The following is a 282,774-nucleotide window of genomic DNA, read 5'->3' as shown; positions in this document are numbered from 1 at the left end:
AGTTGCTTGAAAAATTGCACCCACAAAAAATCACAGTGTTCCTGATTAAAACCACACTTTGGAAAAAGTCACCAACTGAATGGTGATATGGCAGACATAAAATTAAAAAGCAAAAATAAAAATGCTATAACTTAGTTATAGCTGTTAGAGAATCATGTTTAAAAATTATTGCACTGTAGGCTAAACAGACAAATTCTTGGGTTAAATGGTCCCAGTAAGATCTTGTGAGATGACCTTTTGCCCCTTAGACTTTTCAATATCATATTCCTCCCTCAGTAAATCTTATTGGATAGAAAAAAGCATGATCATATTTGTCGGAGCCCCATTTAATTCTTGATGTGACCCAGCTATGCAGTTAATCTTTCCTGGAGAACTCATTGATTCTCTTAGTTTAGCAATAGAAAATGCTGTAATCCCAGGGAGCAGTTGACCACAAGAATAGGGATCATACAGTTTTAAGTAGTGGTCGACATAAAGATCTTTAATAATGGCAGGCACTCCTTAAGGCAAAGTAAGTGATGCAAGATTTGCTAACTAATGTTCTGATGTATTTTTACAGTCCGGTAGAGATGTCGTGCTCTGCAGTGGATTGTGTGAATGTTGAACTGACTCTTTCCAATTTTTCACGATAAAGACTTGGGCATTTTTTGCAAAGGTGAGGTGCGACCTGCTTTCGGAAAAAGGTATAAAGATATGCCCTAAATTTTTCTCCAACAAATACATAGATCACAGGATTGATGCAACAGTGGATCATTGATATCGTTTCTGTCACTTGGATTGCTTTCTCCAGTTGACTTTTAAGTTCACAATTTGGGATGAAAAGTGAATTTTGAAATGCATGCAAAAAAGAAGAAATATGGAATGGTGTCCAGAAGATGAAGTAAAAAATCATGATTACAAAAATAAGTCTGACTGCCTTCTGTTTTTTCTCATTCTTAGATCTCAATAGTGTTTTTAGAATTTGTGAGTAACTGAAAATCATAATGAGCATTGGAATAAGAAGTCCCAGGATGTTCATCTTTAAAATAAAAGAGTACTTCCAATTTATTGTGGAATCACTTGGATAATGAGCACTGCAAGTATAGCCTGAACTTTCCTTCTGAGTTTTGTGAAATACTACCCCTGGGACAGAAATTAGAACAGCAACAGCCCAAGTGACAACGCTGGCGAGGATGCCGTAGGTAACTGTCCTGGCTTTCAAAGCAAACACGGCGTGCACTATGGCCAGGTACCTGTCCAGGGTCAACAGGATTATGAAAAAGATGCCACTGTAGAAGCCAAGGAGGTAGACACCTGACAGAATTCGACAGAGCGCCTCCCTGAAAATCCAGTCATGACCTGCATAATAAGCCCAAAACGGGAGAGAAAATACAAACAGCAGATCAGAAATGGCCAAGTTGAGCAGGTAGATGTCAGTCATACTCTTCAGCCTCTTGTATTTTACCAGGATAAGGACAACAAGCATGTTGCCTGTCAGGCCAAATATCACCACTAGAGAATAAAGAGGTGGCAGAAACTTTGCTGCAAAGTGCTTTTCCTCAGTTCCCATGCATGGTGTTGAATCGCCATAGTCAAACTCTGTTGTCAGTGGCCAGTCGGTGAAGTCTGGGGTTTCATTTCCCATGGTGTATTGGTCTGGAAAGGAAGGAACAGACATTAAATTAGAGGAATCTCCAAGCTTTGCAGTGAAGAGAATGAAACATGCTGATGTTCTCTTCTGAAATGAGTTTTGCTGATGAGCACACAAGCATTATTTGTCAAGGTGTGAAAGAGAATTAAATGGTAGACCCCCCAGAAAACTGATTTATACATCTGTGGAGTTACCCTGGTGCATGTTGGAAGTGTGCTGTGTGTCATTTCCCACAGGTACATTGTCATGTTCATTTTTCCTCCTCAGCAGAGATTGTCAGCTGCCTGATCCAGGGGGAGTGGATGGATGCAGTTAATGAGTTGTGGGTAGCTGCGGGCCCTTGTGCTTATCAATAGCTTTCCAAAGGAGTGTAGAAAGCCAGGAAGGCAGCCACAGGAAAGCACAGTGTCTGGCACACAGAGCATAGTCTTGCTTCTCCTTGGGATCTGGCCACAAGCTCATCGTGCCAGTCCATCCTGTAGCCCTTATCCACAGATGACCAGGCACTGGTCAGGTGTAAATGGTGCCTGCAAAGGTGCGGTGACATGGCTGAAAAACAGCTGACTTCAAGCACTTCCTCAAGCTGCTTCAAGTGCCATTCTGGGAGCCCTAATGCCTATGGGAATTAGGACAGTACTAAACTTACCCACCTGTGCTGTTGCGGGTGTGGAAGAATGGAAAGTTGGCAGTGTTGGTCTGGGTTAAAATGGCAAACACTAGGTCTTTTACAGAGCCTAGGGCAGGTGGAGGCAGTGGAAGCGTGATGGTTTCAGATAACTCAGGAATGAAATCGTTGCAGAGTCCTGTAGAGAGAACAGACAGAAAAACACCTTAGCAAATGATGCAAAAGGTGAGAGTTGCTGTTGGAGTGGCCTCTAAATTTGTCTCTGTTGTGGCAGCTTCCTGTCAGCTGAAAGACCTCTCCACTGCTGTTGGGGGACGTAAGGAGTTTTGATTCCTTGTTTCAGTAGCTGTTTACAGCCCTTATTCAGGAGCTGCAAAGTTTTGATTGGTAGAGTGTCTTGGAGGGTGTGCAAAGGCAAAAGGCACATATGGCCATAGCTAAGAGTGTGCACTACAATTCTTAGTGTGATATTGTTCTTCATCCATGGTCAGTCAGTGTTTCCAGTAAGGCAACAATGAGAAAGTGCAGGGGTTGTGCAAACTCTCTGTCCCTTCTGTTTTGGTTTAGGGACTGTTGGAGGGACTGGACATCCCCTGCAAGGACAGGTCTGGGTGTCAGCCCCTCCAGTCTCCAAAGGCTCCCTGGTAGGATTGTGAGCCAGATGCAGAAGCATAGATTTGTGTAACTTGGTCTCTGAAAAGCTCAGGACAACTGTCTCTTTGCAGACCCCCAGAGAACAGAGAAGAATTCCTGTGAGTCCCATGAGAAGCTAGGCAGATGATTTTGTGAAGACGGGTGTCAGAGGGACCAGAAGTGCTCCCTGGTCACTTAGTGAGGAAGCACAACCAATGCCTTTGGTAGCCACTCAAAGAGAGCTACTTGCTGTCTGCTTAAAGGGCTGCTCTGTCTTCCTGTGCCATCGTGACTGATTTTATCAGACACGTCGTGGCAGACCGGTGGCTGCCCATGGCACAGTATTGGTTTTGAAATCAGTCTTTTCCTGGAAATACCATGCCTGCTCTTAGACAAAGGCAACAGAGTGCTCCCCATGGCAGAAGAGTTCAGGCAGTGCATCTGCCCCAGCTTCCTGTGTGATCCCGGGGTGCTCACGCTGTGCACCAGTGTTCACTCCTTTCCTGAATGCAGTTTTTTTCAGTGGTGTGGTCTGCCCTGTGTGATTGCAGGCATCTTTTGCAGAGACCACACTCTCAAAACCACCACCACCACCATTTCATTCTGTCTGCACTTGAGCTCTGCCAGTCTAAATGTCACTGAAGAAATTCAGCCCATGGCTGGAGTGACTGAGAGTCATGCCCCTACTCTGCTTTTTAGTAGACAGTCAATTTAATTTCATGTTGGGCCATTGTGAGCTGCAGGAGGTGAAAGTTTTGAAGTATCTTAAACTCATGTCACCTTATTTAGCTGTTTGAGAGAAGGCTGATTTCCTGATATGTGATTACAGGGTATTCAGGATCCAGAGGACATAAATTTGATTTAGATTTTTATCTTGGTGGATATATGTATAATATAAATAATCTTCTTGAATAAATTTTGCTGGTTATACGGTAGTAAAACAATTTTTTGTGTGTGTATATGCAAAAGTAAATATACAAATGCTTACACTTATATATAGAATCACAGTACTGTAGAATCATAGAATCATTTAGATCAGAAAAGACCTCTAAGATCATTGAGTCCAAACATTAATTTAACACTGTTATGTCCACTACTAACCCATGTCCCTAAGCATCACATCTACACAGCTTTTAAATGCCTCCAGGGATGGTGACTCAACCACTTCCCTAGGCAGCCTGTTCCAGAGCTTGATATCTCATTCAGTGAAGAAATTTTTCCTAATATTTGATCTAAACCTTGCTTAATGCACTTAGCCTTGTAGAACCTTTGTATTTGTATAAAAAGAAATAAACTTTTTTTTTTTTTCTTCCAAGTTTGGAACTTACTTTGAATTGTAAAACTGACAGAAAATTATTGTGGGAGCAACAAAACTAAAGTTAATTGACTCCTTACAGATTTGTCTCCTTTGCTGTCCAAGTCTTGTGTCCTGTGAAGGGTTGACCCCAGCCAGCAGCTAAGGCCCCATCTGATAATGCACTCACTTCCCCACAGCAGGATCAGGGAGAGAATCAGAAGTGCTGAAGGAAGAAAAACTTGCAGGTTGAGAAAAAGGCAGCTGAATAAGAGAATGAAACTGAAAAAACCCACAAGAGGTAATACAAGGACAAATGCTTGCTGTGTTCTACCAAGCAGACAGATGCAGTCTTTGAGAAATGCCTACTCTGGAAAGCCTTCCCTCTGCCTCTAGTTTTATTCCTGAGTGTAACGTTATATGGCACAGAATATCCATTTGGTCAGTTTGGGTCATCTGTCTCAGCTGTGGTCATAAATCTATAAGACATCACCATAAGGGCTGCTGGGATGAAAAGGAAGTACATCCCAGGCAGACCAAGTTCACCTTCCCGCAGCCAAAATTTAGCTCTTGCTCTATACAATTGACAGTGACCCTGGCTAGAAAGACAGCATGTGCTGTGGTTGTTTTGTTTACTGGCTCTGACCTGGTGGGAAATCTCACAGTATTTGTGTGGTCCTCCTTTTCAAAACAAGCACAAAATATTAAGAATATTTTCTGAGATGCTTTTTAAAAAAATGCTTCTCCTTTTCACACGGGTAATATTAGTCACAAAGAACTCTAGAAAACTGACCAGGGTAAAAAATTCTATTGGAAATTACCGATGGCACTTGATTTTAATTTTTTTTCATTTATCTTTTACCATATTTCCCATTTTAATTTTTTGTGCAGAAAGAAGCACCTTCTGCAGAAGCTGTAGCCCTTGGCAGGATGTCTGGTTTTGGCTCCTAAGTTATCTAGTTGTGACATTTCAGAAATGAGTGTGTTATAGCAAAGAAACCTGCAGGTTTATCTCTGTTCTTGTGCTGTTGAAACATAATTGGAGCAATTCTGATTTGAGAACTTGTATTTAATTATTTTATTTATTTCCCTTCTTTTTCTGTCTAAAATTACACATGAATATTCAGAAAGTCTTAATTATTTTCATCTTCTGTAGCGCATGTGGCCATCAGTGCCCACTGTCCCGACCACAGTCCCACTGTTTCTGCATGCATGGGGTAGTTTTGGTTTCTAACAGAAATTCTGAATGGTTTTTGCAAAAGTAGGCAACATGTCAAGCCTAAGGTAGACATATAAGGGAGAACTTACTAATTTATCCTGTGTTTAGCCATGTAAGAGTATCTAAATACATGAACAGTCCAATAAGAGGCTACTGTTGTTTGCCCTTGGAGGACTGCTTATGTTCTGAGTGGCCAAAGGAGCTGGATTCAGAGAGGTTTGGCCAAACAATGGGCCAAATAACAGGACCCTGGAAAAGAGTTCATGCAAAGAATGTCGAGTTATATCTTAGATGGGAGAAAATTCGGTTTGCTGAATACTTGTAAGTTTGTGAGCCCAAATAAATAAATGCAATTTAATTTCTCTAAGCTTCAACAAAGCTGCAATTATGGCAACATCAGTGCTTCTTGCAATGGAGGCGTAGCCCTGAAACATGTCTTTCCAGATTGCTGTATTTTGGTTGTTTTGAGAGAAGCCTCACTAGCTCTTGAGCATTAGTTGCTATCTACAGTGTCACTTTAAGCTAGAAGATGTCTAGGTGCTGATAGGACTATCAGACATTTCCATTTCATTCAAGCAAAGCAGCTCTTGAGTTGCTACAGTGACTTATTTAGGGACAACATTTGTCACAGCCCAATGAGTCTGCTGTGCTCTAGAGGGGATTTGGACAAAGTTTTCCCTCAGAAACCAGGACTTGTAATAACCGCAAGTTACAAGAGCATCTGTGCATGAATGGAGTTCCTTATCTCAAATCTGAATGACCTTCCCAAAGTTCCCTTCACCTTTTTGCAGTTTAAGACAAGATTTCTCTTTTGAAATGTATGAGTGGGTACCACAGCGCTACTGCCCCCGCTCTTACTCTCCTCCTTTCACAAATGCCAGCATTTGGCACACAGAAAAAGAAACTGCTTAATGACTTGTAGTCAGCTTAACAGTGTGTGTCAGCAGCATCTAGGGTGCTTTTTGAGGAGAGAGAAGTGCAATACAGCACTGAGTAATACTGAAACTTAAATAGCAAGAAAATAATACCACATATTCTGACAGTAGGCTTTGCAAGAGAGGTAACCAATGTTTCCTGCTAACAGCTCTACCTCTCTAACTTTGCCTTTGACTTTCTAGGAGGAGCAGAACTACAGAGAAATCTGTGCACAGGCACCTGCACTTGCTTGGAGAGCAAGCATAAAAGTAAGAGCTTTCCCTGAGTTACCAGGAAAGATGAAGGAAAAGATGGAAGTGTAAACTAAATACTCTGTGTAAGATTCTGAACTGATAGTTTCCCTCAGACACAACTTTTCATGTGGTAGTGACCACAGGATTTCTTTCTAGGAGTTGACTGGGTAAAGAGCCCCTTCCAAAATTAAACCTTACCAGGGAAACCTCTTCCTCTTTTCTAACAGCCGAGCATTAGAAACATTCAGAATTACTTGCCTCCTGTCTGATAGGGCTTTTTTTTCAACCCTGTAAAACTTGGAAAGTAAAATATATTCTGGGCTCAAAAGAGCAGGCTTGATTTTCTGTGAGCCCTCAGGATCTGAATGTTTACATTCCCCATGAAAAACAGAAAGGCAGTCTGGCAAAAATTCCAAGCTTTTCTGCTGTTAAATAGAGTCAGTCTATGGATTTCAAGACAAAAGAAGTAAGATGTTTTCTTAGCTAAACAAAATATACAGTAAAGGAATATCATAAGCACCGAAAATCAGCATTCTGAGACAGAGAATATCCTCCAAATCACAAGCATATGTATACATGGGCTCTCCTCTTGTGTAAGCTAACTTCTGGACTAGTATGTCTGTTAGAGTTTTCTTGCTGCGGTTTGGTTTGGGTTTCTTTTTTCGGTATCTGGTAAAACATCGAATTCAGAGTAATTCAAGCAGCAGTTGTAGTCACAACCATTCTGAGGATGAACTCAAGTGCAAAATGGAAGGCTGATCGTTTGGAGTGGAGATTGCCAGCATATGCCATAAGTTCATGTGACGTCCTGTTATTGCTCCAAGGGTCTCTCACTGAGAGGTTCAAGCCCCCTGCTCTGTTGCTGTCAACAGTTCCAGGCAAATGACAGTGCAATTCTCCCAAGAATGTAAAAAAAAAAGAAAAAGGATTTGTAGGCTATTGTGGCTTTTTTGCTGATATACAAGTGGCAAGTCTCATTTATCCAAGCAGAGGAGCTCACCCTTTTTTGAGCGTGAGTAGAAAAATTCCACTGTAGTACTGATGATTTTTATTCATGTAAAACGTCATTATCAAAAATTGCAATCTTGATATAAAACTGATATCTCATTGAGATATAGTTGAGATATGCAGTAAAGACTTTCTAATGTGGTGACTCAGAGACATCACATTAAAAAGAAGGCCCAATCCCAATATCCCTTTAAAACACAATAATGAAATAATGAAAAAACATGTTTAACAGATTAAATGTTTGAATAACATAGAGAAACCGTGTGATAAGATAGAGATGGAGAACACCTGCCGACTGCATCTGACAGAGCAAGGTGTGACTTAGATATGGAAAGTCTAGGTTAAGTATGAAAGATTTCATGTCTGACCAATTTTATCCTTAGCAGAATGCAACTTCAAGCTATCAATCTCCTAAAACTGCTTCAAAACCAAGACTCAGTATGTTTCTGGTACAAAAAGCAATTATAGTTTTCTATACCAATTGTCCAGTTGAATTCTCTACTTTCACATTTAGCCTTATCCCAAGCTGTAAGGTAGTTACAAGACCAAATTGTTCCCAAAGATATTATCTCTGCTTCAATGTCTGCTCTACTGCCACTGTCATTAGACACATATGGTCCCCACTTAGTGAATTTCTCTTATATATTTAGACATTTAGATGTAAAGATAAGGAAAAAAAAATCAGCTACTCACTGTTTCATCAAGCTGGTCTAACTGTGGGTTCTTCTTTGTGAACAAGCACATATCTGAAAATAGGAAACAGCACTTCCTGTGACATATTGCAAAAGGGGGGTAAGTTTCTTCTTCTCTGAAGAAGTTTGGTTTCCAGAATGAGGTCAGAACTGGTGGATGAAGACTTTATGAATGCCAGCTTGCTCTGCTCCAGCTGGAACTGGAGCAGTCAGTTTCTGTACCACTCCGTCTCTACAGGGTTACGACTGGCTGGCTTAATTCCATAAAATCCCATTCTCAGGTCAATAAGTATTTCTACCTGCCCTGGAAACATCTAATCTCAATTTACTCTCTTCCAGTTTGAATCCACTGCTCCTTGTCCTGTCACCCCATGCCCTTGTAAAAGGAACCTTCTCAGGTTTACAAACCAGTTTCCACAAATTAGTGGATGCTTGCAAAATGAACGTAACTGTATTGATTCATCTCGTAAATGTGGTAAGGCAAATACAATAATATCTGTGAAGGACTCTGAGATTAGCCTGACAGAACTAGAGGGAACTGCAGAACTCTACAGCCTGAGAAGGGCCTGGATAGTGTAAAGGGAACTGCAGTTCCCTCGTGATCGTGTCTGTAGCTCTGTAAACTCTGTCTCCAAAGCAAAGTACTGTGCTGGGGCAGGGCTCTCATCTGTCGTAACTGCTGGTTCTTGATCTTCACATCGATTCTTGGAACATGAGGATCACAACAGCAGAGGCTATCTATGAAAATCTTAGTGTAAGTAGAAAGGGAAGGTGCTTAATTTGTGTAGTAGAATTAGTCACTTTAGGGTGGGTAGGATAAAATCTGCTCTAAGTGCCTCACTGCCTCGACGAAACTTTTGCCTGTCCTGTGATAAGCTTGCAGATTCCAGTAGTATTTGTGGCACAGGACCTGGCATCTCTGCAATGCAAGTATTCCCTGATTTTGCTTCTCAGGTGTCTGCAGGACTGCTCAGTGAAACTGAACCCGAAAGATGCAAATGGCTCCAAATAGTCTTCAGTCTTCTCCAAGACTGGCCTCACAGTCCTGTGCACCAACCTGGGAGACCCTGCTGTGTTTCTGAGAAAACAGAAACTCTCCCCATGGAGAGTCCAGCAGCTTGAAGACAGCTTGGTAGCCACACTACACAAACTTACATACATAATAATCTGATTTTAGTCATCTTCTAACAAGTTTTACTTAGGGGTGAAGACACCACTTCCTTCATAACTTCTATAGAGAAAACAGAAGAATACACAGTGCTTCAGATAAGTCATCAGACCTCTTTTCACAGTCCACAGCAAACTAACCACACACAGAGTCTGTGGTACTACAGACTTCAAATTCTTCTCCACCCTCAGCAAAAGAGGATGATTGTGGTATTTTCTGTACTGTAGTAGATTGACATTTATTGCACCTTCTTTATCTCTTATTTAATTTTCAGGTAGTACTAATTGCTGTCTCCTAATGGGAATGGAAGAGCTAGCTTACAGCTTTGTCACGAAGGAGATATTTCACACCTGCTCTGTCAGTTGAATTGTTGTAGATAAGTTGTTTGTGCCACTGTGCAAAACAGTCTCAGCAAGAGTGACAGGAAGCCAAGTCCATCTGTATTTGTAAAGCTCTCAGATCACATTGCAGGAGTTGTTTTACATTTAGCACATGCAAAATGGCTTGTCATTCTTCTTGGAAAGATTGTGCAAGTGTTAAGATGAAAGCAAGCCACAAGTAAGTGATAAAGCTAACTTCAACAAAAAGGTTGCGTGAGCAAGAGAATTTACAGGAGAACTGATACTTCTGCCTCAGTTGTAAAGTATGCTGAGATAAAGGCCTACATAAAGACTTACTTGAATCCTAGGATTAAAAAAAAAGTATTTCATTGCCTAAAGTGCACTTGGTTTCACCTGAATTCTCAAAACCTAACTATCACTTGTTAGTGTGGGGAGTTAACCTTGTACACCGGTGCTCCATTTTACAAGATTTCATCAAGTCACACTGTATCTTCAATGCTTTTGGATACTGGAGAAGTTCGCTGTCTATTACTGTTTTTCAGACTGTCCAGGGACCATTTCTTGTCTCCTAGTTGTTCATATGTTAAATACTAAAATGCTTATGCATATGCAATGCATATGTTAAACATTAAATTCTCGCACAGTGCTCACCACTGGCACTTCCAAATTGCCTCCCTCTACACATTTCAGTGAAAAGACTGCCAGGGAAGTCCAAGCCCTCCCAGCCTGTGTTTTTTTAATCTGAAATCAGGGTGGCTCTCCTCCTGGGGTATAACCTAACATTTTCTCTGCCTGAGAAAGAAGCTTGAAATATTAGGGCCGAAGGCTCTGTACATGAGCCACAGCCTGGAGAAGCTGTATCAGAACGCTGTGACAAGTGAAAACAGTTTGTCAGCTAGCTTGAGAATCAATGTGAAGGAGGACAACAGGATGACTCAGTGGGGGAGACAGACTGAGCAGCTGACACTGGAGTGCCCTGGGATGGGTGAGAGACGACACCTGATTGTCTTCTTCATGCCACAAGAAGGAAAGGAACTGCTGGCACAGAAGGAGAGAGAGCAAGCTGCTGGGCACAGGGGTCATCTAAGGGCCACCAGGGTGGTGAGCAGACCTCTGAGATTTTCAGGCTCTTAAAGAAACTTAAAGTTAGGCACGCTTCAGAGCTTAGTGGTGTTATGAGGTCATTTCAGCAGAAATTGCAAACCACAGGAAGTTTTGTATCTCACTTCTGGGTTGATTTATTAATGCATTTGGGATTTGCACTGGATAATGTATTTTGGTTATAACGTATTTCTAGTTAAGAAGAGCAAAACCCACACAAGGTATGAAGCAGAAGATGGTGTGAGGTGTGTTTCTGTGGCCAAGATTCTAGTGTAAGGACTACAAATAGTTGTAGTGTGTGGCCACGAATGACCAATGTCATTGATTTTGGCAATCCCAACCATCCTCCTTTATAACTTGAGCTTAAATAAGAGAAGGAGGTAATATATACTTCTTACCTGGATCTTTTTAACTCTGATGTCAAACCCTGGAAAATATTATGGAAATTCCCAATGAGTGCTGTATCCTGCCATACTGAATTTAGTGGTGGATCTCAAACATGTGACATGTTTCTCATGATCCTAGCCTGGGGAGTGGGCCAAATAGAGAATATCTGAAATTCAGTATCACACCTTCTTAAGTTTGGGCTGTCCCATGGTAAGTCAATAGAACTGAGGAACACTGTGAAAGCTCTGAACTTGGCAATCATAGGCTGGAGAAAAGCCAGATGGAATCACAAACAGCACCACAATATACATAATTACTTTGCTTTTCTAGCTGTCAGTGCTCCTTTGCAGTGCTTTGCACAGTATTGGCATACTTCATTTACTATAAAGGACTGGGAGGTGTTTTTGAGGATGTGCACATTTGGCCAGGAGTAAGGTCAGACCTGGATAAGGTCACAGTGCTACAGGCAGGAGAGGACAGAGAGACCTGAGACACAAAAGTCTGTGAAACATGTTAGATGAAAATCAACAGCTAGAAAGCTCAAGCCCTTCAGAACACACACAGTTTAGAACCAGGTAGGGAAATGTTACTAAATGTGAAAAGTGGTATTCAGTAGTTTAACTGGCAATATGACATCAGTGGTTTCAATATAGCTTGGTCTCTGGAGAAACAATAATTGCTTTAGATGTGCAGCATCTCATTAGAAAATCTGTTCTACAAACAGCAATAATTTCCTTATTCCATCCTCTTCTGACTAGTGATCATGTTTCCACTAATTTAGTGGAACAAGATTGAGCTATATATCTTGGCATATATATTCACAGTATCACACTCAGCCCCAGGAAATCCAGGTGATATTAAATATTACTGTTTCTTGGTGGGTTTGCAGTGGTATTTGCAGCTGGCAGCATCTCAGCACATGAAAACCTACTGAGCTGGTTATGAGTAGGTTGCAAAATTTCCTTTACCAATTTTACTGTGTGTCAGAATCTTGAAACTGAGGAAATAGTGCATCTGCTACCTGCCTTATTCCAAATTATTACACCTGCAGTGAAAAGTAAATTGTCGTTGACAAGTTTCTACCTGAAAAAAAATGTATAATCAAAGAAATGACACTACCAGCTCGTTATCATCCTCTGAATGCAGTGCTCCAATGTAGTGCTCTTTTCCAGAACTCTTTCAGTGCATACAACTGCAAAAATTTTTGAATATTGTTTAGTGTCTCCATTGATTCTTTCCATCACATATAAGAGTAACATAAAGTCTTGTGGTCCAAACCATTAAACATGTTAAAATTTCATGTTTAGAGAAGAGGCACAATGCTTCTGGGTGCTCTGTTTTGTACAAGTGCTTTCGGGTGATGCTGGGTGTATTTGCGCCTCTGTTCTAGTAGTTCTTACAAAAAAAGGGGCAAAATAACTACATGTATTATTCCTTTTCGCAGCCACATCATAAAGAGGAGTGACCTACTGAAGGGAAAAGTGTCCTCAGAATCTGCAATCTGGGTCTGTAAGAGATTTCCTGTGCTTGGGCAGAGGCTGTGGGGCTTGGATGTACGCTCCTGAATTCTTAAACACCAGTCTTTTAAATACAGCAGTGGAAGATGAAGGACTCTTCAGTGAGCCCAGCAAAGCACATTTTTTATTCTTTGGTTAAGGCTTCACATATCATTTGGGCTAAATTCTGCTACCACACACACAGATAGAGGATTATTTCAGTAAAAGCTGTACAAAAAAAAAAAAAAAAAAAAAAAAAAAAAAAAAAAAAAAAAAAAAAAAAAAGAGAGAGAGAGAGAGAGAGAGAGAAGAAACCAGAGTTTGACCCTTGTCTTGCCTGGAGAGAATCTTACTGCTCATTGGGAAAGTGTTAGTGGGTGAGGGCTGGTCAGACAACATGTCCATTATCCCTTCTTCACAAAACATCAGTTAAAGCAGAATATATAGATATAAGTTCTGTTTCTTCTCCCTTTCCTTATCTGAAAGATCAACAGGTAAAATGATGGTAAGTGTCACTGAATATTTTAAACAGAAATATTTTCATCCAAACTGCAAAAGTCTGGCCGCGGGGAGACGATACCTGACCAGAGATGCTAACCCATGCATTTTTTCAATCATTGAAGTCCCCATGCAGTCCAAAAAACTGCACAGAAATGCACAACCATAGAGTTTTGTTTCTAAATAGAAGTTTTCTGAAAAGTAAAATAATATAATAATTGAGTTGCAGGGCATTTCTTATCCAATGGGGAATAAAACCTAGAAATGTTACTTATGCTATCTATAATAAAAGAAAGAAGCATTTTCTACATCATACAGTTAATAGCAAGAATATTTTGGCACCAAGGTGGGTTTTTTAGCATGTTTTTTGTTTGTTTGTTTGTTTGTTTGTTTGTTTTTTTAAGGAAGGATAAAACCATGAAATTATATTTTCAGAAGGAAAGGTAGAATTAGGAAAATATTTTAAAATTTTATTACCTTAACAAAAAAAAACCCCAAACAACAACAAAAAAACAAACAAACAAAAATCACACAAAAAACCTAACAAACAAACAAAAAAACAAACCAAAACAAAAAAAAACCACAAACAAAACAACAAACAACCCCAAAAAACCCCTTTAACAATATCCAGGCTGTGTTTTCCCTGATTTCAGGTGTTCTCTTGATTAACTTTTAAAAATATGTTTGCAGTAAAACTAACTCAATATAAATATATAAATGTTATCTTTTCCCTGAGAATTTTTACTGGGGTTTGGAGAACAAACTTCCTCAGCGGAAAAGTGGAGATAAAACTTATTTTGCTGAAGAGCTTCAGGGTGCCTCTCAATTCCATCAGATGCATTTTATGTGATACCCACTCAAAAACAAGCAAACTCAAAGTTTTCCTACCCTAATCAAGGCTTGTGATTCATTAGGCAGACTATCAAGAACCAAGACAAAAAAGGTGTAGCTAATTTATAATAATGAATAATGTAGTTTATTCAAATAAAGCATTTTTTAAATGGCAGAAAATAAAGACATTTGGGAAAAGAGATGGAGCCTACTTTGCTACAGGTCATTTTTTGATGGTTACATTTAGGAGAGAGCTCTGGAGGCACAGAGTTGGAGCTCCCACAGCTCCAGGTATGGTGCAGAGCCCCCACCTGCTCTGAAGACAACGTTTTCAGGCGTAGGAGCCTCCACGTGTGACCAGTACTGGGGACACCTGGAGCCATTGCTTTGTTAGTTTTGGAGGCATTGCTACCAAAGGCTTCTCTGGGTGGCAGCAGTTCCAAGGATTCCAGGGCTGCGCCCCTGGGACCATCCCGCAACAAACAGGGTCCTTGAGCTGAGGGGGTTTTTCCTCTTGGAGCTGAGGCAAAGGGGAAATTGTGACAGTGTCTGAGGTGATTCCCTCTTTGCAATATGAAACAAACCCATGCCTGTCCACTTCCCCACTTTCCAGAGGGCTGTCACACACTTGTCCCAGGGATGTAGGGTTCCAGCTTCCACGGGGCAGAGCATGCTTGGGGGTGAGACAGAAGCGATGCTATAGTCAGAAGAGAAAATAGGTACTAGAGGAAGCAGCCTGCTCGCTGAAGTGTATTAAAGGAGCTCTAAAACTTAACTAAAAATTATTCTGTGGCAATGTATGGTCACCATTTTACAAATGCACTGGTTTTCTTGGGAAATCCACGTCACAAGTTCTCATGTGGCAGTTCACGGCGTGCCCCAACAGGAGGCACAGGCATACTGCATCTCACACACGGTGCAGCAGGACCACAGCAGACCTTCGGCCAGCCCCTCACACCAGCAGAAGGTGGCTCAGGGGTGCTCACAGGACCCCTGCGCTGTCAGACCAGCCGGAGAGCTGGCTGGGTGCCGAGAACGACTGTCCAGCCCCGGCACCTCCGGCAGGGCTGGAGAGGACACGGCCACAGGACTGAAGGAGTCCTTTAAGATGGGCCTTGAACGTCACGCCAGCGAAGGCGTAGATGATGGGGTTCAGGCAGCAGTGGATGAAGGAGATGGTTTCTGTCAGCTGCAGGGCCAGCGCTATCTGGGAGCTCGCCTTGCAGTCATTGATGACGTGCAGGCTCTGCAGAGAGTCCAGGAAGAGCGCGATGTTGAAAGGAGTCCAGAAAAGGAAGAAAACGATGACGATGATGAAGATCATCTTGATCGCCTTGACCTTGTTCTGGTTTTTGCATTTTTGCAGGTTTTTTAGTATCTGAGTGTAGCAGAAAACGAGGATGCTGAAGGGAATCAAGAGGCCCAAGATATTGGCTGCAAACTGAGAAGCAACCTTCCAGGCATTGTCACCTGGGGGATATGTGGGGACACACTGCAAAGCCTGCTCGACCTCCAGCTCCTGGCTGAACATGATGTTGGGCACAGAAGCCAAGCCAGCCACCAGCCACAGGATCAAGCTGATAATTACGCCACAAGTGGCTGTCCGTATCCTCATGGCATAGACAGCATGGACAATTGCTATGTACCTGTCTACGCTCATGAGGGTTATAAAGAAAATGCTGCTATAAAAACCTGTGTAGTAAATACCAGCCATTATCTTACACATGGCATTGCCAAAAACCCACTGGTCTGAAGCGTAGTGGGCTTGGAAAGGGAGGGGCAAAACAAAGAGGAGATCAGAGGCTGCGAGGTTCAGCAGGCAGATGTCAGTCATGGTTGTCAGCCTTTTCCTGGTCAGGAGAACCCAGAGGACCAAGGAGTTTCCCAGGAGGCAGAAGACAAACACAAGGCAGTAAAGAATTGGCAGAAAGAGGGATTTAAACCTGCGAAAGTTGTTTCCTTCGTTACAAGGAGCAGTGTTTTCATCGTATCCGTAGTCATATTCTGTTGTGCCAAGGAACTGGCTGGTGGGATTCATCTCAGATACCTGTGCAGGAAAGAAAAATGGTTAAAAATGTCTGGCTGTCCTGGAACAGCACTCCCACCATGGCTTCTGCTCCTGTCTCTGCGGTGTTGAGCCTGTGGGCCAGCCTTCAGGCAGAGGAGCCCAACAGAATGCAGTCTTGGTCTCAGACTGCACGAGGAGAGCTGTACCACCCAAAGGGCTGCCCTGCAGCCTGCTGATTGTTCCTACACCTGTGTAAGTGTGAGCACTGGGATGCTCTCTGTTTCCCTGAAACTGTTTTAGTGCCAGTGGACCAGTCCCTTGTCACTACAATGACAGGGAAAAATTCAGGTCTCTGAAAAGTTATTATGATAAAACAAACCCAACAAATCCTGCATCTGATCTAAGGATCTCAATTTTCTTGTGCCCCCTGGGGTGGGGAAGCTTTTTCCCTGTAGCATGAAGACCTTCATAAAAGTGTTTTTCCTGATGAAGCTCTCACCAAGCAGCATAACCTCATTTTTAGCAGAGTTGATCAGGGCTAAGTACAGGCACAGAGTGCAGAGACATGCAAGCTACTTTTCCATGGGTGGGTCCTGGATACAAAAAGCTCTGCAGCAACAAGGAGTTCACAGGGCTGCACAGTAACCCTTGCAGCGCCAACCTCTGAGCTGCCACTGACCTCCAGGGCAGCTGGTGAGCAGCTTGGCTATGCCTTTTGCCACAACACAGCAGCTTAATGCTCCTGCCTGTTCTGTCCAACTTCAGTTTTCTAGTGTAGAGAAACCCAAAACTTTGGCGGGAGTGGTTTCTCTCTCTCATTTCTGCAGAATTGCAGTGAAGGCAGCCTCAAAATAGTAAAATAATCTGATACGCTCTCCAAGGGTGAGTCAGTGCTTTAGCCACCTTTTTTTTTTATTGTTTCAGATGTCAGTTCATGACCCTATAAAAGCGGATTGGTTTTCCAGACTTGAGTGTTCACGTTCTATGAGGTGATGATTCTTTCAAAAGAGTTTGGTTTTTCACTACTAAGACATCTGAAAGTTTAGGCTGTGCTGCACCTGGCTTGCACTTGCTTATAGGTTGACCACATCTTGAAAGAGCTTGAAAGACACAGAGTTTCCAGGAAAAAAGAATAATTTGTAATAATTATTGCTGTTAAGATGAAGCAATAGCATGGGTGGAAGTGATTAATTCTATAGAAGCAGAGGGTGTGCTCTCCTGAATTAAAAATTAATGCCTGAATATACAAAATGAGAGAGAACAGTGGGACTTCTTGTACTGATAGGAGGGAATCACAATTCACCCCTTCTTGCCTGGCTGTGGCACCTGTGGGGGGAACAGAACAATCTGTGTGTACAGCCCAGAGGAGCGCCAGTGTCCGTCCTCTGCTCCAGGCATGGATGCTGCTCACGCCTCACTGACCTGCCTCAGCTTTCCTTGGGGCACCAGAACTGCTTCAATTGGTGTGTGCAATGCAGACAAAACTGACAAACACAGCATTCAACCCCACAGAATTCCTTGCTCAGAAATAACAAATATTTGAGAGAAAAGCCATGCTGCAACCCACACCGACAGTGTAATTCTCTCCTATATTGAGCTCTTAGCTGTAGTTAGGACATCTGCATTATTAATTTTAACTTTGCATAAGGCATAAATCTTCAAATATTTAGTTGGTGAGCCACTAGATAATGGCTCTTCTTGCAGCAAGAAATAAAGGTAGAAAATATTTCCTGCTAATGCTTTTGATGTGTGAAACTGACATGCCGTGACTAAGTGATGCAGCGCTGGCTCTCGTTTCTCGATTGTCTGTCAAGGTCCTCTTAAAAGCAGTTCAGAGATTCAACTACGGAAACTAAAAAATATTCAAAAAACAATTAATTCTGTATTTTATATATATATGTGTGTGTATATATAGATAGATAGATAGATAGGTATGTAGATATACATAAGCATAGATTTATAGCTATAAAGCATCTACTTCCAGCAAAATTCAAGTGTTTTTCAAGGGCTGAACACAGACTGGAGACTTCAGACCACCCTTACACCATTAATGCTTCAACAGCTCCCAACCAGGCCACAGCATTTTCCATTTCCCTCCCTCTCCACATCACTCAGCAGAACAGCCAAACTGATAAAGCAGTTTTACAGAAGCTATCAAGAGAGAGGCGGCTGCCGCAGGTCCCCTGGGTGGCACAACCAGCCCGGCAACAGCACACTGAGTACGGATGGACTTTACCTTTGGCAGCAGGCAGCCCCCACTCTCTCAGATGGCCCTGGCCCCCTTCTCCTCGTCCCCTGCCGCTGGGGCTCAGGGGTTTCCAGGAGGTTTACTTCACCTTCACTTCACTTGTGCAGACGGCTGAGATCTGGTGATATGCGGCTGTCGAATGGGCAGCTGCCAGACACAGGATGGGCTTGGAGGCAAAGAGAAGATTTTTTATCTGTGGTAAACAGGAAAAGAGTGAGAGGGCTATCAGGCACCTTCTGTGAAACAAAAATAAAGTACATCTCTTCTTTAACATGGTAACGGGTAGCATTCTTTTTAACGTGTTTGCTAAACCCTCCTTCTTTACAGCCTGCCCTGATTTGAGTGAAAAATTTAAAAGTTCAGCTGTCTCCATCATAGGAGACACCCTAATAAATTTGCAGCTTTTTACCAAAGCTGATATATAATTTTAATTTTCTTCAGCTAGAAACAACTTGTATACTGCAGTCCATTTATAACCCTCCCCATTAAAAACTTATTAGCATTTTGAACGAAAGAAGAACTCACAGCTACTGATACCACTTTGCCATAAGTTTTTAATCAGTTCTTATTTAGTGGGGATATTTCAGTTTCTTTGCTACCTTGGTGTTTTTTCAAGTTTATGTTGGTGACTTGAGGATGGAAAAGGACAAAATATTGAAACAAAGACAGGCTTGAAAATTTTTATTTTATTCAATTGCTTTCAATTTCCTATGTTTAGTGCCACACTAAAACTGTGAATTGTGGGGATTTATAAGTCAGACAAATGATACACTTTTTATTCATTAATCTCAACAGACACAATTTTCCTGACTTTTAAGAGCACAAGGAATGCCAGAGGTTCACTCAAGAGGCCCCAAACAAGTATGAGTCAGATCCAAAACACGATTTTTACTGAAGTTATTCACATGTTCTATGGTTGCAGTTCCAGCCCAAAGTACCTTTACAGGTTGCTGATCGTTGTTGCATAAGTGAGTAGTGAAAGAGTCTCGAAGAGAAGAAAAGCTAAATGTAGCAGGCAGAAAGATGAAGAAAAGTGAGAAAACAGGCTGGAGGAAAAAAAGAGTAATATAATGAAGGACCTGGGACCAGCCAGTAGCACAGTCAGATAAAAACCTGACCCATGAGGTATTCAAAATACTAAGAGTGACCAGGGCACCATCCTGCCTCCAAGTACCCAGCTGGGCTTATTACACAAGAGACACCAGATCCTCTTATTCTGTGAATATATATATATATTTCAGAACTGATTTTTGAAAATCATTGCAACAGAGCTCTATTTTAATGTGTTCTCTAGATACTAATTATATGATTAATAATATGTCAATAGTATGTCCTCGTGTCACAGGCACACAGTATGACATAATGTAGTTTTATTCAATTTAGGTTTATTTGTATTTGTTTAGAAATCAATAAGGCCAGCTTTCATTATTTCTTAGGAACAAAACATTAAGAAATTAAAGATGTCTCTTCTTCCATCATATGCTTTTTTTTTTGCATCAGTTTGGTTGATAAGTTACTAACACATTAAAAAAAATAGTTTGACATGAAACCAATAAAAGAATTTAAAAATTCTGCATTTTAAAACATTAGTACATATTCTAAAATTGAAGAAAGCTTGTATTTTTTTTTTCAGTTATTTTCTGCTGCACAAATCTTGCAAAAATATTTCAGTTCATTCAAAATGCATATTTTTAATTGGGAAATCTCTCAGCTGTGTGCTTTTATCAGCCACAGTTCTGCAGGAATTGGAAAAGGGAGGCATGAAGCTGGGAGAGGCAGTAGGGAAATTCTTAGTGAGTTGGAGAAAATTGGAGCAAGCAAGAAAGATGCAGATGACCTAAAAGGTGAGAAAAAGAGCTTGAATTCAAGAGAACAAAAACTAAAAGAGAAGTGAGCAGGTCTGGTGACTGATATGGCTGGAGGATGGCTGGGCTGGCTGCTGTACTTTTGGCAGACCAAGGCACATGGATAACGGCTTGGTAATAAGGAGAGCAAGGAAAAAATTGTGGCGGTGCCGGTGTTTTGGAAAAAAAACAGGAGAATTATGGAGTCTGATGCAACCTTTCCAAAAGTAGCTCAGCTATGTTTTGGGAAGTGATATACAGGTGTGAGTCCCTGGACCTACCTGGCTTTCAGGAAGGTTTATGTGTCTGCTACTGCTTCTGTGGTGGTCGCTGTTCCTGACACACAGCCAGAACCCGAGCTTTTCTCAGCAGAGAAAGACAATTCATGAACGGAGGAAGAGGGTGTGATTTGTCAGAAGCAGTGAAAAGAAAGGAGTAGAGATGAGTTTAGGAAAGGTGCTGGTTTTGACTGGCAGGTGTGAGGGTGGGTGGGAGGTGAAACCCACAGGGGTGGGCTTGAGAACTGAAGAGACAATAATTATAATGTTGGCCAAAACAGAGATAATTACAATGATGAAAACTAATAGGAGATGCCTCTGTTGGGGGACAAGGAAAACCCACAGACAGATTTTATTCTTCTCCCCTTGCTGAGCACTGCTGGCTCTCTTGCAGGTAACCCAAGAGGGGCATGGGCAGACAGAGCCCTGCTGGGCTGAAGGGCAGTAGAGATAAATAACCAGCACTGTCCACAGATGTGGGATGCTGCAAGATGCAGGTGTGCTGAACTTCCCTTGAAAGCTCAGAGGAAGATGTATGGTGGAGGGAGGAGGAGAGGGGCACATTTCCAATTTCCTTCATATCAACTATGAGCCAGGCTGTAATGACTTGTGTCCTTCTTGACACTTTTTCAGTCTGTGTCTTTTTTTTAAAATTTATTTTAATGTGTTCTCTAGACACTAATTATATGATTAATAATACATCAATGGTGTGACCATATAGTATAAATAAAGCATAAATAAAGAAAACATAAATAAAGCTGTCCTGAATGTATTTCGCTGTGTTAATAAAATTACATTGCTTGTTCTGCGGGAAAAGACCTCCCAAAATGACAGTGGTAATTTGGGCAAAAAGCAAATTGTTGCCAAAGGGTTCAGCTCTTAAAGGGGGGAAGCATTTTAAAAACTGCCAAGGAAAATATTTTCATTCATGAGTTCACCCAGCCTAAACATGCACCTAATCCTCCCAAACTGACAATTCAAAAAGGCATCCACAGCTGAGACAGGCAAAGTGTTCAGTTCAAAGGCAAAAAAAAAAAAAAAAAAAAAAAAGGACCTGGAAATTCCCTGTGATTAATACTATGTCAATAGTGTGTCCGTATTTATGCAAACACCAAGCCCTGAGTTACACAGGCACTACACAGTCAAACCTAAACTTTCTACCAAGCCAACACACCTTGTAGTTCACCTGAGGAAGATAAAAAAGAAAATGTGGTAAACCAGCAAGAGTGGTAAGACAGGAACACAGAAGTTAAAGGTCCCCTGCACTCGAAAGTGCTAAACTCTAGCAGAAAGAGGTGCAGAGAGGCTGCAAGGCGGCAGGACAAGCAGTGCGAGGGTTCAGAGTGCTAAAGCAAGATCATGGCAAGGATTTATTTGCTGCATACAGACAACCCAGTGAAGACACAGCCAGGGGAAAAGAGGATTGTCTCACCTTAAAAGAGTACAGCCGCGACAGCAATATTTACCTCCTAGGACTCAAGTGAGTTTGCTGCTGGGGCCCTGGGGCTGTGGGGCAGGCTTGCTGTGGGAGAAGAGACAGTCAGCTGGTGTAAAATGGTCCTTGGTTAAATGTCTGAAGGGGATGCGTGACCCAGGGGCTCTCATAACCAGGGATAGGACAGCAGGCACCAGGCAATCCACCCCAGGGCCTCAGGATGTTCCCAAGGTGCTGGGTGGGAGCTGAGGAGCAAGAAGTTCTCAAAACTGTTTGTTAAGAACCTACCCAAAATCCACCCTGAAGCCTCCTTTGCCAGGAGCCCTGACTGCTGCCCTGCAGTGTCCCTCCAGATCAATTTTAGCTGGTCCCTAATACCAGGGCTTGCGATATTCTCCACACTCCTGTGGGATTTCCTGTGAGAAAGAAATACCTTACAGCGAAACACAGGCAGCTGGCTCTGGGTATCTCTGGTGCTCCAGCCTAGGGCATTTTGGGTCCATGCACCCACTCAGTACTGTGAGTACAGGAGGGAAGAGCTGTATGGCATCACCACTTTGTGAAAAGGCTGGTGCAGGCTGTCCCCATTCAGCTTTAAAAACATAGCAAAGATATTGCTGTATGAGGAGCTTTCTGGTTTGTCTGCTTATGTTTTGGCAGTGGCTGTCCAGGTCAGCCCGCAGCAGCCACCACAGCCCCAGACAGACAGCAGGGCCGGGGAGTCTCCAGTGTCTGTGCACCACACTGCTCATGCTTCCCTTTTAGCTGCCACCACAGCCGAACCTTTATTTGCACTCGAAGTTGCAGTTTCTGCTGTTTTATCTTCTGTCAGAAAAGTTGTTTCGGTGTGGAAAAAACTCCCATGCAACCCTTCATACAGCTGAAGATGCTGTCAGCCCAGAAATGATCAGCACATCAGAGTAATGCATTTTCCCTCCTCCAAACTACTTAGCCACAAGACACTTCACTGAAGACCTGTGTTACATGGAAAGACTGTGGCAAATGCTGCAACCAAAAGGGATCTTGATGTGACACAAGCAACATGGCCACGTCTCCAGCTCCTACAGCCAAAAATGTTCACTGCCAGTGGTGACACCTCGTGCACACCAGCTCAGCCTCCGACAGCAGTCCCGGAGGGTTTCCGTACCCTGTGCCATCCCTGCAGCCTGGGGGTGATGGTCAGATGAGCTGCTGCAAAACCCCTATGTCTGCACTTGTAGGAACTTCTCCTTCTTCCTACAGATGGCCCAGATGAATTGAGTTTGAACACAGAAAGGAAACTGTAGTTGCCACCAGCAGGAGCTTGCTTTTGTCTCAGGAGTGATCAGGTTGATTCCACAAGCCCTGGTATCACTCTTGCTGTTCACTAAGGTGGATGGGAGGCACCTTTCTGACACCACGGCACAGACTCTGGTGTTGGGATAGTGGCCATTAGGAAAACATGGCGAAAAAAGCAGAATGAGAGAGCTTACCTGGTAGGGTATTTTACAAGAGAAGGCTAATTATTTCCTGGAGCTGCTTGCTATCATACCACCCATCTAGAGAGTGGAGGACACATTTACCTCAGTGTGATGCTCAGCTTCCACCTATCTCAGAGCTGTGGTAACCAGCCAAGTCAGATGCTGTTATCCAAGAAGATCACTTTCCTCTGCTTTTGCTCAACAGCAAAATAAAAGACATTTCTTAGTCAAAAGGAGGCCTTTCCCTTTCAGATCCACTCTCACTTTACATCTCAGAGGGCTTACTGTGTCATATTGGAAGAGGGAAGAGGTGACTTAGTTCAGCAGAGGAAAACAAACAGGATTAACTGCAGTAGGCGTTATGGGATGTTCAGAGATGCTGGGCTGCTAGGCTAAAATGCCTTGCAAAATACCAACAGTCATCACTGTTGGTGAGAAAAACACTGAGGACAGCCCAGTTTTGCAGAAGGTGGAAGTGGGGTTCAGGGTGAGCATGTCCTCTGCAGCGTGGGAGCAGCTTGGCAAGTAGTGTTTTGATGAATGTCCCACCTCAGATTCCTCCTCCTGGCCATCTCTGTCCCAATAAACGTCTCCTAAGAGTCTATGCTGCCTGTATGGATCAGCAACTGCCCTTCCCCAGCTGCAGCACCCACAGTGAATCCTTTGCACCTATCTTCCTTAGGGCAGCAGGGACTGGCAGGGGGGACACTGAGCCCTGAATGTCCAGGGCTGGCAGTCACCTGTGGGGTACAGGAGGAAATGCTGCAGAGAAGCTATCTTTTGAAGAATCCTTGCCTTCTTTAGTTATTTTCACAATGTTTGGGCCTATCAGCATCAGCTGTCAACACACCATCTTAGCAGGACCCCAATACCATAATGAAAATTCATTTCATCAGACCACTGCCAGTGTAGAGGTAAAAATTTGTCATATGGCAGAATGGTTCACTTCCTTTTCTTGATAAGAATAACATATTTGTATGCCCATGTACAAAGGGGGGGTGAGTCTTTGTGACCAGGTAAGATTCTGAGTGATGGGCTTTTTTACTTTTTTTTTTTGACAAAAAACCGTATATTTTTGTTGACTAAAATATCTCTGAAAGTCCCAAGTTTTTTGGGGGAAGGAATTTCCCCCTCGAAATCAAGAAGAAAAAAAAAGAACAATTGCAATACTTTATTCTGAGAAGTCCCAGACAGAACACCGCCATTTTTCATTTTCAAATGTGTCATTTTCAAATATAGCATTTTGTTTTATAAATAACCTCTTCTTCGAACCCTTCTTCATCAAAAACAGGCAGACTTCAAAGCTTCAAAAACTTTCCAGTAGAACTAAGATGTGCCTGTTTTGCTGATAGCAAGCAGAAATTTTCATTTTGCTTTTCAGCTTGATCAGCAAAAAAAAATTGACGCCCTCCATTAAAATGCGGGGTTGTATTACCGTAACAAAGCGCTCGTGTATGCAGACACGTACAAATGTGCACCAGAAAAACCTATTGGGCATTGTTCTGCCTCTCTCCCCTGCAGCAGATGCTCGGTGCAATAAAAAAGGCTGTGAGCCAGAGAATCCTCCAAAAGCTGTTGCTGAGTTCGTGTAGGAGCAGCAGCTGGAGGTGTTTGGTGAGGCCCGGACCAGCTCACTCTGCTGCGTGCCCTGCTTTTCGCTGCCGGCACCGAAGCCACAAGGATTATGGCTCTGACAGCTGCAGCCTTGCACAATCGTTTGGTTTCACCCAAGCAGAAATCAGAGCGTTGCAAAACTCCCAGCACAGTAACTCATTCATAGCAGTGTCAGCAGTGAGTGGAAGTTTCTCACCCAAGCGTTACGACAGGGTAACTGTGGGACACAAAGGAGTAAACAAATACATCTCTTGCATATGGAGTCTTTGAGAACAAAAATCTTCTCCATCCATCCCTTACTTGATGCTTTTTTTCTCATCATGGAGCACAAAGGTTTTTAAACCTTTGCTGTCCCAAACCTTTGGTTCGCCAGTGCACAGACACTTCTCAAATTTGCATCTGACAGTGCTTTGGCTGGGGGTGGAGAGCAGAGGGGGCTGCAAGCAATAATCAGTTAGAACACAGAAATCACAGAAGGCACGGCTGCATGGGACACCGGGCGATCATGCCGTCCGTCCCCTGTCTAGAAGGCAGGGGCAGTGTCCCACTCTTACTCTTGCTATGCAGTTGTTCCACCTGCTCCTACAGCCCCTGCTTTCCCCCAGCTTCTCCCTATGAGCCATCCTAGCGCTTCTCCAGATTCACTCCTGGTAAATTTGTCTTCGTCCAGAACTCTCCTGATAGAATTTGAGCCAGTTATTTACCTTAGCCATGGAGGAACAATTACTTCTAGCTGTTTTAAAATATTATAACATAATGTTTTCCTTCAATCTTAACAGCTCACAATTAATGTTTTTTCCTCTGAAGTCTTGCTTTCTAAATTGTTAACTGTAGTTGCTGTTCCTCTTTGGTGACTGTTCAATTTTTCTTAGTCATTTTTTTGCATTGCAGTGCCCCAAACTGGCAAAGCAGACTGGAAGAGTGTCCTGTCTGTGGTAGCTGTTTTCTTCTGCGGTCGCGTAGCACTGGTGATTCACAGTTCTTTTGTGCTGGATTGCAGCTCCCAGATGCTTTCCCCAGAAGCGCTGCCTTCCCCATGCTGTGTTTGTGGCCTCAGCTGACCCTGCCCATGGAGAGGAGTGGTCACTTGTCCTTAATGCACTGCACTCCATTGCACCCCATTGCTGCTGGGTTTTTTCATCTGTCAAAGTCAATTTAAACAGTCATCCTGCCTCCAGTACCCCTTCCCAACATGATGGCATGTGTAAAAGTAGCAAAATCACGCACCAGAGCTTCATCCAGAGCAGCAAAGTGCAGCAAGTGCTGGCTTGTACAAAGGCAGGGTGCAGTCCTGGATGCAGGATCCTTCTGGGCAGCTCCCCTGCTCAGTGGCAACCACTCAGGGGCTTGTCTGGGCACTTGTGCCCCCACATAAAGGCCGTTGGAGCTGCTCAGAGAGCTTGTTCGCTCTGAGGCATGGGATACCACTGCTTTGTCAGGTGGCATGGGCCTCTGACTGAGGTTCACTTGACACAGCTGCCTCATGGCAAACCTCTATCAGCCCCTACTCTTTTTATTTTCCTCCTGCCCAGCTTATTCCTTCTAGTGCTTTCCAGCAACTTCAATGGCACCGACTGGCGCATAATCCCCTCTCTGGCATAAGCTGCTGGCTCCCCACCAGATTACCAAGGGTCCCTGCGCTGGCTGGCTGCCCAGAGCTCACCACCACACCTTGGCACTGGCCACACTGGCTCAGAGCAGAGGTGGCCACTGGCCACCACCACCACTGCTGGGTGGCCCTGCACCAGCAGCACCCAGCAGCAGCTGCCCCACCCAGCCAGGGCACAGCTCTGATCCCAGCCCTGAGCCAAGCAGTGCCTGTCAGAGACCACTGAAAGCACAAGTGGCTGCACCACTTCTGCTTCTCAGCTGGCCTCAGACCATGCCAGCCCAGCGGCTGTGAGAGCCGGGAGGCGTCGGGTGGGAAACGCCCCATGTGGGTACCGGGGCCCATGCCTGTCTCCATTTATGCTGCAGGAGCCTCCTCTGGAAGAAACTCCTGGCGATGATCAGATTTCTAAAGTAGAAAGGTAAAACACACGAAATCATGCTGTTAAAACAGGGAAGTCTCTGTAGTTTAAAACTGGGGACCCTGGATTCAAACCTGTACCCTGCCACTGGCAGGCTGCTCTCAGCACGAAAGCATCGTGCACTGAAATCTGGGCATCTGGCATTTCCCATCTTGACCACGGTAGCTACAATCTCACAGCAGACACTCTGTGGCATTGTCCTGTCCTCCCTCAGGCCTCTGCCCTTGCCAGGGTCACCAAAAGAGGCTTTGTTGGAGTAACACACACCTACGCTGCTGCAGAACGGGCAGAGGTGTGAGGAGGGCTTGGCAACGCCACTGATAAATCTTTATGTGAGGCGCTGGTAAACAGGAAGCTGATGAACAGCTTTACTATTTTTCTCAGTTTTTTAGGTTCTTTTGGTCTGATTTTCATAGCTATTCTTCTTCACTTACTTCATCTCAGGAAACATATTTTTCTGCCACCTCTCGCAGGAAATGTGCAAGAGACCAAGTGCTGAAAACCTCAAGGTTTGCTCAGCCCTCTCTTTGAGAGGTGATGAGTCAATGGCCTGGCAATGAAGGCATCAGAATGTCTTTGGCAAAAGCTGGAAGCGTAAGGGTCAAGCACACAACGATAAACATCAGGCGAAAAGAGTCTGACAATGCAGAATGCAGACACTTACACACTCCGGTGCTTTGTTCAACCTGTGGGGGCTTTTCACTGATATCAGAGAGAGAATTTCAAACCTTTCTGGTCAAAACATCCAGAGGCAAAGGTCTCTAGCGAGGTGTGGCACCAGGCTCTGGGGAACTCATTTTCCACGCCGAAGACCCACCCTGCTGTCCACACCAGGCACGTCCACCACCCACACCACTGCAAACAAGCAGAACGAGCACAGCTGCTGTGTTGGATTCATGAGCCAGAGCGCGTTGGGGGAGAGGGAAGGCCCTTGCCCTCAGTGTCCAGACACACCATGAGCAAGCAGGGCAGATGTTCGACTGTTCCTCGGATACCCCTGTCTCGCCTGAAGCTGAAGGCAGCAGTGTGGGTACAAAACCTGCAGGGATCAATGCTCACCACGTTTCAACTCCTGACCCTGCCCGATGCTGCTTGAGAGAACAAGCAAGTGATCAAGCCCCTGCTGCTTATAGAGAGGCATGCTAAGGTTTGCCAGCAGCAGCCTGGGGCTGCAAATACGACTTTGGCTGACCAAGCACTGACAGAAAGCAGTTTGCTTTCTTTTGCAAACTTTTTACCCTCTCTTCATCACAGCAGTGAAGTAGATCCCTTAAACTAGACAAGATTAAACAGATTCCCACCACCTACACCATCCTTCTCTCCTGTGGGCTGGGGATGGACATGCATAGCTCAATGAAGATAATAGATACGACCTAAAATGTTCAAAAAATAACAAATCCAGCAAGAATGTGGGTTGAAAAAGAGAAAGACGAGTCACTTTCCGGTATGCAGATGTGTGGGTCAGGTTTCCTTCTCGATATCAAACTGCAGCTTTATTTTCTTCTGGTGTGGGTTTCAAGTGAGTGGGATAAAGCAGATGAACTTTTCCACTGCATGGTTAAAATCTCAATTTCCTTTTACAACATACAAATTTCTTTCCCTGACTCTTTTCTGATAAACTCAAATAATTCCAAGGACCAATAAGTCAAGGCTTCCTACCTTGTAAGGCCGGAGAGTAAAATGTCAAAAGTTTCATTAACCTTTTTGAGGGTCTTTCTGAGCAGGACTCAAGACCAGACCTAATTAATAGACAAGAAAAACGGTAATGTGTCCATATTTCTTGGACAGAGCAAAGGACACCTGAGAAATCCCACAGTCAAGAGTGGAGTCACAGTGCTTTAGGCACTCTTTGAAGAAAAAGCTCTTAAATTAATCTTAAATAATGTTCAAAACAAACAAAAAAAATAGTAGTTTGGATGTTTATGTTTCCTTAATCCAAAATGCTATCTGCTTGCTTTATATTTATTCTACCAAATATGTGCAAAGTGAGTGATTCCAACACCCAAAGTTGATTCCAAATTTGGAAAACTCTTCCCAGCATCAGCTTTCTTTAAAGAAGAGCCCAGCGTGTAGGTGAGGGCAGCCAGCACTGGGGAACTTTTGCACCTCACTTCGTCAATGATAGTTGCTGTAAGCTGGGAGAAAGTAACCTTGTCTTTTTGACTATTTAGGACTTTTATCAGAAAAATGGATCTGAAGATGGAACAAACTGACCCTCGTTTGTTCCTGCTATGGCTCATTTCAGCTTGGAAAATTAAAAGCAAATTTAAAACAGAAATTCTTCTCTGTAACCTAATAAAATAGATCCACAGCCCAAGGCAACAAAGTGAAATCACATTATTAATTTAAAAAAAAAAAAAATGCACAGCATTTTTTGTTTTGGTTTTCCTTGCTCTTTGAAATGTGGTATTGTGATAAGACATCAAAGAGCAACTGACCACATAAACCAAGGGAGGTTAACACTTAATATATTTCCCAGTAAGGCATGCCATTCAACAGTATCAGTGTGCTCCCATCATGGTTTCCTTTACGCTCTTGCTGTTTAGCTTGGTATAAAATACATCTGTGCACAAAAGAAGGAAGTGACTGCACAGGAAAATTACACATTGGTCTCCAGACTTTCTTGAAACTTGTGACAAAATAACATCATTAAATCACTGGGGATGTTAAAAACTCAGCCCTGGGAATATGTACAAGTCTGACATCCAGTCTTGCTTTTTAGTTAATCTCATGTCTAGAATCCTAAGCTATGCTCTGTCTTAATGTGCTGGCAGGTAACAAGATCACACAAATGGCCTTCAGGTGTTACACATTCCTATCAGAAGCAGCATTCAGCACCCTCCATCCTCCTGATCCCAAGGGTGCTCGGTGGTCCTTCAAGAAACTCTTTGGGAAAAAAAGTCACACAACCAACACAAAAATAATGGAGGAACCTGGAAAAGATTTGGAGAGGTTGGTCTAGCAAAACAACCCTAACTCCAGTTAGCACAGCTCCAGCATCAGCACGGCTGTGCTGTCCTGAAGCATTACAAAGGGGCACCGCAGGAAGGTCTGCCTGCTCTGGCTGAAAATTGATCTTATTCAAAAAGCAAGGGCATCCAATCTTCCAGGAAACAAAAGGTTTTCAGCAGCATCAGCAAAGGGACTTGTTCGCTGTGTGGTGCAGGGCTGAGCCACAGGCTGTGGGGAAGAGGCAGCTGGGCTGGCAGCTGCTTCCTGCTGCTGCCCTGTCAACCCACTCCAGCTCCTTTGTGGCCACTGAGTGCACATTGCAAAGAGGAAGCTCACCTGTGGTGTGAAAACAGAGTGCAGGGAATTGCCGCACACAGCCAGAAAATCCTGCCTGCCGTTAAAAGCAGCCCACTCTGCTGGCAGTGAGGGACACAAAGGTCTTACAAGTAATTTGAAGTGTTTTCAGAGGACTACATAGGAGAGAAAGGATCAGCCCTTTGGCCATCACCAAAGTGTGAACACACAGCACCTGAGCTGAAAACATCCCCATCAAGCTTGTGTTTCACACCCTCTCTCACCTCTGGCATAGGCACTACAGGGACTGGATTACCAAAGGAGAGAAAGAGCTGCAGAGCTGACAGGTGGACCAGGTTATCCAGAGCCATGGGTGCAAAAACACAGGGATCAGCCAGGGAAGAAGGAGTGACCAACTTTCAACATAGCCTCTTCCAAGGCAGTGCAAAGGCAGCTGCAGGGGCAGCAATTAGGCTTCCCAGCGACCAAAAAAACAAGAGGAGCACCAGAAAGAAAACAGCAGGCTGTCCTAAAGATAAAATACCGCCACTGGTCAGCCCCCTTGTAGCAAATTGCCAGGGCTTGGGAAGACTTTTCAGTTCTTGGTAGGTAAAGCAAATTCCCATGCCTTTGAGCTTTACCTACCTCTCAGCTTGGCTTTGCTTCAGCGTCCTCCTCCTCCTCGGCGTGCGCTGCAGCAGGACCCGTGCAGGAGCCTGTGAGGGAGCAGCTTTCAGTGCTGCGCTGTGCTCAGCAGTTGCTGGCTCTTGAGGCTGTAGGGATGCCCAGATGGAGCTGGAAGCTGGCATGGGGACAGCACTGGCTGCCTTTGGGCATTGAGGTTCCCCCCCTAAGCAAACAGTCAGATACAGTCCAGTTTTCTGGAAAGAGTGTTTCTGTATGTTTCAATATATGCGAGCTGTTGGCTCCCTGGCTGCTGCAGCTGTTACCCAGCCCTCTGTCTCTAATTGTGAATGTGGTCCTAGAGTGCCTACAGATTTCACGGTGTGTGATCAAAACTGGCAAAATGCTCCATGCTGGAGTAATGCTGGAGCAGGAAGCACGGTGTGAGTTCCTCAGTTCAGACAACTACATTAGGTATTTCTACACTTGCACAGCCTCTTTCCCTGTGTCCCATCTACTCTGAGCAGTCCTTTCATCTCTGCTGGACCCCCCACAGGATATCAGGGCAGCCTTGAGCAGAGGATGGCAAGGAGTATAAAGGCACTCAGGGAAGAGCCAGAGGAGGAATACAGACAGCTGTATGGCACCTGTTCTGGGGGTCACCAACCCATGGCAAAATGCAGCCCGGTGGTGCCTCTGCTGCACACAGCCCTCCAGCAAGGGACATCTCCACAACATGGGGTGGCAGTCCATTGAGTGCAGCCATTCCTGTGCCAGCCCCTCACCCTTGCATGCAGCTGCTTGTCTGCCTTCTCTAGCATGGATGCAGCAATGGAGCACAAGCCTGTGGCATGCCGAGGGAAGATCTAGGGAGGCCACAGGCAGCCAGGGACAGGGCAGAATGGTCAGTGCAGCACTGAGAAGGATACAGAAAGCAGGCAATGAGAATGAACATCTTTCTTTTTTTTTGTGCCCTCAGATGCTCCAGTACCTCTTCCTCTTCTACTGCACACACTGACCCAAGGAATCAAGCTCTGCTACCTGCATTGCCAGCTGGGTGTGGAGCTGTCCTTCTGCAACTAGCTAACTCTTAACTTTACCTGCTGTAAACAGAGAGCAGGATCTGGGCCCCGGGCACCTGGTTGGTTCCCCTTTGAACAAAGCCAGTTTGGCTGTGTGCCCCGGCTTCCACTTTTGGCATGGCAGCTGTGCAGCTGTCAGGCTCTGCAGAGCTGGTGGCAGGATGCCCACACACCTTCTGCTCCGCTACCAGCTCTTGTCAGTTCCTCCTCACATACCCTCCAGAAAACAGGGCAAAACCACCAAAACACACTTGCTTTCTCCCATTGCCCTGTAATCTCCAAAGCTATGTGGACAAAGCACTGTGAAGATCAGACCTGCTCATCAGAGGACAGGGAACCTGACCAGGTCATAACCAAAGGTGTAGACAATCCTGTAAGCAGCCAAACTCCCCCCATCCACCTTAGCCCAAGTTCTTTGTCTTCCTGCCTTGTACCTCACTCTCAACTGCTCATTCCGCAGTGTTACTTTTTGCCACTCTTAAGACATGCTATTTTCTCCAAAACAAAATGAAAAAATAAGTTGAGGTGTCTCAGGAAGAGATGAATTAGGGAAATCTTTACAGGAGTTTTGCCTTCTGGGGACAGTTTCAGCTCACACCTCTATCAGGATCCAGTCACAGCCCCAAAAAACAACAGGATATGACGGCTCCAGCTCTGATCCTGATGGTCCAAATTAACTAAAGAAGGAAGAGATGGGACAACCAGGGTCAGCTACAGCAAAGCTCGTGCTCTAGCATTACTCGTGTTTCGGAGAGTTTTCCAGAGAGCCAACAAAACTAGTTATCTGAGGTAATGTAGCTGGATCGGGAACCAGAATCTGGACTGAGGTTCTCGCCTGAAGTCCTAGGCACCAAAACTCACCCTATTTAAATATCCTGACTGTTCACCATCATGCAGTAGGCCCTGATTTTTATCATGGGGCTCTTTGTGTTGTGGCACACAGTGCAACAAGGAGCAGAGGTTGCAAAACAGCTTGCGGGGAAAAAGAGAGCCAGAGCTAAAGTTGCAAGGGGAGCACTGGGAAGAGGAAGATGCACACAGGTCCAGATTGTCCCTGCCTAGATTTTTCCTGCCTGGTTTTAATATTTCAAGAGTAAAATGAAGAATAAATATTTTTAATCACTATGAAGGCTCCAATTCCACAGCAGAATGCCAGCTCACCCTTGTCTATTTATCTTCCCTTTTCATTTTTCCCAATGCAGCTCAGCAGGACAGTGACCCACAGTCCAAACTTAGTCCCACAAGTGCAGTTCCACTGACCACAGCAGGGCTAATGCACAAAGCACTGGCTGAGGTGCTCCAGTGGTGTTTCATACTGACTTTGGTAAAAGTGCAGGAAGTGAACAAAAATGTACCAGTCCCTGCTCCAGGAACACGTAATGATGTTTTGACTAAGTTTCTAGAAAAGACGTCTACGGCGTTTTATCTTCAAGACATTTTAAAAGCATGTTTTAGAGAAACTTGTATAAAAAAGGTTACTCTGAAGCTGACATAAATGTGGCTTATGTTAATTTAGCTTGCTTGGATGGGAGGAAGGCAGAAAGCTAGTACAGAAATACATAAATAGACATAGCTAGATTTAAACTGAGATTCCATTTGCATGGTTTTGTAGTGCTTTAGCTAGATCAGCTCATGATTTTCAGTTTTGTGTATGGCCAAACAAAGCTTCACAAGTTCTCTTCCCAGCAGCTCAAATGCCTCCCTCTGGCCCACTGTGCTAAAGCAACCAAATGGGGTATTCAGTCATTGCTGGCAAAGGTAGGCACTAGTTTTAAACTCACTTTCCTTTAAATCTGTTTAAGCTGTGCCACCTGACTTTTGCACAGCTGCATCAGAAGTGTGAGCATATATTTCATCTCACCAGGGGATGCAAAACCTGCCCTAGGGTTGGCCAAGACCACTCTCTCACACATAATGCCCCATCCATTCTCCTCGGATGGAATGTGAAAGCCTCCAAGAGCTGGAGCAGCTAAAATCTCACCTGGAGATTTTGGAGTCTCACAGAAGTTGTTTTGGTGCTCTCTTTGGGAAACTTTATTTTTGGCTTTATTTTCTGTGTGGCTTTTTGTAGCAGGGGATATCAACCTGCTGCCATTTTAAGGAGTTTTTCAAGTTTGCTCAATCTCTGCCTCAGCTATACTGGGATTGAGAAGTCTGGTTTTAGTAGGAGAGGTTCCTGACTCCCTAGGGTCAATGTCTTCCTCCATTCTAAAGTGGAAATAAACTGAGAACTTTAACAAACGTGTTTTCTTCAAACTGTTCCTTTACAATTTGAGGTAGAGCGATATTAAATAAATCAATCTATACTCAGGAAAACTAGTCCCACAGTTAGTCATACTTCATTTGCTAGGTATCAGAAGATCTCCACACTAAGCTGCAAAGCACTTCAGAAAAACCAGAACAGTCAAATCTGTTGTGTGGAGAGACACAGGCAGGGCTTCCCCAGTTTTTTTTTTTTTTGCCCATATTTAAATTTTTGAATTTCCTTTATCTCTGATAAAAATATACAAAGCCAGGGTGAAAATTTTGTCACTTTTCCACCATTAAAAAAGATAGACATTGCTCTTTCAGTGTAAAAGAGAACAGTTATACCCTGTTGCTCAGACACCTCCAGACTTATAAAATCCTAGATGAAGGGTTGAAACAAAACTACCTAAATTTCAAATAGGGTTTTGTCTGCATTACAAATTGAGATCAGCCACTAGAGGTAACTAAAGGTCCACATAAAATGTTTCACCGGTTTGTCTAATGTCTCCACTTGAACTCCAATTGACTGTAGCAGGATTATTTACTTGTTATCTTGGAAGCATCACTGAAGCCAAGGGACTTGTCCTTACCTGGTAGAAAAAGCCTTAATGATTGCAGTTTTGACATAATCTTTTTGTCTCTTTCTGCTGTTTTCTGCATGCTTCTATCACCTGCCTTCTGGAGCTGTTTAAGACCATTATACAAAATAATTTAAGAATATGTGTAATAATTGTAAAGTATGTCTTAAAAATAGGTTGTTGTTTTTTTAAAATTATAAGAATAGTTTAAGAGTATTTTAAGAATTTTAGTGTTAATTAGCGATGTGGATACACCCAGATTGAAGCCAAGATAGGACAAATTATATGGGTGTCTTTGAGAAAGGGAACATTGAAATCTATTTACCATGTTATCACATTACGGGATGTTTATCAGACAAAGTGTGAAAGTGGCTGTTGGTGGGGGAGCTGTGATGAAAAAACATGCCATCTTCTTATCTGAAATTCAAGCAAAACCACAACAATTTTGCCCATCAGACTTGGGCCTGTGGTGCCTCTCATATGAGACTCCTTCTCCTTGGAAACACTGTGTTGCTTCTAGAAATAACTTCTTGCCCCAGAGGCAAGCTGGGGACCAGGACAGTGAGGCTCAAGGATGCGTGGCCTGGATTCTGGAGCAAGGGCACCTTGCACCTCCCGCGGGGCCAGGGTGGTCTTCACCTGCTCTAAGAAGGGGACCCTGCCTTGGAGAGGTGCCAGTCCATCCTGGGCAGGCAGAGGTGATGGGGCAGTGCCCAGCCTGAGTCAGCAGCACCTGCTGCTGCCCAGTCACAGCCGTGCCCTGTCAGCCCTTTGCACATCTGAGGCATTTCCAGCAGCCTTTGGGAAGTGGGGAGCATTTAGAAAACAGCTTCAGCTGGAAAATAAAAATAATAAATAGGAAATTAAAAAAGGAAAACGTGGTGAAAAGTTGACATCCAAGACTTAATCTTCTCAATGCAACGCTTGCCCTTCTTCATGTTCTGCTCTTGTGGTTTTTCTTGAAAATGTTGCTTGCACTTTGAGAAACAAGAAAACCACTGGGTAATTAGAATGCCCTTCTGCCTTCCACCGTGAGATGTTGGGTCAATAACAGGTGGGTGTTTTTCTTACTTTTTCACTAAGAACAAACCTCAAATATTTTCATTTCCAGTGTATCTGAAAATACATTATTGTTTCTGAGGTTTTAGTCTGGCTTCACAAATTGAACTATAAATTACCCATGCATATGCAGGCAATGCTTAGAGCCACTCGTGCTTTCCAGAAGAGACTTGGCCATCTGGGGAAAAACATCCCAGAAACACCCCAGCCAGGTGGTTTGAAGGCAGCAGGGAGGGAAAGGTGAGGCAATAGTAAGACAGCCAGCTCCAGGCTGCTGTGATGGAGTTCCAGTCTGGATGGGAGATGAAGTCTTACAGAGGCTCACTGAGAATGACTGAGGGGAGTAGGGGAGTAGAGAGGGAGACAAAAGAAAGATCTTGTCCTAACAGCATTGATGGACAGCACACCACCAGCACCGCAGTGCTCTGCCATCAGCACAAGGGACCTGGAGCCACCTGCAGCCACATGCAAGGCCTCATCACATCTGGCTTCCCAGCAGCTCTACTTATAAGCAGCTGATGTAGATGTGGGTGTATCTGCCTGCTGAAGAGCAGATGTTCATCTAATCCATGCTCTGGAGGAGAGTTCTGTCTGTCAGGTCCCTTACCAGGGATCTCTGTTCAAGCGTGCCACCTATAGCTAACCATGACCAATGCACACAGCCCGCACCCTGCTTCCCTCTGCAGTCACTGCAGGGACAATGTGCCTGGAGCTCATGCCAAATCTGCCGGTCCCAACGCAAAAACCAGACAAATCTCTACAGCTTTACTTACATCTAAAAATCCTGATAATATCTATATATTTGCAGTCGAACTTAAATAGACACCCTTAACCTGGGCAGAGAAGTGCAGTGCTGCTGCTGAACGGCATGAACAGGGTGGGCTGCTGCCGAGCAGGATGGCTACCAAAGCTAACATCCCAACAATCATTTTGGATTTTAGGGTGCCTCCCACAATGTGCAGGTGTTCTAGGGAACTGTGTTATACCTGAAGTCATACAATCATAGGATGGTTTGAGGTGAAAAGATCATCTAGTGCCAACCCCCGTGCCATGGATAAGGACACCTCCCACTAGACCAAGTTGATCACAGACTCATCCAGCCTGGCCTTGAATGCTGCCAGGGATGGGGCATCCAAAGCTTCTCTGGACAGCAGGTTTCAGTGCCTCAACATCCCCATGGGGAAGAATTTCTTCCTAATATCTAAGTCAGCCAGACTTTACCTGCAGCAACGTGTTTTGTCTTTTGCTGAAACCAGAGATACTGATGTGAAAAGTGACAATGGGGTGGATGAAGCCTGAGATACGTGATATCTCAATCATAGAAGAAAACCTGAAAGGGAAGGAGACTCACTGAGGCTCCTCTACCAGCAGACAAGGTCTCCAAGCATCTTGGTTTTTCTTTCTGTGTCATGTCTGGTCTTTAAAAACCTCCTTCTGCAAACCTCACTTTGCTCACATCAACCGCAGAGTGCTACTGACAATTTTATACACCACGGGTGGCAGCATCTTGCATAGGGCTCAGCAGAAGTTGGCCTTTTTGGTGCTTTGGGAAATTCCAAAGTAAAGGAGAATTGCATTTCGTTTCAGGAAAGGAAGAGGTAGTTTGTGGCAAAAAGAATCAAAACACAGACATTATTCTGAAATAATGCAGGTTTCAATTTTGATTGTGATGGGAATGTACATTTAGAGCTGGGGTCTACACTTCCAATGATGTCTGGCACTCACAGCAGAACAGGAAGCTTGGTGGTGCAGGGTCCTGACCCTGGTTAGGGCAGAGTTACACAAGAACTGACATGAAGCTCAGGAGTAGTTCACAAAGTTGCTTGCTGCATTTCACACAGCCATGACTACACAGGGCTTTGGCTACACCTTCCAAGACAGACAGAACCCCAGGAGCAAGTGTTTTGCATTGCCCACATCCTTTGTGCTTGGCTGCCTCTTGCGCAGTGAAGAAGCAGCCTCAGCAGGCACACCAGGTGGTTTTCCAAACACATGCTTGATTCCACTGCACTACGCAGCCCTGCAAGTGCCTGCTGGAAGATCAGGGCTGAAGGTCTGCACTTTGCATCTCAGTCAGCTCAGCTGCTGGAGAAGAAGTACTGACGTGTACAAAAGTAGCTCTGCTCACTCGGGGCAGTGACTAAAATATGCAGCAGAATTCAAGAGTTTTGTCTCTGAGTCTTAAAGCCTTTGCAGGGGAACTTGAAAGCCTTGTGCTCCCTGGCACTGAGACACTATGGGGCTGCTTCTTTGGACTGGGAAGGGAGGGGATAGGTGGGATCACATCCCAGTTTTGAAGAAGGAAATGTGTTTGTTAATTCTATGTCCTGAGTGTATTCTTCTTGTCATCCACGATTAACTAGCCTGAATTTCCTTGTCATCCACAAATGTATTTAAAGTCTGTTTTAAGTAAGAAATAATTTGAATTGGGAAAGGGTCCAAGGAGACCATTTTTCTAGATTATTTCAAGTTTATGCAGGCCTGGAGACTTGTGCTTACAGCTCTTAATTGCATTACTGCCTTCAGACTCTTGTCTTTTGAGTTTTTGCCCTTTAATTTGTGGGAAGGAGCTGGCCACAATTCCCAGCTCACAAACTTGATTTTCCTTGAAAACATTGATATTATGCTCAAACCACATTAAGCAACCACAACAGTGGTTGTTTAATGTGGTTTGAGCATAGTATCAGTAAAGAGGAATATGGTTCTGCCAGGTGGATTGAACACGACAGGCGACCTGAGTGACTGGAGCTATCTTGGTGTAATAGTGAAATCTAGGAGCTGGGGAAGTTTTGGGAAAAGCATGCCAACCTTTGTTGCATAAAGTATTGCTTGCCCTCACTGCACTTACCACAAGATCTTGCCCAAGGACAGATGGCTGGAGACATTATGAAATGGCTCAGAAACTGGAATATTAAGATTTTGTCTCAGTTCACCAGTGCTTGACACACAGAGCCCCTGATGTTACCTCCTGCTGGGGAATGGATCTACAGCTCACTTTCTGCTAAAGAGCCCCTTATCTGGGCGGGCTTGCTGCTGCTGGCCACCTGCTTGCTCATACACTAGCGCTGAAATATGTGTGTACAAGCAACATGGCACGGCAGATGGGAATGTGCAGATGTCTTCTGCAAAGTGGTAAAGCACATTGAGATGCCTCCTGTAACAACAGCAAATCTTCAATACAAACAAATGAGCAAAATGCTAGAGAAAAAGATGTGGGAGTGTGAGATCAAGCCAGGTATAGCAGGATCTTAAGAATTTCTGGGTTCAGACTTCATATTTCAGCCAGTGGTATTACCACCCAAACCTTTGAACAGAACAGCTGTGCTCACAGGAGTAGCCAAATGAAAAGATTTCTCTGAAAAGCCTATTGAGAGAAAAGCATCCACTGACTCTGCCAGGAGATGGATTTCACCTGGTGGGTGGCACAGACCCAATGCAGTCCAGGGCTGTCTGAACTGCAGTCACTGCAGCATCAGCTCAAGAAGTCCCTGCTGATGCAGTTGTTCTGGGGGAACTGGGGGAAGATATTTGAAGAGATGCACCATGCCTGGGCTGTGCCTCTAGTCTGTGAGCAGACACGGCACACCGGGAGGAAGTGCTGGGGTTTGGGGAAGTAGTGACTAAACCAGGACAGGGATGTTCTTGGTTGTGGTCAATTGCTTCTGGTGCAAGCTATTAATTGCCTCATAGTCAATGTAAACAGTGCTCTAAATATACTATGTTTTGGGGTTGTTTTATCAAACATGATTTATTGACTCATCAGACAAAATTGGGAAACTGGCTGTGATCTGGAAATGTCCTTGCACAATGAAATTCCTCCAACTCTGTCTTCTGCAGAAAATGTATTTTTAATTATGAAAATCTTTGTTTTCCCCAGTCAATTCTGTTTTCCCAAAGTCTGACTGAGCCCCTCCCCTCATTGAGCTACTTCCCGACCACCATTTGCGATTCCATCAGGTTGTCAACCCAATAAAGTCTCAGGCCATTTTCCCTTGCAATAATTTCTTCTCTCTTGCAATTTTTTTTTCTTTTTTAAGCTGTTATGGCTCTGATCACCCCACATCGTGCACCTCTTTTCTCCAAATTTAACCCACAGAACAGCCTTTGGTTCTCTCCAGAAGCAGATGGACACCAGGGGCGAAGAGAACTTATATATATATACTATATATATGCAATCCATATGTAATCTTCTCCAAAACTCACAGGAAATGAGTGGTCAGTGGTGAGCAGAGTGGTTTCTTTTGTTTTCCTTTATTGTTTCATCTGGTTTTCTAGCATCACTCTCTTTACAGGCTGCAATGCAGTGGCAATTTTGGGAGCCAAATAATTCAGATGGGTGGCAGCAGAGGGGGCAGCAGGACAGCAGCGAGATGTGCTCAGATGTCCTGTACCTCCATGGCAGTGGCAGCGCTTGAGGTCTGCAGTGTCAAGAGATCTGTGCCAAAGATTGCCTCATCCAAACCTCTTTCAGAACACAGAGCAGCTGCCACTCTGAGAAAAAGCAGGGACAACAGAGCAGCCAATAAATTTGTCTTGGTGATAGGCCAATGCCATACAGTGACTTGCCTCATGTTGAGGCACATTATCCCTTTGGGCACAGGAGGCTGCTTGTAAGTCAGGTTTTAGTCTTCGTGAGAGCGGCAGCATGTCTCCAAGAGAGCAGGTAGCAATTCGCACCAGCAGAGGAGGGACCATCATACAGCCAGTGGAGAGGGGGATACAGAGATGCTTCATACATTGACCTGGCTGCAGCCCTTTGTTCTTCAGTCTCACTTTTGCACCCACATAAAAAGGCTGCCTCAACTGTGTGGGAGCATGCAAGGGCTCCCAGCCTGGCCAGGGCAGTCCATTGGGAGCGGTGGAGACACACTGGGTGCTACCCAGCTGTGTCTGGGTGCCAGGATCAGGGTAGAGAGTAGCCAGTAAGTACAAGTGGGATGAATAAGGCAAACTCAAACTCTCTGATGTTCTGCAAAGCATAACGGATGTGATGAAGGGAAAGCAAGACAAAACTGGTTAGAAAGTGCTGAGAAGACAGCAGTGGCATATACAGTTCTGTGATGGTTGATGAAGAACTCAACATGAGCCAACAGTGTGTACTCACAGCCCAGAAAACCAAACGAGTCCTGGGCTGCATCAAAAGGAGTGTGGCCAGCAGTGGAGGGAGGTGATTCTGTCCCTCCATTCTGCTTTTGTGAGGCCCCACCCGGAGTGCTGACTACAGTTCTGGTGTCCCTGACAAAAAGAAGGACATGGAAGGGTTGGAGCAAGTACAGAGGAGGCCTCAAAGTTGATAAGGGGGCTGGAGCACCTGCTCTGTGAAGACAGGCTGAGAGCATTGGGGCTGTTCAGCCTGGAGGAGAAAAGGTTGCGTGGAGATCTCATAGCCACCTTCCAGTATCTGAAGAAGCCCTGCAGGGAAGTCAGAGAGGGACCCTTCATCAGGAACTGCAGTGACAGGACAAGGAGTAGTGGGGAAAAATTGAAAGAGGGGAAACTTAGGTTACATATTGGGAAGAAATTTTTTGCTCTAAAAGGGGTGAGACCCTGGCACACGTTGCCCAGGGAGGTTGTGGATGCCCCAACCATGACTGTTCAAAGACAGGTTGGATGGGGCATTGAGGAACCTGGTCTAGTGGGAGGTGTCCCTGCCTGATGCAGGAGGGTTGGGACTAGGTGATCTTTAAGGTCCCTTACAACCCCTTAACATTCCATGATTCCATGTTTTGTGCTTCCCTACACTGCACCCAGCTTTTTACTTTGTGCAAATATGGCTCAGTGGGTAGGATTTTCTCTCTTTTTTCTTCTTTCTCCTTTTGGTTAAAGCCTTGCAAGTCTCTGGGTCTTCAGCATCAGGATGGCTTCATGAGTGGGAACGGTCTGATGCAAGTGAGCCCATTTAATAGTCAATAAAATCAGATTGTGCCTGCAGTGCCAGGGATGAGGACAAGACTCTGTGACAAAGATGGGCTCCTTGCAGCGACATTACTCATCCATCTCTCCAGAAAAAACACCTCCCTCTGCCTGCACACACAAATGCTGAGGCTGCCCCCCCCATCTCTCCTCAGGCCACATCCTAGACCTGCAGTCAGGAGCCTCAGGAGCAGGGCAGCACCCCCTTGTGCATACTGATCACATCAATGGCTATCAGCACAGTTTCATCTGTTTCATTCCTGCAGCAATGGACCCAGCAGGAACACTGGAAATCCCACCCAAAACATGGCACACAAATTCTTTAGACATATGGCTCATAATCCTCTTGGGGAAAAAAAGAAAAAAAAAGAAAAGGAAAAGAAAATGGTATAACTTAAACACACCAGTAGAATAATACAACTCTATTCTTCATGTTGTCTCTGAGCCATAAAAATGAGTTCATGAACTTTATGTGGAGGCTTGAGTTTTGCTAAGCTTTAGAGAAAGACATGAGGTTTTTCCTCCCAAAACTGTAATGTGCTCCTCTGTCTTAATAACCGTCTTTGGGTTTTGCCTATGAGAACCCAAGAGGGAATAGAGTCAGCTTCTTTACACACATTTTACTTAACAGACTCCTTCTTCAGCTCTAAGATTGCTAATTAAACATAGTTCAGTGGCTGGTGAGATCTCTCAAGGGCAGTCCCATCTTCCAGTATATCGTCAGGAGGATATGTGTACATCTGCACACAGAGACGGGGAGGGGGTCAACATTTTGTTGGCAGCAGAAACCTATGGACATGTTCTGCTTTAGCAAGAAAAATAAGAAGTGGTTTTGGTTGGTTTCGATTGGCAATAAACTCAGCTACTAAGAAACAAAGTGATGATCTTTTTCAGGGTCAGACAATGGAGCATTTATGTTCTCTATGGAGCAGATGGGAAAGCGGTATGCCATGTCACTGCCGTCTGGCAAAGAGAAATGGGATGGTGTTTTGGGCCTGTCAGTAATGCTGCTATTAAAAAAAAATCAGAATTACATGTCAGACACAGAGATTGATGAAAGTTCTTTGCTTGCAAGAAACTCATTTAAACTCTCACTTGCCTACACTGTAGAAACAAATTGACAGTTTCTCCACTCAAAAAATCCCAGAAAGCTCCTGTTTCCTGTTTCCCCACAGCCAGTTATTACCAAAAGGACTACTTCTTATCATCCTGCAGAATTGCTTACTCATCCCATCCTTGCATGAACCACCAGGAAAACCATTACCAAACCTTACCTGGCTGCAAGCAGGGATTGACACTCTCCTTTGCACCATCCTGCCAAATTAAGGGGCTGGATTTCTCCTTGCCCAAGGGGAGAACAGAGAATACCTAGAGCTGCAATCCTGCTGTCACAATGCCTGTTGCAGGAAACCACTGGCAGGACACCAACTACCTCCACTTCTACACAAACCTCTTTGGCCAAGGTTGCTCCTGCCTGTGCTCTGTTGGACAGCTGCTGCCCAGCTGCCGCCCAGCTGCCGGCACCACATACTTTCTGACCAGCCTTAGCACAATAAAACTGCAAATTTGCTAATGGTAGACTGAATCCCCTCACCCAGTCTCGGGTTTTTTCTCCGAGATTCAGGTGGTTTTAGAGTCTTTTTGCCCTCTGCAAAGCTCTGAGCCAAACGCAAGAAAGAGACAGGGTCTTCAGGTTCTGATTTTTCAAGGTTGCATGCTTTGTTTATTGTTTCTTATCTTACAATTTTCTCAGTGCCCCACAAAGGTCTGTGCAGCTGCTCGGGCATCTGGTGACTCCTCGACTCCTCCCGAACTGGGCAGTCATTATCTTTTATACTAATTGCTACGTCTTCTTTATTTATCATTATTTGCCAATACCTATCACTTATACTAAACAGGTCATTTCTACTTTGACCCAATCTCTTTAAACTACTTTGTGCCACCGTCACTGTAGAAAATGGAGTGAGGGAAGAAGAAAGAAGAAGCAGGAGACAACACCTCAAATTCTCCATCTTGCCCCCATTCACTTCAATACTAAAAACCCAAACCTACTGTTTTTTCACCCTGTGATAAGCTAAACTACTGTCTTTCACACTCTTGTGGCTTGCAATCCTTCCCGCAGTGCAGGAAGCCTTTCCCATGGACTGAGATCAAAGCCAATGTCCCTCTGGGCTCTGGGCCAGGGTCCCAGACCCCCCTGTCTAGGTCTCTGACTCTCCAGGGCAGCCAAAGGAATGCCCTGGACTCCAACAACCCAGATCATCAACAAAGATATTAAACAGGACTGGGTCCAACACAGATCCCTGGGGGGACCCCACTAGTGTGTGAATGTGGCACCATTCACCATGACTCTCTGGGCCTGGCTATCCAGCCAGTTCTTAACACAGCAAAAAGTGCGCCAGTCCAAGCTGTGGGCTGCCAACTTATTATGGAAAATTGAATTCAAATGTGTGCTTCAGGATGGGTTCCAGACTCCTCATTTGGGATGTTTCTGCTTCCACAGAGTGTGATTATCACAGGGCTGATGGCAAGGACTGAGAGGCAGAGCTGAGGGGGAACGGGAGGCCACTGAGGTTCTGGGCTGACTGTGAGTGTTGTACCTGCTTTGTGAAACCCAGGGAGCACAAGTTGAAGCACTGGTCTCAGAAAAAGATCCTAACGCAACAGAAGGTTTCGCTTTAAAAATTGGGTAAGCGATTCCTTGATGAGCTGGGCTTCTTGAGGCTTTGCAAAACTGAATTGGACAAGGGAATTTCTACTGACTTTTCACTTTACTTGGACCTTTTGCTTTATCCATGTCCTGGAAGAGTTTGTTGCCACCTGCAAATTTCTTCTAAGGCAGACAAAAAGTTTATCTACCACACTGTCCAGAGTACACTTGTGCTTTGGACCAAATCTGCTTGCCTGTCATGGCCCCCAGGACTTTCCTGTCCATCTCCTATGTGTCATTCTGAGGTTGTGCTGCGAGACAGATATCAGTCATAGTTAGGGAAGGAGAACTGTTATTTACTGTGCTTTAATTTCCTTAAATTAAATGGCTGCTCCATAAACCTGTTTGAAAAATTAAAGCCTCTTCCTGCCAGAAAAGGTCATATTTCGGTTTTTTTCTTCCTATCTCAATCTGGAACAAGAGATTGGCAAAGGAAGCAGCTACCAGATAAATTTAGTTTAGGGGAACAGAAATTTATTTTATATGTCAACGTTTGTTGCCTGTGTAAACCAGCCTGCAAAAACTTTTTTTTTTTTTTTCCCCTGAGAAACACGGAGAACAAGCTGTGAAGCCCAGAGGCTCTTTCAATAAAGTAAATAAAAAATGCTATCAGTGCATGCTTTATGGTAGGGACTTCTCTCTACTGCAGTCCCCTTGTCTTTTCCAATTAAGATGAGATTAACCTCACCCTGGCCATGTAAATGCCAAGAATCTTCTTAAAGGGGGCTGTTTCAGCTGCCTCTGCCTGTGGAGGAGACTGGTAGAGCACAGAGTGGGGGCTGATGTGGCTCCTGCCAGTGCCTCTCTGTCCCTCCACTGACCGCAAAGTGAGCAGACAACTCCTCCCAGCCGCTCTTTCAAATGCTCAGCTCGAAAATGAAATAAACTGATGAACAATATGTACCTTCAGCTGACAGAAGTCTAACTGAATTTTCAGAGAAAAAGAAAATTGAACTGGAGGTCACTAGCAGTATCGTTTCCCCATTTCTTTATTAGAATCCTTTTTTAATATGATGCTCCAAGATAAAGCACAGCCCTGCTAGAAAAATGAAGGCTTCTGGAGAAGCAGTTTTTCTGGACAAGAATGAAATGAATGTTGAATGCCTTGCTGAGTGCTCTGCAGAAGGGCAGGAGTGACTTTAAACTGTATGATGTGTTTTTCCTCTGTTCCTATTTGTCCTGACAACTGAAAAGAAGGTAATTTACGTCTTTCAACCAACTTCTGCTCTCAGTTGTACCATTATATATACATTGAAAACAGTTACATGATTTGTATTTCTTGTGTGACACTGACACATTTTTTACCTGGTGATTCAATCACATCATTTTTTATCTCCTTTGCATATACCTTTACTGAAAATTCATATGCAGCTTTTCTTACTTGTAGAGTTGAAAGGGGTGAGATAAACTACAGTAGAACAAAAATACAGATTTTCATTTAAGGAGTTTTAAGGTAAAAAGGAAAATATCTAAGTGCCTTAGGTTCCTGCAAGGTTCTCTTTACCATCACAGATCTGACAGAGGGCTTCTCAGCTGGTAGAAACATATCAGAGCATATAATCCCAAACAACCATCCACAAGGTTTGATGTTTTGTAGGCTGGAGCCTCCATCTGTAATTCCATGGAGCCTGCACCTGGTAAAATGGCATATGATGAATGAGCTTCTTTTGTGAAATGTGGCATTATCCAAGAGCTAACTTTGCAGCATTAAAAATCAACCAGGAGGAAGCTACCTCGCAGAAGCATTTCCCTATGTTCTCTGGAAATGCTGGACACAAAATCAGAGAGAGGACATCTGTCCCCATGTAACCAAGCATTCCTCTGGCTCCTCCCAAAGTACAAGACAGAGCCTTTTGAGTCAGGCGGGTAAGATGCCAAGGCATATGGAAATTTGGAGATGGAAATAGCAAGAGTTACTAACAAGGTTTCCAATCACAGCTATCTGCCAGCATGAATCAAGTACCTGCACACTCAGCATCAGTGCCCTTGGGGAAGATAGAGAAAAATAGAGACTATTTGGACTGCAGAAACTATTTACCATCTCTTATCATTTGAACTGTGAAGAAAACAGATGTGTTGGTACTCTTTTTTATTTTGGCACTTAACTGTTATCTGACACAGTCTCAAAACACCTTTGCAAAATGGCGCTTTCTGCCTTGCAAGTATTGCTCAGCTCCTGACAGCAAGCAGGATGATGAGCAAAGCTCCCCAGCAGATACCTGCTCTCTAACCACTGCCTACCCTGCAGCAAGGGTGTGAAGAGCAGAACAGCATGATGTGATGAGGGGCAGGACGTGCACATCACAATACTTCCTGGGCAAAGGCAGTGATCAGACCTCAGAGGGCTGAGGTCTTTGTGAGAGGGTTCCTGTGTCAGGGGCCAGCAGCAATTGTGGCAGAGATCAGGAGCAGCCCATGAGCAGCCCTGCTGGCTGTGTAGCTCCTGGCCTGTGGGCAGGCCTGCCCAGGGGCTTGCTGTCACTGAATGGTCAGCACGGAAGAAGAGAGTAAAGTGGTGAAGACACAGGTCAGTACTGTCCCCTCATCCCTGACGAACCTTCATTATTCACAAAGAGGCTTCTCTTCTCACTTAGGACAGCTGCTAAGGAGCAGAATACCCCAGCCTCAGCTGAAACAGGACACGATGCTCAGGACCTCAATCTAAACTATTCATTGCTTAAGTGTTGTCTGCACTATCATGTAAAAGCAGAGAGCATGACTGCTTTTGCAAGGACTTAGCCTGCCATGCCTGAAAGCTGCAGCACTGTACTAGCTGAGGACCACAAGTATCTTTTCAGTTAGAACTGTGACTCTGGTGGTAAAATTCCAGGGCCACTTGCTGTCACACTACTGAATCCTACACATCCCTTGTCTCCAAAACTTGCTGATCACAACCCACTGGATAGATGGTCCCTGTTCTGTGCTGCCTGTCATGTTCTGGCTGACTGAACCACCCACCCCCAAGGATGGCATTAAATTCTGGCAGCCAGAAGTGCTCCCTGACATGCTTTCCTGGAGCAGACATAGCTCTCCTGTCCTCCAAAGGCAGCATGTTCTTGTCTGGCTATAGCAGGTAGATTCTGCCTTCGCTAATTAAAGAAGGAAAATGTCACTAGCACAATTTCGACCCAAGCTGTGGCGTTTCTTTCTTGCAACTATGCTTTGAAGGAACTCAGTGGCAGGTCTCTCACTGACTTCAGTCAACACAGGATCCAAACATGGTGTGGCAGATAAGCCTTCTTCTAGGATAAAGTGAATTTAGACTTTAGATCACTGGTCAGAGGCATTATTTATTTTTCTGTACCTATTTTTAAGCTTAATTTCATGAAGAAATTAAGGGTTACTGTGACCTGTATGCCATCTTCCCAGTCCCACTAATTTTTGATACTGTTGGCCAGTTTTGACTCACCATCCACCTGGGATTAAATTCCTGCCTGCATATAGACAAACAGGCAGCACTCCCAGGAAAGGACTGTGATGTGATCACTGCTTCTGTCACATCCCTGAGAATCATCAGGCCACAGAGGTACACAGAGCACCCAGCATGATGATGTTTCTGCCATAGCTTTGAGATGTTTAGATATCAACAAACCCCAAGACAAAAACCTGTCAGAAACCTGGCTTTTCCTGATCTTAGTGCTTACTATTGTTGTTACTGGTACTGCTCATCTTTTTAGTTTTTTGCAGTGCTGAACTTCAGTGACAAAGGAACATCTGTACAGTGAAGTGCTTAGGAATTGGATGCCATTCCAGAAAACTGAAAAAACCAGTAGTATATTTGAAAGCCTTGGCACTTGAGATATTTACATCAAAAATTAATGCACATTCGTATAGTAGAAACTTAGTAATTGACAGTTGTCACCAAACATTTTGGTTCAGAAACATCTGAGTTTCTGATTTCTTAAGTATTTAAGATTTGAGTGCTTTGCAGTAAGTCTTTGGTATCTACCTGTTCATGTTCTAGTCATAAGAAGAAATGAGTCCTTTGTCTCCCCAAGCCAGGAAAAATGACTAGTTTCACTGCTGCTTTTTCTGTCTTAAAACAGAAACCTCCACAGTGGGAGTTTAGTTATTGAGCTAATTTTCACAAAAGATTTCATTTGATTTGTTGCCATCCTTTGAAGTAGCTGCTGGAGAACAGCACAAGATTTGCACAGACAAATGGATGAAGAATATTACTTAGATGATAATTACTCATATGAATACCCTCATGAAACCAACGCCTGTGAAATGGGTGACTACTTCATATTTAATATCTATCTCACTGCTGTCCTCTACACTCTGGTATTTTTGCTCAGTCTGCTAGGAAACACTTTGGTGTTATGGATCCTATTGAAATATGAAAACCTTACATCTTTAACAAACATCATCATCATGAATCTCTGTATCTCTGATTTAGTCTTCTCCTGCATGCTGCCTTTTTGGGTGGTGGACCAGTCCTTTGGATGGATTTTTGGTGAGTTCCTTTGCAAAGCATCAAATGCTGTTTTCTCCATTGGCTACTACAGCGGTGTTTTCTTTTTGACTCTCATGACTATCCTGAGGTACTTGTTTGTAGTGAACCCCCTTTCAACTCTGAGATCCCAGACACAGTGCTGTGGTGTTCTGGTGTCCTTGGCTGTTTGGACTGTTAGCATATTAATTGTAGTTCCTGAGGTGATTCACACCACAGTGCAAGAAGACTTGGAAGAGCACAGGTTCTGTGATTATGCTGACGGGAATTGGAAAAATGTGGACATTTATGTGAGAAATGTACTCTTCCTGCTTTCCTTTGGAGTCATCGTGTTCTGTTACTTCAAGATACTCATAATCTTGCTTAGAGCAAGATCTCGCAGAAAGTACAGAACTGTGAAACTCATCCTCATTATTGTGGTGGCTTTTTTCCTGTGCTGGGCACCCTACAACATCCTCAGCTTTCTGACTACTTTTCCACCATCTACCTGTCAGTATGTGAAAGACTCCAGCCTCGCCTTTCACATCAGCCGTAAAATTGCTTTCTCCCACTGTTGCCTCAACCCTGTGCTCTACGTATTTGTTGGAGTCAAGTTCAAGAGGCATTTGGTACAGTTATGCAGTCTGTGTTTACACTGCAGCAATGGTCACGCCTCCAGCCCCAGGACCTGCAATGAAGGCAAATTCCAGCGTGAAGGGACATCCGTCTACTGAAGCAACACCTAACTATTAGGACTAACCCTGAATGAACTTTTCTCCCTTTGCCATGGTGCTGAGAACACTTAAACTTATAAAGAGGTTATAGTGCAAGAACAAATGGCTTTTTAAATAGCAGGATATAAATGGTTTGCTTTATTTCTTTATTTGTAAATTTGATGTTTAGGTGGTTGTGGGTTTTTTTGGTTTTAGTTTGTTTGGTTGGGTTTTTTTTAAATTTTATTTTGTTTTTGTTTTTTAATAAGCTGATATCCTTCTTTATTCTAGCTCAAAAAGTTGTTTTTGGTTTTATTCCCCAGGCAGTGTAACATATAGTGCATATTCCAGTGTAGCTGAATGACAAAGTCCCTGGAAAGATGAATATTTAATTTCCCAGCATTTATATAGAAAGCCAAGGTAGTTTTGCAGTGGCACCAAGAAATGGTTTAGCAGTGGTTCTAAGCAACAATTTGGCTTTTTGGGCATCTGTCTTAAATGTCTATGCTGTTTCCACACCATTTCTTTGAACTCCAAAGATTATCTGGAGCAGACAACAGATTCTTCACAGCTGCTGTGTAGTTCACAAAAAGCAGAAACTCAGATGGGCCCAGAACACAATATCCTATTTCTGATTATATTCAGAAGCAAGAATACCTAAGGAAAGGCGTAAGAATGGGGTCAACATGTATGACATAGACCCGCACATTCTTCCTAGGGCTTGCCCATAGTTTCTAGTTTGTGCTTCAATTTAGTTGCCAGAACAAAGTGTTCGTATCATGTCCCTCATCATCAGATGCACCTTGCTGAACAGATCAGTCCTGGTGTCTCACTTACTACAGTTACTGCCTAAAATGTAAAAAATTAAAAAGGGGACTCATTAATTCTACAGGGTTCCAATTCACCTGTGTTCAGACAAACCATGAAAAGATAGAAGTTGTCATTTTTTCTGGCTGTAGTAGAGCCTTTGGCTATAGCTTCCTGACAAGAAACATTTGAAATGAATGTGGCTTCAAAAGACTTTGAGCTGGGGACTGAATACTGTCAATTACTGAAGAGATAACTTATTGAAGAGAACTTATTGAACAAATTTCTTCTATTCTGGTAAGCCAAGACCTCTTCATTAGTACCAGCAAATCTCCACAAGAAGAAAATATTGTGACCATAAATACCAAGGAGGTCTCATGCACCTACATAATTACAAGAAGCTGTAATTCAAATCATTGTCCTAGAGCTATGTGCCTGTGAAATCTTTACTGTTCATATATTTTACATCTGTCTAAAACAAAGTTGAGAATTATAATAATAATTATAATTTATATATTATAAAACAAAGACTGAAATGATCCTGCTCTTTCCAGTTTTTTGCAAAATATTTACATCTCTTTGTAACTTCAGCATATTTTGTTACAGTGTGTTTGAATATGTAAAAAGAATTCCTGATTTTACCCAACTGTATTGCTGCCATTACCAAAGTTACCCAGAATGTAGATATGCTGCCCCCTGATATAATGAAGTAGTACTAATAAACATTCAGAAATCCAATGGAATTCTACCCTGTGACTATTGTTCTCAGACTTCGATAACCACATAGTAGGGTATTTTCAATTGATGAAATAATTGTGAATTTTCTTAGGGTAATTTAACATGGAAGAGACTTCTGGGGGTGATCCACGGCTCCATGCTGCTCACAGAAAATTTTATCTTCCAGACAAGGTCACTCAGGGTTTTATCTGGTCAAACTGATAATCTGCAAGAACTCCTCCAAGTCCTTGTTGTAATGCTTAATAACTCTTATGGCAGAAGTTTTGGCTTCTACACAAATAAAATTTCTTTTGCTGCAACCTGGTCATGTTGCTTTTTCCTTGTCTTCTCTGTGAGATTAGAGAATGGAAAAGAGCCATCAGAACTTTCCTAAACCTTATTTTTCCTGGGGCTAAACATATCCCAGTCAATTTAGTGTCCTCATACACCATGTGCTCCCACTCCCTGTCCGTCTTGGTGATCTTCCATAGGACTTGACTTCAAGTCAGTCAATGTCTCTTTCCTACATTGGTGGCCCCAAAACTAGATATGCTACTGCAGATGTGACCATAAGAATGTCAGGCAGAGTGGAATAAAGGTTTCCCTCAGCCTGATGACAGCACAGGCCTGTAAACAGTTAGTTCTCAATGCTGCAAGGGCATATGCCTGTGTTGTGCTCAACTTTTTGTCCACTCGAAATCCAAGATCTTTTCTGGCCAAGCTGACCTCTAAGCACATGTTTAAGGAATTGTTTCCACTAAAATCAATGATAATTTTGCTTCTGATCATAATCAGAGCGAGAATCAGACTCACAAACGTGTGCGATTTCAGCAAAGCACAGCCTGTACTTCTTTACTGCCAGGAGTGTTTTCACTGAGAGTCATGATACTTTCATATTCTCAATGTTTTGAAATATTGAGTTTATTGAAACAAGAAATAAAATTCTATCTTATCTTCTCTTTATGGTTACTCTGCAGTGAAAATGTCCTTGTTCATCCAGTGAAACAAAATACTGAGAAGGACAAAAAAAATTTGAGGAGTGGAGTACTCTCTCCATATTCAGGTACTGCTCAGGTAACAAAACCAAAACATATTTGAGTTTGTTTCATTCCTCCAAACAATGCTGCTTTCTTTCAACAAAGAGAAGCAAAGAGAGTGTGCTCTTTATCCCTGTGCCACCCAAGATGTTTATAAAAGACACTTCATTTAAATTGCACAGTCCAGAGTCTATGTCTTGGCTCTCCCACATCGTTGCTGGTGCAGTTGAACCAGCAACAAACGAAATAAAATTCTTGGTACCTACTTTGTCCACACAGGAGTGAAATGTAGTCAGTTCTGATTAGTGATAGCTCCTAAAAGTGATGTGCTCTGGTGGAAGTCTGCCTCAGAAGCGGATCTGATATTTAGCAGAATATTCTTCCAAGCTCCTCAGCCACTTTGTCTAAAATGTTGTATTTGCTTCTAGATGTTTTCCAGAGCTTTGCTGCTTCTTTTTATGTTGCCTACTCCCAGCTTTCTACCTACTGACAATTATTTGTCCACCTATTCAAAACAGAATGCAAACAAATGCAAAAAGTGCTTCCAAAGCTTTCTCCCCACAGTCACAGAAGGTTTATGATGATGAACAGCAGGCTGTTGTTCAATCTAGTTACAATGGTATGTTAATCCACTGAGGGTGACCAGGGAAACTGGAGTTAGCTCCCCTCACAAAAAAACCTCAAGTGTTAGCGGAAGCAAAGCCCTTCCAGTCCTTATATAACATCAATTAACTCTTTCAAAAAATTAAAGAAAACAGGTAGCATATATGAAAATAACATCAGACAGATGGAAGGAACACATTCTATGGACACACAGCTGAGACCATCATGAAATACTCATCTACTATGCACAGGAGACCACTAAGCAGCATTTTAGTTGTTTTACTTAATTGAGTTGGCTACCCCTATTACGTGGTGAAAAGACTTTTCCCAGCAAAGGCTTTCCTTTTGGTGGGATGACTGACATTGCCTTTCCTGGCCAGTAAAATTGAAAATAATTCCCATCTAGCCAACCATGGTTTATGAAGAAGTTAATCAATATATTTTATCAGAGTAAAAATACAGGAAAGCAACACACATGGATCAGAAAATGTGAGATGTTTTTCCTAGTGCAGTTTCTAGAAAGGAGAGATATCTAGCATCTTCGATTGCTAACAGATGAGGAAATACAGAAAATTCTAAGAAAGAGTTGGTCAGCTATCGACCTAGTTGGAAACTGCATGTTTTTTTCTGAAGACATTGATGTTTACATAAACAGGCAATAATTCAATAATTAACATCAATAATTAAATATTTCTGAAAGTAGCTTGCTACTACATAATTAAGAAGAGGAACAATCTATTCTAATGGATTATTTTTCAGTGAAAAGTAGAATTCCACACAGACATTGTGAAAATCTGTAAAATAAAAACCATTACAGTGAAATTATATGGGATTTGATTCACCATTATTTACGTCTGATGACCCTGAGATTACTTTTGGAAGACACCCAGTTGCCTAGAGATCGATGGAAAACAAACACTCATTTTCAGCAGATGCTCCTGGCACTGCTGCATGAATCAGCAAAGCGTGCCAAAAAAGTAAGCCTGAAGGTTGTTTCTAAACGGTGTAGGACACCCTGCTGCATTTCACAAGTCATGTGCCTGCAATATGCATAGACCTATTACCTGCATTTCTGAGGGCTCTAAAATGCTTTTTGAGCTACTCAAAAAACATACATTAGATGAAGATTAATCACCAAAACTTAAGGTCACTTAGTCATTCTTATGTGTGAAGGATAATGGAGACGTCAGTGACCACATACTCCATGTATTTCCTCAAGACTCTTGAAAATTTGATGTTTTGATCTTCAGCTTAAGCTGATGTTTATGATGCTAAAAAAGTCACACACATTGTGGTGAGAACTTATGACAAATTGCTTGCTCACAAGTTTAATTTAAAATCGTTTATTTACCAAAGCAATACGGAAAAAAAAAAGCAAAGGAAGTTTTTCAAGTTTGCACTTCAAGTGCAAAACAAGCATAGCCTATTTCAGGCACTGGGAAAGAAATGTCCTTTCAGAGAATCATATGCATTATGGGAGGTATAAAATCTGAAAAGAGGAAACAGTCTGCTTGTAGAGGGGGCCTGGTGCTGGAAGCGTTAGAAACCCTTGTGCCCCTGTACCCCCCACACCCTGTCTCAGGAAGCAACCTCTTGTTCTAGTTTCACACCCACTTTCTCCCAGTCTCTTACTTTATGTGGACATAAATCTCTCCCTGTCTTTCACAGAGTCACAAAATCAATTAGGTTGAAATAGACCTCTGAGATCAAATCCAACCCATGACCAAACAAACACCACCACATCAACCAGACCATGGCACTTAGTGCCATGTCCAGTCTTTCCTGTAATACCTTCAGGGATGGTGACTCCACCACCTCCTTGGGCAGCCTATTCCAATGTCTAATCACTCTTTCTGTGAAGAAATTCTTCCTAATGTCCAACCTAAACCTCCCCTGGTACAGTTTGAGATTATGTCCTTCGTCCCTTCAGTTTAGGGATGAGGATTTTCTTTCACAACTGGCAAGAGCCAAGAGGGGAAATCTGCTGCACAACAGATTTATCATGCCTGACTTTCACATGTGCCTCAGTTGTCTGTGCAAAGAGTTTGATGAACTGATGTGCAAAAGAGGAAAAAACAAAACAAACCAAACCAAAACAAACAACCCCCCCCAAACAAACAACAACAAAAAAACAACAAAAAAGGAAACCCATATAGAAGTCCTAAAGCAGCAGTGAGTACTATTTTTAAAAGTATTAAAACAAGCAACAAAAATTTATTAAGTATTATTTTTTTCAGCGGTGCCCTGCAACAGGCCAAGGAGCAATGGCTATAAGCCAAAACACAGGGAAGTTTCACCTCAGCTTGAGGAAGAACTTTACATTGAGGGAGGCAGAGCACTGAACAGGCTGCCCAGAGAAGTTGTGGAGTTTCCCTCTCTGGAGACATTCCAAAGCCACCTGGACTCGTCCCGGTGTCACCTGCTCGAGGTGACTCTGCCTTGGCAGGGGGGTTGAATCAGGCGTCTCCAGAGTCCAGTCCAACCCTAAACGACTCTGTGACTCTGTAAAAAGCGATCTTGCGTGAGGGCACCAGAAACACCAGCCTCCCCGAAAGGAAGCCACCCCAACGCTGCAGCTGTAGCTGAAAGCGGCGATTTCTCCGCCAAAGCCGCCTCAAGCCCCTCAGCTTTCCCCGCGGCGCTCTGCCCCGGCCACCTCGGCGCAGCCCCGGCGCCGCAGGCAGACACCGCCCCGGGTGTGGGGCGGCTCCTCCGCGGCCTCACGGGAGTTGTAGTCGGGAGGGGAGCGCCGGAGCCTCACCCCGGGCCGCCTCAGCGCGACATGGCGGCAGCTGCCGCGCAGGTACCGAGCGACCCCTCCCGCACACCCCCGAGGGAGCGCGGCGGGGCCGGGGGCGGAGGGGCGGCGGCGGGCGGAGGGAGCTGGCGGGGAGAGGGGGAAGTGACTTCGGCGGCTTCCACTTGTTGCCTCGCCGAGCTCGGCTTCGAGGGGAGGAGCCCCGGCGGGGAGAGTTGCCGGGCGCCTTAGGGGGTGCCCGGGTCGGCGCAGCGGCGGGGTTGAGCGCGGGCCTGGCATGGCGTGGCAGGGGCACGTTAGCCCGCGGTGCGCTAGATGCTGGCTAGATCGCCGGGGAGGCCCCGAACGGGGAGTCCCGGTCCCTCAGGGCCACCATCTAGACCCGATCCCCCAAAGTGTCATCGTGTACCCCGGTGAGCGCAGACTTTAGGCGGACATCAGCACTGCCCTCTGTTTTCTGCCCTCCTGCAGCTGCAGGGGGAGCAGAGCCACCCTGCTGGAAACCAAACACCCGCCCGTGCCCGTGCCCTCACCCCGCTGTAAAGTGCTGACAGACAAATATTTGCCGCGGCCCTAATCCCACTTTGCCCTTGTGTCGGCAAATCTCCGTCGGATGGATAAGGGAGAGAGTTTTGCTGGCACACGGGGCGGCTGGGGCTGTCTCCAGAGCAGATGCCGGGTTTACAGCCGGCCCTCCTCCTCCGGCTTATGTTGATCTTGGTAATCCAGAGTGAGCAAGGAGAAGGAAAAGCCCCAAGGTTTTAGTGAAATGGTTATCTGCCGCCTTTGGACACTGGATTCCACTCGGGCAGAGGTGCTGCGGTGGTGAGTCGGGTGTGGAGGGGCTGTGCCGTGTTCTGGAAGCTGCTGAATCCCCTACTGCTGCAGCTGCCCCAGCACTGGGCCCTGCTTTCTGTCCGTGTCACTGCGTCCAGCCTGCTGCTGGTTTTTGCAAGGTTGGTTTGGCACGCAGAGTTGGTCAGCTGTAGGCTTCACTCTCCTGGTTCTGCCTGTCACTTGAAACCAAGATTCAAGTTTTAAATTTCAAGCTGAAACAGACGGAGAAGTACCAGGCCTTTGTCTCTTCAGTGATGGAGAGTGAAAGTGGGTGATTTTATCCAGCTCTGTTTTTGTATGCTCATGAATGTGAGCTAGGATGAAAGTTTCAGGGTAAAACATCTTCTCTGTCTTGTCAGTAACATGGCAATTTGTCCTCTCTTACTGCCACGCAGCAGAGTGCTTTATGTTTTCCAGATTTTATGGTGTGCAAGGCAGTTTCTTGGAGTCTTCCAATGACCCTAGTGGAGTGCTTGAATTTAGAAAGTGTTCTAGATGTTCCAAATAGTGTTTCCCAACATTCACATTTAGGAGACTGCACTGCAGTTAAAAAGTTGTATCTTAAGATACTGTCATGCAAAACAAGTGATAGTCAGTTTTAATCTTGTTGTACTACATTTATATATATCTATAGTATATATGTTTGACAGCATTTGTTGTAAACATGGTTTCACTACTACTTCTCAAAAGCCTGTTAGTTATGGAGCCTGATTTTCATGTATAAAGGACTCTCTGACGTACACCGTTTGATAACAGTGAAAGAGTGTATTATGTTTGCAGTCGCTCCACTGCTAGAGGGTTACATAAAAGGAATAGGAATTTGTCCTAATATCCTGGAGGCTAGCTTCTTCTAAGACTTGTTTGTTGGGTGATCAAGACCTAAAGAAACAACTAGGGAGAGACAACTAGTCAAGATGTAAAGAAAAGTATGTAAAATTACAAAAATTATGTGGTGGAACCAAGGAAAAACATGCTTAAATTGTTTTTAACCATGATTGTTATTTGTTTTTCTTAGTTGATCTAATTAAAAAATTAACAATTGTTTACTTGTTAGGTAAACACCAAACCCTTCTATTCTTTATGTGTCTTTTGAAATTATTTAACTTAAGGGAACTGTAAGAGCCCTGAGTGTTTTTATTGTTACACATTATAATTTTAATAAATTAATTTATTTGTATTACTGTGTGTTTGTTTGGTTTTGCCAATGCAAGGACACTTTGGCAGCTTGTGTCTAGTTAATGTTTCAATGTAGTAATTCCATTTGGTCCGTGGAGAGGTGGCTGTTTGTGTCCAAAAATTCTGTAATGGTAATAATTTAAATCCTTGGCCCAGATGTATTCTGAAGGTGGTTTTGCAGTTTGTAACACTGGTAGGCAGAGCAGAACTTTTTATGCAAGGTGCCTGGGTCTCAGTGCAAGCACAGGACCTTGACTTGTATGCCCTTCCTTTGGTTTAATACTTTTGCCCATGTTGGTATTCTGTGTTGGCTGGTGGACTAGTGACCTCAGCAGATGTTTACAAACAGTTAACCCCTGAATGAGTCCTGCTGGGAAGAAGGATGAAGACAGGAAAGGTCTTGCTGCTGCTGCAAGCCAGTTTAGGTTTCGAAAGTGAACTGGTTGGATCAGGATATGCCAAATAACTGGGCTCATGCCAAGACTGCGTCATCTGTGAGCCTATCTCCTCCCAGCCACCCAGCAGGACAGTCTCATACAGGCCTCTCCAAATGCTTCCAAATCTTTGGGATTTGTAACTCTGAAATTTCTTCTTCTGTCCCCCACAAAATGGTGACCTTCACTGGAAAACTCACAAGAAAAGAGGGAGAGAGGAAATACTCCATGCTTCCTGCTGCAGAGGAAGGAAAACAAGAATTTTTTCTGTTGACTCGGCAGCATGACTCACTCTGGCCTGTCAGTTTGGGTTCTCCCAGTGTGGTTTTTGCTTGCCTCACCCTCTGTTTGGTCTACATATGTGTGGTCAAAACTGTAATTTTCAGTGTTGTATGTTGGTATTTCACTGGGAACTGCATATAGGCCAGGAGTTATTCTGGGGAGCTGCTGGCTGGAGGGAGGACACGAGGTACTACAAGTGGGCAAGACTCAACACCCATCTGCCAGACTTCCCAAAACCATTTGCTGGAGGAAGCCTTTTCAAAGTACTTCTGAAATCTCAGCCTGGGGAGACAGTGTGCTACGGTAGATACAGAGGTAAAAAATATTGCTAAGGAAAGGTCCTGTTTAAATCCAGGAATGCTTTAGGTTTAGCCATGAGGTTGTTTTAACTATCCTGAAGTCTCAGACATGGCTGAGATACTTTAGTCAGGCCCAGCTTGCTGAGGAAGTTAACAAGGCTCAGAGACCAATTTTGGAGACCTGAAAAATACAAGATTTTTTGAAGTCTCCAAGCTGGTAGGATGAGCAAGTTGAGTGCCATGAATCGCCAAATGCTTCTCTGCAGCTGGAAGTCCTTAGGTGTTTCTATTTCTGTAGGTGTCTACGTGGTGCTCCTCAGAGTAGCACCTGAGTGTCATGTGCCTAGCTTGAAGAATGTGTAAAACATTTAAATAGTTTTATGAGGTGTAGAGAGAAAGAGCAGATTTTATGACAGGGAGGGACATGGGGAGGATTGTTTAGGAGAATGAGAGCATGAGGGGGGAAAAACCTTTTCACTTTTGAATGAATTCTGACTTTTCAGCTCACCATACACGCATTGAGACAGCAGGGGTACCTTCTCCCAGGAGGAGTGAAATAGGATGGGAGCAGCCATGGAGAAGCAAGTCTCTGGAAGAGTTATGGTTGGGTTAATTGATTGATGTTAGTAAACAAGGTGGGGTGAGGTCTGGCATGTCCTAAGGGAAAAGGGCAGACAAGTTTGTTAAAATCGATACTTGTGAAATTCCTATTATCAGAAGAGAGCTCTTCTCTTTGTAAACTGACTGCTTCCTCAAACAGGGAAGTTCTGACATCATGAGATAGGGCTGAGACAAGGTTGTCTTTGTGAGAAGTGTACTAGCCCATCCCTATGGTGGTGTTGGCAGAAAGTGGTCATTTGAGTTCATGTTGTTCACCAGTTATTGATGTGAAGGAATATCAGAGACAAAACAGTATTCTCCAAGTCAGAAATCTGTGTCCCTGGTCTGATGCATCTGTCCTGTTTGGCTAAGTACAGTGTAAGGTTTTAAAAGGTTTCAAGCCAGGTGTTAGAGTGGAGATCCAGTTCAGTAGGTGCAGCATTAAAAAAATTTGTTAGGGTGCCAGCTTTGTCCACTCAAGGTTAAAAATTAAGTGTGTCTCATGGAGTTCTTATTGTGCCACTGTATACTCTTGTCTGTTGCCTGGTTTTGATCTTTTTCTAAGCAGAAGTTGCAAATACAAGGAATAGGGGTGGAATGTAGGTCACTTGTCCATAGAATAGGGAAGATGGCACAAAAAAACTTCTAAAACTTTACTGATTCTTTTGTGTTAGTCTCTTCTGTCACGTTAGGGGTGCAAGCGGTTTTTTAGTATTTGTCATTTGCTTGTGTTCTTATGCTTTAAAATGCAAATAGTCCTAGAGCACAAGAGCCTCCCCATAAGAAGGCTTTACTGTAAGGAGTCCTTAACTATAAAAATACTCCTTCTCTGCCAAGCATTTGCGAAATGTGAATGTTTTTATGCACTTCATCTAGTTATGATGTTATGATACTCTGAGAATTTGTTTTTCTGGATATGTGTTTTCTACAAGATGTCTTTTATTGCTAATTGTTTATATTCCCAGACTATGTTGTTGTCACATGTGAAGGTTTGTTGGTGTAGAAAATGAAGGGGAATGATTAATTTAAAAAGAAAATTTCACTTCTTGGAATGGAAACCCTAGCTGTCTTTCAGGCTGTTTCTGCCTTTTGCTTTCAATCCTGTTGAATGTAGTCCATTGTGTGTTTTTATCCGTCACGTATCTTTGAAAGCAGTGTTAAAGCACAGAGGGTTGAACTGCTCTGTAAAAAGCACATGTGTGTGTGAGAAGAATCACGCTGTCTTTTTTATACCTCAGACCCTTACTTCCAGCAAATAGTTCTTCAGCTTTATGGATGTGCAACTCTATGTGCCTGTGGTCCAAAATGAGAAAAGCTGCAGCACAGCTGCCATGAATTTCACCAGGATTCTATGTTTGCTGCAACAACAAAGTACAAAGTAGTTTTTACAGTTATTTACTGGAATGAAATTATTTAACTAAATCAGTGCTGTTACAGTCCTGAGAGTTAGGGACTTTCCCAGCTCTTCCTTCATCTTTGCCATGAGTTTTGCATTTAGTGCTTTTTTGTCAGTGTGTCTTGTTGCCGAATGGATGACCAGGTAGGTTGTTTGGGTTTTTTTTTCCCACAGTGTGCCTTGCAGTTGTCAGTCAGTATCTGCTTTTATAGAATATATCATGTTCACCCTACTCAAAGGAATAATGCAGTTAAAGTTGTGACTTGCAAATGTAGGATTTGTCTCAGTTTACTCGCTTGTTGTTTTGTTTCAAATAGAATGTTAGAAAAGGCATAGGATTGTGGGCACCAAATAATTAAAGGTCTTGTGATACCATTTGGGGCCATGTGATGAAGTGCCCTTGTTTGGAATGACTAGACCAGAGTAATCATATTAACAAGAAATATTTCCATAAGCAGTAGAAAGTAGTGGATCTTGGTTTCCAATGTTAATTTTTTTCAAATCTGATTTACTGTTTATCTGAATTACACCAGATCTGCAGTGTGAGCTCTGCTCGTACAGTACACTGAAAATGCACTTGGGTGGGGAGTGTATTCTTTGATATCAGGCTATAATGGAGGTCTCACTGTAGCATTTTTAACAATGCAGAGACACTCTGCTCATGGACATCCTCCCTGCTTCCTGTTTTCATTGCACGTGGAGAAGTGTAATATTTTGAAGATGGCTAGCTTCTGTCAAGGTTGGCTAAAACTGACCAATTAATAAAAACATAAAAAGCTAGCTGCTAGAGATGCAGACATGATGTAGAAAATGAAGAAAATTTTATAGAGGCAGAGTAAATGTAGGTCATTGTAGCTGCTTCACAGACCAGTTTAATTACAGTCATTATACTTTGTTGCCTGTTTTATATGTGTTTCACTCCCCTTCAGGTGAATCTTTCCTTTTCCTGTATGTGGACTATTTCCTTTCTGCTCCTTTTTTTAATCTCCAGGATATCCTCCTCCGTAAAGAAGATTGCCACCCCCACACTAGCACTTTTGCCAGCAGGGGAGGCAGGAGCCACCTTCAGAGATCAGCAGGCATGGCCCAGGAGTGCGAGGAGGGATTGGTGGCATGCCCTGTCTTGCCTCCTCTGTGCCAGGTCCTTAGGGTCGCTTCACTGGTGTTATTGCAGCTCAGCTGTTCTGGGCAGGTTAATGCCATCAGCCTTAGTCTAGTGCAGTTATATAAGAAGTAACAATGCATCATCTAAAAAGCTCTCGACCCACAGCAGGTCACTCATGTCTGAGGAATGTATCATGTTGTTTTCACAAAGCAAGTATTTACAGGTGGGCATAGTAGGATAGGAAATGCTGGAGGAACAGAGAATTCTGGAGGAACTAAAGAATTCTGGGCAAAATGTTCTGTAATCAGGAAGGACTAGATCAGGTGTTTACACAAGCTCTTCCTGTTTTGAAACTGTGGGAAACCAGTTAAGATACGTTATCAGCTTTCTTTGCCATAGAAAGTGAGAGCTCTGCACCTTTCTGTGGGGTGGACTGTGTTTTCTAAGAACAGCTCTGGAAGGACTATGGAGGGGAGAATAACCTTTCTGCCCACTTTGTAGAGGAGAAGGCAAGTAGAAGAAGTTTCAGCGCATTTGCACTTATGTCATGGCCCAGATGGCCCAGGTCAAATTATCACCTCTGGAAAGAGAAGGGGATAAATGCATCTCGTCTGTGGGAGCTGATGCAAGGAAGGGGAAAGCTGGGAGACCTTCCTCCAGGTATTGAGAAAACAGGTGACAGAGGCAGGTAGAGGTGGCTGCACAGCTTCATGCCTCCAGCTGAGTTGTGGTTTCTTTTCAGGGTTCTCACATTCTACCTAGGAGATCTGAACAGGAATAAAGATCTTGGGCTGCTTTGGCACAACATGATCAACCCAGTGGGAGCACAGAACCTTCTTTTGCACTGTGCCACTGAGCTGTTGAGCACCCAGTAGTCCTTTATTTGTGTCTTCTGGGCACACACACTGATTTAAGCAGTGCTAATGGGGCTGGGGAAACTCTGAACTGCCTTAGTCCTCTTCCAGTGAATGTCTGCTTGTGCACCCTGCTGGGAATTAGCACTTGACAAGGTCCCATGCTCTGCCCGACTGCCATAGGATGACCACTGTGTCCCACTCCCTGTTGGTTATTGCAAATTAAAGGCTTAATTCCCAACTTCCTACTCTACTAGGCTTGCCGTAGATGCCTGCAGTTGGCCTGGTTGCTGTTTTCCTGGCATGCCTCTTGCAAAGCCTTTGCGTCTCTGGAGCCTTGAATGGGAGCTTATTCTGGCCTTTGGGAAGCACAGGCAGTTGGTCCCCTTGTTGGTCCTTGCTCTTTTCCCTCCTTGTGTGAGGAAAAGCAGTTGGTTTGGCCGCACTTCTTGGCTTCCATTGCCCACATGGCACAATCTTCTCACTTAAGCACATTTCTGTAACAGTTGCCTAACTGAACAGATAGGGCTGATAGTACTGTGCCTGCTTAGAAGAGGAAACCTTGACTCGATGAGTTTGTTACTCTTGTTTTTTTTCAGTAGTACCCAAACTCAGCAAGTCTCCAAGAAGTGTGATGCTTTGTATGGTCTCTGAGTAGCATTGAGATAGGAATCCTGGGCATGTCACATCGTTGATTTAAGGTAAAAAAATGTGTTCGGCACCGCAGGTTAGGTGGTCTGTGCTGTTCTGGTCTTCTGTCCTTGAAGCAACCGGTTGTGGTGGGGATTTTGCAGGCCAAGGCCTTTCCCCAGACAGCACATGGTCCACATGACGCTTGTGTCATAACAATATCAAAATATGGAAATGGAGACTAGCATGTAACAAAGTGCAGGTATGCAGAGAAACACATGAGTACATCTAGTTTCAGCCTTCTCTTGATACCTAATGTTCTTCTGTCTCTATGGCTTTGTTAATGTTTGCTTTGTTTCAAACAGAAAAGAGATCGGGATCTCTTCCTAGCAGTACCTCAATACATAGGGTAGGAAGGATGATCTGGTTGACTTATTCAGACACCTACTTCAGCCATGCCAATTTAGCTCTTCTGGGAGTGAAAGAATGGAAAGAGAAAAGAGATACAATAATGTGACCTAATCACATTAGATTCAAAAGTTTGTAAGATTTTCATTACTACTAATTTCATTGTAGTTCAGCTTGAATTACAACAAAAGCACTGTTGTGTAATAGAAATTTTTCTAAAGATTCAGTACTTTGGATGTTGTCTTTGCTTGAAACTTTGGCTGTACCTCACAGACAGAATTATGAACAGCCTTTGAACAGGATGCTTAGTAAGTTCTCTATGTAGTGTCTGTGTGGCTTTATTCTTTGAATGATTGTTCCCAGATTAGCATTGGAAAGATTGCATTCCCAGGCATGGTTGTTTTAGTAAAGGTGTTTGAGGCTCTTAATTAATTTCACCTTAAGAAAGACTTTTTGTAAGTGCCAAGTATAATTCATCCTAAGCAAAGAAGGTGGTGCAAGGTATGTTGATCCAGCCAGGGATGCTGTAACAGAGCTTAAAATAAAGTGGTGTCATCTTGCATGTGTAGGGAACAGTGGGTTCTGAGAAGGTGTTGAGAGGTGTTACTTGTGCTAAAATCACGCTCCACTACTAAAGATTTTGATAGCTCTTGCACATTAAAAATATGCTCCGATATCAGAGTCAAGCCTGCATAATTTTTGACTCCTTGGCCCATGCCTACTTAGTGTCTTGAAAGTTTTTCTGAAATGGAAAAGTTGCCTTTTTACTCCACAGCCTGTAGGGAAGACCTGGCAGAGGGTTTCTGAAGAGAAAATCACGTGTCATTGGAACCTCCCTCAGGGTCACAGGATAGATTGAGTGAAATGCCATCCAGAGCTGAGCTGTACTACCAACTGCGTTGTAACTCCAGCCAGAGAAAATTGCTCTCTGAGGTTTGCTTATTAGTTTTGAAAGATATAACTGAAATGGAAAGTGAAAACTAGAAGAATATATTAAGGAGATTCCTGGAAAAGGGTTGGCCTTGGATTCACTACTCAACAGGATCTGAAATGACAAAGCACCTCTCTTCTACTCATTTGAGCTGATAAAGACTTTCATTTTTTTTTTGACTTTTACAATTGCAGGTGTCACAGAGAAAAATAATCAGCATCAACCCAATGGTCATCAAGGATATGAACTCTGCTGTTTTTATCTAGATGGATGAAAAGGTTAACAGCCCAGAAGGGGAGTTCCTTTTCTTTCCAAGATGGCAGCAACTGGTGGCGAAAGCCAGCTGCAGCGGATTATCAGAGATTTGCAAGGTACAGTGAGTGCTATGCTGACAGATACGTTCTGGAGGCTGGCCTGCATCCTCCAGAGTTTAGATAACAGAGTAGGAGTTGTGTTTTCGATTTTGTAACTCTTTCCTGTAGCATTGTAGCAATGTAATTCAAGGTGTGCAGTGTGACTAATTTTTTTTTTTTGTGAGACAAGTGCTGTACCTTCTTCAGGACCCTGCATTCTTAAATTCTGTAAATTTAAACATACAAGAGAAGAAATAAGTTTTAAAATTTAAAGAAAGGTGGGTGTGAGGTGTGTATTGTGAACTAGTACTTCATTGGCATGCGTAGAGCTGTGCTGCTACAAGACTTCATGTGAAGTAAGGAGAAAGGGCCTAAAATTCAGCCTTCCTTAATGGGAAGCTGGTATGGAGTTGATGCTAATGTGGGAAGGGAAAAAAACAGGAAGCCAAACCTAGCTGGGAAAGGAGACACAGAGGAAGAGTGCTGGAGAATTACACCTGCTGTTCTCACTGCAGTGGAACCTGTCTTCCACTAGAAGTAGCCAACCTCATTTTTAACAGTTCTGTTGCAGGCAGAATTGGTATTGGATTCATAACAGTTTTTCTGCTGTCTTTCTGTCCTAATCAGTGGCCTATACCAAGATTTTTCCTTTTAATTTTTAATAAATAAAAAATATATGCACCAAAGCTGAACATCTAGATCTTCTCGTAACATAAAAAAGGAGATCTATGTGACTGCTAACAAGAAGAAATTTTAATTTGCAAAGGGTTATTGGGTGAGACTGGGAGCTAAAGCTCACTCAGTCACCTGAAATAAGTATATGACCAGGGGGAAGGCAAGCTCAAAATCAGTAATTTCTGATGCTGAGAAGTACATCATTTTGGGGCTAGAGTCCAGAGGAACAATAGAGTGTACTTGGACTTGAGATTTCCGCACCCATTTCAGTGAAGAGGAGTTGCTATATGCTTATTTTTTATGTAAATTATTTTTTCGTTTGTGTTTGTAATGAACACAAGCTGAACCTTCCTGAATGAAGCATGGAGAAGATAAATGTGCTGACTGAACGACTGTTCTCGTGTTACTGATCCCCTTTAGCAGATTACATGCTTTGTCCTTTCTAATCAGAATTCTGTTTGTCCTGTGGCAATACCTTAATGTGCACATGAGACAGCAAAAACTTACTTCTCTTTCCTGTGCTGAGGTAGCAATTAGCAATCTCTGTTAGCATGTTTTGCTAAGTGTCAGAAGTGCTAAGTGTGTTTTTAAGGAGAAATTATCCATACAACAGATTGTTGCAGTTTGAACTCCTGTTTTCTTGTAGGTGGTCTCAGACTGCAAGCTTATCAGTCATTTTTTTGTGCTGTCGTTAAGACATTTCAGCTAAAAGAAAAAGAGTCCACATGTAGAATGTCCATGAAGAAAGCATTTATTTAGATGTTTATGTCCTTTGCATTAGTCAACTATTTTGGTGTCTTGTTTTAAAGATGCAGTGACTGAATTAAGTAAAGAATTTAAAGAAGGAGGTGAACCGATCACAGATGACAGTGTCAACTTGCAAAAATTCTCCTACAAGCTTGAGTACCTTTTACAGGTAAAAATTGATTTGTGTCATTTGTAATCCACCAGCAAAGCTTATTTTCTCTTGCTGACTCTTCAGTATGTGGGGTTTAACTCAAATAATCATAAATTTCCAGTTTAATCTTTCTTTTATTTTGTTGTGTGTAATAAGGGGACTGAAATATGTGCTGCCTATTATACTTATTTCAAGTGAAAATAAATGTAATCAAAAGGCATTGCTGGAAGTTTGACTGAGGAATGTAAGGCATTTCTTGATTGATCTGAAGGATCTGAGCTTGATTTTGACGATATATCTTGCTAAATTATCCTGTGATTAAAAAAAAACCTGAAAAAAACTGTGGTAATGATATTGTGACCTTTTAATGAAAAATTAGTACTGGATGTGAGTAATTTACAGATTTTTCAGCAGTTTTGCTTTGGAAGTTTTTTGGGTTTTTTTTGTTTTTGTTTTTTTTATTCTATGGAAGGCTTAAGGAAAAAGATTGATTTTTAATCTGGAGTGCTGCTTTTTGTTCACTCTTAAGGTTAAATAAAAGAAGACACTGCTGGGAAAACTGAAATTCAGTTTGCATAGTGTGGTGTCCACATATACTGTAATCATGTCACCAATTGCAACAAATGCTAATTTGCAACAAATACTAATCCAGCCTTAATCTAGGCAAGGGACTTTCAATGAGGTTGCAGATCAGAAACTGAAGAATCTTTTGGGATTTAAATGGTCCAAGGTGCAGTCCGTACACTTGCTGCATTGCTGCTCTGAACATGATTTAGCTAGAGATGAGATTTTTCTGGTTCATACAAGTGTGCTACTGGCACACTTAATTGCGGGTCTCTCAGCAGCTGGTTGTTAGTGCCTTGCTCTCGATGAATCTGCTGCCAGTCTGTCTCAGGAGCTTTGAATGGATGTCTGTATTTTAAACCCAGATCATTATTATCTCTTACTTCAGTTAAGTAGCTTTTGTAACTGCTGGATTGCATCAGTACTGTGCAGTGTCTCTTTCCTTTGTGAATGCATTGGCTAAAGCTAAAGAGGAGTCATGAAAGCTCATGCTGCTGGGAGAGGAACAGGATTCCGAGTAGCTATATATAAGTATATTTCTATTTAAATTTTGCTCATTATATTTTGTTTTCCTGGTTTAAGTTTGACCAGAAAGAAAAAAGCACGTTGCTGGGGAACAGAAAAGACTACTGGGATTATTTCTGTGACTGCCTGGCAAAAATCAAAGGAGCTAATGATGGAATCCGCTTTGTCAAATCTATTACAGAAGTAAGTATATCAGTTAAGCATCAGAATACTTGCTTTATGTTTTGCCATGTTTTTTCAGACAGCAGTAGCAACAAACAAACAAAAAAACCCCACTGCTTTTAACATATAGCAAAAAACTTGGGAATTTTTTTTCCTAACTTTAGATAATTTTCTAATGATAAATTAAGTCAAGGGTAGAGCATGCCATCTTCAGCAAAGCTTATGGCAGGATCTGGCTCTAAGTGTAAGATGAAAGGTTGAGCAATGGGTTCTGGTCATTCCCTTTTCCCTTTCAACAGGTAATTACACTGAATGCACATCTTTCCAAATCTTTACAGCCATACACTGCACCTTAGGTACAATGTTTGCTGTCAATGTCGAAACTGCCATTACCTCTGACACTCTGCCTCCCTGATTTCTAGCAGGGCTCCAGCAGGAGGTGGCATGGTTTTGTATCCTAGTCAAATAGTCTTCAGCTACTTGTAGCTGCATATATTGAAATATTTTCCTCTGGTTCTCATTATGTACGCTTGTTCTGGTCTCTCCATATTGCTTACAAAAAGTATCGTAATTTAAATTGATAAACCAATGGGAGTAAGGATAGGGTTAATTCTATGGCTTCCAGGGTTTGGTGATTTTTTTGACAGTTCTTAAGATACTCACTAAATATGCTTTAAATAAATATAATTAGGAAAAAACACTTGTAAGCTTCTGTGCCCAGAGCAGGGATAGCATCTCCTTGAAGAAATGTTCAGATATCTGCACGGTGAATGAGGGTGAAAACCAGGTGGTAAATTAAATTTGCTGTTTCTGGGATACTTAGTGCTTAGGGGCTGTGGTATTTTGCACTTTGTATCCTGTAGAATTCAAACCAAAAATCAGTAAAAGGTGTTGCTTTCTTTGCTTCATCTTTCATTCAGGTTCCATTTATAAGGAATATTTTTGTATGTGGTGGGTTACAGAGCTAAATGAAGAACCTGTGTTACTTCAGAACAGAAGCCCAGAAACAGCAAAAACAGGGAAACTGAGGGTATTGCTCTCACTTAACCACAGTGGAATACTGAACGGCAGGAAAGAAACCTTGTATGGCCTTTGAACCTTCTTTCACACTAACCTTTCAGGCAAAGTTTACAGTAACTTACTAACTTGTGCCTCAGCCTCTCTAATATTTATCTTGGATTCTATTTTAAATCATAAATATGTTTGCTTTGTTAGTTGGTCGAGCAGCTAGGCGAGAAATTTTTTCATCACACTCCTTTTCCATTCCTAAGTGGATTACTGACTTCAATGGAAAGAAGAAATGAAACACAACTACTCTGTGTTCCGCTATTTTGCAGGACAGAAAATGTTTCAGATGTAAAAATAAAGCATCAATTTTTCAAGTCAAAGCTATAAAAAAATTCAGTACTGAGCTTTTTGATCCCCCTTATGTTGATCGAACAGCTGTCTTCATAAAAAGATCCATTAATTTTGGTGATGCAGCTGTTCTTGGTCTGAAGAAAGAATTAGATTTTAATCAACTTAATGGCTAAGTATTAAGAAAGGCTTTTTGCACTGTCTGGAGTTGCTGTGTCCATGGGGATGTATATTTGTATATGTGTACGTCTTTGTTCTATGACTCAATCTGTCCTAAAGCTCTTCCAGCTGTGGCCATATGCACCTTCAGTAACTTAAGCAGTCACTTCTGTCTTTGCTGGGCACATTGAGATTTGCCTTATATTTTGAATTGCGCTTAGTATAGTCTGTGCTCGGGTATCAATACATTAGATGATTCATTGGTCCTGTGGTGCCTTTTATATTATTATAAAGTGGACAACATCCAGCTGTAGAAACAAATTCATCATTCTGAAAAGATTCCACCAAATGACAGACTTAGGAAAAGGTGTTTCTCAGTGGCAATTCTTACTGACTTCCTTTGCAACTTTTTCCTTTACAGTGGCTTATTGTGAATATTTTTGTGTTGCTTTGTAGGCTGTTCTGGCCATGTCTCTACATGATCACAAATGATATCTAACTTTCTTTTCTTGTGGTTTCTCCCTTCCAGCTACGGACCTCTCTTGGAAAAGGAAGAGCATTTCTTCGTTATTCCCTGGTTCACCAGAGGCTAGCAGACACCTTGCAGCAGTGTTTTATGAACACCAAAGTGACCAGGTGAATAGCTAAGTGCTTTTTTAACTAAAAACTTTCTCAGTGTGATCAAGCAACATCACCTAACAGCTATTGAAAGAAATTGAAACTCTTCCAAATGTTTGGCTTAGAGATCTGGTAATAGGATATGAAGGTTCATAGACCTTTTGGCCCGGGTCACTGGTTCATACCTATCTTGGGTTTGTAAAGATTGAAAGTTATTACAGCTTAACATGTGTGGAGTGGGTTAGGGTTAGAGTTAATGTGCTGATGTTTCTGTACATCAATTTCAAAGGTGATGTGTTTATAAGTATTGAAGATCCTGGGTTTGATGGGCTATTCATCGTGAGAGAGGATTAATTTGGATGTGTTGGCCGAAGCCCCAGAAAGCATTTGCATATATCTGTGGATTGTCACAAAAAGGAACAACTTGCCCTTGGCCAAGAAATTCCAAAGACAGTTTGTATTTGGTTGGAGGTACACTGCTAGGGCTTTAAGAAAAAGCCAGCTATTTTCACAATGTATTTAACTCTGGATGCTGCTTTCTGATCCTCATTTTTGATTTATTAAATGTGTGCTTTAGGTGATTTACTGTGTGATTATCCAGCGTATAGCAAATATTTTGTATTGTCAATGATTTACCTAGGCACTTGAGGAGAAAATACTTTGTGCAGGGACTCCTTTAAAGATATTTATGTGGAATTAAGGTTTTTCTGAGGTGGAGTGAATAATGATGTGGGGTTTTTTGCAATAGAAACTGCTGCTTCGCTTTTTCTTATGAATGAGTATTACTTCTCTTTTGTTTGTTTGTTTTCAAGTGACTGGTACTATGCAAGAAGTCCATTTCTGAATTCCAAAATGAGTTCTGACATTGTGGGTCAACTCTATGAGCTCACTGATGTTCAGTTTGACTTGGCATCAAGAGGCTATGATTTAGATGCTGCTTGGCCAGCATTTGCCAGGTAAGATGGAGCCATATTGTGATTTTGTATTAACAAGGACATAAAACACCTGCTTGCTAAATCTTTAAAAGCTTCTGCTTTTGAGGGTAGGAATAGTTGTGCTTGAGCAGGTATATGCTTTTTCCGTGGGATTAACCCATGACCAAATTGTCCTGTTTCTCCTTCAGTATACTGAGCACCAGCAATCAGAGATGGTGTTTTGTAATATGGCACTTCCAGTACCTGCAGTTTCGGCCCAAATCCCAAACTATTCTCACCTGTACAGACACACGAAGAAATCTTCTTGGCTTCTCTGTTTCAAGAGCTGAGACCTGTAGTGGCTGCACGGCCAAGCAGTGTGCTTCACTTGCAGCCTTGTGGGGATAAAAGCCGGGTCCGTTTGTAGCAATGGGGGTTTCCTGGGCACTTTGCTGCCACCATCTGGTTGAGCCCTCGCCGCGCAGCAATGCAATTCCTTAGAGCAAGGCTGCGTTGGCTCTTGTGGACGAGGGAAGTGACAGCTACCAGCCCCATCACCTTTTATAGATGCCCGGGATATCCCTATCTTATTTTTAATCAACTTCGGTGATTGCTGGCCGAGACAGCAGGTGCAGTTACGTCCTTTTTAATGTGGTAGTTACCACTAGGTAAATATTACATTTGCAAGTAGGAAGACACAAATATATGTGCTTAGACTTTGATATTGTTTCTTTGTGTGATCAACAGGAGGACTCTGTCCTCACTTGGATCTTCAGCATATTTATGGAAGCCCCCAAGTCGCAGTTCCAGCATGAGCAGTTTAGTGAGCAATTATTTGCAGGTAAGCAAATTGCAAATAAATGTTTATATGTCATGATACGTCTTTGGTTGACGTAGTTCCAGGGAACTTAATAGTTTTATGATGGTTATGAGCCTTATAATCTAAACTGCAAAATGCATTTTTAATTTAAAGTAAAGGGAATTGACTGTCAACTGCTTCAACTTAACATGCAAATCTTGTAAAAGAAAAAAAATATGTTCAGAAGACTACCTGAAGATAGGTATGTTTTCATTTATCTTTTGGGAAAACAAGACACACTTCCTACAAGTTGATATCTTGTACTCCTATGAAGGTAACACACAATGTCACTGTACATTAAGAACCTGAACTTGCTCTCATTTTAGCACACCATTAAATGAATGTTTAATGCTACTTAAACTTTCTGATTTTCCCCTTCTCTTCATTTAGACACAAGAGTTTCCTTCCAGCCCTGATGTAAATAACTCACTAAATGCTGAACACCTTGAGGGCTACGAAGAGATGCGTTTAGAGCTTGACCACGCTGAGCTGAGGCAGAGGGAACTTCAAGATCGTATTCACCAGCTAGAAATTGAAAACCAGGAGCTCCAGGCAGCTATCAGCCTTCAAAAAGAACAAGTACAGGTAGAAAAGGAGAAGAGCAATAACTACAGTGAGGAGAACTCCCGGCTGACAAAGATGATCACAGAGTTACAGAAGCAGTGTGAGGTCTCACACTCCACTCAGAACACTGTTCATGACCTGCAGAAGTGCCTACAGTCACTGGAACTGAGTGCAGTGGAACAGCAGAAGGAACACTCAACAAAGGTAGAGCAGCTGTTGACCAGCAAGGAAGATTGTGCCTCAAAATTGCTGGTTTCAAATCAGGAGCTGGAGATCTCTAGGGCTTTGATTGCTGTGAAGGATCTTTGCATTGATGAGCTCAAAGCCAAGCTGAGTTCCACAGAACAGAAGAACCTCAACCTCCTTGCAAAAGTTGATGCTGCCTTGGATGAAAAGGGACAGCAAGCCACAGCCCAGTATGACTCTGCCCTACAAATACAAGCACTGTTAGAGAAGCTTCAGGAGATGGAAAAGGAAAAGGCAGATATGCAAAGACTCAGTGATGAACATGCATCTCAACTAAAAGCAGCAAGAGAGGAGCTGCTGCTGAAAGAACAGGCACAGAAGGAGCTGGAATCCAGATACAGTAGCCTCACTGCTAACTCCAAAGAAGAGAGCAAAAAGCTGATTGGGAGCCTGGAGACCATGGCAAAGGAAAAGGATGCACTTCAGAAGGCCCTGACTCTGAAAGGAAAGGAGATGGCTGAGCTCCAGACCCAGGTAATGGGGTCTCTGGCTCAGGTGGGTTCACTGGAAAAAAATCTTGAGGAAGCCAGGAAGGAAAAAGAGAAACTTGAGGAGGAGTATGGCAGGAGGGAAGGAGCACTGAAGCAGGAATCCCAGTCACAAGCAGAGCAACTTGAACTACAGGAGGGTCGCTTAACAAAGGTGAGTCAGACTGTGTGTAGCCTTCAGGAGCAAAACCGGAAGCTCATGTCTGAGAAGGAGCATCTCGGGCAGAAAGTCAAGGAGTTGGAGGAGCAGATGGAGCAGCAAAAATCTGCCGTGAGTGAGTTGGATGAGGAGAGCAGGAAACTGAAAGCAGAGAATGAGAATTTGCAGCAATCTAAGAAGAAGATGGAAGAGAAGCTGAAAAATCTGGAAGCTTCTAAAGCTTCCCTAGAAGCTGATGTAGCCAAGTTGAGAGCCTCTGAGAAACAACTTCAGAGTGAGATAGATGATGCCCTGGTGTCAGTTGATGAAAAAGAGAAGAAGCTCCGGGGTGAGAACCAACAGCTGGATGAAGACTTGCAGAATGCCAGGAGGCAAAGCCAAAATCTAGAGGAGAGGCTGGAGACTCTGCGCTCAGAATATGAAGAGCTAAAGCAAAGAGAAGAGACTTTGAAGGAGTCTTATGCCTCACTTGAAGCACAGCTGAAGAGTGCCAAACAGCATAGTCTACAAATGGAAAAAAGCTTGGACACCTTGAAGGAAAGCAAAGAGTGTCTCCAGTCACAGCTCACAGAGAGGGAAGTAGAACTGCAGGGCGTGGAAAGCCACTGTCAGCAGCTAAGAGCAGAAGCTGAAAGATACAGGAAGAAAGCAGAGACTCTTGAGCTAGAAAAGCTCGATGTTGAGAAGACATGCCTTCATCAGACAAAACTTATAGAATCTCTCACATCAGAAAAGGAATCAGTGGAAAAGCAGCAACTACAGCAGGCAGCATCCCTGGAGAAGGAGGCAAAGGAGCTGGCCTTCAGACTGACCATGAGTGAAGAGCAGCTGGAGGTCAACCGAGGTGAAGTGTCCAGGCTGCAGGCCGAAGTCCTCGATCTGCGAGTCAAGCTTCAGCAGGCCACTGATGAGAGAGAGAGGATGAGAGGGGAGCTGGCAGTCACTGAGACTGTCTTGAGTGAGCAGAAGACACTTGTCCAGCAGCTGAAAGAGCAGAGTGAGTCTCTCAACAGAAACCATGTGCAAGAACTGGTGCAATGTAAAGAAAGGGAAGAAAAGCTGAAAAAAGAGCAGGAGAGAACAGCCCATCAAAACGCTGAGCTGGAAAATAATTTGATGAACCTAAAGGAAGAGCTGTCCAAGGTTAAGCGGTATTTGGAAAATGCTAGAGTGGAAAATGAAGAAAATAAAGATCTTCTCCACAGGACCAACACTGATATGGCTGAACTTGGCATTCAGATTTGTGCCTTGACCTCTGAAAAGGTGGATGCAGAAGAGCAGTTGGCCCAGGCCACAGAAAGGTTCAAAGAACTGGAAGAACAGGCAGTGGAGCAACAGGAGAAGCTGAAGCTTGACATCTCTAATCTCAGAGAGGAGAACAAGAGCCTGCAAGAGAAGCTAGAGGAGGCTCAAATGTGTGCCGCAGCTGTCCCAAGTCTGCAATTGCAGCTGGAGACAATAAAGAAACAGGCACAGAGTTTCCAAGAGACCAGCCAAGAAGAGATGTCAGCAATAAAATTTCAAATGAGCACAGAGATTCTAAATTATCAGACAAAATTCAAGGTAAATTAATGTAATCATTATAGTTGAGGGAGCTGCTTTACCATCTGCTGCAGCAATTACTGCATGAAATCTTAAGGTTTGTGTGGGTCAGGCTCTGAGACTAACATACAACTAGCCTTAGCCTGGGAATCTGAAAATGTCTCTGTGCTCATGACCTAGGCCTATCTGAGGTGAAATAAAAACTCTTCAGAGTTTTATGGCCATGTATGCTGAGAGGCCAGGTGATGCGGAAAAGTAAGTCAGTACCACAAGGGTGATGATTTCTTACACTGACACTGAAGGTGGCATTGGCTGTCCCTGTGGTCACAGCTGTGGTTGTGTCCTTTTTTTGTAGGAATATTTCAAGACCTGTTCCTCACACCTATAACACTGCTTCTTCTAAGAACTGATTTTGATGAAGGGAAACTTAAACTGAGACCAGTTGCTTTTGCATTTAATTCCCTCATGTACTTTTGTTTTCAGCTGCTCAAGGTAGCAGCTGGGAAGATTAGAGTTTTGCTTCCAAAAAAGCATGATTCTGCCCTGTGTATATAAAACAGCACGCCTAAAGGCTGAAGATTTCATTGTGTTTGCTTTGCCATTCAGATAAAATGTCTAAGATTGGTGGTTGATCAGAGGCTTATGCCACTGCATGGATTTGACCTTCTTTTTGTTGAGAATTGCAACAGCCTATACAGAGTAACAGTAAAACACAGTTAATGTGCCACCATAAACCGAGTTTGCTTGATTGCACGAGTTGAGGGTCTTTTTAGCTGTCTTTCATAGCCAGTGGTGCTGCATTTATCCCATGCATGGCAGTAAGAGCACTCCTAATTCACAGCTGGGAATTTTGTAGGGGAAGGGGTGGTTGCTGGAGGATTATTAACTACTGGCTCGATCTCTCTGCCAGGCTGTCAGTGAGGAGTGTGGGAAAGTAAGAGAGCAACTTGAGGAGCAGAAGCGACAACAGCATGCTGTGGAGGAAGAGATTACAGAGTTACAAGTAGGTGCTTGATCTGAATTAAAACCAGAAGTGTTTGTGTCAGCAGGTATTAGTGTTACAGCTGGGAAGGCAAGCAGCATTTCTGATGACTGGCTGTGAGTCTGAGAATGCCCTTGTATAAATACGGGTGCTGCAGACAAAATACTGGGCATCTGACAGCCACTGAAGCAGAGATGATGAAAAGCACGATGTCACTGAGGATTTGTCCTGCCTTGAAAGCCGGTCAGGTTTATGTAAGACCTGGCTATGTGTTCTCTTCTTAAATGGGGATGTGGGTTTAAGATGTGTCTTTCTTAGGCCCTGCATTCCCATACAGCCACGTGCCGATCCGTCTATTTGCAGGCTGCAAAGGGCACTGAATTACAGAATTAATGTGGCTGAGAAATAATCCAGCCAGAAAAAAACCAGAATTTTTGCAATAAGTTTATCAAACACTTGAGCTAGAAGGTTCATACTGAGTTGTAAGGAATCCAGAAAGAAGAAAGTTTAGTGGATGTGGCCTTGCCTGCTAGAAGAAATACATACCTTTAGATGCAATTAGGTATGTTCCCTGAGGACTCCAAATTTGGCAGGCTTTTCTGGAGAGTATAGCTGTGAAAGAAGTTGGGTTGTTTTTGATTGTCCTTCATATTCCTTATGGGCTTTAATAAATAACATTTTCCTCCTGTTTAATTTTTCTCTTTTGAAGCTTTTAGGTGGTAAAAAAGCTTTCAGGGTGTATTCTTTTGCCATTATTTTTGAGAGATTTTTCTTGACAAGGAGTCAAAAACTCAACTGACATGGACTAACAAGAATTACAGGCTTAACAGTGTCTTACTTTAGCATGTATCCCTTATTCAGTGTGACAAAGTAATCAATCACTAGTACACAACTAATTACTGTCCGCTTATACAATAATATCTTAATTGGTCATTTGGCTGTAACTGATTCTTTTAAAACATTGTTAGTTGTCTTGGTAATTGTCCTGTGCATGGTAAAGTCTTGTTTTTATATATAAGGAAATACAGTAATTCATTTTACTAGGCTGCAAACACGAGTTTGAGTAGAAAGCTGGATGAAGCAAGAGAGCAGCTGTCAGAATCAGAATCTGCTCGGCTGCAGAAGGAAGAGGAAGTGACTTCTCTTAGAGAACTCTTGGAAAGGTGAGAGTTTGGGTTCTTTACAGAAGCTGTTAATTTGGAGGCCAAGCAAGGGGACAGTAATCAAAACATACTGAAAATCACCATGGTTTATGAAGTACATGTCACAGGGTTTATATAGAACAAATAGCTCATGGGCACTGGCAAGGAATATCAAATTGACACTTCAGATGAGAAACGTGGAAATTATCCAGCACACATGAATGCATGGTTTAATTTTTACTGTATTGTTAATTTAGCTGATATAAATTCATGAAAGACATTTTTGTAACCCCCTTTTACCTTATAGGTTAAGCAGAAAATTAAAACAATATTGCGGATTTTTTGTAAGGAATGGAAAATTTGTACTTTTGGACAGTTTGTTTTTTCTTTCCTCTTTGTGAAGTTTCAGGAAATCGGTAAGAATTATCTGAATGGGTCCACATCCTGCATGTCTTTGTCAGGTTTATTATCAGCTTTAATAATCTAACTCAGTATGTGTTTTCAAGGTATGTAACATGGGCCTGTGTGGTGTGGATAATTGGGCAGTCAGAAATAGATCTTCATGAAGCATGGGCTCATACAGAGTCTAATAGGTTAACCAGTAAGATTTTTATATCTTTGTGCTGATATCATTATTATTCCTAGTTAGTAGCCTTCATAATCTTTACTGTAAGTAGGGCATCCAGGAAATTGCTGGTTGCTGGCTCTATTCACCAGATAATGGATCTACGTGCATTTTCAGTAATGCAGAAATTTGGGGAGATTTTGTCTACCTCTAAAAAATAAGCACACTGACAAAATTTTCACTGAAACTACCTGTTTATCAGGGTGAAGGAGCCCTTCTTTACACAGGGAAGACTTAAATTTACGTGAGCTAAAAATGATTCATAATTGCCTTTGATCAGGATCCAAAAAGAAGCTGATGAAGCAAAAGAGAAGATCCTGGATTACACTGAGAAGCTCAGCAAGGTGGCAGCAGACAAAGATAGCAGTGACCAGAAGTTATTTGCTGAACTGGATGACCTGACAAGAACAAAGCAGTTCCTTGAAGAGCGTTTGATAGAACTTATCAGGTTGGCATCAAAATACACAGCAAGCAGAAATTAAAATCTGTGCTTAGGGTGTTCAGGGATACTGCTTAGCTCATCCAGGTTTATAATCCCAAATTGAAGATACAGGTAAAGGCCAAATTCATTTGCAGTTGAAATTTTGCATTCCCATAATATAGTCAAAAAATGTAACACCCAATAATATCTCCTTAATTTGCTGTCTCTTTTGAAAAACTGTGTAGTTCTCTGCATGGCATGTGTTCTTCTGAAGCCCTGTCCTTGCAAAAGCTTCAGTAGGTTTTTTGATCTATCTTTTTGTCTGAAAGCTCCTCTTTTTAGCAGAGTTTTAGCAGCAAAGGAATTTTATATGGTGAAGCTTTCACTGTCATTCCAGCTGAGGTTGGTTAACAATAAACCAACACGGACAACTTCAGTGTGTCTTTCTTTCTTTTAACTGTGTCACTGCAGAGATAAGGATGCTTTGTGGCAAAAATCTGATGCTCTGGAGTTCCAGCAGAAGCTTAGTGCAGAGCAGAGGTGGCAGGGGGATACAGAAGTTAATCACTGTCTGGACTGCCAGAGAGAGTTCTCATGGATGGTGCGCCGACACCACTGCAGGTCAGTTGTTGAACTGTATTGCACTGTTTGAAAGTAAAACTCAGTATGTTCGTCTACGTGGAGGAAATATTTCTTAATGTTCACAGTTCAGTGATCAAAATTGTTGATAAGTGACATTGTAGAGGCTTGAAAGTCAACACATGAGCTTATAAGGGGATGAGACATTATTGGAAAGGTCCCTTGACATGTAATAAGATGAAGATCTGGATGCAACTCTGACTTGGGGAGTCAGTGTCTCATTTCTGGAAACAAAGATAATCACACCCTGTATAGTGTGTTTCTTTGAAGGACTGTGCACTGCTCTGTTCTTGCTCTAAACAATAGTCACTAGGGTGGCTTTGCTACTGAGATGGAAGTATTCCAGAACAAGTTTCAACAGGCTGTGGAATTATAAATTTGTTTACTTACACTAGCTGTGTTCAGAGATAATTAATTATTGCAGAGTAATCTTTTGTCATTGTTGTTTTTAAGTAGATATTGAACTATTTCCCCTACAGTTAATACTAGTTATCCAATCTAGATTTATTTAGAAGCATTTCAATGGATACATTTCAGGGTCCTAGTGATATGTTTGGTTTGTCTCTTTACTGTTCCTTATCCTCATGACGTGATTTGTCATGTGAGGAAAGAAGGAAGCACTGCATCTGTTTCCATTTCACCTGAATGTAAACAACATTCTATAGGGATTAGTGAATGGCGAAGTCATTTTGGGTAACAACTTCCAAATTACTAATTTCTGCTAAGGTCTCTGAAAGCTGCTTGTGTCTTCACCCAGTAATGATTTAAATGATTAAGAAAAACAAAACCATTAAAATTTCCTGAGTAACAGTCATCCCTCATGGATGCTTTTCTTCCTGAAAATGTCAAAATGCTCATTAAAAAGTAGTTGACAAGTTTAATACTGCAAGACTTCAGAGCTGAGAGGGCAGGAGGGATGAATGTACACATATGTGTCCAATACTCGATTTTTTTCCTTTCTGAGGGGAAGAGGGGTCATTATGAAGCAGAGACATACGGATATGTTTTTAAAATCCTTATAATCAAATCAAGTTTTGTTTTGCCTGTCTGTGAGATTTGGCTTGTGTAGTATTAAGTTAATTTTTTCTTATGTACTTAATATTGTATTGTATATTTATGGACATTTGATTGTTTTATATATTTATATCTAATTTTTTGTGTGTTTTAGTTTTTCTGTTTCACCTGTTTGTTAAGGTAGCAAAGTGTGAATGTGAATTTCTGTCCTGTGCTTGTCAAGAAGACTTGCTTCACTTCAGAAAGGATCACGGTCTGTTATGACTTCTGCCAGTGGGTGTAACTTTCATGCTTTTGCAGAAAACAAGACCATTATGAGAGAGCCTCAAACTCTGTCCTGGAGATATGTTCCAGCTCTGTGTGGTACTTTTCTAACACCTTTGGTTTTGAATCATTTCTAGAATGTGTGGCCGCATTTTCTGCTACTACTGCTGCAACAACTACATGGTGACAAAGCCTGGTGGAAAAAAAGAGCGTTGCTGCAGAGCTTGCTTTAATAAGCCTAGAGTCATTGTGGACACTACAGATGACTCTGGATCCAGTGCCAACCAGGAAGGATCACCGGCTTCATTGGAATCTCCGGTGTCACCATCTGAGAGGGCTTTTGGTTAGTTTATTGTTTGCATGCTGTGGAGAAATAAGTTGGGTTCTCTGACAGTCTCCAAGAAACCACATGGTCACCTCCTGCTCCAGTGACCCACAGGTCATGGAGTGTTTTCAGGATGGGACTGATCCTGTCTTTGAATTTGATTGATATTGAGAGAAATGTTCATGTGTATTGAATGTCAGTAAGCCCAAGAGTTTCCATTACTTCTAATAGTTATCTAAGGCTTCTGTAAATGAGGAAGAATGGCCCAGGCTTCCCCCTTAATGGTTTTGTTTGTTTGTTTTCCAGACAACCAGCTAATAGTGTTTATGTTTCTTCTCATGTTTTTTTTGGCACAGTTGTCAGTGAAGCCTCTAAACCACCAGATGATGCAGCTTTTGATATAATCACTGATGAGGAGCTGTGCCAAGTACAGGAATCAGATTCTCTCCACAATGAAAGTCAGATTGAAAGAGACTCTCTGGAGCAAAGTGTGACAGATCTGTGAGTAAACACTGCTTCTCAAAGAGAGGACTCTGGGATTTGCTTTAGAATGTTCTTTTTCCCCCGTTCAGTGGGAGTAGTCAACCTCTGTATGGAGACCTCTGTTCCTAGGCCACATGTTCAGTAGAACAACACAAGGTAATTGTGGTCTGTTTGCACGGTCACCATTCAGTCTAGTAAATCTGAACCGCTCCATGCTCTCTCTCCACCTGCTTCACCACAGCACAGGGGAGTAGTCCCAGCTCTGTGCTGTCATCAGGCCAGCTGTCACCATTAGAGTCAGCATTCTGACTCTCTGTGTCTGTAGACTTCCTTACTACCTTAGAGATGACAGCTTACAGATAAGAAAAATTGTGTAGCTACATCTGGCACCAGTTAGTTCCTTTCTTAAGAAAATGTGAGTGAGTGCAGATTTCAGTAATTTTTTAACATCTATTTCTACATAAATTACCAATGAAAAGGATTTAAAGGGCATCTGAATATCCAAATGCTTGGTTTGCAAATTACACTGTAGTATTATTTACTATTGTTCAGGTATTTTTATGTATTTTACAAAAATTCTGGTGTGTAAAATATATTGTCTTTTAAGAAGGAAAAACAAAAAGAGCAATTTCACCTAAATTATGTACTTGCTTTGCTTCCAAGCAGAAAAATAGACAGGATAAGTCTAAATGCTAAATTGAAAATAGTCACAGAGTAAATAGTCTGCTGCTGAGAAAGTAGACCTAGACTCTTTTGCACTCAACAGACCCATTTCTGGTATAAAACACAATAACTTGCAGTTTGGGTTGAAGACAGACAGTACAGACTTGTCTATTTGGTAAAAAAACTTTTCAAAATTCTACATAGATGTTTCTTGGTAAATACCTTAAATGTATTCTGCCTACCTTATATAGAGTTAATACTTAAAATATATTCCTGCTTATCATGTGCTGGGCAGACATGAATGAACTGGGCTTCACGGTGCCCTTGTGAATTTCATATTGCCTTTGTTTTGCAAAAGGACAATTTGTGGTGGGGAATTTTTGTTTGCTTGTTTTATGAAGAAAAAAGTGAAGTGTAGTACTTCTTTTAATTAATGCTATCTGCAGCAGGTATATTACAGGTGAGCCTAGCTCTGGAAAGAAACAACCAGGAGAAGAGAAAGTGGCTCACCATTTGTTTTGATTCGAAATTAGTCTAAATTCATCTTGTCTGACAAAGTGTTCAGGCAGGAAGGAAGGATTGCCACTAACCAAGGGAATACTATTCTTGAAGAGCACCCATGGAACAACATAGTTGCACCATGTAAACTTTTAAAGGTTGTCCAGCTTCCCTTGTTGCCAGATTATAAGCAGGAGAGCCAGGAAATAGTGCTTTATCCTATGTTGCCTTTTGTTAGCAGTTTCATGAGCAGGTGGGAGAGTCCTACTGTGGTTGTACTTTGAACTTGAGCCTTTTTTTGCAGAGAACACAAATGACACCTGTCCTTTGCCATGACATCTGGGAAGGTGTTTGGAAGGTCTCACTAGCCTGAGCACTGGAGAGGAGAATGGCCTTCTTGCATTGCAGATGACCTGAGTGTTGATTGTGGGTTTGTGTTACGGGAGAGGTCTAGAAATTGGTACATGAGTCAGGTGATGGTGTGGTGCCTGTGGTGCTTGTTAAAGAAAAATAGCAGTGCACAGTGCTGATTGTGACAGCACACAGGTTTTCTCACTTGTTTCTGTGGTGAGGAGTACACATGTACCCAAAGCTTGAGTGTCACTTAGCACAGGAACAGGAAGTGCAGCAAGAGATACTTTTGGTTGTGAGTAAATGTGGCAGAGCCGCTGTATTGAGTATGAGCAAAGGTTCTGCTGACCCTGTGTCCTATCTTTGACAGCAGCCCATGAGATGTAGTGAAAATTTTCCACCGTGTTTTCTCCCACAGTTCAAGGACCTGCAGTTCAGTGACTTTCTGAGCTACTGGTTTGACTGCTGCAGATTTCTAGGCTGTACTGGGCTGACCACCTTGAACTTCATGTAGACTTATCATCTTTATTCTTTTTCTTTTTGAAGTGTCCAGCTAAATGTGGCCTGATTTCTAGGTGGAAACTTCACATAGTCTCCACTGACATTCCAGTAATGTTTTCTTTGCTTGAAATTGAATATTTGGAGTAGAATTCGCTGCTAGTATAGGACACTAGTAGATACAATGTCTGGGGTACACACAAAGGATCCAAGATGGTGGTTACTAGATGCAGATCTCAGGAAGGCATACAAATAAGTCCGTTTTCCAGCTAATCTTTATTGAGATCTACAGAAAATAATCCAAGCTAATTTGGTTTTGCCAGAGATTTGAACCAGCTGGTGGAGCTTTAAAATTAAAGGAGATGAGCAGCCAGGAGAGGGAAGAGAAGGGAGCCTTGCTGTCCAAGTAGGAGATCTGTGGTTGATGTGCTCTGATGACGTGGTTTCTTATGATTCTGGCTGACAGCAGAGATTTTCACATTGACCATACCTAGAATACTAGATAGGAGTCCTTACTGTACTGAAAATACAAGTTGGTCCTCAAAGCAGTGAATTACCTTAAAGGACATTCCTGTTCCTATTTTTCCCCCTTTTGGTCCCTACTGTATTTTTACTCTGTTTTTCACTTGGTCTCTTCACTTAGCTCTGCCACTGTTGTTCTTTCCTTGAAGTGACATGAGACCATTACAACAAAATTATTTAATAACAGCAAATTTTGAGAGGCTGTCTTTATTGGTACAGGTCAGTTGAGAATCAGTTAAAACTCACCTTAGTCATCAACTGCAGAGGTGTGTGGCAGGATAAGAGAGATGATTGTACCATCATAACTCTGGCAGACCTTGAAGTAGCTCTTTCCTAAAGGTTAGAATTAAGCAGCAGTTGCTTCATCCTTTCAGGTTTGTTATGTGTGTTTGGACCAACCTGATCAAAATCTTAAATGTGAGAAGCTGAGATTAATTGTGCAATTGTGATACATCCTGCTACTTCAAGGCTCATGTGTTTTCTTTTGAAGTGTTGTATTTTTAAACTCTTACTTCTAAAGCATTCACATTTGCATGTTTTGTTCTAAAACAAAGGGCCCCAGGATGAACCAGTGCACTGTGTTTCCATTTTTATGTGTTGTAGGCTTAACATGCCTGCACTAAGTGTTGCAGCAGCAAAATCAAGATCATAGACAGCAGAAGAGTGAAAAACCCCAAAGCTGCCACTAGCCTGATACAAGAACAAACAGTTTATTCACACCTTGGTAGTGGTAGAGAGAACATCTCAGCCTGTCTGCACGGCGGTTGCTTTGGTTTGAATTCTTTTTTTTCTTGATGACTCATAACACTCGTTGCTGACCTAATTAGAACTCACGTGGCCGGGCAGGGTGTGGTGTAGCGGAAAGGGGGAAGTGATCCTGGTCCGAAGCATTCCCTGCCCAGTGCAGAACCAGCCAGGAAGGAGAGGGGACAGGAGCACCTCTTGCCTGGCAAAGCCTGCGTTGCAGTTGTGTGTTGGGATGGCACGTGACATGCAGTCACGCCACATTCCTTCGAAGCTTTGTTTTTAAGGATACTTCACTGTGGGAGAAACAAGAGATTGTGTAGTAAGGACAAGATTGCCTAAGCAGCTGTTTCCTTAGGCGAAAAATTGAGATGGGCAGACTGCTGCCAAAAAGGGTCAGGTTCCTCTGAGTTGCAGTGCTCTGACAGGAAGGCCTGGGTATTACTGGGGAGTAAAGGAACATGCTGAGAATGTGGTTTTTGAAGGAAGGGTTTGAAGCAGTTAAAATTGGTATTTCAAAACTGTAATGCAAAGGACTTTGACCCTTTGGGCCAGACCCAACCCTGCCTTTATTGCAAGCAGCCCACAGCTGCATAAAGTCTTCCCTTTGCTCCTCTGCAACATCCCTTCTTTCTTTCTCCCTATTCCAGTCTCCACACCTGTTCTACTGCTTTCTGCAAGAGCTTTTGCACACTTTTCTGCCCCCTGCACATCTTTTTGCCTCCAACTGGGAAGTGAAAAGACCACAGGTGGAAAGGGAGAACTGATGGAACAAGGTTGGGAAACAACTAAGGAGTCCGCAGTTTCATGACAGGGGAATCAAGGTGCCAGGAAAAAGAGACTGGAAAGATGTCATGATATAAAGAATGTGTGGAGACTCAGGCTGTGAGAGTTTGCATCTGCAGAAACGCTGCTCAGCGTTGGAGCCCATGTGTGTGTGACATGATATCCCTGGTTTTTACAAGGGGCCTGGTAACCTGGCAACATTGAGCTCTGTTATCAGATATAAGATACAAAGATGTGCATGGGACATTCAGACTGTGAACCTGATATTTGATGAAAGGCAGATGGAAATGCTGGTTTATTACAGAAATTTTAGATGAATGCTAAAGGATTTTGTGTACAGTCTTTATCCTAGATGGAAAAAACCCCCCAAACATCCAAAAAACCCCAACCATACATGCAACCCAGCATGAAGATTGAAATATATATGTTGTTAATCCAGGAATTCTCATTAAATGAACGGGCTCAACTAAAATCTGTAATATATTTGAAACAACTCAAAAGCTTTCATTAACAAACAACATTCATGGAAAACCAGCAGGCCAGAGGTTTTGGAGTCAGGAAATTCAAATTACTTTTATGTCATGAAATGTGGAGATTTATCTCATTGTTTTTTATACTTTTTGAAGATCTTCTGCACTGTTACTCAGCTACCAGCTTGGATTGAAAAAGCAGGAAGCAATGAAGTATCATGATGAAAATAAGTTGGTTCTAAGCTGATCACAGTGTTTTTACTAATGTTCTCTTTCACTCAGGCTCCCTACATCAGTATTTACAAACAAAACAAACAGAAAAAAAAAAAGTTGAAACATTTTCTAGGCAGTTTTATAGTGGGTACATGCCTGTGGCACTTTACCACACTATATAAAGCAGTAAAAGGTTTAGAGTCTTCCTCTTTGGTGGTTTGCCACTGTTTAGCTGTAACTGCCATTTGGCACGTCTTGATTTTTAATAATTTTTTGTTAGTACTTCCTGATTTTCATTTCCATGAAGAAATAGAGGGTTAAGAAGCCATAAGAATAAGCAAGAGCATTTGTTATGGTAATTGCATATTCAAAGCTGCTGTTCAATTTAAAGCTCCAGTCTGTGATTTTTATCAGTCTGGAGAAAGTATAGGGTATCTGGGTAAGAATAAACAGGACAACTACAGAAAATATTTTTATAGATTTGTTCTTTTGAAGACTTTTAGCACACAGTAAGGTTTTAATAAATAGTGAGTAACAGATGATCATGGCTAGCATGGGAATAAAATAAGCAAGTCACTTGTATCACTTCAAGAACCAGTTCTGTGCAATAGTTTGGATATTCTTCCTGGATATTCTTGCCTTCTTAAAATTAACACCTCTCATAAAACAAAGTGTAGTGCAGCAAATGCTTGTGAGATCGCACAGATCAAAACAGAGATTAATTTGCCCCATGTCTTTCGTTTGGTTTGGCACACGTGCATTGGTGGCAAAAGTAACAGCAATGAGCTGGTCAAAGGTGATAGACATAAGAGTTTGCATTGAAGTGTATAAAAGCTCCATATAATATGACATGCACCCTGCCTGAAGTCCACTCCTGAGCCACAGAGTATGCCCAGAGTGGGGATCCAAAGAAAAACCCAGTCAGCTGTAGACACATTCAGCAAATGTACTGTCAGTTTCTGTCAGCATCTTGAGTTTCATGTAGAAACTTAGTATGACAAGGACCAGTGCATTTCCTGCTTCACCAGGGATGAAAACAACAAAATATATATGTGTCAGGAAGACTCTTATTAATATGAAAATTCTCATTTCTGTTTTCATAGGGATCAGTGATGGAGAAATTATAATAAAAGCAGTATCTGTAGTTGCCATGTTGCCTTCTTATTAAAGGCAGCCTGGAAGGAGACATACTGGGATTTTTTTACTCAGCAAATAATTAAATCCTAATACATCTAGGAGACAGACAAAATCCTAAGTGCTAACAGATAAGTGTTGAAGTAAAGCATCCATGACAGACAAGAGCAAATCTATTTATTTGCTGAAGAGGATTGTCTTGACAGTAAAGACCCAAACACAACAGCTGGTGGATTTAAATACATCATCTGTTACCAGATTTATACTGATGGGGACTCAAAAGCATACTCAAAAGACAATTACAAAGAGGCTTCTGAAAACAGTCTAAGGATTAAGCTTTCTAATACATCAGTGATTTAGTGCTTGAATTGAGGGTTTCTGGGGAAATCCATAAGAGAAATAGAATTTGTTTTGCCAAATTTCACCATTAGGCTCAGGTTGCAGACTCTGAGCATCAGAGTTGTTTGGCTTGGGTTGGACTTGTCCCAAAACGCAGGGTTTGAGTCTCAATGCATACTTCAGAACTTGTGGTTCAGTTAAGCTTCATCTTGTTCTTTAGATGTCAGTCACATCATTAGATAGCAGCACTTCTTCCTTTCCCTATTTCAAGTGACTTAATGAAAAAAATTGAGGATTTTCATTAATGTACTACATTTGTATTACTCTCAGAGGAAGGAGTGACCAATTCTCTGTCAGCCCCTTCCATCACCCTCCCTCTCAAATGCTGATGGGGTTTTGCAGTGTCAGCTCTCCAAGTTAAGGAGAGGCTTAACTCCTTAAGCCTCTCCTTAACTCAACAGCCCTGCAGTCAGGGCTGTTGCCAGCACATAAAAATAACAGCCCTAAGACTAGCAATCTTTGCATGCTGTTTACCTGGTAAATTAAGTCTTTTCTGAGATAGCTTTATTAGCTTTTTAAAGATTTAGCCCAAAAGCTAAATGCCCTCTCTGTTGAACTACAAAAAACCATGTTTCTGTGAGATTAATCCTACTACAAGGTATCACTCAGTATAAGATTAGCAGGACTCACCTCTGAATCCTTAAGATGGGCTGAAAGACCTCACCCAGTGATTTCTAATATACAGCGGTTTGAGTGTCCCTTGGTTCTGCAAGAGAGGGAAACTAGAGAGAGAGAGAAACGAGCCCATGCAGGCAGATCTTAGCAGCTTGTGCTACTGTAGCTGGAGTGCTTCTGGGACTCTGACTTGTAGAGCAGTGAGCTTGTATCTTTACTACTTGAGATCGGTACCTGCAAATGTGCATAAAGAAAGAACAGCACCAAATTTGACTTATTTCTGCAGTGTCATTTATTGAAAGAACACTACTGACAAAAGAAATGTAAGGCTGTGTAATGCTCTTTAAAAACTGAGTTCTCCCTTGTGTTTCATTGCATGTGATAGCAATTTCTCTGCCTCTAAGAAACAAACTGGGAGCAAGGTGCTAAATATTCACAAACTGTTCCTGTCAAACAGGGGAGCAATAGGTTGTGATAACCACCTGCTTTTATCAGTTATTTTCAGATGCAGAATGAGGATGACACAGCAGTGGCTAAGATGTGTGGTAACATTTGGGTTGTGTGAATTCATCCCCTCTAGGGAGTGGGCTGAGAGAGTAGCTGTTACTCCTGGGTGGATCAGTCTGAAGAACATTTGATTGTAAAGCTGTGAAGGACTTTGGGTGCAGAAACCACCTTGGCTGCAGGGTACCTGCAGGCTCTGGGAGATGAAGCAGCCTCTGTGGAGGTACATGGAGGGCTGGGCAGCAGCTCTGCTGAAAGGACTAGGGGCTCTTGGTGGATACTGGTGCAGACTCAGGCCAGAAACTGCTTCTGCTATATCTCTCCTATAATTCTGCCTCACTTTCCCTTAATAGCCTCTAAAGAATTGTGTGAAAATAAAATTCAAAGGTATCTTAACTAAGTGTTACCCACAGAGGTGGCTGTAGCCTTGGTGACCTACAGGCTGCAGTATGTGGCCTACACTGGCAGCAGTCTGTCAGTATTTTTAGTGTTGATTTCCAGTCGTCTGTTTGCTGCCTCTGGCTGGAAAGGGGACTTGAAAGCACCCTGGAAATCCCTAATTGCTTGTTCTGAGCATTTTGCAAATGCAGTGTTTGAAAGCTGTCTTCATCTGAAAGCCTTTGCCAAACCTCTTCCCTATCACAATAAAAAAAAAAAAAAATATTTGTACATTGTCCCCTGGAGCACAGAAATATTCCTTTGTCATGATTGTTTCCCTAGCTTGCTTTCTGCTTTCTCTGTATTGTCTCTTGTCTAGAAGATAGAGTGTGACCAGTTTTAAGTCTGGGGAGTCCTTTTGTATTGTTTGTTGGTTGTTTTTCTTTGTTTGATACTGGATGTAGCATAGCTAAGTCATACATACTTTTTTGAAAAATAGCTGGGATTTCCTTTATAGGAGTAAGCAGCTCACCCATAGCACACTGTGATGGATCTTCATGTCCATCCGTCTTTTTTCATGTAGTTTTGCAGTTGACTGTGTGATGCTTTCCCATCTCAACATATATCAGGGTTTGCCCTTAACAGTTCCATCTGTTTCCCACCTATACACCTTCATGCAAGACACTGTCTTGTACCCTGTTAAAGACTCAGTCAGCTCTGGATCCCCCTTGCTCCATCCCAAATCATGTCTCTCTTCTTGCCCATGTCAAGGGTTGTCTGTGGTAGCCTTTCTTCTGATCCTTTACTGTCCTCTTTCTATTTTCACTGCTCTTTGTTGGGTTGGAGAGGAAGGCTAATAACTAAGTCAGGGTGCCTGGGGTGGGTCTGACCTGCTAGATAACAGCAGGCCCAGGGAATCATTGGTGCACTTCAGCATAATGCCTTTGATTGTTTCTTTGCATTTTCAGATGTGTTTGCTGGGCTAAGCAGCTGTTAGGGGCTCTGTACAGCCTCCAGTCTCCGTTTCAGGTTTCTGCCTTTCACTCAATTCGGTAAGACTCTCACCTGGATGACAATAGTTCTCTCCAGAAATCATTGCACTGCTGACAGGCAGATGGCTTCTGGGATTTCAGTGCTCAGCCACCATGAAGCTGACACCTCAGACATGTAGCTATAGCTGTCAGAGCTCTGCTTATGAAAACAGAAAATTGCTGAGTCCAGATTTGAACCAGCTTTTTCAGGTTTTAATTCTAGAAGCGACTTTTAACTCCCCAAGCCATTTATGATACCGGTCACAGGATTTTTAGTATCATTTGTAAGAAAAGTTTTCTGTGTATAAAAACAGGCACACCGGACCAGACCATCCACCTTAGGGACAGTGACCAACAGCATGTGCCTGAGGAAGTGCATAAGAAAAAGAATGAAGCAATAATTCTTCAAAATGCTCTGTCAGCTTCCAACAATTTGTGTCTTGAGGCTTTGCTGAATCAGAGCTGTTCTCTTCTTGCTGTAGTGTCTTTTCCATGTTTCAGTTCTTTCTGCTTTTAGCCCCACTTCATTTTACTTTTAAAAAGAAAAAGAAGGGAAACAACACAGACCGTTTAAATAGATACAACAGAGGGTGCATATTCATAATATGGGGACCTGGCAAGCTGCAGGAACATCCTTAGTGTTGACACAAAAGGTGAATGGGTCATTCAAGAATAAATGCTCCTGTCAGGGGAAAAATGCTCCAGTTAAATTATTATACTGTTTCTTACATTACAGCCTACCAGACCTTAGTTTAGACTATTAGACTCAGTGAGATATCATAAAGAGAAGGAAGATTTTCTTTGTGATTATAAGGCACTTTGGTTTCATACACGAATTAGGAGACTTAGCATTCCCTTAGCCTTACATGTGTGGTGAATGTATTGGTTGGAACAGCCAAGTGGCAAGCTAACCACCTAACCATGTACTGGGCAGCAGCAGCAGGAATAAGGAAAGTCATGTGTTAGAGGAGAACATGGAACATATATTGGTCCTGGGATTTAATTTCTATTTCAGGTTTCCAAATGAAAGGTGAAATTAGTGGATTAAATCAAGAACTATAATGGCATTGCGTAGCAAATCTTGGAGTGTGACACTTCTGGAAAGCCTGTAATTGTGTAGTTCTCTTGCTCTGCATGAATTCAAGGCTGTGAAATTAAAGCTGTGTAGCTAACCTGGTGTGATGGGAGACTTATGTGAATCACAGCATGAAGCCAGTTGCTGTGCAGGCAAAATATATGGGTAGGTTTACAAGCTATAGTTATTTTTCTAGTTTATTGGTTTGAGTGTTTTTGTGGGTTTTTTTCAGAATCAGTTTTCTTATCTGGTTGTATAAAGGTAGTTAGCAATGAAATTATTTATATCAGTAAGTATTTACACAGATGTTGTACTAAACTTTATGGACGAACACATGGTAAGTACTTGATTCCTACATTCCTAGTGTCTGATTACAGCTCAGATTTTGGCACTTAATTACAGCTTTGAATCTTCCATGCACATCCCAGCTGTCTCTTTAGGGTATTAACAGTAGTGGTGTGACTCTGCAGAAGTCAAGAGTTATTAAAGAGGCTGCAAGAGTAAAAGGACAGGAATATCGAGATAACAGTTCAGGAAATGTATAGACAGCGTGTGCAGTTTAATTTGCAGTCATAACAGTAAATTCATCCTGTTTCCAAACAATAATGCCACTGCACTAAACTGACATGTGATTGCATGTGTTGACACAGTATATTCAGATGCTGCTCATGACCACCTGAAGGAGATATTTTGTCCTGCTCTTCTGCTCAGCAGTGCTGCTTGTAGAGCAATGTCCCATTGGATTTAAAAGAAAATGCTAAGCTATGCATTGGTTTTGAGAATTGGTCTACAGCAGGTGTGGCAGTTTTGCTCTCTTGGGGCATTTAGGGCACTTGATGTTCAGAAGCACACATGGTATTACATTTTATTAGATTCTGCTGGTTTGGGGAAGGAACCAGCCAGCTGGTTCCCTGTAAATAAAAATCCTTGGCATTTTTCTGGGAACAACAGCTTAATTGTCTCAAACTGCTGTAATGCAGAGAAACAAAAGAGTCAGTCAGAGAAGCTCTAACTTACTTGGAAACTATCAGCATTTGTTTCCTGACTCTCAGACTCATCCTTCTCTCTGTGTCCAGCCCTGTAATTCATACCTGGTGCTACTCCAGTGTTCACCCAGAGCATACACCTTTTTTGAGGTAAGGAGTGGATAGCAGGTTCTTCCTTCTGCTTCACTGCTCACTGGATTTGGAGGAAACATCCTGCTTCATCATCTTGTAACAGTATCTTTGGTGTACTTGTGTTTGAATCATGCAGCATTTCTTGTACGAAAAGAAGACACATGGTAGCAATTCTACGGCAATAGAATATGTTTTGCATACAATTGTCAGAGTAAGGAACTGGATAATATGTCTGTGGAACACATTTCAGATTAAATTCAGGGGGATGTTTTACCCTTTTGCGAGCTTTGTTTAAGGGACAAGTGCAGACTGTTTTGCTTGTGTCTGCCCCTCTAGTTCTCACCTGCCAGAGAATCTTCAAAACCTGTCATCAGCTTGTTAGAAATTTATGTTATGATTGCAGAAAATATTTTCTGGACGTATATATGTATTCCTCTTAACTCATGAAGCCAGGATAGGAACAGTTTTATGTTTGTGCACAGTGGTGAGCAGAAGGGGGCTGTGGTTTTGCCCAGTTTCGTCACTAGAATGTGCCAAGTAGAAATCCTAGAATTTGGTATCAGGACTATCAGATAATTTCTGTTTTAGGAAGGCATCAGCATGCAAATCACATTTGGTCACATACTACTCAGAGAATCATGATTTTCCTTCTTTTCCTTTTTCTAGAAACAGCACATGTAATTCTTCAGCCTTTGATGAATCTGAAGACTGGCAAGTTGCTCAAGATGCTGAGATATGCTTGTTGAAGTCAGGAGAAATTATGTAAGCAGAACAATTTCATTGCTATAGGCGAAAGCATGAAGGCTGAGCTCAGATATCAGCTATGTGAACACAAACCTTGCAGGCTCCTGGAAGAGCTGCTCACTTGTGTCCTGCAGTAGAGTTTGATCTGAGGAGGATGGGAGGGTGTAACTCAGCCACACAGAGCAGCAGCAATGAGCCAGGTCCTCTCTCCAGCCCTAGAAAACTTCAGTGCAGCTAGGGAATAAGAAGGAAACATGTAGGTCCACACCACATGAGAAAACATTTCCTATTTTTATTGCAGGAATTGCTGTCAACACGAAGGGAGTTTAGAGAGAAGGCTGTGCAGTTCTAGCAATGTCTGAAAGAAACTTAGAGAAATTCAGCTTTTCTCACTGTCCCCTTAAACCTAGCTTTGAAATTTTGCCTTAGTTATCGGAAAGGTTTTAAACTTTTGAGTGCAAGGAGATAAATTGGTCCATGTTTCAACCTTGTTGCTGCTGTTCGGAGACTCAGGTAAATGAAACAGTAACTAGAATCATAGCCGGGCTGTAAGGCAAAACCAAGAATGATATTCCGTTTATGAAAATCAAAGGTCACCTGAGACACGACAGGACTGTGGTTTACTCTGATCTCACTGATTTGCAAACAGTTGATTTGGCCTGAAGATTGACAGATGTGATTAGTTTTAGTTAAGGTAATGTAGGTGAGATCCCATGGATCTTAAAAATTACAGGTTTCCCCTGAAGAAAGCAACCAGTGTTCTCCTGCTTCAGGGCCTCACTGTTCACAGTCTTAAATAGATACCAGAATGAAGTCAGCTCATCTAATGCTGTAGGACTCTACATCATCTAGATGCTAAGAATTTCCTTTTTAACTAGAAGTATTTTGAGTCAGGTTTTTTTACAGCTTGGCTGGGTAAAATAGACCCAGATGTAGCTTTAAGTGCTTCAGAACAGAGCTGCTGTTCACATTCCATTCACCTGTACTCCTGATCCCTCCTGTTTCCTGTGCAAATTTTTATATTCACCTAGGAAGGTGAATAAACCAGGTAACTTACTTTTTGTTTAAGAAGAACAGCAGAGGGCAGCACTCCTTTCTTATTTGTAGTAACTCTAAAAAGCTTTATTCCAGCACTGGTTTTCTTTAGTTAAATTAAATTAAAAATTAAATAAATTAAATTAAAAATTAAATAAATTAAATTAAAAATTAAAAAATTAAATAAATGAGTGAACAAAATCCACTCGTGCTGGAGTAGTGAGGGTTCTTAATATCTGTCAGCTTTTTTGTAGTTTTTACCTTCATTTGAGGCTAAATTTTTATGCATCTTGTGGACCTGTCCCAAATATGCTGTGGAGTCTACCTGAAACAGATAGAAAATAAAAATCAATGATTAGTGATTTTGTCTGAGTAAGTGGATTGGATCTCTTCAAGTAATAGTGTATTTCTCCCTCACAGGATGAAATTACCCCTTACAGTAGAAGAGATCATTAATTTTGGAGAAAGCAACAGAGAGCTGTTCATCAAGTCCAGCACCTACAGTATCATTCCCATCACTGTTACAGAGATGGGACTAACAATTAGCTGGATCTTCTCATCAGACCCCAAAAGCATATCCTTCAGTGTTGTCTACCAAGAGTCCGAAGACACGCCGCTGGATCAGTGCAAAGTAAGGCCTTTGTCTCCTTACTGCCTTAGAGGTTGTAGTGCTCTACACTCATCTAACCTACAGCAACTGACAAGTATTGCTAGGAGGTCTTCACCAGAATGCCAGTTGCTATTGCATTAAGGATTTGTTTCTCCAGTAAAGCTGCAGTTCTTCTAAAGGCAAAGCTACATCAAATGTTGCCTGCAAAAGTTGAGTTGAAAAGACCTGTAGCTTCTGTTGGTTGCATCTGAAATTCACCGGGTATTATTAAGCAAAATTGAATGTCCAAGTCTGCAAAATCCTTTTTTTTTTTTTTTTTTCTCAATTTCACTTAGCTTGTAAACTCTTTTAAGTCTGGTTTTGCCAGGCTTGTGAGCAGAAACCACAGGGAAATAGATACATTTCTTGGTTTACCTATATTTCTTAAAATGAATCATACACTTAAGTGCCTTGATGGTGTGCAAAATCTCTTTGCCAGTGTCCAAGGTGCCCAGTTTTATATGTGCTGTCCATATTTCATGAAGATTACACATTAAGTGAATCCATTTTGGTCAACTAATTGCAAAGTTTTGCTGAAGACAACGCAGCTGTTGGTTTAATCCACCGTGGTAGGGTGAACTCTATGGCTGTGATTTACTGGGGGAGCAAGACATTTATATAGCTTGTGTTAATTCACTGCACAGTTATTAACCCCATGTAAAATATCTCTTTTTCTTAATCTGAAAGCTGAGTGAAGTGTGAATGCTGCTTTTGTCTTGATATATTTCTTTGGTAAAACTTTGTGTTTTATAGGGTCATCCTTGATCTATGTCAGCTGCTCTTCTGACAGCTCTGCTAGGGTTTTACAGCAAGATACACATAGAGCCACAGATACACACACTTCTGCTGTAAGCTCAGATAAACAATTAAAATTTGATGAGAAAGCTTTTTTTTATTACACAGGGAGTATAAAAACATATATTAAAAGAAATATTTAGCTAAATCCTGCTATTGGATATATGGATTTAATCTACCACTTGCTGAAGTTCTAAAGTTTCTTAGATTAACATTTAAAAGTTCAGGATTTGATTCTATCTCTAAAGCAGAGATTAATTGCCATGGGTTAGTGCTGTTGAGATATAATCAAAGGAAAACATATATCTCACAGTGAGATTTTAGTTTGGGTGAGTTTTTAATGCTAATCAGTTAGAGTAATTAGTTTTGCAGGCATAGATGCACTTTGGGAGTTTCAAGGTGGCTGAAATCAAGGTTTTCTGAAAGAAAATACCAGTTTATAGCAAACTTCATTTTGATTTGTACTGAATTCCAGGTTCTTATCCCTATGACTCGCTGCAACTCTCATAAGGAAACTATCAGAGGACAGGTGAAAGTCAGAAATGCTGGAATCTACACCCTGATATTTGACAACACATTCTCTAGGTAGGTCCTAGCCAGTCGTAAAAGGTGAAATAAGATCAGTTTTGCAGACTATGGAACTGATCAGATGCACCATTACTCTGCCATTCAAAAGTAAGTATAAGAAATTTTTTCTCACTTGCCAAGGTCTTCAAGACTGAGTTTTGGTTCTTGTTCTTGTTTGAGCTTTTTTTTTTCCTACCCCCACAGCAGAATTCCCATCTTCTTTCTGAACCTCTGGGAGGTTAACAGAAGTAAACAAGTAATTTGTGACTTACTCCAGGACAGTTTAGTCAGGATTGTCATATTTTTAAAAACAAACCTGATGGCCATTGCACAGACATACTTCTTTTTGACAGCAGTGAATTTTTTGCCCAAGTGTAAACTGAAAGACTGAATACACATTTAAGGCTTTCTCTCTTGTTGGCTTCAGCTAACATGATCTTTTTGCTGTCTTTCTTTCCTTGACAGGTTTATCTCAAAAAGAGTGTTTTATCACTTGGCTGTTGAGCGACCTGTCATCTACGATGGAAGTGATTTCCCATAGCCTTTACTATACTGTGTATTTTTAATTAAATGTTTAAGATATGCTATTATTTATGTACACGTGTAAGCATTCAGATTACCACTGTGTTTGAAGACTTTGAAACTATGCAATAGTTCTAATGCACTTAAGAGGAGATGTGTACACTAAAAACGGAAGCCTTTTCAGGAACACTAATGGTTCTGTACTGTGTACAGATTGCTGAAAAGCCATGTTGTTTGGTTTAACAGGTCAATAATAACCAATTTTTTTTTTTTCAGTGGGGAGAAAAATAAGTGTGGGGGTGTCTAAATGCAAACTGAAATTCTCTGCTGAAAATTGAGCTATTTTTCTTCAAAAAATATCCTTCAAAAGGATATTTAAAGAAAAATACCTATTTTTGACCTCCTTGCTGAGATGTAAACATAACCATCTCCGTTCTGCTGTACTGCTCCTACAGTCAGAGCAGCAATTATGCAATACTTCAGTCTGCACAGGCAAATATTGTAATCCATCTGGAATTTTTTATCTTTTCCAAGTTTTATAAGCAGCAAACCATAGGAGTTTTATACATTTTGGGCTAAGATTTGGTAAGTCTTAACTGACTTTTTCCAATGCTTTGGCACTAAATACCAGTTACAAAATAATAAACACAAAGCATCAACTCCTTTCACTTTGGCTCACCATACTCTGTACGTTGGCCCATGGAACCCAATTCCTACAGTGAGCACCACTGGCAGAACACAGAACATCCCCTGTGGAATAAAGTACTGTTCACTGGTGATATTGGGAAGAGGAGCATTCCTTTTTCCTGCCTTAGCACCTTATTCATCAGCATTCACAGGAAAGCACAGTTTCTGAGGAGATCAGCAGCGTCTCTCTCTCTCTCTAGACCACGTGGAAGGCAGCAATAATGTTTGAACCAGTCTCAAAACATCCATCTAAAATGGAATGCACATCCAGGCCTGGTGAGCTCTCCACCCAGTGTATTCTGTCCCTTTCCCAAGCCTTGCAGTTGCCCTATCCAACTGCTAATTTTCCATCTCAGATTTGGGGGCTGTTAACACTGCCTTTTAAGGGAAGACTGGATTCTCACTTATACAAAATTTCTATGCAAACCATCTGCTTTCTATATAGAGTTTCAGCTTTTTGTCAAAATACCTGAAAGTGGATTTTTCTGTATAAAAGAACCTGTCTTCAAAAGAATGTCAAAGCATTTGGCAGGAGAAAGAAGAAAAGCTCTTTCTCCCAACCAGCCCTCCTCATAATTTGTGTGTCTGATTTCTCATGTTATTGTTCTCCCAAGGAAACCTCAGACCTCGAGGGTTTTAGTGCAGCAGATGGTAGAAGACCAGCACAATCTGTGAGGAACCCTGTAGAGACTTTGTGGGAGCTGTAGCTGGTGTACAGGGGTCATGGTGGGAGACAGAAAATAAAGCATGAGAGGAAAGAAGGAAAAAGGGCAAGCATAAACTGAAGCAAATGGTTTGGGGAGAGGAAAGGGGCAAACTTGTAAATGTAAAAGCAAGGAGAGTGAATCAGAGAAACGAACTCAGCTAGAGAAGGTGGTCAGGAGAGGGCAGCTGGCGTTTATGTTTTGCTGGTTCAATCCAATACCCATAAGGGATTTCCCACCCCAAAAGACTGTTTGTTTAAAAAGTGGGGGTCACAAACCAAGTGTTGGACATTTATATAGGAGCAGCTGAGGCAGAGGGAAATTTCTGATCATAGAAACGAAAATAATTGCAGTTAAAACTAAAGACTGCTCATCATTTGTTCCAGTTGTTAACAATAATATAATACAGTGATCTTGAAAAAGATTGTGAAAGAATGACTACTTTTCATGGACCACCTAGGATTTAGGTCTCTGGCTCATGAATAGTGTTCCCTTGTCTTCAGCTGCCTTTTTCCCCATGGTGGTGATGTGCTCCCAACCCTCTGCCAGGCAGAGTGTTCAGTGGAAGGTGCAAGCTCCTGCAGGCTGCAGTGCACTTAAGCCCTGACCTAGTTGTGTGCATAAAAATGAGATGGACAAGAGACTGATGTGAGCAATAAATGACACGGATTGGTTCATGAATTACAGCATATTTCAGTTTTGAAGCTATGTTTTACATTTAATTAGGCATGAAGAGATTATTTATTGCTTAAAAATGGAGTACTGTGTACAATATGCAATTCACTGAGCTGTTTCTGAAGTCTGCTGCAGTTTTCTTTTAAGCTTTTAGGTGTGGTTTTTAAAAACATTTTGCTGTTGTTTACTTAGAATACTAATTTTACTAGGATATCTTTCTTAAAATGCCAAATGTAAGGTAAAGGGACACTGTCAAGTATCTTCAGCCAAAATACGACATCTCTGTTAAAAAATATTTGAAGTCTCTCTGCTAAAAATAATTTGACAGCCTTGCCTCTTGATTTCCTCTCCACATCCAGTTCTTGACATTTTTTTATCCTGTGGCAAATATTTTTAAGCCCTTGTTCATGTAGCTCTTAAAATAATTGTCTCCATGTAGGAAGCCAGATGTTTCCCTGAAGGTCTCTCATGTAGGCACTCCTGAGACGAGCTAAAGCCTATGTCTGGGAGAAGGGGAGTAAATCCACTGGATTGTTCTCATTTAGCATTTGAGTCTTTATGGTCCCTTTTCTTCAGGTTTTCATGCCATTTGAGAGTAATTTTATGGCTTTTTTTTTCTCTCTCTCTTTGAAAAAGCACTAAGAGTGGGAGTCAGAACCTGTAATTTTAAAGATGTAAAGAAAATGTTTGCTTCTGACCAAAGACAGTACTTAAGGAGAAGTTTCAAATGATGAAATATCAGGCTGGTAAGGTACAAATGGATAGGAGTGCAGCTGTTCGAAGAAGCTTCCCAGGAGCAGTAATCCCATCATAACAGCTGGAAGAGGCTGTGCAAAGACAATAAAGAACTTGACATTAGTGGAGACCTTTTGTTTAAACATCCCAGACAGTTCATTACCGGAATCATGGAAACCCAATAAAGGACTTTGCACAAGGGCAGGCTTGTGTAAGAGATTATCTCATTCAAGCACCTCATTCTTCCATTCATAAAATGCTTGTTCATGTGACCTATGCCAGCAATGCTGAAAATTTGGTTTTTTATAGGTACTCAGGTGATTTGTTGAATAGTGCTTTTTATTATCTGCAGGAATGCAATAAAGAGAAAAATACTTTAAATTGATCATGAAATTAAGGAGATGTCATATTCATAAGACAAAGAGATTATACATTGTGGTCAGCATAAGCAATTAGCTGTTTTTCTGGGTGCTGTAAAGGGTAAGGAGACATGGAGGGTAAGATTTTTTGTTTTGAAGAGATTTATGCGAAGGAAAGAATGTAGTTTCTTCAAGAAAATGACAGTGTTCCTTTACTCAACATTACTCAATGTTTCTTTCTGAAAAATGAAAGAGGTATTGCACAAGAGTGTACCATGTTACAAAACAGCAAAGCTACAAAAGCCTGACTTCTTTCCTAAAACTGAAATTGCACTATAGTTTTAATTATGCTCAATCACTGAGGTTGTAACTTGTTCAGAAGCATCTTTTGGTCTTAACTGCCAAAGAATTGCAAGCCCTGTTCACATCAAACTTCCTGCTTCAGATATGGGAAAAATCATGTATACCAGTGTCTGTACAGTTACAGAAATGTAAACGGTTGTGTTGGAATGTTTTTCTTGATGCTTTTTCTTTTCCTTTTTTAACCTCAGGAATTTAAGAATAAAATTCTTTATCATTGTGGATGTTCATACCTTTTTTGCCTTGTAGGGATAGCTTTGTGTGAAGATAAATCTGATGACTGCATAATCTACTTCGGGTTTTTATGAAATTTATATTGTGCCATCCTCTCATTTCAAAGCTACAATTACCAATAGAAGTTTCTGAGCATCTCCAGAGGCATCTGGAGTCCTGGCTCCACATTCAGAAGCTTCCTTCTAGGAGAGGCTCCAGCACAGCCCAATCTGGAGTATGAGGGACCTGCAAAGAGTGAGTTTTACATCTAGCCGGTACACATGTAAGTGACCATACCTTGCTGTACCTGTGCTCTGCAGGGAAATGCTGCAGCCGTTGAAAGTCTTTGTGTTCATCTCCATTTTTGTCCATACTGGGAAATACCCCCTCGTTCCTAGGGGAAAGGCTCTCCCAACCCTACTACTGCCTTACATTTCTCAGTCTGTGCCCCAAGAACAGGCCTTGGCACACACGGGTAACATTTTTCTGTGGGGACCATGTGAAGCTGTCGCAAAGTAGCCTCTGCATTAGTGCTTGAAGCGTCACTTTGAAGTCCAAATATAGTAATTATTCCAGAACTTTCACACCCTTCCGTCACTTCCCTGCTCTCTGAAAGAGGTGCTTTTATAAAGACATGTCTGTTTCAGGCACAGCAGGCACCAGGAAGGCAGGTTTGCCTGCAGAGAGTGAAAGTTTCTCGTGTGCTCTCCCAGCTTCCTCCCCTGTCCGACAAGCAGGCTCGTGCTGTGCTACGTGACTGCCTGCAGCATGGTGACAATGCGGCACATGGGGCAGGGATGAGTCCAGCTGCCTCTTCAGAGGAGAGCAACAGCATAGGAGACTACAGCCCAAACCTGGGAACAACTGGGAGAAAATGGCCTCAAAGAGAACGGAGGATGCCCAAGCTATGGAAGATCTCAGGCCTCTCCCAGGACCTGCAGCAACTGCTCAGTGCCCACCCTGCTAGAGCTGTGTGTAAAACATGAGCAGAGTCCCCTGGCACTGCTCAGGGGGCAAGGGAGGCCCTTTGCCTGTGAGGAAACCACCCATCCTGGAAGACAGCGTCAGGTGAAGGCTGGGGACACCCCAGCCGGGCACAAGAGGGAGATTGTGGTAGGATAAATCCAAGTAAAATACCAGAGCAGAAAGATAGAGGAGCACAAGAAGGGTTTGACCACAAGGAGCTGTGCTGCTGGCAGATGGAGGCCCCCAGCAGATGCAAGGGGGAGTGATGGCAGAAAACACCTCCATGACTGAGTCCCTGCTGTGCGTCGACAAACAAGAAGGGTTGGTGATGAGGCTGCAGCCAGAGGGGGGCAGGGAGGCAGCTTCCCCCTGAGTTTGTGTGGTGAGAGCATCTTGGGGAGCCACCAGCAGCTGCTGGACTGCAGGCAGCCATGGTGGAACAAACCCCAAGAGGGAAACCCACACCCAGAGAGGTTGGTCTCCAGCTTCCCCTGACAAAGTGATAGGAGCAGCCTGACTCAGAGCAGGATGTGCATGACCCAGGGACAACCTCATCACCCAAACTGCTGCAAGTTCATTGCCATTTCACCACCCTCAGCAGTTTCACCTGCTGATCAAGCATGAATATTTCCCACTGTGTTTTGGAGACTGCAGGTTTACTTTCTGTGAGATGGCCACGAAGTTCAAGTTCCTGGGGCTGGCGAGATGTAGTGCAGAGAAGAGGAGCTAAGGTTTGCACACTTATTTGCTTGCATAACTCGGGGGCTCTTTGGGGGCCAGGAGAACCCTCTGTGTAAGAGCACCATCACCCCCAGCCTCAGGAAGGGGTAGTGGGGCTGAGCTGCTGTGGGGAAGCATCTGCCCCAGTGTGCTCCCTCCTGCCCTGCCTCCCCAGACTGCACCCCAGCCGTCGCCTCAGGAGCCTAAACCTGCTCTGGTGCCTACAGGGTTCTCAGCTGCAGTTTCCACACCAGCAGGGTTAGATATTTGAAATAAACCCTCTTAGCAAAGTTTTCCTTTGGCCTCTTTTGGGAGGGGTAAATGCTGGGATTGCAAACAAGTCATGTGTATGGATCCAATCTGGGAAAGGATGTGTGGGCAAGAAACAACCAGTTCATCCCCTTGGTGTATGTGGCAGTGTCTTTATTTAATTCTGGCTTCTGTTTGCTGAGCACAAATGACAAAAAACTCCACACCCTTCTTACACATACTGTAAAAAATATGTACATCTTTGAGCATTTTTCTTCCTAAGGAAAAAAAAAATCCTAATAAATGTATATGAAACTTGAACCCCATCTGCCCAGGTATAACCTATTAGCTAGAAAAGCAGCACCAAGCTTTGCAAAAAGCTCTTGTTTACCAATATGCTTTAATGATAAATGCATAATGAAAACAACTTTTCCCTGGAAGAGCTAAGTACCAGAAGACAGACCAGGTTAAATGAGATTATTTAAAACAAACCCTCCTGAGCACTACATCCTGCAATTGAAGAGTGGGAGGTGCAGGCTGCAGTCAGGCATGACAGGTGAGGCCATGTCCCTGTGACGGGATGAACAAGGGGGAACATATAAATGATGCCCTGTGGGCTCGTGTTTTGGGGTGCATTGCAGTAGACCACTTCTGGGAATGGCAGCCTCCACAACCTGATGTCTCATTCCAAATTTTAGTAGGTTTGGCACTTAATTACTCCCTGTCTTGCTGGCCCTAGGTTCAATATAATTTTGCAAATATATTAGTGCATAACTGGTAGTCAGTTGAACCATGGGTTTGGTTTTTGTGTTCTGGTTTATGACAGCTTTGCACCATACAGCAAATTTCCCTGGGACAGACAACTCAGTGTCTCTGAAGCCCTTAATTTTTTATTGTGAGGGTGATTTGTTTCCAGTATCAAAACAGGAGCCATTGTATCTGACATCACGCAGCTAAAATACAGGAGAATGACAGATCACATTCTGCAATGCCCAGTTCATGTACATGAACAACTGGTTTTCCTTTGCAAGAAGGAAATCCACCCATGCAGCCAGAGTTGCATTTGTCCAGGCACAGAGAGCAGCACTTGCTCACTGCAGCAAACCAGTGTCAGAGCTAAAGGCCATTCTCCTTTACATGGGACGGGATCTGCTGTAGGAATCTGGCAGGGCTCCCAAGTCAGGCCACCTTCATAGGGGAACCTGGTATGACAGCAAATGAAGGCTGAACCCCCTCCTGCTGCTTCCCATGGGCAGAGTGCTTCATCTGCCTCTGTTGCTGCCATAGCTGGGTTTATCACCCACTGCAGGACTTGTTATTTCAGGTTGTGGTCTGAGCTGCAGATGGGCCAGCTGTCACAAAGATAGTTTCTGACATCTATCAGTTCTGTTTATAGCAAGTATGGTTCCTTTTTGCTCCCATCTGCCACAGGTTTCCTGTTCTCTCAGCCAGCAACCCTCAGTTGGGTCCTGCACATCAAGGACAGGCCCTCAACCCTTTCTGCCCCTCTGGGATAATCTTTGGGGTATACAGGTGGTTTCAGAGAGCTTGGTGCTTCTCGGGAGAGGAAAGGGTGAGGACTAACTTACAGGATAACTTTGCAAGGAGGGGACATAACAGAGGAGGTCCAGTGAGTGTTGAGGATCAGGGAGTTCCTGACCCGCCGCCTCCCCAGCATGGCAAAGGAGCAGTTTGAGCTGTGCTCCTGGCTGTCACAGACAGAGGAGTGCTCCTGGCCCCTGCTCCAGCAGCAGCCACAGCTTTGCATCATCCTGCCCAGCGCCATCCTGAACCGCTCGCCAGCAAATACATAGAGGAAGGGGTTGAGGCAGCTGTGGAGGAAGGCGATGCTCTGGGTGACCTGCAGCCCGATGTCCAGCTGGTTGGCAGCCTGACAACTGTGCACCACTTCAGTGTAGGTGTTGATGGCTTTGACCAGCAAAACAATATTGTACGGGAACTGAGAGAGGAGGAAAGCGGTGATGATCATGGTGATAATCTTCAGCGACTTCTGCTTTTGGAATCTTTTAGCTTGCAGGAGGGTGTTGATGATAAGAGTGTAACAAATCACCATGACAAGGAGCGGGAAGAAGAATCCTATGATGACTTTCAAGGCCAGGACTGTAACACTGAAGATCACACTGACATTTGGTGGGTACATAATTTTGCAAACTGTTATGTCACCCACCTGTGTGCTCTGGCTGTAAATGATTTCTGGGATGCACAGGCTCACAGATGTCAGCCAGACAGCCAGGCACATGAGTCTGCTGCGCAGGAACCACCTTCGCTTACAAGTTTTAGCTTTCATTGCTTGGACTACAGTGACATACCTGTCAAAGCTGATGCAGGTTAGAAGCAAGCTGCAGCCATAGAAGTTGATCTTATACATGCTGTTGACAACTTTGCACATGAAGTCCTTAAAGATCCATCCATCGGAAGCAGCCTTGGCCCAGAAGGGGAAGGTGAAAAGAAGCAGGAGGTCAGCGATGGCCAGGTGCAGCAGGTACCGATCCATCATGCTCCTCCTGAAGTGGTATTTGCAATAGACAAGCACGACCAAGGTGTTCCCCGCTGTGCCCACAGCGAAGAGGAGCCATAAAAACACCGGCAGGAAGGCTTGAGCAAACTGTCTGGCCTGACTCTTGTTGCACATGAAGTCTGTGCTGTTCACTGAGTTTTCACACAGGGACAGCACCATGCTGTCATTCCTGTAGTAATCCAGGCTACCCTTGCCAGGATGTGTGACCTGCAATATGACATCTAGTAAATTTGTGTTGAGAGGCTCAGTAAAGCATACATTTGCCTCTCTCCACCAGATGCAATTCAAGATGCCTAATGTATTTCGTTTAAATAAGAAAATGCAAAGGCTACCAGTGAAACAGGTCATTTCAGATTGTTTGAAGTGTGCAGCACAGCAGAGATTTATAAAAATGACCCACTGAGTGAGAAACTCACAAAAGACCAGTTTATGACATCCAGCCAGCTTCAGTTATTAAAATGGCAGGCGGTGAAAACATTATCCCTGTCAGATAATCCTAAACATGGTTTGCTTGGCTTCAAATACATAACAAAAGGCAAAATGCCCAACTTGGAAAGAGGTGCAGAAGAAGTCTTTGTGTTACTGCTACGTTGGGATGGTACCAGTGGCTCAAAAGAGGCAGAAAACTGATGGAGACCATGAGGGGGGAAAGGAAAAGGAGATGAACAGTGATACAGCTGTATACTCACTACACTTGCAGCTGCCATCTTCAGCCAGATCGCTCCTCAGTCCTGAAGGAAGCTCCGTCGTAGCCCAGAGGGGAAAGATGGGGGAAGACAACTGATTTGAAACAACTTTGTAGCAGGACTGTGACTCTCTTCCTTGTACTTCTTCTTCTTCTACCTTTAATAAAAACCTCAACAGTTTGAAAGAACTCTGGCCGGAAGATGAACAAACCACACAGAAATTGATGTCACTGATTTGAATTATTTTGTTATTTCCATTTTACAAATTTACATTTAGCCTACATTAGGTCTTCAGCTTCTCTATAGCACTGTGCTGATTAAGTCCTTTGATGTACTACAGTCACAGCAATCTCATTTTTAACCAGCTGAAGACTCCTCAGTGTGCACATGTAAGAAGTAATCTAAAAGCAGCGTATCTTGCAAAAGATTCATGAGAAAAATTGAAATGTTCCTTGCAACTAAGAAGGAAAAGTATCTGCCTTTAGTCGTACTTTGCAGTCTTAAATATTTGCATCCTCTGCAGTAAGTATTTAATCTCTGCCTGCAATTTCTCTTTCTTATCTGTGAGTTTAGGCACAGTGTTCATTGCTGTTGACCTGCAAAGCTGATCATTAAGCCCCACTAAACAAGAAAATATTGGGCTTTTTCTGCTGCAGATTGTTTTTCTAGTCAGTCCACCATCACAAAAGGTAGCTGAACCTGGTGCGCTTGATGCAAGACAAATGCACCTAAGTATTCCACACGCTCTGCACCAGCTTGTCCAGAGTACTGCCTGGAGATGAAGCCTGGTGACAGCTCAAGGTGGGTCAGTGCTACTGGGGACCTTCAACTAGCACAGACCTTTCCTCCAGACCCCTTCAAAAGCAGCTCATGTAACTAAGGAGTCACCTTGCAGAGACCACAGCAGAAGTGGATGGAGCCAAACCTCCTCCATGGGGAAATGGCCCATGTTCATGCTCTGACTTCCCTCTGACTGCTCACTGTGGGCTGACTAAAAGACCTGTGGCTGGCAGCAGGCAGTGAGTGAACTCCTGATTTCTCCCCTGAACTCACATGAACATGTCATTGCAGCATCTGTGAAGGGCGCAGAGCTGTGTATCCCCAGGGAGCTTTTTAATGTTATTTTCTTCTAGCTAGACCTACCTGTCAGACCTACCTTAATTTGCAAACAAAAAGATCATTGTAACTGGGACAGTTTGCAGGGAGGGGGGAAAAAAAAAAAAAAAAAAAAAAAAAAAAAAAAAAAAAAAAAAAAAGGTGTTTTGTAATTCAGTTTCTTTTCCATGGAGGCTGCTTGTGGGATAGACATAAATAATGGAGGATGAGGGGACTCATCGGGACAGTTGCTGCAGGAAGGCCAGCCTGGATGCAGCACCCAGGTATCACACTCGGCCTGTGATGTTTGCTCTTTGCACCGACAATTAACCTTCTTGTAGGCTGAGGTTAGTGTGTGCTCCTGGGGCCTCAGCCTGGTTAGATCTGTCACAGACTATTTACTTGGTGATTTTCATGTTTTAGGTGACTCAAACACTGGTGGAAAACTTATCTTTCTTTTATTTTTATTTTGGATTTTCTTTTCCTGGTAAGCTCTTTTGATACCAAAAGGACAATGTCTTATACCATCAAATTTCTGCTCATGTGCATCATCTAGCACAGAGCAAATCAGAGGTTGTTGCTAGGTTGTGTCCTGCTGCAAAACACTTTCACTGGGAGGAAAAAATACCCTTGAACAAGAACTGGGTGCCTTTGGGCAGCTTCCAGTGTCTTTCTGTGAGGCTGGGACAGGAATGAGGAGCTGGGTCTAGTCCTGCCCACTCCAGGTTGACCCACAGTCATAGCTTCCCACTGCTGCCTGCCAAGGCTGCCAGCTGGCAGAAGCCAAGGTTGCAGGGTCTGTCTCATGCCTGCAACACCAGGTGCTTTGCAAACAACAGCAAAATGGAGCAAAACAAAAGTATTCCACCTTCAAGAGGGAAGGCCAGGCTATTCCTGCTGCAGAAAGTGGGGAGACCCAGGGCAGGTTGGCAGGCAGTCCCATAAAGTCCCTACTGGTGGCACGTCTTTATGTGACAACCATCTAGAAGATTGCGGCAGGGAAGACTTTGAAAAGGAAGGTAGTGAGAAGTGGTTAATAGAAGTATGAACGTGCACATCTTACGTCTTCTTTCTGGTAAACTGGCATGCAAATGGTGTTTATTTAAGTTCCCCTCTATGCAGGAAGTCTGAGCACCATGGGGTTTTGCTTTAAGGATGGTGTTCAGCTGTGACCAATGCTCGTTCAATTCACACTTCAAGGAAATTTCCAAATCACAGTTCAGGGCTCAGTTCCAGTTATGGAGAAAACAGTGATTCTGGCTAGGTTTTGGGTTGGGCTCTGCTGTTACTTGGCACCATGCTCATGTCAGCAGCAAAGCATCTCCTTCCAAGGGGAAGGAGCCCAGGATGCTCCACACTCAACTGCAAAATCTCCCCTAAGGTGTCTGCCTATCTCACAGTAATTGGTTGTCATCTTGAAACTCTTCATGAAACGGGCATGGGTCTGTATGATGATACCACTGTACAGGACTTGGCCTCTTCCACCTCCTGGGCCATCCTCTGGAAAAACAGAAGAGGGGGAGTAGATCTCAGCCAAACCCCAGGGTACCTGCTAAGGAAAGCACATGTGAAAGCACAGACATTGTCTCTGGGATAAGGAATGAGTTTCTCTGAGCTTGCAAATGGCTGCCTGACAGTGGATCCACGGTAATTATCCTTAATTCAAGGTAGTTTGGCCCTTGGTATAACACAACCTGATTCGGCTTTGGGAGAGATACGTTAACTGCAGTAGGGTAAAGGCATGCCCATGAGCAAAGGCTCTGATTCAAAGGATCTTCACATCCTTTGGCCTCTCCCTCATGAATCTGAGCCCTCATGTTTAGGATTTAAGTGACTTTAATCAGACTTAGTTAAATTCTCCCTTGAAGCGAAGCAATATGTATATTTTAACCCACCACTTTACAGAGCCTGTCCCACTGTACTAAAAGCCCCCAGGGTAAATAAAACTCCAGACCAGAAAACAGGCAGCTGCTCATCCTGTTCATTACTTTCCTGCCACATGACATTTTTTAAGTGAGTGTTGCTGACAACAGCAGCTTTTTTGACCCCAAGAATGGCAACAGAAGCAGAACAGTGTGAATTTTAGTCCTCTTACCAAATTTCTGCCAAACTCGTTCCTGATTTGTATTCTCACTCAATGCCATCCACAGTTAAATCCTTTCAAGCAAAACCAGAGACAAGGCAGTCAGTTCTTGCAATACCAGCATGCACTGTGAGCTAACTTGTGACTTCACTTCAGCTCATATTGATGTAAAACTAAGCATCCCTGTATTCCTTACTCATATTGCTCTCATGTTCATCAAGAGAACTTGCAAGTGAAACACTGGTTTTTGTTCTGTTTAAAGTGAGAAAATTAAAACCACCAGCATTTCTTCTATGTCTTCTTTTCAACTTTGGAGCACTTAAGCACAATTTGGGGATGATTTTTAAAACTCTTCATTTTTTGCAGGTACTATACGCAGAGAAGTACTTAGCTTGATATGTTGATAAGATGCTGGAAGATCTTGCAGAAATAGATTTTGCAGAAACAGATTTTGCAGAAATAGAACAAATCTTAGAGTTATATCCTCTGCTGAGCCTGAGCAAGAAGTTTCCTTTTTTCACAGTGAAAACTGCACCATGTTTGCAGTAAATCCATCTTTTAACATACTTATTTTCCTTTCCTTGGAAAGGAAATGTCCTTTTGAAGGACATTAGCTGCCTCATTTCAAGCAGGCTGTTTGAGAGGTTCAATAACTCCTTAGATGGTCTGTTTAGGGGAGAAGCTGTGGCTGCAACTCACTGTCCCCTATGAGGAGGAAATTTGCAGTTGGTGAGGTCAGTGTCTCTGATTGCAATTCCAGACAGGTTAGTTGCTTACGTGGATTACACACAGGGGTCCCTGGGGATTTCCATAACGAGCAAACGAAAGGGTCTTCTTGTTCCAGCATGGGTACATAGCCATTAAAATTTTTCTTCTCTTCAGAAAGGTGGAGAATTAAAGTAAAAACCAGCTTGAAAACTCTCTGAATGGCCCTGGCAATTAGAACATCCATCACAAAAATGTATCGGCCCAGGCCTCCTAACAGCTGAAGTAACAGCTTTGGCTGTAAGTATGGGTTGCAAACACAGAGCTTGAAGGCAAAAAAAAAAAAAAAAAAAAAAAAAAAAAAAAAAAAAAAAAAAAAATTACAATACCCTAAGTGTAGCAATACTTTTCCTCCACAAAAATAGGACAGGTTTAAAATCTAGGTACTGAAGATACACAGTTCTCCAGTTTCTACCACAGACCACATATATATGTATTTCTGTGAGCCCAATTCCTGTTTGCTGGCAAGGAATGTTCTAGCAGTGACTGTACAGAGCCATGTCACCAGCAGCTCCTTTCACAGAGCACTTGGCAAGCGGGGACAGACAAACCAGACCCCAGAGGCTGGTGTTAAACATCCTCATTCCTGTCAGGTCTTCATATTCCTGTGCTGTGTATTCTTAATTAAATTGGGAGCTGTCTGCGCCTGCTTGCCTAGTACCCACTTTAGAATAAACATTCCTTTGGCTGCATCTGTTCTCAAGGGATATAAAAACTTTACAGATCTCAGGTCCAACTACTATTTTAGGAGAACCATTGGCTTTATTATTCATGCTGTAGGCTGGTTCATACTGTGACTTTTAACTCCTGAGTCAACTCCCTGCAGAAGTGTGCAGGGCAAAGGGATAAAACGAGGCTTGCCAGGGATGAGCAAAGGAATGGCACACCAAAGACTGAGAGACTGTGCACCAGTGAGATCCTTAGTCAGCTACACGAGGCACTGGGTACAAGAAACTGCATTTGAAGTTCTTCTACAACACAGCATGAAGAGCAAGCAAGAGGAGCTTAGAAGCCTTGGCTCAGCCCCAGAGATGCACAGTCACTGGCATAAGTGAGCCTCCAGGTAATGATTAAAGGACAAACAAATAAAGCGGGCGTGATTGTGGGAGTCTACTACAGGCCACCCAGCCAGGATGACAACACCAACAAATTAGTCTTTAAGCAACTAAGAAGTACCTGTAAATCAACATAGCTGATAACACAGGTCCATAAGATTCCTGAAACACTAATACCTCTTGGTACAGGCACTCTGAGAACTGACTGGGAAAGGTGCCCTCCTTGATTTGTTGCTTGTTAACAAAGAGGGACTTTTGGTCAAAGTGATGATTTGTGACTTTCTTAGCCACAGCAACCATGAAGCAAGTTTAAAATCTCTGCTGACAGGACAAAAAGCGGCAGCAAAACTTCAACCCTGAATATGAAGTAAGCAAAACTAGTTAGTGAGGTCCCCTGGGAAAATGCCTCTTTCTGGCTTTCTGCCCAGCCAAGATGGCAGAGGCGGCTGTTCTGTCATTCCTCTGGGAAGCCGGGGCAAGTCCTTGGCCGTGGACCAGCCAGAGCGAGTATGGTGCTGCAGATGATGGTCTGACCACTGGAGGTAAAGGCCAGAATCAGCTTTCTGTCCTGGCACCTTTTGTGTGGGAGCAATCTTTGGAGATGTGCTCAGCATTGGAGGCTGTCTCTTGATTTCAGTGCAGGGCTCCCGAAAGAGGATGACAGTGCTTTAACGTGGGAAGGAGAGCACCCAGGCCCAGCGCTTCCTGCCAGGACGAGGGGCTGCGCGGGGGAGGTGAAGGTCAGCAAGACCTTTCCATCTTGGAAACTTCTATGCGGGAGAAATCCTGGGATGTATTCGGTATCGGAGGCTGTATCCAAGTCTCCTGTGAGCTCCGGGCACGGCACGGCAGCGCTTTAACACGGGAAGCAGCGCATCCAGCCGCAGGAGCACATGACGGGCTGCCCACCGGGGTGACCCGGGAGGCGAGGGCAGCAGGAGGCCGGGCTCGGAGGGGTGGAGCGCCGCTGCCGTGGTGTCGGTGGGGAGGGAGGAGGAGGAGGAGGAGGGATGCCCGTCCAGCGCCGGCCGTTTCCCGGCGGAGCCGTCAGGTGACGCCGCCGTTTCCTGGCTGCCGCCCGCCATGCTGCGGCTCCTGCTCCCGCTGGCCGCCCTGGCCGCGCTCCTCCGGGCGGCGGTGAGTGCCCGCCCCACCTCCCCCTCCGCCAAGGACACCCGGGGGCAGCGGGGGGCGGCTCTGAGGGGCGCGGGGGGCCGGCGTGGCCAAGGGAGGGCGGGCAGGGGCCTCCTCCCGCCGCTGGAGGAAGGCGCTTCGCCTCGGTCCTTTTTTAAACCGCGAGCGATTTAGAGCTCACGGGCGGCGCACGGGGCGCGGGTGCCCGGCTTGTGGCTGCGCCGAGGGGGAGACCCGGAGCCGGGGCAGAGAGGGGTCCGTGCCCGCTCCCGGCCCGCTGGAGCCGAGGAAGGGCTGTCAGTGCCACCCTCCGGGGGTGATGGCCGGCGTGGCCGCCCGGCCGGAGCGGGGCTGCCGGCGCCGGGGCTCCCTGCGCGCCCAGGGATCGTGGAGGCCTCGCTGAGCAGCCCGGGGCCGTGGGGAAACCGGTACCGACACTGCTGGTAGATCCCGTGGGAAAACTTGCTCATCCTGTGGTGTGTGAGAGGAGGGAAAGGGGTTTTTCCTGTTCTCCATAGATATATCTCTGTTGTAGCCGCCTTGTCCCGGAGGACACAGTACCTCAACCTAAGGACGAATCCTCAGGCTCCACAGTTCTCGTGGTTTATGTCTCGAGTTTGAGGCACTGTCACTATTACCTTGGTAGATGTTGTAGTTGGATGGGGAACAGGTGGTTAAAGATGTGTGAAAAGGGGAAAAACATCACGCGAGACCTTGTGGAAAGGAAGATTGGGTCACAGTGTGGTCTCTGAGGGGTGAGGTTGTGGCTGAACCTTCCAAAGTTTTGAAGGGGGCAGGCAAGAGGAATGAAGAATAAATACTCTTCAAACTCGGTAGTATTAGCACTTTTGGGGAATTTAATGTGTTAGTTTCAAACAGATAAAATACTGTAAATATACATAGTTTCGAGAATTTGCTGCCGTGGGAGGTTGTAGAACCAGTCAGTACTCAACAGAGTAAAAAAAAAAAAAAAAAGTATTTGGCAAATTTAAATACATCAGGTTCATAAACATCCAGAAATGACTGTGCAAAGATTTGCCTTCTAACATCCCTAGTGTAATAGCTTTGTCAGCTGAAGGAGTATGGGGGAGCAGACCGCAGACTGTGGCTAGGGTCCTGTCGTTTCTTTAAACAGCATTTCTTAATTCTGTTGTCCAGACAGAGTATTGTATGATGCCTAGAGGACCTATGGACTTGAATCAGTAGGGCATTTCTTGTGCTCTTATCTTCTTAGCTCTGTGTGTTTTCTGTAGATGAGTAAAAAAGCACTATTTCTTAAGAGTAGTTTTGTAACAATTGAGAGGGCTTGAGGAGCTGAGGCTGGCAGGCACGATTTCCCTTCATTAATCCACAGTTCCCCAACACAAGCAATGAGGAAGGGGTCTTTTTAAGACTTGGTCTAGTCTTCAAGGTAGATCAAAGGGTCCTGTCATCACAGATGTGCTAATGTTCTTTTAGATTAGCTTGAGGGCATATGCAGCAGATAAGCAACCTGGCAAACCGGTGTTTGCAGACTTCTGGGCTCAGGCTTACTGCTGAGCCCTACAATGCTGCTTTTGTGCCCTAGTTCTGAGATATTTTTGGCTATAATGATTGCTTGCTTTCTCTAAATGTGGATTGAGAGACAGGAAGTGTTTTGAAAATAAGTGTGCTAATATGGGACTATTATGTCAGACATGTCTCTATTGTATGTTATGAAAGACTATCCAAACTTCTTTCATCTGTGATTAAAATAAAACAATAGGTTTCTTCTAAATAGAAATATGCAACCTGTGCATTAATAGAAACACCGTGACCGAGCAAAATACAGAGCAAACCAGGGAATTCTGCTGCCATTCAAACATAACTGGTGCTTGCTTGTTTGTTTTCAGTCTGGGAGCAGACATGCATTAGATTCTGTGCTCCCCTCTAAAGGAGCAGGGTGTGGTATTTTAATCTCTTCTCCACTCAGTTGCATCCTGTTAGACCAGGATATATTAGAACAGGTGTTGAGTCCTGGAAAACTGCATGTAGTGGAAGTGAGCAAAACATAGTGTGAGTTTCACTGATCCTACTGATTTTCAGGGCTTTGGAGAAATTTGATTCACAGTGGCAGGCAAGGATATCTGCTGACCATCTGCAGTTTCTGTGACCGCAGTTGCATCTTTTTCAGTGGGGAGTTTGCTACTGCTGTAGCATGTTTGTAGAACCTCTTGTATTTGGTAAGAATGATATAGGGCGATGCCTGGCTTTTCAGATGGAGCCAAATGCTTGGCAAGAAGAAGAGAAATTATGTATTAAGTTAATATCAGAAGTAACTTAGTCCCAGAACATGTATGGGATGTACACATGCTCTAATGGTTGTTCCCTGGACTCATTGCATCCCTGTTGTGATGTATTGCCATCTACTATTAGGAAGTCTTGAGGAGAAAAAAGCATTTAAAAGAAAAGGGTGTGTGCGGGAGAAACGACTGAGGGAGGCAGACAGGGAGCTTGGAAGGAGACTTCCAGCATCCAGTCTTTTCTGTTGTCTGATTTACTCCACTTCAGGATGTCTCCTTTGTGTCTTTATGACAGTGATTCTGCATGACCCAGCATCTTGTGTAGTACATAGAGTAATAGTCCTTTGTTGCAGTCTGGGAAAAAGGGAGTGTGTAATATTTTAAAGTGGCTCATACTGGTTCCTGGTTGCAGGCTTTGTTGACCCAAGGCATCCGTTCATAACCACTTTATTGACTACTGGAGACTTCTGCAGAACAGAAAGAAACAGTCAGGAAGCAAAGATGATCTCCTTCAAGCAACTGCCCATTGAAGCAAAGGCTGCAGTGGCTGCAGGAGTGGTTTTCTTCTCCATGATGCTATCACGGAGTTACCTGGCGGAAAAACTCGATTTCAGGACACGGCGCTGGCTTCTAAGGCTGCAAATGGCACTCTTTGCTAATGCACTCATGTTGATGGGGTCTCTTCATGTTTGGAGAAGCACAGTCACCACATTCACCAGGTCTTCAGCTGCCAGCTCCTTCTGTTTCATGGTGTGGAAAATAGCTGTGTTCACGTTTCTAGCTTTGGCTCATTCAAGCTTCTTTACATTGCTATTTCTTGTTGCAGAAGAGCCCTATTTCTTTTCTTTAGCTGCCTACACCTGCTTGGGGGCCTATATTATTCTCATCTTCTTCCTCTTCACTCTAGGCTCTGTAGAGCAGGCTTACAAGTTCTTGGCTGGGAGAGGTGCTAAGGCAGGCACCGGCAGCAAGAGCAGAGCAGCACTGAAACCAGTTCTGGCAGTCTTGCTGACTGTTGTGCTGACTGTTGTTGGGCTGTTAAATGCTTCCCAGCCTCCTACTGTGAATTCCGTGGAGATTCCAGTTCACAAGCTGCCCTCAACAATGAATAACCTGAAAGTGGTGTTGCTTTCAGATATCCATCTGGGGCCTACAGTTGGGAAGACCAAGCTTGCCATGATAGTGAGGATGGTTAAGGCTTTAAAACCAGATATCACCGTGATTGTTGGGGACCTGACCGATGCTGAGGCAAAAATCATCCGACCTGCTGTTGAGCCTCTTGGAGAACTTGACTCCCCTTTGGGGACTTACTTTGTCACGGGAAACCATGAGTACTACACCTCAGACGTTAGCAACTGGTTTGAGCTGTTAAAATCATTTAACATTCAGCCGTTGCATAACGAGAATGTGAAGATTGTTTCACCAAAGAGCGCTTCTGACTGGTTCTGCCTGGCTGGAGTGGATGATATTGAAGCAGATGTGTTGCGCTATTCGGGACACGGCATGGATTTGAAAAAAGCTCTCAGAGGTTGTAGCAGTGAGCATGCAATAGTGCTCTTAGCTCATCAGCCAATTGCTGCAAAGTGGGCCCTTCAGGAGAGACCAGACATAAATTTAATTCTCTCTGGCCATACTCACGGAGGGCAGATTTTCCCTCTAAATGCTGGAGCTTATCTTCTGAATCCATTCTTCGTTGGCTTGTACCAAGTTGGGCAGAATACCTTCGTCTATGTCAGCCCGGGGACGATGTACTATGGAATACCCATGAGGCTGGGCAGCAGAGCTGAAATAACAGAGGTTATTCTACGTTCTCCTTGAGGAGTTTTCCATTTGTCAGACTCCAGATTTTTTTTTTGGCCAGTATTTTGGCTCTTTACTGTGAAAGCAAGTCTTTTCAGGGAAGCCTGAGAAGATAGGTTAGGCTGAACTTCAGCAGGTTCTCTTAAGTTTGAGCAGAAAACATTAACTGTGTCTTGGGCCTATAAAACAAATTTGGGACATGTTAAATTACTGAAGAAATTAGGTCTTTGAGTTCATTATCATAGAGGTTCTGCATTTAAAGATAACACTGATGTCATAGAGATAATACATGTCCTGTGCATGTTTAGTAATGCCTGTGTCCTGCAGCTACTTTGTGTTCCACTGTTTGGTATCCATTAGGCAGCTGCCTTATCAAATCTCAGGCAGCTGGAGTTCTGAGCTTGTGCAGTGAAGTCACTTAGGCATGTTTTGCAGAAAGGCCTGCGAGAGAGTGCACTGCGAATGGAAACTGTAGGAGGCTTATGCTAGAGTTGTTATGGGAAAGGAATTGTTTAATAGTTTAGGGAGTTTTTTTAATTGAGGCTGGATATCTTTATCCTGCTAGCTGTCTGCAGCATGCACCAGGGCTTCCAGTCTGTGCTTCTTACTAGTACAGGCATGGCATCAGTTCTGAATTTCAGTTTTGTGCCGTTAAAAAGTTGGTAAGACTGACACCAAAATGTGAAAGTAGATGTCTTTCTCAGGCATTTTCCCCAGAACAGCTGGGCATCCAGTAATTGTGCACTGAAAAATGGCTCTAATAAAAGCAAATGAGGAAAATTCCAAAATTAACTTTTGTTGCTGTCTGAGCATACAGTACCTCCTTATATAAAGCACTAATTACAAAGCTGAAATACTCAGTGTCTTTTGTTTTGCTTCTGTATTTTTTTCTTTTTGCCTAATTTCTCCTCCATCATTTTTCTCTTTCAAGAGTAAGTAGATGTTATTTGAAAACAATGCAAATAAGTTAATTCTTTAAGTTTGTTAAAGGCTTTAATATTTAAGTAAATTATGTCCTCTTTTAATGAGATTAAACTCTGCAGTTTTCCTAAGAGCATTTGCATGTCAGTGTCCTGGTTGTCTGATGGGCATATAGCAGAATAACTGCTACAGGATAATGAGGGATGGAGGATTTCTTCCCACCTTTCATAGAAGGGCTTATCATAAATTAACATACTTATGGGAAATTTGACGTATTAAAGAATAATTACTACAAACATTCTTGTGTCTTTGTGTTCACGTAAGAAAGGCAGGATGTAAAATAATGTGTGACTTTTGTCCAGGCCGATAGAACACTTTACTTCTGTACCTTTTCTCTCTCCTCCTCTCCCACCTCATTGTTGCTGCAATGAAAAATCACAAACAATTGGACCCTGGGAATCCTGCTTCCGTAGTCTGCAGGTGTAGCTGCTGGGTTTCCCTTGCTCTGCCTGTGTGCCCATCAGTGCCCGTGTTCCTCTCAGGCACACCCACAGCATGGGGCAAAAGAGAGTGGTTCTTATCCACAAAGCTGAGGATGGAAGACCGGAGCTGTGGTGTTCAGTCTTTTCCTGCCTTCCTGTGTGATCCTAAACCAGACAACCATAAACACTTGGTTTGTTCTTCAGGTTCTGTTCTCCTATTGAAGGAGATAGGTGGGGATGCTTTTGAAACGTACCATAGTCTTTGTAAAGTTGAGGGGTTTTGTAAGTTAAATTTTGAAGTATGACTTCATGCCCTCCAGACATCTGCCAGGCAGTGTTTCTAATTCCTATGCTCGTTTTGTATCCTGCTCCTCTGTACAAACATCTTACATTATTACTCAGGAATAATGAGAAATACTGTAAATGTGTCACAAAGGCTAGTGGAATTGTTGAGGCCAGTCCTCTTTCAGTCTAAAAACTGAATATCTTACCAGCCATGCTTTCCGCTTGCCAGATTAGATAATTTCAGTTTCCCACCACAGATAATTTTGTAAACTTTTTTTAATGATTGTGTTATAATATCTGCTTAAGTATCCTAAGGTTTCCATGTGTATTCAACACTGCCCACTGTCCATGTGGGATCCATCTGAGACTTTTTGCAGTCAGTGACATAGTGTCAGATGTCTTAAGAGGAGGGAATTTTGATGGCCTGTAATCCTCTGGTTACTTGTCAACATGCCTTCAGTTAAGAGCTGTGTTCTGGATTTAGTGGTGCAGTGTATTCTTGCCTGGCCAGTAGTGCAGGAGAGTTTTTGTACTTGTTGCACTGAATGTTCTTACCATGTTAACAAGCCTAATTGTTAAGCCAGTTTCCTCAACAGCAGGCATTTATGGGACTGATTTTAGATTGTGCCGGTTTCTCAGTGAGTTGCCAGTGTTATTTACTCTTTTTTTTCTGCCCTTTTTATTTTTTTCTTCATTCTGATCAAGTGTGTGCAAAAATGTAACTGAAGGGGTCCTTCCATCCCAGAATTTCTCATTACTTTTCATGTGCCTCTCTTGGAAGATAACTATGTACCCTTTCAGAAGCAGATATGGATCCTTTTAGGAATGGTCATATTGTCATTTCATGAGTTTATTGAGTTCTCCTGATGTAATTTAGTTCTTGGCTTTTTTTTTTTTTTTTTAAATCTCTCCCTCTGAAAGGTTGTTTGCTTGGTGATTACTTATTACTTAAAATGTTTCCTTCCTGTGCCAAAAGACTTCAAGGCCTTTTCTTAATTTGCTTTTTAATTGTGAATGGAAAGTATCCTAGATCAACTTTCTGTTTGGTAAAAGGAATGAACCATTTCTATAATCTCTCTAATCAGCAATCTCTAACTGTCCTTCAAAATTCTTCCTATACTTTTTCCAGTCTGATTTGAATGTGCACAATGCAGACCTGTGTTCAGTATTTCAGATGAAGAAAAAATTGCTGTGCTGCTTATTTTGTAATTTTTTTTTTTGTAAATTTTATGTGTGTGTGTAATGTATTTAATCTGGAGAACTTAACTAAATGAATATGTGCTTCATCCTATAAAAGGCCAGTTCATTGGGGGCCGAGGAGGAGTTAATGTCAGAATTAATAGCAGAATATAATAGTACTGTCACTTTGTGAAAATTATATTTATTATATAATTACTATAGAATGGATTGTAAAATATGTAAATTGTGGTATAACAAATGCTTTAAATGTTGGGATTTAATAAAACTTTATTCTTATAATCAAGCTTGAGGCCTCTCATGACCTTTTATTTTGTGCCAGTGTGCCTTGTAGCAGTTTGTGCTGAATAGTTTTAACTCACTCATTCTATTTACCAACAAAAAACTACCAGCAGCCAACAAAAAACTACCAGCAGTAAACCTGACTAGTTTTTCTTACACCCCCACCATGAAATGAGGCATGGTGGAGAGTGAGAATGGAAAGGCCACTATTACATTTGCCTAAAGCCTACTAGGAGAAGAAGGTCCAGCAGCAGGGGTGAGGATGTAATGCAAAGAAAAGGGCCACTGAGAGGGCAGAAAAGGGTTACTAAGAGGATTTTTTGGAAGGAACAGAAGAAAATGAATGATTTGTGGTTCTCAATTTTGGTAACTTAAGCTTTGACATAAAGGAAGAGGTATTCTGTGATTGTTCTAAGAGAGGCTAAAAATCTTCAGAGATGGAGGATTTGTACCCGCATTTGTTTGCATTCTAAATAAGAAAAAAAAAACCCCTAGTTTTGTAGATTTGGAGAATGAGAGATTTTGCCACTGATAAACAGTGTGTTGAAGATGTGAAAAAAATCTTATGTCAAGAGACATGCACATGATAAAATGTTGAAATAGCATTAAGGTTGCAAAAACAAACTCTTACTTGACTTAAGCATGGACAAATTCTTTAGTTCTTCTTTTCCATGAGAGTGTGCTCTGAGGATGTAAGGTGCAGCGTTGTACCATTGCCTGTAGGGGTCTGAATTTTCAGCTGAGCACTGCTATGATGTGGTATGGAGGAACTGGCACCCCAAACAGTGCTGTTAGTGTGTTGCTTACCATATGAGCAGACTCACTACCCCATCTTCTAAGGAGACAAAGTGGAAACAAATTCCCTGCACGTTCACAATAATGAGTATACAGTATTGGCAGAGCCACACATACATTCATAAGGACAACTCTCTTGTTTTTGTTGCAAGCCCTGGATCATCCACTGACAATGAAGTAATGCTGAGGAATTGATTATGAGGGAGGTCTGTTTACAATGAATGATGAATGAAGTGAATTTGAAGTATTCTGGTTGCTTCCTTCCTCTCCTCACCCACGTAATAACACTGTGTCAGGAAGTGTATGTGTTGGGAAAGTGATTTACAGCTATGGTCACAGCTTTAAAAACCTGACTTCTAAATAGTAATTGGTTCAATGAGAATTCAATGCATGAATTTCATAAATAATGCTTACTTTTCATTGTTTTAAGATAGACATTGTGTCTGTCCCTGAGGGTGTGTAAACAGTTTTTTCAACATTCATCATCTCAACAGTTCTCTGCCATGAATGGAACAAGGGTCTTTTCCAGAGACCTCTTGATGTGGTTAGTCTGAATGAGGGGGCTAAAATTCTCTTACAGAGGGACCCCACAGCAATTTATTTTGCCTCCTTATTTCCAGGGATAATGGCTGTTTAATGTGTAAGGCACTTCAATCCATAGTGATGCTTTTTTTTTTTTTTTTTTTTTTTTTTTTTGGGGGGGGCGGGGGGGGTGCGGTTGTGTGTGTTGTTTTTGGTTTCTGAGTTCCACTTAGTCATGGTTGTTTTGAAGCACTCAGCTCTGCATTAGTGCTGTGACTTGTCACAGTGCCCTAGAGTAAAAAGGTTTGAAGAATGTGGAACATCTGCTTGGTGTTGGTAAGGGTGAATACACGGCTACACACAGAACAATTCCATCCTAGTGCAGCATGCCCGGCCATCAAGATGCAGGCTATAAATGAAAGATTGGGAAAAAGTCACATACGTTTAAATCGAACAGAAAGTAAGCAGCTGTATGTACCTGTGCATCCTCTGCAGCAATAGTTGGCATGAGGTCTAACATCATAATTTCCTATAGAGAATCTCAGCCTTTGAGTTACATTTGTTCCAGAGCAGTTGGTTTGTATTGCCAAATTCTCTGTGATCCTGATTTTGGAGAGGCCTGACATGCCCATACCTTTGTTGAGTCAAGATTTATTTATCTTAATAAAGTTAAGTAATCTTGAGAATGGGTCCGCCTTTGTGGAAATAGAACATAAAAAGCCTCTGCTGTGCAGCACTTGGCAGCCCCTTGCTTTTCCTGTTTCCCTGCCAGCTCCTTGGTGTATCCTCTCATATCTGTAGTTACACCTCCACCACACAATTTCACTTGTTCACTGTTGGCAGAATGCTTTGAATTGCTATGTGTCCTAGATAGGACATTTTCCATAACGTTTTTAGGTTTTCTGTAAAATAATGCCTTTTTTTGCAGATGGAACATGCTGTTGTCTTCCTCCTTGGAGTTTGTAGTCTTGAAATGATTGTAGAGTGTTATCTCAGTTGCTCTGTTTAATGACAGTCTAGGAATAGGCATATTGCCTCAGCAATTTTTGTCCTCCATTTTTCAGGAGGGAGTGTGTTTTCTTTCAACTATATCTGCTAGTTTCCTTGTTCTTTTATCCTGTGACACATTGCACTGGGTCCCTTTCGCTGATTTGTTGTGCTGAGACTCAGGTGGATAATAGATAGCTAGAGGAAAGTCATTCACCATCTTATTTTAGGACCATTGTATTTTCTATTGTAGACGACCCACAGATGTTGTATAGCCTGTTCTCTGTGTCTTTCAAGGCAGAAAAAAATTACACTTTGTATTTTTTTGTTGTTGTTTTTGTGTACAGAATGTACCTGAGAGGAGTTTTGGGATTGATTATGATTCCAACTGCTTTGTCAAGGATGGGAAACCTTTCCGTTACATCTCTGGTAGCATTCACTACTCGCGGGTGCCCTTGTATTATTGGAAAGACCGCCTGTTGAAGATGAAGATGGCAGGGCTTGATGCCATTCAAACGTGAGTAGCTGACTTGTCAAGTGATTTGTGGTCCCGGGAGCTGCGTGAGAAGTCATTAAGAGGAATGCCGCCATTGTTACTTATTATTTTTCCAGTAGTAGGTGAGGAAGCTCTGGAGAAGTGAAGGGTGGTACAGGATGACCTTTAACCGCATAAATGGGGGCAGCTGGGTAGGTTGTAACCAGCAGTCTGTTTCCCTGATGATAGGCAACACCTCTTGCTTCACAACCCAGGGTGCAAATGTGACCTGAAATAAATTGTTCTACTGTGAACTTTGGCAACTATGGAACAATTGTACATGCTCTGCCAGGGACATTGTACTTCCTGGTCAAAAGGCAAACTAGGTGAGAGGAGACAATAACCTGTTAATACAGCCTGGGTTGGTGTCACCCAGAAGCCTTAAAAATGTTGATGAAGACTGCAGTAACATTTAAAAGCTGTTTCACCGCGAGCATTTAAATTTAGATAAATGGATGGGGAACTAAGTGTACTTCTTTAAAAAAAAAGAAAAGTTTAAATAGCTTTTAGGTTTTTGTGTGTGTGTGCAAAACCATTAGTCCATTTTTCTTGTGTTTTCTACCTGGTTGTCTACTTAATTCAACAGATGAGGCACAGATTAAAAAAAAAAATGCAGCTTACCCTTATTTTTGCCATAGCTTCCTTGACAAGGGAAGTGGTGGAGACGTGTAAGGCGCCGTCTTTTCAGACAATGGTTGTGATTCCGAAACAGGTTTGTTTTCTTAAGTCATTGCAAGGCTTAGAGCTTCTCTTTGAAACCACCTGCTTTTGTGCTATAAAAAGTGCAGGTTCTGACAGTGCAGAGCCTGTGGGCTCAGTGGGAGTGTTATAGGACTTGTCCTTTCTCACCCTTGAAATCTACTGTTGTTAGACCTGCAAGTTGCGTGGTAGTTTGTACACTTGGGGATGAGACTTGTCAGAGTTAGTATGTGAAGAGCAGACAGCAGGGAAGGAAAAAAAAAGTTGAATTTTTCCAAATTTAGGATTTTCTATTTTTTTGCATATCTTAAGACTCCTCTCTGTGTTAGGATGATGCAGTCACTCTCTGGTCAGTGTTTTTTTTGTGGTTGTTTTTGTTGTTTTCTATTAAAGAATCAAGTTCTGTCTTTGTTCACATTAATAAGAGCAGTGGGATTAAGCAACACTTAACTTGCTCAGGACCAGGTTGCTGGATTTGCCCAAGTAAGTACTTTTTGCTGAAATAAGAGTAATTTAAAGTGGACCTGAAAATTATACTTTTTGGTGTCTGGCTTGGAGGTCAGACAGTGGGTCTGTGACTCCTATGATCCATAGTGTCTCATACTTCCCTTATGTCTCTGATTAATTTTCCTTCCCCTCCCAACACCCATGTGTTTTCAGTGCCCTTTGTTCATTTCCAGCTTTTTTGAACAGTCCCTTTTTTTTTTTTTTTTTTTTTTTTCCCTTTTCGTGTCTCTGCTGCATCACTGGAATTTTGAGATAGGAGTATTTTTTCCATTCCCTTCATCACTATTATTCAATGGCAAAATTGCTGCAGGGTTGGTTTGGGTTTCTTTCTAGTTGCTTTGTCCCTCTTCATTTGTGATCTCCCATTAACAAGGTAGATTTTTTCCTTCTTCCATTTCTGTTTTTTTCCCTTGTTGAGATTTCTTACTCTGCTTTACTGTTTTGCATTATTGTCTTTCTGTGCAGGAAGGAGTGAAGATTTCTTGGTTTGCTGGTGCAGACTAGTCTCTGTTGGTCTTGGGAGAGCTTACCTGTTTCTGTTTTGGCACAAAAGGTGCTGTGCAGCTGGCAAGTGGTTATGGCACCTGTGGCTTTAGGTGTTGTTGCTGGATCACACAATAACAGCTTCCCTAGTCTCCTTTTGTTTTTCTAAGAGGAGACTGAGATTCTTTGACTTTCTCTCCCATTTTTGCTCTCCTCTGGATTTTTTTCTGCTATGGGGAAAGGTAAATCTAATAGCATACTTTAGAAGTAGAAGATGCTCCTACACCTTGTGTTTTCTACAAGAACCAAATCCATGTGTCTTTCCATTTGACACTAATCACTCTCTCCTTCTCTCCTGACGCTAAAAAAGCACCTCAACGACCAAAAACCTCTTTTGTTTTTCTTTGAAGTTTGCCAATAATCAAGCCTTACTGCTCTTGATTACTTGAGATAAAGCTATAAATATTCATATTATCCTAAAGAAATCTTCTGTGATTCTGGTAAAAAAAATGGAAATCGGTCTATGTGATTGGGTTTTTGTTTTCTCTTCTTCTGGATGCTCTTTCCTGGATCAGTAATACTGCTAGCAAGGGACAGAGATACAGATCGTGTGAAGTCATTTGGAATGAGTGGGCAGCAGCACTGCCAGTCTTTCTGGCAGAATGTAGTAGTTGGACTCCCAGTCTTGAGGCCGTCTCTGAAGACTGTGATTTTGCTGCTTGGGATTTTTTTCCATAAGACAGGGAACGGTCCTGCTGTAATTTAAAAAGCCTTCCTTGTTTTTATCAAGGTGTTCCCAGTGAGGTTTACCACTTCAAGGGAAACAGGATTCTTATATTATGGGATTGTGCTTGTAAATACCTTGTGGACAAAGCCAACCAGACATGTTCTCTTTCCTGTTGTCTGCAGCCTTTTTTCCAAAAGGCTCTCTATGCCTTGATGCATCATTCAGCTCATGATGACTGAGGCAGCAATTTCTCCTGGACTCTGGAACAGGTGAAGTCAGTACATGAATATAACTCTCTGCATCTGGTGGTATCTTGAGCAATGACAGAGCATGAGAAAACATGACAGTAAGCTTGATCTTATGTTAAAGCCTAAGAGATCAAGGCTGGCCCCTTCTAAAGAGCAGGTTGAAATTCAGCGTTGTGGTTGGTGTGATGTCCCAGGAGGTGGTGGAGGAGGATGCTGAGGAGCTCACTCCCCACCTCAGCAGGTCCCACAGGTACCCGCCCTGGTTTTCAGTTTCTGGACTGTGTCTGCCAGCTGGAAATGGATGCTGGCTGACAAAGGCACCTGGAAAGAGCGGGAAGTTTGGGGTTTGTTTTGCACGGAGTGGATAAACAATTAGCCACTAGATGGGGCTGAAGATATACACAGGATTTACTGATCAGTGGAGGCGCTTCATGGAAAAATCCAGTTACCTTTGCAGGCTTTTAGCAAGTTAAAGAGTGTTGAGCATTTTATTTGTTTTACTCTGTTTTTTGACTAATGAGTAGAAAGGTGTAAACCTGTACAAAGTCCTTCTATGAACGAATGGCTGTTTAGAATATGGAATATTTGAATTATTTAATATTTAAACACAAATTACTGTTTCTAAAGACTCATGTATGAGTAGTTTAACTAGCATGCTCATTTATGAAAATAGTACAATTGATTTAATTTTACACTATTAAAAATCCCACCCTGGTATTACAGAGGGAATTATCTTGTATATTAAGGAAGTTGAAGTGTGATTTTTTTGCCTGTTGATAATCTCTGAAATAGGAGAGGAAAGCTGTGACTTCTAAAGAAAGGAAGGTTATAGCATGAAGCTTAGAAATTGTGTGTAAAAGGAAAGTAAACTCAAATACAGAAGAAATACCATATTTCAAATTTGAAAAAGGATGAGAATTTCCTTTATAAATTCATTATTCTGTAGCTAAAGCAGTGCAGGATTAACGACTGACTGTAAATTTTGACAATGGTATGTAACAATTATATTCATTAAAGATAACAAATTCAAAGTAAAATTATTTCATTTGTCTATCACTGGCTGTAGAAAATACATTGGGGGAATTAAAGTGTCTTAGTAACAATTTTTAGACTAGTGTTTAAAATAAATTTTTATCATGATTCATTATATTAAAAAATGGTTTCAAGTAAGTTTTTTTCTTATTCTTCTTCCCTTTCTCTCTGCTAGAATCTTGTTTTTGGTGGTTTTTTTGGGTTTTTTTTTCCAGTGTCAAAGTTAAGCATGTGACATAAAATGAAAACTGTTTATGGAAGAATTTTTCTATCTTTTTCCATCTTGAGTATGAGGGAGCTGGAGAAACCCTTTCATCCTCACCTCAGACAGTATTAAATGTATTTAAACATTAAAACATGTTTCTGAACAAGTTAATTAAACTCTTCAATGAGTATATTTTCACATGGTTCATATATTCATTAAATGCACATGTAGTTTGTTTTACAAGTGAGATAATTGTGCTTCAGAAACAATTAGATCATCTTGACAGAGAAATAAAACATACCATGTAGAGGGAAAAATCTGCGTCTTGATGCCTGAGTGCATTGCTTTGACTCCATCCTGGTACACAAAATTTGAAGCTTTATCTTTTCAAACAGAGGTTTAAAATTCTGGCATTTGAGATACTATAATATTCACAAAGGCTGAAAGATTATAATTTTTGTATTTGATGTTCATGTGCATGTCTGTGTGTGTTTGGCCATTTTAGTACTCATAAGAGGGTTCCTGTTTTTCTTCCTCATTGAGAGGATTGGTTTCGGGCCTTTATTTCCCCCTTGGGTAGTTCTCACAAAATTAAATGTGGAACACACTAACAACAAACCCAGGCAGTAAGAAAAGTGTTGCCTGAGAGAATCTTTGCTTGACTAGACAGAGTTTTGTTTTTTAGAAATTTTAGAAGAACGAGTTTTCACATTCCCTTGAATCCTTGCTCAGGTTGTGCTCACCTCTAATTTTAGTCTGTCTGTGCTAGACTGCCACTTAGTACCGTGGCAAACAAAACAGTTGTCAAGCAGGGATCATCAGCTACAACATTACTCATGGTATTTGGTAGATTACTGTTTCTTTGTTGTCTTGCAGCCAAGTGTATTTTTTTTTATTTCTGTTAAACATTCTGTGCCAAGGCTGGGGTCTCCTAAGTCCTGGAGGTAGGAGATAGGTGTTCTTTCAAATGGTGATCTGCTTGTTTGGCACCTTTATTACTCCGTTGAAATTAAGCTTTACTTTGTCCAAGCTCTTGGGCACCTTATCATCTGTCAGCTTAATTGTTCTTTCAGTGGTGGTTTTCCAGAACTTCCATTGTTCCTGGTCAATGAAAACTTTCAAGGCCTAGATGCCATATCATTTGAGGCTTAGATGTTTTTCACGTTCTTTGCAATGGCAGCAGCGTAGACCTGTCAGCCTGGCTGGTGTTCCCTGTGCAAGCTGGGTCATCCATTCATGAAGGGTCACGTGCTGTTTTGGGCAAGCTCATTCTTGGCTCCCTCCTTGACGAGTGGTTTACCACATTCATCTCCTCATCAGCCTCCCACTGCTATGCAGCTGGCAGCTGCCTTGCCAGCTTCAAAACTGTTTATTTAATTTTGGAACAGACATCATGGTTTCAGAAGGGCACTACCAGCACCTGTTCTTGCTCTGACAGGGACTCCTCCTACAGACATAACCCGAATTTCAGTTTTAATTTTAATGCCTTCTGTCGTATGAAATACCTGACAGAAGAAAAGCCCTGGAGTTACTCCTGTCTTTTACTGATCCAAAGGATCAGCAGCGTTACTGATCTCTGGGACAGGTAGTGCAAATAGTTGTTTTTCAGAATTCTGGTTAAGTGTCAGTTTCCTAATGGAAGGTGATTTTCTCTCTTAATAGGTATGTCCCGTGGAACTACCACGAACCCCAGATGGGCACGTATGACTTTTTTGGTGGCAAAGATCTAGAGTATTTCCTGCAGCTTGCCAATGACACTGGATTGCTTGTTATCCTGAGAGCTGGACCTTACATCTGTGCAGAATGGGACATGGTATACAACCTTTTGTAACAGCTCACTTCTAGGGTAAATCTAGTGCAAGTATTTCTTAAAGCAGACAAACTTAACTTGGGGTATCCTTAGGCAAGGGCCTTTGTTTAGTGTATTAAAATCCATGCATCCTAAGTGACTTCTTAAAGTACAAATGTACTCTGTATTTGGTTTTTTTTATTAGGAATTGCTACTTTCTTATAGAAAATCAGTTTTCATGTCTCAGTATATGTCTTGATAAAAGGCTAAATTCTTCATAGGTTTCCTAAAAATGTCACTGAAGTGTTTCCCTTTCTTTTCCCAGGGAGGTCTTCCTGCTTGGCTGTTGGAAAAGAAGTCTATTGTTCTCAGGTCTTCTGATTCAGGTAGAGTTTTTCTTGTGAGTAAAATCTTCTATACTTTTAGTTAGAAGTGTGCATTCAAAAAATGTGTAGAACAATCAAAGCACGGGAGAAAGTTTCCTAAGTGTTGTCAAGTTGATGCCAAGAGGGGAATCATCGTCACCATTGAGGAAAAGACAGGCAACTTCAGCTTTGAGGTTTTTGGGTTTGCCACAGCCTCTCATAATGGGGATTCTTCTTGGCTGGTCAATGTGCAATCCAGGATGAGTTACAGAATTCTCATGTGCTCCTGTTAATGGAACAGACATGGAAGAATAAGATGAGGCAGGAGCTTAATGTGTTTATTGAAGTGCATGTAGGGGATGAATATATAGATTGCATATCCAACTTCAGTTCTGCTGATTGTGGTTGAATTAACTATTTAAAAAAATAGTACATAGATCAACAGTTGAATTTGTTTTCCTGTTGATATGTATTAGGACAGCCTGTGAGACATAATGAAGTCCCTTTGATAATTTTCCAAGTTCATCGGTATTTAAATGTTTTATTTTTCATTACACTGTACTGGGAATATTTATGAACAAGTAGAAGAGTACATTTGTTCAAGAGCAATCTGTTCATTAAATATTGTTCATAATTTACATAATTAGAACACTACATAAAGATGTCCCATATGTAATTTCAAACAAAAGTAGAAAAAGGCAGAAAAATTGTGAAACATTTATACTCTGTGTATCACAGATTACCTGGAAGCGGTAGAGAGATGGATGGGTGTCCTTTTGCCAAAGATGAGGCCTTACCTCTATCAAAATGGAGGCCCAATCATCATGGTGCAGGTAACTTTCTGAAGATCAGTTGAACACAAGCAGCATGAATGCTTATACTGCTCTTGCAGACACTCCATGGGTCTTGGGTGGTGCTTTCACAGGTATTTCTTAAGTTTCAGGATGCTGGGAGATTCTGATTAAATACCTCATCCTAAAGAACTGAATCCATTGTTCCTAGAACTCGGAGAGCACTCATCTGCTCTGTTGAAGTTGTTTCCCACAGCTGTATAAAGCAATAGGGGGAACTTGTGTAGCTTTTTAGATCTGAGGTTTGTGGCAATTCTCACATAAAGCCAAAATACATTACAGTTGCCCAAAACAATCTGGCAGGAAAAAGGGGCATAAGAATACCCTTAGACAGAATCAAAAGCAGTGTGGAGTAAGCCTAATTTAGCACCTAACTGAAGCTGTAAATGTTTCAGGACACAATTTTGTATGTTCGTGGTGGGTAGCTTTTGTCATAAACTCCCTCTACGTGTGTGGGAGTGATTGTTCTGTAAGTATTTGATCATAACAAAACTTTATTTCAATTTCTTTAAACTCCCTGCCTGGCACAGGATGGGATAAGAGACTCTTCTTGTAATATGCCCAAGATAATTTTTTTGAACAGTGTGTTTTGTCTGTTGAGCAGAAGCACTGGGCAAAATTATTCTTTGGCAGAAATAAGATGTGTCTAAAAGAATTTTCAGAAATTACCTTCAGGATTGGAACCTATTGGATCTGGAGCTGAAATGTTCATCTCCTTGGAAAAGGGACAAGATGTGTAACTCTCAGTAGTAGCAGAACTGTTCTCCGTGAAGTCCTTTTGAATCAGTTGCAGGGCTTTGTGGTTCATGTGAGCCCTTTGTAGATGTCTCTGTTCTGAATGTCCAGTTTTGTTGCAGTTTTGATCATTTCACAACCCATTCTATGGTTTTATTGGTCTGCTCGGGAGGTGGGTTATAGATCTCAAATTTTAATAGAGGCTGTTTTATGATCACTGTAGCTAAGTAGATGCTTTGGGGAGGGGCGTAATTTTGCAGGAAAATGGCTTAGCTCTGATCAGTGATGGCTACACTGTAAAATAAAGGTGAGAGGAATGTTCTTGTGTTCTCCTGCTCCTCAGATCTGGAGTTAAAATGACATTTCCAACATTGCTATCAAAGGAGGAAGAGGGTTGGACTTGTGCTTTCTGTTTTGTTATCAGATGCAGACTGAATTGGCTATGGCTTTACTGACTTGCTTTTACTCTGCAGGTAGAGAACGAGTATGGAAGCTACTTTGCCTGCGACTACAACTACCTGCGTTTCCTTCTGAAGCTCTTCCGCCTGCATCTTGGGGATGAGGTGGTGCTCTTCACAACTGATGGTGCAAGCCAGTTTCACTTGAAATGTGGGGCTCTCCAGGGTCTTTATGCAACAGTGGACTTTGCTCCAGGTTGGAGACTGTTGTTTGATTCCAGAAATTCTTAGTCAGACAAACTGACTTGACTGCTTGCCAAACCGGCCTGCTTTGTTTAAATGGGGTAACAGGCATTTATGTCTATTTGACACACTCTTAAACATACAAGAATCACCCATGAGCACCCAGTTAGAAAGACATAATCACTTCCTTGCATCTTGAAATCATGAATGACAAATATACACTGCTCCAAGCGCGTATCTCCTAAAAAATAGCAGTAAGAGTTGGCATTGATTCCTTCCTAATATTTTTTTAATCTTCTTTTTTGGTGTTGGGGTTTTTTAATGTCCTCTTCTGTCCTGGAATCCAGCTATCCAAATACATTTCTTTTTAAGCGAGAGGTTATTAGAAAAAAAAAAATACTGTTGAAGATCGTCGTTAGAAATGTGCACACTGCTACAATTTGCTGTGATATAGGCCTGAAGTAAATTGATGGCTAAGCATCAATAGTGTGATCAGAGAGTGCCCACTTGATAGGAGAGTTAAGGATTTAAATGTTTGTATACTGCATGGACTTGATAAAATAGGCTTAAGGCGCAAGAAATAATCTCCGAGACAGGTATTTTCATTTTTTTTATTGTGCAGCCTCTTCTGTGTGTTATTCTCTCTACAGCCAAACACATGTGCTTAGCAGGGATCTGTTTTCTTGCAAGTTGAATGAAATTGTGAATGTCTTCATGTATATCCTTTATGCAGTGGGGATCTGCTCACCAGAGTGGTTATTTCCAGCTACTGTGGCTTGAGCCAGTAGGAGTGATCAAAAGTGAAACATCTCTTTAGAAATTGCCTTGTTTCTGTTCTTCCCTGTAGCCTTGGTAACGTAACCCCAGACGTAGACTTTCCAATGATCAATAGCAATTCTGACACATCTCAGATTTCTTTGTGTCAGGATGTCATTTCTGAGAAAAGCTGGGTTTTCAAAAGATGTATCTCAGAAGCAAAGACATGTATACAAGCATGCATATGTACATGTATATATTTAAAATAAGTTTTGCAAATTAAAACATCCTAATCAAAAGTATTGATTCCTGTGTTTGCTGGAGTAGCTTTCTTGTAATGATTTTTGCTAGGCTGGAAGGGAGATAAGACACCAATTTCAGTAAAATGACAGACCCAAAAAGTCGTGGATATAGCAACTCAATTTTAATTTTTTCTGTTTATAGGTGGCAATGTGACAGCAGCATTTTTAGCTCAAAGGAGCAGTGAACCTAAGGGCCCCTTGGTATGTATTTTCACTTAAACTTTTTGTATCATTTCTAATCTTGAAGTTGTTAATCAGAGGGGTTGACAGCAGTGCATTGAACAATTTTAGGGACCTGTTGACGAAGACATAATTTCCAAGTCAGAAAACATGAATAGAGGAGCTTCTCTGTGTGTTTGTCAAATTAACTGCTGCTCTGCAAATACTGTTTTAGTCTCAAAAAGTATTGATTTTGTTTCAGTAGTTTCCTTGCTAAATGTTTACAAAGCAGCAGAAACGCTAAGGATGGTTAGATGAGTTAGTGAGATATGTGTGTAGGTGGAAGTTAAAAGCAAAATTTAGAGGGCAGATTAGAAGTTGCTTCCTGTTTTCAGCTACCCTAGAGGTTTTACACAAGCTATAGTGGGATGCGAGAGCACTGGAAGCCATTTTGACAAAGGGAGAAGGTCCATTGAGAGTACAAGATTATCTCTGTGCTAAGGAGCTGTTTAGAACGGAATTTGAAATATTTTTCATTACATCCTGTTTGTGTATGCTATTATGCAGAGAATATGTTGGTTCCATCATTTATTTGAATGCCATGCGTCTGAAACAGATCCTTGTTGACAGATTCCCAGGAAATCCGTATTCTTTGATGCTTAAGCAATTGTTTTCAAAGCATCCCTATAAAATTATTGAAACAATCCTTCAATTCCTTTGACACATAGTCTGCTGAAAAGCACTGATTTAGTATGTACTTTGCTGTATTTATAGTAGTTTAAAAATGGCTCAAATTAGTCAAGGTGCCTTTTTTCTCCTTCCCTCTTACATTTAGGAACCTTAATTCACATTGCATTCTGTTCTTGTTCCCTCTTCATGTTTTCCCTTCCTCTTTTGCCCTTCCTCCTTTCAGGTTAATTCTGAGTTTTATACTGGATGGTTGGATCACTGGGGGCACCGTCATTCTGTCGTGCCCGCAGAAACTATAGCTAAAACACTTAATGAAATCCTGGCACGTGGTGCTAACGTTAACCTGTAAGTGTGTGTTCAGTAGAGCTTAATTTTGGGGGGATTTCTTTTCCCCGTTCAGCAAAACCTGATTTTTTTTCTTTTTAGGTACATGTTTATAGGTGGGACTAACTTTGCCTATTGGAATGGTAAGAAATTATTTAAATTATACTAGTGGTAGAGGGGAGCTGTTTATCAATTAGGTAGTAATGTATTTTGTGAAAGAATAAGTTATGCCTGCTTGGACATGGCAGAAGACATGACTGCACTACCTGTTCTTTGTTTGTTGCCAACATGTTTTACTAAACCTACATGGTGTTTGTCTTTGCCAAAGCTACTTCTGCTTCACTCGGTCTGTGAAGCAGTTGAAACACAGACAAATGTGATTTTCTTTAGATTATTTCACAGAGTGCTGTAAGCTCACAAGGACGTTGTCCTCTGTCAGGAACAGTTTTTTATGCCAAATCCCAAACATCAAGGCCTACGCTGAATCTAGCAGTGTAGATTCATTAAAAATGGAGCAGAGTCTGGCTATAATTGGAAAGAATTCTGAAAGTTGATACCTTTGGAAAGAACCATCTCTTCCACTGTTTGTATTGCTTTTTCTTCTTTCCTCCTCCCCTAGGTGCTAATATGCCTTACATGCCTCAGCCCACTAGCTATGACTATGATGCTCCCCTGAGTGAGGCGGGAGATCTGACAGAAAAATACTTTGCCTTGAGAAAAGTCATTGGTATGGTGAGTGTCTCCAGGACATTTCTAGAATGGTTCTTTGAAACATCCATGGTGTACTCCAAACTCTCTTGTTCTTGTGTTGGTGTAAATTACTCCTCAATTTACTATTTTCTGCAGTTGGGGGAAGTGAAACGGAGCAAGACAATTAGGCCAACCTAACTGCTTCTTGTTACAAAAAGCAAAAGAACTTGCACCTCTCTAGCTATTCTTTCTGTTCCAATGGCTTCCTCCTTCCTTTTAGAGGAGAGGATACTGGTGTAGGTCTGACACTGACTTGGTTCAGCTCTCCTTTTTTTGCTTCAGTTGTTTTCTCTGAAGGTCAGTGAGGTGAATCAGGTCACTCAGTCAGATGGGAGCCAGCCCAAGAGGAGCAGAGGGAGGTGGGAAGAGTTTGGCTGGGAGTAGGGATGGAGGAGGAGTGTACAGAGCCTTTTCCTTGCAGCATCAGTCAGCCATTCAGTCAGCTTAGGCTCATGACCTGCTGTGAGCCCGACGTGTGCTGCAGCTGAGTGCTTTGGCTGTCTATCCAAGCTTCACGTTGAGGTTTTGGGCCTCGGTGAGAAAGACCGGGCTTACTCAAAAGAACACATCTTGGTTTTGTGTTTTCACAAACTGCAGCTAGTGGGTGGGACCAGCTTTGCCTTGCTGTAAAAATGCAGTGTCTCCACAAACTGGAGGTTGAAGTAAAACACGGAACCTGTGTCTGGGTTTTGAATAGCCTTGCATTGGAGGCTGTTCAGACGAGCCTTAAAAATAGGTTCCATGTGAATCCCAAGGCTCAGCCTTGTAGTCGCTATCCTGTTGCATACCAGCAACATTCCTATTCACTAGAAGACATTTTTATTCTGAGAGTAGATCTCCCAAAAGTGTACTACCCCTTTTCTAGGGTTGAAAATGCCTTTATCTCTGTAACACTGTGGAAGGCCTGCTGTAGATTTTTTTTCTTCAATTTCACCTTTATCCCTAAGCCTGATGGGATAAATGGATGGGATAATTTTGATGGCCTTTCCAGGGAGAGTTTCCTGTCTTGATACAGCTTTTCTCCAGACTTTCTGATTTTGAGTTGTTTTCTTCAAGGTGCAAGGCCCCTCTCTAAGATGTAAGTAGTATTCTAGTGCAGTGAGAGAGTCTTGGTGTGAAATGTTCACCATAACCTCAGGTGTATTGGGTCATTTTTTGGTGTGGTTGGTTTGTTTCTTACTTTGCACATCCATAGATTTTCAGTGGGGTTTTTTAATCACTGCTGTGGATTCTAAACTTGTAACAATTGATCTACTCAGCTGCAGTTTGAGGTGAAGCTGAGAAAACAAAATAAAGTTGCCTGCAACAAATGACTTTGTTCAACATGTTAGCTGTGCTACAAGGATAACATTAAAGTCTTCTTTTACAGTTTCCATTAGTTAAAAAATGTAATGAAGAATTTCAGTCTACTGTTTCTTTCAACTGCTGACAGGATTCTCTTAATTTTTACTATTTGGGCTGAAATTTCCTGCTTTTGACTTCTCCTCTTGGGTGAATACGACTTTCTTTTCTTTAAATCTGGATATCTTGATCGTTTTCCAATACAAAGGAGAAGAAATTAACTTTTTACCTGAAATGTAAATCAGGCTTTCATCCATCCATAACTGACACTTGATAGGATAGCATTGGGAATTATACTGCTGAGGTCTGTTAAAAAAAAACCACAAACCCTCCAACTAAACCAAAACCCAAATCTAATTTATTTAAACCCTAATCAAATTTATTTTAAAAAAACAAAACAAAAAAAACTTGACAAGGTAAAGACATGAAGGCACTCTAAAGACATGAAATTTGCAGATAGAGACACTCTTCACAAGGGTGGTCTTTTGTGCATGTTTATTAAAATGTAGGCTTGGATTGCTTGTTCACATGTGTATGTCATCTGCAGAAGTCTTTTTATCTAATATGCAGACAGGCCATGTCTAGTTAATGAAAGAACAGATGAGAAGAGTGGCTATTAAGTAATGGCAGGAGAGGGAGAAAGGAATGATGACAAGGAGAAAAGAAGGTTGTAGGCACAGAAAAGAGAGGGCCAAGGTACTGGACAGAGAGTCCCTGTCTGATCTTCCATGCCTCAAAGGTGTTCAGGAAAGGAATGAGTGGAGGCCCTTCATTCCTTCTCTCTGCTGATGTCAGGTGATTCTTCTTAAAAGTGTAGGACAAGGAGAAAGCAGAAGTAGATGGGTGGTGAGACCATTTCTTTGTCATGTTTCCCTGTGACTGATTGGACAGTTGTCTAGAACAGGATCAGAGGGAAGCTAAAGATGGGACCTCAGAGATTCATGGAGCTGTTCGTGGTCTCCCGTCCTGTTTCTCAAAGACCCCAGCCCAGGCAGTAATGGAGTAGCTGCTGGTGGTGATGGAATATCATAATGCTGGAAGGAAAGGCACAAGAGGCTAATAATTCCTATAAGGAAGTGTTACTGACAAAGGGTCAGGTGGAAATACTGTCCTACAGATTTGGAAAGGTTCACTCAAGCTCCCATGAACTGGGGAGAGGACTGCAGAAAAGCTGTGGAAGAGAGTCACTCAGTCTGTAGCCCCAGGAGGGCTCTAAGGGCACTGGGAATTTTTGTAGTTCACTTTGTTCATTATGCTTTTTACCTTTACCTAGGGTTGAATAGTTATTAAAAATTGTTCACCGTATGAGATCAAGTCAGGTTTTTTCTTTAAAACAAAACAACTCCATTTTAAGACTAGATGCAGCTGTAACCTTTAGGGAGGTTATTTTCTTTAAGTCAAAGTTATAATTTTGTAAGTTGTGAAGTGTAAAACAAGAATTCAGTTAAAGTGTGTTTGTATTTAACTTGTGTGTGTGTGTATTTTCTCCTTCTCTTTCTAGTATAAGCAGTTACCAGAAGGTCTTATCCCTCCAACAACACCCAAATTTGCATACGGGAAGGTTCGCTTGCAGAAGGTAAAAGATACACTGAATATCTTTTCATTATGCTTTCTGTTTGCTTGTAATAAAACAATGTTTATGGGGGGTGTCACAACAGGCTCTAGATATCCTACAAAATAAAGAGGAAAACCTTGAAAGCAAACTTTGAGGAAGAAGGGACGAGAGCTTGGGAGTTAGGAATCATGCCCATATTAGAAAATTATCAAATGCATCTTATCTGACTGTAAAAAAATTATGTTTACAATCTGCAGTACATGCCTGAAGCTTTGTTAAACTGAAATTAATAGATTTTTAACACAACAGATTCATAGTTGTTAAAGATAACTCATGTTTCAGTAATGTAGCTGGGGGAATGTTACCATGAGATTTGAAACAAAGTGTTTTTGTAGCTGGTGATGCCTCCAAAGTGGAAGGAAAACTAGGATATACATATTTTAAGTACTTCTAGGCATTTAAATTTTGTATGTGAAGTATTTTTGATAAATTTGAAAGTCTTATGGATAAAGCTTCTGACAAGATCTCTAGCTGATGAGAGAAATTAAATCAGTTTCCTGCTGAGGGAAATGCACATGGAACTAAGCGCTCAGAATGCAGCCTTGCTATGTCCTGTCTGACACTAGTGGTATAGCTGGTCAGCTTGCAAGTATCTGGGGTTTGATGATAAGCACCATCATTTTAGGACCAAGGACAATTTTTTGTGAGATACGTTTGAGAACTAGGTTCCTGCAGTGAGTGAAGTGGGTGGTTTAATGGGCAACAGAAGAGACAGCGCGTATGAATTTGGGTATATTCTTTCTGCTGGGCACAGACAACTTTTGAGATGGAGGATTACTGTAGTTGATGTGCTGGATACTGTAACTCCTAATGCTTTGATTTTATACTTTGTAATTTCAATTTGGTAGTTATTTTTCCAGTTAGTGATGTATCTCATCTCTGCAGCTGAAGTATTGCAAAATTTAGTAGTGATAAGGCTTTGCAGGCATTTTCAAGTCATTCCACTCAAGTGGTGGGCAGAAGCACTTTTTGCATAAAAGTGGTTACCTGTGAAGTTGAAAGAGATCTATATCACTTTGAGTGTCTTCTTGCCATATGAGGTTTCTCTGAACTGGCAGTAGTGACTAATTATAGGCTCTTATCGCTACACACACCACCGTGGCTGCTGCCTTTGGTTGCGAGCACTTGGCAGCCCAGTTATCAGATTTTGACTCTTCCATCTTGTCATGGGTCATGGCTCTCAGATAAGACCATCCAATTTCACTAGATTGAAGAACTTTCTCTTTCATGTCTTCAAGAAATGAATGCTGCTGGACTCTCACAAAAGAGTCAGATGACCAAACTTGCTCAAATATTGCATCTTTGACCTGACCTGCACCTTCTACACTTACTGATTTTTTGAGAGGAAGTGTTTCAGCCATCAGTTTTCACAATGCAGCTGGCATATCTAAACTGCCAGATGTAAGGTTCCTGTCATGTCTGTGCATATACTGCCATCTGCACTGAGAGCCTCTGGAGCTGTTTTCTGTTAAGAAGGAGGCCTTTTGCTCTGTGACCCAGTGCTTAACTTCAGCAGCAGTTTGCTCTGCTGGGTTACCCTGTGACACAAGACACGTCTCCAATCGGAGAGGGTTTGTACTGTGCCAGCCCAAAGCCGCCTTCCCAACTCCATTCTAGGCCCAGGTGGAACCACTTCTAATGCACCTTGTTGTGTGGAGAAGCCTTATGTATTTTGGTGAATATCAGAGAGGGAATATTCTAAATAACAGCTCTGAGCTTTGGTAACAGTAAACTTCCTAGCTACGTCATTTGCAGTGACAGTGCTAACACAGGTACTGTGTGGATCCTCACTCTGCAGCTGAGGTCCAGCAGTCAGCCTGCCATGGAAAGTATTGAATCTACTCCAGTGAACCAACTCCCTCGACACTTTTGCAGGAAGGATGAGAGAAAGGAGACTCTGGAGTATTTTCAGGGGTCGTGTGGTGTACTTTACAGGGGTACATGTAACCAGAGCAGGCTGTTCTCTATCTTTTTTTTCTCAAGATATTCCGTGGCAGTTCAGTCCTTAAGTACTAACTCCCCTGATGAGGCAATTGCTCACTTTGAGCTATTGATTTATTTTAAAGAATCCTCCTGGGTGGGAAAAATACAGTTTATTAAAAGATGCAGGAAACACTGACATTGCTATGTAAGAGCAAAGGCAGGAAAGCAGGTGATAAGGAAAAAATCTTGTTGTACAGATGCAAAAGAGATGGGGAATGAGGGCAGGCAAAGGCAGAACCGCAGTAGATGAGCTCCATAAATGTGAACAAGGTGATAGGTTTTAAGGATTTAAGCCCCAGAACTTGAGAAGCATTCTTTCCAGAGGGAAACAAATTAATCTCAGTTTCTGCAATGCGTCCACGTGGCTGTGCAGGCTTGTGAGCAGGTGGTAGTTTCTGGGTACCACTTGGGGGGCCCTCAGAAGTGCTTGGTCACGAGGAAGTGCTTGCCCTGGCACAGCAGCCTGCAGGCTTAGACGTTCTGGAGAATTACTCAGTTCTTAGGATGTGGAGAGCTCAAGCGATAGCAAGTAGCAAGCAGTGCTGGTGTATGTTGGGGCTAGAAAGGGGCTAAGCAAATAGGATGCTGCCTGTAGTTGATATTCCTGTTGGAGCTATTTTGTTTCTTTTTTCTTTCATGCTTGACTTTACGCTTGGGTTTTGAAGACTTTGCTTTGGAGGATTAAAATTTATTGCTTTTTTTTTTTAGCTGTCATCTGTTGTTTTAAAGGTTGTTTTTAAAAAATCCTGACAATATTTGTAATTTTTAAGTTTACTATTAAATTTCTTTTGTGGTACTGATTGTCCACTAAGTAGCAGTCAACAGGTATTTGCAGCAAGACCAGATCTTGTCTTGAAGGTTTTTTTGTATGTACCACTGAAGACTGAAAAGCTGAACAAAAATAAACTACTGAAGTTTCAAAGAAACAAGCTTCTACCAATCCCACGTGTGATTATACGTGGTTGACCCACATTCAGAATAGAAGCCCCTTTGGTACCAGGGACTTAAAAAAAAAAAAAAAAAAAAAAAAAAAAGTCAAACAAGCACATGTACAAGCTGCTCATACTCAGGTCAGCAAGGCACAAAGCAGCATTCATTGCCTCTTAGTAGCTTATTCAAGTGACAACCATGTCTTAATGCTGCTTGTATTCATTTCTGGTTTTGCTGTCCACCTAGGGCTAAGACTATCAATGCCCATAGGACTGTTAAATTCTATAAACTACCTTTGTCAGTGTTTGTGCCTATCTTGCTTCACAGCTCCTCTTGAAGTCCTGGTAGCTAAATCTCTCCTGTGGCCTGCCAAGTTCTGCATATTGCTGTAACATTACTGGCTGCATCGGAGGAGCACAAGATAAGGAGTGGACCATGTATGCAGTCTGGAATGTTTAGGAAAGTTTACTGTATGAAAGATGATTGCTAGTTTAGATACAACTTTTAAACTGAAAATATAAATATCAAACTACTCCCAGCAAAATTTTGCCAGCTATGTTTGACCAGCAGTCTTCTTGCCCGAGTAAACGTGCTTATCTGTGGGCTAGTGAGGGTGACCCAACCTCCAGATAGTGTTGGTGTTAACTTTTATATACATATGGCATCCTTTTACCTGCTTGTTCCTAGCTAGAGTTAAGACAAGCTCGTTTCAGAAGTCTGTTTAGACCTCTGTCTGCATGGTTGTTGTGGTTTAATCCTGAGAGGCAGCTAAGCACCATGCAGCCACTCACTCTCTCCCCGAGTAGGGTGGGGGAGAGAATCAGAAAGGTAGAGGTGTGAAAACTTGTGGGTTGAGATGAAGACAGCTCAGTAGGTAAAGCAAAGACTGCACGCATAAGGAGAGCACAGTAAGGAGCTCATTCACTACTACCTTTGTGCTCAGCCTTCCCCAGGGAAGCAGGGCTTCATCACAGAATCATTAATGTTGGAAAAAACCTCTGAGGTTACTGAAGCTTTAACCCAGCCACTACTGTGTTCCATCACACACCTTTTGAGCAATTCATGTATGTTGCTTACTTGGCAAGATGAATGCTGTCGCACCAAACATCTCCCTCCTTTTTCCTCCAGCTTTTATTGCTGAGCATGACACCAATGGTATAGGATAAACTTTTGGTCAGTGTGGGTCAGCTATCCTGGCTGTGTTCTCTCCCAGCTTCTTTTGCATCCCCAGCCTACTCTCTGGTGAGAGAAGCAGAAAAGTTCTTGACTCTGTAAGCCCTGCTCAGCAATGACCAAAATATCCCTGTCTTATCTGCAGTCTTAGCAAGAACCCAAAACACAACCCCATGCTAACTACTGTGAAGAAAATTAGCTGTATCCCAGCCAAAACTGCAGACTTAATTATGTGTACGTAGACAATTCATGCTAGCTTCTATTGCATCACTGCAAAGCACCGTATATACATTTTAATATTCCAGTACAACTTTCATGTAAGTTCTGCAAAAATTCAATATTTCTTTTATTGAAGTACCTTCAGAAGTTTGTACTGCTGTGAGTACTCTTACAGTACTTTTTTAACATTATTTTAAACACCTTTTTTTTTTTTAAATTAAGCATTTGAATGTAAATGTACCTATGAGAGAGCCATTTGAATGTCTAATGTGTAGTTACCACTGAACAGTGATGATAATTCTGGGGAAACAGACTGACATCTTTCATGAAAAACTGCACGCAGTTGATTTTTTTGAGCTTGTAAGACACTAGGCATATTGTGTGCATTTTGACTAACTTAAAACTGGTAGTGGTGTTTGAGAATCATAGATGGGTAGAATATTCCATAATGGCAGTGAAAAGCAATTTAATTGTACACATCTTAGTCCTTATTCAGCAAGGTATTTATGTGTGTGACTAGCCTAAACCTTGCTCCCAGTCTCATTAAAACCAGTCCAGCTACTTACATATGACAACTTAATTACAGCCTTAGAGTTTCTAAAATCATTTAAGACTAAATAGAGTCAATTTATCGTGGATGGCTCTTGATGGAATTAAACTGTATCCGTACTTAGCTCAGAATGATTCCAGAGTAACTCAGTGGGAATCAGTGGCATTTTCCCTAGCTTGATTCTAAGTATAACTTAGAGCAAAATTTAGATAATATATTGCTTTGTATTAATCATCCAGAGCAGTTGTGTTTGTTTATACAACTTTAGCGAGAAACTCCTGGGGTATTTCTAGTTAAATAATAAACGGTCACTTTTTTATGAATGCATAGCAAAATCAGAGCATTTGTTTTTATTAAAACACTGCTCTACATGTGACATGTTTCTTTCAGAGTTCAGTTGTCTCTGCTATATTGTGTTTTAAACGTGTCTGCAAGGATGGTGTAAAGATTTGTTAACTTTCTGGACACATCGAGCTAGCTGACTTGATGGCTGGATGTGCAAGCTGTTATATTTGGATTGAAACTTACAGACCTTCATATATCTATCTGCCTTTTCTGTGCTGCAGGCAGGCACTGTATTGGAGATTCTTGATGGACTGTCACCTTCTGGACCAGTGAGAAGCACTTACCCATTGACCTTTGTTGAGCTAAAGCAGGTGAGGATTCCTTCAGCAGGCACTTAGCAGTAATTTTGTGGAATTTATTTGAACAGCCCTCTGTGGTATTACTCTTTTTATGTCATATCTTACACTTTATCTAGCACACAAGTAATAGTATTATAAAGGTACCAGGATTTTTGCATTGAAGGCCTTTTCATATTCTACAGGGCTCCTGTTTTGCACCTGAGGTTTTCTTCTTCCTTTGGATGTAGGTGTCTGTGCTGTATGGGTTTTCACCTTGATTTCTCTCCTCTCTGAAGTATTAAAAAAAAAAATGTATCAAGTCCTCTGTGTTAATGCAGCCTAAATACATGATTGATCACTGGATCACACTCCTTTAGGGTTTTTTTTGGTTTTTTTTGAAGTTCGTTAGTTACCTCTCCACCCAGCTCTCCAGCTTGTTAAGGTCTCAGGAATAGCTTATGATTTATTTTTTTTTCCATTCCTGATGGGGAACTTAATGAAAATTATTCCAAAATGTTCCTGATGTAAACCATGTAGTATTTAATGGATAATTAGATAATGTTGACTTGATGAATATATCAATTTATGAGCATTTATGAGCATTGGTGAGAAGAGAACTTACAAGTTTTTTATGGAAACTCAGTTATAAAGGGATTTTCACCAGTTTACCTAAAGGTCACCTCTTACCTAAAGGACAGAGTAAACTCTAATCTGAAATGGTGACTGTGATAGTTGCTGTCTGAAGTGAATAAAAGTTAGCATTTCAGTGCAGGCACGTAGGCAGAAATGGGGGATTGTTTCAATTCATGACCTGAATTGAAACTACAGAATGACTTGGTTCATTAATATGTTGGGGGTTTTTTCTTTTATTTTCTTTTCCTAGTATTTTGGGTATGTACTGTATAGAACTACTCTTCCAAAGAACTGCGTGGAGCCAACGCCACTGTCTTCACCTTCAAATGGAGTCCACGATCGTGCCTATGTCTCTGTTGATGGGGTAAAAACATTGTTTCCTGGTATTAACTTTTGCCATCAGTGGCCTTCGTGAAAGTTGAGGATGGAGACTGGGTTTTTTTTTCTTCCTCCTTTCTCCAGATTACCAAAGCAATCCTGATCTGATTTAATCACATGAGGAAAATAAGGAAGTATATGCTTGATTCATACCAGATATTCAAATTAGTATTTCAGAAAACATGACTATCTGTTGTCTCACCATTTTTGACATATTTGAATGTTGATACATATTCATGACTGAGGTGAAAAAAAGACCTAGAGAATGGATTTACTTGCAGGTTTATGGAATGTGTTAGTGATATATATATATATGTACTTGGTGGCTTTCTGCAGTATTTGCAAAGACTTTTTTATTAGTATTCTCTGTTTTCTTCCTTTGAGGGTGGAAGAAGGAGGAAGCCTGAGCCTCTGTCTTACCTTATGAAACTGGCTCCTAACCACAGTTTCAAAAGGTTTATTGTACTGAATGTGAACTTCGTCTTTCTTTCCATAAGCAGGGTTTTGGCCTTGCTTAATGAGAATTAATATAAATTCATGTATTTTACAGTCAATTTTTTAGTTTATATTTGACCCATATAGACTCTCCTTCGTGTCCAGATCAAGCTCACCTTTTCTTGTGTTGTGGGAATAGGAATAAATAAAACTGAATATTGGTGCACACATAAATGAAAGATGAAGCCAATGATTAAATCACTGATATTGCCAAATTCTTCTCAGTCACTGGACTAAATTTGGGAACTTGGTTTTTGTGAATCAGCTGCATCAAAACCAGCTGTCACATCTAGTTGATGTACTGAAATGTTGATGTAGAATCCTTTTGTCTGTGCATGTGCTCACATGCAGGAGGCAGAGAGCAAAGGAGTTTTCTTTACTCTTTTGTCACTTTTAATTTCTTCGTACAAGTTGAAAACACAAATAACAGGCTATTTTTGGTTTTCAGTGTTTTTTATTTTCTTCTTCTTGTTGCAATTAATATAGGTACCGCAGGGTGTCCTTGAAAGGGACAAATCACTTATGATAAATATAACTGGGCAGGCTGGAGCAAATCTGGACATCTTGGTAGAGAATATGGGCCGAGTCAACTTTGGTAGATACAATAATGACTTTAAGGTAAGTAAAATCTATTGAGTTATTGGGCTGTGATGGCTTTTCATCTTTTCCACAGGTTAAAAAGAAAGTAGTGAATTAGGAAGAGCAAAAAGGTCAGGATTAGACAGCTGTAACTTTACCTAAAATATAATTAGTCATTAGTTTCTATCTGAGTTTTTCCAGTCACCAAAATCAATATGAAATTAAAAAGTGCTAGACATCTTTTAAACTTTGTTTGTTCACTTACATTGTTAGCCAAAGTGTCACCCACAAGATTTTCCAGTTCAGTTGAGTTTGTAGATAACAATAAATAAATTGTTCCTGTAAACTCCAAAAATGCGTTGGAAATCGGTCCAGAACTTGATTGCACTTCGAGACTTGCGAATCCTGCGATTGCTTTTGGAGGCTGTGGGGATGTATGTGTACATAAATACACCTTTGTATCTTTCTTCTTCTCCCATTTCATTTGTCAGCGGTGTACTCTTGACTTTATCTGAGTGTGGCTGGGATAGGCTGTCCATGAGCACTTTAGCATGCAAAAGTGCCAGTTCACCCAGACTGAGCTGAGAGCTTCCCTGTGCTTCTGGGTGCGTGCTGCACTTTGGGACTGTCACCTCCATGCAGGAGTGGCTGTGGTGGGCTGACCTTGGCTGGCAGCCATGTGCCCACAAAGCCATGCAGCCATTCTGTCACACCTCCTCCACCAACAGGAGTGGGGGACAAAATACAATGAAGGGTTTGTGGTACAAGATAAACACAAGAGGATCACTCAGAAATTACTGTCATGGTCAAAACAAACTCAATGTATTTTTAAGTATGTTATCATAGAAGTGCTGCCAGAATCACTGATGGGCTCAGCAGTGGGTCTGTTTTGGAGTCAGCTGGAGCTGTCTTTGTCTAACATGGGGCAGCTTTTGGCGTTTTCTCAGAAAAGCCCCCACTGCAGCTCCCCTTGCTAACCAGCCCTTGCCAGGTAAATCCCATACCATGGAGGTACCATTAGTGTAGCACTAGGAAGGGCAGGGGCAAAAAGTAAACTTTTCTGAGTTTCAGAGTTAATGGGATCCTCAGTGCTGCATGATAGTTGAGTAAAGACAGGAGTGCTGTAAAGGTCAGTCTTGTATTATGTTTGTGCTGTGTACAGCTCATGGTGTGCCTTTTTTTTTATTTTTGATATTATTGGAATGCAGGAGGTAGCAGTAGTGCCAACTGTGTTCATACTATCTCTTCAAGGTACTTTGCCTGAGTGGCAAAGGAAGGAAGCTGGTACCCTAGTGTTGTGCCTTCATGTTGAGGCAGCAGAAATATTGCATTTATTTATTTATTTATTTATTTATTTATTTATTAACAGGCCAGATGATAAGGAAACCTATATGCTTAGTGTTAAATTAAGGTAAGAGAATAGAGGTTTAGAGGTTGGATTAAGGAGGTCCTCAGTTACTGTGGTTGAGATGAAATTCACACTTACACCTTTTAACAATTTAAGAGTGAAAGCAGATTTAAGAGACATGTCCATGGTGAAAATAATCCTCTAAAAGCAGGTTCTTTCTGAAAAGGCAACCTTCCTTGGGTGGCTTTGCATTTTGTGCATTGCCTCTTTCTGTAGAATCCATCCCTCATACTCTCCTTCATGTTGATTTTGAAAACGGGATGTAATTGTAACTATGCTTTAGGTTTTAAAAATTTGTGTGCTTTTGGAATCCAGTTAGGGGAAGAGGTTTCTGCCTTGTGGTGCCTCGCATTTTTTAACAAAGATAGGTTTTCAGGGCTTTGCTTGGCTGGAGCTTTGTCACTTCCTTGAGCTTGAAATGGAACTAGGCATCTAGCTTTTGGGAAGGAATCATGAAAGGATTTTGGTTTTAAAACATCCTGTTGATCTAAGTCATGTTGTTAAAGGGCACAAAGGAAGGAAGAGTGTGGTTTCATGTTTTTTATGTGTCTTCTTACATGCACACTGCCACCTGTGTCTCAGTCTTATTTGGAAAATTTATATCCACATCTTGGTACACAGAGTTACTAGCCCAAGACATTAATTTAATTTGCACAATAGCAGAGAAAGTGGTATTTACTTCCTACAAATCTTCTCCAGATAAGGATCATTTAATGTGTATTCTTACGCAGACCAAAGTAAGAATGTTTAGTAGGCACTTAATGTAATTTGGATAATCACCCTGTTCATAGTGCCTACAGATGAGCTTAGGGTGGCAAGTTAGAAGGTTCAGCCTAAAGTTAACATTGCATTACTTCAGGTGATTGCTAGACAGAGTAGAGTCTAGGTTGTATAGAAAAGTTTTGTCACTTAACTAGACACTTGCAGATATTTTATTTTGTCATAAGCAAAATAAGCTCGTGTTCTTTAAAGTGGACATTAGGTAAAGGAAGAGAAAACCTCTTAGTGCTCGTAACTGACGGTGAGCCTGTTGGAGACAGTGCAATGCCTATGAGATATCACAGCAGACACAGAACATAGTATCAGCTCTCCAAAGCCATAGAAACTCTGTTTTTTCTTGTTCCTGTTTGATGTGTGATGTTTGCAACATAACTTGTGTTGCACTGAAAACCAGCTTCTATGCAAGGTCTATTCAAGCAGTCAAAACCAACCCCTTGCATTGCACTGAAACACCTCTTTAGAAACTATTATTATAACAAAATTCGGGTGCGTGCAGGGGTAACTTGAAGTTTTTTCCTTTCTTGATAAATTATGACCTTACCTTGCTTTGGCTTTTGATGTTCCTGGAATCACTGTGTACATGATCCCATAGAAATGAGACGGGATTCCACGGGCTTGAAGCTGACTGTAAGCAGAAAGTATTTCATTGAATTGGGCATGTGCATTGGTTTTATGATATTGTATCTTATCTGGAGAAGATTTGTGGGATGTAAGTACCACTTTCTCTGCTATTGCACAAGTTAATGTCTTGGGTTAGTGACTCAGTGCTACCAAGTGATGGTATCTCAGGCTTAATGATATTTAATGTTGCTTCTTTTTATTAAGCCTGAGGTTTTGGAACAATGTTCATATTAAAGCAAAACAGAAATTTTCCCAATTACAGGAAAGAATTTGAAACAAACCCTTGTGTATGAATAAAAGCCTAAAACTTGGAAGAGGAACAGATCTTTCACAGAGAATAAGTGGAGCCCTTTCTTTTTAAGCAAAGCTTATAACTTGGTGAAGACCAGATGCTTGTTTTTTTCATATACAGATTGGCAGCCAGCTGTTACTTTGATTCAGCTTTTATTCATGACTGATTTATAATTGCAGCCAAATAAATTCAATAACATGAGCTAATTATGTTATTGTGTTGTTTTTTTCTTTTCTTCCTCCTAGGGTCTAGTTTCAAATTTAACTCTTGCTCAAGATATACTTGTTGGATGGGAAATCTATCCTCTCGACATAGATGGAGCAATGAACTATGACATTATTTATCTCCGTGATCGCCTGAAGAGATCTGTCAAAGCATTGAATTATGAAGTACCTACATTTTACACTGGTACTCTTTCAATTCCTGGAGGGATTCCAGACTTGCCACAAGACACCTATGTCAATTTTCCTGGCTGGACAAAGGTACAAGTTTTTGCTGTAAAAACCTCAAAGTCCACTTAGAAAGCTACTGAAACTTTTACGGACAATCAAAGTCCACCTGTCTTAGATGGGTCGTAGTGATGAGTGTATCAAATTTATTTAAATGACTAAGAAATAGATTCTTTGCTTTAAGTAAATCTGGAGATAAAACATTAAGAACATTAAGAAAAAGGAAACACATTTTAAAGATAGATGGAGTTGATCTAGAAAGTGGAGCATCACGAAAAAAACCCCCAAACCAAAGCAACTGAATCAATGCACCCAAGTTTTTCAGCAGTGAGAAAGATTAACTGTCAGGGTGTTTAGAAATGTTGCATTTGGTTGTGTGGGGGTTTTTTGGATCGTATTTGAGGTGCTGTGTGAGGAGCTATGGATCCTGTTGCAAAGCATAAAGAGTGTTTGACTCTGTGGCTGGTGGTGTGCCACAGATATGGATCTAATGCATGGAGAAGGTTACCTGGACTGAATGGATCAGGGAGCACTGCTGTGAGAAGCTTGTGGGCAGATCTCTGCCAGCAGGAATTTCTGGGCTGGGGTGCAGCTGGAGCAGGAAGGAGTGTGTTTTCACAGTGCCATGTTTGAAACCACCAGCATGCAGGATGGGTGAGGAGCAGCTCAGCTACCTGGTGGGAGGCACAGGGAGCAGAGTCCCTGCACTGAAGTGCTACTCCTCTTGGAAGCCTAAGCATTTAAGTCCAGGCTTCAGGGAAGTGCCTGTGGCAGTGTTAGGTAGCAAAATTGTTCTTTTCCTTAGAAACAATTAATTCCTTTCTTTAGAAACAATCAATTTACTGCTATTAAAATAAAGTGGGAGAAGGAGTTTCTGTTGATCTGTCCCCACTGCCGTTATTGTAGTGGTTAAAACACTTCACAATATGCAAAAGGCTGTGAGTCATTGTGTGTTCCTTGTGTTGCTGACACTTAACTTGGATGAGGAAATCTGACTTAGTCCCTGTTCCTATATACATGCATGTCACACAATTGCTGAATAAAATTCAAAAAATAGCTTATTATCATGGCTACTGGAATCTTAGACCTTTTTAGTAAATTCTGTGACCTTATCAGACATAAATATTCTTCAGGAAGCGAGGTGGCCGTACCTGTCAGTTGGCAAACTCATATTTAAAATGTCAAGGTAGTCCAAGAATTCTTAGGTACTGGTGGAAATCTTTTCCTCTGATGTATGGAAACCTCTGTTTTATGTAGTTTGTATACCTTGTAAAACAGTCCTGGGGAAAGATTCCAGATGAACTTAAGTTTGGCTGTTGAATTTGTCTTTCAAATATGTATCTTTTTGTATGGATTGGACGAGGGTTTTAAGTAAGGTACCTGGAAACTGAGACTTTCAGATAACTTTACAAATGGGCAAATGCCTTTACGGTAGAGGGCCTTAAAGGGTGTAAATTCCACTCAGGTCCCGCTGTATGTAAATTCCACTCAGGTCCCAGTGTAAATTGCCTAAGTGTGGAGTGGGATTCTTAATGGGTTTAAACTCACCTATCTGAGTAGTTGAAAAACCGCAGAAGCAGCACTTACCAAGAAAACATGAAGTCATAATGATGGTTCTGCTTTTGCAAAGGCAAGGAATATAGCATGAGGGAGAGCCTAGAAGGAAAGGTGCAGTATTAACTGTCATGACCTATGTTGTAGCTTGCTTGCCTTCTGCTTGCTTTTTAAACCCTTCAGTAGTAATAAAACTTACTCCACCCTCACATGAGGAATCACAGTGGCCTTAAACATACATGCCACTGGGTGAATATTTAGATTTAAATTTACTGGACCTTTTTTTTTTTCTTCAAAAGAAAAGAGGATTTGGAGTCAGGACCCTTCATGTTTTCTATGGAATCATGGGCTATAATTGCTATCCCTGCTAATGGAAATCTTGCCAGTGAAGATGAAGTTCCTCCTTCTTTTATTTTGTCTAGGGCATATTTATTAGTAGATATAATGTCATATTTTGCTTGTTTAGCTCGTACAAATTCCTGAGTGTGAAATCTTTAAAAACTGCAATGTTAATAAAGAGAGTTTGGAGTTGAGAAATTTAAGTTCTTAGCTCTACTGGAAAAAGGAGTTACAACCAGTGACTGATTCAGATCAGAAACAGAGACCTGTCTGATCATATCTCCTGCATCAGAACTCTAGTGCAGATGATTCCCACGACAAACACCTACTTCCCACAGGTTACTGTCATTCTCTGTGGGAGGAGGGCTACTGTCTAGTGGGTACACTCATCCATCTTGTGTGTGGGGAGTTTGCATTCATGTCATGTTTGCTTCTAAACCTACTGCAGAAAGTAGTGAGCTTGAATAAAGAGAAACTTGATTAAAAAAAAAAAAAAAAAGGCATTTGAGATCAAGGTTTATTAACACTTTGGCAGAAGAGTGCAAGATAGGATCTTGTACCACGGAAGTGGATACAGAGGTGAAATAACACAACTGCATTTGTACATTACTAACTCCTTAAAAAGTTTCACTTGTGAGTTTCATAAAATTTGTTTTCATAAATACCTGAAAAAGGAAACACTAGAAAAATACTACTAAAGCAGCTTGAATGGCAATACTTGTTATATTACATTTGTGCTTCTGTAAATTGTATTAAAATATTCTGATTTCAGCTATCCCGGACAACTTTAGAAATCACTGAATGCAGTAAAAATCCTACTTTTCACTGATTCAGACAATTTTATTATATTTATCAGTGTACATCCATACCATGAGTCTGGTTTTCCTCTATGTTTTGATTACCAAAGACCAAAGCAAGAGAGAAAAACACGGATGCAGTTATCTGTTCCCATCCCTTTTCTTGACACTGAACTCTTGTTTGATATACTGTGAAAGGACACTTTGGAGGAGTAAAAGCAAATTATTTACATAAATCAGCAGTATATCCTCCCTCTGTCTTGCTTAAGAACCAAGACAGCTCAACTCAGTAGGAGTCAGTTCACAGTTTTATTAAACATTCTGCAGTCTGCCAGTTTATAGACTTTTGGAAAAATCTGCATTTATGTCACTTCAGTGTGTCTGTAGATAAATTAGTGTTTTGACTGTTTTCCTTTTTTTTTTTTTTTTAAATCTTTTGAATTTAAGGTATTTATGATGTTAGGACAGTGTTTTGAGCTAGGGGTTCTGACCACCTCAACTATAAAAAGCAATTAGGAATTTGTATGCCACAATTTCATTGCACTTAAAATAATACTAGCAGATCCCAAAGCTTTAAATGGTTGTGTGTAACTACAGTAGTACTTCATTTCAATGCGATTTCCCAAGTAATTGTGTCAACTAAGCTATTACAAGTAAAAGAGACATCTGAATCTCATGTGTCTAGACAAGCTGTATCTTGCCCTCGAAATGATAGAGCAGGGACCACCAAGGTAGTGTAGTCTTATACTTGTACAGAGAACCATAACAGCAGTAGGATCTTCTTTTTTCTTCTGTGACTTTGTTCTCCTTTTAACAGTTAGCTTCAAGGAAATACCATTTTCAGATTTGTTTTGGTCTTAAACTTGGGGCAAAAATCAGTGCAAGGAGCCTGCTGTTGTTTTCCTAATTATTGCTATATTGGGAATTACTGCAGTATTTTACCGCTTTCTTTTTAAATATTAGGGATGGCTTTAACTGCTCGGGGAATTTAATTTCGACCATCATTAGTATTTTCTTGTACAGATTTTCTGTCCATGTGTTCAATCAAACCGAAAGGTGAAGGGAGTTCAGTTACTGTATCAAGAATGTTTTGCTTGAGTCTATTTTGTCATTTCATCTCTGACACATTATTAAAATGTTGTTATTTTTTCTTTCTCTCTTAACAGGGGCAAATTTGGATCAATGGCTTTAATCTTGGTCGCTACTGGCCAGCCCGTGGTCCTCAGCTAACCCTTTATGTTCCAAGGAATGTGCTTGTTGCATCAGCGCCAAACAACATAACGGTGTTGGAGCTGGAGCGTTCTCCTTGCTACACCCAAGCGTGCGAAATAGAATTTGTAGACGAACCTAATATCAATGCAACGCTACAGCATGAAACCGATAAACCTCCACTCTTTGTTAGAGAGCTATGGATGAGTCATCTATAATGATTTGAGTATTTCTTTATCTTCCCTGCTCCACCCTTTGCTTCCCTTTCCCTCAAACCATACTGATTAACACTGAGTCTTTGGAAAAGGGAAGTTGTTTAGGTGAGGCACCTTCTTAAATTCTTCAGAGACATTTTATTTTAAAATCTCTCAGTTAAATGTTGAATTTCTTTTTAAAAATAAAAGCTGGAGCTTTGAAATTTGCCTTGGACTGTGAAATTGAACTCAACTGGAAGGTAACGTTTCCATCAGCCTAGTAAAAATGTAGTCCTTGTACTCTGCTTACACTACAGTAACCTTCCTATGCTTTTATTTTTTACCATGTTTTGCAACTGGAGAGGAGCCTACAAAAGGGGTGTGCAGCCCCCACTACCTTGCTGGTTTTACTTAAGTGGACTGGTAAGTCAGAGCTGCCAATAAACAAGGTACTTTCAGCTTCCTTAATCATATTATTAGAGTATCCATATCATTTTAGTTTCATTGGGCTTACTGCCAGTACTGAGTGGACCTCATTTTTTTAATGCAAGTGACTTTGGGGAAATTTTGGTTGATTTCTTACAGGACTGGTGAGAAAAACTGTGCAAGAGAGCACTCAAATGCCAGCTGGTCCAAACAGCAGTAGCATGGAGTCTGCATCTGTCCCCTCTTAGAAAGCAAATTTACTGCTTCCCTATTGCTATTTCTGAAGACTTAAAGTAAACTGTTAAGTACAAGGACATGTGAAATTTAGGTTGCTTTGTTGGAACCACAACCTCTGACTAACTTGTCTGCAGAATGTGGTTTTTAAATGATGATTTTTTTTCTTTAAATTTTTTTGTTTGGGTTGGGGTCTTTTTGTTTTGTTAGTTTGTTTTGTTTCTTTTTTTTTTCCCTAGTAGTCATGGCACACCTGCTTTTCATAGGCCACCACCTTGGAAGTGGAACACTTTAAGTTAAAGAATTTTGTTTCTCTTTTAGTCATTAATTCACATCACCTGTTTTGTTCAAAACTGATGGTCTTCGTAAGTGCCTGATATCTTCAAAGATGCACAAACCCCATCAGTACATCTGACTTTCTGCAGACAGAATCTTCTTTTTGATTCCTGTGATTTTGGTGTCAGTCATGCAAATTCCATGGTGATATTTAAACAATAGAAGATGATCAAATCAAGTATTTTCATAGTTGTTATTTCTTCCTTTGATTTTTGTCTGACATTATTAAAATGATTCTTTAAAGATTAAATTCTTTCTCTGTGTGTTTGAGAACGAAAAAACGATGAGAGAAATAGGAGCAGTATTAAGGAAGAAATGGGATGGTAAAGTCTCTGTGGATGAGGAGTTTATTCATGTTGATGTCTTATTTATTTTCGCTGTGATGAAGATCTGTAAAAAGAAAAATGAAGTAGCTGCAATGGGCTGAGGGTACACTGGAGGTGCCACCCTTTTCTGAGATGGCCAGTGCAAAATCCTGGCTATTTCTTCTGGTGAGGACCAATACTGTCACTGGAGAAAAGATTGTAAAAGAGCACCACCCACTTCATGTCTGCTATGTTTGGCATGTTTGATGGGCTTTCAAAGGGGACAGACATGGTTCATCCAAGACAGAGAGGTTCTGCTCTGAAATTCTGACTTCAAATAATAATTTTAGGGATTGAAGACTATGTATTCAGTACCCAGACATGCTTGATTCCTGGAATGCTCTGCTCTGACCTCAGATTTTTTCTTTCTTGGCACCGTCCCTATGGAGAACCTGGATTGTGCTCTGCATGCAGTTAATTATCAAGTATTAATTACATCAGAGCTAGGCTTTGAAAGTAAGGGATGAAACAGAATTAGTTTTTAACTAATTATGGGGTTTGTGGCTTGGGGTGTGCAGAATGACAGTACTATTCATGTATTATTTAAGATCAGTGCTGTAACAGCTGGGACTATTTTTATTTGTATGTCAGTATAGCAGTTAGTGCTGTGAGGGCAGTGGAACTCCTGGTTCTCACTCTGACTTTACATTGTACTTGTGAAAACGTAGTGTGTTCTATGAGACTTCACTTTTCACCAGAACTGTGTAATATTACCAGCAGAAAGGCTTTGCATCAAGCATTATAAACATGCATCTGATTAGTTGTAAGAATAACAATAACAATGTGGAAAGAATGGCTTTAAAGTTTTTCAAGTAGAGCTCTAGATAGCTTCTTTAGCACACCTGCCTAGTTACTGTTTTCAGTAAAGTGGTCTCCTGTCTACAGAAAGGAGCTGAAAGTTGTGGCCCTGATTCCTAATCCTCTTCTACCTACATGGCAACACTGCTGGAGGTGGTATTTGAGTATGCAGAAGGGAGGTCCCTGTGACAAAGGACATTCAGAGCACAGCTCTAGCAGGAGGAACCTGTTGCCAGTTGCTGCTGCTTTACCCGAGGATGTGTCTGCAGGTGCTGCAGCTGAGTGTTCTGCCCTGTCTGTGCCCACACTGGGGCACTGTGCCCACACCACATGCCTGGGACTTGCCTTAGCTTTCCTCGCCTTGGCATGGAGTCCTGCAGGGACTGAGTGTGATACAAAACCGGACAGCCTGGCATTTGCTCCTTTGCAGCCTCAGGCAGTTATTTTAACCTATCCTCAAATGTAGTTCAGCCATGTTCGAGGTGGAAATGTAATCAGAATGAAACCTGACTGGGGGCAAAAGAGTAAGAGAAGGGGGGCCATAGGGAGTTACCTGGCTCACCTTGACCCAGTGGGCAAGGCACTGGTGGGTCTAGTTTCAATTTGTTTTTGAAAGGCAAGGTGTGAAAGCATTGTTAGACCCCTGGCTAGTATCTGTGGTCTACTTGTATGAACTATTCCAAGTGCTGGAGTTCAGTGGGATGGTCTCTCTGGTGGAGCCAGCTGCCTCCTGAAGGCCTGGCAAGAAAGAATATTCCTAATGCTAAAACTGAGTCCTCAGCTCTTTCCTGGTGCATCTCCTTGGGAATTTGCTTCTGCTATCCAGTCTCCTTGGGAGCTCCATAGTGCCTTTTTTATTATTATTATTTTGCAGGTTTTTGTAAAAAATACTTACTTTTTTGTTTGCACAGTTTGAATACTTGCAAGAGTGACTAGGAATAATCCTTCTGCCTGAACAGCAAGCACTGTCCACCTGACAGATATGTGTCAGGTGTTCAGAAATGACAATTATAGAAGAAGGATAATTCTGTGGTTTGCGGTGTGTTCTGAAGGAGGTGATACTGTTATTGTACAGGCTGAGAAGATGACATTTTAATGGATAATAAAGAAAGGTTTGTGAGAGATGATCTAGCCCTATGTCTCTACCCTAAGGCCACATAATTTGTATCTTATGTATTCTCAGTGTAGCCTTCAAGATTTCTTGTGATGAAGACTCCAGTCTTTCCTGGGCAAGTTATTCCAGTTTTTACTATTGGGAAACTTGTCAACAGTAACTGAAGCTGTCACTGATGTACGTAAGCCAGTTACCACTTTCACTGTCCACAGCCAACACAAAGTGTGTATTTGTGCTCTGAGGCTGTTTTGTGCCTTCTCTGTTACTTTCTTATCTCTCTTTAAACTGGCTTTAGAGGAATTTTAAGGGGCGAAGGGTAACAAAGAGAAGATTTAGCAAGGACGTGAAAGGGCAACCAGCTTCTAAATGACTTGGTCCAGGTGCTACAGCATCTCTTTTTGATAGAAAATACTGAGTTGCAGGAAAGTTGTCTTGCAGGCTGGGGCTTAAAGGCATAGCAGTTAACCTCAAAGTCCTGGCTGGGAGATCACGTGACAGAAGAAACTGGAAACTTCAGAAGAATGCGGTCTGTTTTAATGGTTCTCCTTCAATGAGAAGGCAAAACTAGGCAGAAGTAGATTTTCCTAGAACTTGGTGCCATGGGCTGAATGGAAAAGTGTTGGAAAAGTACATCACAAGAATCTTTCTTAATGCTTTTGCTGAAGTATGTATGCTTAAAAATCCCTTTTCAGAAGATATTCCCTGTTGCTTGTTACGTTATTAAATATGGGAGTAGTGACCTTCCCCTGCTTTGGGGGAAATCTTGAAGCTCTGTGTTACCTCAAGATGTTTCACAGAACCAGAGCTTGTTTCAGCTAATGCTATCCCCTTTGACTGGGATATATGGTGTGGCCAAGGAATTTGGGATATATTTAAGGAACTCTTGTTTTGGGCTTTAGCACATACACTTGTCCCCCAGGAGGCAGGTATATACAGAACTCCAAAGCCAGGGCCTTAGGAAGATCCCACATTTAACTCCATAGAGTTGGAAAGGGAAGCACAGTCCTGAGACTCCCCAGCACACTTTGGTAGCAGACCCTGTGCCAGCATCACGATAGATCACTGTCTTGCACTGTGGTGTTGTGTTTACAGCTGCATGATTGTAATTTAGCCTTCTAAAATATTTTGATAGACAAGAGAGGGGAAAAAAACCTCTCAAATGAAACTGAGAACTGAGTTTGAAGCTCCAGCTGGAGGTACCTTTGTTAAGTGGAGCGGATCTGTTGAATACCAGTGCAAATTCAGTAGGAAATTGCAGCCAATATCTATGGTCTGAAAGACTTTTCCTGTGTAAATTTTCTTATTCACTGTAAGTTTATGTACTGTTTTTATTAAACTTGGTGCTTCTGTAGGGCTCCAGCTTCTATACTAATATTAACTGAGCATTTTTGGTGTTTGTAAATGTGGACCAGAGCACAGATCTGGGCCAGTGTTGGTAGATGCCTAGCAACTCATCCCTCTGATGCTGTAACTAAGAAATTCTTACCTATTTCTTGTTTCATTCTTCCTGAACTCTGGCTGGTTCTTTCTGTCACAGCAAGGAAGTCTTATGTGTAGAGAAACTTAAAAAAAATTCCTTCAATATGTTGTTGTTTGTTTAAAATGGAGATGATCTCCAGTCCTTCCGTCTACCCACTGGCAGTTTGCAAGATGGATGAAGGTACCTGTGCATTGAGCTTGCTTGTGCCTGTTTCCTTTCTTTCAAATTTCATTCAGAGATTCCTTTCCTCAAGTTATTCTTGGTCAGGTGTACAGAGGGAACACTCTATGAATCTCTAGTCTAGATTTAGCCAAAAGTCTGCCCTTGCTGTGGACTTGTCCAATAGCACTGTCCAAAGCACTTGCCTTGGGAGGTGAACTGCTGTTGTGTCTTGTGGCTGTGGGATCTGGTGTTCTTCATGTGCTATGAGTGAAGGGGTTGTCCAAAGCACAGGTTGAACTGTTGAGGAGGAGGAAAAGAAACTGATGGCTTGCTCCTAACCTTCCTTAGGCCTTGCCTGCTGATGAGCTTTAAACCTTTCTTCTATTTACTCAAAGTGTTAGTCGCTCCTTTCACAGCAAACAGAAATTGAATGAGATAGAAACTGTGCAGAAGAAAAATTTGCACTCTTATCTTGTCTCCTGCATGTTAAATTCTATTTCTGGATGCTGAAACACTCTGCTGTACCATCATGGCTTCCTGGAAGACTAAAGTCTGAGAGATGGGTCTGGATCATGCATACGCTTTACATATTTTCTTTTAAGCTGTTTTGCTTTTTCCCCCCTCAGTTTTAGGATGTGGTCTGTACTAATAATGAATAAGTAAATCCAGTGTGCTGAAGAACCCAAAACTTCATGCTGACCTCACAAAGTGTTAGCATGACTTCCTGCAAAAAAAAAAAAAAGGTAGATCCTGTGTGGATTATCCAAGTTTTGTACTCTTCTTAATGTCTCTTATTGTGATAAGAGGGACCACCATTACCACCCCAAAACTAAGCTTTTTCACCCATTCTAGGAAATAAGGAAAACTTGGACAGATTCCAGTAATGTAGATGCAAGAGCAGAAGCTGCCTATGCTGAAATCACCCAGGAGGCTTTTTGTTGTGGTTTTGTTGGTTTTTTTCTTAAATTCTGAAAAACTCAGTGCATGCAAAGATACTGGAAAGAGGTAACAGTACAGGCATACTTGACTTGCATGAAAATTGTTTCTCCTCTTACTGTAGGTACACTACAAAGCTCTGTAACTGGGGATCTGTAAGCACTATGGAGCTACAAGCAAAGAAGAATATTCAGTGTTATAAAATGTGATCTGGATATGAAGCCTAGTGAAGACTGGGGAAGGCATAACAATATGTTAGGTAAAGGGTGGGTTCTTTTTTGGTTTTGGTTTTGAGTTGGTTTTGCTTTCCCTGTTTTTTTGTTTGTTTGTTGTTGTTGTTGTTGTTTTGTTTGGTTTTTTTTTTTTTTTTTTTTTTTTTTTTATAAAAAACAGGTTGGCATTGGAGAGGGGAAGGAAAATAATTTCCCTTCTGGTACCTCAGCTACAGGCTGTAGCCTTGCATCTCACTAAGCTGGCAAAGAGATGCAAACTCTGAACTCTGTAGTTTGCAGATTTCTTAGCTACAGACAGAGAATTTTTACATGAAAGAAGGGAGGTGAACTGTAGTGAAGGTTCAGCTCTCCTGGCTTGATGTGCAATGTGGGGAAAATTAATCCTAATAAATCCTAATAAAAATTTGCCTAACCACAAGATGGGGAATGCCCGTCAGTACCAGCTCTGTTGGTACTTTCTCCCCACCTGCTCGTCACTGTCTTGTCTTTCATTTTATCCGAGCGAGTAGAAACCAGGCTGGTTTTGTCAGTCATTGATAGGCATCACCTGTTTTCAGTTCACAAAGTGATAGGTTTAATGATGCCTTGTTTGCTTTCACTGTGGTTGCTGGTGAGCAAGCACCCTCTTTGGATACATAACCATGCTGTTGTACTTGTCCTGCAAAGTGGGTGAAAGAACATTCAGAGATTCCCAAGGTTTCTCCTCTCTTTGAATTGGTTAAGGATTTGGCACAGCTCACAAGAACTCTTTCATCTCAGAAGCTGAGGACTTTAAAAATATACAGAGGTCAGCTCATGTTTTTTTGTTGCATGTTCTCTTTTTCTCATTTAATAGAACTTTGGGGTTTTTTGTATAAGAATAATGGCACTGAGTTTGCCTAAGGTCCATCTAGCTCAGTATCATCTTTTGGAGCAGAGCATTTCTGATCATCTCCTTTTGAGTTTCTGCACCTGGAAGTTTAAGGTGAAGTCTTTTCTTTGTACAAAGTTGAGCTGGAATTTCAGTGCTTTTAAGCTCTTTTCAGTACAAGAGACGTGGCTTTGACTGCTGATTCAGCTGCTCGCTTGCCATGACTCAATTTGCAAAAATGACACCCCAAAACTCTGAAGTTCACACTCTGGAAGGCAAACTGGAGTACAGCAATTGAAATAATTTAAAATTATATATATATAAGTATAATCTCTGTTCAACAGCCTTGGTTGGTGCTCCATAGTTGATGCTTCCATTCTATGGAAGATTGAGAGATTGCTGATTTGTTGACCTTTTGATGAAAAATTGTGATGCTGGTTTGGCTTTGAAAGAACGTTCCTGTCCTTTCTTGTGAAGTTCTTTGTTTTTTCCTGTTACTTGTTTTAGTGTCTTCATGCAAATTGGTGAAACCCCCTGCTGATTACAAATGTCAAAACCTCAAGTAAATTGGGCAAGCAAGTTAAAAGGGGTTTAGTCTTCAAACCTTCATGATTCAGGACAATCTCCCATTGACTGAGAAATGTTGGGAAGAAATTGCTCAAAACCAAGACCTGTGTTTAGAATAATGCACTATGAAGTTGTTTTCATCTTCTGGGGAAGGAGGTGAAACTTTCTGGGGTGTGAGTAAATTAGAGTGCATGGTTCTTGATGTCTTGAGACAAAGCAAGGAATCTAGCAATTAATACATAGATTTTTGTTTCTCTAATACTATCTAATTGCAGTACTTTTCATCTCCAAAATGCCTTGTTTTACAAAGGAGGGCAGACTTTTGATTTCCATGTGGCAAATGCAAGACTCAAATTGACCGACATCCCTTGCAAAGCTAAAAGTTGAACCTCAACAGATTTAGTTTGTTTATTTGCAGGGAGAAGTGTAGGACGAGGGTACTGCAGTCTGTTTTGGGTATATTAACTCAGATTGAGATACTGATGGGCATGGCTAGGTTACTTGTGCCTGGTTAAAGTCTGCACCACCATGATAAGGAAGCCAGTGCAGACAGTGGAGGGCATTTAGTAAGGTGGTGTTAATAAAACATGGGGTTTTTTCCTAAACTTGACCATTATCTGCACAAATAAAACTGGTTCCAATTACATTCTGCCCCGGTGCACCACAGTCTGTGTGTATGGGACTCTGCATTTGCAGTCACAAAGGAGGAACTCACTTTCATTCAAATGTAAAGCCTGGCTGCTGAGTCTGTACGAGGTCTCGCCTACCGGCTCCTCAGCCGCTGCTCTTGGAGTACACCGACACCTCGCGCCATTCCCTGACCAGGCAGCTGTGGCTTTTCCTGTGAAGGATCTCACCAGTTTTTTATTATTATTATTTATTTCCTTTTTTTACTCTGTTACTGTTTGTTTTTTTTTTTTTTTACTGTGAATTTTGCAACTTTCATTTTGCTTTTGCAAAAGCAGTAACTTTGTGGAAACTTGTGGCCTCAGGTCTAGAAAACATGGTAGATGTTTTTAGGTGTCCCTAAAATTAACATTGATACTAGCTACGTATTTGCTCTGTTGTTGGGCAGTATCAGCTCTTCCACAGTTATCTCTGTACAATTAGTTGACAATTGTAGAGGGTTTTTTTACATTTCTCCAGGAATCTGGAAGCCTCTATATACCCACTGAATTATGCTGGTATGACAATTCAAGAATTTGGCATGTGCCCTCCTGAAAATTCACGTCACATTCAGTTGTATCATATTATGATGAGGTCTTCATTGTGAATTAGCTTAGAGAAAAGGTGGACTTTTTTTCTTCCCGTCTTTTTCTGACACTATTAATAGTTGCTCTGCCTCTGTGCAAACCCATTCCTGCAATTTAAAAAAACCCAAATGCAAATTAAAATTTGGCAGGACCTTGTGTAGCCAGTATTAACCTTGCTTTCTCAGTCTCTGACGCAAACAGTAGTTACCACTTAAGAACTGACCTTTCATAAATGCTAATAATGATGTTTGATTGTTTAAATTTTATTCACATAGTCTCATGTTGATAGAATCTATAAAATGCTGCAGTCTTTTACACTCTAGACAGTAGCAGTAGATTAAAAAAAAAAAAAAAAACCACAGAAAAAAATCCGTATTTTTGTTCCAGTAGTCTTCAGCACTCATCCGTTCACTGAAGTTTTGCTTCTAATGCTAGGTTTTTACCTAAATTCTGGTACATTCGTGTGGATGTGTGTAATAAGCTATTTATTTAGCAATGTGGTAGATTTATCCTATTTAAGCTGTTTAAAAGTGTTAAATAAGACAAATCCTTGATTTTTTTTTTTTCCCTACAATTTTGGTTACATGAGGACTTCTGAAATTATTTCCCTCATCAGAATAAAATTATAAGAGTTCAGAGCATAATAAACAAAATACTTTATTGCAGTGATGTTGCAAATAGGCTTGGCTTATTCTAAAATAATTTTAATGTGAAGATGAAATGAAAATGCAGAGGAAATTTTAAGCTAAAAAGTCTTTATCATTAGCCAGCGCACCTGCCGTCAAAAATCTGCCCTTTCCATATTGTCATAGAATCATAGAAGTGTTTGGGTTGGAAGGGACCTTTAAAGGTCATGCAGTCAAACTCCCCTGCAATGAGCAGGGACGTCTTAATGAAACTGTCTTGTCAAAAGCAAAACTCTGTGGTGTCGTGACAAGACAGGCTTCCCACTGCGTGACCTCTGCATGCAGAGAAAGTGAGCTGAAGAGAGCAAGGAAGTGAAGGGATTGACTCCATGTGACTGTGGAGATGAGGTGGTGCTGTGTGAGGTTTGTGCAGAATGCCAGAGCAGCAGCAGACAGGCATCAACCTTCCCGTGGGAGATTTCGGAGGTTCCCTAATATTCTGAGGAGAGGAAGAGAGCAGTGGCCTGCATTATGCAAGGATGGGCTGGTAAAGCAGAACTGAGGAGAAAACAGCCAGAATCTTTCCTTTTGTAAATCCTTCATCCTCTTCTCTATAGGACTGCACAGTTTTGTGACACCTCATACTATGTGTTTTGCTGTTCTAGAAAGTGTAAGCAAGATTCTTGATAGCAAGGGCGCACCTGTTCCCTGCGGCTTCTCCACGCTGTTTGTCTGCAGGGCCTGCAGAACACATCATTGCTCCCTGCGGTCAACCAGACATATTTTCTTTCCATTCCCAGTGCTAGTGAATGAGCAAAAAGGGCATAAGCAACAGCAAAATCCATCCTTATATTCCTTCTATGCTCTTTTTGCAGCTTTCCGACATACTTTGATAGCAGAAAAGGCAGCTCGCTCAGTCTGCGGTCATGGTGTTGCTTGTGGTCAAATTTCAGTTTACCATTTATAAGCAAGTACAGAGATGTGTTGTGGTCTTTCCTCACTTTGATTAGGATGCTTTTGTGTTACTATGAGCCAGTACTGCTCTCTCTGTGAGTAATGGTGACAGGTTAAGTGCCAGGGAGGGCCCCTCTCTTCCACTGTCCTGCCCAAACCACAGTACTTCTGTGGAGGTTCTTTAAGGAGTGCAAAAGAGACAAATATGCTTTTCATGCGTGGATGTCCACCCATTGTTCCAATCACTATCTCAGATACAAAAATCTCTTCCTGAACTTGGCTGCTTGGACCTTCTTGGAAAATGCTGATTAAATGCCACTAGTCTCTCTTGAGAAGAAGAGCGCATTTACTAATGTCAATCTCCTTTCAGTCTCTGTTGTCTTACATGTTGCTAGCATCAATCACCAAGAGTACTTTTTATGAGTGTTTCATATCTGTGGAAAAAGATCAGATTCTTGCAGATCAGATTCTTTATTACTTACCATTTTGTTAAATGCAAGCAAGCAAACATCTTGGAATTAAAAAAAAAAAATCTTAGTGCCTTAGTAGTTTCATTTTGCAACACTTGAATTCACAAAGAGCTTGCATTATGCAGTTACAGAACTACTTATACTGGATGTGTTCTGGTACTTGTTTTGAAACAAGAAATTAAAACCCAGAGAAACTTGAACCCTTCAAAGATGACTTGAAAAATAAAAAGGAATTTAAAAAATTACAAAAACTAAAGGAGTGTGATCCAGTGATCAATCATGTATTTAGGCTGCATTAACACAGAGGACTTGATTTTGTTGGCCTGGAACAGATAAAGAGCTTCTTTGTTTTTGAGCTTCATTTCTGTGAGAAGTGTCTTTGACTCAATGACTGTCCCATAAGATGGGATTTTGTTAGTTTTCGTGATGGATGTTGCTGCTGTGATGACTGTGAAAAAGAAAATCATCCTGGGAGCTTCTAACTTGTTGTCTCCTCAGTGGTAGGGCTCACTGCTTTAGGACTGATTTCTCCATTGGCACTTAGGTATATCATTGCTGTGTCACAGTAGATTGCACATACAATCACCATTCTTTCTCCTTTGAATGGTCTTATCAGTTACACAAATGCTACAAATCTCACCACTATTGTATAATTTCCAGTCTCCTCCTTTCATGACTGGAGTAGCAAAGTTGAACTTTCAGTAGGCATTGCCTTAAGCACTATTTTAATGGTTATATTTATTGACATTACTAAATGGCCCTTGATTTCTAACTGTAAGTCAAGTCAGATGGAGATGTTGGCATAAGAGGTAGGATGTGATGAGGTTGGTCTCTGTTTGTGTTGAGAGATGTTGGATAAAACTGCAAAGAATTAAGAGCTCTTGAAGGAAAATGTGTGATGTAAATCCCTGCATTCTGGTAACAGAGGAGCACTATGGTGCCTTGTGGAAATGTACTCTCCTTCAGGGCAGGTGTGCAGAGCTGGGACAGTGACAAGCAGTCTAGGAAAGAGAATTGCAATTCCCCACTGGCCTTAAGAGTGAGAGGAACAGGTTGACTGGGAGCAGGCTGCTGACCCCTATGCTACTTCTGCACTATTAAAAGGGGTAAAGCTGTCCTCCAGAGTAAATACGTAATTCAGCTTTTTGTTTAGGGAGCAACTGTGGTGGCCTAAGCGCACTATGAAAAGCAATCAGCTTGTTATCTTTTCATCATTATTTGTATTTAATCGAATTAGCTAATTTCCCCCATCGTCTACCTTTCTGTGGCTGCGTAGCATAACTTAAGAGAGGATGCAGGGTGGCCTTCTGAGGAACCTTGATGTAACCTTGATGTAACAATGTGCCTTTAAGTATGAGTCACCTTTGCTTCACTCAAATGTCTATCCATTCTCTTTCACGGTTCAGTGGGTTTATACATATGTTCTTCATTGCTGGAAACTTTTGTTCAGCTAAAATAACGCCTTTGTCAAGTGACATTTTGAAAATCCCTATTTTATTTTTGTCTGTATTGGTACTATTATCTCGTCCTTTCTCATCAGCGGATTTCAAAGCCCTCTCTCAAAAGAGGAGTGGCATTGTCCCCTGCAGCTTGCTGCATGGGGGCAGGGGGCTTGTTCAGGTGACAGAGGAGGAAGCCACCCATGTTCAGTGAGCTCCAGCCCCAGGACCCGAATTCCTGAACCCGTCAATTTAACATGAGCTCCTCCTTGCACCCAGTGCAGCCAAGCTGCTCAGAGCACAGCTTTCAGCTCAGTTGCTCATCCAGCACATGCGTTGAGCAGGTGTGAATATTACTGGGAGAGCTAGAAGAGGCTATTTGGCACAGAGGAGCAAGACAGCATTCACCTGGGTGGAGTTCTGGCTGCACCAGGCACGCTCTGCCCTAAGGGAAATGTGCACAGACTGTGGGGCACAAAGCCGAGCAGTGACATGAGGCACATCTGAGGTTTGTGTGGGAGAGGGGCTCCACGCTTGCTCTGTTTGTGGCATTGCTGCATGGTCACGGGGTGCACCCCATTATTTCCATGCATGACCAGATTCAGCATCCTCCCTCACCACAGAGTTTGTACAGACCTGGACCAGCCTGCACGCCATCCCCTGATACCACTCTTCGCCCTGGACTTCTCTTACATTACAGCTGTCAAGAGCCTACATCTTGCTTGTTCCTTTTTGACCATCATTTTTGCCAGGTCAGCACAGGCAGCCTTTCCCTTAGTCTGGAAAACAAGGACCGTTCTTGCTGACTAGAGGGCTCAGAGTAGGATGAAGAAGAAAGAAGCTGTCTGGCTTCCAGGTTAGTCTGTGCACCAGACAAGTTCACAGCTGAGCAGTTCACAGTGCCTCTGCTATCAGCATCAACATCTGTGAGGATGATGTGCCCATGCCCCCTTGGGATATTATGATAGCTTCACAGACATCTGTGAGAATTTGAAGCACCTCACACTTGAATTTTGTCTTCCTTTTCCTTTTCAAAAAGGATGATGGATGGCATAACCCACTCTATCAGTTTTTCCCAAGTGGTTTACGCGGTGGCTTCTAAGGTTTTGAGTAGTAAGAATTTATAGTCTCAGAAATAAAGGCTCTTTCTTACTTTGAGTAATGTCTTCCGCAGCTGTTATTACTATCTACATTCATGCAGATCCTTGCTTGTCATTCTCAGCAAACTGGAAATGGTAGTGGATTCCTAAAATTATGACGGATATGTGTGTGAGATTTAAGTGTACTCCATTTTATTTTCAGTCTTGAATCATAAGAGAGGTCACATGGAGATGAGCTTCCACTTATGTCTCTCATTTAGAGTGATGAGTTCAATAGCACTACAGTATTTTTACATTTCTTCTTCAGCCCTTTCCTGATGCATTTTAATGCCTTGTTTGCTCTTTGCAGCCTTGGCTGAATGCTGAGCAGACACTTTATTATTCACAGTGTAAGAAAATAATTCATCAGGTTTATAATAAGTAATCGGAATTGTTGTTGTCCAGCAAAAAGACACACGAGAAATGTCTTCTAATACATATTTTTCAACTCTTAATTTGTCTGCCACCCCATGATTTTTTGCCTCTTTTAAAATAATTTTTGTGCCAAAATCTAAACACTGCTGTGCGGGTTTCCTTCCTGTTAGAGATCTCTGATTAATATCCTGTGAGTGGCTACTAGGGTATCACACTGCATTTTGTTGTTATCAAATGCAAGGATTCTGTGTGTGGTTTCTAAGTTATGACGGACCATTTCTACACAATCTCTGTTTTTACTTTTCTTTTGTTTTGCCAGATACATCTCCAGTGAATGAAAATTGAGTCTTGGGGTTAAGTACTCTTGGAAGAAAGGGCATTCATTTTAACATATATGCTTTTAACCAAGATGCTTCAAATTTATTCACGCATGCTGGAAAATAAGTTTTTTAAAACACTTTTATTCAAAAATATTCAAAACATTTTCTATGTTAATTAAAATACAGAATTGCTGTCCTGAATTACTGTGATAAAGTAATTCAAAATGCCTATATATACACCTACATATAGACATATATGTCAACCTGAGAGAAAATGCACCTACAATGAAAAGTAATGGCTTTGCTTTGTCTTTGTGCACATAGAGAGTATATTTTGTCCTTTTTCTTTAAGACGGGGGTCTATCCTCCCCCCTGAAATGAAACATTTAAAAGTAGCAGGTACTGCTAATAGCTGCCTGAGAGTGACAAGTGAACAAGTCCTACGTGGATCAACTGCAGAATAAAAAGGTATGGTTATAATTATCCTTCTTGAATACATGGATATGTTTTCCAAGTGCACGTGCTGATGCCAAGGTGCTGTCTCACGTCTGCCCCTCCGTGCAGGCCAATGTCTTGATGCTGGTGAAAAAGAAGCCAAGCAATGCAGTTCTTTGCACAGAGCTGAGCCGTGATTTGTAATCACAGCGGAGAAACCTTGCATGTCCGTCTCCTATGTTCCACATTTGGGATACCTTCTATCATAATACTCAGAAAATCTAGAGGCACAAATAAAGCTGAAGTAAGTAATTATCTGACACTAGCTTATTGTTAAATGTGTCTGCGTTTGCTTAGCTTTTCAAAGTTCCTTCTTTTCAAAGTTCCTGCTGTTGTCAGTTTGCTTGCTGCTGAGTTCGGTGGCTGGTCTGAAATGCGTTACAGAGCGTCTTGGTCCCCTGTAGACTGCGTGTGGAATGAACTGGTAGATTCAGTGTGGTACGTGATGTGAACTCCACACCACTTGCAGAAATACCCAGGTAACTGCCAGTTCTTAAAGAGCATCTTCAGGTACTTCTTAAACTTCTCCCCCATGAAGAAGTAGATGACTGGATTGAGGCAACAGTGAAAAAGGCCGAGGATTTCTGTAACCTGGAAAGCATAGTCCAGACTCCGGCTCACTTGACAGTCTTTAATGACTCCAATAAATTCCAGCAGTTGTAAGAAAATAACGATGTTGTAGGGGGTCCAGAAACAGAAAAACACGATCATGACAACAAAAATCATCTTCACAGCCTTATTCTTTTTGTCATTTCTGCAGTGAATTAATGTTTTAATGATCATGGAGTAGCAAAATGTCATAATTATAAAAGGGATTAGGAGCCCTAAAATGTTGATTTCCAAAGTGGAAAAAAGCCTCCATGTTGTGATATTGCCTGGAAATCTTGTCTTGCAGGTAGTATAATTTTGCTCATTAAAAGACTCTCTAAATACAAGCTCGGGCACTGAAGCTGAAAGAGCTACTAGCCATACAACAAAGCTAGTAATCAAGCCGTGGAAGGCAGTCCTTGCTTTCAAGGAAAACACTGCACGAACAATTGCCAGGTATCTGTCTATGCTCATCAGCATAATAAAAAATATCCCACTGTAAAACCCGACCAGGTAGATCCATGAAATGATTTTACACCAGGGAGTTCCAAAAACCCACTGGTCTATTGTGAAATAAGACCAGAAGGGCAAGGATAAAACGAAGAGCAAATCTGAGATGGCGAGGTTTAGCAGGTACACATCGGTCATGCTCTTCAGCCTCTTGTATTTGAAGAGGACCACGATGACCAGAATGTTTCCAGTGAGCCCGACCAGGAATACCAGGGAATACAGAACAGGTAGGAAGGAGGCGGCAAACCTCCTGACGCCTTCTTTGCTGCATGGTTTTGGAGCATCGTAATAACTATCGTAATACTCGTAAAAGGTCGAGTGTTCAACTTCAAGGGACTCTGTACTTGAAGAACTCATGTTTTTTCCCCCAGTTCTGAGAAGGGAAGAATATAAAAATGTCAGTGACTTTCAGTGCATCAAGACCATGTGGTTACTCCACAAACCTGAATCACAAGTGGCTGAGTCGCAGCTTGGCACACGACTCACTGCAGGTTCTCAGACATTGTGTAAGCATTATGGGATGGATGCATGTGCGCATTTGAACAAGGTACTGTCCTTAGCACGCACGTGCTTAGTCCTTGCAGCCCTGCGCAACTTGCGTGTCAGGCACAAAGGGATGTTCAAATGGACGACAGGAAAGCAAACGGGAACGAAAGATGTGGGCCACAGATGTCAAATCAGAGAGGGTTAAGTTCCACGTAGAGCAAAGTAAAAAGCAAACTCATTGTTCATAGCACTTGAGAATTACTCTCACCCACCTTTCCCATCAGGCATATGTCACTCACCATAAGAAGACAGTGATAAACATGCATCAGATTTTTCTTATGAAGTTACATTTACTGAAAGCTGTCATGAGTTTTCAGTTTTCAGTGACTAAATGAGTAACAGGAATTTGTCATCTTCATATATATGTTCTTTTCTAATAGGCAGATACAGTTTTAAATTACGTAAGCGGGACACAGGGCAAATATATTGCTGACTTATGAGTCCCTCTATTATTCACATCACAGCATCATTCTTTTAGCCTAACATACCAGAAATTCGAGTCTGAGCTCTGTTCTTACTTGTGTGCTAGTCACATCACAAGAAGCATTTTTTTAACTTAACGTATCAGAACTCTAAGCCTGAGCTATGTTCTTCCCCTTTGTCTTAATTTTATGAATAGAAAGCAGAAGAGAAGTGAGTTTCTTTGCTTTATTTGTCTTTGCCCTGTGTTGCTGCTACATACCAGCAAACATTGGCTATCATTAATCTGAGACCTACTGTGTGTAGTCCCAAGCATGACACCTTTCCAGCCTAGAGTTCTGTTCCATTCTGTTCCATACACAGAGAAGAATTTAGTCTGATTTATAAGTCACAAGGACAGAACTGTTTGACATCAATGGTGTAGAAATAACAGCTTTGCAGCAACTGCACCCAGACATACCTGAATCTAATCTAGGTTCAGCATAATGTATTTGAGTACTTAAAACACATGCTCACAGAATACACCCACCTCTGATGATGCAAGAATTCTTAAAACTGCCTTAAAAAATTACCTGAGCAGCTATAAAAGGCAAATGAAAAAGCATAACATTCACACATATCACGAATGTACAAGATACACAAATGTTTGAGCAATTGCATTTTCTGAATTTTACCTTTTCTCCTCCTTTCTTCTCAGATGATGTGAAGAAGCTTCTTTGCTCTAAGGGTGCAGAATCTCTCGCTTGTCTTCAGGTAGCTCTGCCAGGGAGGTGCGACCCACACAGCAATACCCACCAGCTGTAAAAAGCAGATGTCACTAGGTAGCTGTATCTCTCAGCGGAAGCTTCGACTTCCTTAGATTTTATCACAAGTACTTCTCTCCTCAGTGCTCATCAGAGATAGTCCCTTTAAGTCAGAAATAGAATTAAACACATCTTATAAAGTTTAAAAAAAAACACAGTTTCCACTGGGAGACTGATTACGTAGTTAAAGTGGTTTCATCTCATCCAACAATCATTAAAACTGATGTCACTAGGCAAAGACGTCACTCAGCTCTCATTCAACTTTTTGAATTCTTTTCATAATCTCAGAAAAAAAAAAAAGTGTAGTGAGCAGAGAGGAGGCGGGCACTTGGTGGGTGTGTGAGAAGTGTGTTTCTAGTCCTTTCTGACAGATAACTAATTTTGCAAGTTGCGTTATGCAATTTTAGAAGAAAAAAGTGCTATAGATTTAGCGTAAGGAAGACTCCTTTTAATCACTGTTGTTTGATCTTCTGAACTCCTACTTATCTTACTAGAAAAAGTAATGAAGTCATGTTAGTTCACACTACCTTTTTGCTTGATGTTTTCTGTTGCAGGTTTTATATACCTCCTACCATTGACCAGCGCAAAATGTAACAGTTGTCAAAATATTGAATAAGAAGTAGGATGTGCACATGTGTGCGTGGTCTAAGGGCAGAGAGTGCAAAGTGCTGAGGTTTACCATGGCTCTGTCGCAGCGGGAAGCTCAGCAGCTCCTATGAGTTTCTCTTGAGAGTGAGCTGAGCTTTGTCTTTTGGGGCATCCTGAGAAGGGAGAAGAGAGCACAGAGGACATTTGGTAGTCAAGCGGGATGGTTGAGTCCTGCCAACAGAACAGCTGTGCTGGCAGCTGGCAGGTGCTGGTCTCTGTTGGCCAGATAAGGCCAGCCAAGCAGAAGTACAAGCCATTTCTCAACAGGGAAGCCTGCTTTATCAGCATAAACTGAAAAGACAAAAGGAGAAGCAGAAACAAGAAATCTACAGAAGGTGATAATGAGAGTAGGAAGAATCAGACATCTCTGTCTACAAGAGATTATATGTTTTCTTGTTTGCTCTCTGGTGTTATTCTAGACACAGGTATAGCTTTTGTTCAGTTATGCTATTTGCTGCTATCTTATATGCCTCTGACACTGCTACACTTCCCATTAACTTACGTTTGGCTGAAAAGCTTGATGTGAAGACAGCATGAGATGTAGGATCTACTGGTTTCAGGTTTTGCCAGAATAAAACAATTGTATGGGAAGGACCTTGTCAGTCATCTTTCACAAGCTGCGTCTGTAGAGATTTTTAAATCAGTCTCTGGGAGATGTTCCTCCAGTACAGGTTATTGCTCCTCAGATCACGTACATTTCCTCTTCAGTTCACTAGCAGTCCTTAAAGGATGTGGACATCAGATAAGCAGATGACACTGTACCCATTTCATCACCTCTGCTCACAGAAACCAGAAGCTGTTCCTTTTGTTATTCTTTTGTCTCTGTAAGGACCTCAATAATCTCTTCTCTGACGTGTTGTTGCACTAGGGCCACAAGTTCAGCTCTTCAGCCACAGTAAATATAACAGAAAATTTTTCTTTGAGTACATGCTTTTCAGGAAAAAAACCACCTCTTGCTCTTTACAATGCTCTCTTAGACACTGATGTTTCTTAGTCCTGGCTGTAAATTTTTTCTCCTCAACAAAACACCATGCATCTGCATGGTTATCCTGTCCCACTCATTATTTTCAGCTCTATCAGACTAGGTATCTTTTTTGAACTTCACCAGTGATGATTATTCTTGATTTCCAGATGAATAGGTGAATAGAACTGAATCCAGATATTAAATCTCTTCGACCTGAAAGAATCCTGTTCAGTCAAGGAATGATTTCCCATCAGCAGCAACATTTTGTAAGATGTATTGACTATCATCAGCAGTCTTTCAAGACCTGTCCTTAGCACACAGGCCACACTTCAGATATGCTTTTGATCTTTCAGGCATATTGTCAGCAGGGAAAAGTCTGCAGCCATGTGAATTCCAGTTTAGAATAATCCATATGGCATTAGCCTGAGCAAAACACCTACCTGGCACTGTGCCTTTTCCCCAGTCCTTCTTTGGAAGGCTTTTGAGTAGCAAATGCACCTGCCATAATACCAACTCACTTCATGCTAAATCGCTGAATGGGAAGAGCTGTCTTTGTGAGGAGACTGAGCAAGAGTGTTTCTGCAGAAAGAGGAACGCTCAGCCACAAAAAAAGAGAAAAATGGTTGCAGCTACACATGCTGAAAACTTACAATGTGTGAACTTGAGAAAATTAAGATTAAAAAAATATATCTGCCAGTTCATGAAAATCAGGAGAATGAGAATGAATCCTGAAATACTTTCTGATGGCTTACCAATGAACAGAGTTTCTGGGAGAACCTGCAAGGAAAACTGGAGAGAAAACAGGAGGAAAAAAAAAAAATCTCTGAGCAAATGAGACAATGCAGAAAATAGAGGAAAGGTGTTGTGAATGCAGGTCCTGCAATTGCTTGGAGAGAAAGAAGAGTGGCAGGGACTGAGTATAACTGTAGGCTTCAGTAGGGGAGCTCTGAGGTCCCCTTGTAACACATGGCAGCCTGTTTTTTTCAGATGCTTCATGGAGAATGTGGCAGAGTCTAAGAAAAGGAGAAAAGCAGGAGTTGGCAAGATTCTGGGGAAAGGGGGAAGCATTCTCAGTGATGTTTCTGTAAAATTAAAGGTTTTGCAGAGGAAGAAAAGAAAAGTCATTTTACCTCTTTACTAAATGGTATTAGGATATGTGGCACTGACCAAATAAATCACGAGTACTCAAAGGTGGACCAAACCTGATTGGTCTGACTGGAAGGAGATGAACCTTTCATATGGGATGGCACAGTAAATACAACAGGAAGGAACTTAATAAAAGCAAAATGTGGAAAAATCCCATACCATAAAAAACTTTGATTCTCACCAAAATATTATCTCAGCCGCTCCCATCTTTTATGGGAAGTCTTATCATTAATTTGCCATTTTACAGGAGGCATAGGAGTCTTTCCCAAGGAAGGACTGGAGATAGACATTTTCCTAACCCACTAACTAGGCTGTGAGATACTTACCACTGATTTGCCCGTGCACCATCCATTCTGTCTGATCTCAGTGCTGGCCACGGACAGATGATTCAGACAAGTCCTCATTTGGAAGAGGCTGGCCACGAGAGAAGCAGATAACAGTAAATAAAAAGGGATGAGTATTGCAAGAATTAGTATTTTGATTGATTGTGTGGATCGGTGCAGGATCCAGGCTGCCAAAGTCACAGACGGACAAACATTTACCTTTCTCATCAAACCATCCTCTTCATCAGGTGGCCAGCTCCCTTGTTCATGGTCTGGCCTTGTGGGGTTCTTCTTTTGCAATTCAGGTGAATTTGGAACACAGTTTGCAAATCTGTAGCTCCCATCCTTCCTTGTCAGCAGTTTTTGTGCTTCCAGTTCCTTTCTTTGTAATCTTTAATGTACTCCAAATTTCTTGCAGCAAAACTGAGAGCAATCTGAGAGAGAACTTAAAAAAGGAAGTGAATAATTTCCTAGTTTTAGGGACAACCACTATTGTTGTTTCTCAGATGATTCACTCACAATTTGCTTCAATCTTTTTGAATGCACCAATTCCCTTTGGCTAATATACCTGCTTGTGCTGACAAGGAAATTATTTAAGCCAAAACCATCTTTTCCTTGTTCAATGCTAAGCTGCAATTCCCCTCCTCTTTTTTTCTTTCGGTGGACCAGCCCTGTGCGTTCTGCTATTTGTATCCACTGGTGATTCTGTGAATGGTGTCAGTCATCCTTTCCCTTAGCCACATTTGCTTTTTTTCTACATGCTCTGCTTGCAAAGCTGAGACAGAACGCCTCATTAAAAAAAAAAAAAAAAAAAAAAAAAAAAAAAAAAAAAAAAAAAAAAAAAAAAAAGACAGACAGAAATAGCAATTTTGTATGCTGAATTTTACTTAAAAATCACTGATGCAAAAAACATGAGTTTTATTCTTCTTAAATGTGAAATGGCAAAGCAGGGAGCTTTCTTGGTCATGTTCAGTGAACTGTTAAATATTACCAAGCTGTTTCTACAGGTGGGTAAGAAATTTGGGCTGTTTCTGCTCTGAGAAGTAGTTGATACCTGAGGTTTTTTTTTTTTCCCCCTCCTAAATGTCTCAGCCATCATCTAATCATCACTATGAGGTCCTGTTAAAAGCTGGTATTTCTGAAGGAAAAAAAAAAAAAAAAAAAAAAAAAGGCAAGGCAGTGGTGAATAGCAGAAGTGTTCTCAGGCCACTTTGTTGTTTATCATGATGAGTTTAGATACAGATGTTGCGTAAAAGCTTTGTGTTCTGTTCTGGTGCCCTCAAGTCACCAACACTTCAGTTGCTGGTAGCCTTTAAAAGCTTATTAAATGACTGTCCTTATCCTAAACGCCTACATCTTCAAAGTGTCTCCTGACACCACGGCAGATGTAATATAAAGGAGGCTAGTTAAAAAAACTAAAGTATTTGCAGAGGATTGAGAGTGAGAAGGAGCTAAGGCTTGATCTTACCGATTACTAATCTTTCTATGTTTACTAAGGCCCAGGCACGGAAAAGCTGCTTCATTGCAAGGGCTGTTCAGCCAATTTATACAATATTCAGTTCACCTTTAGTAGCAAGGAAAATCACTCAGGACACTAAAATAAAACTGTGACAGGCACAACAGAAGGTTTTCATTGGAGCATCTCTGTCACCTTTGTGATTCACAGGACATTCTGATGTGCTTTGTGAATTGTTGGTGAAGCTGCCTGTAGTTAATTTTACATCCACAGACTTTCATTTGCTCACAAACAAATAAATAAAACCTCAGAGAAACTGACGTTTCTTCCACCAGCACAATGTAGTGATGAATCTTTTCTTACTATTCATAAACGTATTTTTTTACACTCTGTACTTGCTCATCAGTGACTCCACTTGCTTGACTGAGGCGCCCTGCTTTAAGCACGAATGGCTCTCAGGTCCAGCGGAGTTTAATAATGCCACCTTCTGGTGGAAATGCAAAGAAAGCACTGCTGACGCTGAAGACAGGCAGAAGGAATGATGGAGCTAGCTCAGGGCAGAGGGTCCTGTGTGAGCAAGGGTGCTCACAGGGATAGTGAGAGGTGACTCTGGAAATATTTGGCTCCACGTGCTGTTAGCGTTGTACAAAAAGATGTATGCCGTTGTCTACAGCTGCACCTTCTGAATCTGACTTGATCTGTAAATCCTGGCCTGGGCATTCTGTGTTGTTTTTATTGTAACTTGAATTTTGTCCATCCTTGCACTGTAGCCTCCTGAAACCTGAACTACCAGGAGAATCTGGAGAGCAAGGCTCAGCATTGGGTCCAAGGAAAAGGAACTGAACAAGAGACCAAGGGAGGATAAGCCTTAATGATTCAAATGAGGGCTCCCTTGGGGAAAAACACACCCAACCAACCAAACAAAAAAAACCTCAAACCAAACCAGGGGGGAAAAAAAAGAAAAAAAACCCCACAACAACAAACCTACCCCTCCCCACCCCCCCACCCCCCCAAAACAAAAAAAGAAAAAAGAAAAAAGAAAAAAAAAAAAGCAAGCTGATTACAGAATGAGGATACCTGTTTTCTAAGATACAGGTACAAGCAGGAGGGGGACTACAATAAAGCAGAGACTCACTGCAGAGGGGCTCAGAAGCCACCTAGGGGTTATGACGTGGTAAATTTTAGTCAGCTCTAATACTGCCATTCCCAAAAGAGGCAAACCCAGCTCTGAGCCTCCTCAGACACAATCCTTCCAGAGCAAAGAAGATGTGAGATAAAGGTCCTTCATCTGTAGCAGAAGGGCAAGCGTGTCATCCCTAGGAAGTGCTGAAGAAGCAATTCCTGGGCACGCTGACCCCATTCCCCATCCTGCTCACAGACCATTGGCACGACTGCTTGAGGCCCTTCCAGTGGGAAATGCTCCCCGCTGCCTTGTGCTCCAGCTGCGACCAAACTGGGATCCATGTTGCTCGGCAATTGCCTGGGGCAAAGTGGGTGGCAAAGGGCCGTGGACAAAGATGAGTTTCAGATTCACCGTTGCCTTCTGGTCCGCTCCTACCTGGTCGGAGACCGGACAAAATAATTGAAGCGGCAGCTCGGGGTTTCAAGCCGCCCTCGCCCGTCAGGAGCCGTCCCGCTCCGGGGCGCAGGAGATTCCCCATGGGAACAGAGGCTCCTGTGTGACACCAGGGGAACTGTCTTGTCCCAGTGCGTGCAGCCATCGCCCCCTGCTTCCTCGGCTGTGTCGGCGCCCTCCGACGTGCCCTGCAAGTACGGGTCACCGCAATCTCTGCTGACATTTCCGTGCCCCTCGGTGGCGCTGGTGTAAATTTTAACGTAGCAAATTTATGGGCTAAACGCGAACTCCTCCCTGGAGAGATGCAGCTTCTCAGTTGCCTGCGCTGTCCTAGCATATTAGACCTACGTGTTTTGGGACTGCTGTGCTGTGGCTGGACACGGAGCGGTGACAAATGCACGCAATTTATCAGAGACAAAATCTGACTGGGGTGGGAAACAGACTGTTCCAGTGACAGCTGCAGCTGGGAAGTGGATTATATCCCCTGTATAGTGAAACAGCAATGCCAGAGCCCTTGCTTGCATTCTCTATCCCATTCACTAAACTCTGCCTTCAGTGGTACAAAGTTCATGTGCTCCTTCATGCTGATTGGAATATCACGGTTAGAAATGTGGTAAATGCAAACTGCTCTTCAAAAACAAACAAGCCATTTTCCTCATGTCCAATGGGAGTTATTTCACGGTATTTCTTTGGGGAGAGGAATGAAAACTGCAATATATTAACATTTTTGTGTTGCATGTTAGTGTAATAAGCAAAATCAGACAGGAACCGTTGGCGCTTTTTTTTTTTTTTTTTTTTTCCCCCCATATTGAAAGCAAGATGTTAACACTGGCCCTGTGAAACAAAGATCTTGAGGTTTGGGTGTGTATGGTGAAAACCAAGCTCTTACAGTGGCTACCAAGTAAACTAGGAAGTTCTGCTCACAAGTGGCAGCAGAATTATTGCTAACTTCAACAGAAACTATATGTATGTGGTTAACTGCCAAAATCAATTTTTAATAGCTAGAAATTGTTCTCAATTTTTGCTTTGATTACTGAACTTGAATTTCAAAATAATAACGCTGAATGACACAGATTTTCATTAGAGTTTCAGGTGTCCTACAGAGTTAAGAAACTAAAGTGCAAACAGTAGAACATTGAGGAGTGGCTATTTTAGAAGTGATGTGTTAATGGCCTTTGGCAAATATGCATCATGCTTGGGCTATAACTACAGAGGAAAGACATTACCAGATGGGATCTGAAAAAGAAACAGTGGGTAGAGATAGTGCAACTTCAGATTTTCTTTAAAAAAATTCTCATTTGTTTTTTAGTGATAGCAGGACTTGGGATTTGCATGGATTGGACTTTTTCCCTTGTTGTTCTGCTAAAACAAGAGCCTTGTATCACACACAAGATCTAAGCGAGGGCCTCACAAAGGTTAAAGAGACAAAATGGAAATGACAGAACTTAACCCAAAATCCGTTAATGCATTAATAGTTTCTCTGTGAAGAACATCATTAAAACTTCAGACTACCCTGGGCCAGGACTAATAATGCCAGGTGGCATTATTAAATTCCCTCCCTCCCACCAAATGCTGAATCCAAAAGAAATATATAGGTAGTGACTGGCTCCTTCTGATGCCAGTGTTGAAAACACTGATGACAGCTTTCAGTGCTGAGCAATTGCTGAGCATTGCTGAGCAATTTCCTAGGCCAATGTGATGCTTTGACACACTGCACTTTTAAGTTTTTGTACAAGGTTTTTGTTGAAAAATCTAAGAATACAGAGTGGTAATAATAATAATAATAATAATAAAGTAAATCCTGTTGTTTTGGATCTGTTGTAATATTTGAATAAGATGCGTTTACAGTGGCACCTAAAAAAATACTGATACCCATGTATCTCACTGCAAGCAGTTCAGCTAAATATGTGTCTTGTTCATTCTATTTTTTAAGTAGAACATGAAATATAGTCATGAACCTGCCAAGGAAATTTGGATTCAGGTTTTACTAGTTCCTCAAACTTAACCCAGCTGGGAGAAGATTTATGGTAAGTGTCAGTGTGATTCTCAAACAGGAAAAAGTTGATAATACTGAAAAATTAAGATGCAAAGATAGCTCATCACCCCTCAAAGCCCCAAAGACCAATGTCCACGCCCCAAACCCAGAGATTTCCTCACCTCCTTTTTGCACAAGCAAATACTATTCAATGGATAGATACAAGTGTGTGTGCATTTCCATGTGAAAATTGTGACCTGCTAAGTGAGCAAGAGTCTGTCCTTAATTTATGGCAGATGAAAAGGTTTTATCCCATACTGAGAGAGTGGGTCACTTTCTCATGGGTAAAGAGCAGGAACTGGATGTTGCCGGTCCTCAGGATGTGTTGATCCAGGCCAAGGATAAATGTATCATTAGTGCTGTACATAGAAAAGATTTGCAGGTCGGAAGCTAACCAGGCAGTTAGAAAACACCAGTTTCCTGCTGCAGAGGTTTTGAAAGAGAAGTTGTATCTTTAAATAAAGGCTACAATTAACTGAAAGTCCAGCTCTTAAAGAGACATCAATGGGCTTTCCATCAGGCTTGAACGGTGCAGTGCAGCAAAGGGCAGCAATGCCTGTCTCAGCTTGCAGCTGAACCCAGACCTGATAAAGTCTGCAAATTGCTGCTCTCAGAGCACAGGAATGTCAAATAGAGACCAACATTTTTTTAAGGAATAATAACAAGAGTACTCTTCTTGTTAATACAAAAAATATGAAAATGGTGATTTTGATTTTCTCTTGGGTTTTCAAAGACTTATTGCTGCTCTTATGCGGAGGAACCTGCATAAACTAGTGGTTTGTTGAGGAGCCAAATGTCTTGAAACCCCCTGAAGTTTTTAATCTCATACAAATGCTCACATGTTGAGCAATAAAACCGTGAAAATAAATGGCAAACATAATAACTTGCAAATACACGGCATAAAAACTTGACAATGCTGTCCTGGTAATCCTTGGCAGTATTCCATTGCACAGTGTGGCAGAGAAGACAGGAGTGCAGGTTTTCAGGAGGGGCCCTTGATGTGGAAATGAAAGGTTTTTTGCAGCTTGCAGAGGACTCGGGGCTGTCGAGGCAGTCTGACTCGCAGTAGCAAGTCTGCTCTGCCAGAGGGAGATGCATCTGGAAGGAGAGGGATGCATTGCGCTGGCGATGGGTAGGATTGCACTGGCTCAAAGCAGCAAAAACCTCTCCAGAGCTGGCATCAAGCTCTGGGTTTCCACCTTTCATTTTGAAGACAGCACATGGATCATAGTTAAAGGTGCCTTTTACTCCTCCCACTCAGTAACTCACCATTGTCTGGAAAATCAAAGGGAAGTTAAATAAACCAAGCGCTATTGCATTGCTCAGTTTGGCAATCCACTGTCTTCAGGATGACTTCATGCAGATAACTTCTTGTTTAGTCTCAGAGCCTTCCTCTTTCTTTCTGCACATCTTGGCATTTCTTCAAAAACCATTGTAAAAATACCATTTCTTAAAATACCACTTTCTTAGGGGTAGGGACAAACAAAGTTGCCTTATATCACTTGATTAAGCAGGCCAAATTTTGAAAAACTATTTAATTTCAAGTGACACTCATGCTACATTTAATCTTAGACAGCAAGTCTGGAAGTCCTCTTATAGTTGAAAATCACAAAACTGAACATAGAGAAAATATTTCCACCAAATACAAAGGGTTTTATTAAAATGTGGGGGTTTTGTTTGTTTGTTTGTTTGTTTGTTTTCTGTAGATTGTGATGAATGTTCAGTAGCAAAAAGTAGAATATTTGTGTAAATATTGTCATTGGAAAATTGCTCAATGGACACACTCTCCTTCACATTTTCTAGAAAACAAGGTGGTACTAAGGTCTACAAAGAAAGGCCCTACTCCTCCCCTACAGTCTGAAACAACTTTTTTGTGTTAGTTCAAAAGAGAGAGTGTTTCTTCAGATTTGATGTATTACCAGTTCCATTAGTGTACAGAAATAGGGTTCTAATGTCATAGGCTTGTTTTATAAGATTGGTCCTTGATTTTTCCTTGTCAGGTGTTCTCAGCTTCATTATTGGCAACCATCCTTTTTCTGCTCACCTAACTCTAGTCCACAGTGCCAACAAATCCTCCTTTGCTTTTGAGGCAGATGATAATGGGGATGCTCAGGTAAAGGACTCAGTTGTCTTATGGACATTTTGCATCCCCAGTGCATTGTTACTGCATGAGTAAAAAGGATATCTTGGATGCTGTGGAGTGCACATGGGAAATGTGTCCTCTGGGATGCATTAAGTATGGATACAGCAGCAGTTTTCCCTGGGGAAATCAGCTGTGGTGGGAGAGGCCCCCAAAGCTTGAGGAAAGGTGTGGTAAGCAGCATGGGCAGGTAGTTATTTTGTCCCCAAAACCATTGTTTGTGACAGTGTAGACACAGTTGGTGTTTACAACGTGTGGCAAGCAGGGCATGGGTGAGAGGCAGGGACTTACTGTGCTCAGCTTGATCGTGCTATACTTGGACCAAGCACAGGGATACCCAAACCTGTACTTCTGGTTCTATTATTCCAGAGGTTGCTGGTGTCAGGGGTCAGAGCCCTTGGGGATGTGCTGAGTGAAGGGCTCTACTGAGCTCTGCCATTTGGCTGAGGCCAAGCCTGTGGAAATCAAGAAATACACCAACAGGCATAGCTTTAATCCTAAAGGATGGGTTAGAGATCCTTGCTCTGATTATTGCATGCTGTAAACACAGTGAGCAGGTGACACTAAACATGTGTCCAGAAACTACACATTTTCTTTTTAAACAGTGGGATTTTATTACACATGAAAACACAGTTAAAACAATATTGCAATCACTAATCACAAAATCACTTCCTTATGGATTTATAGCATCAAAAATACACCCCTTTACTATCAAAAATATTCCCCTCTCCTGAAGTCAGTCACCATTCATTAAAGAGATTTCTCTTCCCTTAAAAAATTAGTTTATGTCTATGTACATCAGTATCACATGCACATACACGGACACATGCACAAGTTCTAGCGATGGAACTGTTCAAAAAGTTCCCTACCCTTAAATTCTTCCCCAACTCCTTTTCTAGGCACAGAGCGCTCCTTTTGTTTCTACTTTCCCTCTTCCTTGCTCGATTCCATTCCTTGTCCAACACTGACATATTGTACTGCTTTTGTTCTTTAAAAAATGCTTAACTAGAGGCATGACAGTAGTTCAGTGCAGCTATTAAGGCTCTTCATATGGGTAAATTCAACCCCTCAGTGGTTGCTAGCTCTGCAGGAGACACATGCTGATACATTTCTCCTTCCGAGACCCTTTCAGACAAAGACAGAGCCTTCCTGGTCGCTGGTGTTCAGGGTTATGTTGCTGTTCACCACACTTTCTGCATAACTAATTGAATGAGGGACATGGTAGCGATTGCAGGGCCCACAGAAACACAGGAATGGACAATACTTCAAGCAGATATGATAAAGGTAATTCCTGAATTTTTCTCCAGCAAAGGCATAGATAAGAGGATTGAGACAACAGTGACTGAACGCAATGGTTTCAGTCAGATGCATTGCGTAGTCCAGTGACTTAATTTGGTTGCAATTTGTGAATAACTCATAGTGTCTTAAAGTATCTAGAAAAATCAGTACATTGTAGGGGGACCAAAACAGAAAGAACACCAGCACCACAACCAAGATCAGTTTTATGGCTCGTGCTTTTTTCTGATTTTTGCAGGACAGGAGGGTTTTGATGATCCCACAGTAGCAATAGAATATGATACAGACTGGGATGAAAAAGCCAATGGTGTTCAGCTCCATATTGCAGAACACTGGCCAGATGTTCTCCAGCTTCTCTGGGAAGACAGCAATGCAGTCATTTTCTATGAGCTGGGAGAACACAAAATGTGGCACGGACACTAAAACCGCTATTGCCCACACTCCGCAGGTTACAAGAAAGCCATGTCTAACTGTTCTGGATTTCAGAGAGTAAGTTGCCCGGACAATGGCCAGGTACCTGTCAATGCTGATAACAGTGATAAAGAACATGCCTCCAAAGAAACCAATGTAATACAGTGAGGAAACAGCTGTACATGCCATAGTCCCAAGGGTCCATCCACGGACCGTGTTGGATGCCCAGAACGGGAGGGAGATCACAAAGAGAAGGTCAGAGACAGCCAAGTTCAGGAGATAGATGTCAGTGATGCTTTTTTTATTGCCTTTCACAATGGCAAAAACCACCATTAGATTCCCTGTGAGGCCAAGAGCAAACACCACAACGTAAAATATCGGCAGAAATATCTTCCCAAACTCTTGGATGTCGGTTTTATTGCAGGAGAAGGCATGTTCATCATAAGCGTATTCAGCTGTGGTTTCTGCGTATGCTTCTGTCATGCTGAATTTGCTGGCTAGAAGCAAAATGGAAAGAGTATGGAGAATAACATTAGAGGGATCTTCTATGTGCTGTGGTAAAATACTGAGGGACTGCACCAAGCATGCATTGGGATTTGTCACTATTTATATTAGTGACATTGAATATAATATAATATAATATAATATAATATAATATAATATAATATAATATAATATAATATAATATAATATAATATAATATAATATATAACATAAATACAGTAATTTATTGTATTTATATTATTTTGTATAATTTATTGTATTACTGTGGAGCTGATGGTAGTTACATTATGGCAAAAACCCAAACTCTGCTGTAACATGTACTTCACTGAAAATTAACTCTTTAAGATAAGAAAAAAAATTAATGAGAATTTCAAGGGCTGTCACATAAGCCCCTACTTACTGAAGTGCAGCAGAAGCAGCAGCAAGCTGAGATCTGGCTGAGCTGTGCGTGCAGTGCATGGCTGCACCATGAGCAATGCTGGTGCTCTGCTAGTCTGTGGGCAGTGCTTGGCAGGAAACAATAGTTCACAAGTAGATGTTGAACAGATTCGGTGCCTGCCAACACCCCAACAACCCCCTCTCGCTAACCCTGGGCTGGAAGGGCGATGAGACACCCAGTTTGGCCAGGCCTGAGCTGATGCTGGCTGATAAGGGAGGAGCAAGCCTGCACTGGGACATTGCTGGCAGCAAGTATATCTTTGATGAAGATTTTCTAAAAATCATCCTGTGATCAAAAGAACAGAAAATATATTCACCCTTTTTCTCAAGCAACAAAGCATCTCGTGACTGCTGTGGCTGTGAGGCTGGAGCCAGAAATTCACCTTGGCACTCCCAGAAACCCAGAGCACCTGTCAGTTCATCTGCTCTCCTTTGGGATGTGGTGTTCAAATCTCCACAAAGATTTATGTTTGCAAAGAATCAAAAATCCTATAGATTCTGTCTGCTCCCTCCCTGGCTGGGTAAAGAGCCTGTAAGTATCCATTACTTGCTCTCGCTGTAAGAGATGAAAAAAAGTCAGTGTGATACACTGTGCAGAAGCCCAGAGAGGTGATAACATGGCCAAACCAGCCTGTTAAAGCTGAGACTGAAAGAAAAGTGATGACAAAACTGAGACTAATAACTACCTCTTGAGCACAGTGTCACCATCTTCTTACAGGAACACCCCGGTGCCTGTACAGAAGGGACTCGGTTCAGTGACCATAGGCTGTCTCTAATGGAGATGTTTACATCTCCTGTTAGTGGGAGATGCAGTCAGTACAGCCAACAAAGAGCAGCGCATCTCATCCCATGCAGGTCAGGCCAAATCTACTTTAAGACAAGACAGACTGCTTTCCAGACTGCCGACCACACTGATGAAACTTCTGTTCCCAAATATAAGGTGAGCATGGACACACTGTTCAGCAGTAGGTGCCGATGGTGTACAGCTACTCTGTCTCCTGACGCTTACAGCTAAGTGATTGGAATTCACGTTTTACTGACAGCAATAGTTTTTATACCTTCTGTTTCAAATAAGCAAATAAGCAAGATTAAACATGAAATAAAGATATCCTCAGGTGTGAGACAGTTTTCTATGACATGGTGGGAACTACAACAATCTTCTCCATGAGTAGCTACTGTCACCATACCAACATCTTCTCCTAATGCCTCATTGCCAGAGCATCGTTTGTGGTGTAGGCTGTGAAGTTCTGGCCTATTATTATGTAGCAATATCTTAAAGAGGGTATTTTTTTTGTGCTAGTCGGAAACGTAAGCTCTCCATTTAAAAATATGTTTTTTAATCTGAATGTTCAAACCCTATTGACTAGCACTGGCATACTCTAGAAAACATCTTTGTGGTTTGCACAGGAAAAGTGGCCTAGAAAATGCTGTCTCAGCATTGGTTCATTGGCCCGTGTCTCAGTTCTGGGGCATGGGCACAGTGTGGGGAAAGCTGTTTGCAGCAGGCAGGCACACCCATGGGCCAAGCAGCTCTCGCGGTATCTGTCCACTTGAACTGGGAGCTGAGTCTGCCTTCAGTCTGTCCAGCCCCTGCCTGCCAGCCCAGTTCAATTCTCCACCCTCTGGAGAGGAGGTACTGGACACCAGCAGAGTTAAGGAGATACAAACAGGAAAAGCTTAGGTGCTGAGGCAGAAGCTGGCAGCAATCGCAAACGAGATACTTATTTTCTACTCGTGAGATAAATAAAGAGTTGCCATCTCTTTATCTGCCCTGTAGAGTGATACAGATATGAGCAGCAGATGTGTATCATCTCAATAACCACCATTCTGTGCCGTCCCGTCCTGATTTCTTTCTTCCTTTCTGAGACTAAATGTATGCAGCAAAAGCACCAGGACCCACCAAGCGCCCTGTGCCGAGTACGTGTCACTCTGTCAGCCCCCCAGCTCCTCTGTCGCTGAGCTGTTACCGCACCCATCTGCGCAGCGCCAGAGCCTCTGCCTTTCTCTGCGGGCTCATGTGCTCCACAGCTGGCTCTTCACTGATGCAGCGGCAGCTGAGGGCTGCAGAAGCGACTGACTGTGGCAGAAGCACCTGGCCTTGGAGAAGACACTGGGTTTAGTCAGCCTCAACGGATGTCTCAAGAGGGATTTTGCGAGAAGGTGTAAAGGTGAAGCAGACAACTTTTCTCAGGGGAATATATAGAAATAGCCATGGGAAATCACTACTTAATGTTTTGAAAACAAATTTTTGCCATGATGGTGGTCAAAGACAAGGACAGGGCTCCAGGGAGGTTCTCCAAGTGGGATCTAATCCCTGGAGGTACTTGAAACTCAGCTGGCCCTGCTCTGTGCATAGGTTTGGACAAGAGACCTCCAGAAGTCCTGTCCTGTCCTTGTGACTCTGTGGCAATGCCAAACAGGGATCATGCTGTTTCTGCAAAGTGTCCCAGCTTCTTCTCTGCCATGCCAGCTCCTGTTTCAGACATGTCATTCCTGGTGTAACAACCAGAAGTCTCATCAGAACAAAGAGGAAAAAACTGATCAAAGCTTGCTCATTTCCCATTAACACCTTTGCTAATTGTGCTGTCATCCAGAAAGGACTGTTCAGTGGTGCTTGCCTTGACTGTCTGTGCTGTGTGAAATCCTTGCTCTGGACAGAGGGAATGCACATTGCTATACTTACCTCTCTAAGAACCTCTAGCTATGCTGGTTTTTAACATGCTTGCTCCCTTAATTCGTATCCAGAAAGGCAGCTTGAAGTTTCCATATGTGTCCATAGAAGTCACTGTGCTCTGATATCACAGCATATCACACATATAAGGAGATGCAGCTCCCACCAGGTGTTAGCCCTCAGGTCTGGCAGACTTCTGAACTGGCATTGCCTGGAGAGAACCTGGGTGTGAAAATGGCCACCATCTTCACTGGAGAACATTTACCCAGATGTGCAGGAGAAACTCCTGGCCTTAGTGAAGTAAACAGAAACATCATTTGTGCTGGGAGATTTCCTGAAATACCTTTTCAGTCAAGTAATCTCCTCTAGCTCGCTGATGAGGATTATATATTTCTACAGTGGCAAATTATTTCCTTTACCCTTGGATGGGTGCTTGTGGGGTCTGTAGTACCTACAAAAATGGGAAGGGTAAAATTCTGTATTGTATGTCCAGGGGCAAGCAAGGACTGCACTTACTGAAATGACCTTGGTGTTTGAATCTGCTGGCAGTGTGTGACTTGTTCACCATTTAGCTCCTGGATTTCATTTATCAGCAGTCACTCATATTCTTCCACCACCACTCATCCTGCACAGGCAATGCCACCAGTACTGTTTGAATATTTAGCTCCTCTCATACCACTTGGCTCAGTTTAAACTGATGATACTCAGTAGGTGGGCTGCAAATTTCAAAGGGCTCCCAAAACCTAGCCCATGCCAGATAGGGATAATATGTTGGAATTATATTGCACCTTAAAGAGAGAAACTTAGATCTGACCATCCTCCATACTCTCCTGTCAGGTACTCTCTGTCAGCCTCTCAAAGTCCACTGCAGCACATGCTACAGATTTCTCACCGTCAGCTTCAACCCAGTTTTCTCTTTTATGCTAACAATAAATGTTCACCTAAGGGGCAGAGTGAACTGAAGAGTGTAGAGGGCACAGGAGGACTGTGAGGCTTTGAGGTTTCTCCACCAGATATTTTCCCTTGCTGACTATAAGAAATAGTAGATTCACTTCTGCTTCTCATGGAACTGCTCGACCACTTTTCTCTCTCTCTGGATTTCCCCATCGATTTTACACCCTACTCTTCACAAGCACTTCTGCTCGTAATCATGTTTATAGCTATCTCAAAGACCATAGTCTGCAAGACCAAGACCCCTGTTTCTCAACCCAGCTATTCCCAACCACCATGTGCACCCCATGCAATACACAGGGAAGTGAAATTGTGAGAGGTCTGCAAACTCCTCTAAGGAACAGAAGCTGTGTTTCAATCTTCAACCAACACTGGCATCAGGCTGGGTGACACTAGAGAAAATGCTGTTTATATAGCTGATCTTTCCAGGTGCACTTCTGCCAAGTGCAATGTTACAGGCTCTGCCGCCAAAAAGAGGGAGATCTACAAGCAGTTTGCCTCCCTGTGATGCTGCTCCTACCACCAAATTAAAAGAAGTGAAAAAATGACCAAATCCAGACCTCTGCCAGAGGGTCACACTTCAGATTTGCACAATATGCTAATAACAGCACTTCAGCCTCAGAAATAGTTTCACACCTTAGTCAGCATTTCTGAGTGATGCTTGCATGCTTTTCTCATGCTGGCAGAAGTTTTCAGTGCACACTGAATAGCCTGATGAATCAGCTGGCCCTGGGAAGCTCTAGGCTTTGTGAGAACCCCTGTGAAAGCCTACAGGTGTATGTATATCCCCTTTTCACCTTTAGATCTGAGCTGCCATCACCCTACCCAAATATAAATGCTCCTGCTTTTTTTTGCATCTGCAGCTACAGCCACCTGCTTCTTACCAGCTGGTGATTCTCAGCAAGAACATAGGGATGACCTCAGGCACCTCCAAATGAAATGTTGCAGCTATGGTGGCACTTCTAACACACAAAAGAAAGAGATTAAAGGAAATAACCAGAGGTAGGTGAGAACTAGGAGGAGACAGCACTCTGGGTAAAACTTAACCAGCCTGTCCAAGCAGCTACCACAGAATCATTAGACTGCCACGGACACCCCTACCCACGGTTTAGATGATACACCACCCAAAACCTAGGCTTAGAGTTAGAACATTAACCAGAGATGGGGCCTGGTTGCTAGTCCTACATCCTGCTAGTTCCTGTAATTCACCTGGTTTATTTTTCGAAGCAGAGTGGTTCCACTCATAGGCAATGGCCCCTGGAGCTGATTGCGGTCACGTTAGACAGCCAGGGTCAAAAGCAAGCCCATCTCACCAAATGCAATTACTTTAAATCTTAAATTTCAGTCTTTCATTCAGTCCTGAAGTGAGGAGAGGTGTTCTCCCCATTTCACCTCTATATGCAGACTTTTGAAAGTGGGAAGCAAGGTTTAAGGGCTGATCTAACCTAACCTTGAACTCAGGCAAAACGAATTTAAACTGTTAAGGGGTAGAGTGCAGCTAAGGCAAATCTGTGTGGCTTTATAGAAAAGGATTTCTGGTTTGGGCTTGCAAGGTTCAAAAAGGGGGCTGTGTGAGTGAGTTGAAGCTCTGCCTTGCACTGCATGCTTATTTGGTTAACAAATGTCTCCAGCCCTTAGCAAGACCAACAAAACATTGCAATGGGATTTGAACTGGTTAGACATCAGATCTCAAAAGACAGACATCTGTGCAGGAAGCCTTGCTGAACTAGGAATATTTATTGAAAAATTTCTGTGGGAATGACAAATTGAAAGCCAAAAACTCTTTGGTATTTTCATCGCTGCTCTGAAAGCACACTGGCAATGAGAGCTGGCAGGGGCACATGATAAAAGGGTTAGAGGACTGGAGAGTGATTCAGACAGTCTGGGTAATCTGGGGCTTCCTGGATGAGTCACATTGCCCCCAATGTAGCCAAACGTAACCAAAGTGACATGCTTGGGAGTTAAACACTGTGGGCCATGTCTCGACAGTGGGGGCATAGCTGAAAGGAAACCTGACTGCAAGAAAAGCTGATGCAACCCTCAGGTGTTAAAAGAGCTTCCAGATGGGAAGGAACAAGAGGGATGACTTTACCATTGCTGAGCTTGATACAGGGGCTGCAGGCATAATTTGGCAACATCTGATTTCACTTTTGTTTGTGTTAATAACCTTGCTAATTATTTGAGTGGGATTAGCTATCTGTTACAGTGATGCAGGGAAATTCAAACCAGAAACATGCAAGACAGGAATAGGATGAACACTCTTAACAGTGAAAGGTTAATGACTGGAACAGACTTCAGGTAGGAAAAGGACATTTTTGTATGTCTGAGGGTCTTCACTCTGAGAGAAGGTATCGATCTGGGAAATGGATTTAGGCCAGACACAGTGGAGAAACTCAGCAGGAGGGTGCTGGGTTAAACCCTACAGCCCTTGATAAGCAGGGAGGCACACCTGGCTGGGGCACAGTTCTCTGAACAACCATGACTCCCTGCTGGTAATAAACGACTGAAAAAGCTAAACTGTCCTCCCCCTAGCACCATCTAGCTCAAATCCTGGGATGTGACCCCTGGAAGGAAATAGGAGCTGCTGCTGGCTTTGGGTTAGCTGTGAGGCTATCAAGAAGGCTGTGGAAAGAAAGGAGCACAGTTTGGAGATGTTGTTATCAAATAGCCACCCTGTTGAAACCTGTGTGTTTTCCCACCTAACCAGTTCTTTTTTCATCTCCCTTAGCTTCTGAGTGGGTGTGGAGTAATGCCACATGCTCGCTGCCCCTCCAGTACTTCCATGACTTTAGGGTGAGGAAATTCCTTTCTTTGGTGTTTCTTCTTTCTTCTGTCATTTATTCTCAGATTAACTGGACTATTTCTGTGGCCCATGAGAATTTTGCAAACCTAATAATTGCTTTCCCATTTAGGTGATTGAATCTATGGAGGCTTCCCCCAGTAATTAGAAGACAAGTTTTTTAAAGGCAAGTAATTCTCTGGGATGCTTTGTTACTGAATTTTCCAATTCAGGGTGAAGTTGGAGGTGCAGAAACATGATGCTGAGGTTTTCAAAGAATAGGCCACCTAAAGTGTGATAAGTACATGACTCAGAAATAGAAGCCGATAAAACCACAGCTGATAAGAATATGACTGAATATTGCAGAGGCCTTGGACCCCTTTACAATGGTATTTAGGCCAAGGATATTAAAAACAAACAAACAAAAAAAACCTTCCCTGATCCAATTCTATGATTTTTACATCAATATCACAAATTAAATTAGAAGCAGACACCACTAGGTGAAGAGGAGAAGTATGTAAATCCACAAACTTAAAACAATGGGGTTTTTTTGTGAAAAAATACATTTGAAAAGATCAGACTTTGATCATGGAAGGCAGGAGGCGATAATGAAGAGTCCAAAATCCCTGGGGTCTCTCTCACCTTTGCCTAGGGCATTATTGTTTTGGAAAGTGCTTTCTCAGTGATGCTCCATGCACACCTGGAGATAACAGCAAGTAACCAGAGCACCAGATTTATATTAGCCCATTACATCAAAATTAGGTGTATTCATCATGTATAAGGAAAACACAAAAACATGGACTTTCTGCTGGATGTCTCTGCCAATGTCAAGGGCTTCATCACCTGTCTTTCAGAGCAACAACAGAGGTATTACTTTGAACAAGACCTCGCCCTTGCTCCCTCAGTGCACTGGCCAGGCTGGTGGCCTCACTCAGGATGTTTGTGCTACCTCCACAGCAAAGCAGGCACAGAGCACTGAACCCAGATGTCCTGGGCACATCCTGCCCCCAGCAACATCCCCCCACTTGCTGGTTTTGTTGCCCCACCAGAAAGACTTGCCGTGAGCCAGATGGGAGGGACAGTTGCACCACGGCAGTGTGCGGTTTGCTGGGTCCAAGGAAAGCCCTGCCAAACCCCTGGCAGCTCACCCCCATGGTTGCTGGTGTATTTATAGCAAAAGCTGAAGCTTTCAGTGGTTTCAGCTCCTTCCCTCAGCGCTGGGGAGCACAAAGCCCCTCTGAGACTGTGGACGTGCAGGAGCCTTGATGCCTGCACACTTAATGCGGCAGAGAATAAGTTCATGTTTCAGGACGTGATCAAGTCTCTTTCAAGGCACGTGAAGCTGTTTCAGAAACAACTTCATGCATTTAGGAAAGATGACCTGACAGTATGACTCAGACTCCCACATCTCCTCAGCATGGTAAAACTGAGGTTCAAAATTCACTGAAATGGTTCTGAAATTTGCATCCATGACTCTCATGGTGGTCCTGATCCTATGACCAGAAGCAAGGGATCTCTGCAGAACTTCTGCAGCCTGAGATGGTTTCCCAGCCGTGCCCTGCTCCCAGGGATTAGCCAGGCGATAGGAAATTAGGTAAATGGTGAGTATTGCTGTAGAGCAGTATTTATTTTGGTCCTCGCAGAGGCTGGGGAGCACTTTAACACAGCTGCTGGGGAAGCAGTGGCAGAGCTGAGGGAGCAGGTGCCCTCCCAAGAGCTGCCCCAGGGAACTGGGTGTTTGGGGTTGTCATCTGACAATGGTGACTGGATGGTGACTGCCAGGATCAGGGTTTTTTTGGAAAATTTATTTCACAGGTATTTCATCTAGCCTGTTTGTTCCCCTAATTGCCCTTTCTGCTTGCACGGTTGCTTAGGCACTCTGTATGTATTTTTTAAATGTATAGCTGACCATTTTGCCAGTGTTTCCTCTTACCTGCTCTTCCTCAGTATTTCTTTTTCCCAGGCCTTCTCTTCTGAAGCAGCATTCAAATTCTTTTTGTATTTTCTGTTGAAGGGACAGTAAAAACCAGATGATTATTTGTAGCTATGAGCACTGTTTGTACTTGTATATGGTTACTGTTGGCTCCGTCCTCTCACTGCCTTTATTGTGGTATCTATTTGCTTTCTGCCCCCACTCCCTTTTTGTGATTAGTAATTTCACATTGCCTCAGTATCCCTGAGAAATCAGAGAAGGCACTCTAGCAGTGGGAGATGTTTCAAATCATCTTCTCCATCATTTCAGAGAGAAGAGCACATTAAACCTTCTTGATTGTGTATGGATGAGATTTAAGTTCTGGAATTGCCAGCTCCTTCCTGGAAATATCAAGTTTTCTATGGGATTTACTCTCAATTTATTATGTGTTGTCTTTTGTCAAATTTTAGCCTTTTCTTCTCCCTTTTGGACTTTTTCTGCACTGCCCAGACCCGTTTGATTCATTGCAGTTGCCTTCTTTTATCCTGTCATCCAGTTCCCTGCACACAGAGCTTGCCCCAACAGACCAGATTTTGGGAACCGCTGTTGTGGATCTGTGTTTATATCACACAAGTACTTAGTGGGTTGCCACCATTGTATTACCCAAATGTCTCACCCAAACCAGCCGACACCTTCATGTAACATCTTTCCTGTGGAAAGCTGAGTCACAGAAAAATCAAGTACGTTATACAGACAGTTAAGGGTTTTCAAATGTCTTTAATTTCCGTTGCTCTGTTGGTCTGTCTGTATTGGATGCTTTCTATTGACTCTACCAGATCTTCTTCTTTGGGTTGTCTTTCAGTGTCAGTGATGTTTTGAATGTTGGTTCACTGACTAAAACTAGAAGCAAGCAATGCTGGTGAGTTGTGAAATCTCTGCAGACTTCAAACAAAAAACTTCTAATGCAGTAGAAGGGCTGTATCTTCTTGTTCTGTCCTTCTAGGTTAATGTTGCACACTAGTCATGTGTGCAACTAACCTTGAGTATTTCTATCCATGGCGAATATTTTTCTTACCACAAGATGCCACAAATAATTAGTGACCGAGTAAAATTTATCTGCTCTGATTCACTTCGTTAACAGAAATGCTTCCCTTTTTACTTTCACAAGTTGTAAACGGTACCCACATCATCTTTACCCAAATTAAACATCATTTAGGCTCCAAGCACTAAGCAATGAAGAATTTCCTTAAGTTCATGAGACACCATTTCGTCTCATCTTGCTCTGTCAAAGTATAAGGAAAATAGAATTGTCTCTTACCTTAATTCATAGCTGCATTGGAAAGCAATGTTTTCTTCAAGCTGAGCCTGTTTGGATTCTCTGTATGTTTCCTCTTCTCTAATTCTCGTGCCTACATGAACATGTTTGCTTCCTGGGCTGAGCTTTGGGGCTGAGCTTCAAAAGTACTGATGTGCTGTGCCTGGGTCCTGCTGGCTTCTTGTGAAATTGTGAAGTAGGATGCAGCCACTCAGAGGGACTGAAGTGCTTACAGGGGATGGACTTGCACAGAGAGAGAAACGCCTGAGGTTCCATGACAGCATGTCAAAACTTTCATCCCAGTTTTTCCCATTCTATGCAGAATGAGACATTTTTCATTCAGACACAGTACAGTGTGTAGAAATGCAAGTTTGGTAAAACAGCATGGACCTTGAGTTGTGGGCGTGCAGGAAGGAGCACAGAGGAGTACAGGTATGGGATGCTAGAAGATGGGGCACAGGCTGGCACTGGGGAGCCCCACAGCTCTACACAACTCACTGATGGTCAGTTATAAAACTGCAGATCTGGAGCTGGCAAAACTGGGATAATGGTAACAGAACAAAATCAGTATCTGACATACATAAGGGGCACTGCCTGCAGTAGGTTGTGTACAGACCAGTGAAGACAGAAGTACAGAAGCATGTTGGAAAACACAGAAAAACAATCCAAAGCAAATCCTAGGAAAAGACAGAAGGAAAATCAGTGTAAACATTGCACTCATCCCAGGGAAGGATTGGAGGTGCTGACAGCTCAGTCTGACACCTCACTTCACCAAAACCATCAGCCTTATGACCTAAAGGAGCAGGGAAAGTGAGCATCACCAGCAAAATGGATAGAAACTGTGTGTGTTGAAAACATTTAAACTGCGATAGTGTTCTTGTTCTTCTGCAACCAGCAGATTTAAACTGATAACAATTGGAGTCTTGAGAATCATTGCACACACAGTAAATTCTTGGCCTTACCTATGCATACATTGTGCCCCCTCTTTGCCTGTGAACAAGATTTTAAGATCAACATCTCTCTACAGCCCAAAACCAGGGGAGACTGAGGTTTTAAAATATTGCAATGTTCATTAATCAAGGACCCTTTCTGACCCAAGCATCCTGCTCAGGGTTGCACTATGAGTGCAGCACAACTGGGATGCTGTGAAGCACGTTGCCAGGTGCCACTGGGGCACAAAAAGCAGCTCCTCTGGGGTGGAACGAGGCAGGAGGCTGTGCAGTGGGGTGTGTTGTGAGAAACAGACACCACATCCAGTTGGCTGCTGTACCAATACCAAAGGCCCTCCAGTACACAAGGAATGTGGTTCTGGAAACACCCCCACGTACTGCCCCTGCTTCAAATGTCAAGGGAGATTAAAATGCCTTCTCCCCAAAGGCAGAGTTGTGCTATCTTCAGGCAGGTTGACCTTGGTGGGATTTCGGGACCGGAGAGTATCTCCAGGCTGCCTGAGCTGTTGCTTGTGGACTGGTTAGCAAGTTGCCAGGCAAACATCTTTGTATAAGTTCAGTTTTGGTACTTCTGCCAAGTACATTTTGGGTTTTTTACTGTGTTATGCTTTATCTAGCAAAAGTTACCTCCCCAACAACTACATAGTGATGTGATTAAGGTCAAACATGGGCCTCCAACATTAGCCAAATTATGCAAGTGATGTCAGCCAGGTGGGCCAGGACAAGCACCAGTAGAAATAATGAGGGAACTGACTCCTGGACAGCTGTCAGCCAGGGACAGCAAAGATACACTGCTGGAAATAAAGTTTAAATGCTAGGGAATTACAAAGGGCCAGAGCAGTGGATTTTCAAAACTCACCTTCTTCTGAAAAGTGCCAGCAGACCCACCCTACACATTCTTTAAAAATGGATGTAAAGCACACTGCACTGTTTTCAGGACAACACCAAAAGGCTGGTTTCCCCCCAGACCCTCAAAGCAGGATCTATGACTGCCAAAATTATAAACTTTTAACTTGCAGAAAGATAATTTCTGGGAGATGGTACTAAGGAAATGTTCTCATTGTGTGAGAACCATGAGATTCAGAAAGCTGAATGAAGGCTTCCTCAATGCCAATGATAGCCTGATACTATCAGAGCAGCACTGCCCTGTCCGTAGATGTGCTGTTGTCTCCCATCTTCTCATGGGGATGATGAAGGGCTGTGTCCCTCCATTCCCACCTCCCTCAGCCTTATAAAGAAGGCACAGAGAGACAGTAGGAACTTCCCCACTGGGGACCTGCTTTGCTGCTGACCTGTAAAACGTGGGCAGAACCCAGACAGACATGGCCACTCTCACTCTGGTGGGCACCCGCTCCTGGGTCCCAGTACCTCTGGTGTAGCTCTGGGCAGGCAAAATCCTTGAGAAGGGGGGTCAGGACTTCCCACCTGTAACAGCAGGAGAGGCTGTCCCCCAGGCACTGCTTCCCTCCAGGTAGAAAGAACCTCCTAACAACAGGGTTTTCCACCTTCACCTCTTCCTCCTGTGCTGCCCAGAATTTAACTGGAACCAAGCACAGAGCAGGCTATTATCCCCAAAAAGAAATGAGGTTTACCAAATTTTACCCACAGAGGTTTTATCTGGAGACTTCAATTAAAGAGAAACCAAGTCAAGCTGACTCACAGAGATCCTCAGCAGGTATTTCTAGGAGACAAAAGGCTTCTGCTGTATTCTGCTGTGGGAGTGATAAACCTAGATAAGTGCTACTCATTATCATGGTGTGCACTTGTAGTGCAACATAGATGTGAAACCAATACCAGCTGAAAGACAACTGCCACATCAACCTCTGTTCTCTATTTTCAGCCTCTGGTATTGAGGACAGCTCAGGAATAAACAATTCTGAGGAAGCTGCTGAAAAGACTTTAATTCTGGTCCATGCATGATGGAGGAAAACACCTTTTGTTTCTCCAAGCTAAAACAAAAGACGTTGCATCCCTTGTAATTAGAGAGACTTTTCCTGGGAAGGGCTAGGTACAGTGTGCTGCTTTCCCAACTAGGAGGCACAGAGTGGTTTTACAGGAAGAAATCAAGAGTAACAGATGTATGTGCAGGGACACTGTGGATAAAGAAAGGCAAACACCCTGTTCTTATTCCGTTTCCCTCTGACTGGCCTTCATAATTTGAAAGCTCATTTCTCTCAGTATCTGGGGAGACCAGAGGTACTTTACCACCAGTGGCATCTCCTCCTGATCTGTGGCCAGGCTGCCACGTCAGCTCAGGGAGGCAGCGTTTTGCACGGCATCACTGGCAACTTCAAGCTCTGCGGACTTTTGGCAAAGAAATGTCTAGCCTGAAGGATCAAAATGCTGTTCTCCCCAGCATATTCTGCTTTTGCTGCCATGGAGGGGAGTCTGATGGTGGTGATTTTCTACAAAAAGAGGCTCTCTTGGTTCTCAAGAGTTTCACTGGAGTCCCCTCTGCAGGGCCAATGGGGAAGAGTAGTGGCCTGGGGGTACCTGCCCCATCCTCCCAGGACAGAGCCCCTGAGTCCTCAGCAGCACGACACACACCATAGCCATGACTGCACTGTCCCCTGCTGGACATTTTTTCTCCTTATGTCTCCAAAACTCTCGTCTTCCCTGTCAGCCGGGTAGAGGCACTTCTGGAGGTGCGTCCCTGCCACATCGGCGTCCTGTTCCTCCCGTGCTGTCCTGCAGCAGAGCACACCCGGCAGCTCTTGGTGCAGATGTGACACCAGCTGCTCACACACAGACACGCACAAAAATTACAGAAATCATTTCTGTGCCTCACTTCTGAGAGGAAACCCAGCAGAGAGAGCTTCATCCCTTCATGTCACTGTCCTGCAGAGAAGCAAGAAGACAGCTGAGCTCTGGTGTCTTTCCAGCCACCACTGGGAAATGCGCTTATTCTGCATTAAAAAGGTGGAGATGCAGAAATTACCCAGAGTGAGGAAGAGAGAAGTTATGTCTAGGGATGAAAAGGTTTCATCCTGAGGGCTGGTGAAGGGAAGAACCACAGAAAACTGAAGGTTTGCAGTTTCTACAAGCAGAAGAAGAGTGGCTCAAACAGCTATCAAAAATTAAGAGAAACGTTTATTCCCATATTAGAAATGTCACAGAAGGGTTGAGGGCACTGAAACAGTTTAGTGCTTAGGCTCACTCATACCTTGGTGATCCCACTGTGTTCCTGAGCTCCAGCTGTCACACAGATATGGTGTTGTCCTGCCCTGGAGAGGTGGCAGAGGCTCATCCAGGTCTCCTGCAGAGATGTCCTCCTCCCCTGGGATAGGTGATGTGCCTGAGAGTTGCTCAGACCCTCCTGTTTGAGAGTGTACCTGAGTTACACTGATCATTCAGAGTGCATTGTAAGGCTGCCCTGCTTGTGAGGTCAGCTCCAGCAATAACAGCAAGACCCAAAAAAGATGGGAAGAAGCCTTTGGCTGGGCAATCACATCCCTCCCAGGCTCATCCGGGCAGGAGGAATGGCTGCGGAACCACAATCCAGCAAGCTGCTGTTCAAAATGCTGGATAAAGAAATGCCTTTCCTCCCTCTTTCCCTCTTCCCACTCCTCTCTCTCTCCCTTGTGCTGCTTGTGAGAGCTGAAGCTGTTGGGTACATTTGCACCTGCACCACCCCTCTCTCTGCAGGCCTGCAGGTGAATGCAGCTGTTTCTGGGGCCTGCTTCCACAGATTTCTAAATGCCAAATTACCTTTAATATTTCTCACACACGTCATGGCAGTGTGGGTGCTGGGGACACCGAGACGTGCAGGCATGGTGGTGCAAGACATGCATGGGTACAGAGACAGGTGCAGACGTCAGGAGAGAGGAGAGTGGAAATGCTGCCTGCCTTGCAGTGAGCATGGACAAAAGACCCAAGGAAAACACCCAACATTGCTCTTTGCTCTCAGCCCAGTGGATACCTGAGCATTAGGGGACAAGACTCATTGCCTCTACTCCTTGTTGTTTAGGAGAGGCACTGCCTTTTGGCAGCTGGTTTGCAAACATTTCTTGCTACACAGATCTCTTTACCTTGCTGAGTGCTGCAGTCAAGGCTGGTGCTGACTCAAACACCAAGGGCAGCCAATACTTACGCAATGTCCTGGCAGCCTGTGGTAGGCCAGGGCTGTGTCCTACCTTCCGTCTGTCCATCCTCACATTCTGCACACACATTCACACCTTCTCTGAACTCAGGCATGTGGAGGATCACAGAGACTGCACATCCTCCAAGGGTGCCAGGTGAAGAAAGGGATGAATGTCTTGGCAAAGCAGACCTGCACACACACGTTGCACATTCCTTAGTGTCAGTGGGAAGTCTGCCTGGATAGCGGAGTATAGTGAGGAAAAACCATTTGCTGGGGTGACACAGCAGACTCTGCTGTTTGCTCAGTGCTACTTTTCTTTTGCATAGAGCTCATCCAACGGGGTAGGTGTGACCCAGCTGCTGACACCAGCACTGCACTGGCTGCACTGACTGCTGGAAAGCACAGCAGACCCGGAGGGACAGCCGGTGGCCACTGGACAAGAGCAGTGCGGGGTCAGAATGAGGCCCCAGCAGACACATGCGTCAGCAGGGGCTGTAGGAACACAAATCAGTGCTGTTCTGAGGAGGGGATTTCTGTGGGCTGTCTCGGTACATTTTGGCATTTCATTTCATGTCAAGTCATCAGAAACACAGATTCACTCAGAGCAGATGCACACTGCTCAGAAGTCGTGAGTCAAAACTGATGCACTACAGTAGCAGCTTTGCTTTGCCCGGTATTACTTGCCGCCTCTAAGGGACATCAACATTCAAGGTATTTTAACCAAATAAGAGTATCAGCCCACACATTACAGTTAAACTTGACATATTCAGACTAAGGTCATAATTATCTTTCAATTTCCCAAACTATTTTTACATCTGGACAGAATACCTAAAGTCATGGGGTTTGTTTTGTTGTTTTGGTTTTTTTTCTGTCATGATCCTTTCTGGATCCTTTTCTGGCACAGTCAATAATTTCCATGCCGCTTCATAACTGGTATACCTATGTATGTATATACATAAGTGTTTTCAAGAGGCTGAAAATAAAACTGGATTATCCTGGACATGATACAATTAACCTGGGGAGTTGGGCTTGGGGAATTTCATGTATGCTAATGTAGGCCCAGAGCATCCTTCAGCTAAGAGAAGAGTGGGACACAAATACTTTCATTAACTTTTCTTTTTCCCCTCCTTAAAATTTTGCCTGGTTCTGACCTCCAGGTGTAGCTTGATATTACCACAGCAGAAAGAGGCAGAGCTGTGTTGACGAGTGGCAGGGCTCCTCCAGAAGGCACCAAGTCAGTCCCATCCTCATCCCCAGACTGCATTCACTGGCTTGAAAAAGTTATCTGAAGGCCAGAGATTCTGCCAAGAATTTAATAAGTTTGTCTCCATGTTGCCTTGGGAAAGAGCATAAGGCCAGGAAAAGCCAGCTATGGACTAGTTTCTTACGCCAGGATACTGTTTTGGGACAAGAGACTATGATTACCTGTGCTAAAGTGGCAGTCCTGCAGCTCAGAGCTGAGATGAGGAACAATCTGCTAGGTCCCACTGCACACTATTTTCTGAGGGATCTAGCAACATCATAAGGTGGCATGTCTTCACATCCTACTTTTTGCTGTTGTAGTTCAATACCATTGTCCTTAAACATACCCATACAACTGCTGCACGTTTGCACAGTGTGACAAGTGGTGAGCACCCCTGATGGCACTGCAATGCTCCAGCCTGCCAAGGCCTTTCCATCCAGACATTCAGAGAGCATCATGAGTGGCATCAGACGAAGTCTCCATCTTTCTAAGAGGCCCTCTGTAGAAGGAACCCTCTGGTGCATGTAACAACAGTAGGTTGAAAGAAAACAACTATGTATTTTAGGTTTAAGCACAAATGTGTGTAACAATTACCCTGGTCTCTGTTTTAAGATGATGTTCTGAAGCCAGAAGAAAAATATATCTGACCATTTTGATGTCTTAAGTTTTAGCTTTGTTGTTTTTCATATTCCGTGCTGCCTAGGGGTGTAGTTCTGAGCCTCATATTACGTGCTGGTAAGCTTTCTTCACAGAGCAGATAGACAGAACAAATCCTTCTGCTGAAGACCAAGGACAACTTTCAGGCCTGAAAGTATAAACAACAGTGGACATGAAGGGAAAAACAAGAAGGATGAGACCTCACAACCTGAAGATGTAATTGGACAATTAAACCCCAATATACGAATGGACCAAAACTTATAAAAGTGTAAGATCTTGTGACTGGTTAGCCATTTTGTGGCCATTCTTAGTCCACCCTGGGTATAGCCCTAGTCAGGCTCTTGTCCTGCCTAAGGTGGATCCTGGAGGCCTTTCAATAAATATATACTTTATTCTCTAGCTCTATCCAGTCTCTGTTTCAGGTCAGCCCTCTTAGACATCAGTTTCATGTGGCAACATCATCCTAAATCCTCTTTAACCTGCATCATCTCAGCAAAAAGAAAAAGCAAGATCAAGATATGAAGGTAAGCAGCAGATATGAGCAGGAAAAATACAACACCTGTGGTGGAACACCTGTGGTGGGTACCTTTTATGCAAATAGGTGAACAGGCACTGGGGCTGTGCAGGATTTTTTAGCCTCAGCTTCTTGTGCTCCCTGCTCTTGGGAAAACCCTGAAATTTGACATTTTCCTCAAGCTGTCTGCCAGCTTGCACAGATACAGAAAGATGTCTTCTGCCCTCAATGCCCTCACGGGCACTGGAAGGACAGCAGACTGCTCCAGGCTTGTTTCTTCAGAAAGCAGAGGAGCTCTGTGATATACACGGATGCTTCTGGCCACTCAGAGCAACACAAGGCAGCTCCTGGCAGCCAAGCACTCTCCGGATGTGGGTGTCACCTTCTCCCTTTGCACAGGAAGGCAGCAATACCAGCTTAAAGCAGTTGAGCAGTAAGGAGAAGTTGAGGTCAGGCCCAACTCAGAGCTCCCGGTGCTGCTGATAAAACAGAAGCCAGCTGTGTTTTCTGCCTCTGGCAGAAAAACCTTTTAAGATGCAGAAAGCATCTCCTGCTTCCTTGCTAGAAGGCTTGTGAGCGGTGTTGAGGCAACAGTAGGGCAGGATGTCATCCAGCTGAGAGCTAGAAAAGTGAAAGACTTTGCAAAGAAGGCTCTGCATGTTACAGCTACTCTCACGCCACTGGGCTACAGCCCTGGTGGGGAAGCCTCACTCCAACAACTACACAAGAGCAATCAATGAAACCTCTGAGCAGAGGGAGCTGTCCCCCAGCAGACATGCTCAGCAACTGGAGAAAGGCCATCATCATCTTGCCAGCTTGGACAAACGGGTTCCAGCACCTGTCCCAAAGCACACACAGGGTGTGCAGGGTGAGGCTGTTGAGGCTGCAGAAATCATTCCCATATCTTGTGCTTCAGCTGAGTGAATTGTGCTCTAGAGGGCTCATGCAGTGAATCTGCAGGGGAGAGAGTTGGTGCCATCCTCTTGCCTACCACTTTTCGGCTTCACCCTGAATTTTTCTGAAACCCTTTCTAGAGAACCTGAGGATCTGCATATCCAAAAGAAGCTTGTCTGGCAATAAGGCACTTGAAAGGTAGAGACTGTACTTCTTGGGACTCAGGCAGCAGCTGAATTGGAGGCAGAGAAGAGGCAGTTGGAGGCATTATCAATTGTGTAGACCTGTCCAGGAGAGAATAAAATGAAAACGCTGACACAAATAATGATAAAGCACTGCATGCAATAGCTTTATTATAAAGCTTAAAATATGGTGATATCTTGTAGACACAAATAGAAAAAAAACCAAAAAGCTTTGGAAAACCATTCCATTTATCTAACAATATTTGTACAAAAAAGAGTATATATACATGGGTATATGTGTGTGTATTTTTGTATATATACACACATAGGCAAGTACAGATATGGATGTATATGCACATACCTCTATATAATATAGATACATACAGATATATCTATATGAGTGGGTAGCCATTCACATATATAATTAGTCATTCCAAGCTGAAACAGTAACTGCAATGTCAACCCCAGCCATCTGCTCAACAGCAGTGACCACATTGGCACACCAGTTTTCAGTTCAAGAAGTTCAAAAATGTTCAGGAAGTCCCCTGATGGGGATGTGTAACAGCTCACATGCACTATTTTTTCCACTCTTCAGCCTTTTTTCCTGGTAACAATTTCTCCATCCACTCCTATAGCACTTGTTCATTCCCATAGGGGTTGTTCCTTGACATCCACAGCATCATTTCTAAGCTACAGCTTCAAATCCTTCCAGCCAAGAAGCTGCAGGCCCTGGTAGCAGATGGGGAGTCAGGATCATACCTAGATAAAAATTCACATTGGTTTTACCAAAACACATGGACAGCATTTTTTTCTTGGTTGCTTATCCAATTACTTACTCACTAAGCTCTTCTGGGGCTGGAAGTATTGTTCAGATCTGTCAACTGGGAGCCAGGCCCTGGCACGACACCTTAAACTTGGGCACCGCTTCCCCTCCAAAGAGCAGGTCCCCACTCCTACAGCAAGTCCTATCCCTGCTCACAATGCCAACACACTCTGCTGAGATGAGGGAAGGAGTAGCCAAGTGTCCAGGGTTTGGAAATATAAATAGTTCTTCTCAGTACTGAGTCTGAAGGGGGGAGGGTATGTTTCTAAGGCACCTCTCCATGCTGCTCTGGTAGTGTGGGAGCCTGCTGGTAATTTCACAAGGCAAGTAAGGCAGAATATGCTGAGGGAAAGGGAAGATTAAAAAAAAAAAACCAAAAAAAAACCACAACAAAACCAAAACAAAATGAAACAACAACAACAAAAAACCAACACAAAAAAACCCCACAACAAAAACAAACAAACAAACAACTCTAAAAAGTGAGAACACAAAAAACAACCGTGATAAAAGCAAAATCAAGCAGCTGCTTCCAATTTTCGTGTCCTAAAAAGTTGCTCAAACAGTTTTTGACAGAAAACACAGATTTTTTGAAAGTGTCAAGGATATGCTTCTTGAACTTCTCACCCACAAAAGTATAGATGACTGGGTTGAGGCAGCAGTGGACAAAGGAGAGTGCCTCAGTCAGCTCCACAGCTAGGTCTAGCCTTTGGCTTATCAGGCAGTCATTGATGATGGACATGTTCCTCAGAGAGTCCAAAAACAGCACAATGTTGACGGGGGTCCAGGAGAGAAAGAGGACAATGACAACAATTAAAAACAATTTTATTGCTTTGTACTTGTTCTTGGTATGGCACTTCTGCAGGTTTTTCAAGATGCCGTGATAGCAAAAAATGAGGACAACAGGGATTGGCTGCCCCAAGATGTTGACTTCAAAATTACTGAAAGTCCTCCAGCCATTCTTGCCACCAGGATAGTGAGGGAGGCACTTAATCTGGTTATTGTCATTCACTTCCTGGAAAAAAAAGTAAGTCTGGCATTGATGCTAAAATGGAAACTGCCCAAATGACCAGACTGGTGATAAAGCAAATGGCAGCTGCCTGTATCCCTTGAACATGGAGGGAGTGGACTATGACCAAGTACCTGTCGATGCTCATGATAGTAATGAAGAAGACATTGCTGTGGAAACCAATGAAATAAAGTGACCCAATGATTTCACACAGTGCATTTCCAAAAGTCCACTGGTTCACAAAGGAGTACTGAACCAAGAAGGGCAGAGAGAATACCAAGAGGAGGTTGGAGACAGTCAGATTCAGCAGATACACACCAGTCATGGTCTTGATTTTCATGAAGACTGTCAGAATCCAAAGAACCAAAGCATTTCCCATGAGGCCAGTCACAAACATTAAGGAGTACAGCACTGGAAATAAGGCAGATGCAACTGCTGGAATACTTTCAGGATGACAGATGATGTGCAGTTCTGAGTAGCTGAAGGCATATTCGTTGGCTGCAGAGGAGTTAGGTGTTGGTGATGTGTAACTCACCTGTTCAAGGACAATGACAGTCACATGAGCCAAATCTCACATTAGTAGATGTACCAGGCAAGAGTCAGCTCACACCAAGCTGCATGAGGACAAAATAGATGTGCCACAGCTGTGGTACAAGATGTAAATGAGGAATGAACATGAGTGGCTGGCCATCCCCAGCAAGACCCAGGATAGATCCTTGCATCACAGAAGCAGAGGAGATCAAGGAAAATGCAGCTGTGCTGGTAGAGGATTCCAGCATCCTCCTGCTGGCTCCATGTGGGGCCACGGCCCATGCCCGAATCCAGGTGGGGTACTGAGGCCGGAGACAGGAAGCATCCTCAAACCAGCAATGACATGGGCATGGCCAGAAGGCTGAGAGCCCCTAATATGGGTTTTGGGGTCCTATTTTATGTTTCTTTCTGAAAGAAAAAAGGGAGTAGGGCCCAGGGAGAAATTGACATGTTAACACTCATCTTCTAAAAGCTTTGTTTCCAGTTAGCTGAGTGCCAGAAATGGGATGCACCAGCAGCAGTGACATGCCCCCTTCCTGCCCACCAGCCCCTTGCAGCTCGCCTACCCCCCAGTGGCAGCCACCATATCCTTGGGCAGTACCTGTGACAGCAAACAATTAAAGAAGATGGATAGCAGCATCCCTGTCAGGATGCCCTCCATAGGACATTCCTAGTGCTACCTCTGCCCTCAAGGACAGTCTTCTTCCACAACCACAGTCTCATCAGCTACAGATATTTTCACCCTGTGAAATTTTGGTTTCTTTCCAGAGAATAACAATCACACTGATTTCTTCTAAACGCCCATCATCTCTACCAGTACTGTGTCCCCATAAGAAAAACTGGACCTCTAAGATGTGCTACTCTTCCCAGCTTGCAGGAGAGCAACCCAGCAAGAAGTGACTCACCAATATGTCCTCAGAGCCACCGCTGCCCAGCAGGTATGTGAAATTCTGCTCCATAATCAACACTGCGTATGAACAGTCTAAAATCTGTCTTTACATCACGTATTTTTGAGGAGCCTTATCTATACCTTTGCATATATAGGTCAGCAATATTTACCTCAGCTTATGCTGCAATGCCAAGTCACAGGTAAGGTCCTTACTGCAGAGGGGCACAGTCCTAAAACAGCTCTGTGTGACCTGTGTTACATTAAAGACGTATGAAACCCCAAGCCAGTGAGTTCAACCTCTGTATTTAACACCTACAGAACAGAAATGTCAGCTTTATCTTCTGTAGGACTGCAGAGTTTTCATATTGATCACTTATATTCTTCAGTGGAAGAGAACTGCAATTTCCTCCATGTCTTTGAAGTGTTCCTGTTTCCCACCTCTCCCACCTGCATGCCCTGTCCCACCTGCTGCCCCTGCTCTGCAGTTCTGGTGTCTAGGAGAGAGAGAAAAAGTAGTGGTGTCTCTCCTCTGCTCCAAGGACTTTTGGTGAAGATGGCTGAAGGTGATGGTCCAATCCTGCCAATAGCCAGTGATGGCAAAGGGTCCCATGTTTACATTAACGTTTCATTTTTCCTTGGAAGTCACCTTCCGATCTCACCCACCCAAGCACAGACAGGAATACCTGAGTGAAATGATCATAGAATCATAGCCATTTAGGTTGGAAAAGGCATTTAAGATAACTGAGTCCAACTGTAACCCTAACACTGCCAAGTACATTTGAACCTTTCTTCCCAGAACATGCACACTGCAGGATGCTCTCACAGACTAACACTGAAACAAAGCCCTGAAAAAGCGCTGAATTCCCACCAACTCTGCTGCATACCTACTGTGACCTCATTCAGATCCAACACAGCTTGCACCCCACAGCTGTCTCCAATCTTTCCCACAACACAAGGTACACAGTAAAGAGCAGCACTACTGAGCAACAGGCAACATTTGAAGGGTGTGTTACCTCCTTAAATACTGCTGCTCCTCACTAGAGCTTGATGCCATTACTGAAATTCAGGCAATTTGTCACCTTTTTGTTCATTTCTGAACAAACAGCACCTCACTGGGCATCAATCCATAGATGTGCTGTTAGAGATCCCCATGTGGAATGCTCTGTTGTCTTTCTCAAACCCTTTGGATGCCCACCTTCACCCACAATTGCTCCAAAGGCAGAGGGATAAAATTCTGGGAACCAAGAAAATCTGCAACTATTGCATGTGTGGCAGTGGACATCTTTCCTTGGCCATGGTGAGCAGTGTGACATTACGGCAAAGTTTTACGTGTGAGTCAAGCCATGACAGACAAGCTCTGCTGGATATTAACTCTTAAAATACCTGAAACTAGGAATTAAAACCAGAAACAAACTCTTCTGTTACAGGCAGTGTTACTGGCAGTTGCTGACAGTGTTGAAGTTTTATCTCCACTGCCCTTACGTGGGTTTAAAATGGCACTCACAACTCTGGCTGGTTCCAAAGTGGCAAAGAATACAACCAGAAATTCTTCAGTGTGGAAAAAGATGTGGGCACCAAATGGGAATTTGGCAGTTCCGTGCCCCTTATCTTTAATCTTCTAAATAGAGATGAGAGGCTGTCAGAGCACAAAGACAGCGTCGTGAAGGGGCGCGGCTCCCTCTGCTGGGCATTGCTGCAGCACCGAGGCACATCACTGCAGAGATGTGTGTGATCAGCAGCGCTGTTTCACCTCCTCATTCATCATGACGCTTATTTTAAGGAAGAAAACACTTCCACAACAAGGTAAGAACCTGGAGACTGGTGTTGCTGCCAGGGTTTCATGCTGGATGAGCTCTTTCTTGGGATTCATGCCATTTGGCCAATATTGTTGCAGCCCACCTTGCTTTGGAAAACTACAAAAATGTCAATTGTTGCTCCACCCAAAGATATGGAGGGAGAGGATCCAGCCACACCATCCACAGCTCCATACAGAAACATTTCAAATGCATCACTTGAGTTTGTCGACCTTATTAGAGTTGTGCTTATTCCTCTAAACAATCTACTTACCCAGTCCCATCAGAACAGCCAGAAACATGCCAAAAGAAATAGCCAAAGGGGCTTTTTCAAGATGACACATATATCCCAGACAGCTTCCTTATATAATCAATTGGATAACAGATGATGATGGTGCATAGGGTTTACATAGAAAGGTTTTGGCAGCAAGGGGGCTGCAGAGCTGCCTTACGTGAGAAGATGCCAAAATCTGCCACTGTGGTGGTAGTAGCCAGTTCCAGCTGATTCCATGATGGTCCTGCCACTTTCCAAAGCTGAGGCCATTGGTGATATTTGTAGTGCCACGGTGACTCAGAAACACTGTGCAACAGCATCTGTGAGAGAGTGAGAATATGAGAGAAATGCCTTGCAGAGTCCACAGCCAGTGAAGATGGAGGGGAAGGAGGAGCTCCAGGCAGTGGACCAGAGATTCCCATGCAGGCTGTGATGATGCATGTTGTTTCTGTGTTGGTGCAGAGTGGAGCAAGATGTGAGATAGGGAAAGAAGCTCCAGGAGGTAAGGGGACAAGCTGATCTTTTCCACGAGTCAGCAGGCAAAATCAGTTAATGAAATAAAAGGCAGTCACTCATCCAAGGAGGGAACTGCTTAACAAGAGAGGAGCTTGCCAAAGGGGAGTCCATAATGAAGTGCTTTTGCTAGCCTGTGTATTACATTTTCTCAGAGAATTATGTTCTGTCTTTCTTCAGGGGCTGCCAAGAGGCAAAGCAAGCACAGGAGAGAAAGTGGTTTGTGCATAACGTCTACCGCTGAACACAGTGTTTTCCCTCTAGGAGCACCTGGAGCATGACGTTCTGGACGTGTCATTCCTTACTTGGCCCAGGCATGGCAAGCAGGCAATTCTTAGAAAAGCAGTTTGCCAAAGCCAGAACTTGCTCCTCCCAGTTTTGTTGCTGATAAGCAGTGTCTGGTCCTGCAGGCACAGTGAAGCCAGTCTCAGGGCTGGCAAACAGGTCTAATATTGAAACACTACATTTTGTTGCCTCACTTCTTCAATGCTCTGGAAAGCCAGCCTTCCACTGCTCTGGGCCCAGGATGTGGATGAGCAAGCAGAAACACTAGCGACAGCGGTAAGGACACATCAGTGCGCATCTCAGGTTTCTGAACAACACGGTATCCATAGGAAGCTGGTTTGGTGGGGAAGTGGGAGGTGTGAACTGAGGGAGACATAAAAGCTATCAGTTATGAACAGTCCCTTCCCACTGCCCATGTCTGACAGAGTGCACTGGGACCCGGTTGCTGGATACAGCACACAGCGCTGGAATATAGAGTACAGTTGCTGGAACTGAGTACAGTTCTGGTGCCCACAACTTCAGGCCATGGAACTGCTACAGAAAGTCCAGATAAAGCCACAAAGTTCATCAGAGGATTGGAGCACCAGCTCTATGAAGACAAACTGAGAGCATTGGGGCTGCTCAGCCTGCAGAAGAAAAGGTTGTGTGGAGATCTCATAGCAACCTTCCAGTATCTGGAGGGGGCCTACAAGGAAGCCAGAGAGGGACTCTTCCTCAGGAACTGCAGTGTTAGGACAGGGAGTAGTGGGCATAAATTGAAAGAGAGGAAATTTAAGTCAGACATTAGGAAGAGCTTTTTTTTCTGTGAGAGTGATGAGACACTGGAACAGGTTGTCCAGAGAAGCTGGCGATGCCCCATCGCTGGCAGTGTTCAAAGCCACACTGGAGAGAGCCTTGAGCAATGTGATCTAGCGGGAGGTGTCCCTCCCGTGGCAGACGGGCTGAGCCCAGATGAACTTCAAAGATCCACTTCAACCCCTTAACGTTCTACGATTCTATGCAGAACGTCCAAAAGCCGTGACAAACACGCGATTCGGGGGCGGAGGCGGCTGGAGGGGCGCCGGCTGCGGACGGGCACCCTCCGCTCGCCCCCGGCACCGCGGCCCGCACCGCGGCAGAGGCAGGCCGCAGCGGGCGCACGGTTACGGGGCCGCATGCGCCGGGCGGGGCCGTGCTCCGGAGCGGGGCTGGCTCGGGGCTGGGCCTCGCCACCGCCCCCCGCGCTCTGGGGCTGCGGGCGGCGCTGGGATGCCGGGCCGGGAGGCGGAGGTACGGCCGGGCCGGGTCGGATCGGGTCTCTGCGTTGGGCCCTCCTCGCTCGCTCTGCCGAGGAAAGCCCGGGGGCAGCGTCCGGGTGGGAGGTGAGGGGGGCTCGCTGCGCTCGCTGCGCCCCTTACGCTGCTGAGTCGTGTTCCGCGGCCCCGGGGCAGTGGGGGGACGGGTCCGGCCCCGTGACGGTGGGTCCGGGCGGACCTCGGGGGAACTACCGCTGGCTTGGAGTGCGCCCCACGCTGCTTCTAATCTGTCCTTGCTTTCTAATCTGTCGTGGTTCTGCTGCGCCGATGGGCGCAGAAACTCCGTTCTCCATTAGCAGACACCGTTATATGTTTATGGTAATAAAAAGTCCTCTCGAAACACCAAAACATCTTCACCCTGCCGTGGGTGTTATTTCCCGAGAAGTGCCGGCCAGCGGCGGCCGCTGTGGATAGCGAAGCTGAGCAGGCCGTGCGGTGCCCTGGGTGCGTTTGGGCCAGCTTTGGGTCCGGGCAGAGTTCCACGCCGTGTGGGGGGACCTTGGTGTGCAGGGTGGGACGGAAGGGTTGGAGGTGCTACCAAAGGTACAGGTAGGTAGGTGGTGGGAAGGGGACACCTATTTCCTTTGCCGTGGCAAAGGGTAACCAAATGGCTGCTGGTACATCTGATGTTCAGAAAACTCTTTCCAACCGCCGAATTTCGAGGGGTTTCTGGAACAATCTCCCAGAAAAAGCAGAGGGACCAAAAACTGCAAATAAAACTTGGTCAGCCTTAAAAAAGGTGTGGAAAAGCTTCCTGTGCCCTGAGCAGCTGTCCTTAGCATCTGGGGTCAGCTCACCTTCCTTCCTATAACATGCAACGTATCAGCTGAAATATTTCCTTTTGTACCGTTCTTAAATAAATGGCCATTTAAAATTCTATTCTTCCTCTTCCAGATGCATCCAGTAGTAAAGGCCTTTGTGTGCGGCTCCATCAGTGGCACTTGTTCCACACTCCTCTTCCAACCCCTTGACCTGCTGAAAACCCGCCTGCAAACTCTGCAGCCTGCTGTGAATGGGTGAGAGGAGGGGGATGTGTCTGTGGGGGTGGGCCTGGAGGTGCCCTGCCATAGGCTTCTGCCTTATTTGCTGGCTGCGGCTTGGAGTTCAGAGTTGTAGTTTGGGAAATCAGTCTCTCTAAAAGAGGAGGTACGTTTTTATATTGCGGAGAAGGATTGTTACTTTGCTCCAGAAGAGCAAAAATGTCTGTGGTTGTTAATGCTACTGGAATAACTTGTAACTTCAACATTTGTTCTCATCTGAGAGACTGGTGTTTGCTGGATTGGCTACCATGCAGTTTCAGAGGTTTTCAGACCTCTGCCTGAAAAAATTACTGTATGGTTGTCAGATAATTTTTCATACGTGCAGCTTGGTGTAGTCAACCTGCAATCTGCTGCTGCTAATAAAGGGAATGAGCAGGTAACAGGTATTACAAGTTGTGAGATACAGAAGGTGATGGAAAAAGCCCTAGAAAGAGCGACCAAGAAAAGCAGACTGAGATGAGGAAGAGCACCTTGGAGGTGCTGAGCTAATGATAGATGAGTGATATAATGAATGATACAATGAAATATGAGTGAAAGGGGTGGCTGTGGAGTACATCTGCCAAGGAACAGAAGCAGGTTCAGTTCCTGTCTTTTCTTTCTTTCAGGTCTGGTCGTGCTGGGATGGTAACGCTGCTCTTTAGGGTCGTTCGTACTGAGAGTATTCTGGGGCTCTGGAAAGGTGTCTCTCCAGTAAGTGGCTGGTTTAACTCCGACTTATAAAAATAAGTAGATAAAAAACTTACTGTTTATTGCTAATTATGTCTGCCTGAATTTACATCTCCAACTCTTGTACAGTTATGAGTGAAACCACATGATTTAGATTACATCCTGTTTTAAGGAGCTAATGTTGTGAATTTCACTGATTTGGTTATGACAGTCCTGAGCAGCTGAACACTTGAATATCTTTGTAAATGTGGTATGGCAGCTGCAGGAACTTCATTTTTGGTTTGGAATATCTTGTTCCTAGGAAACTGCCATTAGGAATGCATTAAATCCTCATTTGTCTGTCAGTGCCATAAAAGATTTCTACCTTATTGTCTTTCCTGGCATGTTAGCTTTAGTGATGTTTTTGTCTTCTACAAAGGTTCCTGTCAAGTTGAACAGTCTCAGGAATATTCTGTAGTATATTTTGTCTTATGTAAGCTTTTTCTTTCTTCATCTGCTTCTGTTTCTCCTGAAGTCCTTTGCAAGATGTATTCCTGGGGTTGGGATTTACTTCAGCACTTTGTACATGATGAAGCAAAAGTTTCTTGTGGACCGTTCACCCACAGCCCTGGAGTCTGTCTTTCTGGGTGCCACTGCTCGTGCAGTTTCTGGGATTTGCATGTTGCCAGTGACTGTAGTGAAGACCCGATATGAGGTATGACTTCCCAATTAGTCCCCTGTTAATGGTGTCACACACCTTCCTTGCGATGCACAATAAATCCTTCTGCCTGGAGATGGTTGCTGCCACTTGGGTACAGCAAGGAGTGTAGTCCTGATTTCATCTCAGTTCACACATTGTGCAGGAAATGATACTTAGGCAAGAAGATGAAATAGAATTCACCCTAAGATTTATAAGTCTCAGTTGTGTGCAATGTTTGTGTGGCATCATTCATATGTTAGCTTCCTGAAGGATTCTTTTAAAGGCAGAGGTAGGTGAAACCCAGCTTTTGCCTTGGGTTGTCCTCTGTGTTGCCATCTTGGGCACCACACTACTATTTGTTTGGATATTATATCCTCAGGTTGTGTGTAGGGCTCCTCAACCTGTGTCTGGCACGAGGATGACTGACCTTTGTCTGCCCTTGCAGAGTGGAAGATTTGGCTATGGGAGTGTATATGGAGCCCTGAAGAGTATCTATCAGACCGAAGGGGTTCGTGGCATGTTCAGTGGGCTCACGGCGACACTGCTGCGGGATGCGCCCTTCTCTGGCATCTACCTGATGTTCTACACACAGACCAAAAACCTCATACCTCAGGGTGAGGCTAAGTGTTGGAGGCTGGGGTGGAAAATATTCCTCTTCTCGGATCTTGCCCTGCAGCTGACAGCCTGCATGATCTGCTTGTTGCCCTCCACCTCAGAAGTTAAATTAGTCTCCTGTGGGGTGTTGGGTCACACACTCACATTTGCCTGTGGAGAGTTGTAGACCTATAGTTGAGGCCAGTGCAGAAATGGAGACTGGGCCTAAATTGATTGATTGTTGTCATGAAGACTGATGCATAAGTGGGTTAGTGAACACTTGAAAGACAGAATGTCTTAAGCACTGCTTGCTGCTTCTGCTTGTCTTGCATACTTCAGTTTCCACTAAACTGGAGCTTCTCTGATATTGGAACTCAGTGGGGCAACATTTGTACAATTTTTTCTTTTCTGATTTTCTGTCAGATTCAGTTCCCCAGCAAGTGAGGCTTTTCAATAGTACTAACTTTTGACTAGTAGCCACTTTGCCCCTTGAAAGGTTTCTCTGCATGGATTTTAACTTCTCTTAGGCTGTGATGTTGATTCAATAGCTTTCACTTTGTCACGTATCATCAGTGTTCCTGGCCTGAATGGTGTCTGAGTGCATTCCCTTTGCTCTGTTGCAGACCAGCTGGATCCAGTGCTCATGCCCTTGCTGAATTTTGGCTGTGGGATCTTTGCAGGAATCTTGGCCTCTTTGGCAACTCAGCCTGCTGATGTCATCAAAACACACATGCAGCTGTCACCCCAAAAGTACCACAGGACAAGCCAGGCCATTGCCTTTATCTACAAGGTGAGGTGAATCCCTTCTGACATGCACAACCACATCCTCAATTCTGATCCCCTTGCTCAAAGCACAGCTATGCTGGGAAATTTGTTGCCTTTTAAAGGAGGTGAACAAGTGTCAGTGCTTGATCTATTCTTGCAGTTGGACAATTCAGTGTCAGCATTTTCAAGATAATGAAGGGGGTCATGCTGTGCTTGACCAAGACTATAGAGTGCAGTGCAAAATTCTGGTTTCAGATACAAACCAGTTACAAAATAATTCTCTTTAGACATCAGTAGAGAAATAAATGCCCAGGTCTTTATCCCAGGAATGGGATGGAGAAGCAGTCAAACCCATCTTTGCCCTCCTGCTGTCAGAAGGGCAGATCTTGGCAGATTTCCCTCTGTTTACATATTGAACTCTATTCCTAAGCAGTGATCTGTTTATTTGTGTATGCATTTTTATGTACCTTTTTTTTCCCCTCAAATAAAAATATTTTTTTACTTCAGTACTTAGGAATCTCAGGTTTTTACAGAGTAATTTAAGAGATTTTTGTAAATATGAATCTCTAAAACAAAGACTAGTCATTTTCCTGTAGTGTCTGGAAATGATTACACCCTTGCCTTCTCTTTGTTGGACTTAAGTATGTCTTTCCCCATCTGTTGTCTCCATCCTGGCCTTCCTTTTTCCACTTACTGCTCTTCCTGCTTTCCTGGGTATCCCTGCAATAGTGTAGTGATACAGGTTCTTACTAAACACTAAACGCTACTTAAGCCCTTGTCTTTCAGAGACTGATCTGTGTCTGAGCTGAAATACTTCCTGTGCTCTTCCATGTAATAAATGATGAGAAATTAAAACCCTCTAAGCAGAGTGGGATGAATTGCTGTTTCTCCTGTTGCAGGACTTCGGGCTGGTTGGCTTTTTCCGAGGCAGTGTGCCCCGAGTCCTCAGGCGCACTCTGATGGCAGCAATGGCATGGACGGTGTATGAGCAGATGATGGAAAAAATGGGCTTGAAGTCCTGACTGAGCTGCACGAGAAAGGACCAGCTTCACTCCTTCTCCCACTTGCTGTGATCAACTGGCACTGAGAAGTTCCCAGTTCCACAGAGGAATAAGCCTTCCTCAGCCAGGAGGAAGAAAGCCCTTCTGAGACGGGGGATTAGGCCTTTTGGCAAGTAGAAGAAAGGAAGGATTGGATCTTTGCGTTGTTTGATCAATGCATTCCAGAAGGACTGCACTTGCAGACTGCCATGGGAAATGGCAGGGTTTTCACAGCCTGGTAACTATGCTGAGAAGCCCCTTTTAAAAATAACTCTGTGCTCACCACCTTTATGCAGTGAGACAGTATTAGAGCAAAAGTGTTTGAGGAGAAAACGGTGATGGCATAACCTGCCAGCCTGTTCCTTGCTGGCGTGGCCAGAAAGGCCACAGTGACCACCATCTGATATAGATCCTCCTTCCTCATATGCTTTATTCTCACAGGGGAACACTAGGCCCTGATGGGAAACTGGATGTGTCTTGTAGTGCTTATGTTGCACGAGTGGGTGGAAGAGAAATGAAGTACAGAGGAAAAGCTACAGACGTGGTCCGTGCCACTTTTGTACTGTGGGTGATTGTATAGAGAGAACTGGAACTGCCCTGCTGTTTTATGTGTTATTATGTGATTGAGCATCTTAACACTCATGAAATGAAATGTCCTTCTGCCTCTACAGCAGAGTTTGCACAGGAATTATGAATCATGAGGCACTTTAGAATTGATTGCTACCAAAGTTCTACTTCTTCTTTGAAAAAAAAAATTGCTGCTGGTCTAACCATAGCAGAAATACTTGAGTGGGTTTTGTTGGGTTTTTTAATGCAGTTATTATAGAGACTTATTTGCTTCCTATTCCGTATTTGTTAATCCCTGATCAACACTCTCAGTGTGAACTGGTCCTTAGATGTAGCTTTTAGGGCCATGACTCATAATCCATAAATGTCTAATGGAAACAGATATAGATACTAGCACTTCAGGTTTCCCTTAGAAACATTGCTGATTGCATGTGGACTGTGTTTTGGTTTGGAAAGAAGGTTGCTATTTCTGTAAGCTTTCTCCAAAGTTTGAGCCCTATGGGTGCTTGATAGTGACCTTTAATTCCAGTAGGGCTCCACACAGACCCTCACATTTTCCTGGCTGATTCTTTTCTCTTATCAAGTAGTCCATGTTTTAGTATGCCTGAGTTTAAATATACTTTACATCCTCTGTGCCTTCTTACTCTTTCCTACTGTGTTACTCAGGCCTCGCAGTGTGTGCCAGGTACTGCCTGATCCTGTCTTCACTTGTGCCTCTGTGGTGGGTTGGGTCCCTTGCAGCTTTGTTAGCAGAGCCCTGGAGCTGGCGTGGAAGTATGCATCCTGTTCTGTAGTGTGCCTTGCAGAAAACTTAGCTTTGGCTTTTATTTTCTTAGATATCTAGGAATATCTATTAACTTTAGAACCAGAGCACCTGTCTAAATATGAAGATACAACACTGAAGCTCTATGAGCAACCAGTGTTGTTCATAAATTTAAGAGTGTATTTTGGACCATCACTGCCTCCCCAGGCAACTTCCCCAGTGCAAGAGCAGAGAGGATGTGGGTTGTTAAAGATGTTCTTTACCAGCTTCCAACTCCAAGAAGGCCTGATGACTGATGTAAAAGTTGAGTGAAGTGTAAGAAGACAGGCTGGAGGCTTGGAGAGTGCGGCCTGTTTTCAAGGTCAGCCCATCTGTGAGGGGAGGCTGGTGGTCTGCAGTTCAGGAGTCTCCAAGAATGGTGGTGGAGGTTCTGTGTGCACGTCTATGTGTTAGCAATAGAGCACTGCATCAAATCAGGCATGTGGCACTTTATTTGCTAAACATTAAATCCTGAACATGAACGCCTGTTCCTTTCTGTTGCTTCTCCTGCCCTTAGAGACCAGAACTTGTGAGAGTGCATGAAACCGTGGTACATCCTGCTTGTTTGCTATCCTGAGCACTACTGACACAGAGAGCTGGAGAACCAAGTCTAGGATTGCTGACCTGGCAGAATAAGGTGGCAATTAAATGAGCTACCTCATTTGTCCTTTTTTCCCCTTTGTGTGGGATCAAACCACCGTTGTGCTGGGAGCCTGAATTTGTTGGAGCTTTATAAATCTGGTGTGTGAGCTGGATCTGTTGATCATCCTGGGCTGTGGTAGCCAAGTGTGTGGAGTCACCTGTAGGATGCTTCGCACATATTTTGTTCCTGATTTAGCAATGGCAAAGCAATGTGCAACCTGTGCAGACAGAAACTTAAGCTCTTAAAAATGAGGCAGACAAGCAGAGAATGTAAGATAATCTGGAATTAAGTAAGGTCCTCATCAGAAACTGAATTTCAGGAACACTTTAGTGGCTTTTATGTCCCTGTACTCCTGCCTGGTCAAGTAACGAAGAAGTAGAGAATTTATTCCCATAGCTAATATTTTAAGGCCTACTGTGGCGTTGTTTATTTATTTGTTTGCTTGAAATCTGGAATCAGGCCTAAAGCAGTATTAGCTTTTTCTTTGGGAAGGCTTTTCCATTCTGCTTTGGTGCTTGGTTATTGGAGTAGAGTGAAAAAAAATATGGTTTTTGGCTCTTGGATTACACTGGGCTCCTCTGAGTTTAAGAAATAGAGAATCTAAACTGCACTGTGTTTCATCTGCCATTGGTGCTGCAAATCCGAAAGCTTATCTGTCTGTGAGTTGGGGAGAATGAGTTCTGTGGTGCAAGCTTGTTTGTTTCTCTTTGTTATTTCTTTTGTCGAGTGTCACATATGGGGGAAAGGAAAGCCTGAAGTTTCACTTCACTCTGTTCTGAAAGCTTTATCATGTGGTCAGGCATAAGACTATTTCTCAGCTCTTATCCTTACTGTCTTTCACCCTTTTCCCCTCTTCAAAAACATTCTATTTCTGAAGTGATTTATTCAAGTTACTCCTTGACAGCTCTAGCAAGTCAAGACAATCAAGTGCGTGGACTTAAAGTTTTGATATATTCCCCTTGAGGTTTAATGCTTCTGCTTAACAACATATTGTCACTCTACAGCCTGAAGGTAAAGTAAATGAAATAAAAGATCTGGACAGAGGTGCTTTATCACCTACCTGCATCATGCCAGCAATTCAACACTAACAGTCTTGCAATTCAACACTAACAATCTTGTCAGATAATACAATCTTGCTATTCAACACTGACAGTCTTGTCAGATAATAATTTCCAAAGCCATCTTAGCTTGGATGCCAGAGACAATGGTGTGCTCCCTCTTTGCACTTCAGGATGGGAGTTGGATCCCTCTTGGACAGACCTGTGTTGCTGGCAGTGCACTGTTAGTGATCGTGCACTGTCTCTGCTTGCCCCTGCAGCTGCGGCTAAGAACACAGCTGGCTGGCATGTTGAGGCAGGCAGTGTTTAAGTGAGTTGTAAGGACACAAGAGAAATAGTCTGATTATTCATGCTTTAGAAACTATGTTTCAACTCTTCCTGTGTGATGATTTGTGTGGGTTTGCTTTTGCTTTGTTTTTTTGTTTTTTTTTTTTTTTCACTAAGTGTCTTAAGCAAAACTGGAGCTTTGGAACATAGCTTTGGGTATTGTGAGTGCTTATGTGTCTATAAAAAATATTTATGTGAAAAGGTGTATTGTATGTTTCTGTTAAAAACTGGTTGTTAAAATGAAGGATGTAATCTCTTCAGTGTTTCTTTGAAAAAAACCCCAAACAAACAAGCCCCAAATGGATTAAATGCACAAGGGATTGGATGGAATAGAGGCTTAAGGAGACAAAAGGAGTTTCCCAATAGGACAGGACTTTTGCATGTGTTCAGAGCCCATAAAAGGCAAAGAATATTCTCTTTTTCCGTGGTGTATAATATGCAGGTTGTGCTAGTACAACCTAAATCAAGTTTGCTTGAATGGAAAATACACACAGCATTGGGGAATGTTGTGTTTTACTCGGCTTCCTCTGCCTGCTGTCTGTAAAGACAAGTGGCTGTTGAATCCCTGTACTAGCTGGTGAAATACCTGCCTTCAGGACAGTGAGATTTTAAGCTCTCTGGGTAGAAACTGTTTTTAGTCTCCTGCTGATCAGGTTTTTTGCTACTCAGGCAGTCAGATCTTAGCAAGGCATCAGAAACTGTGCCTGGGACACAATTGTCTCCTGCAAGGCATAATGCCAGGGGATGCTGGATTGCTGGGACCTCCTCTTGCTGTCACAGTATGGTCTTGGAATTCAGTAGCAGGCAGGTTGTGCTAAGCAAAACGTTGATACTGAGGTGTGCATCTTCCAGACATGAAGATCTCAAGCCTCTTTTCTTGCTTAGATGATACATTCTCACATGGAGCAATTTTCATGGAGGGTTATCTGTGTGTAACAGACCCTACCAGACAGTGCTGAGGTGCAGCCTTGTGCCAGCTGAACGTGAATTGCTTGTGCAGGCTCCTGATAGAAAGTTAGGCGTGGGGCAGTGCCTACTCCTGCACCCAGGGCTCCCCAGAGCTCTCCTGCTGCCTTGGAGAGCCACCTCCTGTGTACTGGGTGTTGCTGTCCATGCTGCTGACAGCTGCCCCACCTGTGCGAAGAGATAGCAGACAAGCTCCCTAATCCTTCTGGGTGGTAGAAGGTGGGGAAGATTGGAAGTTTAAAGGTGCTGTGGTTTCAACAAAACATTGAGTTACAGATCTCCTGTTCACATTAAAAATGGGCAAGCATTTTGCTTGCTTTTTTAATTTTTGAATTAAATGAGTTGTGTGCCATACATAAGCCCTGACACCAGAATTGAGCAGAAAAGATTCCTCATCCCACGCAGGCACGTATATATGTGCTTCATGTGGAGCGCTTCAATATGCTTATCCCTTCTGGATTTTGTTCCTGTTTCAAAATAGCAAGCTGATTTTCTTCATTGCAGTTTTTTAATTTGTAATTTTATCACCATAAAATGCTCTAGGAGTTTTTATTATAATGCATTAAGGAATTTTAGTAAAAAAATTACAAAATCCCAGTAAGAGGTTAAAATGAGACCTCTGCAAGTTTTGTAACAGATGTTAGGCAATTCTAACTTTGTGGAACTAGAAATAAGAAGGGAATAGATTTGCCAAAGTATGTTTTCCCAAAATACGTAAGGGGTAGTAACAAACCTTTGAAACACATGCCAAAATGGAATTTACAGGGAAGCACAGTAACATTAGTACCGTTTCACTGAAAGTGGGTTGACCTTCATAGTTCTTTGCCTTCTGCAGGGGTGCCACACCATCTCTTGCGTGACGCCCACTGTCACGTTTGGTGGGGAGGATACTGCCTGACGGGCTTTCTGCCTGAGCCTCTTCCCCAGACACACAACCCAACCCCTTCATTGCAGGAGCTGTTGTGGCAGCACAGAACGCCTCCTCTGCAGCCCTGTGAGGAGCCCTCTCTCCCAGCACTGGAGGTCCTGGTACAGCCCCTTGCTCAGAGGCTTCTGGCAAGGGCTGCTGCTCCCTGCTGCAGCCTGGGCTGGCTCTCTGGGAGATGCTCTTTCTGGGGCTTTGTGACCAGCCCAGGCACCTATTCGAGGTCCTCAATGCAGCACCCAAAGGCTGCCAGTAGCTCCATGATGCTTCTCTCTGCACTTGGCACTGCTGGAGGACCAGTGGCTCAAAGCTCCCTTCCCTGGCTTTGCTTGCAGCAGAGCAACGCGGTTCCCAGGGGTTGCCAGCAGCTCTGTAATTGTGTAACAGACTTCAGTGTGAACTTTAGACCAGGGAAACCTTGTCTAAAACATGAGATAAGATAGATACACTTTCACCTGAGGGACATATCCATTAGTAATGGGTCTACATTAAACAGTCTCAGCATACAGATAAAAAATAAGGTTTCATGTTATTTAAGGAAATAATTAGAAATACTTTATTGTCAAGCTTCATCACCACTTTTCCAAGGCCTCTCATGGGCTATGGGCCTCATGGTCTACTAGAAAGGGCCCATAAGTGTAACAACAAAAAATAAGTTAAGTATTAGTGATGCCAGAGGAGTCTATAATGCTTACCAGTGGCACTCGTTTGATAATATAATACTTACTGCAATATTCTATACTTAATTTCCAGTCATGTTCAAATACATTTTTAATATGGATGGGTTTCAATTGTGCAGAAGAGCTCTCCAGACGAAATCCATTACCCATGCCATGGTGACATCACCACCTCTCCTCTTCCTTCCCAAGCTAATATTCACACTACTCCTATCTCCTTAGGAGAGACTCAGTTTGTAAATAGCCCCATCAGGTCAGCTCTCACCATCCACAGTGCACTTACTTACAGAAGTGCTACAGATGTCTGTAATCTCTCCGGCAACGATAGTTCACGCTCTGGCTGAGAGCTCACTAACCTGCTGCTGAGTTTCATTTTACCTACTTTGTCACCACCATGTGGCATATGTTTGAATTACTCTCTTACAGAATATATTCTAAAGCTGCTTTGGTAATCTGGGTAATTAACACCATCTAATTAACGCAAGCACGAAGAAAAAAAGAATAGAGAGCCATTTTCCAGGAGACAAAGAACATACATGAGATGATGTTGTAACCTGCTACTTAAGCAATTCTCCCCCAGAGTAACTCAGGGCTCAGACATCAAAATGAGCTGTCAGGAGAGTCCAGACCCAATCACACTGATGTGGTTATATGAGGTTAAAGTAGAAGGGAGAAAACTAAAGGAGCACTGTTGTAAGAAAGATGTGAAGATGAGTTACCACTTGTAGAAGGCACTGGCAATGGTGCTTGCACAGTCCAGAGACGTATCCAGATCTTGATGATAGCAAACATAGTAAAGTAAGCATCACTATTCTTTTTTTCCTAAGAAATTCCTTTCTCAGGCCTGTAACTTCTTCCAGAATTGGACAAGGAAGATGAGAAAGGTGATGAAGATTCTTCGACCTCATCACTTTCTATGGTTTCTTAAAAGCAAACAACAAAACAAAACAAAACAAACAAAAAAAAAAGCCAAACACAACAACACACACACACAGAAGGGGCAAGTACCGCAAGAATGTCTACTGCAGAACAAGGATGTGTAAGTTCAGTGTCAATTTCACTTGTTTTTACTGTCATTTCTGCAAAGGACAAGAACAGCCTTGGCTGGCCAAGCTCTCCTGAGCAGTGCCAGAGCAGTGTCCCTGCAGGGAGGGAAAATGTGGGTGCAGGGAAGATGCTACAGCTCCTTAGAAGCTTCCCCCCACAGCAAGCAGCTTAGAGGCTAGATATAATTCATCAAATAACCATCAGCCCCCTGAGAGCAAATATTTCAGCAGGAAAACAGAATAGTAAAATGTTTAAAACAAATCTTTGCGTTCTTTTCGCTTCAGGACCTCAGAAACAGCGTTGATGTTGGTTGGAGCACAAGCCACAGGATGCTCTGAAGCAGCTCCAGAATGACGGAGCCACAGAATCCATTCAGCTGGAAAAGGCCTCTGAGATCACGGAGTCCAAGCAATGACCAAACAACTCCCTGCTCACCAGACCATGGCACTGAGTACTTTGTCCTCTCTTTCCTTACACACCTCCAGGGACGGTGACTCCACCACCTCGCTAGGCTGCACATTCCAATACCTAATCACCCCTTCTGTGAAGAAATTCCCCCTGATGTTCAATCTAAACCTTCCCTGGTGAAACTTGAGGCTATGTCCTCTTGTTCTGTCGCTGGTTGCCCGGGTCAAGATGCCGACCGCCACCTGGCTACACCCTCCTTTCAGGGAGCTGGAGAGTGCCATAAAGTCCGCCCTGAGCCTCCTTTTCTCCAGGCTAAACACCCCCAGCTCCTCACAGGGCTCACACTGCAGACGCTTCACCAGCTGTTTTGCCCTTCTCTGGGTTTGTAACCCCACAAATCCCACAAACTTCGTTCAGAGCCAGTGTCGGGGCGGGACCGGAGAAGCGCGCGCAACCGGGATCGCGCCCGCCCTGTGGATGCCGGGGAACCCCGCCCCCGAGGATCCCATTGGCTGGCGAGGCTATATATGGCCGTCAGGAGAAGGCGGGTTCTCTTTCGGCTCCGCGCCGCCTGGGCCTCCACACGGCGTTGTCAGCGTGAGTCGGGGCCGCCGGGCGGGGGGCGCGGGGGCGGCGGGGGGCGCGTTCCCGGCCCTGCGATAACGCCGCGGGCACTGTGCATCCCGCCGCACTGCCGGCGGCCGGGCCGGGCCCGGCCAGGCCGCGGGGAAGGCCGAGGCCTACCGGGTGTAGTGCGGGAGGCGGCCCAAGATGGCGGCGGGCGCGGGCAGACCTCGTGGCGCGTCCCCGCCGAGCTGAGCCGGGTCCCTGTGCCCGCAGGTTCCCTGTCGTTGCTTCCAAAGGGAAACCCCACAATGTCCGGAGGCCTCGATGTCCTGCAGATGAAGGAGGAGGATGTCCTCAAATTCCTCGCTGCCGGGACCCACCTGGGAGGTACCAACCTTGACTTCCAGATGGAGCAGTACATCTACAAAAGGAAGAGCGATGGTAAGCAGGCGGGATGAGTAGCCCGGATTGAGCAGCTGGGGTCTTGTGGGCACAACTGGGAGAAGCAGGGAAGTGCTAGTGCTTAATCTCTTTAGCAGGGTTTCTCCACGGCCTTTGCATACCAAGCAGTGTTAACTTCAAGAAGCAGAAGAGAATACTGATTTGTAACAATTCTACTAGTTATTGACTACCTTGATTTTGGAATTTAGTAAATGAGTTACAGCTGGTGTGCGTAATTCTGCTAGTTCTTGACTATATTATCAAAATGGATTTAGTATCTCAGTAATGGTTTCTCCTTGTTTGTATGGGTCTTCAATCTAAGCTGCCCTGTGTTAAAAGATTAAAACTCATACTAGATCTGGGTTTTTGATGGTAGATGCTGGAAGCGTGTGACACTAAAACTGTAAGGGAAGAATTTTCTTTGAAATAGCTTTCTACTAGCTAGAATGAGAGTAGAATGTTGTCATTTCATAAAGGACATTGAAGTGCTGGAGCATGTGCAGAGAAGGGCAGCAAAGGTTTTAAAAGGTCTAGAAAATGTCATGGGGAATGACTGAAGGAGCTGTGCTTGTTTAGTCTTAGGAAGAGGCTTGGGAGATCTTGCTGCTCTCTATAGCTACCTGAAAGGAGGGGCCACCTTCCTTGCCAGCAGTCAGAGGACTTGAGAAAATGGCCTTAAGATGAGACAAGGGATAATCAGATTAGATAATAGAAAAAAAATTTCACTGCTCGGGTGGTCAGACAGTGGAATAGGTTGCCCAGTCACCTTTAAGAGAGACCGGGATATGATGCTTGGTGTTACAGCTTAGTGGTAACAGTGGCAGTGCTGGTTGAACAGTTGGATGGGATGATCTTGAAGTTCTCCTCCAACCCTGATGATTCTATGAATTTTTGAGTAATCACAGCCCTGTGATAGGTTTAATGACAGAGGAGTGCTATCCTGTTTTAGGATCTTGTGTTTGCTGGTTTCTCTAAAGCCTTTTGTTGCTAACAGGTATTTACATCATCAATCTGAAGAGGACCTGGGAAAAGCTGCTCCTGGCAGCTCGTGCCATTGTTGCCATTGAGAACCCAGCTGACGTGAGCGTCATTTCTTCCAGGAACACTGGACAGGTATGGACATCAGGAAGCCTGCAGTGTTGGGAGCAGGACTGCCTTGCCATGCTTCATTGCCTGCCAGTGACAGCTTGGTGACAATAGGCAATAACACCAGTTTTAACTATAGGAGTGCTTTCTGCAAACATGGGGTTTATGTTGCGCTTGGCAGCTTAAAACAGATGAGTTGAAACCCACTCCTCATTTCAGGATGTTTAATAACTTGTTTTTCTTCCATATCCTTCTTCCTGTTGGATTTCTGTTATATTAGTGGTCAGTCCCCCAGTGGCCCCTTCCTCCCAGAACTACTATGTTTAATTGGCTCTGATTTTTCTGGGGACAATAAGCACCTGAAAGTTGTCAAGGAAGAAATTTTCTGTTATTAAGGTATAGTAACCAGTGTATTTGTAACTTTGACTCTAAACTTTTAGCAAAAGCATTCTATTGTAGAAGGTGATAACCTTTAATTAGTTACTGGAGTTTGCGAGGTTAGGTTGTTTAGGTAACTGCAGGTGGGGCCACAGATGTTTAGGGAGATTAAGGGGTGGATTTCTGGAGGAAAAGCTTGGTATGCCCCGGGCTTGATGTGCACACTATTAAAGCTTGATGCTGAGGCCAGTTTCTGGCCGATGAGCTCTCAAGTGTCGGAAGTGTGCGACAGCAAAGGATGGCAGGGTTTTCGCTAACGCCAGGAGAGGGGCTCCCTCTAGGATTGGAGTTTGATAGTAGGCCCTGCCACATTGTGCCTGACAAGTTGGAAGCTGTTGCAATTGAATAAGAGCTGCCAGCTGCAATTTCAATGGACGCAGCTACAATTTGTGTGTATTTATTGCTGAGTTTTTGTGTAGTTCCTTGAAGTTCCTGGATAATGAAAAGATGCAGAAATAATGAAAGAAAATGTGCTTTGCTTTTTTCGTAAGCTTTTTGTTTAATTCCCCCTTCCATGATTTGATTGTGAGAGTTTGGAGTGAAGCTTGCCAGTAACTTGAGGGGAAGAGAAGGCTTTTTTCCATATCCTGACTTACTGCTTTGCTGCTGGATATGGTCTTTTAAACTCATGCTGTAGCTCTTTTCAGTATCATTTCTATTTTGTCTCCTGAGGTGGTGAGCCCTGATTTCACAGGAATGGAAACAAATTATTCACTTGAATTTTGTGCACGTTCACTGACAGTGCCTGCGTGCCTGGGCTGAAATGCACTTTCTGGCTTGGTTGAAATGCACTTTTCCTGCTTCACCTTTGCCTGTGTCCCTTTTGCAGCGTGCGGTTCTGAAGTTTGCTGCTGCCACTGGGGCTACTCCTATCGCCGGGCGTTTCACCCCTGGCACCTTCACAAACCAGATCCAAGCAGCTTTCCGTGAGCCACGGCTCCTGGTGGTTACGGATCCCCGGGCTGATCACCAGCCGCTGACAGAGGCATCCTATGTCAACATCCCCACCATCGCCCTGTGCAACACCGACTCCCCGCTGCGCTACGTGGATATCGCTATTCCCTGCAATAACAAGGTAACGCTTTCCTGGGGCATCCCAGGCAGCTTCCTCCGGAGCGTGCCCTGGGCTTCCAAGATGGATGCTTTCTGCAAGGGAGGGTTGGCTTGTATCTCATGTGTATATCGGGGGATGAGCTAATTAATGTCTCTTGCGGGCAGGTGGGGAGGGGAAAATAAACTGCACACAGTTGGAGCTTGGAGCTGAGGCTGGTTTCTGGCCAAGGAACTCTCAAGTGTAGGACGTGTGCTATAGTAACCTGGCAGGATTTTTCGCTGACGCCATGAGGGTCTTTGTGGCCCAATGAGTGGAGTTTGATAGTCATTCTTGCCACAGATCATGAATATGAATGAAAGATAAAGTGAACTGATGGAGAAACTGCTTTGAAATACTACCTTGCCAAAAGTCACCTGAAAGGTAAAGTCTAGGAAGATGAGAAGCTATCTTTGATCTCTGCCTAGATGTCAGTCACCAAAACTAGTGTAAGCCACGTGTGAGGATGTGTGTAAGCTTTGTTTATTTTGTGAAGTTTCCCGTTCCTTAACTGTGTGGTGAACATCATCCTTGTCTTTTGGATGAGATTCACATGGGAGTGGTGAACAACATGAAACTCCGTAACAGGAGAGTTATTTCAGGCTATGTTGTATTGGTACCACGATTTCTGCAGAGACCTGAAAATGTCACTGGGAACTTGAAAAGTTGCCCTTTTTTCAAGTTCAAGTGCTTAAGTCTGGCATTGGGAGGTAATGTCTTTCACCAAGCACGAGCCTTGGATGGGGTACAAATCAGTACTTCTCTTTCTGCAAAGGTTTAACTTTACAGCAACTCTTACTTTCTTCTGTTCCAGGGAGCCCATTCAGTGGGCCTGATGTGGTGGATGCTGGCTCGGGAGGTCCTGCGTATGCGTGGCACCATCTCCCGTGAGCACCCGTGGGAAGTCATGCCTGACTTGTACTTCTACAGGGATCCTGAGGAGGTAGGAGCCTCATGGCAGGAAGCATGTCCCTGGGATGTTCTGCTTGTGCTTCTGTCTCACGGTCCTGTGTGTCAGCTGTCGAGGACAGGTTTTGCCAGTATAATGGTGGCACTTCACACTCTGCTGTGGTGGTTGGTTAATTGTACTGCCAGTTGGTGCCTGTTGTCTGATAGGTGATAGTAAGGGTTGTGTTCTGGGATGTGTTCCTGGGAGACTCAGGCTGGGCTCTTCCATTGCAGATTGAAAAGGAGGAGCAGGCGGCTGCTGAGAAAGCAGTCACTAAGGAGGAATTCCAGACTGAATGGACAGCCCCTGCACCTGAATTCACTGCTCCTCCTCAGCCTGAGGTTGCAGATTGGTCTGAGGGAGTGCAGGTCCCATCTGTGCCCATCCAGCAGTTCCCCACAGGTCAGTCTGGGGAGGTGTCTGGGAAGAGGGGTGGGGGGTGTTGTTGTGGGTGGAAGGAGCTGGGGAGCACTAAGTGTTGTGTTTGTGATTGCAGAGGACTGGAGTGCCCAGCCTGCCACTGAGGACTGGTCAGCAGCTCCCACGGCCCAGGCTACTGAGTGGGTTGGCACTGCCACAGAATGGTCTTAACTTCAGCCCTGCTGTACTGAGAGAAATAAAGGCTGGTTTAGTACACGCTGTGCTGGTACTGCGTTTGTAAAGTTGTTGGCTGGTGACACGTGGGTAGCGTGGGGCACAGTCCTCAGGCAAGAGCGGAGTGTTAAATGGAGCTGGGGGCTGCGGGCTCTGTCCCTGCCTACAGCAGCTCCCTGGGCTGCCCCTCCTGTCTTAGTGTCTGGTCTCACATTCCCACCTTCCCTGGCACCACCCTGGTGAGGAGGCAGCAGTGTGTGTGCTCACGGGAGAGGAGGTGGTGACCTGGGGCAGAGCAGTTTGCTTTCAGTTTTTCTTTTGTTATAGCAGCCTGTCTGGGTACACCCAGATGGACTGTTCCTGTTGTTCTGCCTGGGGTTTCACAAGTTTGCAGGGTGAGGAGGGTTCTGGTGACCCAGGTGTGGGAAATGGCCTGACTGCACAGTGTGGTGAACAGAGCCCCTGCATGGAAGCTGCTCCTTTGATGGAATCCCAGCTTTTTAGCGTCAGTATTGCCTGTTCCTTCCTCAAGAATACTGTAGTAATCTTCAGGAAAAAAACACTATATTAATTCATCTGCTTTAGCTCTGGAGGATTATATTGCTGTGATTATTAGCAATAATGGGAGGTAGATACTTCACTAAGAGCAATGGGGGTTTTTTTGTTGGAGGCAAAGATTTTTCAGATTGGATCCTTTTTTCCATATTGGTGTCACATATGCTCCTTTTTGTACCTTCAGCACTGCCAATCAACCTGCAAAGAATGTTTTCTCTTGGCTCGTGTGCTCATTTCATCTTACTGCTACAGTGGATATTAGCAGTAAAAACTGAAGCAAGTTATGCATATTACTGCACAGTATCTGTCCAAAGGAGACTGATCTATCTTCCTTTTGTCTTTACTTATCACATGCAAGGTGCCTAAAGGGTTTGTTAATAATGAGCAGCATTTAGCTGAGAGGTAGGTGAGCACTTCACCATTTGTTCCTGAAAGAGCCCTCCCTCTTCTGTTAGTTCACTGTGTTCTTCAGAAGTGTGCTTGGGGCACATCCTCCGGTTCACTTCACAGAACCCAGCAGGGGGAGGCTCATTCCTGCCACGTGTGGTCTGTCACTTCTGTGTCAGGGTGTGTTGAGAGCCTGGTCATTTTGGGACTATGTATGGGCATTGTAGCTGGATTAAGGACAGCCTGTACTCCACCTGCTGATTGACTCCCCAGATCTGAGATTGACCCAAAAGATTTGTTGGTTTGGACTTTGTTTTCACTCTGCCTCATGAAAAATTTCCAAACTCATAGCACGGTCTGGGTACGTGGAATCTCTGCAGTTACTGTTGCACTATTCCTTTTCTTTATCCATTGTGTAACTTCTTTCATGCGAGTGTGTTCCTGTTAATGAGTATGTAGAAGTCATCAGCTCCTGTGGGGGTGATGGTGCTGTTTTAAATCAACTGATTTTGAGTTCTTGCTGCTGAAATGTTCCTGGCTTGTTACTGGAATGTGGTTGTTTTCATTTAAGTATTTCCTAAAGTTTCACTTCGACTTTCAGAGTTGCCATTCTTCAAGCCAAGGGCTGGCAGTGTCAGGTGCATCTGCACAGCCCAGTAAGGAGACAGATCTCTGCATGTGGGTTCAGGATCACCTTGCTGGGGTAGTGGGTAGAGTGGGAGAGCTCGTTTGCCTGCAGCACTGCAGAGGGGATGAATAGCAGCCTTTTGGAAGAGGAGGCAGGCTTGGCTGTGACAGCAGAGGACTCGTTGCAGGAAGGCTATGATTCTCAACATGCCAGAGGCACAGGGTAGGAAAAATAGCACAGTGGAGTGGAGACAGCAGCGGAGACGTAGCAACCTGGCAGAGGTAATCTATTGAGGCAGTGTAGAAGAATAGGGAGAGGAGCTAGGAGCAAATCCTTGAGACCCTGGCTTGTTCAGTATTGCCTTTTTTTTTTTTTTTTTTTTTTTTTTTTGGCAAGTGTTGCTGTTGAATAAGAACATCCAAGAACTTTTAACTGTTCCAGATCAATCTGGTTTGACCAAAAATGGCTTAGGCAGAGATCTCTGTATAGTGGCAATTTCCACTGAAGGCCATGGAAGCATTTACTTTCTCTGTGACCTTCTCTTTATATTTATTGTGGGTTGATGGAACTGAGTTGAATGGAACTAGGTGAGCTTCTTAGGGTAGCCTTCTTCCTGAATCGGTCTCAACAGAAGCTGCCTGGGGTTGTTGGGCATCATAGAACTCTGGACAAGTGAGCTGTTGCAGTCCTTGCCAGTATGCTGCTCTGTGATCCATGAATGTGTCTCATACATGCAGGCTTTCCAGTTCCCTCCCTAATTTATATGCCACCATTTACAGATGTTCCTTTTTCTCTCCAGTCACTTCTTTGCCCAAATAATTGTGATATTTTTAGTATCCACGTATTGTCAGATTACACCAAGGTTTTTCTTTTGCAGGAAGCAGAGGGTTTTATGCACAGCTGAAGAGATTAATCTCTCTGCTTAAATCCAGGCTGCAGAAATGTTCCACTCTTGGCATCTATAGTCTGTTTTGCTTTGTGAAACTGAAAATGACTATAGGAAGTTTGATGCTGACTTTCAGGAGAATGGTATGCTCATATTGTGAGCCTGTTTATTGAAATTAGTGCACCATACAAGTAAGCATGCAAAGGAAACTGAGGTGTGTGTGATGAATTCACTGCACTGCTCCTCTTAGGAGGCTTCCTTCCCAACCAGGATTGTGAGCATGCAGTTGGAGTGGATCTTGTAACACAATTTTTTTTTTCTTGGATTACTAGCATCTTGATGCAGACAAACTCTACATGGAGTAAAGCGTGTGGTAAATCTGCAGTTGTCATGAATGCAGCACTCTCCAAAGCTGTATATCTTGTACCTTAGGACAGATGAAGCCTGGTGTCTTGAATATGTGTCCTGGAAGAGGGAGAAAAAAAAATTTTCAGATTTATGTCATTATTGCTGTATGACCAAGGTGTTGCTAGAGCTTGTCCCCACTGCCCTGCAGCTCCCAAAGTGACATCAGCCAGCATTTCAGGCAGTTTCTTTCCTCTAGCCAGTGCTTGGCACTACCACCTCCCAGTCCTTGCAGCCTAAAGCTTGTGAAAACCACAAAGCCTCAGAGATGGTGAAAACCTGATCTGCATCGAGTCTGTATGACAGGTAAAGGTGGAACAGTGTTACAGTTGTGTGTAGCACTGGGAATGAAGAGCATCCTTGATCATCAGCCCTGCAAAGAGGCAGACTGTGATAAACACCTTGGCATGCATGGGTGCAGTCTTGCTACATGATAACACTGATTTTCTAAATTTATTGCTTTATGGAGCACTGATTTCTGAACCTGTTATTATTTGGTTTTTTAATACTTGTGATTTTGAATACTCACTGCCATTTTTCTGCTGTCCAATTTTGGAAGCATGTCATTTTCATTTATACATTGTTTGTTTATACACTCAGTAGTCACCGATGAACAAAACTACATATGAAGATGAAGATACCTTTTTGATATCTCTAGCTGAAAGAACATGTTTTTTCTGGACTTCTGCTTAAACCCTCAGTTCATAAAGTATTAATAAAGACTGGAGTTTACATGGTATGTCTTCTCATGTGACAGAGTCCTACATATTTCTGTCAGTGTTTGCTTTCACTGTCTACAAGATTGCCTTTATTAGTTCTGTTCAAGCATGAATAAAATAAATTCTGAAGGGATGCAGGATGCATACTTTTAAATTACGGCTCCCTAACCATGCCTTGAAGGCCAGAGGAACCTGCTTTAGTAAAAATTCTTTCTCTTCCTGCTAAATGCCGTAGCACCACATGCAGGCAGAAGGGTTCCTGGGTTTGAGTCACACAGCTCACTCTTCATTTTGGTACAGTCTTGCTGGTGACTTTTGGGCAGGTCAAGCGGTACCCCAAGTGCCTGTGCCCACTACCCTTAGTATGGGGCTTGGGTTTTAGCAGCTCAGAAGGGAGGAACAGCATCTATTGCATGGGCTAGAGCTGGATGCTGAGGACTGAAACATTTTGGCTGCTCAGTGGGACTGTACTCCCTCCCACCACATTCATGGGTCAGGTTTAGGGTTTTGCAAATCAAGCAGCTCAGCATGATATGTGGCACAGCTCAAAACTCAAGAGCTGCTCTGCCACGGGGGACAGTTGTGCCAAAGCCTGGGACAAGCTTTTGCCATACCAGGGCATGCTGGCACTGCTCCTTTCTGTGCTGCAGCTGGGCATGCCAGGGTGCAGCCGTAGAGACTGGAAAGCTGCTGTGAAGCTCAAGTTCTCACCTGGAATGCTGAATTTGTTAGCATTGCCCAAGGAACTGGTTCCAAAGTGTTTGCCGCCTTACCTCCTGAGAGCCCAGGGGATGCTCAGAGTGAAGGAGATGGTCTGAACAAGGTCAGGACGGCCCTACCAGCCTTTTCCACACAGACACCTCCGGGAGCAGGCTAACACCCCGGCATCGCTCCCACCTGGCAGGTGACAGGAGGGGGTGGTGGTGCCTTGCGCGACTGCCGAGTACGAGCGTGGGGATCGCTTCCCAGTGTCCAGTAGATGGGGCTGTGGTTCCTGCTTGGTTCCCGGTTCTAGGGCTGGACAGAGCAGACACCCGAGGAGGGAAGGTACAAAGCTGCCCTGCCCTCACCTGGCTTTTTGAATTCCCTGTATCAGAATGGTGCCGTGTCACCGAGACCATAAGATACCTAAAAAAACCCCCAAACGAGCAAAACCCTGCTATTTTTCTGTAAGTGTCTGAGTGTTAAACTTGTTGTCTCCGTGCTCAGATGCAAACCTTGGTCTTGATTTTACTTTCCCTAAGGGAGCAAGTGTGGCTGCGAGTGCTCCTAGCTCAAGAAACTCCATGTTGGAAACTTTCTAACTCCTCTTTTCTGTTTGGCTTATTGCTTCCAGCATTTTCTAGAATGGCTTGTCTTTTCCCTAATACTCCCAAAGCTCTCAGGTATAAAATTCACTGCACCTGGTGGCTTCATTTATATATGAAAAAATTAAGTAGCACATGCAGAAAGGGAATCAGGTGTGAACCATTTTCCCTCATTTGTTATTTTACTGTTAGAGGCTCTAAATTGAAAGGAAAGATTTTAAGAAAAGGCACCACCACTTCCCTCTTTGCAGCATCTTTTCCGAGGGCTCCTTTAACCCTCATTCCTGCTCCCAGCTGGGTAAAGTTTTATGAGCCCCAGGTGCCATGGGCTGAAGTGTCTCCTACCATTTTCTCACAAGGACTGGTGTGGAGTAGGAGTGAATGTGCTGTTGGCTTTTCTTCTTGGCTTTATGAGGCAAACCCACTTTGTCTGTGTGCTGTAAGCAGGCAGTGGTTTTTCATCAGCTCTTTCAGGAGGGCTGAAAAGTCCAGCAACTAGTTTTTCTGATTTCAAGGGTTCAGCCCTTTGAAAAGTTTTGAGATAAATTTTGAGTCATAATTGTTTTCCTTAAGCCTGTCTTGGATTTTTCCTTGACTCCTGTGCTGCCCGTGCTCATTTTAAATTTTTCTGTTTGTTTTGTGAAAGCTACATGTTTGTGTTTATTGCTTCAAAATGAGAACTGGGATTTCTCAAACCATACCTTGAATATAGAACAAGGTACTTCATTAAAGTGTCAAATCTGAGACTCGTGATTTAAAATACGCCAAGTTATCAACTCTACGTGGTCCCCATGTGGGATGAGTGAAGCCATTCTTCTGTGGCCTGTGCTGTCTCTACTCCCCTGGGATCTCCGGGATGGAGCTGGCTCTGTTAAGGTAAGTGTCAAGCTTCTGCATTTCTTTAAATTTTATTTTAAATCTTCTGTCATTACAAGAATAGTGGATTGATTTTCCCTTCTACTGTCCATTTGGTAGGCACTGCTCTTCTGCTCTTAAGATAACTGCAACACAAAATACGGAGGTGAGCACAGAGTGCCTCTCATGGGGCCGTGTGAGCCAGAGGGGAGCAGGGTGGGCATCAGGCACAGAGCAGCTCGCTCTTTGCTCTCCTAGGCTGGGATGAGCTCAGCACTTGTGGTAGCTGCTCAGGTAATATGTTGCTGGTACTATAGGGACCCCGATGGCAATCGTGTGCTTGGCACATCTTCCTGGTTAGATGAGATTTTAGGGACATTGTCTAGGAGGTATCTGCGTGTTGTGAAGCCCCCAAAACTGCCCAGAGGCTCCCTTCTTACCTAGAAGTCCAGGTGGAACAGTAGTCTCACAAATAGTTTAAACAAATGTTACTTTCAGAGGTTCTGCCTTACCTTCTATATTCTTTCCTCTGAATCTGAGGTCTGGTGGTGGCAGGAAAGAGGAAACCCTTTATTTTAGGTGGAGATTTGCTTTTCCTCCTGGACTTTGGGTTGGAGGAGTACTGTGAGCAGTGTATGTCTGGTTCATCCGCAACAATGTGATGGTTTTGGCTGTTTTGTGGATAAACAGTTCAAATACAGTTCTTTGTGGCTCTTGTGTACCCAGGTGGTGACTCGTCTTGTTGCAGCAGAACTAGTGCAGCTCCTCAGAGACAGCTAAAGGTCTTTAAAAGCTACTTACCCTCTGTGCTACTGGATAGGTGCTGAGGAGGACAAAGGGCTGAAAGGGCATCTGCCTGACACTGGGCTTTCCCTGGAGATGGGTTACAACAGATTTCCAACACTTCTGTAAAAGAGAACTACTTTTGTCCATGGGTCAATGCTCAAGGCACTGCTAAAGCAGATGTTTCCCCACTGTTGGCTCTCTGCTGCTGTGGCATAACCCCATCCTTTGTGGGCATGATGACAGAGGTGTGGAAAGTTGAGCAGAAACTGTGGAGAGTTCCACAGGCAGAGCTGCAGCTGCTTGTGAAGAAAACCTTGCCAGTGACTCATTTGTTCTATTTGCAGTATCAAAATGCTTCTGCAGCCTTTTCCTCCAAAAACTGCAGGGCTTCTTGAGGAGCAGAAGCTGAGTTTGCCAGAGCCCTGTGCAAAAGCCCTGCAGCCCTGGCCTTGGAGCTGTTCCCATGTTGCAGGAGCTGCAGGTGGAGCTGAGGGACCTGTAAGCTGCAGTGGTGCTGCAGTGGTGGCAGTGAAGCTCTGTTGGTGTTCAGGCAGTGTTTGTGCTGCTCTGTCCAAGCTGCTGTAGCAAAGTGCTCTGGCTAATGAAGAAGGCATGGTTTTTATTATGGTGGGATTTTTTTCCTTCTCTTCCTGGCCTTGAGCCCTCCAGGTACCTTATTAAAATAAATCTGATAATAGCCTTCATATTTTGAAGATCCTACATATCTGCCAAGGCACTGAATTATTTACTGCTGCTGCTAGCCAAAAAAACCCCAGAAGTCCCATATGTGTGAAATGTTTCTTAAATTGAGGGAGGTTTGGATCTGCAGGCTTTTGTAAGAAAAGCCTTGGCTCCCCCAAACAACTTTGCTCTGAGGGAGGGGAATGGAGGAATGGGGAGGACACAGTTGCTTGAAATATTTCTGCAGCTGCTCTTCCCTGGAAAAATGAGTTAGTAATGCCATTAAAAGAATGTTCCACCTCCTACTAATCTGATCTGTGCACTTGATCACTGTGATGGTTTGTCTATCCTCAAGCACTCCAGGTAACAGTGCTGTGCAGCTATGGTTGTTTTCATTTTATTTTCAACAGAGTTGAAGTTATTTTTTTCTCCCTCCCACATTGCCAGGAGAGGGATGACACTGGCAGCTTCTGCAAGCATTGCTCGATTCCGAATGGAGAAGCTCGGCTGCTTTTATATCCTGCAGCTGTTTCCTTGCAAAGATTTTTCACTGCCTTTCGTAGCAGTGGTGGGTGCAGTGTGCCCTTATCTCCATGCTGGCCCTAAGGCAGGTGTAGGGCTCTTGGATTTCCTACCCTCCTGATCTCCCAGCTCTGTGAGCTGGGTTAAAGGATGCTAAATCCCACTCTCATTACTTTGGGCATGAATCTCCAGAGAGCACAGCTGAGTTCAGCACTGGGGATTCTTATGTCCCGCTGTTGCTCTCCTGCCTGGGTCTGGTCCCCAGGAGGTGGAGAAGACTCTCAGTTGTTGTCCCCCTCCTTCCCTTGGCTTCTCTGCCACCTTCAAGTGACTTTTGTCCATTGGGTCTTTTCATGGAGGTTTGAGGCTGATGCACATAAAGCCCTTGCCTGCTGGGAAATGGCATCTCTCTGTCCATCCATGCCTGGGTGCCTCTCAGCTCTACTCCCTCCACCTGTGTGCTTGGAGCACCAGATGCAGAGAAATCTCTGTGCTTCAGTGCTTTCTAGTTTTGCTGTCAGTCATGGAGGAGTGGTGCAGAAAATAATATCAATTCTGAGACATTTTAAAAATCTACTCATCTTGATCTCAGTGCCTGTGTGGATACATGCATACACAGACTGTCTTCTGATATGTGGGAGCTTGGTGGCCTCTGTTTGCTCAGGTCATGGAGAATGTGGGTATTCTCTGGGTAGCACCATGTGGTACCAAAATAAGATTTGAAGACAATGCTCACAACTGGGTTTTTTGTGTTTATAGATGACTGAATGGAAGGGGACCCCAGGGAGTTGGGTCCTGTGGTTACAGCAAAGCCAAGCCTCCCTGCATTAACTTGACACGGCACAGCATTGTGTTGGTACAGTCCATTTAAAACACAAGGCTGAGTTCTGATTCAGCACTGATGACTACATTGTGTGAGAAATGGGCCAGGACCTAGAAATCCTGGGGTTTCAGAGTCACTTTTTTCCTTGGGGGAAAACCGAATCTGAGCATTTGGGAGTGATAAAGCTGCAGATGAAGCCAGGCTGCCACCTGCCAAAGGACAAGCTGCTGCCTCAGGGCTCAGGCAAATGGCAAAAAAAAACATGACAGAGAGCAAAAAAATCCCCATGGCTGTCAGGCAAGAGAACTGATAACATTGCGTGCAATATGAATCAAAATGGGGGAATCACGAATTTAAAGTCTTTTGGCAAGCACTCAGGTTTTTTTTCCTTTTTACCAGGACATTTCTGCTTTGAAGGGATGTGATTTAGAGAGGTGGTGGGGTGAGGCTCAAAGGTCCCTGTCTGGCCTGCTTTGGTGCCAGCAAAAGCACTGATATGTGATTGCAGAGAGGGTTCTGAACGTGCTGGGGTGCAGGAAGGTGGGAGACCTGCTGTACCCACGGCCTTCTGGGACCAAGGCAAGGGCCCACTGGACATTACATGAATTCTTAGTGCATCTTCAGCAGCATAGAAGCTGCTCTGGTGCTCCTGACACCGGCAGGGGCCCTGTCTCTCTGGGCTTCTGCCAGTGTCACTCTGTGAATGTCCTCCTTTGAGTGGTGCAGCTGTTTCTAGAAATGACCCCTTGGCTTTTCTGTATTTGAAAGCAAAACTCAGCTACCTGATTTTTGTAGAAAATTCAAAGTCTCTTTTCATCTGCTTCTTGCTAGTGTTTCCTGGGAGTTATTTTTTAAGGTTATGGTCTCTTTTATAAGCCAAAGATATCAAGAAAAGAAAGCTAGGCCTCCACAAATGAGGACAACACAATATTTAAGCTCTTAATTCCTGTGAGGAAACAGATGCTTAAGTGTTTTTCTTGGGTTAGACCTTTAAAATAGACTCCTTTTCAAATTTGCCTCATGTCTGACCTAACCAGACTCCTTTGCTCAGTTCCTTGAAGGTGAACATTCCCAGGCTGGCACTGGCAGAGCTCCTTCCAGCCAGACAGGAACACGTGGGGGTCCTCAAGCTTATGGGACAGGATAAACAGATAAAATCTCAGTCTCCATCACCAGGGATTTTCTCTGTGAAGTGGTTTTTAGTTGTCTTTCTTGCCTGGATTTTTCAGAGGAAGTTTCTTAGGGTAAGTCTGAAAAACTGGTGCTGGTGCCAGTGCAGCTTGTGGCCCTTGTCACTACAATGGCTCTTGTGGTGTCTGGAGCCTTTTTGTAGGTTTGAAGTTTCTTTAGCTTAGATGTGCAACCGAAAACCTTCCTCAGCACCCTGAAAGAAACTAAAAATCCATCCCCAGAGCTCCGGTTTGTACGGGGAAACTCTCTCCCCTGCCCATAAGCGGAGAAAGATTACAAAGAAGAACAGAGGTGAATGACACACAAGACCTCTGCAGTTCACGTTTTCAAGCAAGGTGACAATTCTATTTCTGTGGAGGTTTAGAATGTGGGATAAATGGCTTTGTCACAGTGCAGGGTTAGCTATAGGAGAAGAGGATGAAAGCCCTAGATGATCTTGACTGCTTGTTTAAGAATATGTGAGGTTATCAGGAAAAAGAATGCTGTCAGTAGTGGTGGCATCCAGTGCTTGTTTCCCTTTCTCTCCCTGGAAGGCTTCATAAAAGCTACCTGAAAATACAAGTTCAGGTGTTTCCAGGTTCCCTTTTGAAAAGAACTTGCTGTCCTTCTGCAGCAAAAAGCAGATTTTTCTGCTTGGGTGAAGCCAAGGTGCCTTGGTACCAAATACAAAATCAGTGTATTCTTGGCGTTCTTTTCTGGGTTTAAGAGCAAACCTGCTTAATGGTGTCTGCTATTTTCTGTTCATCAAGAGTACAGAAAGCAACTTGTCTTGTACACACCTGAGCACATAATGATAGAAATGTCTGAATTACGTTTTCGACCTTAAAGAGAAGGGTGCACGTTGTTATCCCCTTCACAGCTCATGCTTAGCCACATGTTTTGCAAAACTGCAAATTTTAAAATTTAAAAAATTCTAATTTTTTTTTTTTCTCTGAGGTTCCTGTTCATTAGTAACAGTGAGCAGATGCTCTGCCTGGCCATGCAAACTAAAATCTGATGCCCATGAGAGCTGCCTGTTCAAAAACAAACCTCTGATGAGAAGAATAATAAAATAATTAACCTGATTATTTCCTTGTTTTTTTACCAAAACCTCTTGGCTGCAGCATTTGAGCAAGTGGCAGTACGAGATGTGAAAAATTTGCAATGCAGAAGGCTCTTCCAGTCATCTATGCATGCAAACTGTGGGCTGTGAGGGACGTTACTAGGAGGTTCCCAGTACTCATCACTGAACTTTTCTCTTTTCTTTTTCTTTCTCCTTGAAGCTGAGCACTGGAGGAAGATTGAGATGGATAGTGTCTTCCAGCAAATGTTAGCAGTTTGGAAATCAATGCTCAGACAAGGGCATTTTGCTCATCCTAACAATAGAAAAATAGGAATGAAACCAAAACCTACTGAATATTCCAGCGAGTTTGTGGAGTTTAACATTCAGTTGCATGTGAATAAGTGGTGAATAGACTCAAAACTCCAAGAGACAAATAATCATTTCAGTCAATATGAAGAGTGAGGGTCAGCATTTTTATACCTTTCACAGCTCTTGTGCTCTGACTGTGGATTGGAGTCAGGGAAGAGAGTTGCCACTGGTCTGCAGGACTTGTCTGGCTGATACTATCGCCCTTGTGTCCTGGAGTCTCTGAGCTTGCAAAAGACATTGATCAATGGGTGAACCTAATGTATTGTAATTAGAGATAAACAAGCCTTGAGCGAGTAATTAGCTAATGGGCAGTTGTGTGCTCCAGAGATGACACAGAGCTTTGGAATGCTCTATATTATTGCTAGTCTGATTCAGAGAGTATCCAAATCCTGTAGTAGTCACTCGTCTTAAATCTGCCTCTGCTTCTCTGGTTTTCAAAACCTATCAGGTGTTCTTTATGGCTTCTTCATAATGCTTCTTGTTGCCTTTGCATGTGTGCAGACATGCCTATGCACACACGCTTCCAGCCTCTTTCTGTTTGCTAGCAGAGGCGAGTGAGATCTGAAGCCACATTCTCCCCTTTCCAAATTGTGTTTCAATGTGAGCTGAGGAGTGAAGAGATGGAGGGTGTTCTTCCTTGATATGCAGCCACTCCCTAAGATACCAGAATCTGCAGGGCAGACAGGCTGTGCTGAAATCAGGACGCTGTGTTGTTTCTGTGACATTCTTCTGGGTTAGCAGGCTGGGAACACCTTCCCCCAGCACTTTTTGACCAATGTGGACACCTCCAAGGAAGGATGTCTCCTGGAAGAGGCCTTTTCTTGTCTGGTTTTTCTCCAGTTCAGTGAATGGGTATCTCTGCAGAGAGCTCACCACAGCCATGTTGCATCACCAACTCTCACGGTAAAGAGGCAAGACAAGACCTTATCTGCGGGACCCAGACCAGAGAAATGTCCTTCCAAGCCCAGGAAATAAAGCTGATGAGCAGCTTCTCATGTGGAAGCTCCCTGGGAGGATGACCAACCCTGACGACAGCAGTGTCCTGGGTACAGCCAACCTGACTTTGTTGTGCACCAGGAACACTTATGTCTAGAAACAATCCATTGACTTTTCTGTATTTGAAAGCAAAATGCAATGATTTAATTTTTGAAGAAATTCCAAAGTCTCCTTTTATTTGTCTCTTGCTTGCGATTCCTGGAAGTACTTCTCTAGGGCTCTGGTCTCTATTATAAAGCACAGACATCAACAAACAAGCTAGGTCTCCATCTATAAATAAGCACAGCACAATATTGGAGCTCATAATTTCTATGAAAAAGCAGATGTCTAAAACTTTTTGTTGTACTAAAACTGAAAGACTGAATTCTTTTCCCAGTCTGCCTTATGTCTGACCTAAATGGACTCCTTTTCCCAGCTCCTGAAAGGTGGGCATACCCAGGCTGAAGGTCAAATGCTCTGTCCTCTATCAAAACATAGAGAAGAAATAAGTTACTGAGTTTCTTGTCCTGAACAGAGCATTTCACAAGATTTATGGAATTTAGTAGAAAAAAAATTCAAAGTGAGGGCCTTTTTAAATCCAAATATCCCAGTTTTAGCAGAAGTGTTACTATCTATGGATATATATTTAGTTTTATTGAAGATTTTTATTTTTCATAGACATTTTTTTATGAAGAGCAACACCCATGTGAACACCAGACCTAAGCTGGCCAGGGTGTGTTTATGTCAACAACAGGAAGAAACTGTAGGTGTAAGAGAGCAGGTCAGCCCAGAGATGACCTGTCACAGAGTCCTGAGAAGTCCCATAGATCTGGAGGATACTGTTCTTGAATTGCACCAGGAATTTATAACTGGTTATAATCAGAAACTGTGCTGAGGCACTGTTAGTCTCTCAGTTGTGCTGGGTGGTGTTGCTAGACTAGGAATCATATCCAGGGATTGAAATAATGGTGCAAGCTGCTATTAACAAGCTGTGAAAAGAGGAGTGGGGTGGGAACCTAGAGAAAGTGGTGATGAGATTGAAACAAAAAGATGAAAGGTTGGAGGACGTAGACTGTAGGAAGGCTATCACAAGTGACAAAATGCAGCTGACAAAGTTCCCTCTGCTAGGAATCCTCTACTCCTAGTAGCAGCTGCTTTGTGGCTGAGCAGGGACACTCAATTTTTTATAATACTAAATTCTTCAGGCAGATGAACAACAGAAAAAACCACAACAAACTTCTGTTTAAATGACAGGTAAAGTCACACCACTTTTATTAATTAAAGAAGCCTTTGAAAGTACTGGCAAGCACTTGCTCCACAGAGAAAATTCACTGCTGTTAGTGGCCTCAGGGCTGTGTTCTGTGTGAAGCAGTTCAGCAATGTCACGGGTGATTTTTGTCCTGACTGCCTCCCATTTCCCTTGGGATCAAAATCAGCACAGTCTTTGGGGAGTTACAGCTAGGAAGTACTACTAAGTGTCTACATAAATCTGTATTAGAGAATGTTGGATAGATACAGAGCACCATGGGTGGATGTCCAGCATGCAGTAATCATTTCCTACCAAAACTGCAACAGTTCATGCAGCACCTCTATTTTAATATCAGACAGGAGAACTGTCTGACATTGAAATAGAACTTTGCTGAGGTTATCGAGCAGCCCGTGGGTAGCATGGCTGCCCTCTCCCTCTTCCAGGGAGGGGTCCCAGGGGCGGCCCCCATGGCCTGGGCTGGCCAGGATAGGGAGCCCAAATGCCCAGTGTCCGTGGCTGTGTCACAAACACTCGTGGTGGTGGGGTGAATGCTGCTCCTCTCCCACCGGCCATGGGGCTGCCAGCCAGGGCTTCTCCTCTGCCAGGTTTCCTGACAGGGCTGGTTCCATTCGGAGACTCTGTTTTCTTGTCTAGAGCAAAGATTATGAATGTTATTTTCTTGGGAGCAAACATCGCCTTTCGCCCTCTCCCCAGTGGCTGCTGTTTCTTCACTGTGCAATAACCAGAGTGTCTGGGGATTTGTGTTTGAACATCTGAGTGAAGAAGCCAGCAATAAGAATGTTTTCCCCCCAGCTCAACAGCCAGTACCTGTCTCTGCTGCCCTACCCCTCCTTTCAGGTTCTTTACTGATGCATTCATGAGACATGATAATCCTACCAGCCATGCTGGTACACTTCTAGGCGTGGGGTGGTAGCTCCTGATTTTAGTTTTTATTTTCAGTGCGCTCAAAACACTGCCAGCACTATTTCCCTTTAAATTAATGCCTTGAGTCTGCTTTGGAGGGGATCTGTACTAGATTGCTCTGAACCTTCCAGTTTGTCTCAGCCCATCGAATTCAAGGGGGTTATGGTGGCACTAGTCTGCTTTTCTCACCTGTACCAGGGTAAGATCAAAATCTTTCAAGTGATTTTCACAAATGAGAGCCGGAGGCTCTGTCAGTCAGGAAGTGGCTGGTTGAGATCGAGCCTGGAGGATGTATTTTCTTTGAAAATAACGGGATCCTGGTGCTAATGCCTCCTTCTGGTTCTTTCTGCCCCACCAGGGACCTCCACAGCAGAGCTTAGAGCATGCATTTATTTACCCTAAGACTTAACCTAATCCTGTGAAAAGTTTATGCCTCATTCATGATGAATTTTCCAATGAAAAGTTCAATTCAGGAAAAAAAAGTCTGACTCAACTCATCAGCCCTGAAACAACATTGAGCTTAAACATAGTTCCCTGAATAAATTGCTGGTTTCATGACCAGCATGGTTAATAGGTGGGAAGTGAATCATAATTCTGGACTACAATTCCCACTGTGACAAGCCTGTGTAAGATCTAATCCAGTCTAAAAATGTACCCTTCCTGGGCGTCCATTAGCAGGTGGTTTTCTGCGACAGGACAAAATCTCTGCTAATTATACTCATCCAGTCCCTTGCTAAGGTGCATCCCTCCAGTTTCTCAATCCCACCAGTCACTTTGGTGGCTAAATGAGCATTTTCAGAAGCATTGTGGGGAGATTGTGTAATTTTTACCTTCTGCTTGTTTGGGTGGACTTTCAGTCTTCGTACTTGGTGTAAGTAAATCCTCCAGATCTTGCAGCATCGGGTTGGTACTGGCTTTGTTATTTCTCTTGTTTTTCTCCTCTTCGCGTTGCTGCATCAATAAAAACCATTTTTTTTTTAGTTAAAAACTGCAGGTGTAATCTGGGAAATGGTGGCCTGGCTAAGTGTTTGCCTGAATAAGTGTTTGTTGGTATGAATGAATCCCTTTGTGAAGTTCAAGGTGCTGAATCCTGGTCCGGTGATCAAGTGTCTCCAGGAAAGAAAGTGCATGCCAGGCAGGACGGGAAAACAGTGGCTCTGCTCCTGTTAGGGTAAAGCACTTGCTGGTAACATGGTTTAGGGCTATCAGGCTATCTGTGTGTTGCTGCAGCTACCAATCTGCCCTCTGTGGTGTATTGGTTAGTTTTAAATGTGCGCCTCTTGTGAGAGAGGGTGCCAGAGGAAGAGGATACGGCAGCACACAGATGTAGGGCTGTCTTTGGCTTTACTTGCTTACATTTAGGGCTGTGAAAGATTTTCTTCTGGATGGTAGAGGGAATCTGTGCTTTTGGATAGTGCTGAGTCCTGCTTTGTGATCCCTTTAGCGCCGAACCCAGCCAGTTTGTGCAGCGTGAAATAGAGTGCCCCAAAATCGGAGCCTGCTGTAGCACATGTTCAACCCCTGCAGTACTTGAGGATGCCCTTTGCACCAAGACACTTCCTCTAAGCCAAGTGATTAATTCTGAATTTGAGCATTTGAATGTAATTTATGGAGTGCCATTTCTCAGTGCTCACATCCTCACTTTTAATGTTGCACTAGTCTCTGCTTTATGTGATGTTTTGCTTGATGTGGCACTGCTGCCTTGGCTTGGATCCTGTCCTGTGCCAGTAAAATGGCTGTGGCTTTCATGGGCTTATCATTGTTCCTGGGAAATCTCAGACACCAAAGCATTGTCTGGACTTCGAGATAACTTACTTTTCTAAATGAAAAGTACAGTTTATGGGAAAGCCAACTGTGGTTCGGATGTGTGAAATGGCAGGCTATTATGGGATGTGGCCACTCTCTACATCTAGACATTAAATGCCATCAGAGGGGACTGAAGAAGCATAATATACGTCATCTCCCTGTGTCACCAAAGTGAAAAGTGATTTAAAAGCATATGCTACACATCAGAATTGAAGTGCATGGTATTTCAAAGGTGGTTTTGCCAGATCAGTACCTACCATTTGCATTTTCTTCTTTAGCTCTGCATTGGCACGCTGATACGCTTTAGACACAGCATTCAGGTAGTAAATGGTGAGGCTAGAAAAGAAAACATGTTGGCGTAGTGATAGGATCAGGGAAAAGAGAAAGTTTCACAAGGAGGAAACATGTAATTTTTTTGCTTACCTTCTAATAGCGAATTTTCCCACCAGCTGTCTCCAAACTTCTTTTAGAAGTTCAAGGTTTAGGAAAAATTTGTGCTGCCTGTGGCATGGTTAGCTGAGACAAGCTGAGCCCATCTGAAGCTCAGATCTGCTCAAACAGAAGAAAAATGACCAGCCTGCCCTCGTGCCTCCACCTTGGCTGGCCTTGGGCTCTCTCCCCTTCCTCTACACCAACCTTGGGGAAACTAGGCACCAGCCTTGTGATGAAGCTGCCACCAGGTAACACAGGAACCTTAGAAAAAACTGGGAAATCAGGGAAATAGTGGTAGAATAGGGCCTTGACAGCTCTCCTGAAAAGCTGTGGTCAAGGAGCAATCCTCCTTCCCCCTTTTCCAGGACCATTTGCATCCTGTAGCCCTGGACAGGGGCTGAGCGAACAGACACAGGAGCTGAGGGCAAGCAGAAGCCAGGTTGGAGCAGAGCCAGAGGCTTTTGTTTTGATCCTGTCTTCTCCAAAAAGGGCACTCCAAAGCTAGGGGATAACTGGGCCAAGCTGGAGGGAATCGAAAGGCAAGCAGGGATGGGAGAGGGCATGCTGGCTGCCAGCCTCTGGCACACAGGGTGGCTGTGCTCTAAAACATGCCCAAGCATCTGGGTCTCTCTCACCACCTCTGACACCCACCAGCCAGTAATATTTTGGTAGTAAAAAAAGTCTCCCCCTGTTTTTTGGAGTGCCTTTATTTTTCTAAATTATAACCATCATCTGCTCAGAGACTCCATGCCATTCCCAGGAAAAATACCAGCCATTCAGTTCACTGCTGTAGTGGTTTTTTTTTTTTGGTTTTTTTTTTTTTTTTTTTTTTTTTTTTTTTTTAAAGTAAATTTTACTTTATAAGAGAATATTACTTTATAAGAGAATTTTAAAGTTCTCTTATAAAAAGATTTAAAAAAAGGTAGGGAAAGAAAAATGGTTTCCTGGTAATTCATAACCTGCATATGTTCAGCAACCTCAAACCAGTCTCATTTCAGAGCTGAAATGATCAAGTGGCACTAAAACATCAACTGAGTGCCTGACCCTAAGCCCAGCAAGGCACCATGTACTGGCATGTGGGTTTCCAGGTGGAAGATCAGGAAGCAATGCTTAGGATTGCCTTTCTTAAGGCTTTTTACAAGAGTCTGTCTAGAGGAAACACATTTGCTTCCTTTTGCCTAACACTGACCCAAAACTCAGTCTTGGTGATCGGGGCTCTCTGTCCTGCAAATCCTCTTGGAAACTATTTTTTTCTTTTTGTTCCTTTGTAAAGGTGTGATAGTTTTATTTCTTCCATGTTATCAAGCTCATTGTCTAGAAAATACTACTTTGTGATCAGGGCTGTGAATAAGAATGGTGTTGATAACACACTGATGTTTTGGTTTTGCTAATTCTTGTTTATCCTAAGTCGAGAAAGGACCTTGGTTTTTGTCTCATGCTCTGCCAGTGAGGAGGTACACAAAAGAAACTGGGAGGGGGCATAGGTGGGACAGGTGACCTGAACTGACCAAAGGGAAATTCCACACCACAGAATGTCATGCTTGGTGTATAAACAGGGGAGTTACCTTTAACAGGGGCCAATCTGGTTTTGGGAAGGGGGTTCTGGCATCAGTCAGTGGGTGGTGAGTAACTGTATTGTGTGTCACTTGTTTTTTCCCATTTTATTATTATTGTCATTTACCATTATTACTATATTTGATTTTGATTATTAAACTGTTCTTATCTCAATTTACAAGTTTTTCTTTGATTCTCCTCCTCATTCCACTGGGATTGGGGAGAGAGAGAAGAAGTTGAACAAGTAGCTGGGTAGTACCTAATTTCCATGTGGGTTTAAACCATGACACCCTGGCACCCCTCTTCTCTGATGTATTGCTTCCCCAGTTCTGGGGAGAGTGTGGGTCACTGTCCTTTTCTAGCCTGCATAGGAATTACAATTTTTACCCCTTCTTGATACAGTAGAATGCTTCTGTCTTCTGCCAGGAAGCTCTGCAGGCCACAGCTTGAAACCTACTCTCAACCTGAGTGGGGCTGGATTATGTGCCTGTGCGCACAGTATCTTTCATTCTTCTTTCTCTGTATTTCCTATTTCCCTTGTTCTTGGGCAGTTAAAAGCAGGACAGTAAGCTTGACACCCATGCCACTCACTGGACCCCATCATTGTCTGGAACCAGGAGCTAAGAACCGAAATAAATAGAAGATACATATTGGATTGCAGCTGGATAAAAGAGAAGGGGTTGTCATGGCTAGAGAAAATTACTTAACAGAAGTCCACAGAAGTGGAAAACACCTCTTTTCAGAGGCTGCAATCAAAATCAATAGACTGTCCGTTTATGATCCTCCTGTTGCTCTTTGTAGAGGCTATTTTTAGTTAGGCTGGATTGCAGGTTGCCTTGCCTGCTGCTTTGAGATCTTCTGGCTCTCTGCTCATCAGAACTAAATGAAGCTTTTGCATTTTCCCAGTTTCAATCTCTTGGAAAACTGGAGGGGCTTCATCAAAAGGATTAGCTCAAGCTTGACCCTGTCTGCCTGTCAGCACCTCAGCAGAAGTTGAAGATATTCAGTGACAAGGCAGGAAACTGGACACTTGACTGAAAAGGAGAAGAGAAAAGGGCCAAAGCCCTAAGAAACGATCTTATTTGGTCAATGTGATTTTGTCTGGGATTATCACAGGCAAGGTGAGTATGTAGATAACAAACAGTGCCTCTGCAAGACACCCAATGCTCTCAGGACATGTGAGAGCTACTGCCAAGAGTCCGTAGGTCTGACAGGTCCAGGCAGCATGGGGGAAGCCACTTGTTTAGGGCTGTGACTCTCTTGGGAGCTGAACAGCTGGAAATCACGAGTATGTAGTACATACAGGCCATACAGGCAGTGTATCTGGGTGGAAAGTGAGGATGTTTTTGGTAACATGGACATAAGGTATCTCAGTTCTCAGAGGGTAATTGGAGTGGAGACAAAACTGTTTCTCAAGGAGAAAGGGACTGATGTAAGTCTGTGGCGTGGGAGTAGCCAACACTGGAAAGGTGTGATAAAAGGTGTCTCTTCAACAAATAAACTGACTCGTGCTGTTGCTTTTCCCAGCTGTCAGGAAAGGACAGGAGGTTGTCACTGGGAAAAAAAAAACCCACATTATTTTCAAAGGTATTACTGTCTCCCATCAGCTTTTTTGAGGGTTCCATCAAAGCCTCAGAAACATGGTCTGCAGCCCTTTTGTAAAGATGGCCCTCTTTGGGTGTTCTGCAGTCTTCGTTTTGTGTTTGCAATGGCATCTGCCAGTGCTGCTGTGAAGCTCACAGGAACAGAGTTTATAATTCTGTAATATGCTTGGTCATGCTAGGGATGTGGTGTGAGACTTCTTGTCTCCTGTGCAGACCTGATCTGATTCGTACAGGTGTAGGATCTGCCTGCACAAGTTACAGTACCTGATCATTCTTTTTAGGTTAAAATGAGCAAATAGTTTGAGGCAGGTAAGGGGGTGACATGTCATTTTCAGTTTAATTGGGACTTTTCTCAGGTTGTTTGTATAAGAAACTTGGTATAGCACTTGTATTTGATATAATGTAATGTCATTACCTTCCGTGCACCTATGAAGGGTGAAGCATCACAGTGTCCAAGGGCAGCTGTACTGGATCAGCCCAGAGGCTCATCTCCAGTGTGTGTGGATACCCCAGAAGAGTCAGAACAGGAAGCTCTGTATGTCACAGGCTCCCCAGCTCTCTCCCACCTCCCTTTGATTAGTCTGAAGTGCTTGGAACGGCCTACAGAATTTGGCCACAGCCCTCCTACTCATTTTGATAGCTTTGGAAAACCTCAAGAACAGTGCCAAAAATATCTTGGGAAAAGAAAAAAAAAAAAAGGAAAACTAATCCTAGTACTGCTGAAGGTGCTGAGGATCTAAATCTGATTTCAAAGCTGAAATGATCAAATGGCACTAAAACAAATACCAAATGTATTATTTGGAAAATGAAAAAGTAAACACCCCCCCCCCCAAACCCAAACAAAACTCATAACTTTTCATATTTTTGGAACATGTAATTTTTAAATGCCCCATCTTGGCTGTGCTCTAAATACCACCAGCTGTGACAGAAATTGCTTCTCTGAAAGGCACCAGGCTGAGACTGTCCATTTATTTCCTGCTGGCTACAGAAAATTTTTCATATGTAAGCTGTGACAACTTTGATATCTACAAGGCCTCTGTCAGCAATGTATTTCATCCGCAAAGTTGTGTTTAATTGGGTCAGGTAATTAAATTTTGGGAAATTGGGTTATGCAAAGGTAAGGGGGGTAGGGACCTTGTGTCTGCTCTAATCCATGCTGTTATCTCAGCAGAAGCTGTATTCTGGGATGACTAATATCTCAGAATTTTTTTTTTTCCAACCTTCTCCCCCAAGCCAGGAATGTAACATGGCAAGGACAACTTACACCATGAGCAGAATTGCAGGTATGATCAGTCCTGGATTTGCCACATAGCTGAAGATCTTGGCAACAAAAAGTGGAAAATCGAGCTCAATGGTCTCTTGAATGACATCATACATCCTTTTCTTTCCACTGTAAAGACAAACGGCCAGTTAAGGAGTATAGATATCTTCTGGAGAGACAAAATGCCTCATAGTCTCACGGTGCTAAGCAGCGTGTTTCAGCTCTCTTTCAATGAACATCAGCTTGCTGTCGGCCGCCAAGAAGTTTAAAATGCCTTTATTTTAAATTATCTATTGGTCCGTTCATTCCCTCCCTCTCTCCCTTCGCTGATTATACAAACAATCTTTGCTAGGCCAACTTGCTCCTGGAGTCAATACATTTATTTCCACGCTTGACTCCTTTATGAGTCCTGACTATTTACCCCTCTGAAACAGATAAACCCCTACAGACTGCAGTAGCCACATATTTCTGAGGAATATCTTGTTAAGTATGGCCTTTTCATGGAAGTGATGACTTTCTATATGCAAATTCCAGCTTTCTGAAATAATGAGCCAACTTGAAGAGCTGCTAAGTAATGACAAAAATAGCAAGCTGTGATTATTGCTTAATAGGAGACTCAGTGAAAGAGTAATTTCAAATGGGATTGATAAAGCAGATGAGAGTATTCTGTATGAAAGAAGAACAAATCTGTAAAGGGCTGGATTATGTAATTGACCTTCTTCTCTCCCCAACATCTCTGGGTCTGGGAATTCAACCCTATCAGTGCTATTCCTCCCATTTAGGCTTGGTGCCTCCTGGGAGCTTGCAGGATTCCCGTCAGGAGGGTACTGGACTCTGTCTTGATGATGAGAGTCAATAAAGAAAACTTGGATAAAGAGTATCCCAACCTCACCAACTGCCAGGAGCTCAGGAGAGCTGAGCTTTCAGTCGAGCTGCCAAGGGTCTGAATCAGGCTAAGTGGCTTTTGAAGGGTTGATTGGGAATTGAAATAGCTCTTTCACATTGCAGATTAGTCATCTCCAAATGATAGTGTTCTTGCAACAAGTTACTTGTCAGATCATCTGACATTACTCGTTGACACCTGTCCTTGTTGTAGAACTGAGGGTATTTTGGTCTCTTGCCTTTCCCCGAGTCTTTTAGCTTTCTGATGTCATTCTCCGTCAGCAAGCAGAAAACCTAAAACAGTGCATTTACAAGAACAATTTGTTCCAAGCTGGTTCCTTGCTGAGTCAGATTCAGCAGGCCCAGGAAATGGTGTTATTCAATCAAATTAGACTTTATTGGCATGTTAATCCAGTCCACTGAATGCTTTGTGCAGTGCTCATTCTGTCCTAACTAAAAAACAAAAAAAAACAAAACAAAAACCCCTATGACATTTAAAGAAAACCCAGACACACGCACACCACCCCCCCCACCCATAAAAAAAAGGCTCACCCCTCTCAATTTGCCAGCTAAAGTCAACATGTAAAATACATCCTTTAGACCCGTTTTGTTTCCTCAATTGTTCCAAAGAGACTTTGGGATCCTCTAGTTGGTTTTTTTGGGAGGGGGGTGTTTGTTTGTTTGTTTTTTACTGGGGGCTGCACCTTGCTGTCCCACCCCTGCTGTTCTCTGGTGCTCTCATCAGTGTGTTCTGGGAAACCACCGGGAATCATGTAGCAGAGGAGAGTAGCAGGCAGGAGCAGGATCAGTGCTTCCAGCTGGCTGTTTACACCCCATAGCTGGACATGACCCGTTGCCTCACATTGCTAAGCATTTAAACACTTCCCCATCTCTGCTGGTGTCCAGTCCTTCTAACTTCATGAAAATATGAAAACTTTGTTGTCAAAACAAAGTAAGAATTTTGTTTTCATCTGCCAGAGAACAAAAATATCCTTTTTGGTGTTTTGGTAGTACCTGAAAGGTCCACAGTCAAAGGAGGGAGGCAAGGACATGATGGTGTAGGCCACAGGCAGGAGGCTGAGGAAGAGGATCAGCAGCAGCAATCCCATGTAAAAATTGTTAGACTTGGATGCTTTGAAGACTCTTTCATGAGGGACATTGCTGCTCATAACAGCCCAGCACTGAAAATACATGGAGGTTAATAAGCGCAGGACGTTTATACCCACGAGCCCTGGTGCGTAAAAGGATCCCATCCTGAAAAGGAAAAGAGAAGGACAGGCACTGTTTTTCGACAGACTGGAAGATTTACTCCTTTCAAGAACAGAAAAGGAGGTGTTCATGTGGTGACAAGTTTGTTCACAAATGAAGTCTGAGTGGGCTGGTCAGAGGTCCTACCCCTCTGCTCCCGCAGTGGAAGCCACCTGCACCCACAGGTCGTGGTATGGCCCCCCTCACTGAGGACCAGCAAGGCCTCAGACTTCTCAGGGGTTGCAAAGAAAGTTTTTCAGTTTGTGACCAAGATTTCTGGGAGATGGCTTGGAAAACATCAGGTGAATGCAACCAGCAGAGAGGGACCCACTTTTATAGTTAAGCACAGAAAGCCAGTCAGTCAGAAAGAACAGGACCCAAAGGTTTATCTAGTTGGCTTGGAAGCTTTCTAACTCCACTAAAGGGTTGTCCAAATAATGTGAAAAAAAAATTTTAAAAAAAAGGGAAATATCTTACCAAATCATTCCCTGGTTGAAAACCAAACCCAGAACGTTGCCGCTAATGTCAAACTCTGCGTAGGATGGCTGTATGGGGAAAGAAAGAAAAGTGTGCTGTTGCTAGAGGGACTCGCTCTTGTTTTCTGCTGGGTGCATGATGTTTATTTAAAGCTGGCAAGCAGGGATTCCTGGGAGGGCTCCTACTGCGTGCACACTGCTTGAATGGCCTGCAGCAGTGTGGGGAAATCAGAACAGGATCTACTGCGCTGGGGGCTGCTGCTTCTCTCTTGGCTTCCTAAAAACTGGAAAGATATATGGAGGCGCTTAGGGCTGCTCTGTGTTTGTCTCTCCCTGCTAATATGACACCAGCTGTGAGCATGGCACGGGACTGTGTTTAAACTCCAGCTGGTGCCTGGCAATGGACTTACAGTTCCACCCTGGTGTAATATTGAATCTTGAAGCAGTGATAATTATGAGCTGGAAGGCAAATGCCATGCTGGATTATGTCCGTGTCCCTGGGTCCAAGCTGCTGCAGAGCAGAAACACAGGGCAAAGAGAGAAAAATACAAGGGAATATATGACCTGATGGGTATAAGGTGACATTTTACTCTGTGCTAGCTGATATGTTGCTCCATATAAAGCGGTATTTTAACTATCTGATGTGAGTGCTAATGGTGGCAGGCCCAGATCAGGCTGATCAGATCTACTGGCAGTATTTGTTGATTTCTAAATTACTATTTTGTTAGATTTGCCTATGATAAAGCTGTTTCTTATATATATATATATATACTTTTACATGCACAAAACTCAGGTAATTTTTGGCAGATGAAACTTTGTGTAAAGATTTTCCTGTTATGTTTTCTTGATTTTTTTTTTTTTTTTTTTTTTTTTTAAATGCAATGCAGAAAACAGAATTCTAAGAAATGATAAGTGATGCTCTTATATCTTTGGAATATCCTATGTGGTACATCTGTTTTTCATGCCATTTGCATTTACTTGATACTGTTAGCAATTCATAAAATTGAAGTTTAAGGTGTTTGTGCTTTATGATGAAAACTCAAGGGGAGCCAAGTCAGTCTTGCTTAGCTGACTGCTCACAGCTTTGGGATGGAATGGGTATAAACACTCTTTTCTTTGTTCTTTTGATTCTGGTCCATTTATACTTTTAATCCTTAGCCAGAGGTTAATATTGGCTTCTTTTTTGCATGAAAATAAAGTCAGCTTTCCGTGTCTGCTGTCCTCTGCCTTGAGTATTCCTATGTCAGAAGGCTGGGTTAAACAAGAAGCTTATTCATTATCTGCATTAGAAATACACTTATAAAATTGTGCTGGTGTCCTTGGCTAGGTTGGGTTAGATGGCTGTCAGCAAACCATCTTTACACAAGCAATGGAATTAATTTCATGCTGCTTGGCTGCTGGGAAGACCTCCCGAGGCCACCCTGGGTAATGTCCTCTGCCTCACCCAGAAGACACACAAAGAGCTCCACAAGCAGCAAAATATCTGTTGCGCCCCACTTGCTCTTCCTTGACCAAAGCCCTCCTTTTTTGCTCTTCCCCAAACCATTCCTGGGGACCCTCCCGATATGACAGCTAGGCAGTGGGTGCGCTGTTCTGCTCATAGTCTTGCAAGATATTTTCATCTCCGTCTGAACCCATCTGGTTTTGTTTCCCCTTATGTGAATCAATGGGCCACGCTCCATCCCTCCCTTATTTTGTGGTTTGTGCAGCTCCAGTACTGACTGCTTTGGTAATGTAGCCTTTATGAATACCAAAGGGTCCAGTGCTGTTGTGTGTTACACACACAGGAGAGGGGAAGGAAATGCTCCTTGTTCCGCTGCAGCAGAAGAAACGCCAGCTTCCAGGAGCAATCAGAAGCAGTGCTGTGAGAAGAGCAGGTTCCTGCCTGCAGGGTGGGCAATGAACAGGAAGGTCTGGGCCTTTGAAAAGGGTTATAGAAGGTCCCAAGGTTTTGGGGTTATAGCAACTGAATGAAAACCGGATTATTTCTTTTTTAAGTCAGCTTCAGGTTTTAAAGTTCTGAGATGGAGAGAAGAACTGCATTTTTGTAGAGTTCTTACTGGGATGGAGCTGATTGACTCAGAAAATTGATGCACAGAATATGGATACTAACTATCCAGCAACACCAGACGGCCGCTGGAAGCATTCAAAACAAATTCATTTGTAATGTTTCACCAAATGGTCCTAAATTACTTTTATCTTATGGGCTAAAAGACACTGACTCGGCTATGAGATACTTACAAATCCAGCCTCTAGGTCCCAGCACCAACAGTAATTTGCAAATCTGACAAAGCAAGCTCGAATGAAATCTCCCACCAAAATGGTTATGTAGGTCACCAGGATATCAGACACAGTGAGTCTCACAAACTCCTGCAATTAGAAAGAACAAAAAACCCTCTCACTTAATCCTATAATTTCAGTAGCACATTCAAGACTGTATTTTTTATTAAGCCATTTGTCTTTAAATGACAGTAATCTTCAGAAAAACATGCCATGAGCAAACTCCCTGCCTGTTTTCAAACACTGTGCAGTGCTTAAGCTTTACTTCTGTGCTTGGGAGCGACGAGCTCTGTGATAGCTGTTAGACCTGATAGCTGCTGCTGGCATTATTGACTGCGCTGCATGCTGTGGCAGCACAGAAAGTGGGAACAGAATGCTAATGTCGCAGTGGTGCTGGTGTAAAATGTACATATGGCCTCAGTCATTCTGATTGTGCATTGTTCTGGTATGGCTCAGCTCTGTAACTTTTATGTGGACTCCTAAGAAAATTGTTCAGTTGTAAACAAGAGCTGTGTGTGAACATAGAGAAAGGAGATGTGCAAGACAAGATAAAATTGCAGGCAGAAGGAAGACTCATAGGGTGGAAATAACTGGTGGCCCAAGGATTCAAAAGGAAAGACACTTACAAGAAAGGTTTTTAAAGTATGAGAGGGAAAAAAAAAAAAAAAAGAGATCTACTGAATGACAGTTCAGCTGCACCAAGGATCAGCTCCTTCTGAGAGGTGACAGGGGCTGGTCTTTTCCCACATGACTGAGAACCACTTGGCTTTTGAAGATGCCTTGAGTGGGCTCAGGAATGCATAGCCTTGTAGTTTGGCAACCCCTAACTATCTCTGTCAGCCAGTAAACAACTGCTTTTACTTTTTAAGTTGTGCGTAGTCTGGCTGCAGATCTTGTTGGTGCAAGGAAAATGTTGCAGAGTGGATTTGTGTGGTGAAACTCTGAGGACCTGAAGGCCACCCTGCCTGCCTTTCAAGGGGTGTACTTTTGCCTAATTCTGCTTTCATCCCATGGCCTCATGGTCCATTATAGATTAGGACATGTCAGGAGTTCCCTTGAGGCATGTCCTCTGGCTGGGTTTTACACCTGTATGAGAATGGGGGAAAGAGCTGCTCTTTGTGAGGAAAACTTCAAGCCTGGAAATGTTAAAGATGTCAGTGAGAAAAACAAAAATGGACCATCCTAAACCAACACAGAGATTTGCTAAATAATGAATTTCTTACGATGCCCACAGTTGTCTCCCAGCAGGGTCCCCTGGGCACGTCTGCAGGGTCAAGGGGAGGTGGGGTGACAGTGCTGTCATTCCCTGCAGATGAGTTGTGGTGACCAAGCAGTGTCCAGTGCGTGATGTTTTTTACTACATCCTCTTCAGCCAGCTGCAATGAAGAGGACCCCCCCCCCACACACAAAAAATCATAAAATAGAAAACATGGAGGTGTTAGAAGAAATCCAAGGCATTGAGTACCTCCCTCCTCCGTACCAGTTACCGCCCCTTGTATGAACATCTGTCCACAATGGAGTTACAGTGTTTGCAATAGCACAGAAACTCCTCTTTTGGCAGGAGCAGGGGAGCAGCAGCTGAGACCCGGTCAAGGCTCAGTGTGTTTTTGGGCAGCAAGCAACATGCTCCCTGCACATGGAGGAGTCAGACCTCCTTCAAGACTCCTGTATGTAGATGTAGCTTTCACCCAGTCCTCCTCCTTTGCATTGTTAATAATTTTTCAGGACAGCGCAAACCGCCTCAGTTCCCCTAATTCTTCTCAGTTTAAAACAGAGTAATTTGTTTTGTGGATAAGTTAGACATTTATCCTTTGCTGCAGTTATCTGCCCACAACACACTGCGAGGATAATGTTAAAGAGGGGAGGCAGGGGAAGAGGATTATAAACTGTCCTCAGGGTCTGCAGTAATAGAAATTGCAAGCAGTGTCAAATGGAGAAAAAAATAGAATTACCCTAACATGCTGTGATTACGGGAGGACAATAACTATGCTCTTCCCAGGGCTGCAAAGAGAAGCCGGACACTCTGCTTGGTGAGTCTCCCTGGGGCACTGCTCAAGAGGATCGGGGACAGAGCAAGCATCTGCTGCCAGGGGGGTGGTTGCCCCTGCTGGCTGTGGGGACAGGCTCCGGCTGTGTTCACCCTCAGCTCTGGGAAATGTTATTTGACCGTGGCTTTTTGGCACAGCTCTTACTTTTTCATTGACGTCATCCATCAAAGCCAACAAAAATGTGTAGAGGTTCCCCAGGAAGAGAGCAAAGATCCGCCCCAGCTGCCATTTCAACCCAATGCGAGGGTGGTAATTTTCTAGCGCAGCGATGGTTTCAAACAGTGGAGGGCAAAACATGCCCAGCAAGGACATCACAATTTCAACCTGCCACAGGAGGAAAACGAGATAATTGCTAATAGTAACAGCGGTGACTATCTTACTTTGAGCAGAGTGGGAGCTGCCAGCAACAGGTTGGATATTTCTGAAGGATTTATAAAGGGGAGGGAGTCAAAGCAAACTCAGCTTCTGGGTTTGCTTAGCGTGCAGGCAGCACAGCGTCAGACTTCAGGGCTGAGTTGCACGACTTGTGCTTGCAGGAGCAGTTTTGCTCTTATCTCAAAGGGATGAGCTCCAAAGAATTTGCTTCCTGTCAGTCCAGACTCATGAATATTTAGGTTCCTCAAGTACCTTGCAGTATTGCTTGCATCAGCTCCAAGATTCTTATTTTAGTTTCAGAGGAAGCGCAAGACTTGGCTTGTGTGCATAAAGATAATTAGTAAATGCTAATGTTTATTTTCCACGTTCAGCACCTTTGCTTTTGCAGAAGGCATTTACAGTCTTGAATGGAAGCACATCGAGATCTCAGTTCTGCAGCTCAAGAAAATATGTTTTAGTGGTATCTTTGTTCCTCTGTCTTGCCAGGTACTAAGTTGTGCTGTGGTCAGTGAAGTCGTTGGCCAGTCAAGGTTAGCTCAGGCATGACTTAGAGGCTTTAAATTTTTTTATAACCCTACAGGCCTGTGGACTGTATCTGTACAGGTGCAGGCAGTCTCCCGCTCCTCTTTGTGCTTTTCTTTCGAGGGGAAGTGACAGTATCCAGCTCTATATTTATTCAGATCTCACATTACCACCAGGAAAGGGTCAGACATTAAACTTTTTTATAATAAGATTTCTTTTCTTTGGAAAAAATCTATAGTGATCAAAGCATTTTGTAAGCAAGTGCTGTCTTTCTAAAGTTTTTTGAAGGAATTTTGAAAATTTGTGGCTTTGAATTTAATTTGGCTTTGATACATAAATACATGATAATGTAGTAGACATTGAAATTAAGCCTGTCTATATTTTTTGCTGAACGTGAAGAGCTTAAAGATTTGAACCTTTCATTCCAAAATCAAACACAGGAAAACTTTGACAATTGACTTTTTTTTGCAGGTTCTAAAATTTTATTCCCATTATTTAAGGTGGATGACAAAGGTTTGATTTTAGAGTTATGTCTGATTATGGACATTTCTAACACCCAGAGAGCTTTCTAGTACAACAGAGTTTGTAAGTGTGATTTGATGCAATTTCATTCTTGAGAAGGTGATTGGTGTTGAAAGTTCTGAAAAGCCACTGACTTTTCTAGTGATTTATTGTAAGAGTATTTTCCCTTCTCTGCAGGAGTTGTTAATTTGCCCTAGGAACTTTCAGTGAGATCAATGTGCATTGCAGCTACAACAAGTGCAAAGGTACTGAAGGGGACTCCTGGGCCCTGGTAGGGAATCCCCCTGCCTTGGATGCTGTCCTCAACCTGTGGCAATCAATTTGCTGATGTCCAAAGCAAATTATCCCAGCAGAAAACTGGAAGCAAAGTTTCCTTACCTCATTTCTTTCATACCACCCAACATTTTGCATTTTGGAAAATGTCTGGGAGCGTTTCACCACAAAATAAATGAGGTAGCCACTCCCACACAAGCAGCATATTATGAGGACATTGGCCAAAACCCGCAGAAACCTCCTCAGGTGGATATTCTCATCCTTGTTGCTTTCTTGCTCATCTACAATAGACTCCTGAAAAAAACAGGGGTACAAAACCAAAGAAATCTGAATGGATATCTTGTAGCACCAAGCATAAGGCAACATCACAAGGTTTTTCAACCTATGAAATGTAATCTGCTATCCTGGCTCGTTCCAACTTGGTAGTTTTGGTTAAATTCAAGCTAAGCTTCATAGAGGCATTCTGGTTTGACTGAAAGGCATCAAATCATATTCTAGGGGAACTGCACTCTAAATTAATACAAATTCTTTTAAAAGCTGAAAAAATTGAGTTAGGGGAAGCAGGTCATAGAAGCTGGAGCTGCCGTTGATCAGCACCATGGAGAGGTGCTGAGTAGGTATCCATATTTCCCCTGAAACTTCTGCTATTGGTAGATGCTGGAAGTGTCTCTGGGAGCAGGCAGAGGACAGTTAGGTTTACCTTGAAGCTGGTGGTGATGGATGCAAACTTGTTGTCTGCTGTCTCTGGGTTGCCAATGAGGTAATCCCAACTGGTGAACATTTTCCAGCTGAAAATGAAGTTGTCATCGTCCCCGTCTGCCGTGCTCTCATTGGCATTGCGTGCCATCCTGCGGAAGGATGTGTGCAGTGACAAGGTCAGAAGCAGTTCCACAGAGTCACCACCTACCCTTCAGCTTTGCAAAGCTTGGGTAAGACGGAGTGGAGCAACCATTCTTGAGGCTTGGCAATGGCTAAAATGTGCCATTGGACTTTAGGTCTAAGGAGGACTGAACTGTAAACTGTCAGGGCTATGCAGGTCTTCTATTAACAGTAGTGATGCAGAGAAAAACTGTGATAGCATAGGTGATTAAGGAGGTTAAGGATTGCCTCATCCAGCCGGTGCATAACAAAATTCTATTTACAGTGCTTCTGGGTCCTAGGCTGCAGTATATTGTTATGGTTACCTTTAGTTAAAATTAGACAAAACCCCCCTGTCCTGTCCGATACACCCACTGCAGCACAAAGTTTTAGTGAGAGTTCACTTGCTGCACAATACTGGAGCCAAAGAGCTTGCAGCAGGTCATGCAGTGAGAGAAAAAGGATTATTCTTGTTAATCGGCATAAGAACAGATATGGCTTCTGCTGTTTCCTCTCTATTATTTGATCCCTGAAATCCTTCTGTAAGGCTCCCTAGAGTTCCTAGCACTAGTCCCTCAAGGAAGGCAAGACAAGAGATGCTGCAATTTCATGGCAAATGTACAGCAAATCCCCATGTCCCACTCCAGCCAAAGGCTCAAGGGGCTCTTACTGCTGCACAGCAATATGGCCTATTTCAGCAAGCAATACAAATCCATGGGCTTATTCTTTCTTCCAAAGAAAGACACAACCTTTTCATGTTGTGTCCTTCAGGCAGAGATAGAGGGGCTTATTTTTTTATTTTTAATTGTGCAGAGACCATTACAGCACTGACAAGGGCTTTGGCTACATCCTCAATGCCCTGAGGATGTTGTGGGAGACTCGTTGGTGTTTGGGGACAGTGCAAAAGAGGCACTTTTAAACTCCACCAGTTTGGTTAGGGAGTCAACAAATACAGTCTGGTAGCATTTGACTCTTTTCTGCAACCCTTGCACCATCATGTAGGAGTTCAGGAATGTTTATTTTGCAATGAAAGAATGCAAAAGGAACCTTTGAAATTTACTGCAAGTAAAATCCTCCTTCATTTAACAAAATCTACCTGTTTGATGGCCCTGTAGTACTGTTGGAGGAAGGGTTAAAGAGATCTGGAGAGGATGAGAAGGAAGAAGACACCTGGAGTAAGAAGAGCTCAAAACAGTGCACATGAGTGCAGGGATGAGTGCCCAGGATCCCCTGTCCACCAGAGCCAGGTTCGTGGATGGGGAGGCCAAGTGCATGAAAACAGCAAGAACACATCCCCACATTCCCCCAGCCATCCAGTCAAGGCTGGACCAAGTCTGGGTGACCATGGAGGGGTATCCAGCTGTGAGACACATCTGGGTGGATTTTGCAGAGGGGGCAATGTCAGCTGCACTTACGATCTTATAACAACCATCAGGCTGTAGCCGAATATGCTGATCCCAACCATGAAATATGCCATTGGCAGCCTGTATTTCAACCAGCCAATTGTCCTCTGGTTGTTGTAGTAGCCATAAAAGAGTGCGGAGTATTTGATGTAGCCCTGGAGGTAAAGCAAAAACAATCCTGTGTAAGCTGTGCAGATTTTCTTCTGTAGAAAAGGGGTTTCTAGAGAAAACTGAAGATTTCAAACAAGGAAAATCAACATGGAAAAGTTTTTAGGGTCTCATTCTTGTCTGTTTGCTGCCCTGGCACCTTTGAGAGACATCTTGAGAGTTTATTTTCCTATGAGAGGGAAGATGAAGGAGAGCATGCCAGAGGACAGTGACTTAAAACTAAAATGTAGTTTTGATCCATCACTCTTTCATGCCTCCCAGAAAAACATCCGTATTGCTCTTTGTGGCTGTAGCCACCTACTTCTCTAAGCCAATAATCAAACACTCAGATCTTGTAGAAAAGCTGTAGCAAAGAGTCTTCCCACCATGACATGAAACTTTTACTTTCAGCTAGGAGGCAGCTGATGCTCAGTGCCTTGCAGATTTAGTTCCTTTTACTGGCTGCCACCTGCAGAGCAAATATAACTAAAGAGTGAAATCAAAGCATTACTTTCCTGTGGAAAGCAGAGCTCAGACACACTATCAACCATGTTGCCTCAAGTAGATCTATTTTTTGCTGTGCAATCTGTTAAGCATTCGATGAGCATGCAGATCACCTAATCCACATTAGCAATCTCTCCCTGTTTTCTGTCATGTCTCATCCAGGTTGATGTGTATCACTGCACACTGCACTTCTCTGTCTTTTGCTCCTTGTCTTTCAGCTCCTAAGTTAAGTGCACTTAATCAGTCTGGCCATGATAGTTGAGCAGGCTCCCCTCTGATCAAGCCTTTGGAAAGACATAACTTGAAGCTCATATCAGAGCTTTTGTAATGAATCTTGTCTAGAGACATTGAAGGGTTTACATGTAAAGGGGCTTGTGGAGGCTAGACAAGCTCCTCGCTCAAAACACCACCAATTGCAAAAGGAAATGTTGTGGCACAGGGCTATATCCAGCTGAGTTTTAGAAATCTCCAAGGACGGAGCTCTCATGACCTTTCTGAGCCTTTCTTCCAGCATTTGACCACCTTCACTTGATCAATTAAACTAAGCTCCCCTCAAACTCTAGGCTTTTTATTCCTAACCTGATAAAAAGCTTTGGTACCCCCAGGGCCACAGAAGCTGCATTTTTGCCCTGCACAAACTCAGTGCCACAGGTCCAGGACCCCTCTGTGTGTGCTTCTACCTGTGTAGCAAGCCTGTGGCTGGCACAACACGGCTGCTTGGGGCTCATAGCCTGCTACACAGTGTCTGCTGGGGAGGTGTGGTAGAAGAAAGCCTTGTAAAATATGCTGTCCCTGGAAGGCGCTAGTGAAGTTTGCTTCTCAGGTTGTAATTCCAAACCTTTGTCTTCTTGATTCATCAGATGCCAGGGACTGAAAAATTAGTTTCTCTGCTCACATCATCCAGCATGTTCGTTAAACTCCATTTGTGATACACGGTGTCTGATGTCCAAGTGAGATTTATTCCTTTCTACTCCTCTAGAAATCCGTAATGTGACCTCCTTCCTGCCAAAGCATACATTTCCCCAGCTCCTCTCTCCTGAAATGTATTTTTCAGTGTAACGGTATTGACCCTTCATTTATGTCTGCTCTGATATATATTTCCACCCTGCACCTCTCCTGTGGAGCGTGCTGGAATAAGCCTCTATTCATTTTCAAAGGGCGGGCCTTTGCACAGGGCTCCATTTGGCATCTCTTGGCTGCAGAGGGTGTTGGTGTTGCCCCGGAGCTGGAGATGTTTCTTGAGCTTGGATGATCACTGCCTGGTGTCAGACAGGAAGGGAATGGGTACTGGATGGTGACCTCTAAGGCAGGGGGGTTCAGAGGACCAACACCTCAGTGACAGCAGGGGAATGTAGATGTGTGTACAAAGCCAGAAGCAGGAGACTGGCAAGTCATGGGAGTAAGCATTTCCTGGAAGCATACAGCCTCATCCAAAGACAAGTTTCCTTACTGATAGATCTATTATTTGTGGTCTCCCAGAGAAAATCAGCAGCTGCATTTAACCAACACTCCTTCAGATTTGTTTGTTTGCTTGTTTGTTTTGGAGTTTTATTTTGCCTTTATTTTTTTTTTCTTTTCTTTTTTTTCTTTTTTCTTTTTTTTTTTTTTTTTTTGCTTAATGAGTTTAAATGTGACCTCTTGTGTTTTTACAGTGCACTGCTCAAATGAGCTTTTCATTCCTTACACTGCTATTAAAGATGTCCCTAATTCACCTCTGAATTCTGGATTCTGGCAGTAGAGGAAAGTGCTGGGAGAGGAAGAGTTGAAAGGATCCTCAGCAAACTATGGGGGTTAAATGAAAGCATGGCCCTGGCAGGTTCCTGGACACCAGGATTAATAAATTAGCTTAAATAATCTGGTTTACAACAAAGTAGCGCATTTTTTTTGGTTGTTTTGGGTTTTTTCTTCGTTTTTCTTTTTTTTTTTTTGGCTAAGGAAGTTGCAAAGGGGTGCATAACAGAAGGACAGTAGCATGTGGTCCTGTGCCTGTAGCACGTGGGCCAGTGCAGGCAAGCATTAAAATAATATTTTCAGAAGTAAATACTTTGAAAATCTGATCCTAAGGCACTGGTTACATGCAAAAGTTTTCACCCCCTGAACATATACCTTTTCTTGGGCTGTCACCCAAAACCACTTAATCCCTTTGGCTTAAATCTTCAGAGTAACTGGGGTGGGAGGTGAATTGGTATTGCAGGCAAGCACCCAAAGATGGCTGGAAACTTGGGATCTTCCTTTGGGTGCAAGTCCTAAACTTTGGTTCCCACTTCAGGCTCATGTAAATATTTCAGGGGAATGGGGAGGGCCGGGACATGGAGAGCAATCCCCTTCCCAATCACTTTCAGTGGTCTGGCAAGGTGCTCCCTACTGGTGAAGGGGGTCTGCAAGCTTGAAGTCTCTGTCTGGCTGCCTGGTTTGGAGCAGCTCCAGCCTTTCACCTGGGTGCTTGCTGCCTTTCCAGTTGGAAGCAAAATGGCTTTTGTGTCTACACACACATGTTATGTACACCAGCAGCACGTTTGTGTATAGAAGTGGTTCAAATCCATATGCAGGTGTCTGCTCGTGAACGTGCTGTTTTGGCCGGAAATCTAAGCATCCACAAAGGTTTTGTTGCCACAAAAGCCTTTCCAAACATCTGGAAGAAATAGGTGCTCTGCTGGTTTATCTTGGAACAAATTCATCCTTGTAACACCAGTAACTTCTGGGGGGTTTTAGGAGGTATTCAACTGATCCTTTATGATTAACCCTCGTGTGCCTACCTCAAAATCCCAGAGAACTGAAAAATCCATAGCTGTTGCTTGTTCAGCCCGGGGTACAGTTTTCCTTGGCAAACTCCCATATGGCATTCCCATCAGGACCTGGAAAACATTAATAATAGTGATGCATGTATACTATAAAACACCAAAGAGTTTTTAATGGGGTTTTTTGTTTGTTTGTTTGTTTTGTTTTGTTTTCCTTAATGAGTCTGTTTTGGTTTGCTTTTGGTTGGTTTTCCTTTTCTGTTGATTTTTATATATATATTATTTCTTAATAGTAGAGCATTACTTTAATTTATAATCATTTAGTATTAATTATATATATGAATATTTAGTACTAAGTATATTTATTAAAGTAAAGTATTAAATTTTTGTTAATATTTAGTATTAATTTCATGCAAATAACCAGAGAACTTCCCTTTCCCTGGCCATATCCATTGCACAAGAAATATTTTTGGAGAAACTGTATCCTTCAATGAGAAGGTGCAGTTAAAATGTCCTTAGTTTAGCAAGGAGTTCTTTGCTTGGACTTCATGGGTCTAATGCAGTAAAGGGATTAGCTTCATCTATTTGTGCAGAGCTCCTCCTCTGAGAGCAGTCAAGAGCACTGGGTCAAACTTACAACATAATCTGTATTTTTCAGTCCTGAATCTAAAGATGTTCTCAAGGTGAGGTAAAGGGCAATTAGGTTTGGAGGGGAAAAAAAAATGACAAAAAAGATGCAAAGAATAGTTTTCAGGACGCAGCCAGTCCTGATGGCACCATGCAAAGCAGGCCTTGCAGCTGGTGCAGCAGTAGAAGTCCAGACAGAGAATGCCAAGGGCTATGGAGAATTATTATATTTACAAGCTGACTGGTGCCTACACCAAAAATATCTCATTTGCATTCATAGCCTAGAAAGGTCCTAGCATATCATCTATCACTTATTTTTCAGGGCTATCTAATTACACTCAAAATAATTTATGATTAAATGTTTATTGCCCAGCTATTCCCCGTATGGTAACAGTTCAGTGGGCAGCGAGTAACAGTGTGCGCACTTCAGAGACGAAAGCTCCTGCGTATGCATAGTTCCTAACCAAACACATTTGTATTGTTCGGTGCTAATGGTTATGTCTCCTCGTCCTGGGAGGAAACTGAGCTTTCCCTTTTGATAGTGTGAGCAAGCACATTAAGGAGAACAAAAGCACGGTCCTCAGGAGACATTCTGCAGTGCATTTTTGCTCCATAAAATTCTGCATTGAACAGAACAGATGCCGCTGTCTGTGGATTGCACAGCCTTTAAATACTGCACTGAGTAATTTAGCTAGAGCTGTAATGGCTACATTAAAAAATTCTTCAATAAACAATCATATAAAGTTGGCTATGAGATCCTTTTAATTCCCCAAGAAGAGTGATAAATAGAAAAATAAAACAATCGCTCACGAATCATATAAATTGGAAGTACAAAAGAAGGGTGATTTCCTAAGCTAGTGCTAGTTGGCAAAGTGCTGGGAAAGTGTCCGTTCCCTAAGGGGCTGTGCCATGGCTGCTGCCCCACGGCCACGCCCCTCAGAGGGCCCAAAATGAGGGTATTTAATTATTTTCAGAGCACAATCCATTTCTTGTGGCTCTTGCAGACTGGATCTTGTGCCTAGGAGTGGAATGTCATGTTCTTCACTTTAGTCAAAATGTAAAACTAGCCTTGAATTAGATAGATTGTTAAGCCCCTGTTTCAGCTGCTGGATGGGCAAGATCTTTGATAGCATTTTATGTCTCCTGATATCAATCCAGCTTCTGCTCCTGTGTCAGTAAGTCTTTGTAAATAATTGTCCTCAGACATTTCATTTTTCTAAAGCGATGCCTGTTATAAGGCATTTGTCCTGTCAGTGTCATGTTTGTGTCAAGCAAAGGGCAAGATATTACCGAAAGGAGAATTGTGCACTTACCTCTGGAATTATAACCAGTCCAAATATTAACCCAAAAAGGACAAGATTTACTCCATACATCCATCGCAGAAATATGAAGTAGGAAGCGACGGAGGAGCCGAAGTGACCTTAAAGCAGAAGACATTTCATGGTTAGGAGTTTAGGAGGGTTCAGCAACTGTCCTCAGCAGCCCTTTACCCTCAGGTCTCCCCAGTACGTTTCCCGTGATCCTCCCAACAGTCCCCACAACTTCTTGGGAGAGCAGCACCTGGAGCTGCCAGGGATGTGTGCACCTTGTTTGGCACTGATGCCCAGGGCAGGCGGAGACTGTGGACCAGGAAGCTGGAACACTGCTTGTGTGAAGACAAAGCTGTCTTAGAAAATGTCCCACTGCCATCACCCAGCAACCTCAACTTACTCTCCACTTCCTTTATCTTCATCTCCCAGGGTATGCACTGAGTTTTAAAATTTTCAAAGTCTCTCTTAAATTTCACCCATTTCTGAAACAAGAAAACAGTGCAGTCAGCAGAGCTGTGAAGAAAGGGTCTGCTCTGAAGTAGGGCTTTCTTATATCAGAGTTTGGCAGCATGGTTAGGTGTGGGTGCAAAGAAGGAGCTCTAGTCTGGGACTTATCTTTTGGACTATTTCAGAAAATCCCTTCAACCAAAAATCCCCCCCACTCCCAAGTGTTCACATTTATGATTTGAGTTTTAAGAGTTTTAACCTTTCCAGGCTTTTGGGAAGCGGCAGTTGTGCTATGGATTGATCACCTTATATAGGGGTGGAAAATTCAGACCTGGCTCTGGATTGAAAAAATTGCTTCAGAACAAACTCTATTTAAAACAGAATTTAGATTGATAAAACACTGAGCTTGAATCTTTCCTCACCAGGCCAGCAGCTAAACTCACATTGATTTCATAATCTCGAGTCTGCCTCTGTTTTGAACTTCTCAATATTATCTCCATGACAACATGCAACTTGGCTACCAACTTCAGTCTCAAAGCACAGCCATCGTTCTCCCTGTTATCTCCCCATCACTGGAGAAGATGAAATTTTACAGGACTAGGGGTAGTGCAGGAGTTTAGGAAGGCCTCTTTCCCCTTTAGTGATATCTTCTCTCACATATCAAGGTTTTGCAGATTGCAGCCAGTAAGCCATGGTTTTCCCTATGCCTGTGAACCCTTCCTTGCTTCAGGAAAGGTCACAATGAGGTTCAGGTTGGGGTAATTTTCCCCCTGTTCTTTCTGCAATAGTCACAGATTTGAAGCCAGCTAGTATTTTTCTGAATGTGGGCAGGAAGTTTTATTCTGAATAGAGGTCAATAAACCTAAAAATGTACTGAACGCGTAACTGAGTATCCAAGCCTTACCCTGACATCACTGTATCACTTACCTTTGCCATCATCATCTTATATGCATACAACTTTTTGCCCTTTCCTTTTCCCAGAGCTCCTTCAAACTTCTCTACAAAATCTTGTGCCTCCCTAATTGGAAAACAAACAAGCAGGTTATTAAAACAGCAAAGGGATCTTTAGTTTTTCACCCCTGCCTGCTCCAGTGGGTTAAGCAGCCTTGCACGTAGGAAGGTGGGCACTTGGTGTCTCTCCCCACCTGCTCTCTGCTGGTCAGTTGCTGTGCCATGTAGAGCTCAGACACCCACCCAGGACTAGCTATGAGGTCCCCAGAGCACTCACATCCATGTAGAGATTCTTTTTATTAGCTTTAAGTATTGTTAGTGCCCCAAATCTTGTTCCCCACTTCTCCCTGGGTGCAAACTAAAAACCTACCCATTTCTCTTGCTGCAGAGCTCTCTCAGCCCACATGTCTGTTATAATTTCTCTCTCCTGATGCATTGGTCAAGAAGAAAATAACATTGCCTAGTGAAATAAACTCTGAGGGGATGCAGAGTTTCCTTTTATGAATGCCTCCCAGGATAAATATCAGAGATATGCAAATGGCCCAAGGGGATAATCTCAGTGCCAGAGGAATGAGTGTACACTAGTCAGGAGTAAAATCAAGCTGCAAAATTAAATTAGTTTTACACTAGGATATCTAAGGGAAATACAGAGAAAATAGTCTAGGATGCTGTTATGCTGAGTATGCTGAGCTTGTGAATAAAATTATACTGTATATTGGTGTTGCCAATGAGAAGAGATTAAATTTCAGTATCTGGGAGGTTTTTTGCCATCCTAAGCCTCTGGGAAAGATGGACTTCCACTTGGTATAAATAGTTGGCTAGGTCAGCCAACTGCTCCCAGCCTGTAACCTTGGGAAAATCACCTGTGACGTCATTTGCAAACCTAAAGTGAGATCTCTAAGTCTTGAAGATATTGTTTTGCTCTCTTTGTGTTTTATACCCCTCATCTGTGCAGTGGGGCTAATAATTTCTTCTCTCATGGTTGAGTTTATGCAACGAAAAATATCTAATGAACGTACAGCATGCTGAGAGCCTTTCTGGAGACCTCTGCACAAGCAATGCAATCATTTTGATTAGGTTCATTAGTAGGTAGTGACGATTGCTATCGCGCAGAAATAAGATGAAAGTATGGAGGTACATTGTCAAACATGATCCTAAGTAGAATTTTAGTCAGGATTCTACACCACAGAGAAAAAAATGCATCAGAAATAACTCTGTCTTGCCCTTTTTTTCTTTTCTTACAGACGTTTGGATTTTTAGGGCCATGAGAATTTTTTTTGTTGTGAGCTCAGGCTCACAGCACAGTTGTGAGGTAGAAAAGCTACTTTAACCCAGGTTCTCTGTAACAGACCTTTACCCAGATTTTTGGAAGTAATTGGCAGAGTTCACAGTTCCTGATTTTATTGGAAGATGGAACAGGTCTTGGACTTCAAGGCATAAAAGAGAGAAACAGAGACACATGGTGACTGTCAGCTTTCACAGCACAGTCCCTGCAGCTTTGAGCAAACCTCTCAGCATACATGGAGCAGGGGCATCAGCACTCCCTGTGGGGCTGTGTCGTGGTTCAACATAGCTTGGATTTTAGTTTAAAAAAAAAAGTATGTGTGCTTTGCAATGTTACTTTGAAATCTCTCCATGTAGAAAGGGGTTTCAGAGGTTCCTTAAGTACTAGAGACAGGAGCTGAATCATTGCCCTGACAGGGGAATGGTTTGTTAGGAGCCATTCCCTGTCAACTCATGGGTTTTCATTTCCCTGGTCAGCTCTTCTCACCTTCCCTCAGTGCCCAGCACTAAAGGGTCTCTGCTGCTGCCTGAGTTGTTCCCACCTTGATCAGGGGCCATGTGGCAGATTTATCTTTGCTCCATAAACCTCCAGCATTTTTTCCAGGAAGCCCCATCTCAGGCCTGTGTGCTGACATGGCACTGTGCTGCTCTGATTTCTGTCCAACAAAAGACATGAATAAGCAAGCCAGGGTGCAGAGTTTGCTTTAACAAGTAGCCTGACTGTAGTGAGTCATTTGGTTTTAAATACGAGGGTAGAATGACCTGGCCATGGGTATCAGTTGAACAGATTTGCACCTTGTCTGTTCTTTGGTTACAGGGGCTGAAAATCAGATTGCACATTTTAACTCTGATCATCTGAACCCATACAGGCTGGCTAGGTTCTGCTGGTCAGTTTTTTCTGATACTATGGTATTACAGCAGCAGCAAATATGTAATTTCAAGGAACGAAAAAGTGCATCTGACAACAGTCAGCAGAGACCCCAGCAGTGGGGGTTCTTATTTTGATGGGTACCTGAGCACCGAGAGTTTCTTAACCATCCTCCAGGGCTTGTTCCTCATGGTGGAAATCAGTTTTTTCTTTTGCTCCACCTGCTCCTTTAACATTGCAAGCTCTTCTTCTGACAGCGACTCCTCATCAGATGACTTGGAGGAAGCAGAAGAAGTACTGGAAGACACACAGAATAAAGGACACAGAAAGACTCAGAGGGGTTAGAGGGAAGGCCTTGCCTGGGGTAGGCAGGCTGCTGCTGGCCCTGGGCACAGTGGCCTCAACATCCCCTGTCTCAGTGGGGTGCCAGTGCCCATGGTGCTCAGGGCAGGGCTGTTTCCAGCCAGGATAATGCGGAGGCATTTGTGCCCCACTACAGTTCACTCGATGTCCTGCTTTGGGCCACATTTCAGCTATAGAACATTGCCTACAGCTACCAGGGCTACATCTGGCTCTGGGAAAGTGGTTTTCATGCCCTCATAACAAAATGGAAGGTATGGGGAGAAGTCGAAGTTTGGGACAAGCAAGATTTGGAAGAGGAAGAGACTTGAAAACACAAGGGATACATTTTAACTGGAATGTTTCCATAGACCAGCCAGAAAATTCTCCACGCCCAAATTTCTCAAAGTACCTTCTTTTGGGGAGCTTTTCTACCCCTGGTTGTAGGTACAAAGACTCCACAACATGCACAGACCTGGCCCTGGTTGAGAAGTGATAATGACTTGGAAACAGTTTGGTTTTGTGGCATTTTACACTGTGTACCACTGTGTCTCTTTTAGGAGAGCAGGAAGTTATTTGCCGTCTATTGGTTTTGCCATTCTGATCCATATTGCACTGGCATGTCAATATTGCTGCCAGTCTGACCAAGGCACCATAGTCAGGGATTGTTTAATTACCTGCTTTTCCTGTCTTTCTTCTGTTTATTCTCCCCCTCCTTCCCTCTCTTGGTTGTTTTCTTTTCTTTGTTTTCTGATTCTTTTTGATCTTTGGTAGGAGCTGTTTTGCCTTGGTCTTTCTTCTGGCTTCCTTGCTCTCTTGCCTTTTTTCCGTCTCTGGTTTTCCTTTGGTAATTTTTTCTCCTAGAAGCTCTATTTTGTTTGCTGCCATTGTCTTCCTCTTTGCTCTCATCTTCTTCTTTGTCTTCTTTTTCGTCTTTGTCTTTCTCTTGATTTTTGCTTTGAGATCTGCTTGCTCTGCCAGTTTCCCTGAGGGGTTGTTTGTTAGTTTTCTTGTCTTTTACTTCATCTTCTGCAAGTGATAAAAAACAATTACATTGGGAAATCCATGCTGGCAGAATAAAGATTCATCAGAAGAGCATTGGCAGCCAGGACACCTGATGCAAACCCAGGCAAATTCAGACAGCGGGTGCCTGTTGATCTCAATGGGCTTTCTGTTATGCCCTGTCCAAGAAGCAGGTGGAACTCTTTGGTTGTGCAACTCCCATTTAAGGCAGCGCAACGTAGCACATCAGTGACTTATATGTGACCATAAGAAAATTGGAAATTAGTTACAAATGCAAAAGCCTATCCATCAGACAGCACCGACAGATATCTCCCTGACCTGTAAACACACCAGAACAAAGGAAACAGAAATTGCAGTCTGTTACACAATGTGTAGTTTGCTTGTTGATGTGATGTCCTTGAAAGATGTTTACTTTTCAAGGCTGGGAATGGAGTTCTTCTATTTATAGAGAGAAAAGGCACAGCACAGACAGTATCCGGTTTTCTTTCTCTGAGTTTTCTTTTAAATTGGGTGGTCTATATTCAGAGAAGGAAAAGAGCAGATAGTCTCTAAGGCACATTTCATTCTTACTGACATTGCAAACTAAAAACCTCCCCTTTTCAGAAGTCAGAAATGGTTCCAGATTAAAGGATTGTAGTGGAGCATGATTTAATTGCAATATTTTATGGAAAGGAGGAAAAAAATTTCAAAAGCCCACAAGTCTCTCCACCTCTTTCACTATGAAGCCTATTAAAACTAACAGTAAGTTTTCCAGAGTATTTTGGTCTCGGTTTCTCTTCTTATTTTCCAAAATTCCTGACTGATGGAAGTAAGGAGCTGGAGATATTGTAATGGAAGAAGGAAATTGTGATGGAATGGATGAGGAGCCTAAAAGGTGAGAAAAATAGAAGCAAAAAAGAATTTGAGTATTTGCATTTTTGGTTTGGTGAAAAGCTAGAAATTAATGACAACCAAATAGTTTCTTGTTTTTAGTGGTAAAAAAATAGCAGCAGTGGTTGTCACATTTGACACTGGGAATGAGAAGGAGCTTCCACCTAATTTCTCGGGAGCCATTAGGCAGGTTTCAGTTTCTATGGAATGGTCCATCTAAACTGAATTCTGGTCAATCATCTACATCAAAGGATCACGTCCTGTCTTTGGAAAAATATCCATTTTGGATAGCAAATGATGTGGTGGGGGTTTTTTGTTTGTTTGTTTGTTTTGGTTTTGTTTTGTTTTGCAACCTATCAAGTATTGGATTAAATATGACACAATAATTTTTAACTTTTATCTTACTGCCTCTTTTGCCTATATGGAAAAGGTGGATATGATTAAGAAAAAAAAAAAATTGAGTCACAGTAGTTTGCTGTTTACTTTGTCATAATCTGTGGGTAATACAGACATAGCTGTGAACTGTTTTTGCAGTAACAGCTAAGTTTGTATCACCTATCCAGTGCTATACCTCTTACCTCTTAGCTCTCTCACTTTAGATATACAATACATGCACAGTTAAAGGTGTTTTTAATCCTGTCACAGGCTTTTCCTGATTTCCATCACAGTTGTAAGTCTCCCTTCAATCCATCATCATTATCTTCTTGTGGCCATGATTAATGAAGATCCCAGAGTATTACAGTCTAAGCAAGCATTACAGGGAGGGCAAGCAGCACTTCAGTACGGTGCTAAGCAGTCCCAGCCCTGCACTGGTTGGTGCTTTACTGCAGTGCCTGATTTACTAGGGGCTGACTCCCAAGGGATGTGGGCTCTGACAGCCTCCGACTCTGGGAACATGGATAAAAGAGCACAGACTGCTTAAGAATAGCGGTTTACATATCACTGTTAGAAGTCAAACCTCAAGGGAAACATCTGCTTTCTTGCAAGTAGCTCATGAAAGAGTTTGTGTTGTAAAGCAAGTCATAAGTCAGAGAGAAAAAGAAAAGGTATCACCTCTTGTATTTCAAACAAGACCACATTTGTTAATCTCTACATTACCTTCACTCTCTGTGTCAGTTTCCACTTCTCCATCAAACTCTATTCCGGCTGCAAAACAAAGAACAAAGGATAATTGCATTTGTTGCTGGAATTTACACACGTGATGCTTTACACAGCTGACCCTTAAGTTCCAGCTGAGCTTGGCAGAGTATCCTTTATTGATTATACATTATATTCTTTTCCTACAGTGATTCTCCTAATATTTACTTTAGTCTGGCAGGCTGACAAAAGTCCCCTGCCCAAGCAAGCTGAAATTGTATGATCTTTGAGAGATGCAAAATCGTGTGCTCAGGAAACCCCAAGAGCTTTAGTCAAGTATTTGGCGGCATGCGAACCGAAATGATCTCACAGTGATACCAACCATCTTCCAGGATGACCTGTAGAGCACTTTTCTTTTTCTTCCCCATGGCAGCCTCCTGTCTATTGCCCAGACACCGTAGCTGCTCTGCTGCACACACACCCCAGTCATACACAGGTTACTCCCTCTTCCAGCGCCCATGTGCTTGTCCCCTCGGCATTGCGGACAGATGGGCACGTCCAGCCGTCAGTGACCTCTTGCTCATGAGCCATGAGGACAGGGAGGGGTGGGACAGGCAGGGAAAACCTGGGCTCTGCTTCAGCCTACCCAAACACTTTCCCTTCTCCCTGTGAAAAAAGCACCTGTTGGCATTACATTGCATTTCATTATTTAAACATGAAGGAAAGCCCTTTGGTGGGTACTTGGTGGTGTCGTATGAAACACAGACACAAGTCACGTCTGGTTCTGACATAATCATGTGGCTGGAGGCTTTCAAAGGATCAATTTTCTCAATGCTATATTCCTTACTGACCTGCGACAATCTGTGTAACCCCATTAGTCATTCTCCTGCATCTTATTAAATCTCTCAGCCAGTGCCCCTTGGGACACAGCTGTGGGTCACCTTTTGTCCTCCATGCGTGTCCCTTGGAGGGGACTCAAGAGCTAATAGATGCAGCAAGGAGTCAGGAGTCAGGATACCAGGATCTCTCTTTCCTTTGCTCCTCTGTTCTCTGTGACCTTTGCATACTCATTGCACTTGCTGGTAAAATAGGATAGATTTTCCTTCTAGGTGCTCTGAGGCTTGATTAATTAATGTGAGACCCTCATTTGGAAGGTCCTTTAGAACCACAAAGTATTGTATTGCATTCTGCAGCTTGCAGTTTTTCAGTGGGCCAAGAATAGGTTTGTCTGAGTGATGTCCAGAGTAAAACCTGCACTGTCTGCCTCAGCTGTAGCTTTGGCAGAGAGCACCCAAGGGTGCATTCCCAGTGCGGAGTTTCCTTTAGTTTCCCGAAAGGAGAGCTTACCCTCACTCCATTTATGAAACATACTGCAGACCCTTGGCTTGCACAGGTGTCCCTTGGGGACCTGGCATGATGACTTTTTCCTCCAAGGATTAGCAGGGAGAGATTTATAATTCCTCCCTTCCCTCCCAAAAGAGAGGACTGTTGTGGAGATCAGCTTGAGGCTGTTGCCACCATTGGCATGTGTTGATGACTCCTCCTCTGGATCAGGTGTAGTGACTGAGGAGGTGCCAGCCTGAAGCTGTCTCAGCTGCTTTTTCTCATTGAATTTGGGTCCAGCGGCACCTTTCAGGTACTCTAAGCCCAATCCCATGCATTGTTTGATCTATGTTTGACTTAACCTCAGCTGTCCTGAGTTTAATACATAATGTTGGTAGATGCCTGTACATTATTAACAGCTCTAACCCTACAAGTTCATTGCACAGGGCATTTTCACTATGTGTTCCCCACACCAGTGGGCTTGTCTGGATCTGAAGACAGTGATAGTGCCTTTTGAAGGTCTTTCCAGTGAATGAGTTTCGCCTGTAACTCTATATGTTGATGTGGTTTGTTTCCAATGTGATCGCCAGGTCATTGAATTAATACTGCTCCAGGAAAAACAGGAAAAATTCCCAGCTGCTGGAGGCTACTGGAACAGATCTTCTGCAAAATACTTCAGTTGCCTCAATCCCAAGCATCTCTTTCCCAAACAGAGGATCTAGGGACCCTCTAGTTAAATGAAGACCAAGTTTTTGAAGAATTGTGTGGCAGGAGGCAAAAGGGCTGAGGATGCTCATCACACCCTGCCCTCTACCCCTCCAGCGCTGTACTCGGTGATAGCACTGCTCCTGCTTCATGGAATCACAGGATGGTTTGGGCAAGAGCTGACCCTTAAAGGCCATCTGTTTCAGCTCCACTGCAGTGACCAGGGACATCTTCATGTAGGTGGTTGCTCATAACCCTGTTATGAGCAAACCTCAAAGGTTTCCAGGGATGAGACATCCACCACATCTCTAGGCAACCTGTGCCACTGTTTTACCACCCTTGTTGTCAAAAATCTTCCTCTTTGTATGTAATATAGATTGACCCTCTTTTAGTTTAAAACCATTACCCCTTGTCCTTTCATGGGCCTTACACCTTCTTTCCCACCAAGGCATGCTCAGATGATTTTTGCATGCTCAGAGTCTCTTTATGTGAGCATCTCATTGGCAGAGTTGAGTGTCTTGGTTTTTACTCCACCAGAGTTGGTGATTCACCCATGATCTGCGCTGGAGCTGGGACAGCCGCAGGCTCCAAAGCTGCTTGTGCCACTTGGCATGCCCATAGGTACCAAGTGCATGATTTTGAAAAGTGATGGGGACTGCAAGTTCATTTTACTGCCCAAATGTATGGCCAGGTAATACCTCTGTCTCCTGCCCTGAGATGAAACACCTGCTCTTTGATTCTACAGTCTGTTCACATCACTGGGGGCAAGGTGTGGCATTTCCCCAGCAGTCACAGAGGCCCTGGGCACCCCTTGCCACATGGGGGATAAGACTGCCCTGCACTCCCCTCACAGTGTGGGCGACAGCTGAGGGGTGCCAGTGCATGGGACAGAGCAGGAATGGGGGCTGTTTTACATGGTTCCCATGAAGCAACACGTCAGTATGGATGAGCATATTTGCAATAAGCCCTGCTTGGCTGTTGCTTTGCTCCCCTGTACTATCACTTCCAAAGGTGGTGGGACTGGCTGTGGTAAAATTGTGCTGTTACAGGCTGGGTGACAGCACTTCACTCTTGCATAAGTAGGGACCTTTATCTTTCACACTTCTGACTCCATTAGACTCCCTCCCATGGAGAGGAGGGAGCTGCATAATGCCTGGCAATTATTTCCTAACGAACAATGTTATTAAAGTGTCTGCCCGGGAACTTACCCCTAAGGAGAAATCCCTACATTACCTTTCCAACTCAGCCTGTGGTGCAACAGACCCTTTGCATATGACATGCTGCTCCCTTTGCCTTAGAGTCTCAAGAGAAATAAATAACCTACTCCATCTGATCTGTCTCACTCGTCTGGAAGTGGTGGCCCCCTGAGGCTGATGTGTAGCCACACAAGCATGGTGAGAAACCTCGGAATCTTGATTCTTTGTGGTACGTGTCTTTGGAGGATCATGTGGCAGACTTGCAGAGCCACTGTCACTTTCAGGGTGGACCAGGCAGTGCTAGAGGCTGTGATGCAGAGGAAGTCTGGGCAGCAGAGCCTGGGGGGAGAGGAGTGGGATTCAGTGCTACAAAGCGGTGTCATGCAAGAGGAGGCCTAGAAAAAACTGCAAAATTCTTAGGTTGTCTTGCCAGCCTTGTTTGCCTTGTTTTTTGTGAAGTGCAGAGAGATCTCTAATTTCCCCCCAGAATTAGGCTGGTGGAGATCTTGCTGTACCTCCAGGTTGGTTTTGCCCGTGTGACAGTCTGCTTGTAGTTTGTGGACACTGAAAAGCATTGCTCAAAAATAAACAACAACAATAGAAAGGAAGGAAAATAGATATTACAACATGGAAATATTCAAGGAGTAAAAAAATTATGGTGGGATAGTCTACAAAATACTGTGTGTGAAGTAAGAAAAGTGCATTTCACATCCTTTTGACATCCATCTTTGATGGTAGAAGGTGCTCCATTAAAGGAAAAATACACACAAAAGTTTAACAATGAGACCTCGGCATGGCAGGCCTGGGAGAGCAGCAGTACTCCTCATGGGCTGTGGGAGAGGTGGCACACGGGGACTTCCCATGTCTGTGTGTCCATCAAACAGCCAGCAGACCCGTGCAGAGCTTGCACAGCCGTACAACGGGGAGTTCACCAGCAGCGCTTCAGCGCCGAGCACACCACCATCCTCAGCTCATGAGCCTGATTTTCCTAAGAGGATCAAGTGTCTTGCAGGGTTTAGGATTTCTTAGGATTATAGACTGAGGGGAGGAGATTAATGGATGAGTCTTTTACCTCTTGAGTTATTTCACAGAAGGTGTCAATAAGTAATGCACAGCCACGAATCGAGCTATAACTAACGTAAATATCATGTGTATGCAATTTATGGAGTTGTAGTGCAAATATTTTTTACTGTGTTATTTAGTATTTTTCTCCTTGCGCTGGTGATGACGAACACACTATAATTGGACAGTTTTGAGTTTTAGCATATGAGGACATTGGGTGTCTCACACACATCCAAGTGTTAAATAAAAAACAGTTGTGTTATGGAGAGAAGGTAACTGAATCCTGGAAGCACATACAACATACTTGTAAATGCTTAATGAGCTAGTGTTTCTCTCTTTCTTGCTTTCTGATTAACATAGGGCTTTAGCTAATTAATCCATGGATTACATTTATTCAATATTCATCTCATCTATAAGTAATCTTTACTTGGGAGGATTTTAAAGCAATAACAATAACAATAGCAATAACAATAACAGTAGCAATAACAATAACACCTGACCTGTGTGTGAATATTTTGATGAGGACCTAAAATTAGTGAATTGCTGGAGCCAACTTTAACAATGTATCTGAGAGAGACATTTAAAAGTGAGAGATCACTTCCAAACACTTGGTTCTGTTGAACTGTTTAAGAAAACAAAATTCTTTTAAAAAACCCAAACCAACCATAATCATGTTTCCTAGGGTCTCTCAGGCATGCTCCATAAAACTGGATTCAGCTCCAACCTGACTTTTGACCATGTCTGAGTTTAACTTTGCAAAAACAAATTCCTTACAAAGCCATGAAGATCCACTGGGGCTGCATGCTAACCTGAGCATCTCTCCATGCAGAGGTCATCCTTGCCCTCATGTGTTCTCTGCAATGCTGTAGTTTTATTTTGCATTTTGGTACTGGGATCTGGAGTGCACTCTGACAGAGCATCATGGAAATGCTCAGAAAGTGAGGACTCACCTGCAGCATCGACTGCAAAAACACGGAAAGAGAGTCTCATTATCTTAAAATAATCTGGGAAAGAAATTTCACAGCTCTTTGCAGACTTTGAAAATAACCCTCTGGCTCCCATAGAGAATGGTAGGTCTGGACTGCAGCTGAAGGCAGTAAAATGATGCCAAATACATGCCCTATGCTCTTTGTTCAGGGTGGCATTACTTCTAAAGATGAAGTCCCACAGGAAGAACTTGTGCAAGACTAATCTTGTGGTGTTGGGGTCTCTCAAGCCAGTGCTCGGCCCATGAAAATGAGCTTTTTTCTGTGTAATCCCAACCCAGGGTGGAGAGCACAAGGTCCTCAGAGACATAACTATTGCTTTTTATTACTTTCCTGTTGTTATTTCATAATCTCAAGATACAGCTGGGGATTTGCTGTGGAGGAATACAACAAGCTCTGTTAGCCATTAGCCTCTTTTAGCTGAAGAACTGCCACAGAACTGCTAATTCAGGTGCGCTGTCTGGAAGAATTAAACCAAAACGGGGAGGATGTGCGTTGGCAGGTCCTGGAGGTGTGCCGGCTCAGAGAGATATCTTGGAATGTCAGATCAATCATAGGATAGAGCCCCTCAGTCTTCCATAGTCTTCCTCTGATTCTTGTCATCTAGGAACCAACAAAGATTTTTTTTTTTTCCAAATGTGCTCGTATCACCCAGCTGTATACGATTAGAGCCCCGCATTTGCAGCAGCCTTGTGGGGAACACCGCAGTTATTCAGACCCCAGATTAATGCAAAACACAAGCCAATATCTGCCAGCTCACTGCCATCTTCACCTACTCCATATCTCGGGCTAAGCACGTGTTTGGATTCATCCTGGATCCAGGAGAGCTTGTCAGTGTTCTCCAAACACAACATAAACGTGTTTAGCAGTGGTGCTTGTCAGACAGTGTGTGCTGCCACTGTATCATCCCTCCTCATTGCTGACATTTTTGGGGGTGGAGGCTTTGAGGAGAACAGGCTCTTGTTCATCCAAAAAATGGTGTGCAGCACAGTCCTTCAAACCTGGCACCCACGAGTAACTAAGTGGCATTGGAAAAACTTCTGATTTCTAACCAGATATAGACACCCCTACCCATCTCCCACACTCCTTCTAGGGACTGGAGGCAACACAACATTTTTGCCAACGCATTACTCCATTTATGCAGAGTAAATTAAATCCAAAAATGAAGTTCTCGTGAAGCATCCAAGGACAAGAAGATGAAATTATTAAAGCATCAAACTTCTGGACTAATCTAAAGCATGAAATGAGTCAACACACTCATGCAGGACTTAAATGGAGAATGATTTTGTCATATAGGATTTATATGAAAAGACTTGTGGTTTAGAGAACGTATGTGCAAAACCAGAAGAGAGCATGGGTTTTGCACAGATTCTGAGGTAGGAGGTTTTTTTGAGGAACATTTTTGCTGTGCTCCTTTTCTGCCTTGTACTCCCGCTCTTCTGGAGGAAAATTTCAGCATGGTCCCCTCAGCTTGGTAGGAGGTCCCTGAAAGGGCATAGATGAAGATCACAGCAGAAGAAGATCAGGAGAAGAACGCCCTTCACAGGAGTTGAGCCCTTTTGGTTGACTCCTGTCCAGCCCCTTCAGACACAGAGGGGTTGCTGCTGCTGGATTTCCCCTTTTTTTCTGGGCCTGAGAGGATTTCAGGGGGTAGGGTCACATTTTTTTTTCTATTATCTCTCTGCCTGAAAAACAACTTTTTTATTTTTCTTTTATTTAGAAATCAGAGGGAAAGCTGCCTGACAATTTGTTCATGGCAGGAGGATCCCACATGCTTTAACCTCTTCCTAAAAGCTCCCAGCTCCCCGAGAAGCTCTGCTTTCATTTGCATCAGCCAGACCCCTCTGCTGTTACAAACTCTTAAAGTTTTAGCGACTTCCACGAGGATTTGACGAGTTACACCAGCCATGGGTTTGTCTGAAATAACCCTAGGGCTTCTGCTGGATCATAGGCTCAGAGATGCACAGGATTTTGAGGGGTCTCCACATAATGCTCTTCCAGAGTCAGATGGTCCCTGTGAAGGTTACTTCTTGTGTCAGAAAAGAAGAGGTGACAGGGTCACTGGAAGTCAGAAGTAGTATCTCTGTTTAAATGATATCAAGGTCCTATATATGGTTGATTTATACGGGATAAAAAAGTCCAAACCCACAAGCTTTTGTGCCATTGTTGGAAATGTAAAGCCATATTAATGAAACGTGTCAGATTACCTTTTTTATTAGCTTTTCCAGAGAAGCTTTTAAAAATAATTAATTGCAGCATCATGGTGGAGGGCAGAAGTCACATAACGTGAGAGCTAGCTGAGACAAGAGAGGAGCAATTTGTTTGAGGGAGAGGACTGCAATGATTTGGCATTCTAAGGGATTCTTTTAGGATTTAAGGGATTTATATCATGCTACAGTACCCTGCTTCCTGCTTTTCCTCGGTGTCACCGTGATGAACAGCTGTGATGAAGAGATACTGCCCACAAGAACCGCATCCCTCCTCTTCCCTTGTGAAAGCAGCGTCGCTCGCCTGTAACATGCTCCCGGTGCATCCCCAGCTAGCTCAGGGGCGATGTGCACCCAAAATGAGTTTCAGCCCACGGACGGTTTCTGCACAGGCAGGGAGAGCTGAGATGAGGACTCAAGGGAAGGGAGAGGTTTCGGGGCGATGGAGTCCGCCTTGTGCAGGATGGGCTCGAGAAAAGCAGGAGGAGCCGGAGCGGGCGGCTCCCGGGCGCTGCCGGCCGGGGGTGCGGGGCTGAGGGGTGCAGCGGAGGGGAGCGAGCCCGCCTGGGCGCACGGGGACCTCCCTCTTGTGGCAGGAAAAAAAGATACTGAAGGAAATCCCCCGCTGCAGCCGCTCCGCCGCCTCTGCCGGCAGAGGCAGCGCACGGCTGGGGGCTCGCCCTGGGAGAAAAGGGAATTTCGTTATTTATTCTAGCGCGCTAACGAGCCGGCAGCCAAAGGATTCCTACATCAGCCTCATCGGCAGTGAAATCTCAAATGGCTGTCTTCTGCTCTCTTAGGCAGAATTGGAGCTGCAAGCCCCAAAAAGCAGAAAAGAAGTAAGGAAAGCAAGAGGGATTTGAGGGCTTAAACTTTCATTTATCCCAAATGACTGACATGCCAGGCCATTTGTAGTATTAATTTCATATTGTGTAAGTCCTTAATAGAAGGGAGAAGACTATAAAAGAAGACTTTAAATATTTTATCTATTTTTTCTTCTTTTCTTTTTTTTCCCCTTTAAATTACTATTATTAAATATTTTGCTATTGAAGGATCTGTTTTCTTTCTTTTTTTTGTTTGTTTGTTTTTGTTTTGTTTTTGTAAGTTTGTATTTTCTGCACTTAACAAAACAGAGATGGGGTTGGAATTCCTGCTTTGTTACCAAAAGCAGATCAGAAAAGTATCTTAGTGCTATTAACCTTGAAGGGTTTTCAAAACATCTATCACTAATACCTTTAGGAAGAGCCCCAAACTACTGGGGGAGGGGCTGGAAGAAAATAAAGTTGTTATTTCCCAGGAGGGTGGTTTGATGAGGCATCCATCACAGCTGAGATCAGCAAGTCAGCCAGTCTGCACGGGAGGGCTGAGCCTGGGATCTGAGGTCAGTAATTCAGCACAATGATAGAAAAGTATTTAGAAGTGTGTAAGCAGCTAAGTAATTCACCTGACTGCAGCCCTGCTATGTAAATACTTTATGTTAGGCATGGCTTCAGGAACTTGGTCAGTCTGAATCTCTGATGGCACACAAGGCCAGAAATGACACCCTTTTGATTTCTGGTGTAATTCTAGTGATGCTGGAAAGCTCTATTTTAGAGGTACCTGAACCCCTTGTAGAAGAAAAATTCTGGGCTCTCTCTCTAATTTTTTCCTGTTTGCTTTTATGATTTCTCATTTTTAAATGTACTACTGATACATCTAACCAGCAAATTTTGGCAAAAGGCAGAATGTCTTCAGAAATATCTTGCTTCTCATCCATAGAAAAATATTCCTTAAATTCAGTAGAAACATTTGTTGTTTGGTCTCATGAACAAATTAAATTTCTAACAAGTAGCAAAGGAAGAAAATCACCAACAAGTTACGTGCTTTTTAAATGTTAATTATTTCCATGCGTATTATTAAAATGATTTTGTATTATTAAATAGTGACTAAGGAAAATATAATGATAAAGGTCTATCCTTCGCTAGCTTGGAGTGTGTGCCAGATATAATTGGCTTCTGAGAGCTATTGTTTCTATCTGGGGTTTATTTAAAGTCACTGTGTGTCTGCTGGTGCATTTATTCTATGGTTTGTGAGGAAGCTCCTTTCGTAGAGAGAAGTAAGGAGAGGGTAATTTGTTACTATTATTAATAAAATGTGTGTGTGCCTGTATATTTGTGATTGTGTGTTTTTGTGCTGAAACTTCATGGTTATCATTAATAGAGTGTATATAGTAATTAATATAATGTATAATGGGAAAGATATCTACATCCTCTCCTACTGTATGGCCGTGGCTTCATGTTCATATTCTTTTGAGCTTATAAATACACACATTGCCTTTACCTTCTGGAGGATTAGGGTTTTGAGTTGGATAATTCAAGTGTTAAAACTAAAACTGAGCTGGTATGGATGAGGCTTCCAGTCTCACAATGAAACTGGATTTTTTGTGAAGCTTTAAAATAAATATTGAATGCAGGTGCGTGCAAGCCACCTTTTCCATCTTCTTGGTCTGTGTTACCATTTGGGGCAATTCATGATCCTCTGGAAGCTGGAAGCAGGCTGGCTTTAGGCTGGGAAAACAGTTTCTGGCAAACTCCTAAGAAATGGGTTTTTTTTCATTGGGCAGATCAGCCTGAACATTATTGCTGAGCCACTGCTGCTAAACTTGGCTCACATGGTAGTAACAAGAAGAAATTTAGCCTGATGCTTTAAATTTTATCAAGTACATAGTCACTGGCTCAGTTTTTTGAGTGTTTCTCTGATCAGAGACTTTTATAACAGAATTTGTTAAGTCACCCTTGAGTGAGATTGAGATCAGTTGAACTACACTGCCATGAAATCATCATGCATCCAAATGAAGGGGTTTGAAAGACTGATTATTTAAACAAGACATTGTTTAATGTCTGATTAAACAGACATGTGCTGATTAAAATATTAATCTTGTGTGTGAAGTGCAGAATGGATTTTGGTTTTTTGTTTTTGCTTTAACTGCATTGGCCTGCTCTGAGGCAATTTGTTTGCAAGTGCTCATTTACTGTGTAACTACACAGTCATGCTTTTGCCTTAATAACCTGTCTTCTGGTTTGTAGTTGCTTGCTGTGACTGCAGGACTCTTGTCAAAATCAGTATTAACTTGCTGTAGCCATTGAAGAGGGAGATCAAACTGTATCTATCAAGACCAAATGGACAAAGTCCTAAGAAACCTAATCTGAACTCCCCTTGGATCCTGTTTGGAGCAAGGGGCTGAACTTGAGGCATCCTGAAGTGTTCTTTCAGCCTGAACGATCTTACTTTAAAATGTCACGCACTTGTGAGCTAATGGGAACTGCTCTGTAGGGCGTGAAGGAGGGGCTGCTAATCTAGACTATATCATCTAAACCTTTACTTTGGGCTAGAGTTCTTAATCCCTCCTTTTCTCTGCAAAAAGGATGCTAGGGTTCCGTCTGTGTGACAGGGAAAAATGCTGATTTCACCTGCTGCTTCCAGCCTAAAACTGCTTCCTGTTCCCCCAGAGCATCAAGGTGTTTGTTTTCTTTGGCTTTATAAGAATTTGAAGAGTTTTCTCTAAACCTCATGCTTTTATGAATATGAAAAATATGTTAAAGGTGTTCATTTTGACCTGCAAAACTCAGAATCCTTCTGGGGTTTGCCCAAGACTCAAAATCCTGTTAAGTTATGCTAAAATAATTTTCAGTGTGTGGCATTTTAAGTTACCAGAATACTGACGCTCAAATATCTTGTATTTCTAGAGAGAAATATCAGCAAAATTTGTCCCAGGAGAAATCTAGCTGTATTCTTCTTTTGCTATAGGGAAACTGAGCCTGCAGGGTGTTGAACTAGGAGTTCCAGAAGACTAATGAAGGTCTTCAGCTCTGATCTTCTAATTCCCAGATCTGTCCTTTGCCCACATGTACTTGCAGGTTTTGCATCTCACCTTTGGTTTCATGAACACGTGCTCCTCCTGCTAGAGATCTCTAAGCAGGACCGAATTCCTGTTTTTATTAAGTTGCAATTCCTGGAACCATTATTAAGGCATTTCATTGAGAATGCAAACTAGGTAGAGCAAAAATGTCATTTGAAAACACCAAACTTATCAGTACCTGACCATGACCAGGGAGCTATCTGGAGAAGTGAATGTGGAAGCATCATCTTGGGGCCAGGAGCTCCACTGACTCCCAGCACCTTTTTGAGGAGCAGCATCTTCTGTGAGAACAGTGCTGACCAAAAGGAGATGTTAGGGAAGAGTCAACTAAAAGTGCAAATGCCTCAGGCACGTTGTCACTCCTGACTCTGTCCTGAGTGGGTTGAGTGCAGGGGCAGATGAGTAACAGCCGATAGATCCCTCGTTGTCCTTGGGTGCATGAGATATTTGATGATTTCTGCAGCTCAAACAGTGACCCAGGAGGGCAAGCTACTGCCTTTTCAACCGAGACAGGCCTAGATGAAACAAAAACTAATTCTGTGTGCTTATTTGAGCCAATTTATTCTGCTATAATTAAGATTATATTGACTATGATGTGTCACTGAGACACACAAAGCAATCACACACAGACAAGAGATTTTCGCAGAGGTCCTTCCGATCCAGCTCCCAGCTGAGAGAGCCAAGAGAGAAGAGAGCCCCTTTGTTTATTTCTTCCTTTTTATACATTTGTGGGTCTAGCAGAAGATTGGCTTTTTGGGGTTTCCACCCCTCAGCCTCAGTGGCCAGACCAATTGTCAGTTACAATTGTTTTCAGGTTAGAAATATGCAAACAAAGGACAGAGAATGAAAAACAAAGGATTTGTTTATGTTACATCTGTGGGAAAGGTAGAAAACTGCTCTTAATATTGTACAATAACTAAAAAGATCTGACTCCATTTAAGAAAAATCAAAAGGCTCAGAAAAACCAGGGTAACAATGATGTATGGATCTGAGAAATACTTGTCATTGATGGCAGTGTACCACTTCAGTGGGGTTTCAGTACTGAGCCTTGCCTCCCTCAGATGCTGCAAATTAGTGCTGTCTCAAGTGGGTTTTGTTATTCTGGGAGGCAGAGGGAGGATTCTTGCTGCTTTCTCAGAGAAATAGTATTGAGTTGTGTTACTGCACTCACTGAAAACAACTTGGTAATTTACTGGGAATTAAATGTTGTTATTATAATAAAATATATAAATTATAAATTATAAAAAATAGATTGCTCTGTCAGGAAACTCAGAGATTCAAGTGCCTATTTGAATACATATATATATATATATATGTAAATCTAATGGATGCAAGGCTATAAATGCAGAGGAGAGAGAATAATTACAACAGTAGATTTGTGTAGTGATCAATCTATAAGTCAAACAGCCAAGGCATTTTTAGAGGAAAATTAGGATATCATTAACAGATGAGTAAGTTTTCAGACAAGATAAAAGGAAGGTAAACAGTGATATTTGCCAGATAAAAGGAAGATATTTGTTTTCAAATCTTCAGGCCTCTCTGAAGTTGCTTGAATAGATTCGCACCTTAAAAAGCATCTCTGTCTGTCAGAAGGGCCCTCCTGGGTCCCTAGAGATAAAATCCAACCTTTTCTTCACATAGCAAACTTCCTTGCTGGGTTTATCACCAGCAGCAGCTGTCAGGATGGAATTCAGGCTGCTCTTCTTCACTCCCTTGAGTTTCTTACAAGCTTGACTTGCTGGATCCTTTTTTTTTTTTTTTTTTACTACTCCTCTCAGTTTGGAGGCACACAAGCATTGTTTGGACATGGTTTTAACAGAGTGATTTCACAAACAAAAATTGCAAGCGTGGAAACTAGTAGCAGAGGTTGAAAGCACAATAGAGATCCTGTGTGAAATCAGAACAAGCTCTTGGGGATGATCTGTAAAAGGAAATTTTGAAAAAAAATCTGCTTCTAAATGTCAGTTTTTTGAAAAATACTGGGCAGAATGAAGAGAGGATTGCTTTGAGGAAATAGGACACCTAGCTTTAGGAATCTGTAATCCATCATGTTTTAATGGAAGGTAAATGGCACACGTGTATATTCTTATATTGACTAACACAAGCCAGAATTTTAATGTATGTAAGACTGAAGCAGAAAAAGGCCAGTATGTGCTAGGTCATAGACAATGAATTGAAGAGCCACCCCCTGGCAGTTAATGGTACTTTTTGATCACAACAAATCCATCAATAACCAATTACAATTTCCAACCTCCATGCTACAAAAGCGCATGCATCATTATCGCTGTACTAGAGCACAGGCGAGAATATGCTGGGGCAGCTTCTGGCTTCTCAGCACTACTTGGAAGAAATAAGGATATTAGGAGGGTTTTTTTGTTAATTTGCTCTCAATTAAAATGTTATGCTGGAGTGAAAGCAGTCATGGGGAAGTACAGCATCACAAGGAGTGCTGCAGTGAACTTCACAGTGAGCACAAAGCACTCGGATATCCTTGGTGTGAAACATGAACACTAACAAGGACATGTACAGTAGTAGGGAATCAAGGATGTCCTGTGGGCTGGCCAGAAACCTCTGGGCATTTTAAATTTTGGGATTCATAGTAGTGGGACTCATTGTCTTTTTATCTGAATTTATTTCTTCCTTAGCTTCTTAGCACAAGTTCTGGTACACCAACTTGCTGTGACATAAAGTGCCCTGGAAATTCTTCTCAAGAATCACAGAAATGCAAAACAGAAAGGTTATTCTTCTGAGTTCTTGCAGAATTCCTTGCTCTGTGACTATATACATATATATGTGTGTCTGTGTGTATATACATCACTATTTCATTCATGTGGAAATAAGGTTGTTATTGATATATAAGGGTGAGGACCTCAATGATGCCGAGAGGTTCAGAAAGTAAAGTTCAGTAGCTGTACTGAAGAGTAGAGGATCATTATCATTCCTATTCAGGGTTAGAAACCTGGCCAGATCTGTAGCCAAAGACACCCATGCTGCCTCCTTTTGTTAGCTGTGCATTTCCCCAGACAAGTCTGGTTTAGAAATGCTGGCCAAAGCAGGGTTAGAGTAAATGTTGCTTTGAGCGCACTCAGTGTTTTTAGGAGATGTCATTAATAAATCACTGTCATATGTTCAAGTCCATAGCTCAGCTAGGCCATTTTGTTAGCATTAGGGAAAGCTATGGTCAAGCTTCCCAGATGGAATTTAAATATGGGGATAACACAAAAAGGATCAGCTTTGGATACAGTCTTGAAAAGCTGAGGTGTTAGTTCTCTCGTTAAGCGCTGTAATACTACTGCAGATTTTGTACACTTACAAGTATCAATAAATTAACTTCCCAGCACCATATGAAGCAGGGAGGTCCCTTCATTCCCCAGGAGAAAGGAAAACTGATGATGTGTTTGTTTGCTGCCTTAACAGCACTGTGGTCCAGGACGCTGGCTGGGCTGTGGCAGTGGGGGTATGGGATTCTGTAAGCTGCCTGGGCAGAATTCACTCTGGGTCACTGCTGTCACCTGTGATGTGGCCTGTGTCTGACTTCTGTCTTCTTTCAAGACAGTTAGCAGAAATGCACACAGGCTTTTCTCTCTGGCTGCACTTTTTCTGGCTGATGTGTTGAATTTTAAAGAAGCTATCTGGCTCTTCCTTCAGTTTACTGTGGAGGGAGTGTTTGCTGCTTGACTATTAATGTGTCATTCTTAAAATGGAATAGGAATAATTACAGTATCCAGTATTTCAAAATACATGCTGCCTAGCATGGCCTGTGAGGCA

General features: G+C 43.0%; 13 protein-coding genes, 1 long non-coding RNA gene and 2 other non-coding genes across 29 annotated transcripts; 9 read left to right on the top strand and 7 right to left on the bottom strand.

Annotated features, from left to right (window-relative positions):
* Positions 1-176: 176 nt before the first annotated feature.
* Positions 177-2,427, bottom strand: LOC120753627 (C-C chemokine receptor type 1-like). 2 transcript variants are annotated; one of them, XM_040066028.2, is made up of 2 exons: positions 2,281-2,427; positions 177-1,635 (listed from the first exon to the last, which is right to left on the bottom strand). In XM_040066028.2, the coding sequence occupies exon 2, from the start codon at positions 1,622-1,624 to the stop codon at positions 554-556; it is 1,071 nt and encodes a 356-aa protein (XP_039921962.1). In that variant the 5' UTR covers positions 1,625-1,635; positions 2,281-2,427; the 3' UTR covers positions 177-553. The 2 variants fall into 2 exon arrangements, with proteins under 2 accessions (XP_039921962.1, XP_039921973.1); XM_040066039.1 differs by having other exon boundaries at positions 2,277-2,402.
* Positions 2,428-15,074: 12,647 nt separating this feature from the next.
* On the bottom strand, positions 15,075-18,462 carry LOC120756660 (C-C chemokine receptor type 8-like). The gene is made up of 2 exons (XM_040073206.2): positions 18,337-18,462; positions 15,075-16,139 (listed from the first exon to the last, which is right to left on the bottom strand). Exon 2 carries the CDS (start codon positions 16,128-16,130, stop codon positions 15,075-15,077), a length of 1,056 nt encoding a protein of 351 aa, XP_039929140.1. The 5' UTR covers positions 16,131-16,139; positions 18,337-18,462.
* A 30,167-nt stretch (positions 18,463-48,629) lies between these two features.
* XCR1 (X-C motif chemokine receptor 1) lies at positions 48,630-49,634 on the top strand. The gene has a single exon (XM_040080636.1). The coding sequence runs from the start codon at positions 48,630-48,632 to the stop codon at positions 49,632-49,634; it is 1,005 nt and encodes a 334-aa protein (XP_039936570.1).
* Positions 49,635-55,359: 5,725 nt separating this feature from the next.
* Positions 55,360-99,520, top strand: FYCO1 (FYVE and coiled-coil domain autophagy adaptor 1). 7 transcript variants are annotated; one of them, XM_040085566.2, is made up of 19 exons: positions 55,360-55,580; positions 64,682-64,858; positions 66,325-66,431; positions 67,560-67,685; positions 69,709-69,815; positions 70,610-70,753; positions 71,459-71,552; positions 71,961-74,591; positions 75,481-75,573; positions 76,597-76,715; positions 77,600-77,767; positions 78,212-78,361; positions 79,795-80,000; positions 80,339-80,483; positions 89,209-89,292; positions 92,131-92,226; positions 93,664-93,874; positions 95,163-95,272; positions 95,720-99,520. In XM_040085566.2, the coding sequence occupies exons 2-19, from the start codon at positions 64,804-64,806 to the stop codon at positions 95,793-95,795; spliced, it is 4,722 nt and encodes a 1,573-aa protein (XP_039941500.1). In that variant the 5' UTR covers positions 55,360-55,580; positions 64,682-64,803; the 3' UTR covers positions 95,796-99,520. The 7 variants fall into 7 exon arrangements, with proteins under 7 accessions (XP_039941500.1, XP_039941534.1, XP_058277944.1 ...); XM_040085583.2 differs by lacking the exon at positions 55,360-55,580 and adding an exon at positions 56,147-56,360; XM_040085574.2 differs by lacking the exon at positions 55,360-55,580 and adding an exon at positions 64,416-64,489.
* Positions 99,521-103,029: 3,509 nt separating this feature from the next.
* LOC120750538 (C-C chemokine receptor type 9-like) lies at positions 103,030-109,967 on the bottom strand. The gene is made up of 3 exons (XM_040059398.1): positions 109,845-109,967; positions 104,673-104,826; positions 103,030-104,204 (listed from the first exon to the last, which is right to left on the bottom strand). The coding sequence occupies exons 1-3, from the start codon at positions 109,965-109,967 to the stop codon at positions 103,030-103,032; spliced, it is 1,452 nt and encodes a 483-aa protein (XP_039915332.1).
* A 742-nt stretch (positions 109,968-110,709) lies between these two features.
* GLB1 (galactosidase beta 1) lies at positions 110,710-151,536 on the top strand. Its single transcript, XM_040070677.2, has 16 exons — positions 110,710-110,804; positions 120,681-120,850; positions 126,432-126,582; positions 126,884-126,944; positions 127,662-127,756; positions 128,983-129,163; positions 130,351-130,409; positions 131,281-131,402; positions 131,484-131,524; positions 132,001-132,113; positions 134,974-135,048; positions 140,509-140,598; positions 141,449-141,562; positions 142,558-142,689; positions 145,997-146,233; positions 150,057-151,536. The coding sequence occupies exons 1-16, from the start codon at positions 110,751-110,753 to the stop codon at positions 150,315-150,317; spliced, it is 1,956 nt and encodes a 651-aa protein (XP_039926611.1). The 5' UTR covers positions 110,710-110,750; the 3' UTR covers positions 150,318-151,536.
* Positions 110,736-117,997, top strand: TMPPE (transmembrane protein with metallophosphoesterase domain). The gene is made up of 2 exons (XM_040070692.2): positions 110,736-110,804; positions 113,475-117,997. The coding sequence occupies exon 2, from the start codon at positions 113,564-113,566 to the stop codon at positions 114,878-114,880; it is 1,317 nt and encodes a 438-aa protein (XP_039926626.1). The 5' UTR covers positions 110,736-110,804; positions 113,475-113,563; the 3' UTR covers positions 114,881-117,997.
* Positions 151,537-157,049: 5,513 nt separating the features above from the next.
* Positions 157,050-169,484, top strand: LOC120763371 (uncharacterized). 3 transcript variants are annotated; one of them, XR_005704084.1, is made up of 4 exons: positions 157,050-157,164; positions 164,767-164,838; positions 164,935-165,109; positions 168,287-169,484. It is a non-coding gene; the product is annotated as an uncharacterized LOC120763371 (long non-coding RNA). The 3 variants fall into 3 exon arrangements; XR_005704082.1 differs by having other exon boundaries at positions 157,053-157,164; positions 164,723-164,838; XR_005704083.1 differs by lacking the exon at positions 168,287-169,484 and adding an exon at positions 165,189-165,290 and having other exon boundaries at positions 157,053-157,164; positions 164,723-164,838.
* Positions 164,446-170,883, bottom strand: CCR4 (C-C motif chemokine receptor 4). Of its 3 annotated transcripts, none has more exons than XM_040086587.2 (3): positions 170,817-170,883; positions 167,604-167,727; positions 164,446-166,336 (listed from the first exon to the last, which is right to left on the bottom strand). In XM_040086587.2, the coding sequence occupies exon 3, from the start codon at positions 166,318-166,320 to the stop codon at positions 165,244-165,246; it is 1,077 nt and encodes a 358-aa protein (XP_039942521.1). In that variant the 5' UTR covers positions 166,321-166,336; positions 167,604-167,727; positions 170,817-170,883; the 3' UTR covers positions 164,446-165,243. The 3 variants fall into 3 exon arrangements, with proteins under 3 accessions (XP_039942521.1, XP_039942540.1, XP_039942531.1); XM_040086606.2 differs by lacking the exon at positions 170,817-170,883 and adding an exon at positions 168,883-169,251; XM_040086597.2 differs by lacking the exon at positions 170,817-170,883 and adding an exon at positions 168,412-168,509.
* Positions 170,884-178,717: 7,834 nt separating this feature from the next.
* Positions 178,718-190,425, bottom strand: CX3CR1 (C-X3-C motif chemokine receptor 1). 2 transcript variants are annotated; one of them, XM_040074394.1, is made up of 4 exons: positions 190,301-190,425; positions 189,004-189,075; positions 183,353-183,562; positions 178,718-180,224 (listed from the first exon to the last, which is right to left on the bottom strand). In XM_040074394.1, the coding sequence occupies exon 4, from the start codon at positions 180,208-180,210 to the stop codon at positions 179,149-179,151; it is 1,062 nt and encodes a 353-aa protein (XP_039930328.1). In that variant the 5' UTR covers positions 180,211-180,224; positions 183,353-183,562; positions 189,004-189,075; positions 190,301-190,425; the 3' UTR covers positions 178,718-179,148. The 2 variants fall into 2 exon arrangements, with proteins under 2 accessions (XP_039930328.1, XP_039930319.1); XM_040074385.2 differs by lacking the exon at positions 183,353-183,562.
* Positions 190,426-198,857: 8,432 nt separating this feature from the next.
* LOC120750480 (C-C chemokine receptor type 8-like) lies at positions 198,858-202,137 on the bottom strand. Its single transcript, XM_040059277.1, is given in 4 exon segments — positions 198,858-198,920; positions 200,141-200,662; positions 200,664-201,182; positions 202,084-202,137. Coding segments are annotated over 4 exon segments (1,158 nt in total).
* Positions 202,138-206,218: 4,081 nt separating this feature from the next.
* Positions 206,219-211,795, top strand: SLC25A38 (solute carrier family 25 member 38). The gene is made up of 7 exons (XM_040081433.1): positions 206,219-206,293; positions 207,122-207,243; positions 207,873-207,957; positions 208,448-208,627; positions 209,058-209,226; positions 209,830-209,996; positions 210,871-211,795. The coding sequence occupies exons 2-7, from the start codon at positions 207,122-207,124 to the stop codon at positions 210,991-210,993; spliced, it is 846 nt and encodes a 281-aa protein (XP_039937367.1). The 5' UTR covers positions 206,219-206,293; the 3' UTR covers positions 210,994-211,795.
* A 7,139-nt stretch (positions 211,796-218,934) lies between these two features.
* RPSA (ribosomal protein SA) lies at positions 218,935-223,638 on the top strand. 2 transcript variants are annotated; one of them, XM_040081417.2, is made up of 7 exons: positions 218,935-219,028; positions 219,272-219,439; positions 220,434-220,552; positions 221,793-222,038; positions 222,868-222,996; positions 223,236-223,404; positions 223,499-223,638. In XM_040081417.2, the coding sequence occupies exons 1-7, from the start codon at positions 218,959-218,961 to the stop codon at positions 223,591-223,593; spliced, it is 996 nt and encodes a 331-aa protein (XP_039937351.1). In that variant the 5' UTR covers positions 218,935-218,958; the 3' UTR covers positions 223,594-223,638. The 2 variants fall into 2 exon arrangements, with proteins under 2 accessions (XP_039937351.1, XP_039937341.1); XM_040081407.2 differs by having other exon boundaries at positions 223,236-223,638.
* LOC120764396 (small nucleolar RNA SNORA62/SNORA6 family) lies at positions 221,120-221,277 on the top strand. The gene has a single exon (XR_005704211.1). It is a non-coding gene; the product is annotated as a small nucleolar RNA SNORA62/SNORA6 family (small nucleolar RNA).
* Positions 222,200-222,358, top strand: LOC120764403 (small nucleolar RNA SNORA62/SNORA6 family). The gene has a single exon (XR_005704212.1). It is a non-coding gene; the product is annotated as a small nucleolar RNA SNORA62/SNORA6 family (small nucleolar RNA).
* A 13,734-nt stretch (positions 223,639-237,372) lies between the features above and the next one.
* On the bottom strand, positions 237,373-268,246 carry TMC2 (transmembrane channel like 2). The gene is made up of 20 exons (XM_040067824.1): positions 268,012-268,246; positions 267,651-267,698; positions 265,337-265,688; positions 264,465-264,617; positions 262,145-262,235; positions 261,171-261,252; positions 260,774-260,880; positions 258,852-258,950; positions 255,457-255,599; positions 253,884-254,031; positions 253,289-253,477; positions 251,636-251,815; positions 250,667-250,819; positions 249,405-249,533; positions 247,165-247,232; positions 246,454-246,693; positions 244,561-244,686; positions 239,964-240,042; positions 238,731-238,851; positions 237,373-237,626 (listed from the first exon to the last, which is right to left on the bottom strand). Exons 1-20 carry the CDS (start codon positions 268,055-268,057, stop codon positions 237,373-237,375), a joined length of 2,808 nt encoding a protein of 935 aa, XP_039923758.1. The 5' UTR covers positions 268,058-268,246.
* Between the last annotated feature and the right edge of the window lie 14,528 nt (positions 268,247-282,774).

The sequence above is a fragment of the Hirundo rustica genome, chromosome 1, assembly GCF_015227805.2.
Source record: "Hirundo rustica isolate bHirRus1 chromosome 1, bHirRus1.pri.v3, whole genome shotgun sequence".
Taxonomy (NCBI): domain Eukaryota; kingdom Metazoa; phylum Chordata; class Aves; order Passeriformes; family Hirundinidae; genus Hirundo; species Hirundo rustica.
The sequence above is the reverse complement of the archived record's forward strand: the minus strand, read 5'-3'. Positions and strand labels throughout refer to the sequence as shown.

Coding starts and splice junctions, on each gene's coding strand:
- LOC120753627 (XM_040066028.2), bottom strand. CDS start 1,624: ATGGGAAATGAAACCCCAGACTTCACCGACTGGCCACTGACAACAGAG.
- LOC120756660 (XM_040073206.2), bottom strand. CDS start 16,130: ATGAATCCCACCAGCCAGTTCCTTGGCACAACAGAATATGACTACGGA.
- XCR1 (XM_040080636.1), top strand. CDS start 48,630: ATGGATGAAGAATATTACTTAGATGATAATTACTCATATGAATACCCT.
- FYCO1 (XM_040085566.2), top strand. CDS start 64,804: ATGGCAGCAACTGGTGGCGAAAGCCAGCTGCAGCGGATTATCAGAGAT. Junction 80,484..89,208: donor GAGCAAAGTGTGACAGATCT/GTGAGTAAACAC, acceptor TTGCATTTTCAG/ATGTGTTTGCTGGGCTAAGC. Junction 93,875..95,162: donor CGCCGCTGGATCAGTGCAAA/GTAAGGCCTTTG, acceptor ACTGAATTCCAG/GTTCTTATCCCTATGACTCG.
- LOC120750538 (XM_040059398.1), bottom strand. CDS start 109,967: ATGGTTGCTGTGGCTAAGAAAGTCACAAATCATCACTTTGACCAAAAG. Junction 104,827..109,844: donor CAGAGTGCCTGTACCAAGAG/GTATTAGTGTTT, acceptor TTTTTATTAAAG/GTAGAAGAAGAAGAAGTACA. Junction 104,205..104,672: donor AGATGGCAGCTGCAAGTGTA/GTGAGTATACAG, acceptor CAAATTTACTAG/ATGTCATATTGCAGGTCACA.
- GLB1 (XM_040070677.2), top strand. CDS start 110,751: ATGCTGCGGCTCCTGCTCCCGCTGGCCGCCCTGGCCGCGCTCCTCCGG. Junction 131,525..132,000: donor TAACTTTGCCTATTGGAATG/GTAAGAAATTAT, acceptor CTCCTCCCCTAG/GTGCTAATATGCCTTACATG. Junction 132,114..134,973: donor TGAGAAAAGTCATTGGTATG/GTGAGTGTCTCC, acceptor TTCTCTTTCTAG/TATAAGCAGTTACCAGAAGG.
- TMPPE (XM_040070692.2), top strand. CDS start 113,564: ATGATCTCCTTCAAGCAACTGCCCATTGAAGCAAAGGCTGCAGTGGCT.
- CCR4 (XM_040086587.2), bottom strand. CDS start 166,320: ATGAGTTCTTCAAGTACAGAGTCCCTTGAAGTTGAACACTCGACCTTT.
- CX3CR1 (XM_040074394.1), bottom strand. CDS start 180,210: ATGACAGAAGCATACGCAGAAACCACAGCTGAATACGCTTATGATGAA.
- SLC25A38 (XM_040081433.1), top strand. CDS start 207,122: ATGCATCCAGTAGTAAAGGCCTTTGTGTGCGGCTCCATCAGTGGCACT. Junction 207,244..207,872: donor CTGCAGCCTGCTGTGAATGG/GTGAGAGGAGGG, acceptor TCTTTCTTTCAG/GTCTGGTCGTGCTGGGATGG. Junction 209,997..210,870: donor CCATTGCCTTTATCTACAAG/GTGAGGTGAATC, acceptor CTCCTGTTGCAG/GACTTCGGGCTGGTTGGCTT.
- RPSA (XM_040081407.2), top strand. CDS start 218,959: ATGGCCGTCAGGAGAAGGCGGGTTCTCTTTCGGCTCCGCGCCGCCTGG. Junction 222,039..222,867: donor CTATTCCCTGCAATAACAAG/GTAACGCTTTCC, acceptor CTTCTGTTCCAG/GGAGCCCATTCAGTGGGCCT. Junction 222,997..223,235: donor TCTACAGGGATCCTGAGGAG/GTAGGAGCCTCA, acceptor CTTCCATTGCAG/ATTGAAAAGGAGGAGCAGGC.
- TMC2 (XM_040067824.1), bottom strand. CDS start 268,057: ATGGGGAAGAAAAAGAAAAGTGCTCTACAGGTCATCCTGGAAGATG. Junction 262,236..264,464: donor AAGAAACTCTCGGTGCTCAG/GTACCCATCAAA, acceptor TTTTCCAATTAG/GGAGGCACAAGATTTTGTAG. Junction 249,534..250,666: donor GGGAGACAACTGTGGGCATC/GTAAGAAATTCA, acceptor TTCTAATTGCAG/GAGTTTGTGAGACTCACTGT.